Genomic DNA, 288,358 nt, shown 5'->3' with positions numbered 1-288,358 from the left:
TCGACCTAACTGACAGCTGCCAACTCCATGGGGAACTATTAGCCATGTTAGCCATGCCTCAGCTTGCACATAATGAGGACATAAATAACTAGCAGAAGGAGTATGTCGTTTAGCCCATCCTGCCTCCTCTGCCTTTCAATAAGATCAAGACTGATTGCAAAAAATCTGCACGTACTTGAAAGAGCTAGAATCTGATGTGTCTGATCTCCTTTTGGACTGTGGGACTAGCCACTGAGCCCAGTGGTAGAGCACTAATGAGCTGAAGAGAGGATCCAGAGGCACCACTACTGATCCATCAGCTTCATGCCAGGGCCTGCTGGTGAATAACTAGTGACCCAATTGATTTGAATGGAGTTATTGATCTTATGAAGAAAGGCAAGTGCTTCAGCATTTTAAAGCATTTGATTATTTGTTGACATCATTAAAGTCTTAATCCTAACATTTTAAAATCGCAAATCAATTTTGATAAACACATTCTAAAGTGACATAATTCAAAATCTTTTGACGAAAAAAAGCTATCAGTGGCCGTAAGCTGTTCTGAACTGAGAGTGGTGGGGTTTGACGATGGTGAACTGCTTGAGGCTCATGTGCTACTTTGAGCCCACTCCACCTCTGGGGTAGGTGGGCTCAGCTTGTTTAGCCTTCTGCATCAGCAACAGGTAGGTCTGGGTGGGAAGGTGGGTTCTGTTGGCAGCGCCTCCAAGTGGCTGGTTGGGTCCATCACAGTTTCGCCCATTGACTTTGCAGATGGTCAAACCGCAAATACAAAATTGCTATTGGTATTGGTTTATTATTGTCACTTGCACCAAGGTACAGTGAAAAACTTGTCTTGCATACGGTTTGTACAGGTCAATTCATTACGCAGTGCAGATACATTGAGTTAGTACAGAGTGCATTGAGGTAGTACAGGTGAAAACAATAACAGTGTACGGAATAAAGTGTCACAGCTGCAGGGAAGTGCACTGCAGGTAGACAACAAGGTACAAGGTCACAACAAGGTAGATTGTGAGGTCAAGAGTCCATCTCAATGTATAAGGGAACCATTCAATAGTCTTATCACAGTGGGTTAGAAGCTGTCCTTGAGCCTGGTTGTATGTGCCCTCAGGCTCCTGTATCTTCTGCCTGATGGGAGAGGGGAGAAGAGAGAATGGAGGTTTTGCATCATCATTCAGATTTGTAATTAAACTTGATGTATGATCTATATAATATAAACTACCAACTGGACTGAAACATCCTCACTCCATCCAAGACCATCAGAGCCAGAAAATGTTTGGACCTGTCTTCAGTAAGTGGGGACTGGAGTGAAGCCCAGGCAGTTAACATAAAATGGATGATCAACAGTGCCATGCAGACCTGCCAAGAATTTTTTAAAACCTGCCGATTTATTTTATTGCCTCTTTAAGCCAGATACTGGCATCAGTAATTAAGTGTTGAAGTAATCTTGTCTACTTCCAGTGGGCTGTCGAGTTTCCATCCATGCCTGAAATTGGTCCAAAGAAGTAAATAAGAATATTTTGCATTTATGTGTCTTATCACAGCTTCACATAAAACAATTGCATTGAAATGAAGTGACTATTGTTCTGTCGGAAAAGGAGTCAAGTCATAGGCACAGCAAGAACCCAATAAGTGTGATAAGGTTAAAGCTTGGGACTCTTCTGCCATCCTGCTGTTTGTGGGGGAGGGAGACAGGAGAATGTGGGGGTGGTGTTGGTGGGGGATGGTTAGCAGGCTATGTAGGAGCTCCCAGCTCCTTGGAGTCGTGTCTGAAGTGTATGGGGCTTCAGTTAAACATCTTGGAGAATGTACTTTATGGGTGTAACACTGGAGATTCATATTAGGAAATGCATGAAATCCTGAAGGGGAGATTGAACTTGCAACCGTCCAACTTGGGCTCATATTTTTCGGCATCCCTTCTCCTGAATCAATTTAGATGCAGTTCCTGCAAGCACATTAGGCAGAAATGTCACATGCTCAACCCATCTCAGAGCAGGTGGGCCCTCTGAACCTCTGCTGTGGAAGATTTATTGTGGGTGTGAAGTTAGTACATGGGTCTGGAATTACTTTACTCTTATTACTACTGGATAATTTAAGACTGGTTTCTGTTGGGCATGTGGGCTTTTTCTTTTTCATTTTCCTTAGCTGGAACCTTGGTTTTCTAATCTCAGGCCAGTTCTCCATAGATCATGGTAACCAATGGGTTATTGAAGATTTCAAAACCTTCCATTAACAGGAGTTCAAACTGATCTTTGCAAACATCACAGTTTAATTTAAACAAATTCCTGCAACTCCCATGGCACTGCTTCTGATTTCCCATCATAATTCCAGACAGAAGACCGGATGGTAACCTTGGAGATGGGGCAATTTCAGTTTTTATTTGGCATTTCCACCAATGTTCCAAAGGAATATCAAGAATCTTCCATTGAAATGATAGACCTCCTTAAATAAAACTCCGTGGGCTACGAGGAATGCAGATAATAAATATGTGAATATTTTGGGCTGTACAGTGATCACTTCAAAACCTATATACAGGTTTGGAATTCATGTTAATCTTTTCACCTGTCAAAAAATCTGTTCAGTAAACTATGGAGCTTCAGGAATGATGGTTTAATAATTAATTATTTGCAGTGGAATTTTGACTGATTTCACAATGAATACTTCTTGAGAAAAGGAGGAAGTGATTTGGGTCAATAAATACTTCTGTAGATCACATCAAAAAGCTTGGCTTACAAAATGCAATCAGAAGCCTAAATATCCCACTTGTACAGGTTGTTTCATGCTGATAACCTCTGGAGCAAGGTAATTGTGTGAGTCACAGGTAATCCTTTTTAAGATTAAAATTGAAACTACCTCAATATCAGTGGTTATTTTTCAATAAGGTTTTGCCTCTTTTATCTAAAATAATACATCATTATGTAATAAGTAAAAGGAATATATGCAAATCATGGTTGTTAAGAGGTCTCTATTTTTCTATTGAAGCTCAGCTTGACTTGAGTGTAACTGCAGGGAATATTAATTCAGTGGCGTATTTGCCCTTTCAGACATTTATAGGCAGGTGTACTCCATGTGAGGGATGAGTTTCCTCTTGGAATTTTCTGCACTCTTAATTCTGAAAGCCCTTAGATATTTTATGTTGCTTTCTCTCAGTAGCCAAGTGACCACGTCAAGAACCAACACGTGAAATAGAGGTACTTGTCCAGACATACCTTGAGAGCAAACTATACAACCCCTCTTCATATTTCCTATTTATATATTTCTTTACAACATAGTCTGGCCAAATAGCCTCTTTCTATGCTGGCTCTGACAGCAACCCCATCAATCCCTTTCCTGCTGCCAACATAATCAAGGGCCCCTCCTACCATGGTCTTCTTTCTTCTCCCTCCTCCGGTCAGGTAGAAGGTACAAAAGTCAGAGAGCATGTACCACCAGGTTCAAGGGCAGCTTCTATCCCACCATAATGAGACTCTTAAACAGACCTCTTGTGCGTTAAAAGATGAATTCTTGATCTTTCAATCTACCTCATTGTGCCCTTGCACTTGATTTGTCTACCTGCACTGCACTTTCTCTGTAACTGCCACCCGGGTCATTCTCTCTTCTCCCCTCTCCCATCAGGCAGAAGGTACAGGATCCTGAGGGCACATACCACCAGGCTCAAGGACAGCTTCTGCCCCACGGTGATAAGACTATTGAACGGTTCCCTTATACGATGAGATGGACTCTTGACCTCACAATCTACCTTGTTTGACCTTGCACCTTATTGTCTCTCTGCACTGCACTTCCCTGCAGCTGTGACTCTTTACTCTGTCTTCTGTTATTGTTTTTACCCTGTACTACCTCAATGCACTCTGTACTACCTCAATGCACTGTGTGATCTGTATGAACGGTATGCAAGACTGTACCTCGGTACAAGTGACAATAATAAACCAATACCAACACCATATTCTGCATTGTGTTTTCCTTTATACTACCTTGATGCACTTCTGCATGGAATGATCTGTGTTGATGGCACGTGAACAAAAGTTTTTCACTGTATCTTGGTACATGTGACAATAATAAACCAATTCCAGTTCCAATCATTCCCCCACTTATTTTCCCATAACCCATTCTCTTCCTCTTTCCCATTTAACTCCCTTCTGAATCTCCTACCACTCACTTACAATGGAGGTAATTTGCAGTGGCCTAAAAATCTACCCACCAGCATGTCTTTAGAAGGTGGGTGAAAACTGGAGCAGCTGGGGTAAACTCATGTGGATAAAGGGACTTATGGAAACTCTACCAGATGCTTTGAAGGTCAGGATTGAACCGAGGTCGCTATCGCTCTGAGACAGCCGTGCTCCGTGCTGCGCCATTGAGCCTAGTGCTCAAGAGGAATCTCTGCACGGTGTAAGAACCTGCTGGGCCAACTTGCAATCATTGACCTGTTCTCATCACTGGAGAGAAATATGACATTGAAGGACTGGTGCAAAAGATGGAGCACCCCTGGCTTGTTCAGTCGTCTGTCAATTAAGGATGGAAAGGAGGAGGGCAGCTGTGGGTCTTGGAGTCCTGATCATATTCTTCAGGCCTCCAACATCAGGGCTTCCCGTTGGTTCTGAAGAGTTAGATGCAAAACCCAAAGTTCATGCTGGGGAAACTGCCCCAGAATCCCAAAGGCCCTCCAATCTGTGTAAGATCTTGCCACATCCTGCACCACCTGGTTTCTGAGCTGCTCCTCTGATTAAGATGCCTTGATATACTAAAAAAAAAGTGAGGCGGGAAGTCCAACACGTCCCCTTCCACTTCCACTCCCTCTGCATTCCAACTGGGCTGCGACTGCTACAGGTACAGAAAGTTTATGGGTTTGAAACTCCTGAAAATCCCAGGGCGTTTCATTCACAGCAGGGATCTGACACATTGACTCAAATTTTATCATCAACCCCATTTCGTCTCTGCTGCGGCTGGGGACACACAGGAAAACCTACCCTCTGTGGCATGTCATTTGCTGAATTACCATTTTATAGCATTAAAACTGTGATGGGCCAAATGTCACCCAGCATCATTCAGCTGAATGGTTTTCAATCCAGCAGAGAGATAAATCAGAGATGTGTTCTGAGAAAATGGCATTAACGGAAATGGGTGCTTGATGGACAGTGTATATGTAGTGGGTCGAAAGGCCTGTACTGTTTGACTCTATAACTCTGTTGGAACCTCTGAAATGCCTGGCTACTTTATTCTGGATCAAATTGAGGGACAGTGTGTACACAGTACATATAATTTCCCACTTGCTTAAACTGCATAAGCCTAGTCTCTGTTTCAACTTTTGATGACTTTGGGCTTTTTAGCTTCCGTCTATTTGCAAGGAACTTTCCTGTAGAGGACAAAAGCTCCTTATAACGACACAGAAAGAGGCCATTACCAGTTCACAGTGCAGCAGTCTCATTCGTCCCTCTCTCCCTCTCTTTATCCATTGGATGGGTCAGCATCTATTCATTAATGAACAGTAGCTAACCGCTAAACTGGTCATTTTCTGCTAAATAATATGTACAGTGTACCAGGTTCAAATTCAGACTTGGATTAGATTGTTGTCATATTCACCAGGTGCAATGAAATCATGTGAAGCTCCCAGAGTAAATAGTATACATGGTAATAATAAATATAATGAATACAGCAATGAGTGCAAAACAACGGAATGATGCCAAGTATGGTCTTGCAAACTGAAGTAATGCAAAAAGAAATGCTGAAGTGACAATAACAAAGACGACTGAAAATGATAGTATTTATAATTAATAAATGCATTGAATATCAACCTAATACTAGGTATCTAACAATTGATTGGTCTATATCACTTGAATGAATTACTGTCAATAAATCAAAGCATTTTAGCAAGCTGTATTTATGTAACATTTATTATGGAGGAAAATGTTCTGAAGTTCTTCGGATTACAATGGAAATATGGCATCACTGCTGGATTTTTTTCAATCAAGCTGGATTTAATGTCATCTTCTGACTTAAAGATATAATTGTTACCTGTTGAACCAAACTGACTTCAGAATTTGTCAGTCTCTAAACCACTAATCCCTATTTTTTGACAAATGGTTAATGTTAAATGAGCCAAAAGGATCAATGGGAACACAGAAGCTACTTGGTCAATTTAATCTCTGCATGCTATGTTTTTGCAATTCAGGCATTTGAATACATCTCTGGGAGATAATGATGCTGAGCACCTCCTCATTTGCAAATGTGGGCCAGTGCCTTAAAAAAAATAAAGAACACCAGTTCTTCAAATAAATTTCTGATATCTGCCATCACTTCCAGAATGTAAATAAAAGTTGGAAAGATTTCTGTTGTTGAATCTATAAAACAGCCAAAAATTATTAAGGCTTTGAGACTTAAAATTTACTGTAAGATGCCAGACTGATCCAAAAGTATGGCATTAATCATCCACTCTACCCTCTCTGCACAGATCATAAATCTCCTTAAATGTTATTTTAACTACTGGTTCGTGGAAAAATACCAACATGGTATCAACATGAGAATGCAAAATTCACAATTTTAGTAATAATTTGCAGATGTTACTTTGTGTTAACCGATGCAATACATGGTCCTCTCCTTCTGGTTCACTGGGTTGGGGTGTCACAGTCTCAAGATAAAGGTTTGACCATTTAGGACAGATGAGATTTCTTTACCCAGAGGGTAGTGAATCACTGGAATTCTCTAACCAAGAGGGGAGATGAGGCTCAGTCACTAAGTATATCCCAGAAAGGAAAAATAGATGTGTAGCTATTAAGGGAATCGAGGAATGTGTGGTTAGCTCAGGAAAATGGCACTGAACTGAAAGATTAGGCATGATCTCATTGAAGGGCAGAGCAGGTGCAAAAGGGCTGAATGGCCCATTTGTTCTTCAATTTACTATGATCTTTTGTTTTTATTAGAGAGGGAGATCTCTCTTATGAAACAAAGGGGGAGGTCATTCCTCTTCGGTTGTTCTATCTTAGTAAGTAAACAGAGCTAAGCATGCTGACCTGGGATTTGCAATGAGATTGCTATTAGTACCCAATTTAAAATTCTAAAAGGTGAACAGAGAGATTAACGATTAGAGCATGCAAGTGTAGTTAAAACGGCAGATCTTCTAAAGCTGCTGTCATTGATTCACTCTTCCCTGGTGTGTACCAAAGAATTCTTTTCCAGTATAATTGGCAGTATCAGTGAACTGGTGAAACTATTTATGAAATGTTCTAGCTGTAATCACTGAAACTGTTACACCTTTTTGTATGAGGTGTGAGTGAATTTTAATGGTATGCTGTGGCATAATAATTGCTTAATAATTTACCTAACTTTATGTATGGATTTTCATTCCCTCAAATACATTTACCGAATTCTATGCTTTACTTCCATTTCTATTTTATGTTAATCTCTTGTGTTTAGCTTGATCTTTAATGTAGGATTTGTTAAAGTATCTAAAACGCAAGTTAACAGTGAATGTAATTTACTTGGTGCTTTGTTGTCTGAGAATTCTTCAATCTGGTTACTCAGCCTGTCTGATGACTTCATTGTTGCTGCACGTCAGGGATCCCTTGTCAGGACTGGGTGTTATCTGGCAATCTTAGGAAAGATAAAACCCATGTCCCAAAGATTGTTCAATTGTGGTGCACAGTTTACAGGAGAACAATGGGCTCCAATTCTTCACCATCGATCAAGAAATCCAGATAACTAATGCACAGCAAGAATTCATTTACAAAATGGCAATGGAGCTTCTTTTATTAAAAATATGGAGGTCAGCTTTCACTATAATTTGAAACTGTTCATCCCAAGAAATCACTTAAACAAAAATAATCTTAATCAGGAAAATAAATTTACACGAAGTATTATTTTACTGTACGTTCATGGGGAGTTTTGGGTCACATTTGGCTTGCTTAGGACCATGTTGGTATGCTCTCCTAGGCTAAGGATTTCCCTATCCGTTGAAGCAGAGGGAGTGAAAATGATCATGGTGACTGGTTTAGCAGACCATACCATAAGTGTGAGCACAGTCTAGTAAACATAGAAAAACTTGGAGGTGCTTTTATTTTGATTGGGTGTTAAAGTGAAGCTCTACTTACTCTCACAGATTGGCATCAAAGATCTCATGGCCCTTTTTTTGAAGAACAGGAAAGAAAATGCTATGGTTCTGGAAGATATTAATCCAATACCCAGCATCATTGAAACAGATGATCTGGGCAGAGTGACGTTGTTTGTGGTATCTGGCTGCATATAATCTGTTTCCTACCTTACTGTGGTACCTACACTTCAGTATTATTTCATTGACTACAAAGCCCATGGTGTGCTGAGATTGTGAAATGTCCTACGTTAGTGGAGGTCTTTTATGTGAACAGCAAGACTATCTGTTGAGATAGAGGTCCAAACATTGTTGCTGGTTAATCAATGCAAAATGGAGTTCTCTGGGCTTTAGTGATTAGACTGCAAGGACCCTAGATCAGATATGGTTAATGGGCCTTGAATTAATTGCCTTGGCCTTTCACTCTGGAAATAATTTTCAACTTCAATGAAGACAGGGAACTGTCTACCTGTCATAGACCCTATCAATATTTAGTTATTTTTAGCTTCAGTTGACAGAAATGGTAGGTGGAGCATACACCAGAAGGGTGGTCCAACATCTTCACTTTTCCATTCCAGTGCAATCTCATGACACCACCATTCACTTTCTAATACTACTATTCCTACTCTATTAGAATCAAACATCATACGAAACCCACTGAACTAATGAGTGCTTAACCTCACTGCCCTGGCAGGCTGCCAGAACTATTATCTATATGGCGCCTTATTGGCAAATTATGAAATAGAAATTAGTCTTCCCAGAAATCACATGTATCAAGCTGCTGGCACCTAACTGACCTTGGTGTCCTGAATTAGTATTTATTCACCAATTAGGCAGAGTTCTGAGAAGAGCTTTTTCCAATACTCCAGATTTACAACACTCAGATGACCAAATAAATGAGAATGGTGAACAGGAGTGGAATAGCGTAACCAGGGCTACATTAGTCATATTGCCAATGCTTTCTAATCAGGTGTGCTCCATGGGTTATCATTTGGTAAGATTACAGTCATGGTTTTCCCATCAATAGTACTCCCTGGCCCCTATGTATTAAATATAAAATCCATGCCATATATCTACTAATAGGGATGGTTCATCCCGTAAACTGATAACTCTCAGTACATAAATGCAAAGCAGTCCCTCTTCCCTTTATCCCCACTTATTTTAGACCAACCCTCAGAACTGAGGGTGACTTGCTTCTACTCCAGTCCTGTGGGTTCTGAGATGGCTGCTGAGGCTAATTTGGGACCCACAGACTCTGCCGCAGGTGGGATGGAGGTGCTTGATGGGACTCGTGAGGGGGTCATTTTGGGAGGTGGTGCACTCCTTCCACCATTTACCCTGGGCTTCTGCACCTTGCTGCCAAATGGATTCAAGATTCTCAATACCGGTCTGAATAGTCCATTTGGAGCAGTCAATTGCCAGAGATTCCCATGAGTTGATGAGGATGTTTCAAGGAGGTTTTAAGAATGTTTTTGATTAATTTCCTCTGTCAATCTGATCATGTCTTGCTGAGACAGGGCTATTACTTCCTCAGTCTGGTGCTGAGAGTGTGAATTTATGGTATTACACAAGACAACACTGCCATCTACTGTTATAAACTGCACATAGAACTTACAGATGGATTTTCTCCCTTGTATGCAGATTTTGCTTAATTAATCCCTGAATATTCAGCTTGTGTAGGTCTTGGATGACAGTGGGTTGACTTACAATTTTGCATCTGTCTCAGTTTTTGCTGAAATCATCCCAGCCGTGTCCAGAGATTTCTTCCTCTCTCTCAATCCCTTAGAAGGAAAGTAGCAAAGGGAAAACTTTAAGAAGCACCAGACTAGTTAGGGAAATTACACCTGGAATTCCAGTGTGCCAGGTATATTGAAGCAGAGACCTTTTTGGTCACTTCTCCAGTGCATCAAAATTTACTTGTGAGTCTTTGGATCTTCCTTTCTCAAAGGGTTGTGGAAGCAGAGTTTTTGATTACTTTTAAGGCACAGGTAGATACATTCTTGACAAGCAAAGGTGTGAAAGATTACAGCAGATAGACAGGATGAGGTAAAATGTGCGGGAATGAGGTAAAAATCAGATTAGTTATTTTTTTAAGCTCAAGGGGCCAAATGACCTCTTCCCGCTCCTAATGTGCATGCTTGTACGAAACAATGTCACTTATTTGCCACTGTTTGACTACATTTGATTTTTTTCCCCCTCCGCTCTCTTGCTGGTTTACAAATGGGATATTGACTCTCAGGTGGATGAAGTCTGATGGATGATTAATGCCAGACTTTTGGTAATAGAAATATCAGCTAATCTTATGACTTGAATGAAAATATCCCATATAATTAGAGAAAATTATAATTGTGATTGTCACTGTGAACAATATTGTAAATGATCAGATGGATTTAAGATTGATGACCTCTACCCCAGCATGGTTTGATTGGGTCTCAAAAGTGTATAGATAGTTGGGCCAAGCAATAGCAAAACATTTGGGAGATGGAGTATTACATACAAATCTGATATTAACCACTTAAGTCGAAGGAATAGGATCTTTATTAGTCACATGTACATCGAAACACACAGTGAAATACATCTTTTTTGCGTAGAATGTTCTGGGAGCAGCCCACAAGTGTTCCCACACTTCCAGTGTCAATGTAGCATGCCCACAACTTCCTAACCTGTACGTCTTTGGAATGTGAGAGGAAACAGGAGCACCCAGAGGAAACCCACACAGACACGGGGAGAACGTACAAACTCCTTACAGACAGCAGCCAGAATTGAACCCGGGTTGCTGGCACTGTAATAGCATTACGCTAACCACTAATATTGTTTAAATGGAGAGACTATACATGGATTTCAGTGTCCTTATGTATGGAATAGAAAATTAACATGCAGGTATAGCAAGTTAATAGGGAGACAAATGAAATTCTGGCTTTTATTGCAAAGGACATGGAGTACAGAAGTAGAGAAGTCCTATTGTAATTGTAGAGGGTATTGGTGAGATTGTACAATGTGTAATGTGTACAGTTTAACATAGGATATGCTTACATTGGAGGCAGTTCAGAGAGGATTCTCTGGGCTGATTCCTGAGATGAAGTCGTTGACTTATGAGTTAAGGATGAGCAGGTTGATCCTACAGTCAGTGGAGTTTAGAACGAGAGGTAATCTCACTGAAACATACAATTCTGAGGTGGTGCCATAAGGTGGAATCTTAGAGAATACTTCTTCTTGCAGAGACTCTAAACCCAGGGGGGCATGATTTCAGAATAAGGGATTTCCCCTTTAAGACAGAAGTGAGGATGAATTTCTTCTCTCAGACAATCATGATTCTTTGGAGGCATGGACACTGAGTTATTGAATATATCCAGGGCTAAATGTTATGGGAGAGCCAAATGTTATGGGAAACAGAAAAGTAAATCCAAGGCCAAGACAGATTAGCTATACTCTAGTGCAATGGCAGAACAAAATGAGGGGCCATATGGCCCTCTCCTATTCCTACTTCTTATACTTTTGTGTTTTATTTCATTTTCTTTTATTGGTTATAAAAATATCAGAGATGCAAAATGACTGTTTAGCTGGTTGGAGCAGTTGGAATAGACATCCTGTGATGAAACCTTCAGGAGTACTTCCAAGTAGATTTAGCCTTCCTAGAGAAATCCATCTCCATTTGTCCTCACTCGAAAGCTGTGATAACAGTAGAAAGGGCCTATCAAAAGTTAAAATGGAATATAATCTTCGTTTCTCATTGAACCAGACAGTACAGAATCCATTGTCATTAATGCCTCTTCATCTGGGTTCAGCTCCCTTCCCCACTGGAGGGTAGAGAAAATGGGTCTGAGCTTTGAAAACCAGCTAAAGTGTGAGTCCGCAACTTACAGTAAGTGGGAGTCTCACCATGTCAAATGTCGCACACAACGTTTGTATTATTAGTTCCAAACTGTTTACAAATTGTCAACTTTCAGTTAACTGTCAACTGTGGCCCAATTGGCAACCACCTTCCTTCCGAGTCAGAAGATTGTGGGTTCAAGTTCATCTCTAGAAGCTTAACTGACACTCCAGAAGAGTCCTAAAGGAGTGTTTCATTGTTAGAGACAAGTTATGGATGAGGCCCCATCTAATCACCCAGGTGGACATAGAAGTTCCTTTAGGAATACTTAGAAGAACAGGGCACTTATTCCTGGTGGCCATCCTCTAACATTTATCAAAAGGAATCTGTGGTCACCATGCTACTTGTTGGAGCACAGATTGACACAGTTTCCTATGTTACTGCATTGACTACGCTTGAAAAGAACTTCATTGGCTGCAATGGGACTGAAGGGAACACAAAAGATTCTGTGAAAAAGTAAGATATTCCTTTTTTTTAGTATCTTGCACAGAAGATGGTACATCAGCTCTTTCTCAACATTTTACTAATGTGTCGACTTACATAATGTGAGTCTTTCCTCGTATCTGTGTTTATGGTATACCTGAATATAAACAATAAGTTCCTTCACAATTTCAATAGAAATGTAATCATGAGCTTGTTGGACACCTGCCCAGGACATTTATCACAACATTGGTAAAACTCTAAATAAGGGAATCACAGTGTAACCTACAAAAAGTTAACAAAGATCTAAACTTTATTTTTAAACTCCTGGCAATTCTACAAACGGCAGTGCTCATATGAAACCAGATAATGTCTTCTAACGAGGGAACATCCTGCTTATTTCAAAACTCAGCTGCAGAGGGACTTACAATGAACTTTCCTGAGTGTCTTGGGTATTGGTATTGGCATTGGTTTATTATTGTCACTTGTACCGAGGTATAGTGAAAGACTTGTCATTATATTCAACGTCTCAACCTATGAAGGCAAGCATACCAAATGACCCTTTCTCTATCCTATCTACCTGTGTTGCCACTTTCAAGGAACAATGCAACCGAAGGTCTTTCTGTACATCAACACTTCTAAGGTCCTTGCCATGACTCTTTATGTTCTAATGAATATGATCTCCTAAAGTATCTTGCACTTGTCTGAATTAAATTCCATTTGCCACTTCTCTGCCCAACTTCCCAGCTGATCTATGTCCCACTGCATCTTTAAACAACCTTCTTCATTATCTACAACTGCACCAATTTTTATGTTGTCTGCAAACTTATTAATCATACCCCCTATGTTCTCATCCAAATTACATATAACGAAAATATTTCCCTTTGAGGAAACTAAGCTCGTGACACAAACCTCTAAAGGGAAGACAATAAGTGATGATACCTGCAATCAACAGGAAACCTCTTTCCCAGAGAGTAACTTGAGTGTGTAGCCCACTGCCACTGGAGCAGTTAAAGCAAAAATATTGATATGTTAATGGAAAATTGAGGTGGGTACATAGAGAAAAAGGAGTAGAGGCAAATGCTGATCAGATTGGATGAAGCAGAACAGGAGGAGGTTTGTATGGAGGAAAAGCTTTGGCACAATTCTTTTATGTTGAATTATTTATAAAAGGTAATTGTGACTCTCAGAAATCATCACCTTTAATATGCTTCAAATTAGTGTTCAATTATTAATGGGAGAAAATAATTTTTATTGGTTCATTCTGATAGACCAAACCCTACACTTTAGGCTACTTGATTGGTTCTAACAGGTTTCTTTTAACTTCTGAATTTGAATTGTACGGGATTAATTGCTTTTCTTTGGAGAAACCTGCACTTATTTAAAAATGTGATCATGGAGGGGTAGATGGAACAAGTACACGAAGGCCAGAAGATATTGATTTCTGGCCTCTTTAAAGATGTTTGTAGATCAGTGCAGCTTGTCAGTCCAAAACTGTGAAGCAAAAGACTTGTGCCTTGTTTGGTACTCAGCAGCTCTGACCTTGCAACCTCCAGATCTGATGAACAAATTCTCCATGCAGGATTTGTTGCAAACTGTATTATTTTCTGTGAACCTATGGATCATCCATGTCAGTCTTTATCAGTCCCTTTCCCCTCCCCTCAGTTATTAAACAGACTGACTGTGATAAAGCTGTGACAATTAGTTCTTTACTACTGAAGTATTTATACTGTGGCTGTGGATTGATAAATGTTTTATAAGAGTTGGGGTTGATGAAAATATAAGTCTTTGAAATTTCCATCTGGTTTGGAAATCTCTTTTCTCCTTTGAAAATCTTTATTTCATGGAGCTCAAAATCAGTTAAGAACACTGTCATTGATTCTTGATGCTTACTGCTCAATCACAAAGTCACTGTATTCAAAACATATTCTAGTTCTGTTGAAGGACTGCTACACTGTTGGAAGTGCTGTCTTTCAGATCAGACGTGAAATCAAGACCCCATCTGATGAAAAAGGTCCCCCAATAATCCACCTTGAAGGAGGCTACTGAAATTTCAGTCAACTATTATCATCCAAACAGATTAGCTGGTTTAATACTAGACTTATACTATGAATGGTTGGGCACTAGGGAGTGTACTGGAACAGAGGGACCTAGGAGCACAATTGCATAGTTCATCGAAAGCAGCTTCACAGGTAGACAGGGTGGTGCAAAAGGCATTTAGCATGTTGGCCTTCATCATTTAGGGCACTGAGTATACAGTAGGAGTTGGGACATTATGTTGCAGTTGTATAAGTCGTTGGTGAGCCCGCACTTGGAGTACTGTGTACAGTTTTGGTCACCTTGTTATAGGGAAGATGTGGTTAAACTGGAAAGAATGCAGAGAAGATTTACGAGGATGTTGCCAGGATTAGAGGGCCTGAGTTATAGGGAGAGGTTGGCCACGCTAGGTCTTTATTCCTTGGAAAATAGGAGAATGAGGGGCAACCTTATAAAAATGTTTAAAGTTATGTGAGGTACAGATAAGGTGGATGGTAACAGTCTTTTCCCCAGGGTAGGGGAATCCAAAACTAGAGGGCATAGATTTAGGGTGAGAGGGGAGTGATTTAAAAGGGACCTGAGGGGCAACTTTTTCACACAAAGAGTGGTGAGTATGTGGAAATGAGCTGCCAGAGGAAGTGGTTGAGGCAGGTACAATAGTATCATTTAAGAAGCACTTGGATAGGTACATGGAGGGGTGGGGCTTAGGGGGATATGGGCAGAATGCAGGAAGTTGGGACTATCTGGGTGGGCACCGTGGTCGGCATGGACTTATTGGGGCGAAGGGCCTGTGTTTGTGCTGTATCGCTCTATGATTCTATAACAGTGTTTATTGTACCTCATTTTTAACACATTAGCTGCTGTGTTTGCCAACACATCAAATTGTCTGTGCAAGAAGTCCATCTATCCCAAACTAATGGTAAAGGAGTGGGGGAGGGTTTAAAGTGGAATGCCACCATTTTCCAGTGTATTCCCTGATTTTAGTATGGCTGAACATCCTGTTAATAACTATTAACCTGCTAGATTGAAAGACTACGTAAAATTAATCATTTGTATATATGGTTACAGTTTATCTTGGTAAAACAATACTAATCACACTGGAATTCTTGCAGATAAGCTAGACAGTTGATAAAACTTCCCCAGGTGTACATTCCCAACCTGATATCCGTCTCTTCTGTTTTCAGTTGCCACAGCCTGAATTTTAGATCAATAGTAAAGAGACGATACTTGCTGCTGTCCAAAAAAAAAGCTGCTGGCAAAGATCCAGTGATCTTAGCCATGGATTGCACCTTTCCTAGCATCAGTTATCGTCAGGTTTCCATTCAAGGTGGTCTCTGGCACTCAGCAACGGTTCTGTCCTCCAGCTGATAGAACAGTCAATCACACGGAAGGATTCTCACAGACATCAAACTAGGAAATAAAAGATATAAATTTTAACTAATCTTTTAACCAATTTAAAGAGTGCAGAATTAGGCCTGTTGCATGCACATAAAATTGGGGTAGAAGTTGAAATATAAGAAAAATTGCTTTTTACAAAAAAAACATTTTGAAGTCGCTTATATTTGGAAACCTTTATCTGGGGGTACTATAATCCACAAATATAGAACATAGAACATTACAGCACAGTACAGGCCCTTTGGCCCACGCTGTTGTGCCAACATTTTATCCTGCTCTAAGATCTATCTAAGCCTTCCCTCCCACATAGCCCTCCATTTCTCTATCATTCATGTGGCTATCTAAGAGTCTCTTAAATGTCCCTAATGTATCTGCCTCCACCACCTCTGCCGGCAGTGCGTTCCACGCACCCGCCACTCTCTGCCTCTTACACCTCCCCTATATCTTCCTCCAATCACCTTAAAATTATGCTTCCTCGTGTGAGCCATTTTCGCCCTGGGACAAAGTCTCTGACTGTCCAAAGTAAGCACATATTATGTCCGGATGCAGGGTTTCGACCCGAAACGTTGACAATTCCTTTCTCCCCACAAATGCTGCTAGAACTGTTGATTTCCTCCAGCAGATTGTTTTTTGCTCCAGATTTTAGCATTTCCAGTCTCTTGAGTCTCAGGCACATATTATTATTGTTATAGGGTGAGAGAAGTTGCCAAAGGTGTAATAATGACTTGGTACATCATTTAAGACTCGCGCAACATTTCAGGGGGTATTTCACCTCAAGGTTTGTTTGTGACAACCAGAAGCTTGAAGCAATTCACTGATTTCCATGGTTACACTGGGGAAAACTGCAAAACTGTGCTCGCTGAGGAGGTACTGCTGCTTCTGTGCTGTCTGATTCTAGGTCTGGGGATCACAAATCACAGCCTCTGGGTTTTCAGTCCTGCTGCACATCTGCCTCCAGAGGCTTCCGTCAGTTTCAAAATGTGATGACTGTATACACTGACAGTTTTGCCGCCATTACAACTGCAAAATCTATCTTATTTTCTCTCCAAAGAACCTGGACACTCTGTCTGTCCTGAGGTAAAGATTGTCAACAAAGATGATAGAAGAGTGATAGATGTGAATTTGAAATTGCTAGACCCAGAAATAAAATGAAATGAAAGGTTCACAGAAGACACAGTAATTTCTGACCTTTAGCTAGTTACATTGCTCGATTAAAGAGCAGGTGTATTCAGCACCATGGCAACCTACCAATTTTTCTGAAGTACTGTTGCAGGGGCTTCAAAGCAGTCCTGGCAAATGGGCTCAATTTAAGTCAGATTCGTAATAACCATTGACAAAAAAAAAGAAATTTTTACCTACAGTAGCACAACTAAAAATATGTCAGAGCTGTACGAAAATATTTTAAAAGATCACTCCAAAAATAGTGTTTGGGGATCATGTTGGAGGTAAAAAATACAAAATCAATAAAGTAAACAACTATCTATCTAAAATAATAACATAAAATTGTGGGAATATTCAGCACGTCAGGCAGCATCTGTGGAGGGAGAAGAAGAATTTAACGCTTCAGGTCAATGATCTTTCATCAGAACTGAGAAAATTTAAAAATTAAAATGTGTCTTTATTTGTCAAGAAGTGGGTGAGAATGTCTCTGCTGGAGGCAAAAACCACAAGGAACTGAACGACACAAATGGGGGTGGTGCTGGCTGAGGGAGGGCAGTTGATTTATTAAGGTTTATCAAGACATCCCCCATATCCCCATCATCTCAGTCACATTCCCAACACATTGGTGTAGTGTCTTTAGGTTCTTTCAGGCTGTTGCTTGCTAAGATCAGGAACAAGTAATGTAATACACTTTATTGAAGGTGGCAAACAATAAATTGAAAGAAGTGCAAGTGAATCACCTCCTCTGCAAGGAGTGTTTGGGTCCATGGTTGATGTTAAGAGAGGAGGTAAAAGGGCAGATGCTGCGTCTGTTACAGTTGCAAAACATGGTGTCATGAAAGGGTGTGGGTGTTGGTTGAGGTGAAAGTATTAACCAGGGAGTCATGGAGAGGAGATCTCTTGAGAAAGCTGAAATATGAGAGGAAAGGAAGCTGTGTCTGGTGGAAGAATTACAGTGAAGGTAGTGAAAATTATCGTGGATAATTCATTGAATGTGGATGCTGTTTGGAGTGAAGTGTAGGACCAGGGAAACCTTATTCTTGTGCTGGGTGGGAGTAACAGGGGTGAGAACAAAAGTTCAGGACCTGGTCAAAGGTCCTATTAACTACTGAAGTGGAGACATGATGGTTAAGGAAAAAGGAAAACATCTTGGAGTTAATGGCGGACAAGGTGATGTTCCCCTAACAGATATGACTGAGCTGGAAAAACTGGGAGATTGATATTGAGTCCAGGGAGGAAGGAGGTGTAATCAAGATTGGTGACAGCGTGTGGTGGAAGTTGGTTACTAAACTTTCCCCTGCGATGGAGATAGATAGGTCATGGAAGGGAAGTGTCAGAGATGGGCCACGTGAAAGAGAGAAAACAGGGTGGAAATTGGCAGCAAGATACAAGATATCTGAAAAGGTTGAATCATAGAACATAGGAGTAGGCCATCTGGCCCTTTGATTGTGGCTGATCATCGATCTTAATGTCATATTTTTCTCTATGCCCATACCCCTTCATGCCTTTTTCATCTTGAAATTTATTTATCTCCTTGTTAAATAACCTCTAAGCTCTCTGTAGCAGAAAATTTAAAAGGTTCACCACTCTCCTAGTGAAGACCTTTCTCCTCATCTCAGTCTTAAATCTCTTGCCCAGAAATGTGATATTGTGACCCTTTGTCCCAGAGATCCCAGCAAGACTATTCTAGCTCCATCAGAGCTTTGTAATGTTCGATTAAATCCACACTCATTCCTTTAAGCTTTAATGAATACAAAACCCAGTCAACCCAATCTCCACCCTTATGCAGGTTCTACTGTCCCAGGAATCAGTCGGGTGAACCTTTGTTGTACTCCCTCTAGGGCAAGTCTATGCTCTCTTAGGTAACCAAAACTGGACACATTTCTCCAGCTATGGTCACAACAGATCCTGGTATAATTGTAGCTAAACATTCTTGTTCCTGTACTCAAATTCTCTTGCTATGAAGGCCAACATATTCTTTGGCTTCTTGACTGCTTGCTACATTCACATTTGCTGTCAGTGACTGGTGCAGAAGGACACCAAAATCTCTTTCTATATCAACACTTCATAACTAACACCATTGAAATAATATGCTGTTTTTCTCTTTCTTTCTACCAAAGTGAATAACTTCACATTTAATTGCATCTGCTATATTTTTGCCCACTTGCTCATTGTGTTTAAGTTGTTTTGAAGTCTCTTTGGATCCTCCTCACAATTGATAATCCCATCCAATTTAGTCCCAATGACAAACTTCCACATTTTACAGGAACAAGAATTCAACTGGCCTTGAACTCAAGTTTAAACTGTGATGGGGAGAAGGGTGATTTTAAGGTGAAAGGGAGGTGGGGAGGTTTAGGGAAAGAATTCAAGCTCAAGGACCTGAACCTTGGGATAAAACCAACAGAGGATCCACAAGGTGAGAGAGCTGGAGGAATGTGGAGTCCTTGAAAACTTGTAAGGCTAGAGACATTTTCAAAGATGTATGGTAGAGAGACCACGGTTGGATTTGAGCTTGAGGATCCACTATGGCAGTTCAGTAAGCACTCTTGGGGTAATGGCTGAGCAGGACATTGTCTGGGTTAGCTTGCAAATGGCAGACCTCTGGTAAAAAATGAAGCACCTATGACTGGCCAAGGAAGTATTAGAAATGTTGAATCTTATATGGCAATGGTATGGATCAGGCATGTTGACCATAGGAGTCTTCAAGAAATTCAGGGAAAAAAAAACAATTCAGAGTGCAACATGCAAATTGAATTGAGGTGAAAATCCATCGTGGTCTAACTGAATGTTGGACGAGGCTTGGGGGAATAGTTTACTCCTGTTCCAATGTTTGCCTGGAGAATGGTTTCCTGTTAACTGAATATACAAATCAGAAAGAAAGAATGCATTTTCTATGCAAATGTACACAAAAATTATTTGACTGCTGCAGTTAACCATGATGGTACTCCATTTGTTGATGACTTACTATTGTCTTTCATCTGTCTCCAATTGGGCCTAATTGAATCCAGCTGCTTTAACTGCTGACCTGTACACTTTCAATCCAACTTGTGTCTGACCAACAAATGGTGAATGATTGATTGTGAGTCCTGGACAAATTCTAGATAATGATGTAATATGCACTTTTGCAATGTACTTTATGACTGCATAGCAGTCAAGCGTTTCCAGAATTGCTTGTCCCAGCAGAATTTTTGTCTGCATATCCAGGCTGCAGCCCAAAATAATGTGAAGTCTACAGAGCCTGACATGACCTCTGCGTCCACAGATCACTTCAAACCGGGAAGAGCCAATTTGGTCTTTGCCTATAAATTCCTCTTGCTGCCTGCTCTACTTCCTCTAAGTCATGGAAGCAACAATCCCATCCTCTGATGTATCAGTGCTTATCCCTTCAACTTTTCCACGTGACACTTTCTCATCATGCTGTGTAAAGAAATCCCTCCTAAGTTCTGCATTTGTTTTATTTTGTGTGGGGAAGGACTTCTTATACTGATATCCCCTTGTTTGGGACTTGCTCACTGGTGAAAGTGAGGATTAGCTATCCTTTTGCAGCCAAAAGAGTGTACTGGATGGGCATAGCATTGGGGCGCCAATTACTGTTTTGCAACCCCAGCATCCCCCTCCTCCAGCTGCCTACTTCAGTTGCATCTGAGTCCCAAAACTTTGGTTGTAACCGAACAGATGCTGCAAGTTGTTTTCACAGATGTGTGTCTATATTTCAAAGCCAGATTCAGGGTCTAAAATGTATGGTGGTCTCAGGCCAATTTGCACAAGATGCTGGAGATATATAATGGACATCTGGAGGTTTGGGGGCAAGAGAGACATCAGGGGTCATTGATGATAGACGGTCAGGGTGGGCAAGTGTTTGGAGATCAGAATTCAAGATCTGGATCCCAGGAAACTGTGGAGAGCAAGGGTAGGAGAACAAAAGGTACTATCAATGCAGTGGGAAGTTGGGATGGTATTGGGATATATTGGGAATTGCCTGATAGGGGTCTCAGTCCAGGACTGTGCTGAGAATACAAGCTTGAAATCAAAGTATCTCAAGATATTTCTCCCAGAGTAACATCATCTAAATTTCCCTTTGGTATTCCAGAAGAAGTAGCACATGGGGAGTGATGTTATCCATGTAATTGTGACGCAGAATCGTGTTGGGGTGACTCAGTCCTGGAAGTAGCCGGTTAAACTTCTGGAGTAACATGAAATGGATATTTTCCAGGATTAAACGTTTATCTTTAATTGCATAATGCTGAAAAAAATAGAGAACTATACAAATGAACTTTGAGGCATATCTTTCCAAACCATACCAAAATGTTTCATGGATCCATCCCACTGTCTGAAAGCACCACTCTCAGTGCCTGGCCCCTTACACTAACCTGTTCTGAATATGGCTGAATGAGCCTCCACGTGTGTGAGGTGTTCTGAGAGGTGGAATGGGACCTGTCTTTGAGCAGGTCTCAGCAGCTGAATCCAGAGACAGTCCCACCTTTTACAGAAACACAGAGACATACATCTGTCAAAGGTCTTTGGATCTGTTTAACATGTCCCTGATAGTCCTTTAAATCTAATTAAAATATTTAAGTGAGTATTTTGGAAAAATTAAAAATTAACTAACATCTCCTTAAAATTGTAAATAATTAAAGACATTAAAATAATGTAACTTGAGTAAATCACTAACTTTAATGCAGCTATTTCTCAAGATCAGCGACTCCATTCAAACAATCTAAGAAATCTCCTCTGTATCGCTCTAAGATTCTCCAAATGTAGTTCCTAAAATGGTCTACAATACTCTAGCGTGGACCTAAGTGGAAGGGTTACAAAGGTTTAGCGTAACATTCTCACCCAATTACTTCCTTCACTTTCAAGGAACAGGTGGCCTTCTGGCTCCTCCTTCCAAACTGAGCCATTACATTGTTATACTTGCCATTTATATTCATGATAATGAGTGTGGGATGTATATAGTGCAAAGATACTACAATCATACAATTGGAATTTGGTTTATTATTACTGCAGTACATTGAAAAACTTTGTTTTGCATGCCACCCAGACAGATATTCTGAACATAAATGCATCGTTAGTGCAAAGGGAAAAGCAATGACAGAATGCAGAAAAGAGTGTTACAGCTACAGAGAAAGTGCAGTGCAGGTAGACAAATAGGTGCAAGGGCCATGACAGGGTAGACTGGGAGATCAAGAGTTCAACTTTATCGTACAAGAGGTCTGTTCAAGAGTCTTAAAACAGTGGGATAGAAGCTATCCTTGAGCTTAGTGGTACGTGTTTTCAAGCTTTTGTATCTTCTGCCCAATGGAAAGGGGGAAAATAGAAACTGACAGGGGAGGGAGGGGGTCTTTGATTATATTGGCTACTTACCTGAGGCAACAAATATATCCGTGGGGTCGGACCTTCAATCCAGGCAGGCGTCCAGGTGGACAAGCCCTTTGTTCTGTCGGGCCCTGAGGAGTTGGGACTGTCTCAGGCCTTGCTGGTCGGGTACATTCGAGTCTGGGAATCCAGATGGTAGATCAGTCACTCCAGGAGGTCGGTAGATCGCCACATTTGTAAGCAGATTTAAAAGAAAATTGTTAGTAAATTCTTAAAGTCGTAGAATTGAGATTTAAAAGAGTAGAACGATTATAACAGATGAAATGAATAGTTTGCTGAGAGCAGCTTGCAAAGAGTTGCCACGCCCTGGCGTGAGTACACATATGTTCTGCTATTTTATGTTCTGATTCTAACCTCAGCTCTGAATTTTTGTTTATCCATGTTAACCTCTCACCTTCTTGTTTATCAAGAATCTATCTACTTCCGTCTTAAAAATATTCAAAGATTCTGCTTCCTTTGAAGATCAGACATTTATTTATTAGTCACATGTACATCGAAACACAGTGAAATGCATCTTCTTGCATTACTGAGAATGTGCTGGGGGCAGCCCGCAAGTGTTGCCACTCTTCCGGCACCACAGCTCCTAGCCTGTACGTCTTTGGAATGTGGGAGGAAACTGGAGCACCCGGAGGAAACCCACACAGACACGGGAGAACATACAAACTCCTTACAGACAGTAGCGGGAATTGAACCCGGGTCGCTGCCGCTGTAAAAGCATTACTCTAACCACTACACTACCGTGAAGCAGAAGGGTAAAAAGACTCATAACCTTCAGAGAAAAAGTTTCACCTCATCTCTGTCCTAAATGGGCCCTTATTTTCTGAGCATTGCCCCTAGATGTAGACCCTCCCACAAGAGAAAACTTCCTCTACACATCCACCCTACCAAGCCCACTCAGGATCTTTTTTGTTTCAATAAAGTCCTCTCTCACTCTCCTGAACTCCAGCAGATACAAGACTACCTATCCAAACTATCCTCATAAGGCAATTTGCCCATTTCAGATCTTAAGACTCATTGATCTCCTTATATGTTTCCATATAAGGAGAGCAATGCTGTACAGTGTATTCTAGATGTGGACTCAATCTCCCTACCTTTGTATTCACTGCCCTGACAATAAATAATAACTTTCTGTTAACTTTCCTCATAACTTGCTGTACCAATATACAAGACATTTATGAATCACATATTTGTCTATAATAGATAGAACTAAGGCAATTACATGGGAAAATGTTTGGAGACAAGAAGGATAATGAAGAAATGCTGTTGAATGTTGATAAGGTAGGTCAGCAGTGGACCAAAAGAGACCAATGGAGTTCGGAAGAAATATAATCCATTAGAGGTTAGCCAAGGATGAAATACCACAAATATGTAAGATGTGAGAATAATATAGAGTTTGAAACCATATGCAAAGTGAATAAACAATCAAGATTATAAGAGGGGAAATAATAATAATAAAAAAATGATTTAAAAATGATTGGGAAGCACATGGGTTAAAAGCATTAAAGAAAATACTGCTTTAGTGGTTTGCCACTAACAAAAGGAGAATAAAATTGGACTGGAGTATTGTAGCGATATACAAGATAAACTCACAGAACATTAATCACAGGGATATTGATCAGAAACTTTGCCTCCATTTTCATTGATGAAATTAATGAAGATGCAAAAGCAGAGGCCAAGACTGAGATTTAAGTTAAAAGAAAAATGACCAGTATATATAAAGCATTGTATCAAAACGTTCTAATGCACTTTACTGCTGTATGAAGTACCACTGGAGAGCAGTCACTCTTGTGATATATATAATACAGCAGCAAAATTGTAAACAGTAAGCTCTCCCAAACATCATTGCAACAATAGAACAGAAATGGAGAATGGAAGATTTAATGCTTCAGGTCGATGATCTTTAACCAATGACCATTTCTACTGGAGTATTGTGATAATGACCACTTAATTGATATTAATATTATTAAGCAAGGAATGAATGTTGCCCAGGACACCTGATCCCCTGTTTTCCTTCAAAATAATGTCATGACATCTTTTGTGTACACCCATGAGAGCAAAAAGTTCTTTAGTATAATGTCTCGTCTAAAAAACATCTCCAAGTTCCTTAGTATTGCATTACAATTTTTGTGTTCATCTTTGGAGTGGGACTTAAACTTGAGCCATTTGTACTGAGAGGCAACTGAGCCAAAGGTGACACATGAAGACAGAACAAAAAGGATAGACCATAACCTCACCAAATGCAAGGAGGGATAAAACTCTGATGTGTGCATCATGGATTCTCAAAACTAGGAAGGAGGTAATAGAGGCACGGTAATCATGTAAAAAAACATTCAGTAGTGTAAAGAATACTCTGGAAGCAGTGGTGATTAGGAAATAATTCCTATCTCCAAAATTGATGTTAAGTTCTTCCAAAGAACTGTGGGCCAGTTAGCATGCAATAGGAAATATACCAGAATGTTTGCTAAAAGATTTGATTGGAATACATATGAAGATGGATAAAATAAAAATGACAGAATGGATCACAAAAAAAGTAGTGTTTCACTAATTTTGATAGTATTTGTTAAGGGAAATATAATAGATGAGTAGTATTTGTTATTCCCTTGAAAGATTTAATAACCGAGGTGTAGAAACTAAAAGGACAGTATGGTATTTCCAGAAAGTTACTTCTGATTTGATGACCTCATCTATTAAGAAATAGACTGAGTTTAATGAAACATTCCCAATCCTGAATCTACATCATTCAGATGGTTAATAGGAAGTTTCTTGTCTGCAAGTAATGAAACACTGGTGGACTGTTTCTATGCAACACTGACAGCTGCTTCCTTTATCTCCAGCAATGTGCATTTTCCATTCAATAATTACCCACTGTATAAATTTGCTAAAAGCTGGTGAGACATTCCGTGAGATTACGCCAAGCATGTTACAACATTGCTCAAGGATTATGACATTTATACTGGGCAGGAAGATGAAATGTATTACGAGTGTAATGTATTCAAGGACAGACTTTGCAAGATTAGTTCCAACACGTGCCATTCAGGTGCTGCTGAATTTGCAAGAACTTCACAAGTAATATCATCCACCTGGATTTCAGCAATGCCTCTGAAACAGATGATGAAATTCAACTGGAAGCTTACAGCAGTGTACAAACCCAGACCAAGAAATAGTCAGGTCCTTATCACTTGTATTCAGCCAGCAGATAGAAATGATTTTTGCCAATATTAGAGGATGAATGATTAATTAACTTGTAAAGTATTCCATTACTGACTATCTTAGCTCTGGCATGAATCCATTAAAATAAACAAGATTTACACTTGTCTTAAATTAGTAGGGGAATCTCATGCCACCATATGAATATCCTCTTCTTATGTTATCAGTAATAATTCTCCAAATATAAAGGGTGTTTTATTTGGATATCAGGAGGCAAAAAGAGGTAAAAGATGTATGGGTTCAGAAGTTCAGAATCTAATTAATTGTCAAAATGCTTGAGCGCCTATTGGGATCCTGATATTTCTGTAAAATGTAATCTATTTTAAAATTATTAGATGATTTTCTGATGATGTTACTGTTAGATGAAGTATATGTATCACTTCTGATAACGTGCTGTGCCCAATATTTAGGAGACAATAAGAGTAATCTATTTGCTTTTTGCATAGAATAATAACAATTCTTTGTGCGGGGCCAATGGCTTGTGGTATTGATGTCTTCTTCATGTTGTTGACAAGTTCTCTGACTCATGTAAAAATATTGTGCTGGCAGCCAACTTGAGGAAGATGGTTATCATGCACCAAGTCTTTTCAGAAGCAGTCCCAGGTATCCCATGTAGCAAAATTTTATTGGCTAATTTTGTTACCAGGGCTCTGCTAGTATCACCAATGTAGATCTTGATGCTAAACTCATTTTAGAATCAGCAAAGCATCCAAGGACTTTGAACTTTTGCAAGATAGAGCCTGGAATATGAACAAACTGTCAACTAAAATGGAAAATCATATTTATGAGACAAGCATTTCATCAGTCTGAGACTCAAATTGTCACAGCCCTTTCAAACACACCAAAAGACTAAAACACTTCTTATGTTACATATCTGCATAAAATTCTTTTTATATTGCACGTGACAAATGTGAAAATGTTAATTCTTGCTGATGTGCCATGTCTGGGAATGTTGATTAGTACGCAAAGACCAGGGTAACTTGGGCATGTCAAAAGAGTGCCAAAACACAGGCTCATGAAGAATGTGCTGTCTGAAGCTTGTTAGATGTCTAGAAAGATTTCAGACTGCTGAGCAGATTTAGGATGTTTCGAAGATGACTTAGTATCCTCTGGAATCTCAGTGGATGGTTGGGAAAGGAGTGTTGAATCCCACCCTGGTTAGCAGACTCAGCTTGCAGATGGAACAAGGTGCCGGGTGGCAGATTGGATAAGGTTTTTTGGTAACTGGTGTCGGAGGAGAAAAAGATTTGCTGTTCTTAATCAGACTGCAGCTAGTGCATGGGTGTGCCCCAGCTATAACTCATCCATCAGACTTGGGAAACATCAAAAGAAAACCATCAGTACACAACGTACTCTGTAGAGCAACAGTGCCATAGATAGCAAAATCCTTGTCAGTGCAAAGAATTCTTTTTTTTACACATAAAGTAAACAAATTGCAAAAGCAGTGGAAGCAGAAATGGGATCACAAAGCAGAACCCTGGATGGGAGGAAGAAGTTCCCAGAATGACCTGGATTTCTTCCCCATTGCCAAGACACGTTCTGTGGTTGTGTCCATGTATTCTATTTTGTTTCTGAGACACAGTTCCTTTGTCTGCAGTTGAAGGAAAATAAAACATGCAGTCTCTACCTTGTCAGTCACCCAATTAGTGATAAATTTCTAGCTGATTCTATTTAATGGATAAAAGATTTGCTTCTTTCAATCTCTCCCAGTGATTCTCCTTTCTGTTATTGTAGATGGACACTAAGCACCAGGCATTCTCAGACGATTACTGGTTCAATTATGTTATGAAATTTTAAAATGGATGAGGCAAGAATTCACTGGTCACTATGCAGTTAATGTTTATTATTACAGTTTCTTCTGTCTGGGAGTTTTTTTCTGTTCATTTTTTTTTGGGGATCTAGCCTTTACTGAAAAGGAGGATCATTGAGTGGGAAGATGAGCTGTTCATCCCTAATTATGCTTTAACTGAGTGACTTGCTATGCCAGACGGGAAAGACCTTGTATATCTGGAGGGCTTAACGTAGAGGAACAGACTGTGGTAATGTGTTCCTCCAGCTTCTTAGCCACATTATGTCAATCAGTAGGTGCCATTTGGACCCCAGAGTGAGTTCGCAGGTCATAAGGGTGCAAGAATTTTGTAGGTTCACCCTGAGAATCCCGGAGTAGTGGGTGGTAATTGGTTGGAAGGGCTGGGGCAACGAGTAGGCTGCAACAACTGATCGTTTTAATGTAGACGTGGGAAGAGCCCTCCTCCTCTTTCCAGCTCCACAAGCTGGAAACCTCTCCTTTGGGTTTGAGGTTCAAGAGGTTCATATGAGGACACCTGGTTTGGCCTCTGAGCACTTAAAGAAATGGCACCATCACACACGATCAGCTTTTACTATGAGTCCAGAAATGGGTGATAGATCCCTACAGTCTGCACCTGCATTGCGCTTACTGCAACTTGAGCTAAACCATGTACCTTGGATCACTATGGAGAAGCTCAATCCAACTTGGCAGGTGGAGGAAGCAAGCAGATTCAGACAGATTTTATCCTGACAGCTTCTTCTTGCTGGTGGAACAGTCCTAGGGTGATCAGATTAATAGTCAAAAGCTCAGTATTTAAGCAGATGGGGAGAGTGATGAGGAAAGGGTTTACTGGTGGGGAGCAGTAGGCAGTAATTTGGGTCCAAATTGTCAAGGGCTAAGCTTGTGATCTTAGGAAATGGAAGAAAGATTACTCTGGTACTGGTGATAGGACTTTATGTTTTGAGTTAATATCCACATGACACATAGCCAACAAAGTTAAGGAAATTATCCTAACCCTCTCCCACATCCTACTCCTAGACCCTAAAGTTTTGGAATCTTTGTTTTTATTTTGTTGTATATATACGTTAAAAGCAATTGGTCTATTAGCTAACAGTAACCACCATTGAAATGAACCGTGATTCAAAGCCTTCCTTATACTTTGCCTACATGATCTCACACCTCCCTCTGTGATGTCTGTGCTTCAGCAATACCAGTCTCTTGCACATCACTTTTAATCTTTCCACCTCCAGATGCAGGGGCCCAAAGCTCTGGAATTCCTTTCCTAAACCTCTCCACTTCTCTTTCCTCTTTGAAGATATTCCTTATAACCTATCTCTATGGTCATTTGGTCATCTGTCCTAATATCTTGTTCTGTAGCTCAATCTCAAATTTTGGTTGATAACACTCCTGTGAAATGCCTTGGGATGTTTCACTACATTAAAAGTGCTGTATAAATGTAATGCAATGTAATTTTCTCATTACATTACACAAGAGAAAATCTTGCATTGTATACCTGTATGTTTAAAACAGGTGACCATCAAGAATCTAAGGATCATCCACATTAATAAGAGTATTAAGATAGAGTCAGAAAGAGTTAAAAGAGTAAGTGTGTGCACTAGATTTCTTAATCAAGTTTTTTCAAGGAAGTTTTTAAGAGAAACTTTAAGTATATATTTTTTTCTTTGGATGTTCTGCAGAGCACTCCTGATAACATCGACTGTATGTTTCCCTCCATGGATGCTGCCTAACCTGCTGAGTTCCTCTAGCACTTTTTGTGTGTGACTCCTGATATTGTGCTACATTCAATGATTCAATTAAATACTGCTGTGGAGAAAATGAAAGTTTTTGTTTAGCGTTGTGGTTGGATGGTTTGTTAACTTCTTAGAAGATTCCAAGCATGAGTATGTTCAGAGAAAATTTATCATCTTATAAAAGCGATATTAAGTCAAACCTGAGGAACATTTTTTCCCCAAATAAACTCAAAACTTTGACTGAGGAAGACTTATGGATTGTCTTGGCTGATGGGAGAGCTTGGAAGCAAATGATTGCTGTGGAGATGAGGGAGGAAAATCTGGTTTAATAAAACATAATCCGATTTTAATGATACCACAATGAAGTAATGTCTCTTTAACCTTGAACTGTATACAGTATGTGTGTGTTCAGGAAGAACGCCCATATTATGGTGCTACTGTATGAAAGGAATGAAGGCTTGGGGAAAATCAACCAAAAAATGTATTTGTGCTTGGCATTAGACTGGGTTTAGCTGCCTTCAGCCCTTGCCAATATTAACTTGCCAAATAAGTAAACTATTATAACATTTAAAAATATTAACTTGTCAAGCTGCAGCTTTGTATTTGTGAGTTCCACAATTTATAAAAAGGTATGTATAATTAAATTTTTTGGAAATATCACAATATATAGTAGCTTGGTACACAGTGACTTTCCTATATTTGACAAATGTGGAATCATTTTTTCCACATATGGCAAGATCCCACAGGCAATTGTGTGACATATGTCGAATGAATGTGGATCTAATGTAGTGGAATAAGGGTGAAATGTTGTTAAAGTCTGCCCTTCTCTCTTTTAAATGGTACTGCAAGCTTGATTTAACATCTTAACTGAAAGGTGGTATCTCTTGTGATAGAGAACTGCCTGAGTAATTAGGCAGCTCAGATTGTAGCGTCTTATATTGGGAGGTGAAGATTATCACACAGCTTACCCATGGAATATAGCCAGCAGAGTGCCACTAGTGGAGTGTCTAATAATTTCGGAGGTTGAACCACATTACCCTGCCACTAGAGAACAGTGAATGGGCACAGCTCACTAAAAAGATGGTCCCATGCAGTAAGAGTGGGCAGAACATACAGAGCAGTCAGTTGTCCCTCAAAATGGTATCAGTCATAAAAGTAATATTTAAAGGGTCACTGCATTCAACAGTTGGGCACACTGACAATCCAGCAAAAGGCCCTTATAAGGAATGTGGCACCTAGAGTGAAGGCATAATCAAAAGAGCACTTTCAAATTAACTTTTACCATTGTTAATACTGTGTTCACTTGGATAACCATCTTTTCTCTTTAAAAAAAAGCACATCCCATTCCAAATACCAAACGATTTTAACTAGACAAGCTTGCAAATCAACATAGATTTGACTAATGTGGATCACTCTGGGACTTTAGTTCTTCAACTTTTTTCTTTGTCAAGCTATAAGGAATAAAAGGCATCTGAAAATGTTTCTTTATTGAACTGTTAATTATTTTTAGAGTAAGCAGCCAGATAATGCAGTGACGTTAAAGATGGATGCTGGCTGGGTCAGGTAGGAAACGTATGCAATGGGTCAAAGAGGCAGGGTAAATACTGAATTATTGATCTTGACAATGGAAGAAAATCCACAGGTGGCCTCAGTGATCAATGATGGTATTTTTGATATCTCTTTTTGATATCTATTAATGACCTGGATTTGTTACAAAAAATGAGGCAAGTCAATATTAAAGTAGATGGTCTGAAATGAAGAGAGTATAAAAACAGCAAGACAATGATATCTGTACAGAGGTCTTCAGATGTACCAGTACAAGTTAACAAAGCTGCTTGAATGGCGATTTCTTTGTAAATAGTGGATTAGAGCAGTTCTAAGCATAGAACGTAGAACAGTACAGCACAGGAATAGGCGCTTCAGGCCATGAGGTCTGTGCCAAGCATGATGCCAAATGAAACTAATCCTATCCCTTGCACATGATCCCTCCATTCCCTTCACGTTTATACGTCTGTCTAAATGCCTCTTAATTGCCACTATTGTGTTTACTTCCACCATCACCCCTGCAAGCATGTTCCAGGCATCTACCACACTCTGTGTAAAAAAAAACTTGCACCGTACATCTCCCTTAAACTTTCTTCCTCTCATCATAAAGCTATGACTTTTAGTATTTGACATTTATACTCTGGGAAAAAGACTCTGAATATCTACCCTATCTGTGGCTCTCATAATTTTATAAACTTCTATCGGGTCTCCCCTCAGCCTCCCACGCTCCAGAGGAAATAATCCAAGTCTGTCCAACCTCTCCTTATAGCTAATACTCTCTAATGTAGGCAACATCCTGATGAGCCTCCTCTGCACCCTCTCTAAAGTCTCCATGTCCTTCCTATAATGGGGCAATCAGAACCAAACACAGTACTCCAAATGCAGCCTAACCAAATTTTTATACAACTGAAACGTGACTTCCTGAATCTTGTACTCAATGCCCCAACCGATAATGGCAAGCATGCCATATGCCTTCGTTACCACCTTATCCACTTGTGTTGCCACTTTCAAGGAGCTATGACTTGGACCCCTTGACTTTCATAAAACCCTGGTTAGATTCTGACTGGAATATTGAAGCCAACTTTATGCTCTACACTTGAGGAAGGAACTTAAGCCTTGGAGATGACACAAAAGAGATACAATTAAATACCTGTCAAGGTAAAAGTCTTCAGTTACCTGTAATAACTGGAGTTGTTCACCCTCTGGAAGAGAAGGTTGAGGAGGGAGTAGACAAATGTGGAGGAACAGAGGGATCTTGGGGTCCACATCCATAGATCCCTTTAGTTTGCCATGCAGGTCGATAGAATTGTTAAGAAGGCGTATGGAGTGCTGGCCTTCATTAGTCGGGGTATTGAGTTCAAGAGCCACGAGGTGACGTTGCAGCTCTATAGAACTCTGGTCAGACCACACTTGGAGTATTGTGTTCAGTTCTGGTTGCCTCATTATAGAAAGGATGTGGAAGCTTTAGAGAGGGTGCAGAGGAGATTTACCAGGATGTTGCCTGGATTGGAGAGCATGTCTTATGAGGATAGATTGAGCGAGCTAGGGCTTTTCTCTTTGGAGAGAAGGAGGATGAGAGGTGAGTTGATAGAGGTGTACAAGATGATAAGAGGCATAGATCGAGTGGACAGTCAGAGACTTTTTCCCAGTGCGACAATGGCTAACAAGAGGGGACATAATTTTAAGGTGATTGGAGGAAGGTACAAGGGCGATGTCAGGGGTAAGTTTTTTTACACAGAGAGTGGTGGGTGCATGGAATGCACTGCCGGCAGAGGTTGTGGGGGCAGATACATTAGGGACATTTAAGAGACTCTAAGACACATGAATGATAGAAAAATAGGAGGCTATGTGGGAGGGAAGGGTTAGATAGATCTTAGAGCAGGATAAAATGTCAACACAACCTTGTGGGCCGGAGGGCCCATACTATGTTGTAGTGTTCTGTGTTCTATGTTCTAAGTGGTCTAAAACTGATGAAGTAAGTGGAAAAATGTTAATTAGTTTGGCAAAAGAACCAGAGGAGACAATTTGTTTGCTCTGGAATACGCCGCCTAGAAGGAGATGAGAGCTGATACAGTAATAATTTTTAAGAGGGAAATAGATAAATGTTTGAATCAGGACATTCTGCAAGGCTGAGGAGCAAGAACAGGGAGCGAGTGTAACTGGGTTGCTCCTTCAAAGTGCCATGCCAAACAGAAGGGTTGAATAGCCCATCCTCCTGCACCGTATCATTCTATGATCTTTCTCTTTAATTTTTAAATGTTCATCTTATTCTTTGGTCACGTTTTTAGAACAGTAAGGTCACACTTGCAAAAGTTGAACTCTGATTAACTGCAGGATCATGTTGCAGCTCAATTTGGCTGTCCGGTCTCTCCCATCAAGTGCAATTCACATGAATGAGGCACTGGGGGAGCCTGTGAGTTCCTGAACCACTGATGGAGCAACTCACAATGGTGGAGCCTTGCCTTGCTGTAATCCCAGCCGTAGCACTGGAGAAATGGCCTCTGTTCCTGCACCAGGTTAGTGTGACAGAGGCAATGAGACCATATTGTCTTCAAGGGAGATGCTAGGTGAGTTAGGAGATTTTCCTCTCAATAATGTTGTTTTGACTTTATTATTTATTACAGTTTTAAGTGTTGTTTTCATCTATTTTGTTTAAAAGAATCTTTGCATCACTTTTAAATGTTTCGAATTACATCAATTTTTAATGGTTAATGAATGTCAGAGACTTAGAAACTATGAAAACAAAAATCTCTCACAGTTAGTACCACCACAACTATGGATGGGGTGAGTCTTAACCAGGTGTCAGATCTTTCAGAAACAGTTTAGGACATGGGGCATTTCCTGTGCCAACAGAGGCCTATCACGACTTGGACCACTGCACTGGGCTGTGGGTTGGTTCAAGCAAGTGAGACCACTGGTCCAGATATGAAAAGGCAACATAGAAGTGGAAGGTGGGGGCTAGGGAGCTGTGGACGGCAAATCCAAGACTGGATCAGCAAGATCAGGGTCATTGAACCACTCAGCAACCAAATGGCATATGACCAAAAAGTGGGCCTCAGCCCTAGACATACAACACTGAACAGACCAAGGGTTTAAAGACTAATTGACAAAGAACAGTGCACTTCAATGGTTGCAAATCAGCACACAATGAAAATAGCTGTACATTTTATGTCCTTTTAGCATGCAGTCACAGGTGGCTTGAGATATTGGTTGCTGATTATCATGGCTTGAGTCCTCATCATGCACAATGTGGAGGAAGGTCAACTTTTAAACAAGTACCCTATTTTTGTAAAAATACTTGTATTTAGAAAAAGAGAAAACAACAAAATTGCAAAGTAAAATTAGACACCGTTCATGAGCAAGGTATTCTTGACTGTGGATATACAATTACTTCCATACTGATGTACATTCCTTGAAATGTCTATTGATTTAGGTCTGAATTAGAACCATAGAACAATACAGCACAATACAGGCCCTTCGGCCCACAATGTTGTTCCAGCCTTTAAAACCACACCTAAGACTATCTAACCCCTTCCTCCCACATCTAACCCCTTCCTCCCACTTTTTTATGCTATACCACTTATTATAGAACCATAGAACACTACAGCACTACAACACTACAGTTTCCTGTCAGGAAATGGGTTGTAAGTTGTCAAATTTATTTCACATCCAATCTTAGCAATAAAGGGTAAGAGGAGATTTACATGTCATGCATTTGGATTTAGTTTCAAATCTGGACTCCAAATGCAAAATGATAGTGTGCTGAGACATTTCACCACAATCCTTGCTCTTTACAATTTTAACAACCAACTTAAATCACTTGAGTTAGTACATGGTGTTGTGTATTTTTGTTTATTCCTCATAAATAGCTAAAACTATTTGAAAGTTTGTGCTGTGTTGAATTAGCCTAAAATAGCCTAAATGTTGATCTTTTAAATTGTTTGGAAAAATGCCATTGCTTTATGAATTATAAATAGTTTTCTCCCCATGTTATAACAATTCTTATCATTGCCAAAGTGACATGATGTGAAATGAAAAACAAGTATCTCAATAATTATGGGTTTGATATATCCATAGGGTATTTATTCAGAGTAACTCCGAGCCTTTTAAACTTAGTGGCAAATACAATGAATCATTGTGGGATGCAGTTGCATTTCTAAAAAAGGCATGTTTTCTAAGACTGTTGTGTATTCACAAAGTCTAGAAGAAAAAGAAGTGGAATAAATTGGCATCAATTCCCGCTAAAAGTATAACAGCACTCACTTACCAATAACCTGCCAGCATTGAATTATTTGTTTTCACGAGGTCTTGACCTGTCCTTGGCAGCAGTTGGAATACTTTTCAATATGCCTATACTTATCGAGAAACTATTTCCAGGATGAGGTCAGCTACCATCAAGAAGCTTAAGCAGCTCTACTTTTGCGAAAGTTAAATGTGTTTAGAGAACAATCTGTCATGATCTTAAAAGTGTGGTACAAAGGTTCAAATCTGATACTCAGTTGAACGATCATCACAAATAAAAGAACATGCTCCATCACACTGATTTCTCACTACAAGTCACATTACTTTTTGATCTAGCCCAGCATGAATCTGTGTCACCCAGTATTAGAGCATGGGAACAAATAGGATGCAGGATATTAAACACCAATAGTAGGCTAATCCAGAAGATTAAGGCACATGGGATGTAAGGAGACTTGATGGATTGGATTCAAAATTGGCTTGGCCATAGAAGGCAGAGGGTAGTGGTGGAGGGGTGTTATTCTGACTGGAGGTCCGTGACCAGTGGTGTTCTGCAAGGAGCAGTGCTGGGACCTCTTGTTGTTTGTGATATATGAAAATGTAGGTGGACTGACAAGTAAGTTTGCAGATGACACGAAAATTGGCAGAGTTGTGGTTAGGGAGGAAGGTTGTCAAAAGATTCGGCAGGATGTAGATCAGCTGGAAATGTGGGCAGAGAAATGACAGACAGAGTCTAATCCAGACAAATGTGAGGTATTGCACTTAGGGAGGCCAAATTTAAGAGGAAAGTATACAGTAAATGGCAGGTCCCTTAGGTGCATTAATGTACAGAGGAATCTTGGGGTGCAAGTGCATAGCTCCCTGAAAGTGGCAACACGAGTAGATTGGGTGGTAAAGAAGGCATACGGCATACTTGCCTTCATCGATCGGGGTGTTGAGCACAAAAGTCAAGAAGTCATGTTGCGACTGTATAAAACTTTGGTTAGGATGCACTTAGAGTATTATGTGCAGTTCTGGTTGCACATCACAGGAAAGATGTGAAGGCTTTGGATAGGGTACAGAAGAGGTTCACCAGGATGTGGCCTGGATTAGAGAGTATTAGCTATAAGGAGAGGTTGGACAAAGTTGGATTGTTTTCTCTGGAGCATCAGAGAGTGAGAGGTGATTTGAACCATACCGAGTCTATCAAAGAGCTTGCAAAACCATGATGGGCCAAATGGCTGACTTTGGTGCTGTGCTTCTATTTCAATAGCTACAGAAGTCAACACAGTAGTAAAATGAAGTGAAAAGCAAAATGTTGATTCTCTGCATACTCATTCCAGGTATTTGTTAAAACCACAACAGATGTTTCCAGGCTTTACTTGAGGATAACATCATCATCCTTGTTTTCCACTATATTAGTTGCTGGCGACTTTTGAGCTTGTTAAATGAAATAAAGTGAGGTGCCACGAAGATTGGTAACATTTGTTGACAGATGTTTCTGAGTCAATTAATGGAAGCAGCTTTAAGAAAAGCACATTTAATTTTAGGTGGGAAACAAAGCCAATCAGTGTAAAGCTAGCTGGAGCTCAAGTCTCCCTGATGGTCAAATGAGTAAAATGAGTGTCCCTGCAAAGCGCATAGAGACAGTAGGGCCAAGGGTCAATTGCAATGTTTGTAGAGTTAGCTCATTTCCAACAGGTAAGATTAAGGATATGATCTGGATGACGGAATTGAGGGCTTTGTGGCCAAGTTTGTGGATGATGCAAAGATAGGTGGAAGGGCAAGTAGGGAGTCTGCAGAAGGACTTGGACAGGTTGGGAGAATGGGCAAAGAAGTGGCAGATGGAATACAGCGTAGGGAAGTGTATGGTCATGCACTTAGGTAGAAGGAATAAAGGCGTAGAATATTTTGTAAACAGGGAGCGAATTCAGAAATCAGAGGTGGAAAGGAACTTGGGAGTCAGAGTGCAGGATTCCCTAAAGGTTAACTTGCAGGTTGAGTCAGTAGTAAAGAAGGTGAATGCAATGTCAGCATTCATTTTGAGAGGACTAAAATATAAAAGCAAGGATGTAATGCTGAGACTTTATAAGGTGTTGGTTAGATGACATTTAGAGTACTGTGAGCAGTTTTGGGCCTCATACCTAAGGAAGGATGTGCTGGCATTGGAGAGGGTCCAGAGGAGGTTTACAGGAATGATCCTGGGAATGAATATGTTAACATATGAGGAGTATTTGATGGCTCTGGGTCTGTACTCGCTGGAGTTTAGAAGAATGAAGGGGGATCTCATTGAAACCTACCGAATATTGAAAAAGCCTGCATAGAGTGGATGCGCAGAAGATGTTTCCAGTAGTGGGAGAGTCTAGGACCAGAGGGCACAGCCTCAGAATAGAAGAATGCCCCTTTAGAATAGAGATGAGGAGGAATTTCTTTAGCCAGAAGGTGGTGAATCTGTGGAAGTCATTCCTACAGATGGTTGTGGGGGCCAAGTCATTGGGAATATTTAAAGCGGAGGTTGATAGGTTCTTGCTTAGTAAGGACATTAAAGGTTACAGGGAGAATGCAGGAGAATGGGATTGAGAGGGAAAAATAAATAAGCCATGATCAAATGGCAGAGCAGACTCAATGGGCCAAATGGCCTAATTCTGCTCCTATGTCTTATGGTCACAATCGGTCCCTTTCTTTGGTGAAGCATAAGGAGAACTTCAGCAGAGGTTTACTTCTTATTGTTGAGTTAGTCAACAGCTGTCCAAACAATTGCATCTTTTTGCTCCCTTACCATTGAGTTCTCACTATTGAGCCTAAACAAGCTCTCAGACCTTTCCTATCAGTCACATTCCCCCAGATTTTTTCCCTGTAACTTATTCTTTCTCTTGTACCCACCATCAGATTCTCCTGCTACGTACCTACACAAGGGGTAATTCATTGTCGCAAATTAACCTACCAGCCTACCTTTGGGATGTGGGAGGAAACCAGAGTACCTGGAGGAAACCCACTCACTCACAGGGGGAGAGTGCACATTCCACATAGACTGCACCCTGGGTCAGAATTGAACCTCACCAGAAATGTGGAGCAGCACTGGCTGCTGAACGTCCACTTCCTTCACCTGTTCTTGTGTCTCCTTGGATGTGGGTCACATTTTATCCCGATTTTACACTAACCATTCTGATGTCCTGCGAAAGGCACAATATCTGCAAGCAAAAGTTGTTGCTACTTTAATGTTCAAAAGCTTTCATATGCAGACATTGGACAGAGGACAGGGTTGTGCAGAACTCTACTCCTGCCTGTCACTGTAACTAAACAATGATCACTTAAGCTGAGGCATGGTTGCAATGATGCTGCTGCCTTGTCCAAAGCCACAGCTTCATGCTAGCTTGGTGGAAATCAGATAACTCATTGCAATTGAACTTCGGACCTGCTGATTCAATATGCTTTGCAGGGGCACTGATTTTAAACTATTAGGGAGAGCTGAGCTGAAATAACTTGCATAGAATATCAATGGATCTTTTGTCAACCTCACTACCCTTGAAACCTGCAAATAAAAGCATTTAACAAATTTTAAGAAAAAACTAACGCATATTATGTGCAAGTGGAAGAGGTGGTTTGCACCTCTTCCACTTGCAAGTAATATGTTTGTGGGGTATTTTGTCAGGAAGGAGAAAGGAACCACTATTGCCAATTAACAATCTGTTGGTCAATTAGCAAATAAAGGTGTGCCTCCCCCCTTAACACAATGAGATTGGAAATTATGCTTTGCAATATTAGCAGAGAACATGAAAATGCTTTCATATATTATTCTGCCTGCACTTTAAGGCATTAACACAATTAAATTTGATTGCCTTTGTTAAAATAACCAGAAGAATGATTTCATACAAACTCATCAATATGTGTTATTCAGTTTGCACAGCATTATTTCAGCTCCAATAACTTTTTCAGTGAAAGAGGTACCATTGATCTTGATAGGAAGCTTGCAGGTGGTTGAGAGAAAATAATGGTCTGAATAGCTAAAAGCAATTTACCGGAGGTCTTAAAAGTGCCCATTGGCACAATTTAGACTTGGAGAGGAGTTGAATTTGCCAGCCTAAACTCCATTAGTGGTCAGCTGGTTATGTGGTTCTGTCTCTGTTGCAAGACTTCATCATAAAATCTGCATTGACGTTCCTGTGTAACATGGGTGGAGAGCTGCAATTGTTAAAAACGTTTCTGAAGTAGTGCTTATCTGTTCAGATAAATATAACAGATCTCTGTCCACTAATCTAAGAAGCACAGCCAGTTTTCCAGATGTCCTGACCTACATTTCATTTCTAACCAGAAGCATGCTAACTAGTAATTCATCTCATTAATGGTCTGTGGGATTTTACCATTTGCAATTATCTGAAGTGCTTGTACACCAAAGGTTGCTGCACCATAAAACTAATTCATTGGATCTGATGAGCTTCAGGGTATATTAAGGATGTGATAATCTTCTTTATAAATGCAAGTTCTTTCTTTCATATACAATAACATAAACTCTTGACTACCAGGGGCTACAGTCTTTAATTCCTTTGCTGTCTCATGTTTCATATACATCACTCTTGTCAAGAACCGACTTGTTTCCAGAGCCCACCTGTGATTGCTTTATTGGATGTAATTTATGATTGCTGTGCCAACACCAATTACTTATCTTGTTCCCTGCAGAAGCCAATTCTTCCTCTGTACTGTATATTCTTAATTCTTTGAGGCCCTTGGGGACATGTGCTGCTTGGGCAATTTTCATACACTGGGGCTGTTCTTATTGGAAACTCCCACACCAGAGATTGAGTTTGTCTCATGAGTAATGTGGCCAGGTTAACTGACTGACAATCAGGTCTTTATAACTAGGTTTTGGCAAACGAAACCCACTTTTCCCAAACAAGTTCCACATTCCATCCTGCTCATTCTAAAAGAGCAGTGTGGAATATGGAACTTGCATTTCTATAGCACCTGTCATAATGTCAGGCAATGAAGCAGCTTTTAAAGTGTAGTCACTGCTATCATGTAAAAACTGTGGCACCCAATCTGTATGCAGCAAACTGTCGCACATAGTAATGATATAATGACTGGATAATTTGTTTCACTAAAACTGGAAAGAAATTGTTCTTTTGAGAGTGTTTCATAGGTGACACCTCAAATCATAATGCAGAGAGTAGTAGTATCTGACCTCAGGATGTACTGCATAATGTAATCTGGATTCGAGTAATGTTAGCTGTTTACATGGATGGCATCCACATATTATAAATCAACAGCTATTTAATTCCCCCATTATTATCAAAACTAGCCCAGTTTACAGCAAGTCTGTGACATAGTTTTGCATGGACTTGCAGCCCCTGAAATAAATGAACCTTTGTGCTTTACGTAGTCTGTTGAGGTAATTACTTTCTGAAGTGAGCTCTTACATTTGGATCACACTGGCTTGTTGTGATCTGCATAGAGTTGCAGTCAATTTCATGATAATTTCTGCATTCAAAATTAGACATTGAATCATCAAAAAAAATCACACCATCCATAATATGTTCATTTGAGTGTGGAGGTCACAATACCAAAAGTAGTTGATTAAACCAATATTTATTTATATTTCCATTGATATGCTTACCAAAATTTTCATTGCAAAACAGTAGCTGATTTCACACAGGGCCCAATGGCAGTGTTTCACAATGCGTATGGGTGTAAATATGAAGTTAGAAATTCTCCTATCTAATTAAGCCTCAAATCTGGCTGCTTTATAAATATAACCTTTGGAGGCTGAAAATGGTGCTTCCACTCCATCCCAGACTTTTATATGTTTTTATTTGACAGGATTCTGTTACACTCTTAAAAGACAGGCTGTTTCACTCAGGGCTCACTCTTCAATGACACTGATAGTATGGACTACCATACTTCTATGAACATACACCGCACCCAGATGTGGATAATACAGCACAACTAGATGCTCCCCAAAAGCATTAAAAAAAATGTTGCATTTGTGATTTGCATAGTGTCTTGTGAGTTAATGAGGTAAATTTTCTTCTTGTTACTTGCACTAGTAGAGTGATTCCCATTTGTATATAGTAGGCTTTCCAGGGAAGGACTTGGTTCCCAATTGGCATCAGCACAATCAGCACCAACTATGGCATATTGACCTTCACAGTCATTGAAAGTTTAGCTACAATGAGCCAGATCACACTGACCTTGTCCCCAGATGAGTGTCCCCTGACTCCTCATGTGGAGTTCCTGCCGTGGTCCCTACACATCTGCACTGAACTAGGCTCACCAACTTATACCGATGCACCATAGAAAGCATCCTATCTGGATGTATCACGGCTTGGTACAGCAACTGCTCTGCCCAGGACCGCAAGAAACTGCAGAGAGTTGTGGATACAGCCCAGCGCATCACGGATACCAGCATCCCTTCCTTGGACTCTTTCTTTACCTCTCGTTGTCTTGGTGTAGCAGCCAACATAATCAAACTCCCCACCCACCCGGGACATTCTCTCTTCTCTCCTCTTCCATCAGGTAGAAGATACAGGTGCCACCAGACTTAAGGACAGCTTCTACCCCACTGTGATAAGATTATTGAACAGTTCCCTTATACAATGAGATGGACTCTGACCTCTACCTTGTTGTGACCTTGCACCTTATTGCACTGCACTTTCTCTGTAGCTGTGACACTTTACTTTGTACTGTTACTGTTTTTACCTGTACTACATCAATGCACTTTGTACTAACTCAATGTAACTGCACTGTGTAATGAATTGATCTGTACGATTGGTTTGTAAGACAAGCTTTTCACTGTACCTCGGTACAAGTGACAATAATAAACCGATACAAATAGATGGGAAGACACTCTGTACCCTGGAATCCAGCAGAGAGAGACCATTCTGCAGGTGGTGTAATGTGGGGGATCCATACTGAAAAAAATCAACAGCCAGGAAAGTTGAGAGTGGCACTTCACCAACAGTGAAACCTGTGTGCTTCTTTAAAAACATTTAAAAAAACAATGTTGAAGTAATTAATTAAAAAGGAGAAATTTTAAAAGATGTTAATCAAAGAATACTAAATCAGAATCAGAATCAGGTTTATTATCACTGACATATGTTGTGAAATTTGTTCTGCGGCAGCTGTACAGTGCAAGACATAAAGACATAAAAATTACTCTAAGTTACAAAAGTAAATAGTGCAGAAGAGGAGCAATGAGGTAGTGTTCATGGGGTCAAGGAAGGTTCAGAAATCTGATGGCAGAGGGGAAGAATCTGTTCTTGAAACGTTGAATGTGGGTCTTCAGGTTTCTGTACCTCCTCCCCCGACCCCCCCCCCTCAACCCACCCCCAGTGGTAGTAACATGAAGAGGGCCCCGGATGATGAGGGTTCTTAGTGATGGATGCCACCTGCCTCTTAACTCTTAACCCTGTAAACTCCATTGAAATCTGATTGGTGATTGCCCAGAGCAATGCCAGGGAATCCCAGTGATGCAGAGTCCCACCACCGACTGGGTATCCTAGATGTCTCCCCCTCGGTTCCCACGAGCCATTTGGCATGGCCATGGTTTAAAGAGCCGAGGGCCCAGCAGAAGGACAAGATGGCAGATTCAACCCCAGTGGTCTTCTGGGAAGTCCCAGACTTCAGTTTGAATGGCTGGATGCAGTTTCCCTTGGGAGAACTGGCCACAGCCAGCATAATTTGGCCAATGGATTTCAAAACCCAGTAACAAACCATTAGGCCCTAACCAATCTACACTGGCATTCATGCTGTTCATGAGTTTTCTCCCATTCCACAGTATCTATCTAATTTGCTGTTGGTTTAAACACATTGTAGCAGTGACTACACTTCGAAAGTAAATAATTGGCCGTAAAATACTTTGAGTTATCCTAAGATTCTGCAAGGTGCTACAGAAATGCAAGCATTTCTTATCAGTTAATCCATTTATTCCTTTCATCATTGCACATTTCTAGCTTCCCTTTGAATGCATTTGTGCTATTTGGCTCATTAAATCCATGAGAGAACAAGGTCCAGGTCATCAATGAAAAGAAATTTCTTTTAAAATCAGCTTGACTTATTCCTGGCTATCTTATAGTCATAACTTTTTAATTTTGATCTCTCCAGGGGCATTATTTTTCCATATCTATCTGACCAAATCCTTTCATAAGGGTAAAGAATAAGCATTAGGCACAAAAATTAACCCAAAACCTTTTCATTTCTAAAGGGAAGAGCCGTGCTTAGTTCAACCTTTCCAGTGTTGTCCCCACAAGAGTGTATCGCACAGTAATTAATATCATCGTGTTTCCTGTTTAACTTTCAGTGCTAATGTATGAGTATTCTTAACTGCTTAAAGAATAAAGCCACCTGAATAATAAGACTGTACAATATACAAAAATGTATAATTGTCACACAATGGCGACTTATAATTAATATTGAGAATTAATAAATTATTTTTTAAAATCACATAGTATGCTTTGAAGCATGCTTTTTGCATGGTTCAATAACAATCAGTGCAATTGAAACATAAAATATAATTTACCTTTTGTAAGTGTATATGGTATTCTAAAGGAGTTTTTTCTTGAAAGGACTATAACATTTTTATTGGACAATCTACTGCTTGTTTACATATACATAGTATAAATTTCAGCTCCTTTCACTCAGTTAATGAGAAGGACTTCAGTTCATGCAGAGCTTCCCTGCTTGGGTCAATACTCATTCAGAGTATCAAATGAACATAATTCCCATTTTTCGCACCTTTAGTGCAACCAGGCTTCAATGAAATTATTAAGGGAGGTGCCAGATTGAAAGACACTACTGAGTTGTTTTGAGGCTATAACTCATTATGATTTAACCCTTTTGGCACTGTATCTGCTTTAAATTCTAAGGGGAGAGCCAATACTTTGAAGGCTGGGAACCCTTGTCAGAACATCTTGCTAGCAAGTTGGTCCCTACCTTCACAATTTACTTGTTTCGTTCTTCCACCAATCTCACAGGCAAACGAAACCAACTTTACCTTTATTTCTCATACTTCCCATTTTGCTAAACTTTCTCACGTATCCTTTAGAGATTTATGCAGAACTTTCTAATCATTATAAACAAGAAACACGGAACAACATTGGAATCCTAAAACTAACTTAGCAATGTTAGAAAAATTTCCTAATGGAAAGACTCATTCATATACACCAGACTTTACTGAATTAAAATCGAATACATGTGTATTTTGACCATCTCTGCTTTAAAAAACTAGATATTCATGGGTGAAGAACTAAGATCCATCCTGTTTTTTAAAGTAATTAATTCTGTAAATAAGGAGGCTGATACCTGTTTGAGGGTTAGAGTGTGAGTGGCTGCACTGTTGATAATCAGGCTTCATGCTGCTAACATGCTGATTAAGGGATCATCTGTTTGGAATTAACCTACAATATATGTCCTTAGAAGAGAATTAACAGGAATAAACACGTCTTTCTACTGATAACCACCAGGACCTTCCTCCCTATTTCCCTTCACTCATCACTGGTCACTTTTTGACTTTGTTATCTCCATCTTCCTGAACCACTTGATCTATCTCCCTACCATGCTGCCCCCTTTCTTCTCATCCTGCCCTTGTCTCTCTATCTTTTCTCATTTACCTGATGGGTTGTGTTCAATTGCAGTTCACCAACGACCTGCTTCAGTTTCACCACAATTCCTCCTTGCGCCCATCTACCTAAGCAATATACAGTATCTCTTTATTGGTGGGCACAATGTTGGACTTGACAATATCCTGAAGCATGCAGTGGCCATCCTCAAGCACTGGGCAACCTTTGAGGTCCATCTCTCGATGCAATCATAGGCTTCAGTATTGTAGCACAGCCCCTTAAGACATGTCCATTCCTGACTGCTTCTCTCGGTTATGGATGTAGTCTTATGGCCTTCCAGGTGGTCTGTTTCACTTTTGCCTTCTCACGAATAAAAGAACATAAGAACAAAAGAAAATTGGAATAGAAGTGATCTTTGATTCTTGATCTTTCAAAAATTGAGCTTCCTCTTCAACTACCACCAATGATGTAACCTCTTCAATCACTGAGGTAGAGAGTTCAAGAGATTCATCACCTTCTGCAAGGAAAAGTTCCTATATACCTCAGTTTTAAATGACTGTTCCCTTATCTTGTATCTACAGTAAGATCCCATTCGCTGGAGCCATAGTTCCCACTCTCCCTTTAAACTTAACTGGTTCACTCGAAAATTTATTATAATACCATTAAACATCTTAAAACATGAATTACATGTTTGTTGGGGGTATTAATAGAAATAACGTCAAGTAGTCCAAAAATTCAGTTAGTCCATCACCATCAATGTCTCAGATGTGTGGGACTTTTTCTGTGTGTCATGGAGATTTTCTGCATGCCCCCTCATTCGAGATTCTCCCTCTAGTAGAAATATTTTGACATGTACCCTGCCTTGCCCCCTCAAGATCCAAACTCTAAGGTTTAGATATTTAATTTCTTTAGCTGCTTGTGATAGGAAGTTGCTTCGTCACCCTAATGCCCATCCTGACACCACTGTCAGAGTCTAAGAGTCATATCTGCTACAGCTCCTTGTGGGTGCTTTCAATGGCAGTGCTGGCTACTGGTAGTATCTTGAGGAAAATCCTGTGCAACCTCAGAAATTTTCTGCAATTATGTGACCCTGCAGAGTGTGCCTGGTATCCACTATTTGCCATTTCCTTCCCCCATTTCTGGTCATAGCTCTCCACAGCACATCAACACAACAGAAGTAGGACTGTACATTGGGGTCATCGACATCTCCACCATACCCACCATACCTGCAGTGAATGTTTCCTGGATATCCATCTATCTAGATAATTGGAGAGCTCATATTCCGAGGCAATAGATTGTTAGAGAATTTAGATAGAGGAAGGACACATATTACAAGGAAAGAATGATTGCTGGAAATAATGGGAAAAAAAATCTTGGCACCAACACATTAAGGAAGCAAGATGATATCTAGAATGCAAGATGGAAGGATCAAGCAAGTAAAGATAGCCATTGTTGATTAGTAAAAAGAGGTGAGAAAAGTTGAAGCAGAGGTTGGATTACTGAGATGTATTGCTTTAAATGGTGAACTGAAAATAGTTAAAAATTACTTTTGAAGATTATATCAATACAATTTAAACAGAGTATTCAGTTCATCATACTGCATTGGTTCAATCAAAGAGTGATTGAGAATATCATTCTCTGTATCTATTTACATTTTTCCTTTTTTTAAGGTATTTATCTATCTCCCTTAAACATCTATTCTGGATTCTCTATCTCTTTCATGTTTCTGGCAGAATTTTTCATGTCTTAACAACCTTTCTCATTAAAAAAACTCAAACATTCATTCTTAGATGATACTTCAATTCATCAGGCAGTGGAAGCAATTTTTCCTTATTAACCTTATCAACATTATTTCTAAGGTTCAACATTTTATCTCTTAAGCTGTTTTGCAATTATTGCAAAGTGTTTTGGATCTCTGTTCATGAATGAATTAACTTTCATTAATGTTCTAATTTCTAATGCTTTATTTATTTTTGAATGGTATTTATTTCTGAAAATAATCTTGCCACTGTTACAAGTGATGTAGTGTAGTTGATTAAGTGAATCAAATTAAGGCTTTAACACTTGTATTTTATTAAGGAAGTGCACGAAGAAAGATGATTGAGACTAAAATCTCGGGCTCAATATCAGAAACCAAATCTACAACAGAAGTATAAATAGAACATACCAATACTTTGCTGCAGATAAAATATGACAACACATTTTTGTTCATTTTTGGGATCTGGGCATCACCCTTAAAATCAGGATTTATCCCTAACTTGACAAGTTTAATTGGTTGTTAAGAGTTTGGACAGTAGAATTTCGCTAAAAAGAAGAAAGAAAAAGAATGTCCTTAAGGACTCCAGAGTCATTGACGTTCTTTCAAAATGTAGTCATTTGTTGTTACAGAGACAAAAGCAACATTCAGTCTGTGCATTGAAGGTCCCCAAGCAGCAATAAGATGAACGATAAACTCCTCTGTTTGGATGAAATTCGTTCAGGGAGAGTGACTTTTGAGAAGGTGCCATGAGATCACTTATGCTCATTAAAATGTTGGGTTTCACGTCTCATTGCAAAGAGGCAGCTCTCAGCACTCAATGTTTTCACCCTATCGCCCAAAGGAGCACCACGTAACTTTGGCCCAAATGCTGTTCGTCTTACTGTGAAACTTTACAATATTTTCAACCTATATGATATATTTTTATTTTAAGAACATAAGAAATAGGAGCAGGAGGAGGCCATCTGGCCCATCAAGCCTGCTCCGCCATTCAATAACATCATGGCTGATCTGGCCATGGACTCAGATCCACCTACCTGCCTTTTCCCCATAACCCTTAATTCCCCTTCTATCCATAAATTTTAATTGTACCAGCTGGAAAAGACTGAATTATGTGATTGTGCTGGACCTGGCCCACTGCCTAGATTAGCCCCCCATGGTGCCTACTTGCCTGACAGTTCTGGAGGCTGAGGGTGGAGTGAGCTGAGCTCTGCACCCCAAAGGCAGCCTGTGAGATGGCTAGTCTTCAGGTCTCAGGCAGCCTACCACTGAGGCCCTGTCCCTGCATCTAAATCAAAAGCCATTAAAAACATTCCCAGATTGTTGGAGACATTTAAAATCTATTTAAAAAAATATAAATAATTTTAAAAACTTAAAATTATTAAAATAAACAATAATGTAATTAGAAATATCTTGAATTACTAACAAGAAATTAACATTAAAGTAAGGTAAAATAACATGCATGCATTTACTTTTTGCCACAGGGCAGTGACTACATTCAATTGAACAGAGTCATGGTTCCTCTCCAGCTTAAAACTGAGAGTCCTGATGAGAAGCCAAATGATTGCCCTCTGCATCATGTCAGTATTCATGAATGGGCTCAAAGGTGATGCAGCAGCATCTGACACCAGCTCGTCTCAAACTTCCACAATGGCCAAGCATGTGTGGGAATCTGAGACAAGCTGAGCCATGAACATCTGACAAATAGAGGTTTCTAATGAATCTGTCGACTTGATTCGGCCCAGCAACTTATGACTCATAATAGCTATTTGGCTTCAAAATGTGTTCACTGTTTTAAAATTTCCAGGGGATCCTTCTTTCCTTTTGCATTTGGTATATCAGCTGGTTAACTTTCAACAAAATGGTAATTAGTGCTGTGTGCCCTCGAGGACATGGTGCATAAAGGAGATAATTCTATGTTTTCATCCACAGAGTTTTAACATATTATTCCACCTTAGTCACTGGCTCCTAAAGGAAGCTGTCAACCATAACCAGATGAAGGATCTGTAACTGTCTTTTACTTGTGGGGTGTTGACTTTGTCGGAGCTATAAACATGTTGATGGAAGGCCAGGACATGCTCCTCTGTGCTCTGGTAATCTGATTGTAGGCACGCCAAGTCTTCTTGTATCCAGTCAGGATATCTTACCTTCATACTCAATGAATAATATCTTCTGTTTGGTTTCAGTTTATAGACAAAACAATCTTCAGACCTTTCCCATTCCTGAGTAAAAATTTTATGGAGGGTTTGGACCATGAAGTAGAAGTGTAAACTTAAAACGAAAAGAGAGTGTGACTAAGTTTAAGAGTGCATCAGATTTTCATTTCAAACCATGCAGTCATTGCAAGAAATCTGTCACAATGGAATTTTATATTTTTAAATGTAGGTTTGTAACATTGAAGATTCCTAGCTATGAACAAGGAAATAAATTACAATATATCCACACATGTTATATGCATGTCACAGCTAAAAATCTTGCTCTTCTTATCCATGAAACTTTTGTTATCACACCATTTGGTCAGTTATTTCTACCAATCTTTAACTCTGCATATCATTATTTACACCATGCATTTGCAGACTCCAGGAACTAGACATTCTATAAAACACGTCTGAATTCTTTTGTCCAACTGACATCATCTTGTATATTAAAAAGATGTGAAGTGGCCAACATTACGGATAGCTTACTCAGCTGCATTAAGTTTTTCACCTGTGTAACCAACCAACAGAACAGTTAACGTGATAATGTTCACATATTTTTATTAATATGAACCAGGTGGGAACAGCACAGAAACGGGCCCTTCAGCCCACCACATCAATACTAACCTTTTTGCTTTTCTACACTGATCCCATTTGTCCTCATTAGGTCCGTATCCATCTATGCCTTGCCTTAAGTGCCTGTCTAAATGTCTCTTGAACATAATGATTGTGTCTGATTCCACCATCTTCCCTGGCATGGTGTTCCACATATCAACCATTCTCTATGTAAAACAAAACTTTCCCCTCAGTTGCAGATATGGGCGGAGAAATGGCAGATGGAGTTCAACCCAGCCAAATGTGAAGTGTTGCACCTTGGGAGATCAAATGTAAAGAGACAGTACACTTGTTAATGGCAAGACCCTTAACAGTGTTGATGTACAGAGGGATCTTGGATTCCAAGTTCATAGCTCCCTGAAAGTGGCTACAAGGTTGATAGGGTGGTGAAGAAGGCATGTGGCCTGCTTGCCTTCATTAGTCGAAGCATTGACTTCAAGAGTCAGGAAGTTATGCTGCAGCTTTATAAAACTTTAGTTGGGCTGCATCTGGAGTATTGCATTCAGTTCTGGTCACCCCATTATAGGAAGGATGTTGAGGCTTTGGAGAGGGTGCAGAAGAGGTTTACCAAGATGCTGCCTGGATTAGAGGGCATGTGCTATAAGGAGAGGTTGGACAAACTTGGGTTGTTCTCTCTGGAGCGGTGGAGGCTGAGGGGAGATCTGATAGAGGTTTATAAGATTATGAGAGGCATAGATAGAGTAGACAGCCAGTATCTTCTCCCCAGGGTTGAAATGTCTAATACCAGAGGGCATTCATTTAAGGTGATTGGGGGTAAGTTCAAAGGAGGTGTGCAAGGCAAGTATTTTACACAGAGAGTGGTGGATGCCTGGAATGTGCTGCCTGGGGTGGTGGTGGAGCTCTTGGATAGGCACGTGAATGCGAAGGAAATGGTAGGATATGGACATTGTGTAGGCAGAAGGGATTAGTTTAGTTGGGCATTTTATTACTAATGTAATTGGTTTGGCACAACATTGTGGGCTGAAGGGCCTGTTCCTGTGCTGTATTGTTCTATGTGGATCCCCTTTAAAATTCCTTCCTCTCACCTTAAACCTATTCCCCCTTGGTTTTGATATTGTTAGCATGGGATAAGGATTCTGACGATATACCCCATCTATGTATCTTATATTCTGACTATTTACCCCATCTATGCCACTTCCTGCTACTAGTTAAAGCACAGCATTACAGAGACTGCAGATGCTAGAATCTGGAGCAACACACAAAGCGCTGGAGGAACTCAGAGGGTCAGGCAGCATCTGTGGAGAAATGGACATTCAACATTTTGGGTTGAGACCCTTCACTGGGATGGTGAGAAGTCAATTGTATATTCTTATAGCTACAACTCATAGAATGAGCATAGAGGTTGTGGGGGAGCGAGGGGCTGTCCTTGGTGAACTGCAGCATTGCATCCCATGCATCATATGGGTTAGCTGTGTTAAGAAACCAATCTTAAGATCTTACTGCATAACAGTTTCAGTTGAAAGTTTCAACTCGAACTTTTAGTTCATCTATATATGCCAAATATTCAAAGAGCTCTCAAGTTGATTGATTGCTTTGGAGCATAAGGTTATCAGGTTTTGAGGAATCAATCTGTGATGTGCATTCTCAAGGTAATCACAATTCCTCTGGATTGCCCTTCACTTGCTTGATTAAGTGCAGCTCCAAAAATGTTCAAGTAACTTAACGTTATCCAAGTTAAAGTAGCACAATGTTTGGCAATGCATACATTGTTATGAACATTCACTGCACCCAATAACAGCATACCATGGCTGCTGTGTGCGCCAGCAACAAGATACATTGTAATGCTCACAAAGGTTACACTTTCTGGACCTCCTGATCTAGACTCGGTGCTGAGTCTGGTGGTAATGTCAAGGATCAGATATGCTGGCATTTGACCTCGAGGATGTTCTCCAACCTGCAGGGTCAGTCACCAGGAAGGAGCATGGCAGCAGGCACATTGGTTCACCACCACCTGCAGGGTCCCCACCAAGTTATATACCATCTAATCCTGGAAATATTTCTCCCTTCCTTCATCATCACTGAGACTAAATCCTGGAACCAATTCTAAATCCTGGACTGCAGTGGTTCAAGAAGGCAGCTCGCCACCATGCTCTTGAGGGCAAGTTATGATGGGCAATAAATGCTGGGTTTGCTAGTGATGCACAGATCCTAAAATGAACAAAAATATTATCTTGTACATCTGCATTTCTATGCTTTGGGCAGAACTAACTATGATCTATTGTTTGCTATATGTACTATTCTCATCTGGGGTGGGTGCCATGAAACATCAAAGGAAAAACCTCTCGTGTGCTTCATTTCCATCCAACGCAACATAACGGCAGTGATGTTAGGATGGGAGCAAAATGGAGGAACCTTATGTTCAGTGTAAGGCCCCTCCAAGTTCTACTCCCTGTCTGATATGTGAGCTTTATTTAAATGCTTGTCAGCCATACAAGGGTACAGAAAGAAACTTGCATAAATTAGGTAATAAATGTAAACCAAAGACAGCCTGTGGGTTTGAACATGATCCAGATTATTCTTCTCCAAGTTGGGTGCAAGCTAACGCCTCTATTCATTATGTATGTGGGGAAAGAAACACAATTCGGTTTTCTTCTCCCTCCTCGTGATCTGCCCAGTTCTTCCTACACCCGTCCCAGCCCCCATCACTCTGTTTCTTTCCCCTTCTCCACCCACTCTGTCTGCCCATCACCCACACACTCCTCCCACTGGGTCCCCTCCCCCACTGTTCCCATCTACTCTCCCCACCTCCCTCATTTGATTCTATGCTCCCATCTTCCCCTCCTATCAGATTCCACCATCTGGTATTGGTATTGGTTTATTATTGTCACTTGTACCGAGGTACAGTGAAAAAGTTGTCTTGCAAACCGACCATACAGGTCAATTCATTACACAGTGCAGTTACATTGAGTTAGTACAGAGTGCATTGAGGTAGTACAGGTAAAAACAATAACAGTACAGAGTAATGTGTCACAGCCACAGAGAAAGTGCAGTGCAATAAGGTGCAAGGTCACAACAAGGTAGATCTACCCTTTGTCACCTCCACCTATCACCACCCAGCTTCTGTCGCTATTTCCCCTCTCCCCTCCTCCATCTGCCAATCACCCCTCCTCACCTGAATCCACCCATCACTTGCTGGCCCTTACTCCACCCCTACCCCTCACCTTTTTATACTGGCCGTTTCCCCTCTTTCTTTCAGTCCAATTGAAGGGTCTCAACCCAAAATGTCATCTGTCCATTTCCCTCAGCAGGTGCTGCCTGACCCGCTGAGTTCCTCCATCATCATGCTTTTTAATCCAGATTCCAGCATCTGCAGTCTCTCATGTCTACAATTAGATTCATGCCAATCAATGAAGGGAATACATGAAGTGATTTGCAACTAGTTGGTAACTGGATAATAGAACAATTACCTTCAAATCTGAAGCCACTGCCATTAACTCAATACTGGTAATTCAGCCACTTGACTTTTTAAACAACATCCAGCATTTTGAGCTTATCCATATAATTATGATGATTGCATACATTTAGTATTAAACTTTTAAGCTTTAGGTAATTGACAGTAAGTATAGTGCCTTTAATCTTTAAATATCTGGCCAATGCGATAATATCAGTTATTGTGAAGATAGGACAAGCCAAGACTCCTGGTTCATTGTTGATCTCTTGGGTCTGACAACTGGGGTAGAATATGAAAAAACTTTCACTTCCACTTAATGAAGGAAATGCTGCTAGTGATGATTGCTTTTCAAAATTGTTATCAAAGATTGAACTGTTAACACCAATGATGATGGAAGCTTTTTCATCTCTTAATCTAAGTGCAAAGCCAAGCTGGAATGAAATGGGTTCTGTCAGTGGAGCATAGCTTCTGGTAAAACATCTGAAAATAAGGCTTATGATAGATCAGGATTTGTACTTTAAAGGCACACTGATTAAAGGTACATGATTAGTTTTAGGCATGTGAGAATGCTGACTGATTACACTTCAACAGGAAATTAATAATTGCTTTTGAATTGATGTCTATGAAACAAGGATAAGTTAGTCAAGGTGGATCTGGCCTGTTCTTGTGTTCAGTCTCTAAGCCACCCTTGTGACCACATTAACTTTTTGTAGTCCTACAGGACAAATCAGGTTCCAGACCCGGAAGCTATGGTCATCCCAGAGGTACAGTGGTCGACAGGCTGTGACTAGCCTCAGGTGGTAGATCCCCCACAGCCCCCTACCCACCAGATTAGAGATATTTTAAAATACTTTGACAAGATTAAAGTAAGTTTTAAAAATATTCAAAAAGGCAATATTTTTTTCTAAATGTATATTTAAGTGATGAAAATTCTCTAAAGCATTGATATTATGTAAACTAAGGGTAACAGATCATTTACAAGCACTTAGTGGCAGCACAGTGGTGCAGCCAGTAGAGTTGTTACTTCACAGCACCAGAGACCGGGGTTCAATTCTAACCTCAGTTGCTGTCTGTGTGGAGTTTGCACGTTCTCCCTGTGACCACATGGGCTTCCTTCAGATGCTCCAGTTTCTTCCCACATCCCAATGGTGTGCTGATTGGTAGGTTAATTAGCCACTGTAAATTGCCTTAAACCTACCTCACTTAATATCATCTACTGCATTCGGTGCTCCAAGTGTGGCCTCTTCTATATTGGTGAGACCAAACGCAGACTAGGTGACCGTTTTGCAGAACACCTGCGCTCTGTCCGTAACCGTGATCTGTATCTCCCCGTTGCCAGTCACTTCAACACCCCCTCCCACACTATCACAGATATGTCAGTCCTCAGTCTCCTCCACTGCCAGGAGAATTCCAAGCGCAAACTGGAGGAACAGCACCTCATTTTCTGTCTTGGAACCTTGCAGCCTAACAGCATGAATATTGAACTCTCCCACTTTAGGTAATCCCCACACCACCACCCACCCACCCACCCACCCACACACACACACACACACACACACACCACACAGACACACAGACACACACACACACACACACACACCACACACCACACACACACACAGACACACACACACCACACAGACACACACACAGACACCACACACACACACACCACACAGACACACACAGACACACACACACACACACACAGACACACCACACAGACACACACACACACACACAGACACACCACACAGACACCACACACCACACACACACACCACACAGACACCACACAGACACACACACACACACCACACAGACACACACAGACACACACACACACAGACACACCACACAGACACCACACACCACACACACACACACCACACAGACACCACACACACACACACACACACACACACACACACACACACACACACACACACACACCATGCTTCTTCTCTTCTTCTCTTTCCTAGCGTCTTTTCTCCCTCTCTCTCCTTCCTTTGACCCATTCCCCCAGTGGATCTGCTCTCCCCTCCTCCCCCGCACCTGCCTATCACTGTCTCTTACTTGCATCTACCTGTCACCACTTTGTGCCCACCCTACCTCCCCTCTTTTGTCCACCGATCACTGCTCTGCTTCTCCCTCCTATATATTGGGCTTCCCCTTTTTCTATCTTCAGTCCTGAAGAAGGGGTCTGAACCAAAACGTTGACCGCCTGCTTTTCTCCATGGATACTGCCTGGTGTGCTGAGTTCCTCCAGCATCATCATGTTTTTCATCTAGATTCCAGCATCTGAAGTCCTTTGTTTTTCACTGTAACTTGTGTCTATTGCGTAGATGAGTGGTAGAATCTGGGGGGGTGGGGGTTGGGGTGGGATTGGGAGGCGGAGGATTTGATGAGAATGTAGGGAGAATAAAACAAAGAATAATCTAGGATTAGTGTAAATGGGTGGTTGATGGTCTGTGTGGATTTGGTGGGCTGAAGGGCCTGTTTCCATGCTGTATCTCTCTTTCTCTCTATGACTCTTATCTTTTCAGTCATGTCAGTGACATAATTCCAATGCATAGGGCTGTGTTACACCCGCAAGTCATCCCTGGTGTAAAACTGAGTGCAGCTGCAATGTCAAGAGTTCAGATGTGCCGGCATCTGAACTCTGGGATGATCCTAACTTCTGCACTGCAATGTCCAGCCACAGAAATCAGAGACATGCCAACCCATACAATGCTGTTAGCTCTGTTCTCAACCATAGGCCAACCATGTACCATCTGGGCTAATGTCACATGAAAGTAGCAGTTGTTCAAGTAAAATGACTCTGAATGTAGATATTATTAAAGCTGATAATACTAGGTATTAATCAGTGTTTAGAAAGAGCTGGGCAGAGGTGCTGGTGGATTGTATGGTGGGGTTGGGAAGAGGTGTAATCAGTGATTGATATTATAAGCAACAAAATAAATATATATAACACTTAAATGCAGAAAATTATGTAAAGGCACTTTATATCGCTTGAGGAAAAAGGGGGAAATAAATAATGATTAGAAGGAGTGACCAAGTATTTAGGATGGGCTTGGACAAAGAAGTTGGATTTAGTGAAGGACCTTAGTGGAGTACATGGAGATGCAAAGAATAGCTTTCCTTCTGATTCAGTCTTCCAATGTTAGCATTATCAAAGTCAAAAGTTAAAGTCAAAGTCGAGTTTCTTGTCATACGCACAAGTAAATGTTTGCACAGGTGTAATGAAAAACTACTTGTACCAGCATCACAGGCACACAGCATCAGATAAACGGGATTCACAAGAAAAACATAAATTAAGCATAAATTGGACACATTATTACAAGAAAGAACACAATTAGAACAAAACAAAACAAGTCCATTGTAGTGCAAAGTCGACATAGTGTTGCTATACTGAGGTAGTGATTAGGGTTATGCAGGTTGGTTCAAGAAAAGAATGGTTGAAGGGAAGTAGCTGTTCTTGAAACTGGTGGTGTGGGACTTCAGGTTTCTGTACTTCATTATGAAGTAGCTAATAAGATATAATGCAGAGTAAAGCTCCAGCTGCTCTCTTTCAGTGGTAAACTTTCCCCTCAAGCCCAGCTGTAGGTGCTTAATAAGTTTTATATTCCTACCCTTTGTTTGGGTTCCCAGAATAGGATGAAAAATCAATTCTACACAGAGGCCGAGAACTGGATTGTTATTAGAGTTGCCTACTTTCAGCCAGTTTGCATTCCCAAATAAGTACACAACCTGCAGGCCAAGACATAGCAATGGGACTAGAGTTTCTGTGAAGAATTGGTTAAAAATAATCAAATCTGAAAAGATCTTTCTACATGTCTCATATAATCACTCATTGCAGCAAAGCAAAAGACAACAATATCACAATTTGCATGGAAGTGTGCTAAGCTATGCTGATAATTCTGATGCAATGCCTCAAGGATGATTAATACAATATATTGATTTGCCTAGTAAATAACTTTGAAGTAAATATATTTAATGTTTAGTTCAGAATTGAAGTTTAAAATTGTTCAGTGTGAGTAAAGAATTCTTTGCAGAAATAATGACTTGATTTTATGCATTGGATATTCATGAAGAACCAGAAACATGTCTGGTTTACATATATGCATTTAACTGCTTAAAATTAAGTCCTTATGCTAGTGGCTAACTAGCTGCTACTTCTTTTCAAAACTTTGACCTTAGCCGGCATTAAAATACAAGTTGAAAATCCTGGATAAATAGCTGAACTCCCAGAGGAGCTTGAAATATCTTCTGTGAATAATTTATCAATTAGCACAGTGTGTGATTAATTCATAGATTTTTAAAAATTATAATGATTAAAACATTTAAATTTTATGAATTCTGAACAAGAATTGCTTCAGAAAAATATTTATATAATCATAATGGAGAAAGTAATAGAAAAGCTAGGGTGTACTTTTCCTACGGCACCTTTGGTACTGTTCCAGAAGAAAAATCTATCAAAGAGAACCATAATTAAAATGAATGAGTTAGTGCTTTCTGATTTCCACTGAGTGCATTGGCTTGAAAGCTGACTGATAGTGGTTTTACAGAGAAAACTGACTAGGTGGAGTTAATGAGCCTTTCACAAAAGGCAAAGCTATTATTTGCCTTCAAAAACGTTTCAGTCCAATTGCCACTTTTGGCAGAATATTTATTGTGGTATGAACTTCAACATTGCCTTAATTGCTTTAGACTGGCCTTTTTCACAGCCAATTTATCACAGGGTAATTATACTGAAACACACACAAAGACACTGAGATCCTTGAGTCTACACAACAGTAGCACATGGAGACAGTTTACAAACTGCAGAAGGATGCACAACATACCTGGCCCCTTGAACACCAAACTGACTCGATCCCATCTGTGGCATCGTCTATGGGTCTTTCATGGGAGTCTCAGCCAAGCCAGACCTCACAGACCAAACTGGAAGTAAGTCATCCTTGATACCATGAAACTGCCAAAACTGAACTCAAACAAAACAGTTTATCAGTGAATGGTCAGCACTAAACAAGCCAGTCTACAATTTTGCATAACTTACTTTGCCCAATAAATATTTATAATAGGGTATATTTGAGTAATATGCACTAATGTATATGTACTGGGACTGTCCTAATACTCCTCCTCAGGAGAGAGTCCACCAAATAGCTATTGATTATTCTGCCATAGGTGGAGGGATAATGCTCCTGTAGTTTATTGTTCTTTGATGTGATGGAATCATTCTGAAGTTTTAAATTTTTCAACCAAAATATGAATATTATCATTGTGTAAACCAGTAGGATATCTTTAAAAATTGTCCCAACTTTTCAGGTTCAGCAATTTATCAAAAGAATATTTAATAAATGTACTGTTTTTTCTCATTTTTTAAACACTTTTAGTTATTACTTTCTAAAACACTGAGGATGTTTGGAAAAATTCTTGTTTGACTGCATAGGATGATTGGTAAAGTGAGTCAAGGTTTTCACATATTGGAAAGATTGAGTTAAAGTACGTGCAAGATGGTACATCAAATAACATGTGCCGTTTTTGAAACCAGTAACCCAGTGGTTAGATGGAACTTGGGATAAACAATATTTTCACCCAAAGGGTTGTAGAGTGGAGAAGGGAGAGGGATAGAAGGGTGATCTTGGTTTCACTGTCTGAAAGGCAAGGGCAGCAGAAATTCTAAACGTATTTAAAAAGTGCTTGGATGAACACATTGTATACCATAACCAGCAAGGCTGTGGGCCAACAGCTGGGAAATGAGATTAGACTGATTAGCATATTTTTAGTCAGTTTAGTTTTAATGGTCTGAGTGGTCTCCTTCCATGCCACAAACTTCTCTGACACTGTGATTCTATGTGCAGTCTGTGAAGAAGACAGGGGCAAAAACCACAATATAAGGAGGAAGTGACTGAAAATTTCCACTTCTAGTGATATGCTTGGCACAAGGCAAGCAATTATGTCAAAGGTCTGAGGCCTGAAATGGATCATGGAAGCCAAATTGATGAGAATTTTGTTCAGTTCTTGCCTGAGCACTAATCTGTTGTTAATGAAACTGGCAGGTCAAAGGTTTTTTTTATCTTTCACCACATCTGCAGCGACTTAAATGCATTTTTAAAGTCCTATATAGCTATGGTCTCAAGATGTATAATCTATTGAACGTTTTATTTCTCTGTCTAATTTATTATAAACTTCAACTCAATATTTAACCAGATTTGATAGCAGTGAAAGTTTGATAATGATGAATTTGACATGGTAAGCAGAAGCTGATGGTTCTAGGAGAGGGAGGATTTAAAGTGATGGACAAAGATACAGAGACGATGTAAAGAAAAGCTTTGTGACTCAGAGAGGCATTATGATCAGGTTCTCACTGCCCATAAGAATGGTGGAATCACAGTCCATTAGAGAGCTCAAAGGTGAATTAGACAGCTTGAGAATAATTTGTAGGACTATGATGAAAGAGGGGTGTTAAACTGGTAATTTGGTAAATCAGTTCATTTCTGTCACATGTACCGAGGTACAGTGAAAAACTTTGTTTTGCTTGCCATCCATACAGACGATTTCATCACATTGAGGTAGTACAAGGAAAAAGCAATAGATTTAAAAGAGAAGAATTATAATAGAAGCAATGATTAGATCTGCAGAGAGAAGCTTGCAACGAGTCGTCACGCTCCAGCGCCATCTTGCCAAAGAAGCAGTTAATGGAATTGACTACATTGCACCACAAAGAGCTGTCATTGATTTATTGGTATTGGTTTACTATTGTTACTTGTACCGAGGTACAGTGGAAAACTTGTCTTGCATACCGTCCGTACAGAACAACTCATTACACAGTGCAGATACATTGAGTTAGTACAGAGTGCATAGAGGTAGTACAGGTAAAAAAAATAACAGAGTACGGAGTAAAATGTCACAGCTACAGGGAAGTGCATTGTAGGTAGACGATAAGGTGCAAGGTCACAAGTGGCCTGCTTTTGTGCCATAATATTTCTTACAATTAAATCTACATAAACTTGACATGCTGTAATTACCACCAGCTCTCCCATGACTTACCTCCTCCAATTCTTCTACGGTTCTATACAGAAAAACTGTTTGGCTCCATCAAGCTCTTACTCCCCAAATTATTTTCAACTGTGCTGTTTTTATTTGAAAAAATAATATCAAGCTACCACATTTGAACAAAAAATTACAGAACATGTGATTTTACAATAAAATCTGAATTATGTCCATGCATCTAACTCTCTATCATCTTCTATTCGTGCTTGACCTGTTGATCATGTTCTGTTTGTGACTTGTACTTTGAGCAACAGATTGAGAAAAGGGGATTATTGATACAACACCACTCCTGATTTTCATTTCCAATAAATTTTAGTAAGTTAAACTCAGCAGAGATGTCTAGCAGAAGGCAAAACTTATATCACCCATTTGACAGTCTCAGATAAAGTTAAATTACCCCACTGTGTGTTCCCCTCAGGGGATTGACTAATATGGTGTATTATTCAGGCTTGAGTGGTGAATATAGATCTTTCAAAAGCATTAAAGCCCTATAACTCATGGGGAACATAGGCCTAAATGAGTAATGCAAGTTGCTTGAATGAATAAAACATCAACCCCTGTTCATTACTCCCCAGTGAGCAATTCTGTCTTAGTTGATCACTTGAACCAGCAGTTAGGCTTTTTTGAAGATTTATTATAATTTCTTCTGCATACACAGTATGCACAGTGAAAGCCCATTAAAATACTCATGTGGCGACCTGCACGACATGTGATTGATCCATTTTTGCTGCGGTGTACATAATGACAAGAGTTTTAAAAGTTTATCATCAAAACCAGAATGCTATAAAGTGAGTGTGCAGTTTAGCAATCTACGTCCTGTTTGTGAACATAATATGCCTTGTTTTATCACTTTCACTGGACAAGGAATCATGGAAATCACAGATATTTATAGCACAGAAGTCAATCATTTGGTCCATCATGTCAATGGTAGCTAAAACTAGACTTTGGGTTAATCCCACTTCCCAGATCTTTGTCATTAGTCTTGTAGGTCCCACCTCTCCAAGTGGTCATGCAGGTATGGAGGTAACTGCCTCCTCCACCCATTCAGGCAGTGAGTTCCAGACCCCTGCCATACATTAAGTCCAAGCAATTTTCCTCAGTTTAATAATCCTTCTAACAATTAACTTAAGTGTATGCTCCTATTTACTAACCTTCTGCTAAAGGAAATTTCCACTCGGTCTCCATTGTTCCAAAGGAACCAACCCTGGCACATTCAGACTCTCCTGATAGGTATAATTCCCTATCCTGGCAATAACCTTGTAATTCTCCTCTGAACCTTCTCTTGTTTTATCACATCATTCCTGCAGCATGGTGACAAGGACTGTACACAGTCCTTTAGTCCAGAATTTCATGCAGTTCAAGCATGTCCTCCCTGCATTGTATTTTATGCCCGACTAATAAAGGCAAGTATTCTTTATGCCTTCTTATCTGTTTAATTCATTTCCAAATGTGACCAGTGACCCAGCAAATGTTATCCTAAATAAGTTATTCCTTAACTTAGCATAGTTCGTAAATGATTGCCTGATAGTTAATTGGCTGATTGCCAACAGTTAGGTCAGAGCGGCCCAGAGTTTTGATTCCAACCTGAAATAAACACCTTTCAGTCATCCTGAAGTAGATTAAATGAGTGCATTGTCTTTGAATGGAAGGGAAAAAGAACAGTGCACACAGCATTTGACAAATCCCACACTGCCCCACCACTGGACAATCAAAATAACTATCAACACCCAGCTCAGAAACAGTGTCACCTGCATATTTCAATCGTTTATGTTCTTACCTCAGAACCAAAGATTCCTTTGAATTGTATGCCTTACTCAGTACCTCTGCACTATTGTAGGTGCTAGCTTTCAGATGGAGTGTTAAACTCAGGTTCCCTCTGGTCTGTCATTGGATATGAAACATTTCATGGACCATTTTGAAGGAGAGTTGCTTCCTATATCCTGGCCAATGTTGACCTGCAACCAACACCCAGAAATTAGAATCAGTTTTATTATCACTGACATATGTCATGAAATTTGTTGTTTTACGGCAGTTGTACTGTGCAAGCCATAAAAATTACTATAAGTTGCAAAATAAATAAATTGTGCAAAAGAGGAATAAGATAAGTAAGATAAGATAAGATTTCTTTATTAGTCACATGTACATCAAAACACACAGTGAAAAGCATCTTTTGTGTAGGATGTTCTGGGGGCAGCCCACAAGTGTCGCCACACTTCTGGTGCCAATGTAGCATGCCCACAATTTCCTAACCTGCACGTCTTTGGAATGTGGGAGGAATCCAGAGCACACGGAGGAAACCCACACAGTCACAGGGAGAATGTACAAACTCCTTACAGACAGTGACCAGAATTGAACCCAGGTCTCTGGCACTGTAATAGTGTTACGTTAATCGCTACAATAATGAGGTAGTGTTCATGGACCATTCAGAAATCTGATGGTGGAGGGGAAGAAGCTGTTCCTGAAATGTTGAGTGTGGGTTTTCAGGCTCCTGTACCTCCTCCCCAATGGTAGTAATGTGAAGAAGGCATGTCCCGGGTGGTGAAGGTCCTTAATGATGGATGCTCTCTTCTTGAGGGACTGCCTCTTGGAGATATCCTCGATGGCGGGGAGGGTATTGTGCACATGATGGAGCTGGCTGAGTCTACAATGATTATCACATTGCTATTTGGGGCTCCCTGTGGCTGCCAGGTTTCCCATATCACAACAATGACCACACATTAACATTGCTTAAACGACTGTAAAATGCTTTGGGATTTCATGAGGGAATGAAGAGTGCTTTATTTTTGTTTTAAATCTTTTAAAATTCCATTGTTTGAAAGAATGATTCTAATCTTTATTTTCTGTGCTTTTGCCCATTCCAAGCCCTCTGGGCCTCTTTGGCTTTGTGACACAGGCTGCACCCTCCTATGATGGTTTACATCTTGCTTCCCCTTACTCCACCCCATCGTCGATCATTCTACCAGCCACCTTACCTGGGTTCCCTTGTAACTCAGTTCTGTTGCAGTGTTACTTTGACCTCCCGATTCCTGTCTTTCAAAAGACTGCTGAAGACTCTCCCCTTCCATCATGTATTCACCTTCCTCCTCCTCCTACCCTCCCTGCTCCATACAAAGTCTTTGAAGCTCTGTGCTAAATCAGACCACTGCCTTAGGCTTGATCTCAGCCATTCTATATTCCAATTGCCATTTTTCAATTCTATTTGTTTTCTCTCAGTAATTTTAAATTTTGAAATATTATCAGTCTCACTCCCTCCCTATTTCCATAAATCTTTTACCTTTTGTTAGATCCTTTATTTAGGTCACAATCTGGAAAGTAATTTTGGTCTTCCACACACCAAATATTATCTTTACCTCCACGTCATTTAATTGAGAAAATTACTGCACATCCTACACCAGTGTTGAGCTGCTTCAGTTTTGCAAGAATGCCTCAAGGCACCAATTCTCTTTGCACCTGCTCCTTATAAATTTCTGTGAAGCAATAGGAAAATGACCGTGTTATACAAAATAAATTACAAACTTTCAGTATTCTTATTATGAACTATATTAAAATTGCACCATACTTACTGATTCCTGTGTGCAGGGTGTGACCTACCTTTCTCTATAATCGAGCGGAGATTACTCAATTGCAAAATCTTTTTCACTTCATTTAACCTTTATACAGCTGGGTAAAGAGAAAACTGATCTTAAATCACGGGATTGTCCAGCACAGAAAGAGGCCATTCACCAATTAATCACGGGCAGACTATTTGAACATGCCATACACACACTTTGTTAGATCAATTGCTCATCAAATCTACAGGGATGTGTAAGACTGGAATTACCCCTGTTAACTTTGTGCATAATTGAAAAAGAAATCACAAACAACCAGATAGCATGGGACTGTAGAAATCACAGAATGCCCAAGCCCTAGAACTGTGGCTATGTAGTGTTATACAGTCAATTAATCTCCCAGTATGGCCATCGGGTAACATATGCTCATTATGAGCCAGAGGTACATTGCTGTCATGTTGGTGCGGGGAGATGAGTTAACACCAGGAATATGTAGTGTTATTCTGTTGGTAGAATGTGTTATCTACATTATGGTTCTCTGTTTCTTGCATAGCTTGTTTTGGATTGAGGAAGGCTTGAGTGCATTGCTCACTCTGTGCGGAACCCACGTGCACTATGGGCCCTGTCATTACTCAGTATATGTAATGACCCTGAACACAGGGGGCCTCTGTCCTCTGTGCTGCTATTCAACCCAGAGTGCATCTGCATGGCGCTTGGAGTCCATGTGTGTGTGTGTGTGTGTGTGTGTGTGTGTGTGTGTGCGTGCGTGCGTGCGTGCGTGCATGCATGCGCTAAGTTTATGCAGCACGTCCTGCTCTCCAGTTGCCTCAGACCTTCTCGCCATTGGGGCAAGATCTATATCGTTGGTCTTCAGGAGGTCACAGATTCATAGAGTAATACAGCATGGAAAAAAGGCCCAACATGTCCATGCCGTCCAAGGTGTTCATCTAAGCTAGTCCCATTTGGCCTCACTTGGCCCATATCCCTCTAAACCTTTCCTATCCACATACCTGTCCAAGTGTCTTTTAAATGTTGTATTGTACTGCCTCAACCGCTTCCTCTGGCAGCTTGTTCCATATACACACAACCCTCTGAATGAAGAAGTTTCCCCTCAGGTCTCTTTTAAATCTTTCCCCTCTTGTCTTAAACCTATACCCTCTAGTTTTTGATTCCCTTTCCCTGGTAAAAAGACTGTGTGTATTCACCCTATCTATGTCCCTCATGATTTTATACACTTCTATAAGGTCACCCTTCAGTCTCCTCTGCTTTAAGAATTAAATCGTAGCTTGCCCAACCTCTCCTTATAACTCAGGACCTCAAGTCCTGGGCAACAGTCTTGTAAAATGTGGTGCTAACTGGCGAGTAGGGCCCTGTCCCCTGAAAATGGAGCCTAGAAATGCTTATCCTGATCCTACATTAGGATAACATATGATAATTAAGAACCACCCCAACCCCCTACTCCCATCCCCAATCCTCTGCACCAATGCCTAATCCTGCTCCCCTAGACCATAACAAAACTGCCTTAAGGCCTAACCAGCCACCTCCAACTGCAGGCCTAATTACCCACACCGATCCTTATCCAGTTATCCACCTCAAGTCCTGATCCAGTTGGGAATCCCTCTTCCAAACACCTGAACATGCACCTCCCACCCCACAGCCACCTAGCCCACCACCACCTTGCAGTAGCCTAGTCTTCAGCTAATACTGTCCAGCAGCTCTTCACAGCCATTCTTCTCTAGAGCAGTGATCCCTGAGGCCCGTCGCTAGGTGCTTCATAAATATCATTCTTTTGATGTATCCTCCACCTTCACCACCCTCCCACTCTTTCTACTCCCACATGCCCTGAACTGGGAAGTTCCTATGAGAAATCACTACTTGCACTCCTCCAGTTTAATGGTTGAAACTCCTGTCTTTTAGCTGAAGGACAGCAAAACCCAAGGTCTTAAAAGGTTCAACTAACTATGCGAAAAGGAGAAGGCAGTACCTTGCTAATTCCGGTGGCTGAACTTTAAACGCCCAGAGGAAATATTAAGCAGGTCAACTATCAGTCACATTATTCAGTGACCCAGATGAAATTTGGAACTGGAGTTTAAACTGACAGGATCATAATTCATACACAAACATGTCTGGACTGAACATCCAGGTGACAGTCATGGGGAGTAGTCCAATAGCTGCTAATTCTGATTGGGTTCACAGTATGTCCTTTCACCTTTAGTTGATCCACCCAGTCAACCAGCCCTGTTTACATCTCCAATTTTTTCATAACTAATAAAACAATGTGAAATACAAAGAGATAGCAAGGGACAATGAGACAGGCACGGTAGTGTAGAGGTTAGCGTAACGCTATTACAGCGCCAGTGACCCGGGTTCAATTCCAGCCGCTGCCTGTAAGGAGTTTGTACATTCTCACCGTGACTGCGTGGGTTTCCTCCGGGTGCTCCAGTTTCCTCCCACATTCCAAAGACGTATGGGTTAAGAAGTTGTGGGCATGCTATATTGGCGCTGGAAGCGTGGCGACACCTGCGGGCTGCCCCCAGGACACTACACAAAAGATGCATTTCACTGTGTGTTTCGATGTACATGTGACTAGTAAAGATATCTTAAATACTTTTTTTTAATCCTCCTGTAAGTATTTTCTGGGATTACCTGCACCTGGATATTTAACCCATGGAGAATCCAGGACAGCTGAGGGCTGGCAACTGTCCAATGAAACTCTGACCAGACAACCCAGAGCCTGAATTACCCTCGATAAACATCACCAAATCAGTGATCAAATATGCCGATCAGCAGAGAAACAAAAAGGAACTCTTTTTTTTCATGCTGCTGTACACCCAATAAATAAATAAACAGAAGGCAGCACACAAAAGGACAAAAAGAAATGTAACAAGAAGAGTGTGCCTTATCTATTTTTGAAGCTTTCTTTCAAGATATCAAGTACATTTTTTCACATCCATGTCATAAACTGCGGCTGTTTAACTACCCACTAGCAATCTCTTGCACAACACTTTTCAGCATTCTGTATGAAAACACGACCATTACGTCAGTGATTTTTAGTTACACATCTATTAAACTATTTGTCTAGGATCCTGAGATGATGCAAACTAGCAGCTGTTTTCTTGTAGGTTGTTTTTCTAACAGATAAGGATTGTTGCAGAGGACATCTCATCATATTCAGCATATTTGTTTTGAAAGGAGGCCAAAGACCCCGAAAGTCCACAGGGGAGTATGCAGGAAAACATTTGAAACAAGCCAAAAACATGTAAAAGCCATTCTAGCCCTCCAGTTGTTGGTGGGCACCGAGCATTCACTAACCCCTCTACTGCTTCCAGGGTTTCCAAACACCCTGGACTGCAAAGGCAGTCTGTTCAATATCTCATCTTAATTGATAACATTTCTGATGATAAATGATCAACCTGAAACACTAACTCTGTTTCAACCTCCACAGATGCTGCCTGACCTGCTGAGTAGTTTCAACATGTTATGTTCTTCTGTCATCCAAATAAATTGTTTTCCAGTTTAGTCTTATAATCTGTATCATAGTTGTCATGTCCAATTTGAAGTATTCAGGATTTAAACCACAGATGCCATTTACTTTGTAAGCTGCAACGAAGAAAATAAAATGATCCTAGTGAAGGCTTCAAATGCCTGAATTCATCCTATCCTTTTATTTATTTATGAGATACAAGCATCACTGGGAAGCCAGCAATTTTTACACTTGAGCAGTCTTCGAGAGCAGCTACTGTCCTTCTAGTGAAGATTGCCTGGAATAGAAGGCTGTAGTTATAAAGAGAGATTGGATAGGCTGGGTTTATTCTGACTGGAATTTGGGAGGCTGAGGAGTGACCTCATAGAGGTTTATAAAATTATGAGCAGCATAAACGGGATGGATAGTCAGAAGCTTCTTCTCTCAGGGCAGGGAAGTCTCGAACCAGAGAGACCAGGTTTAAGGTGAGAGTGGAGAAACTTAGAGAACTGAGGGGTAAGTTTTTCACATAGGGGTTGATGAATATCTGGAATGAGCTACCAGAGGAGATAGTGTAGACAGATAGAATTACAATGTTTGAAAGGTTTGGACAGATACTTAGGGAAGAAGGGTGTAGAGGGATTCAGGCTTCACGTGGACAAATGTAATTCATGTAGACAGGCATCGCAGTTGGCATGGTGAGCCAAAAAGGCCCTTTTCTGTGCTGTGTGTTTCTATGGTTCTGTGAAGGTAGCCCTACATGGTCTGGGTCACTTCTAGGATTTAGACCCAGCCATGATAAAGGAGCAGCAATAAATTCATAAGTAAGGATGATGTACAGTTTCAAGGGTGGTGGTTAGGGGAGTCAGGAAATAAGTCACTCAGTGCACCTGTAGCCAAGGAATTTATGTAGGTGGTGCAGTTAAACTTCTGGTCAATTATGATCACCAGGACAGTGATGATAGGGGTTGGGTAATGGTAACACCACTGGATGTCAAGGATTGGGAGTTGGACTCTCATTGGAGATGGCCATTGTCTGGTATTTGTGTGACACTAATATTACTTAAATAAAAACCAAACATGCACTTCAGACAGCATCTGTGGAAAGAGAAACAGTGTCAACATTTCACATTGACAACCTTTAATCAGAACTGGGAAAACTCAGAAATCAAATATGTTTTACACTGCAGGGAGGGGGGTGGAGTGGAGAGAGCAAAGAGAATGTCTGTGATAGGGCAGAGACGGTGGCACTTAAGATTAAGTGGTGGTGTTGACAGAGAAGAGGTGGTGAAGTTTGTTAATCGTAGATGTAAATGGAAATAAACAAATGAAAACTGAGGAGGAGAGAGAAAAAAGGAAATGCTGGAAATGTAAAATCAAAGTCAGAATCAGATTTATTTTCACTGACTTATATGTCGTGAAATTTGTTGTTTTGCAGCAGCAGTACAGTGCAATGACATAAAATTACTATAAATGACAAAATAAGTAAATAGTGCAAAAAATGGAATAACAAGGTAGTGTTTATGGGTTCATGGACCGTTCAGAAATCTGATGGCAGAGGGAAAGAAGCTGAGTGTGGAGCTTCAGGCTCCTCTACCTCCTCCCCGATGGTAGTAAAGAGAACAGGGCATGTCCCGATGGTGTGGGTCCTAAGTGATGGATGCCGCCTTCTTGAGGCACCGCCTCTTGAAGATGCCCTCGATGGCGGGGAAAGTTGCGTCCGTGATGGAGCTGGCTGAGTCTACAACCCTCTGCAGCTTCTTGGGATCCTGTGCATTGGAGCCCCCATACCAGGCAGTGATGCAACCAGTCAGAATGCTCTCCACCGTACATCTATAGAAATTTGCAAGAGTCTTTGGTAACATATCAAATCTCCTCAAACTCCTAACGAAGTAGAGCCACCGGCGTGCCTTTTTCGTGATTGCATCAGTGTGTTGGGCCCAAGATAGATCCTCTGAGATGTTGACGCCCAGGAACTTGAAGCTGCTCACCCTTTCCACCACTGACCCCTCAGTGGGGACTGGTGTGTGTTCTCCCGACTTCCCCTTCCTGAAGTCCACTATCAATTCCTTGGTCTTTCTGACGCTGAGTACAATGTTATTGTTGCAACACCACTTAGCCAATCTATCTAACTCCTATGCACCTCCTCATCGCTATCTGAGATTCTACCAACAACAGTAGTGTCATCGGCATAAATGGCATTTGAGCTGTGCTTGACCACACAGTCATGACTGTAGAGAGAGTAGAGCAGTGGGCTAAGCACACATCCTTGAGGTGTGCCTGTGTTGACTGTCAGCGAGGACACTGCTTTTCATAAATTGTTACTTGTCATTTTTCAGCCTCTGATTTACTGTTATCTAGGTCTTGCTACCTATGTGTCTGGCTGCTTCATTACCAGAGGAGTTGCATTGTTCAACCATTTGTAAATATCTCCATTTTTGACATGATGGAAGGAAGATGACTGATGAAGCAACTGTAGATGTTTGGGGCTAGAACACTGTTCTGAGGAATTTCTGCAGTGATGTCCTGGGGCTGAGATGACTGATACCCAAAAGCCACAGCCACCTCCCTTTGTGTTAGCTGTGATCCTAGTCAGTGGAGAGTTTCCTCCTTGATGCTCATTGACTTCTGTTTTACCAGGGCTCCTCAATGTTAGACGTGATCCATTGCTGCCAAGATAACTGTCAAGGACAGTTACCTTCACTTTGCATCTGGACTTCAGCTCTTCTGTCTATGGTTGGTTTAAGGCTATAATGGGTCCTGGAGTCCCAGTGAAAGCAATCTGAACATTGGTGAGCAGGTTATTGATAAATGCTTCTTTATAGCACTGTCACAAACACTTTCGATCACAGTAATTAAGACTGAGGGGAGCCTGATTACATTTGTCCTTTTTGCTTGGTGCAACTAATTCTGGAAGACATGGCTTTAGTACTTTAGTCAGGATGTTTGCAGGTCCTATAGCCTTTCCTGTAGCCATTTCTTAGTATCTCATCGAGTAAATTGAATTGGCTGAAGATAGTAGATCCATGGTCTCACAGTGGCAGAGACCCCGGTTCAATCCCAACATCGGGTGCTGTCTAAAGCTCTCCCAGTAACCGCATGGGTTTTCTCCAGGTGCTCCGGTTTTCTCCCACATGCCAAAGATTTGCAGGTTGGCCAATTAATTGGTCACTGTAAATTGCCCCTTATGTGTAGGTGAGTGGTAGAAACTGGGGGATCTGATGAAAATGTGGAGAGAATAGAAAATGGGATTAATGTAGGATTAGTATAAAATGATGGTTGATGGTCAGTGTAAACTCAATGGGCCGAAAGGCCTGTTTCCATGTTGTATCTCTAGGCTGCTGTGATGATGAAGATCTCAGGAAGAACTTGACATACACTATCGCCTTAGCACAAATAGTCAAATTTCTGTCTTTGATTCTTGTCTGGTCTTCATCATTGTTGAGAACAGGAATGTTTTGGAGATTTTCCTGTTAATTCCTTAAATTGTCCATCACCATTCCTGACTGGGTGTGGCAAGACTGCAAAGCTTCAGGTTGTGGGAATGATTAATTTTGTCTATTACATGTTGCTTTCACTATTTAGAACAAATCCAGACTAGATTGCAGTTCACCAGGTTGTTATTTTTAGGCATGTCTGGTACAGCTCTCAACATGCCCTTCCACATTCCTCATTGAACCAGGGTTGGTCACTGGGATTGATGATAGTGGTAGAATGAAAAATGCACCAGACCATAAGGCTACAGACACTCCTGAGAACCAGTAGCATCTCAGGGATGTTCTGTTTTGATCTGTTGATTCTGTTCTAAATCCATCTTGTTCTGCTCAACTGTATTGCTGCACACCACAAAAAAAACGTCCTCAGCAAAAAGGTCTCTACAAGGACTGTCCATTCTACCAATGCACTTGCAGCATGCATATTAATGATGACAAGGTTTAATAGGTTCATTCCTCATATTGGCTCACTCATTGCCATCCAGAGACCCAAAGCAGCAACTGTGTCCTTCAGGACATGGCCAGCAATGGAGCTACCTCAGTACTCTTGGTGACAGGCATTGAATCTACCCCCACAGCCCACTAACAATGCATCCTGTGCCTTTGTTATTCCTACTGATGCTTCAAAGTCTTGTTCATCATGGAAGAACACTAATTCATCAGCTGAAGGAGGACAGGAAGTAACATTTATTTGCTCATGTTTGTCTTGGTGCCTTGGGACCTCATGGGGACTGGATTCAATGCTGAGAACTTCTAAACCACCCTCTTGAATGTATAATACCATCCTACCAGCTCTGGTGGGTCTCTCCTGCTGGTGGGGCAGGATGTCCCCAGGGATTATGATGGGAGGAACAAACAATCTGCTGGAGGAACTCAGCTGGTCGAGCAGCATTTGTGGGATGCTGCAAGTCAGGATCCCACAGATTCTACTCGACCCACTGAGTTCCTCCAGCAGATTGTTTGTTGCTTCAGATTCCAGCATTTGCAGTCTCTCTTGCCTCCATTATGATGGGAAGCTCTGGATATATCCTGAAAGGTATGATTCTTTAGTGCCCACCATGTCAGGTTGTTGCTTCAGTAGCTTGTGGGAAAGCCCTTCCAATTTATGACAATCAGATAGCTTAGTGGTCAACATTACAGATATAACAGTTTTGTTTTAATTCCAAATTATTTAATTACCTGATTTAAAATTTCTCCAGTCGAAGTTGTGGGATTTGAATTCATGCCTCCAGAGCACATGAACAGGCAGCGAATGGAAGGATACAGACCATGTGCAGGCAGATAGGATTAGTTTGGATTGGCATCATGGTCAGCATAGACATCGTGGTCTGAAGGTCAAAAAGTGGATGACCACAACCTTCCTCCTGAAATTCGACACTTTGCCTTTTCTGCATTAAATGTCAATTGCCATTACCACCCATTCCAGTAGCCTGACTACATCCTCCTGAAGTCAAGTGTTATCGTACAATAAAAAATATTGACTTGAGATCATGCTGTGGTATCCCAGTGAGAAACACTTAAAAGTTTGATCTTAAATTACTTTTTCTGTTAACTCAGTAGAGATGTTGCCCTATTGATAGCAGAACAGAGGACCTTTAGACAAATGGATTTCACACACATGAAATAATATCTCAGGTCATGGTTGCAAGGACATTCAACGTCTTCTATGCCCTTTGATAATGTGCAGAATAATGGTCAGTCTCACTGACTGTTTGTTTTAAGGGTCATCAACAAAGATGGACCTGGCCAAGCATTTCCCCTCTCAACTCATCAGTTATGTGCCCAATATCAAACTTAAGTTTCCTTTTTAATAAAATTAGTTTTCTATTCAATAAGATGCTGAATCCCTGCACCTCCTGAAAGCACTCAAAGAAGTGCTGCCTGTGCTGGCCTGAGGTGAACACTTCTGTTCATTTGCAATTTTCATTTGTGTGCACACCCAAGTTATTCTTTCACGTCCCAACCGTGTCAGTCAGGGGCAGAATCAGCATTTCATTCTTCAATTCTGTGGTCATTGATGAAACCTGATGTAAACAGCTGTTCAGTATATAAAAGCTACATTGATATGATTGAAACAGAGGAAACAGATCCAAGTTCATGTCTTTGAAATACAGGGAAAGAGTAAGATATAATCCAGAACATGTTTGAATATATGTGCTCCTTCGTTAGATGCTTGAATGGTATTTAAGTATGACTTACTCTCAATTGAAACATCGTGGCTCTCTGACTACATTTATAAAATAGCAAATGCTATTTACTTCCCTTGATTTTTTTTCCCCCAATTAATGTCAGAGCTCACCTTCTAAAGGTTACAGGGGTCATTACTGTTTCCAGATTCCTTTCATCTCTGGAACATGAAACTGGGAAAATATGCCCCCCCACTAAACACACCCTCCAGCCTTGGATTTTCCAAATATCAAAGCCGATGGATGGAAAATCAGAAGCTGGAACTGTATGATTTCCTAATATATATTCCCAAGAAGTTGAAGGGAGCAATCCCCTCTATAATTCCCCTGAGGGTTATGTTGAGTGCACTGGAAAATGCATTCACCCTCATTTTCTGTCATGGTGATTTTGCTGCAGTTTCAGCTCCTCTTTTATTTAACGATGACTACCTTGAAATAGCACAGACAAAATGTTAACGCAAACAGATGAACCAGTGCATTAATTACAGTGGACAGGGAAATTAAACACTTCTAAGTCTCTGAGCATTCCACTGCTCTAAGTAATTAGCTGATAGACAACAGTCAGTGTTGACAAAACCATGGGACGATTGAACCATTGGCTCATCTGAGTTTCCCAAAGTATATCTGATGACACCCAATAGGAATAACCTGTTAGCCTCAGATAAAAAGGCAGACGTGAGGTCAATTTCAGCCAAACTTATCAGATGCTCGTGTGTAGCAGTCAGACTGACACATGCCAGACACCGGATGATCAGTCAAATTATCTTAGCTAATCTTGATATATTCTACAATTCACTAGGATTCTACTTGCAAAGTTTCAGAAATCTTCTGGATATATATTTCCACTGTGGGTTGTCAATTGTGCTCAGAAATGCATAACTTTGTGGAAGTGTACGATTTGTTCAAAGGCATTAGCAAATTGGTAGTCATAAATAAACTGCATTGAACCAGTGTTTTGAAACATATTTCTTCACCAACACACTCCGTCAGGCACCTCCTGCCCCATATGGGGAAAGGTCTGCAGTTCCCAAATTGGCCTCATGAGACAGTTCAGAACCCACAGAACCAGAGTAGAAGCAAGTCACCCTCAATTACTAGGACTTGCATCCAAAGAAGAAGAAGTAATTCTTTTACATAAACACTAAAACATTTTCCTTGATATTTTTAAGAGAAAGGTAACTTGATGTAGCTTTATTGATAATGTGAAATGGATTTATTTCAAAAGAGAGCATTTTAATTAAGTCACCATCTGTGAGTAAGCTCGTATTAAATAACTGAAAGTGATTTTAAAAGTTCTCTGTGCAACTCCTGACTGTTTGCATTGCTATTCTTATTTTTAATTAAGTTAAACAAATATTTTGACTAGAAATTGGATTTAGTGTGCCAAACAGGAGCTGGATATAGCAATAATGTGCAGTTAAATCTCCCAGAAGATATTGTGAAATTAGGCAAAACATTACACAAAAAGTAGCACTATGACATTTTGCTCTCAGACTCATGCTACAACAGAACCTCTGTGGTTGTTGTTGGGTTCTGTGTGTAGAACTTGTGTCATTTCTATTCTCACTGGGAAGTAAGCCAGCACATAAAGAATTCCTTCTATGGCAGCCCCAGTACTGTGGCAGATAAGGGTACCATGGCGGTGAGGGAAATCATGGGGCGAGGGGGCAGGTGATGATTGGTGCACAGAAACATGGCTCTTTCCTGAGTGTCTGGGCACCCATCACCTTAAAGTCTGACCTGATTGACTTCCATGTACAAAGTAGCTTCATGCCCTTAGAGGTGCTGTTGATCAAGATATTGATGATCGCAGCTTGCAAATCACAACAGATTTGAAAGTAAAGGCTGTGATGAGTGAAGCGAGAACCACAGATTAATTTTCCATGATTCTGATGATACTAAGGCTGGGAGAGATTGTGTGCAAGACATTGATGTTACAGAGCAGATCCTGTAATTGCCATCTCACCCCCAATTCCTGTGCAATGTTTGTTCTGGGAGTGAATACCAAAGGTGGTAGCTTGCTCCCAAGAGCTCCAATTCTACCTCAGTGGAGTGACTGTGTACTGTGTAACCTAGACATCATTAGGTATGCAATTGTTGCTGGGCAAATGCCAGCCATATATGGATGTGTGTGCACCAGTTTCCCAAAAAGCACCATTTGATCTGGAAATGTTCACTAATGTGAACCAACATGGGGAAAAATGCATTTATCTGTGATTTGTGCATGTGTGTCCAAGTTCTCATCATATATATTTAAAAGTTTGTAAAAAGGTGCCTATCTTGTACATTAACCAAAAAAGCAGTTTAATTTTTAAAACTTCCTTAGAGTCAAACAAAGTGGTGAAGTTAAAGGAAGTATGCCCTTGTGGTCGATTCAATTTGAGGTGTAGCCCATTTGAGTTTAAGGTCAGACTCTAGACAAGATAGGATATCTTTATTAGTCACATGTACATCGAAACACACAGTGAAATGCATCCTTTGCATAGAGTGTTCTGGGGGCAGCCCGCAAGTGTCGCCACGTTTCCGGTGCCAACATAGCATGCCCATCCTAACCTGCACGTCTTTGGAATGTGGGAGGAAACCGGAGCACCCGGAGGAAACCCACACAGACACAGGGAGAATGTACAAACTCCTTACAGACAGTGGCCGGAATTGAACCCGGGTCTCTGGCGCTGTAATAGCATTATGCTAACGGCTACACTACCATGCCTGCTTTAAAAAAAATGGAACACCCAGGGATGCAAACTCCACATAGACAGTTCCTGTAGTCAGGATTGAACCCAGGTCTCTGGTGCTGCGAGACAGCAGCTCTACTAGCTACGCCACTAGCAATGATACCTTTAAAAGCAGTGTCCAAGGTTTATGCTTGATGTGCCTTTACTTATGAAATCCCTGCCATTGTTGGATTGATTTCAGGCTAACCTTAGGGGGAAATCCTTAACCTTCTGGTATTTTGTTCTTTCTCAGTTCTCCATTCTCTCTTGGCAGGCCAGGCCATATATTCTGTTTGTAGCAGCTATGTCATCACTACCTTCTTCAGTCTGCCTTGCTGCCTGGTACAACTCATCCTTCCAAAGCTATTTCTAATCAAGACCACAGGAGGTATACTCAGCCTGGGAAGGAGACAGACCTGGCTGAGTTCCCACAGTGCCTGGAAGTGGAGAGAGTGCATAACTTTTCACAACAGACGAGTATGACTATTGGACTTCAGCACTTTTGTGGAGGAATGAAACCAGTATGATTTGTGACTGCTATGCTCTCTGAAGTATCAGATGCCTATATGTGAGTATGGATTATTTAATGTGGAGAAACCTAGATTGCTTTCATTCCAGTGTATTGCCAATGAAGAGTTTGAAAGTTACTTTTGTCCATTGTGCTAACTAACTTCTGAGATGCATGGAGGATACTTGACTAAGGTGGGTCAATTAGTACGCACATTTGGCTTAGCTTTTTAGCTCTGACCTTAATTGAACAAAATCAGCATGATGATGATAATTTGATCTAAATAGGAACAGGGATCTAGCAGAGGTATGAATTTATGCTGAGTTCTGAAATGCAGCTAATTAGTTATTTATTAAAGAACGAGTGCATGTGTGTGCATGCCTGTGGGTATGCTAGTGTGTGCGCATGCACATATGTGTTTTTGAGAAATACTGAACAGCTAGAAAGAAAGGCATCCACTTGCTACCCATACTCTAAATCCCATACTCTGACAACCCTTCTACCTGCACCTTAGAGCCAGCAAATGATAAATCAAATAAAAAGATATTTATATGTGAGATAAATATTATCATTTGTTACTTCCAGAGAAATGCCCCTTAAGGTCTCTCTTTCTTGTCCTTTAGTATGCTCTATAAGACATACCTTATACTTCTCCAACTTTTCCTTTACAGTATATGACACAGTCAAACTTTGTCTGACAATACTCCTGTAAAGAATTTTTGGATACTTTACAGATTAGATACAAGTAGTTATTACTGTTACCTGGTTGTATGCTTAATATTTTGTACATTTTTACTGAAAGATCTTGATGAATTACTAAGCAAATACCCAAGGATGTATATTTTTGTTCGGTCTATTGTACATCCGTGAGTAACTCAATTTTAAATAACTGAGAATGACTTTAAAAAACACAGAACAATTGACCAGTTGAGATGTTGAGTCAGCAGTTTGTTAATAAATCAACAATGAAATTTATTTAAAATCTTTTAGAAGGTCCCTACAAAAGTACCTAAAAAAAATTGATCCAGAGGTGCCAATCCTCTCACTTTGACATCAATATTGGCTCTAATTTGGTTTAAAATTGTAATATGACTTCAATACATGCCATGCATTTAAGCCCTTAACTCAGATCAGAAGTTTAAATTAAAATGGATGTCCTACTAGGGAATCAAATCAATGGAAAAAATACTGACCAATACCTGGAAATATTTCTTCACTCAGTGGGATTAACATGTGTAATAAACTTCCAGATGGGGTGGAGGCAGCCAAAACCCTGGAATCAGTTAGAACTCATCTGGATGGCGCAAAACCAGAATGTCACTGGATGGTTGAAATTGAAGGGTACCACGCAGCTTTTCACACCTAAAAATATTTTGTGGCATTGAAATAAATAGTTCCAAGTTTCCAAATTGGTTTGTAAACCAAGATACCTTTCTACACTGCAACTTTCATATTTCCTCAACAATATCTCCTGTGTAGCAATGTTAGAACTGATCACAATCAGACCACTTGGGAGTAACACATTACATAGAATTTACAGCACAGAAAGAGGCCATTCAGCCCATTGTTGGTGCTTATGCTATGCCCAATTTCCTTATTGAGTCCTGTCGGCGTAATCTTCCATTCTCTTCCATATATCAGTTGATGCTTAGTGGGTAGTGCTTACACCTTTAGGTTAGAAGTTTGTGGGTTCAAGGCCCACTCCAGAGACTTAAGCAGTCTAGTGAAGTATAAGGGAGCTCTGCATTGTTTCCTTGATAATGTTCAAACAGAGAATTTGTTTGTTCTTGGAGGTACTGTAGATGCAATAGACCCAATAGCACAATTTTGAAGGAGAATGTGAAAGTTATCTTGAAACGAATATTTATCCCTCAATCAATGAGAACAGATTGGTTCTTATCAGGTTATGATCATGAAGATGTCAGTGGGAGCTTGGCATATGCAAATAGGTAGCTGTGTTTCTTGTGTTACTTTCGTGACCAAATTTTGAAATACTTCATTCACTATAAAGCACTTTGGAATATCCTGAGGTTGTGAAAGGTGTTACTGAACTATCAGTCTTTCTTCTTTAAGCATATACCCAGCCAGTTTTTCCTAACATTCATTCCATTCATCTATTCCCACCACTCACTGGGGACAGGAATTTATTGGTTTACCTTGGATCTTGTTTACTGGTGACTAAAATGTTGGTGTATTTTTAAGAAATAGAACAAATGTTACTGTATGTGTTTCTCCAGTAAATAATTAATATATAATAATTATAAAAATGTAGGGGAAAGTGATGTTAAATTCACTTTACTATGTATTTCAGCATTGGTATATTATCGAAGTCACAAAGGAATTAGAAGTCTTAGAGAGTTAGCCACTGTTGCTTGCTGGATGCCTAGATTTAAAAGGGTCAATGTGAAGCTGATGTTTCGATAATTCAAGGTCATTACTCGAGTAAGTTAAGGACTATGGATGGGGTTGAATTTACAGAATGACATTCTGGTGTACAATCTTCACAAGCTTGACTGAAATTTGTGCTCTGGTGTTTTTAGCAGAATTTGTAGCCTGTTTAAATAGCTTAGCGAACTTTTCTATGATTTTACTTCTCTACTTTTCTATACCATAGCTGCCAGTCGTTGCATTTTCTGAACATTATCTTCCAGTAATGTACCAGGGCCTTAGTCTTCTAGTCATGTGCTCTAATGTCTCCTTCTACAACCTTTTGCATCTGCTTTCACTTTGGTGAAGCACCTAAGGATGTTTTCTTACGATACATCTACTCTATAAATGCAAGTTGTTGACATTGTTAAGCTGTGGTCTTATGTAAAATCAACTTAATAGACCAGAACAATAATGTCACTATTACAAGTTAGAAAGATTACCATGTTGGCTGCCACATGTTGTCCAGGTTCATATCTCCATTGTTTGGAGAGATTTAGTTGTTTAAAGATTTCATGGCTATGAGAAAGAAAGATTTGCATTTCAGGAACTCAGAATAGAAATTTATTCCCAGAACTCCAATAAATATAGCGCTGTGCTATTGAAGATCTGGTGTACCTGCAGTAGAATAATTTTACATGCATTTCTGGTGCTGTAGTGCCTGTTGGGTACTTTGTCTCCTCATTCTTCTGCAGGATTTTCATCCTCCCTAGCTGTTTACCCAGTTAAACACCCTAGGTAGTTTCAACTGAAGTGTAATACACATTGTCCATCTGCCATGAGAACTTAGAAAGAATGATTTCATGGAAATTTTCAAGAAGTTGAAGGAAATTGTTTTCATTGTTTTCATGAACAGGGCACATACCATAAGGTGGTGGAGGTCTTCCAACCTTGACGCCAATGTTAAAGTCTGGACTTACCCAGGTATCCCTTGGAAGTTGCAGTTCCAGTTGTGTAGTAGACTGATCAGATGGTGGCTTCTTTTACCCTGATGGGATCAGTGCTGGGCCTCTGTTGTTTGTGATATATATAAATCAGTTCAACGAAAATGTAGTTGGACTGATTAGTTAGCATGTAGACAATGATACAGCAGCATATAGACCAGTTGGAAATGTGGGCAGAGAAATGGCAGATGGAGTTTAATCCAGGCAAGTGTGAGGTGTTGGACCTCGGGAGGTCAAATGTAAGCGAAAAGTATACACTAAATGGCAGGACCCTTGGGAGCATTGACGTATAGAGGGAGCTTGGGTTTCAAGTCCATAACTCCCTGAAAGTGGCAACACAAGTGAATAGGCTGGTAAAGGAGAGGTATGGAATACTTGCCTTCAGCAGTCGGGGAATTGAGTATAAAAGTCAGGAAGTCATGTTGCAGCTGTATTGGAGTATTTGGAGTTTTTTGTGCAGTTGTGGTCACCACATTACAGGAAGGATGTGGAGGCTGTGGAGAGAGTGCAGAAGAGGTTCACCAGGATGCTGCCTGGATTAGAGAGTACTAGCTATAAGGAGAGGTTGGACAAACTTGGATTGTTTTCTCTGGAGTGCCAGGGGCAAGGGGGACACCTGATAGAAATATATAAAATTATAAATGGCATAGATAGGGTAGATAGTCAGAGTCTTTCTCCCATGGAAATGTCAAATACTAGAGGGCATAGATGTAAAGTGAAAGGGGGAAAGTTTAAAGAAGATTTAAAAGGCAAGCTTTTTTACACAGAGAGTGGTAGGTGACTGGAACGTGATGCCAGGGGAGGTGGTGGAAGCAGATACTATAACAACATATAAGAAGCATTTAGACAGGCACATGAACAGGCAAGGAATAGAAGGATACAGACCAGGTGCAGACAGATGTGCGGTTTAAATTTTCATCATGGTCGGCACAGACATTGTGGGCCGAAGGGCCTGTTCCTGTACTGTATTGCTCCAAATTCTATGTTCTATGCTTCTACTGATTGCAGCTGCCCCTGTGTTGCTCTGCTGGGTGGAGTCCTCAGTGATCTTCTGCAGGCTTCCCAGCTCTGACCGTGGGAAATCTGCCAGCTGAGCCTGTGGCAAGTTAAACGTGATGCAAGCGCAGAAATCCCCAACCAAATGAATGGGAGATAGCAGCTGTCAGGAGAAACCTAAATAACTTGGTAATATTATTTATTTAAGTTAGTTGCAATTGCTTTTCCAATACATGAATGTTTGTTTTAAATGCAACCTTTTTAACTCTTGATTTTGTAATAGTCCCAAATTTTGCTGACTGTGAATGAAAAAGACTTTCTCCATCAGTTGCAGTGACACCTTTGACAGCAGGAGAGTCCAGGGCAGAGCGTTTCCGCCTGTTAAGGCCATTCTAGGAGTGTAACCACTGTCTACACTGAGACAACCACTACACCATGCTGGCTCATGCTAGGGTGCTGGTAGCCAGGCTCCCAGTGGAAAACTGTGCCTAATTCATGCTGAAACAAGCTACAGGTCCCAGGGATAGGTTAGCACTCATCTCAGGGCAACAGTAGACCTGCCTCGATGAATCCAAGACTTCCGGGAGGGAATTAGAAAACATTCCTGCAGTCAGGGGTTGGAGGAAGTTTACACTCACTTCCTCAAATGTCAGTTGACGCTAGGTTAATTATTAATTTTAAATCAGAGTTATAAGGACAGGTTGAACAAACTTGAGTTGTTTTCTCTGGAGCGTTGGAGGCTGAGGGGGAGACGTTATAAAATTATGATAGGGTAGGCAGTCAGAATCTTTTTCCTAGGGTAGAAATGTCAAATACTTGAGGGCATGCATTTAAGGTGAGAGGGGGAAAGTTTAAAGAAGATGTATGGGGCAAGTATTTTACACAGAGAGTGGTAGGGCCCTGGAATGGATTGCCTAGGGTAATGGTGGAAGCAGATAAAATAGAGGCATTTAAGAGGCTTTTAGATAGACACATGAATATGCAGGGAATGGAAGGATATGAATCGTGTGCAGGCAGAAGAGATGTAGTTTAATGTATTTTGATAATTCAAGATATAAAGCAGAAGATTCAAGCAGAATAAAGTTTCGGCACAGACTAGAAGGGCCAAATGGCCTGTTTGCTGTGCTGTAGTGTTCTATGATTCTATATTAAGAAACATTAGGGAAACTATTGTGCGTAATTCTAGTTGCCCCATTACAGAAGCTTTGGAAAGGGTACAGAAGAGGTTTACCAGGATGCTGCCTAGCTTAGAGGGTATGAGCTATAAACAGAGGTTGAACAAACTTGGGCTGTTTTCTCTGGAGTGGTGGAGGCTGAGGGGAGACCTGATAGAAGGTTATGAAATTATGAGAGGCATAGATAGGGTAGACAGTTGGAATCTTTTTTCCAGGGTAGAAATGTCAAATACTAGAGGGCATGCACTTAAGTTGAGAAGGAGGAAGTTTAAAGGAAATGTGTGGGGCAAGTTTTTTATGCAGAATGTAATGGGGCCTGGAACGGGCTGCCAGGGGTGGTGGTGGAGGCAGATACAATACTGGCTTTTAGACAGACACATAAATGTGCAGGGAATGAAGGGATATGGATCATGTGCAGGCAGAAAAGATTTAGTTTAATCTAGCATCATGTTCGACATAGACATGGTGGGCTGAAGGGCCTGTTCCTGTGCTGTGCTGTACTGTTCTATGTTCTATGTTAAAAGTGTTTATTTTGAGTCATGTCACAACTCAGCAGCATTCCCGTTCGGTACTAGAAGAGGCTGGTTGGACTAAATAACATTCTCCTGTTCTTATGGTTGAATGTTTTGTATTTAGTACTTTTGAACATGTTCCATTGTTAAACAATATAAAACATCCAGCCATACATCAGCAGAGGAATAGCCCATTTTTCCAGAATTTACAGAGATCAACCATTCAAATTTATAATTAAGTTTGAGCTGATCTCTTAATACCCAGGGATTTAAATCATTTTCTTCCAAGAATTTGATGTTCCCTGCCAGAGAAGCAAATGCGTCACTATTTTGTTTTAATTAAGAAGGGATTGTACAAATAGTCTGCATTGGATTGGAAGGGGATGATGAGGTACAAAAAAAGTAATGTTGCACTAAAACTGTGTCTGTCTCTGTAGATAATTGAGTTACTTGAATAGATTGGTGAACAAACAGTTTCCAAAATATGAGGCACTGTTCTGTGATGTCTCACAGGGCAAGCCAAGACCTTCAGGCTTTGGAATACAGCATCAGGAACACAGACATAATTCAATCCCCGTTTTGAATTCCTAAGTTATGCATATGTTTTAACCCTTTGGTTTGATATTATCATTTCTAGTTAAATAATGCAGCAGTTTGTGAAGCAGACGAATGGAGTTAGTTGAGGCAAAGGATTCTTTTGTAGCACCAGAACTAGCAATGTCAAAGACAAAGGAACTGCAGCATTGCCACTGGCTTGGAGGGTGTAATTTCAGTGTGAGAAGTTTACAGACACCTTCCATTATTCAAAGAAGGAATATGTAATGAAGCAATTTACAATAAGACAAATGGCATAAAATGTGGTGACAAATTTGACAAAAGAAGTAGATTTTGTAGATAGCATGTACAAGTTAATGTACAAGCAAAATATTGCAGATGGAAGTCTGAAATCTGAAATGCTGGAAATACTCAGCAGGCCAGGCAGTGTTGGTAGAGTGAGAAACAGAGTTAATGTTGCAGGCTGATGACTTTTCTTCTGACTGGGAAAAGTTAAAGATTAAAGCTTTAATTCTACAGAAAGGGGAGAAAGGCAGAGAGGATATAACAAGAACTGTGTGAAAGGCAGGAGGTGTAAGTTTTGCAAGGAGTGCTGGTGTAAGCTTTTTAAGATATGATTGTATGCATTGGTCATGTGATCTTTGGAATCAAGCAACTGAATCATTGTGATACTATTTAGGCTATGTGAACATTGAGTAAAAACACACCCACAATTCAACCGTTTTCAGCATTTGTGAAGCTATTATATTTTTTGTCATGTTCCAGACACAAAAGGGAATTGATAATGAAAGAATCATATCTCTAAAAGGCAATTCCCCCAGCAAGGATTACCCCAGGCCAGAAGTTCAAACTCTTGCTTGAGGACCACCAAGTGTCGAACAGAGCAATCACCTGATTTGCATTTATCCTTCTCAATGCAGAAATTGCTGACTTATTTGTATTGTAATCTAGAAACATGCAGAGCAGAAGGAAGTTCATGGGCTGTGACGTTGCATTGAACACATTTACTGGTCCACTATGATGGCTGTAACTTTTGTTGCTCATCCAAGCTTTTGTTCACTTGATCTAAGAAAGCTTTATGTGTCATTGTGGCAAATTTTGTTTGATAACAATCCTGTGAAGTACCTAGGCTGGTGTACTATTACATTAAAAGTGTTGTGTTGATATTGTTGTTGATATTTAGGGCAACACAATGGTGCAGCTAGCAGTGCTGATGCCTCACAGAGCCAGCAACCTGAGTTCAGTTCTGACTTAAGGTGCTGTCTGTGTGGAATTTGCACATTTACCGAGTGACCCTGTGGGTTTCTACTAGATGTTCCGGTTTCCTCCCACATCCCAAAGACATGCGGTTTGCTCACTGTAAATTGCACCAAGTGAAGCTATGTGTTAGAATTGTAGGGAATGTGCAGAGAATAAGTCACAGGGAAAATTAGGGATTGTTCTGTGAGCCAGCATAGACTTGATGGGTTGAATGGCCTCCATCTTGATTTCAGGAGATATGGAATGTAGTTAGTATCATCAAAAAATATAGCAGAGGAATACATTGGGGCAGAGAGATACCAAAATCACCTTGGAGGGGCTACAGTGAGTCAAAGATGTCTTTCTACAATTATACAGGGCTTTGGTGAGACCATATCAGGGGTATTGTGTGCAACTTCTACTGATCATCTAAAATGGAAGTATTTGTTATAAAGGGGGTGCAGAGATGGTTCAGCAGAATGATTCCTTGGATGACAGCTCTGTCACGTGAGCACAGATCAAGCAGATGTGGCCTCTATTCTCCGGAGATTAGAGGAATGAAAGGCAACTTCATTGAAACAGAAAATTCTTCGAGGGCCCAACAGCCTCAGTTCATGTGCTGCTTGACTATGGAGTCCAGAACTATGAGTCACAGTCTCAAATAAGGGGAAGCCATTTAGGACTTAAATGAGGAGTCAGAGAGAGATACATCACAACAACAGGCCCTTCAACCCATCGAGACCATACTGACCATCGACCACCCATTTATACTGATCCGATATTAATCCCATTTTTATGTTCACATCACATCCTCTTCAACTCTTCCCAGATTCTAAAACTCACCTACACACTAGAGACAATGTTCAGCAGCCAATTAACCTGTCAACCCCCACGTTTTTGAGATGTGGGATGAAACCAGAGCACCCAGAGGAAACCCACGTGGTCACAGGGAGAATGTGTAAACACCACACAGACAGCACCCGAGGTCAGGATTGAACCCAGGACTCTGGCACCATGAGGCAGCGACTCTACTAACTGCACTACAGTCCCACCCCAAGGAGAAATTTCTTCACTCAGGGTTTGGTGAATCTTTGGAGTTCTCCATCCTGGAAGGCTGTTGCAACTCAGTCATTGAACACATAGAGAGTAGAGGTAGAAAGATTTCTGCATATTAAAGGAATCAAGGGATCTCGGAAAGAGCAGGAAAGTAGTGTTTTAGACAGCCATGTTGCTGCAAATGGTGGAGCAGGTTCGAAGGGCCAAATGGTCTATTCCTGCTCCTGTTTCTAATGGTCTCGTGATACTCAGGTACACCCCATGACAATTTTGAAAATTTTGCTTTTGAACTGGATTACGAAGGACCAGTGGCTGGTACGAATCTCCTGCTAACCAAAACCTATTTTGTATTTGTATGAAAATTCTACTGGCATTCAGAAATTGAAGTAGAAATGAGAAAGAATAAAAGAACAATAAAAACACACATGGATTAGTCATCAGTCAAGTTCATTTTTCCACATGGAGTCCTCAGTCATTTTGCCAAACCCCTCTAGTAGACACCTGACTTTCTCTGTGTCCATATGTACATTGATTGGTATCTCATTCATGGAATGAGCAATTAGAGAGGAACTTTTTTGACAGGGTATAAATAGAAACATTCAGAAAGAAAAGATCTCTTACCAGCTGCCTCCCATCAAAACCTCAACATCTGCTGCCTTTGGCTCTGGTCTGCTCTGTGGGTCCCAGGAGTGGAACTGGAGCTGGAAATGGTGCAGATTTTTTTGTAAATTATTGGCTCATTGGCTACCAAATTAAATATAATTTAACATAAGTGAATATACTTAGGTGACTGTCTTACAGGAATTATTTATGAAGAAGCATATGAATGTCCCTTAAACTTCAAATTCTTTAGTAATTTATTTCTTGTTTCAGCCAATTTTTATTTGGATAAATAAGGAAATAATCTTGACTTAAATATAAGAACAAAATTAATGCTACAGTGAACTTGATGGTATTAAGAAAACTATTAGTGATGGAAGTAGGTAAGACAGACATCATTGCTTTTAAGTAACTACAGACAAATGTTAGAAGATGAAGTGATATGGGAAGGTGTACGGCATCATGAATGGATTTGGAGAATGAACGTGATGATGAAATGACCACATTCTGTGCTGCAAAATTCTATCATTCTCTGCTTTGGAAATAGAAGTTTCATTGCTGGGTTACATACCCTTGCAGTCCCTCCAACTTCACATTAAAGCAATATCAGATAAGCTCCCTGTCCCAGATTCTTAACCAGGCCACCTCATTAAATAATAACCAGATTAGAGTATGACAAAAGATAAAATACTGTACAAGAATGTCAGACTACAGAACAGCAAAGTTTCAACATTAGATTATAGTATCCAAGACAAACAAACACAGTAAAATTCCAATAATTCCCTCTCTGACTATTCAGAGATACTAATGGTTCAGTATCCAGCTCACAAGGTGATGTCTATGTACTCTCTTTCCGCTTTCTGGGGCCTCGGTTCCTGAGCTCCCGTTCAATTTACCTGGTTCACTGTAAAAGGTACTATCATACTGTTTAACATCTGAAAAAAAAGTGAACTAAGATTGTGTTGTAGTTCAGAAAACCTGTCAGTCTGGCACCACCTCAGTGTACCAGATTATCAGAGTTTCACCAAAGAAGATGAAACTTCTTTATTTTGAAAGTGGTCAACTGGGACAATCATTACTGGAGGCTGGTGAAGTAAGGATTCTGAAGGGATGAACCTTCACAGAACTTTAATTTTTATGGATTTCGGAGTCTAATTATAAAATGAAACATGCTGTTTATAAGACAGTTTAGATTATTAAACCATTGTCATAATATTAATTGGTGTGCCATAACCATCGCCACACTATAGGAAGGACATGTTTGCACTGGAGAGAGTGCAGAGCGGATTCACCAGGATGTTGCCTGGATTGGAGGACTTTAGCTATGGGAGAGATTGGATAGGCTGAGTCGGTTTTCCATGGAGTGAAGGAGGCTGAGAAGTGACCTGATGGAGGTATATAAAATAATAAGGTGTAGCAGCTAGCTACACACTACCAAATCAAGACAGAGTCGCTGGTTTCGAAATTGAAGGTCTAATGCCGACTGGGACACGGTGCGCCTTTAAGAGCTGAGCAATTCCCGCGCTACAGTTCCCGTGCTGACATCACGCGCATGTCACCTGACCTTCCCGTGCGCGGGCTTTCCCAGCCCAACCCTGGGGAAGAAGGAGGGCCCTGCGCCATCTTGGATCGGGGCCTCCGACGACGTCGCGATGTTGGGAGCCGGTTCGATGCCGGTGCGGTGAGTCGCTACATAACCCTGCCCCCCAGAACCGGCAATACCATCGCGAAAACCAGAATTAAAGAAACTATGACTTGGGTGGCCTGCCCCTGCGCCACGCTGGCTGTACCACCATGGGCTGGTCCGAGTCTAAATGAGCCGGCTTCAGCTGGTCAACCATAAACACCTCCTCACGCCCCCCAATGTCCAGCACGAACGTAGATCCATTGTTCCTGACGACCCGGAATGGTCCTTCGTACAGCCGTTGCAGCGGTGATCGGGGCGCACCCCTCCTGACGAAGACAAACTTACAGTCTAGGGAAGTTGGCATATGGGCCAGGACCTGTCCATGCCGCAAGGTGGGAATCGGGACCAGGCTTCCAAGCCACTCGCGCAGCCGGTCGAGCGCCACGGTAGGTCCTTCCTCTGGCCCCCGAGGGGCTGGTAGGAACTCACCCGGGACGACTAAGGGCATTCCGTAGACCATCTCCGCGGATGAGGCATGCAGGTCCTCTTTTGGCGTGGTGCGTATCCCCAGCAGGACCCAGGGGAGTTTGTCTACCCAGTTGGGCCCCTTAAGACGGGCCATGAGTGCCGAGTTCAGGTGGCGATGGAACCTCTCCACCAGCCCATTGGATTGCGGGTGATAGGCGGTGGTGAGGTGGATCCGGGAACCCCACAAGTCGGCGACGGCAGACCACAGGCCGGAGGTGAATTGAGCTCCCCTGTCAGAAGTGATATGTGCCGGGACACTGAAACGGGCCACCCAAGCTGACAAAAGGGCCTGTGCGCAGGACTGGGCGGAGGTATCTGCGAGGGGAATGGCCTCAGGCCAGCGGGTAAAATGGTCGACAATTGTGAGGAGGTACCGCGTTCCTCGGGAGACTGGGAGGGGGCTGACCAGGTTGACATGGATATGGTTGAACCTCCGGCGGGTAGGCTGAAAATCCTGCAAGGGGGCCTTGACATGCTGCTGTACTTTCAAGGTCTGGCAGTGAGTGCAGGACCGGGCCCATTCGGAAACCTGTTTACGCAGGCCATGCCAGACGAACTTGTCTGACACCATCCGGACATTAGTCCAGATGGATGGGTGTGCAAGGCCGTGAATGGCATCAAACACCCGTCTGCACCAGGCAGCTGGCACGATGGGGCGGGGTCTACCTGTGGAGATATCGCAGAGTATGGTGCGCTCACTGGGGCCTACCAGTAGGTCTTGCAGTTGCAGGCCCGAGACTGCGGTACGATAGCTGGGTGTCGCCATGTCCGTTCACTGTGCTTCCGCTAAGGCGCCGAAATCCACCCCCGGGATAAAACTTGGATGGTGGGCCGTGACAGTGCATCCGCGACCACGTTCTCTTTCCCCGACAGATGGCGGACGTCAGTGGTGAACTCCGAGATGTACGACAAGTGCCGCTGTTGCCACGCTGACCAGGGGTCTAGGACCTTGTGGAAGGCGAAGGTCAATGGCTTGTGGTCGGTGAAAGCTGTAAACGGCCTGCCCTCCAGGAAGTAACGGAAGTGTCTGATGGCCAGGTACAACGCCAACAGCTGGCGGTCGAAGGCGCTATATTTGAGCTCTGGTGGTCGAAGGTGCCTGCCGAAGAACGCCAGCGGTTGCCAACGCCCTTCGATAAGCTGTTCTAGCACACCTCCGACCGCTGTGCTGGAGGCGTCGACCGTGAGGGCAGTCAGGACGTCCATGCGAGGATGCACCAACATGACTGCGTCCGCCAAGGCCTGCTTGGTTTCGACGAACGTGGTGTGAGCCTCTTCTGACCAAACGATGTCCTTGCTTCCACCTGACAGGAGAGCAAACAACGGGCGCATGATGCGCGCCGCGGATGATATGAACCGGTGATAAAAGTTTACCATACCGAGGAATTCTTGCAGGCCCTTGATGGAGGTGGGTCTGGCGAAATGGCGGATAGCATCGACCTTCGCAGGCAGGGACGAGGCGCCATGTTTGTCGATCCGATGGCCCAGGAAATCGATTGTCTCCAGCCCGAATTGGCATTTGGCTGGGTTGACAGTCAGGCTGAAATCCCTCAGGCGAGAAAAGAGTTGGTGGAGGTGCGTGAAATGTTCCTGGTGGCTGTTGCTGGCGATCAAGATGTCGTCGAGGTACATGAAGGCGAAATCAAGGTCGCGCCCGACTGCGTCCATGAGTCGTTGGAAGGACTGAGCAGCGTTCTTGAGACCAAAGGGCATCCAGACGAATTCAAAGAGGCCGAAAGGTGTGATCAGCGCCGTCTTCGGAATGTCAGCGGAATGCACCGGGATCTGGTGATACCCGCGGACGTGGTCGACCTTGGAAAAAATAGACTGCCCGTGTAGGTTGGCAGCAAAGTCCTGAATGTGCGGCACGGGGTACTGGTCCGGGGTAGTGATGTCGTTGAGGCGTCGGTAATCGCCACAGGGCCGCCAGCCTCCGGCTGCCTTGGGGACCATGTGTAGAGGAGAGGGCCATGGGCTGTCCGACCTGCGGATGATCCCCAGCTCCTCCATTTTTCTGAATTTCTCCTTCGCGAGGCAGAGCTTGTCTGGGGGTAGCCGCCGGGTGCGGGCGTGGAGGGGAGGGCCCTGGGTGGGAATGTGGTGCTGGACGCCACACTTGGGCAAGGTGGTGGAGAACTGGGGCGTTAATATGGACGGGAACTCTGCCAGGACCCTGGCAAACTCGTTGGTCGATGTGGTGACGGAGTTGAGGTGTGGGGCCGGCAGCTTGGCCTCACCCAACGAGAACGTTTGGAAGGTCCTGGCATGTACCAAACGCTTACCCCGCAGGTCAACCAGCAGACTGTTGGCTCGAAGGAAGTCAGCCCCAAGGAGTGGTTGCACAACGGCGGCCAGGATGAACCTCCAAGTAAAGTCGCAGGTGCCGAACCGGAGGTGTACCAACCGGGTACCAAAGGTCCGAATGGCGCTGCCGTTGGCGGCTCTGAGGGTGGGTCCTGGTGTACAGTTGCGAGTCTCACGGCCGTTGGGAGGCACGATGCTGACTTCAGCTCCAGTGTCCACTAGGAACCGACGTCCGGAACGCCTGTCCCACACATGCAAGAGGCTATCCGGGTGGCCAGCTGCCATAGCCAGCAGCAGCAGCTGGCCCTGGCATTTCCTGGAAACCAGCATGGTGGCCGGCATCTGCAGGCGTCAGCACCCCACCGCTGGTGGTAGAAACACCATTGGTCGGTTGGTTCCTCAGACCTGGTGGCGGGTGGGGGGTGTTCAATCGCTGGGTCTGGCCTGCTGGGCCGCTGGGTACGTGGCGTGGCAACGCGCTCGACGGACGCCCCGCTCTCCTTCGCCTGCCAAAGGACATCCGCTCGGGTGGCCACCTTCCGGGGTTCGCTGAAATCGGCATCCGCCAGGAGCAGGTGGATGTCGGTGGGTAACTGCTCCAGGAAGATCTGCTCAAACAGCAGGCAGGGCTTATGCCCGTCTGCCAGGGCCAACATCTCATTCATGAGCGCGGAGGGGGGCCTGTTGCCCAACCCATCGAGGTGGAGGAGGCGGGAGGCTCGCGCACGTCGGGAAAGGCTGAAGGTCTCGAGGAGGAGAGTCTTGAACTTATCGTACTTCTCCTCCGGGGGTGCCTGGATGAAATCCTCGACCTGGGCGGTGGTGTCTTGGTCGAGGGCGCCCACCATGTAATAGTACTTGGTGTCGTCCCTGGTGATCTGGTGAACCTGGAACTGGGCCTCGGCCTGGTCAAACCAGACACTGGGCCGGAGGGTCCAGAAGGTGGGCAGTTTAAGGGCTACTGCCTGTACCTCTTGCTGTGCAGACATCGTGGGTCCAAAAACGTTTGGGCCTGTCGGGGTCACCAATGTAGCGGCTAGCTACACACTACCAAATCAAGACACAGAGTCGCTGGTTTCGAAATCGAAGGTCTAATGCCGACCGGGGCGCGGTGTGCCTTTAATAGCTGAGCAACTCCCGCGCTACAGTTCCCGTGCTGATGTCACGCGCATGTCACCTGACCTTCCCGCGCGCGGGCTTTCCCGGCCCAATGCTGGGGAAGAAGGAGGGCCCCGCGCCATCTTGGATTGGGGCCTCCGACGACGTCGCGATGTCGGGAGCCGGTTCGATGCCAGTGCGGTGAGTCGCTACAAAGGCACATAAATAGATAGTCAGAACCTTTTTTCCATGGTTAAGGATATCAAAAACAAAAGTACATAGGTTTAAAGTGAGAGGAAGGAGTTTTAAAGGAGATTTGAGGGCAAAGTTTTGTTTTACACAGAGCGTGGTTGATATCTGGAACTCACTGCCAGAGGTGGTGGTGGAGTCAGATACAAACACTATGTTTAAGAGACATTTAGACAGGCACTTGAATAAGCAAGGCATAGAAGGACATGCAAATAAAACAGTCAAATGGGATTAGTGCAGATGGACAAAAGGGTTGGCATGAACTTGGTGGGCCAAATGGCCTTCTTCTGCACAACTCTGTGATTCTATTAAGGGGAGACTTTGTCAATTTTGGCAGGGTCAAAAAGTGAGCAGGATTCCATTGCTTCCTGTTGTAAATCCTGATCAAAACTGAGATGGCGATGAGCCATGACCTCATTGGGTGGACAAGTAGGCTCAAGGAGTTGTATGGGCTGCACCTGCCTTTATTTTTTCCTTACTTTCAAATGAACTAGATGCAAGGCAAGGTGTTATAACAGATGCCTTCAGCTTGCACTACATCCCTACCCAGGTGCTTTACAGTTAATGAAGTGCCACTGAATTCTTGTATTCAACTCTTGCATTGTAGGAAATGCAGCAGTCAATTTTCTTACAGAAATGTCCCTTCAACAGGAACTAAATATACAGCCAGATATTAAGATTTACTGAAGCTGATTAAGAGATAAACGCCGGCCATGACTACAAAACTCCCCTCCTCTTGTACCGCTATATTTTTCACATCATCCCAGAATTTAAACATAGCTTTAACTCATTGTTAATTTAACTCATTGGGCAGGCATGGTAGTGTAGCAGTTAGCGTAACACTTTACAGCACCAGAGACCCGGGTTCAAATCCGCCCACTGTCTGTAAGGAGTCTGTACGTTCTCCCCATGTCTATGTGGGTTTCCTCTGGGTGCTCCGGTTTCCTCCTACATTCCAAAGACATACAGGTTAGGAAGTTGTGGGCATGCTATGGTGGCAACACTTGTGGGCTGCTCCCAGAACACAACACAAAAAGATGTATTTCACTGTGTGTTTCGATGTACATGTGACTAATAAAGATATCATCTTATCAAAGATGAATTACCTTTTACAAAGCAGCACTCCCTCAACATTGCACAAAATGTCAGGCTAGTTGTCTTCTGAAAGGATAAGGGGCTGAAATCCACTGTCATCTAAATTAGAGGCAGGTATGCTACTATTGAGACAAGGCTGACACTGTCTGCTACTCAGGCGTTCAAGTTTAAACCATGGGTCTGCAGTGGAGCTGGATCAAATAAAAAGGAGTGACAGTGACCTCTCTTGGCAAATGAAACAGGGTTGTACTATATTGACGGGCTTCTAACTGCATTTAATCTTAGGAATATAGTTGATTACTAAGAGGCATAGAGAACTGCTAAAACACATGCGTCTTGTTTATTTCAGTATCTCCAGCTACATTTATGTCACTTATGCATCACACATTACAAGGATTACACATATTACAAGGATTATTATTTATTATTACCAACATGTTTCTGAAAGCAACCATTTTATGACTGTGCAACAAAGGCCTGCATGTTAGCTCTTATGTGATTTCAAACCTCATTGCATTTTCTTTACCCAAAATTCAAACAATCTTATAATTATAATCTAATGGATTATTTGGCCCAACTCTCCACAGAAATCTTTCTTCTCATAGCAAGTTCAAAGACTTCCTCTTTATCTGCGAAAGGATTTTAATTAAAGGGTCCACTCCACAGCTGAGTACACCTTTTTCATTTTATGACTGTACAGTAAACAGACTCATTATTTTCTAAAGTCAAATAACTGAGGTCCATTGTAGTAATTTATCAATGTGCCAGGACATAAACAGCATGTTAACAGAGTCCAGGCTGAAGTTGGGAACCTGTATGAAAGTGATAGAAGCAGTTACAGTACAGGAAGTATATTATGTATGTGATAATAGATGGAGGTATTTATCATCCAATGAAAATATGGCTTTAATTCATTGGCCTTTTACACATTATGATCCTTATCATTTTCCAATGAATAGACCATTGCAAAACTATATGAAACTGTTCCTCTTTGCATTGACAAAGCTGAGAAAAGTTATCTTGTTGGTCCCTCTTCAATGCCCTGAAACGAAACAAATAGTCACGACAGAGAACTGAAGTTGGCAAGGTGAAAACAAAACTGTTGCACAATCTCCTGGGATTACAAGTTTCCTTTAAAGATCAAAGGGCTTCATCACTAACAGTCAAGGTTATTACAGGTGATAAACAAATGCCTTTTTCTTTCAAAATGTTCTCCAAACACATGTTGCACAACTTCACATCCCCAGACATTATCAGCTGAGTTATTTAACTTAGGAGCACATGCAATAGCACTACTGAAAAGAACTGGCTAGGTTAGTTGTCTCTCTCAAAATAGAGATAACTGTAGATAATATACTGTTGTTCTGCTTGCCAAGATGTCAGTCTTGGGTCAGTAGTACTGTTCTTATGTGAATTGGGAACGTTGTGGGTTCATATCTGGTGCTAGAAACTTAAGCATGTGATCCAGGCCGCCCCATCAGTGCGGAGTGCTGTACTGTTGGAAATGTTATACTGTTGGATGAAGGCATTTTTTCCCCAGATATAACAGATGACATGATATGACTTCAGTGAAGACTGGGGAAATTCTACAGGATGCCCTGGTTATGTCATTTCCTCAACAGGCATTTAGGGTGGCATAGTACCACAGCTAGTAGAGCAGCTGCCTCACAGCTCCAGCAACCGGGGTTCAATCCTGACCTGCGGTCCTGTCTGTGTGGAGTTTGCATGTTCTCCTTGTGACCACGTGGATTTCCTCCAGATGCTCTGGTTTCCTCCCACATCCCAAACATGTGCAATTTGGTAACTTATTTGGTGACTATTAGTTGCCCCTAGTGTGTAGAGAATGGTAGAATCTGGGGGTAATTGGTGGGAATGTGGGGAGAATAAAATGGGATTCGTGAAAATGAGTGTTTTATGATCAGACTCAGTGAGCTTCCTGTGTACCCTACAAATTACCGTAAGGAATCGGGATCACATTGCCTGCTATGCACAAACTGGTTGCTGGATTTCCTGTAGCACAACAGCGATTGCTTTATTAGTTTTAAAGCACTCTGGGTGTCCTGAAGTAATGAGAGTGCTCTGTAAACGTGCATTTATTTTCTTTCTTCTCACCATCTGTCCACTAAATCAAAGGAAGTTAATAGACTAATAGCATGGAAATTCACCTACCACATGTAGATATTTGAGAAACAGGGGAAATATGCCCACCTCATCAATAATAAGTTCAATTCAGAAAATGGCTCTCTAAGCATAGCTAGCTGAAGTCAATTTTAAATTGTCATGGTCCATCTAAAAGCTGTTTTAAAAAGATTTAAATGCAGTCATATGGATTAACCTGTGTCTGGAAAGAAAAGCAAATTTGCAGTTAGAAAGCTGAATTATTACTTAGATGGGATTCTGCCATTAATTGAAGCTTTTCTTGACTGCTGTAGGGTGTAGAATATAATTTCCAAGGATTTTACCTGAATTGGCGACACTTCAACTTTCCTGTCTTCTTTTGAATCTCTTGGGAAACTCTGCATGTAAAACATGCCATTGATGTAACCCATGCTGCATAATGTTTAGGTGGGACATGTGTGATGGACCTGAACCTTGTCCCATACGTTAAGTACATTGACAAAATGACCTAAAAAATAAGAAATATTAGCAAGAATAGGCCACTTGAACCTTTGAGCATGTTCCGATGATTATCAGTATTGGAATTGGAAGTGGTTTATTATTGTCACATGTACAAAGATACAGTGAAAATTTAGTTTTGCAAGCCATCCATACAGATCATTTCAAAACATAAGTACATCGAAATAGTACAAGGGAAAATCAATAACAGAATGCAGAATATAGTATAACAGTTACAGAGAAGGGCAGTGCAGGAAGACAATAAGGTGCATCGACCATGATGAGGTAGATTGTGAGGTCAAGAGTTCATCTTGTACATCATTATTATCATCATTATAAATCATATAACATAAATCATATAAAATATATAAATCATCATTAACGTACAAGAGGTCCATTCAAGAGTCTTATAACAGTGGGATAGAAGCTGTCCTTGAGCCTGGTGGTGCACGTTTTCACACATTTGTGTCTTCTGCCCAATGGAATGGGGAAGAAGAGAGAATGTCTAGGATGGGAGTTGTCTTTGATTATGCTGGCGGCTTTTCCAAGGTAGTGTGAAATGTTGACAGAGTCCATGGAGGTGAGGCTGGTTTTCGTGATGGACTGAATTGTGTCCACAACTCTCTGCAATTTCTTGCAGTCCTCTACCATGATGCCACTTTCCTGCACTATCCCCATATACTTGATTCCCTTCATATCCCAAAGTAATTGACCTCTGTTTTGTGCCGACTCAGAGGTTGAGATTTCACAGCCGTGCAGTGGAGTGAATTCAAAAGGTTCCCCATCTTCTACATGAAGAAATTTCTCCTTTCCTCTGTCCTAAATGGCCAACCCTGTTATTCTGAGACTAAGACTCCTCAGCCAAGGGAAACACATAACCAGCTCATCTGCAATTACTTGTGTCACCAGCCTGTTGAACCTCGTAAGAATTTTGTAAGTTTCAATAAGATTTTTTTCATTCATTCAAGGTATTGAATGTGATTTTTGCAAGCTGAGCCAGCACTTAATTGCCCATCCCTAACTGCCCTTGAGAAGGTGGTGGTGAGCTGCCTTCTTGAATTGCTGCCAGCCTTGACATATGGGTAGACCTACAATACTGTTAGGAAGGGAGTTCCAGAATTTTGACCCAGCGACACTAAAGGAACAACAATGCATTTCCTAGACACGATGGTGTGTGGCCTGGAGGCTTGGACGGAACCTTCCTCATGCTTTTGCTGCCCTTGTCCTTCTAGCTTGTAGAGGTCATGGGTTTGGAAGTGCTGTCTAAGGAGTCTTGGTGAGTTGCTGCAGTGTATCCTTAGATGTAAAAAAACTGCTGCTACTGCGTGTCAGTGGTGGAATGAGTGAATGGTTGTGGAAGGGGTGACTAGCAAGCAGGATGCTATGTCATGTATGGTGTCCAGCTGTGTGTTGTTGAAGCTGCTCTCATCCAGACAGGTGGAGAGTATTACATGACATTCCTGACTTGAGCCTTGTAGATGATGGACAGGCTTTGGGAAGGTAGCAGGTGAGTTAATTGCCACAGCATTCCTTGCCTATGACCTGTTCTTGTAGCCACACTACTCCAGTTCAGTTTCTGATCAATGGTAACCTCCAGAACATTGATAATGGGAGATTCAGTGATGGTAATGCCTTTGAATGTCAGGGGGTGAGAGCTAAATTTCCTCTTGTTGGATATCATCATTGCCTGGCACTTGTGTGGCACAAATTTTACTTGATTTACTCTTATTCTTCTAAACTCTGGAGGACACAAGTCTAATCAAGTCAATCTCACCATGTCTGGAACCAGTCAGGTCAATCTTCACTATGTTCTTTTATGGCAAGTATATCCTTCTTTAGTTAAGAAGGCTTAAACTGTACATAATACTCCAGGTACGGTATCACCAAGGTTATATATCACTGCAGTACTACATCTTTACTCTCATAATGAAGACTAACATACTATTTGCCTTCCTAATTGTTTGCTGGACATGCTATTGGTTTTGACATTAAGCAGGAATTTCTTCATGGCATGTTGATGTAATTGGGAAGGCCAGCAGTTATTACCCATTCTTAAATGCTTTTAGGAAGGTGGTGGTGGGTTGCAATTCTTCAGCTCACTGTTGTTAGGTGTGGGCCTCCAGGATTTAGATCCAACATGAGTGAAGGGACACAAATATACTTTCAAGTCAGGACAATAGAGCATAGAACAGTACAGCACAGAACAGGCCCTTTGGCCTACAATTTTGTGCCAACATAGCTAATCCCTCCTACCTACAGAATGCCAATATCCCTCCATTTTCCCCTCATTCATGTGCCCATCCAAGCCCTGCTTAAAAGCCCCCAATGAATTTGCCTCCACCACCCTATTAGGCAACGCATTCCAGGCATCCACCACTCTCTGAGTAAAAAACTTACCCCTCATGTCTCTTCTGAACCTACCCCCTCTCACCTTAAATGTGTGCCCTCTGGTATTGGATTACTCAATAATGGGAAAAAGATATTGCTTGTCCGCCCTATCTATGCCCCTCGTAATTTTATTCACTTCCAACAGATCATCCCTAATAATGTGTAGCTTGGAGGGGAACTTGCAGAAACTTGTGGTCTGGGCAGTAAAGTTCATGGTTCTGATAAAAGGTTATCAGTACTGCTTTTCATTACACAGATGCTGCCTTACCTACTGAGTGTTTCCAACAGTTTCACTTTATTACAGTAAAGGTCACAGGTTTGGGAGATTTCACATGATGACAAATCTGTGCATTGACCACACTCCAACTAAATAAATAAGGGGTCTTCCATGAACACACTAAGATCTCATCGGCCTACCTTCATACAACCTGCATACTTATAGTATACACTAGAATATTATCAGCTCTGTTGTGAACTATAAAATTCTCTTTCTAAAACCTCCCACTTTCAAAACCAAACTGAATGGTTTTTACCTTCATTTGCTCACTTTGGGAAATTATTTCCCAGTTTCCCTTGCTGTTGTTCAAGTTCCTAATAACTGCCTTGAGTTGTTTTGTGTGAAAATTAGATAAAGGTATAATTTTCATTACATAAGTATTACACCTATCAATTATAGACCACTGGTTAAATTCAAGGAACAAGTTGTTTATGGAGAGCCTATATTTACCTTAAGGTTTTAGCAGGTATAATCTCCATCTAGTTAAAGAAAGCATGGTGCATTGATATTGTGGAGCACACAGGTGATGGTATCATAATGCAGAGGAACTACACAGCTCCTTGAAGAACCCAAAGAACCAAAATCTTGGGTGCCTATAAAAAGCAGAAAGTAAGTTTAACTGCTAAATCTCCCCAGTAGCTAAGGTTACTTCTTACAATATTTAGAAGTCTTCCAGGTGGTGGGAGGGCTGTATATTCACCTTTCAACTGACTTTGAATTCAGTGTTTCCCTCATGAGTGATTCTATTCAAATCAGTTTAATAATAAACTTTAAACTTGTTATCCACATGCCCAACTCTTCTTGTAACCCACAGCTGCCGGAACAAATGGAAAGCCTATTTTTAATATGAAAGGCAAATGATTGGAAGATAGCACTAGGATGTTATGAAATTTCCAATGCATTCTCCCTGCAGGTGAATCTCCCACCAGTAGTAAGATAAATCCTACTGCACTCTAAGGAGCATGAGGCTCCATGTCCTCTCAGTTGCAGATACATTACCATCAGATGTCTTACTTCCTTTATCATTAGAAAATTTACAGCTAACCAATTATATTGTGAGGTTAATATGTTTTAAAATGACTGATGGCCATTAACTCAACTTCCTCTAGTAGAAGCACAACTCAAAGTCTAACTTGGCAATACATACCCAGAGGTCACTTGTCCAAGCTCTGTTCTTGGCTGACTTCAGCTAGCATGGTGTTGGCAGCTATACAACTAGCTTCATTACTCCTGAGCTGGAAGGGAAAGAATTCAGCACAGTGACTTGTGATGGAATCTGTGTCTGACGTTAGTTGAAGTCAGGATTAGGTTAAACTATGATGCTTTGTAATGCTCAAACAACCTGAAGAAATCTTTGCCAAGCATCAAGCATTGGAAATGTTCACTCGTTTGGGGAGCAAAAGGGTAGTTAGAAATTATTGACTCATTACCTAATTTGAGTCAGGGTCTTCAGCAGCAGCAAGATCAGCTAGTGTTTCTACTGAGCTTTTAAAATAGTAACACAGCCCAAGGTGCCTTACAAATGTTCCATGAAACAATATTTGGTACTCTGCTACATAAAGGGAAACAGTACAACGATGAAAAGATTTGTCATAGTGGCAGGTGTCAAGCAAACTCTTATTGGAGGAAAGAGCGATAGGTGAAAATGAAAAGAAATGAAGATGGAGGTACAGCACAGTGTAAATAATTTACAATAATCCTGCTGCACTCACTCACTATCAAGAAGCTGCTTTCCTTCATTAATTCAGTAAATTGAACGAACACTTCAAATTACTAATACCAATATCCTGAAGTTCTTCACCAAAGTATTGGTTAACTTACAGAATGGATGAAAAAAGAAGGGGAAAAACTTTAAATAATGTACAAAACAATGGAATGCAGTGATAGAGGAACTTCAGAGAGAATGATCCAACTGAAAGGCATGCCTTATGAATAATTATCCTTGAACCAGTGACCTAACATAAATCCCAAATGTCCCGTTTAACTTAACAGGTCCAAATCAGTTATCCAGTTGAAAATTCTATCCTCCTTCCAAATATGTATATTTATCATTGAGTCTTGCCTGCTCAGCCATTCCATATCTGTTTTTACTGATTTCTTTCTTTCCTCTTAATCTCCCACACACTTGCTTCTCTCCCTCTTGAACAGTCCCATTCTCTGATTTTTTTTTCTAAACTGACAAAGACTCACTTCCCTTGTCAGAGTCTTCTCCTCTTCCCACATATTTCTATTGCCTCTCATTCCAGGAGATAGGGAGAAAACATTGGCAAAGAAAAAAAGTGCTTCATTTGTTATCTGTGTTTCTACTTCTTTACAAGTAGGAGAAGAAGAACATTGAATTCACAGCACAGAAACAGTCCGTTTGGGACAACTGATGTTTATGTTCCTTAGGGGCCTTTCTCCTGCCCCTCTTCATTTAACTCTACCAATCTAACTTTTTATTCCTTGCTCGCTCGTGGACTTATCCAGCTTCTCCTTAAGTGCATCTATCTTACATCTCTCAAGCACTCTAGCAACAACAGATTCTGCATCCATAGCATTCACTGGGTAATTTCTCCTGAATTCCCTCTTGCATTTATTATAACTGTCCTAGATTTATGTCCCATAGCTTTGCACTTCCCTTCAAGTGGAAACATCTCCTCTCCATTTATATTAACAAAAAAATTTAAGAAGTCTCCACCCCTCCCCCCCCCAAAATAAATCAGAGAGAATACTGAAAAATTATGCAATCTTGAGGTGGGGGAATGGTGTAAAGATTCCATACTAAGGCAAGATGATTAGTGGAGAGGCATGGAAATTAAGTTTAAGTCTTGACAGTTAATGAGACAACCTTGACATTTTTATAAACCACTTCTTCCAATATTTGATCAGCACTCATTTTCAGGGAAACATTTTCCACATTTAACAATTACCCTACTTAACATTAAAATACTATGTATTGGGTTTTACGAGCAAGTCTTTGATTTCATGGTAAGAATCCCACTTACGATCAGAAGGTTTCAGCATCCGAATATTATTCCAGGCAGACTCGGTGAGTGGAGACAAGATCTGATGCCAAACTTTGAATTGATAGCCACGATGTTATCATATCAGGTACATATATCTAACCCTGACCCACCATGCTAGTTCATCTTATGAGTCACAACAGACAATAGAACCACTCAATTTAGTATTAGGCATCCTTTTAATTGATACAAGAATGAAAACAAGAATGGAGAGAACATCCATATGACTAATTAGACAGTTATTATCCTATAAATTCTTCCACTGTTTCATGTGGTATTCTAAAGGGATTAAGTGATGCTACAGCACAACTTGACATTTCAGTACCATCCTCAGTATACCTCCTGGTAATTCAACAGAAGGCAAATATTAATGTAGTTAATGCAAGTTTGTCTACATTTAAAAAGGCTCAGAGGATTTGAGAAATTAGATGAACGTTTGTTTTCTTCTTCTTAAGCAGTGTCACGTTTTAAAAGATGACATGTTTTCACTTCAGTTTGATACGTTCTGAGGTGGCTTGCCTTTTGGAACCAGCTGAATGTAAATAAAACCTCAATGATGGGATGTTGACCGAGGAGGGAGGACTGACTTTGGATCGCTTATCCTGTCAGTGAATCTAGAGGATCTTGTGGGGACAATATTATTGGGCAGGTGTTGGCTGTAAGTAGTCAAAGTCTCAGAACCATATAGGAGGGTAGGGATCTCTGGTCCTGGTAGATTACAAGTGTTGTGCTGGGATTGAGGTTTTGATCTTCCATTACTCTTGTCCTCAGACAGGCAAATGCTGTACTGGTGTGTTGAAAGTGATGTTGAACTGCAACATTGATAGCTGCCTTCGCTGAGAGGTGGTTCCTGAGATATAGCAAGTGGTCCATATTTTCCAGCATTTTCGTGTTGTCCTTAATTGTCGTTCAGCAGATGCATTGCTGGTAAAGGACCTTTGCTTTGTTGATGTTAGTGCGAAGCCCATTCTCTCGTATGCTTCAGCGGGTGAGTCTGTGATAACTTGGAGCTCGGCCTCTGAATTTGTGCATAAGCAATCTTTGTCTGCATGCTGTGGCTCAATGACTAAAGTTGGTGTGACCCTGCTTCCAGAGTGAGAGCAATATAGCATGAACACTTTCCCATTTGTCCTGTGGATTAGTTCCACTCCAGCAGGAAGCTTGTTGGAGTCGAGGTGTGGTGAATGTTTTACAACATATCAAAGACACACAAACAATCTAATAACCCAAGAAGCTTATTCACCTTCATCAAATTTCAGATTTTATTCCAGGGGACAAAAGCAGTCTTGTAAAATTTATTGGTAATATCATTTAGTTTCTGGAAATTGAAGAGTTTCTTGGGATGAAGCAGAAAAGGCTCCTCTTGTCTCTGCATAAATGGAATCCATTCCTGAAGTTTATACGTTAGGAGGGAAGTGTTATATATGGGACACATGAACCCCAAACGCACTTGAGGGTGGAAAATTGTTATCATTTCTATGCATTAATCAAGTTCATCAAGTTATACAGAACAGAAACAGGCCCTTCGGCCCAGCTGGTCCATGCCGACCATGATGTCCATCCAAGCTAGTCCCATTTGCCAGAGCTTGGCCCATAATCTTCTAAAGTTTTTCAATCCACGTACCTGTCCAACTGTCTTTTAAAAGTTGTTATTGTACCTGCCTCAACCTCTTCCTCTGGCAGCTTATTCCACAGACATACAACCCTTCGTGTAAGGAAGTTGCCCCTCAAGTTCCTATTAAATCTTTCCCCTCTTTCCTTAAACCTATGCCCTCTAGTTCTTGATTCCCCAACCCTGGGAAAAAGACTGAGTGCATTCACCTTATCCATGCCCCTCACAATTTTATACATCTCTATTAGCTCTCCTCTCAGTCTCCTACGCTCCAAGGAGTAAAGTCCTAGCCTGTCCAACCTCTCCTGATAACTCAGTCTGGCAACATCCTTGTAAATCTTTTCTGCACTCTTTCCAGTTTAATAACATCTTTCCTCTAGCAGAGGTCTTCTGAAATTCAGCTCTATTGAGTTCAGTGAAACCAAATTTCATCCAAGCACACATTACTACATCATGCATCAAGCACATGGACCAGAGGATGAATTTCTACCCCAGGGACTTTACATCCGAACAGAAATCCTTTGCCAAAACAGAACATGAAAGCTAAAAGATACTTAAGTTTTTTAGTATTTGTATTTTGGGAACCCATATTATTCAGTGACAATCTAGAAAACATTATCCCAAGTAACAACTATTATTTTAAGTAACAGTATCATGAAAACCTTGCAGAATGTGATTGAATAAAACAAACTAAGAACAGTGACATACAATAATTTACAGAATACCTGATTCACATCTATGCTAGCAAGGTAGATTATCCACCTGTTGTGGAATAAAGTTGTAGAGTAATACAGCACGGAAACAGGCCCTTTGGCCCAACTTGTCCATGCCAACCATGATGCCCGCCAAGCTAGTCCCATTTGCCCATGTTTGGCCCATATCCTTCTAAACCCCTCTTATCTATATACTTATCCAAATGTCTTTTAAATGTTATTATTGCACCTGCCTCAACCTCTTCTATATATGCACCACCCTCTTGCACGAAGAAGTTGCCCCTCAGGTTGCTTTTAAATCTTTTACTTCTCACCTTAAACCTCTGTCCTCTAGTTTTTAGTTCCCCTTTACTAGGAAAAAGACTATGTGTGCTCATCCTATCTACACCCTTCATGATTTTATAAAAATCTATAAGGTCACCCCCTCAATCTCTTACATTCCAAGGAATAAAGTCCGAGCCTGAGCAACCTCTCCCTATAACTCAGGCATTCAAGTCCTGGCAGTATCCTCGTAAATCTTCTCTGCACTCTTTCCGGTTTAATTATGTCTTTCTCTACCCAGTTTTCATTTTGTTGAGACTCTTCCAGCCCAGAACTCCCCATAGATGAAGAAGTTTTCCTCCTACAACCCAGGATTTATTCATCATTGTTTGCTCAACCCAAATAAGATTCTTCTTAGTCCTTCCATGAGGCAATTACCTCTGATCATTCATGCCCAAGGCACATTTACTTCTTGCAAACTCCCCCCTCACTTTGTTGAGCTTGCTTGCCTCTTGCCCCTCAGGATGAATTTCTCCCCAAAATTATCCCTTTCCCCTAATAGTTCATCCTTTCTCTCTTCCTTCTCCTCTCCGACATCTCTCTTCTCACAACTGAGTCCTTCACTGGGCTCTCCTTCTCGCATTCACTTCTCCCTTTCTACCTTTATCCCCTTCTTGTCCTCCTATCCTCCCTCCTTCTTCCCTCGACTCATTTCTCAGTTGAATCCTACCCTCTGCTTTTTGCCCTGAATGTCACAGAACACCCCAACCCTAGTACAATAAGATGGACTCTTGATCCCACAATCTACCTCGTTATGACCTTGCACCTTATTGTCTACCTGCACTGCACTTTTTCTGTAGCTGTGACACTTTATTCTGCATTCTGTATTGTTTTACTCTGTGCTACCTCAGTGCACTGTGTAATGAATTGACCTGTATGAACGGTATGCAAGACAAGTTTTTCACTGTCCCTCAGTACAAGTGACAATAATAATAAACCAATTCCACATATTGTGTTGATGCTGTGTGTAAAGCCCAAGGGGAGTTACTGATCAATATTAAATTTAATAGGTTATTGTGCATTGCTTTTGTGCATCCTTTGTCTGTACTGAATATTTCTCTATATTAGAAAACCTGACAAGTTTACATTTCAGCACTGACCCTCATGTAATAAATCTTCCAATCTGACATTCATTTAATAAAAGTTGGAGCAACTTTCAAAAACTACTACAGAAAGTGTTAAGTATAAAGAGGTGACCTAATTAATCAGATGAATGGTCTGCTCATCTAAGGTAAAGTCATCAAATTAATTCATATATTTCAATGTGTCCTTTTAATTGAAGACTTTTTTAAAAATTGCAGTATGTTGTGTGCTGCTATATAAGTTTAAGGCTGAATCCCTGCCAAGTATGTGCATCTTGACAAGATAATACATTTCACTTTGATAGGCAGAGGGCCCCAATCACAAGTGCAGTCCTGTTCAGTATCATGAATCAGACATTCCTCAGGCAGTGGTACTGTACAGCATTTCTATAGGTTTTCGTCAGCATCTCCTTGGCAAGATGTCACTTGGTCAATACTGCCATGATAAAACTTCTGAATGTCTGACAAGTTAATAGTGTTTGTTTTTTTTTTACTTCAGTCAAAGCTTGTGTAAAAGCCACAAATCAGATATATTTCTTCTTCAAAGCTTTTGATTGTTTTAATTGGGATGTCCCAGCATTAAACAGCCTCACTGAGAATAAAAGAAAGCAGAGGACGCAACACTCCCAACAAAATAAAATAACTTGAGGTATTAATCATATACCCTTCCTGGGATCTGCCCTGAACTTTACCCTTTCAACACCCTATGGGTCAGGTAATACGAAATTATTTATCTTCTCCTTACTTGACGTCAAATGTGCTTTCTGTATGTTGAACTGCTGCTTGGCACTACAAATCCAATCCAGCTGAGTGCTTTGTTAGAGGTCATTCTAGAAACTGAGCATAAAATCCAGGTTGATTGTCTAAACAATCCTGTTTGAGTGCTCCAGTAGCAAGAGAGGCAATGCTGAAATTTCTTCCCCGTGTTTATCATGCTTTTGGGGCAAAATTAGAACAAATTAAAACAGAACTTCATTCTTTTCCATAGTCAAGCCCTTCAAATATCCGTATGCTTTTGCTTAGGAGTACATTAGAACAACAACCATAATGGTCAGCTGTTGCCAGGATCTGTGAGGTAGGTGGAGGTCAGAAACTTTCAACTTAATGTTCGCTAAATGCTTGAAGAGCAATTACTAGTGTTAGAAGGACATTAGATTGGATGTCAAAGGAGTTAACTGCTCCATTTTGGACAGACCTACTGAGTGCTTCTCAAGTGTTTTCTGCTGACATTTTTAACAGACATACAATTAACAACCTCTGAACAAATAAAAACCACTGGTTCACCTTGGCTGTAGCATATACTTGGGTTACCTCATGTGTCACAATACATACACTGTGCACAACTGAACTAAACGTTCATTCTCTGCAACACCAGTGTACTGTGCTATTTGTAAAATGCACTGCAGTTACTTGCCCAGGCTACTCCAGAAGGATCTCCCAAACCCACAGCCTCAACCACCAAGAAGGACAAGGGTGCCAGGTGCATGGAAATACCACCACTTGGAGATTCCCCACAAAGTCACATATCATCTGGTCCTTCATTGTTGCTGCACCTAAATCTTTGAACTTCTTCCCTGACAGTGCTGTGGGAGTAGTTTCACCAGGACTGCAGTAATTCAAGACTTCCACCTCTCAAGAGCAGATAGAGATGATAAGATAAGATATCTTTATTAGTCACATGTACATCGAAACACACAGGGAAATACATCTTTTTGCATAGAGTGTCCTGGGGGCAGCCCGCAAGTGTCGCCACACTTCCAGTGCCAACATAGTATGCCCACAACTTCCTAACCTGTACATCTTTGGAATGTGGAGGGAAGCTGGAGCACCCGGAGGAAACCCATGCAGGCACGGGGAGAATGTACAAACTCCTTACAGACAGCATCCGGAATTGAACCCAGATCGCTGGCGCTGTAATAGTGTTACACTAACCGCTACACTACCGTGCCACCAATAAATGCTGACCTTGCCAGTCAATCCCAGATGCTAAAGTTGAACTTAAAAATTGATCTGGGAAAAATGAAAATAAAAGCTCAGCTCAGTGGAAAACATCTGGGAAATTCATTTCTGCCCCATCTTGTAAAGGAAGTCACCTTTGCCCTGAATTTCCTAGAAGTGCCTACTTCGTACACTGAGCTAATGTCTGCCCCAACCAGAAAGAGGTCCAGCTCTCGCCTGAAGGAATTCAGTGTCAGAGAACCACCTTTCCAAAACTCCACAATTCTCCTGAAACTACCAGACCTGCCCTCCCACAACTTAAACACAAACATTTAATTGGAACAAGCTTGTTGGCTGGAACACTGCCTATTTCCTTCATATAAACCCATCAATGCCTAAAGTATAGTGTGCGAATGTTTTTTTTCCTAGCTTGGATAACCAAGGCGCTTCAGAGTGAAAATTAAATTGATAAATTGGTTTATTATTGTCAGATGTACCAAGGTACAGTGAAACACTCTGTTTTGCATGCCATCCATACAGATCATTTCATTACAACAGTGTATTGAGCTAGTACAAGGGAAAACAATAACAGAATGCGGAATGAAGAGTTACAGTTACAGAGAAAGTGCAATACAGGTAGACAATAAGGTGCAAGGCCATAACGAGGTAGATTGTGACATCAAGGGTTCATCTTATCAGGCTAGGGAACCATTCAATAGTCATAACAGTGGGATAGAAGCTGCCGTTGAGCCCGGTGGTTTGTGCTTTCAAGCTTTTGTATCTTCTGTCTGATGGGAGGGGGGAGAAAAGAGAATGTCCGGGACTTCATTTACATTCTTTCCAAATTCTTATATAATTTCTAGAAGAAGATGGAGGAAAGGAATATGAGTAAGCATTCAAAGAGGTAGATTCCACCAGGATATACAACAGTATAGTTCGTGCCTAAGTGTGCAGATAGGTATTAGAGCATCAGAAAGGAGATGTCTAGCTTTTTGTATGAGGACCTTCGGTGAGGGTCAGCAGCCTGGCTATGAAGATAACAAACACACTTAAATATGGTATTGGGTCATTTCAGGTGGCTCGAGAGGATGTCTGCAATATTAATCAGGCTGTATTCTGGTTACAAGGTTTTCTGGGTGATAATGTCCTCATCCTTCAGAATTCAACACTACCTAAACTCCTCCAGTGACACAGTAGTGTAGCAGTTACCACTGCTGGCTCAAGCTCCGGGCATCAGGTTTTGTACCTTCTCTCCGTGACCACGTGGTTTCCTTCGGATGTTCTGGATTCTCCCACATCTCAATGATGCGCTGGTAGTTAATTGACCAATATAAATAACCCCTTAGTGCAGGCAAAAAGAATCAAAGAGGATTTGGTCGGCACGTGTGAGAACACATAAGTTTCAGTGTATAGGAAAATATGGAGAGACTAACAGAATTGCTTATCAGGAGCCGGCACGGATCTAATGGGCCAAGTGGTCTTTTTCTGTGTTAATAGGAGAAGAGACAAGATGACATCGATGGCCTGTGGCATCAAGCCATCCACCCTGCATCCATGGATAATGACAGAGTTCAGCTTTGGTCAGCCAGCAATAAAGAATGCTGTGTTGCCTCAAATACCATCATCTTTCAGTAGACCTTTGGGACTTTAAAAAGGCACATTCAAAAGATATTGCAGCTGCCTATGTAGTTCTAATCTGCCGTGCTCTCTGAAAACTATTTTTTCCTGGATCTCCGTGAATAACGGGGCATGAGAAAAAAAAATGTTCTTTTTTAATATATAAGTTTCCAAAGTAAGTAGATGCCAGTCTAGTCTGTCTGAGCACTGTTTTTCCCCTGGGTGTCTAAGCATGCTGTTTTCTCCCAGCCTGTTCCTTCAATGTGTCATCAACATTCACTGCCTTCTTAATCATTTTTTAAAAATTGCAGTAAACGTTCTGGAAAATTCTGGAATATCTGGAGAAAGAACGCATCTCAGAAATTAGTCTGGCTTCCACAAACAGGCCTGTCAAATAGTCTTGGGCACAGAGGGGAGAACAATATTGGACAAATCTGGCCACTGTCTGTAAGGAATTTATACGTTCTCCCTGTGTGTGTGTGGATTTCCTCCGGGTGCTCCAGTTTCCTCCCACATTCCAAGACGTACAGGTTAGGAAGTTGTGGGCATGCTACGTTGGCGCTGGGAGCGTGGCGACACTTGCGGGCTGGCCCCAGGACACACTATGCAAAAAGATGTATTTCACTGTGTGTTTCGATGTACGTGTGACTAATAAAGATATCTTATCTTATCGAGAGAAAGTGTTTATTCTCCAGCAAGGTCATAGGACTGAAATTGCCTCCTTCTTAAGACCATTTGTTCTACAGAGGAGATCACAGCTGATGACATCTGAGGGCAACTGACAACTCCACTTACACACCCTTGGTGCAATGCTCTGCAGCAGGTAGTGCGGGGGGCAGGGAGGGTGGGCAGGGTCAAATGTGTACTGCTATCCTGAGAAGTCTCTGCTTTAGGCAGGTCTGTTTAATTTGTCGCCATTCCATCTGCTTCTTGGCTGGGTGATCTTGTTGGCCTTTGGCAGCGAGCTGAACTTTAAAGTCCCGGCAGACACCCTCCTGAGTCCCAGCCACCCCAGGGGTTGGAACACCATCCCTCCTGCTCCATCACCTGCAGTCCCACTGAGAGAGGCACAAATGGACCCCTTGATAACTTCTATGGTGGATGCAGGTTCCAAGGGCATTGTGGCAGAGGGATATCCAGGGGTAGTTCTGACCAAGTCCTCAAGCCTGAAACTTTAATTATTTCACTGAGCATTTCCAGCACCTTTTTGTTTTTATTTCAGATAACCAGGAATAGGCTCAACTGGCTTAAAATGATGACCAAATGTACACAGATAAAGCTGTTACAAATAGCACTCCAAACTATGTCATGCAGTTTATGGAGGGAGAAGTGGAGACTGAACTCCTGCCGAACAGTGGTTGAGATCATGTAAACAGAATTCCTGTTTGTTTACACATCATTGTTAATGATAGAGGCCAGTTGTTAAACTAATTGGCAGGCCTGTTTGTGGATGCCAAGATAATTTTTGGCCCTGTTCTTCCCCAGATGTTCCAGAATATTCCAGAGCATGTCTATTTACTGCAATATTTCTTCAATGACTTTGTTGAAACAGTAAATGCTGATGATACATTTGCATAACAGTCTGGGAGGAAATTGAGCCTCATAGTGTAAAATAAATCTCCCTTAAAACTCTTGGTTCACATTGCCAGTTAAATTCGAGAAGAAAATACTATAAGGCATATCTTAAAACCTTCCATTTCAATCCATTGTTTTATATAAATGCTGAGAATATTCAGTAGCCAGTGCTGAGTGTTTACTAATGTGAGTCATTTGACCAACCCAACTCTTCGTTTTTATCTTGATGGACAGCACATTCTACCAGAAGTGAGCAATTTACTCCTGAATTTGGGCCACCTTCCAGGTACATTTCCAAATGTCTTGCTCTTGGGTGGAAAGACTATTACAACTTAGCCCATACCCCCAGGACTAGACACCAAATGCTCTGATCCACAGTGATACTTACAAATTACTATTTGTGGTAGGAGTTTGCAAACTCATTGGAATCATGGAAAAATTAATATCACATTAACAGATGTACTAACCCATAAAAATAAATCATTCAATTCCTGTGTTAAAATCGATGTGACACAAATACATTGAATATCTGTGAGTGTGTACTGCAAGCACCAGTTTCTAATGTCAGAGAGACACTGACTAATGTTGACATTAGACCTCTTAGCCAGGTTCATTCAGACAAAGGCAAAATAAAAATCAAACCCTGGTGCTTCTACAATCAGCTGTAAAGCCGATCCCCAGAACTATGTCCACAGGAAGTGTTCCACCTCCTGCATTGGTTAAAGCTCTCCTGATTGAGATTTCCAATTTATTGCCAACTTATGCTGAACTGTCAGCATTTTAATGCTGTATGTCAACACTCATTAGGAAATGATTAAACCTGTTTCGTGCTTAAGTGTCTGTCTTTTGAAATGATGAAGCAAGCCACTTAGTTCAAGAGACAACTAGGAATGAGAAATAAATGCCAACCTCGCAGTGATGTCTACATCCCATGAACATATAATTAAAACTTGCTGGTGATATGAATGGCAGGGAGCATGAACTGGATGGAAGTATGTATCACAGCAGTACAATGAAACTTTCCTAACGCAATCAATGCAATACATGTAACTTACCAAATTGATGAGAAATGCTAGATAATAAAAAAAACAGCAGGAGGAAAATACTGCTGGGGGTAAAACTGGTCTTCAGTTATGGTATACTGTAGGTAACAACCAATCAACAACTCTTTCTACATCTTGACTTTGGTTGGGAAAGAATATTAGTTGCTGATTTGTCATAATAAGTATTGCATTAGTGTAAGAGAGAAATTTCACCCTCTTTGAGTCTGTAAAGGTTTGAACTTTTAATGATTTGTAATCTGTATGAGATTGGCTGAAAGACCAGGATGAGCTCTAACATATGTTGAATGTGTACCACTTTAAGAATTGTGTCATGTGACCTGCTTACTCTTTCTATGCTATATAGTGTTACATTGTGAGTATTGAACTTCCTCAAATTGGTTGCCTATCTAGGAGAAGGCACACAGAAAGGTCTGTTCCCCCTTTTGTTTAGTGGAGTACTGTATTAATTTAACTTACTTTAACTTAAGGTAGTGGCTATCTCCACTACCTTAAGAGGAAGTTACTGTTACAGGCTCCAGTGCTCTGCTACACTGTAATATTCTGATCCAATTATAATTCCAAGATGGAATGTGCATTTATATATTGCCACAATATTCCAAAGATAACGAATTGCTTTTGAAGGACTCATCAGAAAATGTAGTAACCAATTTCTACACAGCAAGTTTCCACAACAACAAAGTTTTTAATTTATTATTGGTGTGTTCACTTAGGGAATTAATGTTGGTCAGGATTTAAGGAGAATTCCCCTGATCTTCATCAAATATTTGTTGCATTTTTTTTATTCCGACCTGAGCAAGCATTCGGAACTTCAAAAGGCAGTCTCACCCAAAAGGCAGTCCCTTGAACAATGCAGCACTGGACTGAACTATCAACTTGGATTTTGTGATCAAGTCCTGATGTAGCACTTGAGCCAACAACATTCTGTCTCAGAGGCAAGGATGCAGCTGCAGTGCCAAACTGATGCACAAAAAGTGAACAAAGCCAGGATCGAAACCCACTGTGGTAACCCTGCACTCCAGAAGGCCAAACATCTGTGTGTTTAAAGACCAGTGTTACTGTGCCTCAAGGTATACATTTTCCCAGCAATTGGTTACATGCCTCAGAGGATGTTACAACACTCGGATTTTAATTTTCTACACCCTTTATCACTGAATCTTCTTCCCCATTTAGAAAGAATGCTTGAGGCAGAAGATTAAATTATTGATAACAATAAATTATGTTTATTTTTCTTTATACCTTCGATAGCATAGTTACATTTTAAAAAAATTACATAATCACAACTGAGTAGTATTTTTTTACCAGGCAGAAGGATTAATAGGTTTGGTCTGGTGTATCTCACATGGCATTTTTACTGTTCATATACTAACTCTTGGTTCTATCATTCTTTTAGCCAAGATATAAAGCAGAACTATCCATCTTAATGTCATCAAACCCAACAAATCAGTGTTTATAGGCTTTCAGAGTGAAAACCAAGGTCAATAAGGTCTCACTACTAAAGTGGACCTATTTGTCTATCAGTAAATCTGTCACTGAGACTCAGAACGACCTTGATGCCTTACCTACCTGAAAGAAATTTGATGATACAATGAGCTTTCACTAAAAGTGATCTTGTGCTAAATTTGAGTCAGTTCCAACAACAAGGAACAGGGATTGAAATCTGTCCAGTTTTGAAGATGCAGATGCAGATGTCCATACCAGTATAGGGGGAGGGGGGGGGGGGAAGTGGGTGCAAATTAAATGCATTCACATCTGTAACCTCACGTTGCATACATTCTTTTAGATGATTATTGGGGGTGGTCTGTTTCTCTGCTTCCCCCCTCCAGCCATCAACCTGCCACATCCCCTCATACACTTGTTCATGATATCTGATGGGGAATTAAAAATAAAGTCAGCCACAGGCACCATGAAAGTTGCTTGTTGATTCACAAGATGAAGAGTTCAGTTGTTAGAGTTGTATTGATTCACAATCATCAACATGACATTCTATGGTTTATTATTAAAATGCATTGGCTTAGAAACTCTTGCATGCTTGAAAACATATGCAAGGTACCCACACCTGTTCCGTGCAGTGGTTAATGCATGCAACATGGGTGCAACTTGCAAATCCTGGATCTCTTGTGCAATAGTGTACGGTGCTGTGTGCAGGCCCTCACAAGAAGAACAAACTTTAAACCACAATCCCTCCCATGCAGGAATACTTAGAGCAGTGCATCTCAATGGAACATAGAGCCTGAAGTACTGAGGTTGACCTGGGGCTGCATTAACTTCAAGTGGTAGGTTGTAGATAACAGTGGGTACATCATCTTTCTGACAGATGATGGGACAATGTGTGAACAGAAGTGGGCTGCCCAGACAAGGAAATTGCAATCAGTAACCCACCCCACCACTCCTAGAAAGAAAGAAAGCTGCCCTTCCTCTTTGAAGACACTGGAACCATTGATGAGAATTCTGTGGTTTGGTTCAATTTTGGATAGGCCCATGAATGAAGGAAGGGCATCAGAACAAGAAATGGGAGTGAAGCAATCCAACTAGCCCCTGGAGCCCTGCTCCAGCTCTCAGGAAGATCACAATTGATCTGATCTTCACCTTAGTATTTTCCTGCCTGTACCCCTTAACCCTTTACTCAGTTCAAAAAATGATCTCACTCTTGAATATGGTCAATAACTCAGCTTATAGAACCATTTGTTGTAGAACATTTAAAATATTCACTGACAGAAGGAACTCTGCCTCATCTCCATCTTTAATGGGAAACTACTTATTTTGAAACTATGCCTCTGAATTCTAGAAAATGTTCCTTCAGTGTCCTCACTCTTGGCAAACGCCTGATGGGCTGAATGTTCACCTTTGGTGTTGTAATAACTAAGTATTCTCCTATTAAGTCCTGTCTCTCTGTTTAAGACCTTTGCTTGAATTTTCCAGCGACAACATCAATTATGCAATTTCTATCAACTAACATCAGTACTGTGCACCCAGTGTCCACCTTGCGTAACCAGCTCACACACATGGCTCTTGGAGCTTGCTCTAGCACTGTGACATGGTGGCACAGCAGTTAGTACCATTGCCTCACAGGCCCAGGCTTTGATCCTAACTTTGAGTTCCGTCTGCATGGAATTTACACATTCCCTCCACGATTGTGTGGATTCACTCTGTTTGTTAATCCCATATCCCAAAAATGCGCCGGTAGGTTAATTGGCCGCTGTGAATTACCTCATTGTGTAGGTGAATGTCAAAAAGAATCGGAAGGATGTTGATGAACATGCAAGAGGTACAGGGAAATATAGAGAAGATGATGGGACTAAGGGGATTGTTTCCCTTCAGCTGTCATGGATTTGATGGGCCAAATAGCCACCTTCTGTGTCAGGATAAGATAAGAGACAGGGAAGATTATGATAAAATTCCCAATGTGTACATGGTAACTCCAATTCCAACAATGATTGATTTTCAACCTCAAAATTCTCATGTGATGTATAAAATCCTTGTGCTACATGATAAAATTTCTTGCCCATTGCCTTTTATGATGGATTTAGCAATCATTTTATCAAATCCCTATCTGTGCCTAACTGGGAAACCACTAAACATTGACCAGTTTCGTAATAATTACCATTGTCCCCACAGGACGAGACAACACTTAATTGGCACTGAGTGTAAATAGAAAGTTACACTGCTTTTATAGCTCATGTTGTGGGTATGCATGTGACATTCCTGCATTTGATTGAAAAGGGGTAAAAACATAAATGCATAAAAGCCTAAGAGGGAATCCCAAATGTTCAAACCCAAGAACTGATAGTTATTTCAAGAGAATAAAGATCTAGAGACTTGCTTTTACAGAAAATGTTGAATGGTTAACTTAAAATTTATGCACGCTTCATTGTAATCATTCGTAACCAAAGGGCTTTTAATCTAATAGAAAAAATCTTAAGAGATATTTCAATTTTGAGGGTTGATTTGTGAAAATCATTACTTCCACAAAATTTACCTGAGTAATCACTCCTCAATATCCAATCTCCATGTCAAAGTTCAGAAAGGGCAAGCTACTCTTTGGAGGGAAACTGTTACTTAATTCCCCATAATTTCACGCAAGATTATTTCATCAGTTTTCTGAATATATGATCGCTCATTCAAGCTGCCCTTCCTTACCACTTTTCCTCATGCCTGAACCATCATTGTTCAACTCTGTTCCACCTGGTTCCCTATCCCAGTAAAATTAAGCTGGTTTTCCTTCCTCACCCACACCCACTTCTCCCTAAGTAATTGTGGTAAACAAATATAGACAATACCCACAAAAAATGTGGTGTTAAATTATGCTTGCATAGAATGCCCTTACATCAAATGAGTCAGTAAACTGAAAGAGTAAGAAAGTTGCTGCACTAATCATGTTTTCCCAGACATCATGTGCCTTGTCAACATGATCTGATATAGCTTCACTAAATGTGCGAGTTTCACTTAGTTGTTAAATTACACAATCTCTGTTTTCTTTCCAATGTTCTCTGTTCCACTCTTGGACACACTTAACTCTTTATGTGTTAAAGCTCTGCCAATACCTTCCCATAGCTCATGCATGTGGCCATTTTCCACATGATCCTACACAGTTGGCAAGCTACTTAATTAAGAAAGATCATAAAACCAAGTCTGACCCTATGAGGTCATCACACATGGCATTCCACTTGCTATTGCAACTGAAGTAATGTAATCCGGCACAAGTGACAATCAAAGCTGAGACCTTTTGCCTTCACAAAATACAACTTGATGTTTATACAAAGCCATTCCAGGAGATGATTTCATCACCCTTGTGTCATTTCTAAACTGTCTAACTCGAATATCAGCCACTCTGGTTAATCAACTAAACAAAATCCTAATTCAAAATGGTCCTCACCATCTTCTCACACTACACTGAGGATATCAGTATGTGGTTAATATTCAAGAGAGACAATTTCAATCTGAGACTGAACCATTCCTTGTATGAGATGAAACTGGTGCCATTTTCAAGAACAAACATATGGCCTTCATCAAAAGCACCTTTTCCCCTGTGTCTTAAAAATATAACTACATGATAGTAGATGTAACCTTGATTTCCCCAAGGATTTATTTGCATGATTACACAAAGGAAATTAAAAGATCAACTTCGATAGCACAGACTTCCTCAGATTTAAATTGGAAGGGAAGACAGAAAAATGAAAGAAAAGCATAAAAAAACATGAAATCCAAAGCATGAAGCTCCCTTTCACATAATTCCCAAACACAATTGGACACTGAAGGTTAATATTGAAAAAATAACCAGGGCATTTGGAATGTAATGCTAAAATCTGCTACCATAAAAGCTAAATGGTAGAGTTCTTCAGTGTTTGAGCATGAAGGTGGTGATGGATAGAATCAAAGCAAAGATGCTTTATTTTAGTTATGCTGTTCATAGCATCCATGAAGTGCTTAAACACTGAGAGTAGATAACCCAATGGAAGGAGAGGAGGTGTCAGTGGAAGGAAAGTTTGACCAACTTAAATGTCTTGGAATCCAGAGCTCAACAAGAGTAAAATAATGTGACCTCACTTGGACCTGAGAATGCATTAGCAAAAAATCATAAAATAACAAAGAGTCAAGGATGGACTACTATTTAGAATTTAGCAATCAAAAAAATTAGTCCATTGAACCTGCTTCTTCCAAAAGGTGAACACTGAATACTGAGAGCAAAAAGCAAAAAAAAAGCAGGTGCTGGAAATCTGAGATAAAATCAGAAAATGCAGGAGATACTCAGCAGATCAAGAAGCATCTGTGAAGAGAGAAAGAGATTTAACATTTCAGATTGATGAGCAATCATCAGAACTGGAAAATCTGGAATCAAAAGCATGTTTTCATTTCCAGAGAAGAAGGAGGGACAGAGGGAAGAAAGGAAATATCTGTAATGGGGGAGACCAAGAAAATCCAGATGACATAAATGTTGTATCTATCTGGAAAGGCAGATGAATGCTTGTTAATTGTAGCTGATCTGTCTGAAGCAGGTGTAAATAGAGGGTAATGAATAAAGGCAGAAGAGAGAGAGAGCAAAAGAAAGAAACAAATAATGCATGTATTATGAGATGCAGAATACAGCAGTTCCTAGAAATCTGAAATAAAAGAGAGTGCTGGAAATACTAAGCAGGTGAGAAAGGTAAAACTGAGTTAATGTTATAGGTGGAAGAACTTAAATCAAATCTGGCTGGTGTTGACTCAAACTCAAGAGACTTGTTACCCAAAATTATTGAATTCACTATTGAGTCCTGAGAGCTACAATGTGTCCATATAGAAGATACGGTGTTGGAGCTTATTGGAACAGTGCTGGAGGCCAAAGACAGGGAGGTCAGAATGGGAGTGGGAAGGATGCTTATAGTGATAGGCAACTGAAAGCACAGACTATACAGTAGTGTTCTGTAGTCATCCAATCTGCTTTTGTCTTTTCCAGTGTAGAGAAGGTTAATGACATTGACTTAGCGGGAGAAGCCAGAGAGTGGTAGTAGATGGTTGTCTCTCTGACTGGAGACCTGTGTCTAGTGGTGTGCCGCAGTGATCGGTGCTGGGTCCATTGTTGTTTATCATCTACATTAATGATTTAGGTGATAACGTGGTAAACTGGATCAGCAAATTTGTGGATGACACCAAGATTGGGCAGAGTAGTTGACAGCAAGGAGGGCTATCAAAGCTAGCAGTGTGATCTTGACCAGCTGGGAAAATGGGCTGAAAAATAGCAGATGGAATTTAATGCAGACAAGTGTGAGGTGTTGCACTTTGGGAGGACAAACCAGGGTAAGACATACAGTGAATGGTAGGGCTCTGAGCTGTGTGGTAGAACAAAGGGACCTGGGAATACAGATCCATAGTTCCTTGAAAGTGGCTTCACAGGTAGATAAGATCATAAAGAGAGCTTTTGGCACTTTGGCCTTTATAAATCAGGGCTTTGAGTACAGGAGTTGGAAAGTTACGTTGAAGTTGTACAAGATGCTGGTAAGGCCAAATTTGGAGTATTGTGTGCAGTTCTGGTCACCTACCTACAGGAAAGATATCAATAAGCTTGAAAGAGTGCAGAGAAAGTTTACACGGATGTTGCTGGGACTTTGAGGCCCTGAGTTATAGAGAAGGTTGAATAGGTTAGGACTTTATTCCCTGGAGCACAGGAGAATGAGGAGAGATCTTATAGGGGTATACAAAATTATGAGGGATATAGATAGGGTGAATGCATGCAGGCTTTTAGAGGACATAGGTTTAGGGTGAAAGGTGAAATATTTAAGGGGAACCTGAGGGAAAACTTCTTCACTCAGAGGGTGGTGCAAGTGTGGAACAAGCTGCCAGCAGAAGTGATAGATGAAGGTTCAATTATAACATTTAAGAGAGGCGTGGATAGGGACACGGATGGGAGGGGTTCGGAGGGATATGGTCCAGGTGCAGGTAGATGGGACTAAGCAGAAGATCAGGTCGGCATGGACTTGATGGGCCAAAGGGCCTGTTTCTGTGCTGTAGTGCTCTATGACTCTATGATTAACAAATGTTCAACTCCCTCTTTCAGATAGCACCAACAGCATTTATTTTAACTGAATTAGTAATGCAGCGGCCTATACTAATGATCCAAAGACATGTACATAATCCCACAAAAGTAGTTGGGAAACTTAAATTCTGTATTTTAAAATAAATATTAATAATGAAGTAGTTTAGTAATTATGATTTCTGTACAGACCCATTTGGTTCACTCATATGCTTTAGGGAAAGAAATCTCCCATCCTAAACCATTTTAACCTCAATCTTTCTGCAGGCCCACAACCATGGTGGTACTCAGTGGCATTTGAAATGGTCCTACAAACCACATAGTTCACTATGATGGTTAGAGAGAAGCAATTCATATAAATCCCTCGAATTAACACAAAAATGTCACAGTAAAACTGCTCACCAAGGCCTACAGAGGTGCAAACATCTGCTATCAAAGGCTAAACCTTAAGATTAGTTTGTCAGAATCTTCCAAACCTCAACACCTTATTCTACAACAAAAGTTAATGGCAGAAAATCTAAAGCAGGTGCAGAAAAATGGAGGGATAGGGGGCCTTGCAAATTTGTACACAAGATTACAGAAACATTAGTGTCACATGTAATGTCTGATAATCTACTCATCCAAGAATTTGGTGGGAAAACTGTGGAGAGCAATAAACTGCTCTAATCCAATCAAAAGGCTGTTACCTACAGTATTTATTTTGGAGGAACATTTTTCAGAGCCTCTGAATAACAGATGACTATGGTTAAGTTAACAGATTGGACCAAAAATCCAAAGACTTGGAGTTCAAATCCAACTGTAGCAGCTGCAGGATTGAAATTCAGTAAGAAATCAACAATTTAAAAATACAGCTGGTGATGATGTACGTGAGCCTGCTGGATTGTAATTAAAACTCAGGGGAAGAAATCTGCTATCCTTTCCTGGTTCGCCTTGTATGTGATTGTAGATCTGTGGTAATGTGGTTGACGCTTATATTAGTGTAGCAGTTAGCAATAACGCTATTACAGCGCCAGCGACCCGGGTTCAATTCCGGCTGCTGTCTGTAAGGAGTTTGTATGTTCTTCCTGTGTCTGCGTGGGTTTCCTCCAGGTGCTCCGGTTTCCTCCCACATTCCAAAAGATGTACGGATTAGGAAGTTGTGGGCACGCTATGTTGGTACCGGAAGCATGGCGACACTTGCGGGCAGGCTGCCCCCAGAACACTCTACGCAAAAGATGCATTTCACTGTGTGTTTCTATGTACATGTGACTAATAAGGATATCTTATCTTATCTTATCTAATCTAAATGCCGGCCTTGCCCACATTTTGAAAAATTAGTAAAAAAAATCTGTTTACTTTCCCCATTGTTGCTGACCAGAGTGGACCTGTTGTTTCAGAAACTGACAGGAATGCAAATAAATCAGAAGGGAGAAGAAAAGATAACAGGCTAACAGGGAGTTTAATAACAAAAAAGTACAAGACTAGCCTCTCCTTGTACTTGAACACACAATGGTACACTGACTCTGTGGAGTGTTCAGAAGAGGCTAGAGCTTGCAAATATGTTTATGGTTTTCAATGTTGTGCTACTTACTTTGTTCTGATACAGCTGTCATTGTGGTTGGGAATCCAGAAAAAGTGGGGGTTGGGTATGGGAATAACTCTTAAATCCCAGAATCAGATTGCATTGTTACTGCTTTACAGGGCATCCAAGGATACATTACACCATATTGCTAAAACTTCTTGGACCTTTGTCTGAAACAAACGTTAAGTTCCAACACCCCATTCCAACACAACAGGAAACCCAGTGCTTGTGTGAGATCCCTATTTCCAAAATCCACGCACAATTAGTCAAGACATGTTTGGTTTTCTCAGATGTAGGACAGCCAAAGCAGGGGTCCCAATGGGGACCTCATGAAGCTGTCTCAGAAAGGTCAGTTTGAGCTTTCTCTACAGACATCAAATTCAAGTTTATTGTTGTCATAGGGATACATACATGGGGTAAAAATGCCATGAAAATGATCATTTTGCAGCAGCAGCAGTACCTTACAAGACGAGGACATACATAAGCTAACATAAACTTAAATTAACATGAATTATACATAACTTAGGCGTGTGCAAAATAAACAACAAGAACTAGTGTAAGGTTGTACAAACATCTTACACAGTTAGGGAGAACAAAAGCCTCCAAGTTCCCTATTTTTTTGTTCATTGACACTATATGAGCTTCACTGGTTACACTAGCAATCATTGCCCATCTTTAACTGTCCCTGAGTTGACCCAGTCATTTCAGAGGATGTTAAGTGTTAACCACACAGCTGTTTGTCTGTAGTCACGTGTAGGCTGGAGTGGGAAAGAATAGCAGATTTCTTTCCCTGGAAGACATACGTGATTAAGATGGACTTTTATGAGAATCTGATTGTCAACAATACTGATATGAACATTTAGAAATGTACTTAGAAACTGGTTGGAACCCTTTTTTGTGAGATAGAATATCATTGCATGTAGTTCTAATGCTGAATTAAATTATTAATTTCTCTGAAAAAGAAGGGCAAAATTGAGCAAACTGAAATCTGGAACAGGGTTTGAGCATTTTGCGCCCAGGAAATGCACTAAAACACAATCTACATTGGCCCCTCCAGGAATACAGTCAGTCCAACACTTCTTCTGACACTTTACTGCACAGCGGACTGAGAAATGAGTCAGCCCTTGAAGCCACACTCCCATGGCAGGTAACAACAGCAGCACACACCTGCCAGGCAGGAGAGAGAGCTACAGGGGAGAGGGACAGAACTCCCAGATTCACTTAAAGGGATTTGAATATCTTGGTCAATGAGACATATTCCAAAGAGAAAGGCCTGTGATCCAGAAAAGACAGGGGACTCACCATAGCGTCCATCAGGAATAAGAATCCCTGTGAAATAGAGGAATGCAGAAATACAGTTTGTGTCCTTATAAGATTTATCAGAGTTAGTTACTGACCACAGAAAAAGAACTGGTATCTCTCTCTCTTTCTCTCTGTCTCTCTTTCAAACTGACACACACACATGCACACACACAAACACACACACACACACACACACAAATACACATGCATTGTAACTCATACAGCTTCTTAATCTATCCACACTCCCATCACCCACCCTCTCCTACCCATCTGTCACCCTCACCCTACAATCTACTTGTTTCAACAACTCGCCAACCCCCACACAGAGGCCAAACCTCCAATTACAGGAAATCAGCGTCTCAGTGGCTGCATGCCCTGTGATGCCTCATCTGTCATGCATTTCAGATCTACCTTGATTGCTGTGAGCCAGTGAGGGAAGCTTTTCAAATCTTACAGATTATGTCATTAGAGTCAAGCATATGATTGTGAAATAATTTAACAGATGTCATGGATGTCATGTTAATTTGGCAATGACTGAGAATGACCTCCAAGGTGCCGTTGACTACCATCTTGGGAATTCTCTCCACTGCTTAATTTATTTTTACAATATTTATAGTGGAAACCTCTGTGGCAGGATGAATCATCTGCTCTGTTTAGTCTGACATCCAGGAGACCCCCTGTATGTACAGAATTGAAAACAGGGAGATAAGAGAGCATTAATCAAAAATGATCGCTTGTGCAGGAAAACATAACATGACATTGATCATGTCCATTTGCTTCTACCACTGAAACTTCATCAGCTCTTCCCCATTAAAATGATCATTTAATACAATGGCTTTAAACGAACCTCATTTGTACTTCCATGAAGGATTTCTTATCATTAAATAAGGGTGGTGTTGCTTGGTTTGAAGTGTTTGGTATCTCCCAATTCATTGCATGCCATTCTCAATATTGTGATATACGTTATTCTCAGGTTGATTGACTGCAATGATGAGTTGGCATCATTGATGTACAGCAGCAATCCAAAGTGCTCAAGATTTTGACCACAGTTTATGCCTACACAGTGGCAATCCTTCAAGGAGAGTCTGTTTAGTGGGAAGGTCAGAGCTCTTTAAACAGGTACCAATAATCAGAAAGTACAGAGGTGTTGTAAACACCTATTAAGTAACTGGATCAGGGACTCATTCATTCATGTGTTATCATCAGTACTGATGGACTTGCACAGAAGGATGTGAGGGATTGTTATTTATCATTTTGTCTCCCTGTCTGATTACTGGTGTACTATTTTAGTTGTAATAATTGGAGTGCAGAGAGGGTGACTTGATTTGTTGTAAGGATGATGACTTCACAGCCTCCTTCAGTGTAGCGTCTCTCTGTCAGGGAGTCCCTTACAGCCACAGGAATGATGCCCACCTTTTGTGTCAAACATGTGGATGTTGAACAGGAACATCAAATCGAGTTTATCGTCATGTGCATAAGTACGGTGAGGTACAGTACAATGAAAATCGTGCTTTCAGCAGCATCACAGACATATAGGTACAGACAATACACAGAATATAAATTATACATAAATTACACCATACAGTGAAAAAAAAGTGTGCAAAAACAAGACTTTAGTGCAAAAAAAATCCAAAAACACAATCAAAGACGTCCATGGTAGTGCAAGAAGTGGTCCATAGTGTTCCATTGCTGAGGCTGGGTTAGGGTTGTGCAGGTAGATACAAGAACCTGATGGTTATAGGAAAGTAGCTGTTCCTGAACCTGGTGGTGTGGGACTTCAGTCTTCTAAACCTCCTGCCTGACGGTAGCAGTGAGAAGAGGTCATGACCCAGATGGTGGGGATCCTTGATGATAAATGCCACCTTCTTGGGACAGCGCCTCCTGTCGATGCGTCAATGGTGGGGAGGGCTGTGTCCACGATGGACCAGGCTGCGTCCACGATGGACCAGGCTGCGTCCACAACTCTCTGGAGCCTCTTGCATTATTGTACGTTGGAATTGCCGTACCAGGCTGTGATGCAACCAGTCAGGATACTTTCATCCTCTTCCTTCTGTTCTGGCTGCTCTTCTGTCTCTGCCTTATTATCCCAGCCTTTGGGTTTTCTTGCTGCATTTTCATCTGGCACCTGTCTTTGATTTGCAAGTTTGTGCAGCATGAAGCACAGCACAATGAAGTCTGCATGTCTGCATGCGAGATACTATAAAGTGCCCTCAGAGTGATGCAGGTGACAAAATTCCACCTTCAGGAAACTTATGGCATTTCCCACTACGATCTGGCATAGCTCCTGTATCTGTCCTCAGTTAGAGTTGGTGGAAAGTGCCCTGGTGTGAGCAGCCACGGGAATAAAGGGTAGCTTTAATGTATCCAAAGATGGACCTTGGAAACTGCAGAAGTTCTGTTAAGTTTTACTTACAATAATAGTTACAGGATACAGGAGCTTGAGCAAGGGTGTTTATTGGAACTCATAACAATCACCACATGAAATCACCACATATGGTGCTGACATATATTCACGTATTTACTTATCTATATACAAATATACACACGCATTCCCTCTTTAAGGAAAACATGTGTAAAACAACTTTTCACCATTATACAGTCTTTACAGATTTAGGTCTGTTGTCTAGCTTCCTGCATGGTTCAAACTCCTCCACTGTATACTTGTCTTTAATGTTTTACATGTTCCCAGTAGTGAGGTAGTCATAAACCTCTTGCCTTGACTCGCTACTTTCTGTGATTTTTTGAATGATATTGACTGTGTTTTAAGGTCTGGATTAGGTCATCATCATACTTTACTTCAGTGTTTACAGCTATGTCTTTGGTACAATTAATTGATTGACAGGGCATTTCTGACATGATTTTCTTGATGCAAGCTTACATACCTTGTGGACTACAGGCATAGACTATACTTCACTGGGTCCCATTGCCAAGTCTCTTACTCACTCAGTGATCGGATGACTCTAACTCTCTCCACTGTGTTTAAAATTACATTTCTCTTCTTCAAACCATTACCTAATCCTTCAATTGCTGCTTCAACTCTCACCTCTAAATTAGGTGTAACAAGTTCAATCATGTACAAAAACAATGATGCATTCACAGGTTTATAGCAATACAACATAGCCAGTATTAGATCATGGAGTTAATCTTTATTTATATTAGACGTTACCAATTTATAATTCATTGTGAAGCCTTTTTCAAGGCTCCTTTTAACACGGTACTTCTTTAGTGCCCTTCTGGATAATATGGACTAATAGATGCCTTGATGCCATTACATTGGCATAAAACTCTCAAGTAAATACATTGGACACTAATTCTGCTGGATCCACAGGTACAGCATAAATTGATCTCATCTCCTGTCAATGACACATTTTGTTGGTGTACATGTAACCAATATGTGTGACCTCAGTACATTCTGAAAGCACATTGAGAGTACAAGAAAATGTTTCTTTCCTTCCCCTTCTATCAAGATTTCATGTGGACTTTTTGGAATGGCTGTATTGGCCATTTCCAAAGCAGTAATAGTTTCTTAAATGCTGGCAAATTGTACACATGGACACAACTTTCTCCAACTCTCATCAATGTTCAGCCATACAGGTAGTTCTGCCTATAACACGTGTTTCCATAATGCAAATTGGGTTATAATGTGATTGGTGGATTAGGGAACACTATTTGCATTAGATGGGCTGCATTGATTCTAACACTATTGAGAATGGGAAAACCTGTTTTTTAGCAGAACCTACCTGTAGACAAAACTTATGGCAATGGCCTTCATACTGTGCTCAGCATTTAGCCCCAATTACAGTTTTTTTTTTTCCTGAGAACACTTGAAATGACTCTTTGATGTTCCCTATTTTAAACATCCTTGTGTGGTTGATAATTCAAACCTGCAATTATAGAATGGCTGTAAAACTTTATTGCTATACTTGTCCAGGGTCCATCCTCTTAAAGCATGTTTGTAGACCCACTTTAGTTTACATCTTGCTAAGTTGCTTTAGTAATTTCAGTAGCTATTGCTGGGAAATCATCTGTAATTCATTTCGTATGAAAATCAAAAAAATTCATGTGGTGACCCGGACAGAGCATCAGCTCAAGCAGTTAACTGTTCTGCCCAATCATTTTCCAATCTTGTTAACCAGTCTTTTGTCACTGGTCACCCAGTGTATTCCATTAGAACTATAATTAACTCAAGGCACTGGTCATCATAGCATACTATACCCTGCGTAATTCTAGGGTATCAAAAACTTGTCTTGAAAATGTCTTTAGATTGACTTCCTAAGGCATTAGCGTACAGTTGATCACCATGCTGATCAACATCTCTATTAGCTTTCCATCAGTCATTTGTTCTATTGTTTCACACTGCAGCCACTGACTAATTCACTGAAGCATACAAGAGAATGAGCCTTACACTTAACATCCACAAAATAAAGGTCCTCTGTTAAAACTTCCCCAGACCACAAAATCACGACAATGAATGGAAAATGTGGACCACTTCCCATATCTTGGGAGCCACCTCTCAACAAAGTCTGAAAACAATAATGAAATTCACCATTGCCTTCAGAGTAACAGCTCAGCCACTGGCCAACTGAGGTTTAGAGTGTTTGAGGAGCATGACTTCAAACTCAACACAAAGGTCATGGTCTACTGAGCAGCAGTGATCCTTGCCTTTCTGCTCATGTCTGACACATGGATTGCCCATAGCAGGCACTTCAGTGCACTGGATAATTACCACCAATGTTGCCTCCACAAAATCCTTCAAATCCACTGGCAGACTAAATGAACCATCTTCTCTCAGACCAATATCCCCAGCCTTGAGGTCCTAATTACATTCAATTGACTATGATAGGCAAGTCATGTCATTCACATGTCTAATACCAGACTCTTGAAGCAGATATTATTCCAAGCTCTATCAGGGAAAGTGATTATCAGATGGATAAAAAACCACTCTAAAGATATTCTCAGAGCTTCCTTGAAAACAAGTAACATTCCCACTGACTCACGTAATCCCTGGCCCATAACCACTCAGAGAGGAGAAGGAGCAGTTAGGATGGCACTTAGAACATAAAGTCCATGTATTGGGAACACAAAAAAAATCCAACATAAATGTAAAAAGGGGTTCAACATCTTCCAACCACCCCATGTGACTGCTGGATCAAGCATCTCCTGTTCCACCCATCACAGAGCCTTCAGGCCCACATTATCTTCATCAGATCCCACAGAAATGGAATGGACACAAATTACCTTGAATTCAATGGACCACCAAAGAAGAAGAAGCACATGGGAAGCTAGCAATACTAGTAAATCCTGATGCTTGTTAATCACTGTCTCCTTAATGAATGAACGTGGATTAAATCATTCCATCACAAGTACAGTGCCTCATTGTTCTGACACAGCAGTGGGCAACAAATTGGCAAATGTGGCAGAAACTGTGGTAAGAAAGTTCAGAATTATAGGAGCATTAACCTGCACAGAGAGACACAAGACCATGGCTAAAGTCTTCTGAAGAATATCACATATCTCTGTGATAACGGGCTTGGAAAACCTAAGCCTGTGAATACATTACTCAACATTGAAGTCCAGTTTGGAGATATTATTCAATGAAGGCTCTCTGAGAGTGGGCTCTTTATAGATGGCCTCTTGCTCTGAAATCCCCAACCCACCCTAAGTGGCCAAGTGCAAACTATACTGACACCTATAGTAATGATGTGCTCCCAGTAGTGTCATCAATGAGACATCCATTGAATGAGTATCTCAACAGCTAACTGTTGGAGACAACATTCCCTGTTAGCTTTAATGCCCTCTGTGAACTCTGGAAGGCGTCTCAGCAGCCTGCAGTCACTTCCACCCTTGCCCAGTCACATCTCCCAATGTCAGCAGAGTATCTCTATGAATCACATGAAAAGCAGCAAGCTATGCAAAGTACTCCTAGTTCAACTGCAAAGTCTCTTCAAGGTATGACCACTTTGAAGTTTTTCTCCTCCTTTTGACGGGGATTCTGTGAGACCCTCTCTCAGTGCTTCCCTTCTGTGATTTCTGTTGCTCTCCTGCTCTTCGACCACACTCTCACTCAGACTCGCTACTACAGCACCCTGTCTTCCTCGGTACTTGTCTCCAACCACTATCTGCTCTACGTGGCTTCCAGCTCTGTTTCCAGACATCCCAGTTTAGGCCGCAGCCAGGATCTAGGTTACTTAGACGCCATTCATTATTTCCAGCCTTCTGGCACTATTTCCCTCTCCCCTCCTCCATCTGCCTATCACCCCTCCTCACCTGGATTCGCCTATCATTTGCTAGCTCCTTGCTCCACTCCTTCCCTCCACCTTTTTTATACAGGCTATCTCTTCTCTATCTCTCACGTGCAGATGAAGGGTCTCAACCCAAAACATCAACCGTCCATTTCCCTCCATAAATGCTTGCCTGACCTGCTGAGTTCCTCCAGCATCTTGTGTGTTGCTTGAGACTGTTCCACACCAGCCCATTGTGTGGTACTTGAGCTCTAATTTATCTTGGTACAGGTGGTAATGCAATTGCATTAATAATAGTGTTATTTGCTGCTCATCAGATGCCAAGGTAAGGTCAGGATGAGTTGTGACCAGAGGTGCCCAGTCCATTTTCACCCAGAAATGATCACCAAACACCATTTATTTCCAGTAAAATTGATTTGGATTGCATTGGGCTGTTTTTCTCAGTGCTGCACAATTCAATTTCCTGTCAACAGCACTGTTGTGGCACAGAAAGAGGCCATTCAGCCCATCAAGATCATATTAGCTTCCTGTATTTGGTCCTATTCTCCCACTCTTTCCCTATAGTCCTGCAATTATTTTCCCTTAAGTGCCTATCCATTTCCCTCTGGATTCCCTTTGGTCCTGATGAAGGGTCTCGGCCCGAAACATCGACTGTTTATTTCCCTCCATGGATGCTGCCTGACCTGCTGAGTTCACCCAGCGCTTTTTGTGTGCTGCTCCAGATTCCAGCATCTGTAGAATTTCTTGTGTCTCCCTTTGGAAAGTCTGGATTGAATCTGTTTCTACCTTCCTTACAACCAGTGAACTCCAAAGCACCACCTTCAGCATAATAATTATTTATTTAGTTGTAGTTAAACCCCTCAGTTATCAAAGTTGGATTTGAATTCATATCTCCAGATTAATAATCCATGTCCTTGGAATACGAGGCCATTCATTTAACCACCATACTGCTATACCTTGACATTCATGGCTCAGCTCCTCACTCTCCCTCCAGACTGCATGTCCTAACCCCCATTTAGTGACAAGCAACTGCAGCAGCAACTGATTGACATAACTCACTGGTAAGAAGCAAGTAAGACCAGCGGACCAGTTTTGTGTGGACCTGGTCTCCAGCCTGACCAGACAATGCATTGAGGCTGTTCAGGTAAAGCCTATTTGCTGCACCTTTTTGTCAAGACCCTAGTTTCAGAGTATGGATCACAACAGTCACTGTGGAGCTAAATCTGTGCTGGATTCACTCCAAAATTAATCTGTTAGTGTGCTGGTTTCCTGAAAAAGGAAAACCTATTTCCCAGAACATGATTCTTAGGAGCCAGAAGAGACATAATTGGAAAAAATTCCTTTTGTCATTATTTTTACATTATTTTAGATGAACAAGAGTTTCCAAAATAGACATGATTTCACCATGATATCACTTTCAACACATTTCACAAACAGTGGCACGGAATGATTTACTTTTATGTTTATTCAAATGAAATAGCCACAATGAAAAAATCCATAGCTTCCATTAAATTTTTCATCTCTCTAATTTTTACCTCAACTTTCTCCCTTTCCTCTTTTGAAACACCAGCTTTGATATTTTTAACCTATGCTACACGCCCCAACATTGCAGGCAGATGACTGTCTATTTGTGAGGGTCTCCCTGTGCATAAATTTGATAGGGACCGTGAGCATTGTTCCCAATTTGTTGGACCATGTGAGGACTATGGATGGTCCATTTGAAACTTCCTCATTTTATTGACATGTGGGTTTATGTCCTGTTGAAGGTGAGCAGACCCTTCCCTGTGCCTACACTTGCTCAGGGCAGGCACGGAAGTGCAGAGGGCAGGCACAGTAGTGTAGCGGTTAGCATAATGCTATTACAGTGCCAGCGAACCGGGTTCAATTCCATCCGCTGTCTGTAAGGAGTTTGTACGTTCTCCCCACATCTGCCTGGGTTTCCTCCGGGTGCTCCAGTTTCCTCCCACATTCCAAAGACATACGGGTTAGGAAGTTGTGGGCATGCCATGTTGGCACCGGAAGAGTGGCGACACTTGTGGGCTTCCCCCAGAAAACTCTACACAAAAGATGCATTTCACTGTGTGCTTTGATGTACATGTGACTAATAAAGATATCTTATCTCTTATCTAATCAAGAGACATCAGTATACTAGAGCAACATTCCCCAAATCAAACCGGAAGTGTTTCTCCTCCTCCCTGTCCCAGCTGAACACCCTCCAGTGTAAACACTATTTTGTTTTCTCCATTTCCTACCCAATATGTTTTTGTATGTTTGTTTTTCGAGATCTGGGCATCACTGGTAGGGCCAGCATTTATTGCCCATTCCTAATTGCCCTTGAGAATGCAATGGTGATGGTACCTTGATCCACAGCTGTCCTGGTGTGCTGGAGAGGAAGTTCCAGGATTAAACCTAGTGACGACCTGAACCATGAGGTTAAGGGCTCAGCATGGGCTACATGGATTCTATGTGCCAATAGGTATTCCCTTATATATCTTAATTAAAAATAAAACTATCATTGAATCTTTACAGTACATTTAGTTCTTTGTGTCTCAGTCAGCTTGTCAAGGAGCAGTACAGTCAGCCCCATTTTCCTGTTCTTTCTCCATGGCCCTGTAAATTACTTTCCCTCAAGTGCCTTTCCACTTCTCTCTTGAAAATCTTGTTTCCACCACCTATAGTGAGTAATGAGATCATAACTATGCCTGCTTAACAAAAAATAACCCCATATCCTCTTGTACCTTTTGTGCAAAATTCAAATCTTTTTCCCCTAGTCCTTGAACCATCTCTAAAGGGAACAGCCTTCCCCTATTCTGTTTTCCCCAGTAGTGATCTTGCACACTTTCTTCAAACCTTCCTCAACTTCTTTGCTCCTTGGAGAATAATCCCAGTTTTTTTCCAGTCTAAGCTTGTAGCTGGAACTCCTTATCCCTGCAGCCATTCCACTCAATCTTTCCTGGACCCTATCCAGGACATTCACATCCTTCTAGAATTAGGTGACCAGAATTGGACGCAATTCTCCATTGTGGTCATTTATCACATTGATCTCTGTAGGAACCAGCTCAGTTCAGATAGGCTACCTCATTTACCACCTCTTAAAAGTAATTCGGTGGCTGTAAAGCACTTCAGGTGTCTTTATGTCCAGAAAGATGCTGGATATAAACGGATTTCCTTTTAACTTCATTTATTCCAAATCGTATATTATTGGCATGGCAATTACAGTATTGTAGCACAGTACAGTGTTAAATGGATTAGAGGTTTGTAACACTTTGGTGCATTATTTTTCGAGAGAGTCTCAAGGTACTTGCATTGGTTATATCCTTTTATTACAAGCAGCAAAAATAAAAAAAAAGATTGTAGAATCAGGTTGTCTGCAATATCGTATCCTCACAGCTCAGAAGAAGGCTATTTAGTTAATGATGCTGTTGTCTCATAGCTCCAGCAACCCAGGTTCAATTCTGACCTTAGGTGCTGTCTGAGTGAGGTTTCCACATTCTTCCTGTGACCGTGTGAGTTTCCTCTGGGTGCTCCAGTTTCCTTCCACATCCCAGACAATAATTTGGTAGGTTAATTGGCCACTGTAAATTGGTCCTAGTGTGTAGTGGTAGAATCTGGAGGACGGTGATGGGAATATGGAGAGAATAAAAGGGAATTAGCCTAGAATTTGTTTAAGTAGGTGCTTGATGGTTGGCTTGAACTTGGTGGACTGAAGAGCCTGTTTCTGTGCTGTGTGACTATAACTCTCTCTTTGCCGACTCTCAGAAGAATCCCATCAATCCTATTACCCCATTTATTTCATTGTAACCTATTCTCTTTCACAAGCCCATCAACTCCACCCTGATTCTTCTACCACCCACCTACGGAAGGTAATTTTTATGCAGCTGATTAACCTATCAATCACCATGTGGCAGGAAACCAGCGCACCCAAGGGAACCCACAAATTCAGAGGGAGAACGTGCCAACTCCGCACACACAGCATCAAGAGGTCAGGATCCAACCTGGTTCTCTGAAGCTAATGAGGCAGCAGCACTATTTACTTATTTATAGGTTGTGTGTAACTTGGGAAACAAAGAGTGTAAAATGCACAAACACTCAAGAATGAGTTCACTTACCAGCAATCTGAAGCTGGAAAAGATTTGTTTAACTACAAAAAATGCGGCTAAAAATAGAAAATGATCTAGTGAGTGGCTGGCGCATAAAAACAATGAAGAAGCTAAATGTGATCCTGGACTGGTCCTGAGTTAATTACCTCAGTCAGGGTCAGTGAACAGAGGTGTCACAAGTAACCCTGTAATTAGGGAGAGAAAATTATGGTCCCTGATTAGCTCTAGAGTGTCCCCTGCTGGAACGGCATGGATGTGGACATTGCCCTCTCAGATTAACTGGGTTCAACTGTAATTTCTTCCCCACCTCCATAGCCCCCAGTCTTGAATAAACTGCTGAAATTCAGTGCTTAAACTCACCCATAAAGAGCCACACAGTCCAGTAACAATCGGCTGTGGAGGCATACTCTACAGAGAGGTAGAGGAGAGAGAAAACATTGGAAAGAAAACAACAAGTATTTTTAATTCAGGCGAGTCAGTGTTTGGGTGTTTTTGTCCCCATTTTAAGATATCTAGGTATAACAAGGATCTGTTTTTGGATCTAATTTAGGATTGCCTAACTCTGATTTTAATTGCTGTGGGGAAGCAATTGAAAAATAATGAAAGATGCAAGAAGAAGATGGGAGTCAGGGGATTTTTCTAGATAAACAAGGGAAATGAAACCTTGGCTCACTCAACTCAGATTGGCCCAGCACATTGACTGCTGCAGATACCCAGCCTCTGACCTCCTCGAAGGTCAAGAAAATGTTGCCAAATAATGACAGGCTTTCCTCCTGCTTTCGTCTCTTCCCCGACCAAGTAAACATGTGACTGTCCCCCACTTACCTTCCTACTGCCCTTCCTCCCAGCTTTCCAAAACTCATTGCCCAAGAAGTAAAGATCTCAGTTACAAATGTCACCTGGACCACCAGGGAGTTTGGACACAGACCTTCATGACCATCGCATAAATCAAACATATAATGTAGTCTAGGCTGCAGACATAATCAAATGGACACTCCACATAAACACTAACAGCAGTTACTGGAATGAATCTAGCATTCACGTAGAGAGTGTAATTTGGGTTGTGGACTTCACAGAAATATGTCATAAAGTATCAGGGGCAACGTATAAAGTTTAAAACTTAAGTTCCATTAATTTGTATATAAATCCCTCAGTTTACTAACACGAATAGATCATGGAGTCCTGATTTCGGATTCATCCACTCACAAAGCCACAGTTCTAAACACAGCTTTTTCCGAAGCTTTAGAACCTTCAAATTCAACGAGTGAATAAAGTAACCCGAATTCAAACAAGAGTGCATTGCCTGGGCTTTGGGTCTGCATAGATCTAATGACTCACCTGTGTTTGTTACACACTCCTCATCTGGGTTTCCCCCAGCTATGACAAATATACAGGCTGGCATTACACATTTTTTTAATCAGTCAATGCGTATCCCCATACCACTATCAACGGATTCCCATACTCATACAGAACTATGCCCACATATCTTCATACTTATACAGAGCAATCCTAAAAAAATTCCAATTTGAACCCACAGATCCTCATTAAACCTACAGACCCCCAATTTAATCCTACCTATCTCGATACATATAGTTAATATCCCACACCTGCACCCACAGATCCTCATATCTATGCACAAACCCCCCCCCTCCACTTACACCCACAGATCGCCATACCCAGAGATCTCTGTAACTGTACCTGCAGATTCCCAGACCTGCAGATCCCCAGATGTATGCCTACAGTATTCCTATGCCGCCACCTGTACTCTGAGTGAATTTTACATTGTTCCCACTTCCCACACAGTCAGTGCAGAGAGATTCACTGGTATTTGTTTTAATTTGCCTTGTCAATCCCAGCCTAGCATTCTCACTCCTCAGGTGACCTGTCCTATCCAGATAAGTATACATCATACACAGGTTCTTTGACACCTCCCAGACCTGTAACCTTTACCACCTTGATGGCTAACCAGAGCAGTTACCTGCAGCTTCCCCTCCAAATCTCACACTGTCCTGACATGGGAAGATATTGTCTTTGATTGACCATTGGCAGGGTCTAAGTACGACAACTCCCCACCTCAACAGCACTTTATGTATGATCTGTCTGGATGGCGTGCAAACAAAAGAGTTTCACTATCTCGGTACAGGTGATAATAATAAACTAATTCCAGTCTTCACCAGAAAGACTGCAATGGTTCGACCACTTTCACATTGGCAGTCTGATGAGCGACTCTTCGAACCGGTATATGAACAAAATTATGCAAGTACACTGATATTCCCAAATCGAATGCTGTCCCTTTAAACATAAACACGCCCCTTTCATGAATATGTATCTCACTTCTCTAAGCCTGACTTACTATTTTACAAGCACTGATGCACACATGAGACACCCGGAAAAAAAAACTCCTCACTTCTAGGGATTTCTAGCTGCTAGAAATTTCAAAACTCTGCGCCATTCCCGAAGATTTCAGCACACAGATGGTTGGAATTTTCCAATTAATGGACCTAGCAACGATCACTTACCTGTGTGTGTGTATTAGTTAAAAGGATCTGTACAAGTGACTAGTAAAACACGTGTTTGGATTTCAAAGAGAAGGAAGATTTATGAGAAGGTTGGAACTTGAAGGATTTTTAATGATTATGGAACTATGGTGAAAATTTTAGATGTTGAGCGACGAATAATCGCTGGAAAGTGGGAGTGAATTTATTAAAGAACCACGTTGAATTACGCAAAGCTTCAAATCAGAAAGACAAGACTGGAATCTGGCTGACTAGAACACAAGTGAATATTACAAATCCATTGCTGTCGACAGCACAGTAGACTTGGACACCTTTGCAAGTTTGGGAACTGTCAATGTTGCAGACGGTTGGCGCTGAAGATTTAACAAAAAATGAAGCGACGAGATGACAGTCCATGATAAGTTCTCACTCTAAGATCATTACCGATAGGATCAAGCATGCTGTGTCTATCTTCCTGGTATGTTCATTTTGTTTTAAGTGTTCTGCTCCAAGTAGAAACCGGTCTATTATTTTAATTAAATATATTGCAAAGTTAACCCTTTGACGTAATAAAAAATATTTTATTATAAATCTCAATGCAATCCGTGCTAGTAATGTTGAACAGTTAAAGATCTAATTAATCCAGATTATTTAATTGGAATGATGCTTGGTGGTAATCAAATGCTGAATACAATTTCTTTTGGACAGTGGGTTTGGGGATACAGGGGAGGGGATTCTGTTAATTCTTTAGTCATTTGCCTTCTTAATGTGTTTCTTCCACCCCCACACCCCTTATCATCTCCAACAATCAAACGGCCTCAGGAGAAGGCGCTGCTGGAAGTCGTGGCTGTTGGTAGGGTTGGTACTGGGATGTGGCGCATTCTGCGGGGTTCAGGTGAGCAGCATTAAGAACTTAACCAGCGCAAAATAAGCATCTAATCTTTCGCCAGTATTTAATGCCTGATTTATTAATGGACGATTTTACTTCCCACGTGCGTTTTATTTTGTTGTTACCGTTCCATGAAGTGAAACTGTCGATGAGATTAAATCCAATGATAATTAAATTTAACCTGGCTACCACTTTCAATGGGGTTATTGGTCCTTGAGTTTCTGTGAGTTTTTGTGCATTATCGTTTGTTGCAGAGGGAACGTGAGCTTGGAACGGGGTCTGCAGTCACTGGGTCTGACTTGTTAAACATCAGCTGCGTGCGTTTGTACAGAGGTCTTCTCGGGCCGTCCCTCGGGATCGAGAGTGATTTGCTTCCACTGGGTTTGTGAGCCGGCTAATGTGGCCACTGTGGGAAACGTATGCTCTTCCATAGAGCAGGGAAAATGTACCTGACTTAGTGGGTAGATAGTTTGTGAGATGTTCTGCACAGGCTTTAAAGGGTCTCAATGCCATCCAAATGTTCCTCCTTCACCCAGAGGAGTCATGGACTAGAGTTAGCCAGGAGTCAGAGGGTATGTTGCATTTCTTCAAGGAGGCTTTGAGCACATCCCTGAATCCTTTCCTCCATCTGCCTGATAAACCTCTTCCTGTGGGAGAACTCAGAACAGTATTTGGGAATTTGGTGTTAGCCATGTGTCTCCTGTTGCCTGCCCACTGACAATGGTCTGGATGTTGAGGGTGTTGGCCAAGGGTAGGACACTGATGTTGATTTACTTATTCTTCAGTGAATTTGGAGACGACATTGGTGATTTTCCATGCTTTGAGGTGTCTGCTCTTGGTAGAGTAGTCTCAGAAGCATTTCAGAAGTCGGAGGTCATGGTTGTCCAGTAGACCATGTGCTTTGGGCCAGGTCTGTGATTGTGATATTCAAATACCCTTTTTATTCAACCAAAGGCTGTGTGCTGCCACAATGAATTGCATCATCAATCTCTGCCTTTGCCAAGAGGTAGCTCCTGACATGGGTAATTATTCACATTTTCCAGATTATTGACATATACTGTATCCACATCTCCATATTGACTATGTGGTTGGAATTGGTAAATTGGTTTATTATTGTCACATGTACTGAGGTACAGTGAAAAACTTGTCTTTCATACTGTCCTTACGGATCAATTCATTACAACAGTGCATTGAGGTAGTACAAGGTAAAACAAGAGTGTAGGATAAAGTGTTACAGCACAGAGAAAGTGCAGGTAGACAGTAAGGTGCAAGGTCACAACGAGGTAGTAATTCTTGGAGACATAGAGTTTAGATTTGAAAGAGTAGAATGACTGTAATAGAAGTAATGAGTAGACCTGCAGAGAGCAGCCTGCAACGAGTTGCCACACTCCAGTGCCATCTGGATGCCTGACAATACACACAAAATAGAATTGGAAAATACTGGAAACACTCAGTAAGTCGGGCAACAGCTGTGAAGAGATGAACAGAATTGAGGTCTCTGGTCAATGACCTTTCATCAGAACTGAGAACAGTTAAAGCTAATACAATTCTAAGATGTAGAGAATGATGTGTAGTGGGAGGCAAGAGAATGTATCAGTTCTGATAGGTAATCAACCTACAACATTGATTCTATCCTCTCCACAGATGCTGCATGACCTGCTGAGTCTCGCTGACATTTTCTGTTTTCATTTCAAATTTTCAGCAGCTTGTTTTTTTAAAATTATTTTTGGCTGCATTGGAAGTATCTGAGGAAGGAAAAGAAGGCAAAGTAGCATTTCAATGAGTGGAAGGAGAGGGTGGAGGTGCAGTCACTGGAAAGCTATTCAGAACGAATGATTTTTCCATTGGCTAACAAAGCGATCCTAAGGAAAACTCTCACGAATAGCACAGGGTGGCAAACAAGCCTGGCATGTTGGCAGCTGTATCTGTTGTAACACAAACCCCAGATACTCTCCAAACTTCTCCCCTCTCTCCTATATGTCCCAGCAACTGAACCAAAGTAACAGCTGATACTACTTTCACTTTCTAAATAAAATTAAGTTGAATCATAACATTTTAATACAGATGAATGATCCTTAAATTGCTGCCCAATACTGAAGTAACAATAGAGATTTCATTGTGCAACTATGTACAACTTGCACAATTGTAACATTATTACTATAATTGTAGTACATTATGGCTACAATTGTAACATTATTTCAGAGCATAAGACCATAAGATATAGGAGCAGAATTAGGCCATTCAGCCCATTAAGTCTGCTCTGCCAATCAATCACAGTTGATATTTTTTTCAACCACATTCTTCCCCCTTCTCCCTGTAATCCTTAACTCCCTTACCAATGAAGAACCTAATAATCTCTGCCTTAAGTACACCCATTGACTTGGCCTCCACAGCCCTCTGTGGCAATGAATTCCACAGATTCACCACCCTCTGGCTGAAAAAATTTCTCCTCATCTCAGTTTTAAAGAGATGTCCTTTATTCTGAGGCTATGCCATTGGATCCTAGATTCTCATACTGATGGAAACATCCTCTCCACGTCCACTCTATCCAGGCCTTTTCAGTATCTGGTAGATCTCAATAATGTATGCCCCCCCCCCCCCCCAATACTTCTGAACGGTATCAAGTACAGGCCCAGAAACATCAAACACTCCTCATATGTTAAGCCTTTCATTCCTGGGATCCTCCTTGTGAACCTCCTTTGGACCCCCTCCAGGGCCAACACATCCTTCCCTAGATACAGGACCCAAAATTGGTCACGTCCTTCCAGATGCCATTCACAACATACAACTGTAATGGCTGGACAAAGAGTATAAGGGAGAGAAGCCATCGTCCATCACTGCCCTGTGGTCACAGATCTGCATTGGACCTGGTCAATGGGAACCTCAAATTTAAGATCCCCGCTGTATGTTCATATCAATGCTTCTATTTCTGTGATCTCCTCCACACCTTAAATCGTTCTGAGATCTTCTGTTCCTCCAATTCGCTTTTTCTTCTGCATCCGTGATTCCCTTCAGCTTAACACGAGTGGCTGTTCCTCTTCATAACCAACTCCCTCTGAACACTTCTGCCTGTTGCCTCCTTTGTCTATGCATTTTGGTCACCTGATCTTTTGGTTCCTACTTTGGCTTAATGTTTTCATGTCAGATTTAGGTTCCTGCGAAGCCTTGGGACATCTTTGTATATAACTGAAAGTTGTTGTTGTGGGAATTGCCTGAGAAGAACGTTCCTGATTGTGAATTGTATGAGAACCTTGTTGTCAACTCTGGCTGTCGTTGAGGGTGGGATGAGATTTCCAAAATGGTTCTCATTATTAATTATACTGGAAGATAAATTCTGAATTCTTTGTTATTAATGAAGTTCTGTTCTTCTCAGATCTAGTCAGTGAGATGGAGGCAGTAGTTGTGCAATCTTTATCACCACCCTAATGTTGCACTAAGATCTGTGGTGGGAGTGTCACTTCTGAGTCTGTGGGTCTTGAGAAAGTGACGCTCAAAGTAAACATAACTCTGTTCTCTGATTGTGATCCATCCAGAGAGATGGGTCTGACTGCAATACCTAATTTTACAGTTTAAATAGAAGTGATGCCCCGTTTTGTTTTCCTCTTGTCCTGATGTGCCACATTAATCATCTATTAACAATCACACCCAAAGTATAAAAGACCTGGAAGATATCTACAGCTTGTGTCATTGAAGAGAGGGGTTCAGACTAAATCTAGGAATATTTCTGAACTTCTAAATTCCCATGTCTGGAATCTTTCCTCTGGGAATGTGTTGCTGACAGCAAGCATTGAGATACGCTCATCACTTTGGTACCTCAGGGGATAAGGGATACTCTCTTCACCCCTCTCCATCACTCTCTTGCAGATTATTAGACACCTTGATGTCACATATAACCCCAAGATGAAGTTTGGACCAAATCAGCACCATCATTGAAAGTGTTTAATTCACATGCACAACATTGTCTAACTTTGCACCAATTTCAGTTTATCTGATGCTAAGATGCTCATCCATACCTTTGTTACATTGAAGCCAGTTTATTCCAATGTTCTCCTGACCAGGCTTCCTCGCTCTATCTTCCATGAGCATGAGCTCATCCAAAACTCTGCCCAGCTCTAAACTCTGGGATTATATTCCTAAACCTTTCTGGCTATCTTTCCTCGTCTATGAGCCCTTTTTAATGCTGTCTCTTTGACAGAACATTTGATTATTGAGTCCAGTGTTTGCTTTTGTATAGCTTGACATCAAGTTTTTTATGAATGACATAAGCTTGCTATGTAAATAAAAAAAGAAGATATTTATTAGTCACATGTACATCGAAACACACAGTGAAATGCGTCTTTTTGCATTACTGAGAATGTGCTGGGGGCAGCCCGCAAGTGTCGCCACTCTTCTGGCGCTAACATAGCATGCCCACAGCTCCTAACCTGTACGTCTTTGGAATGTGGGAGGAAACCGGAGCACCCGGAGGAAACCCACTCAGACGCACAGGGAGAATGTACAAACTCCTTCCAGACAGTGGCAGGAATTGAACCCGGGTCACTGGCGCTGTAATAGTGTTATGCTAACCGCTACACTACAGTGATGATTTGGAACAGCTGAGTCCCATTCATCAGGCAGGTGTCAATTTGATCCCCATTGTGTGCAGGCAGGGTACAAGGGTGGAAATTGGATTGTGCCCACTAATTAATGAGTGGGAAATCAGGCGGGGTTCCCTGTCCTAATCTCTATCTAGCAACCCCTGTTGAAAATGTACAGGCATCAATATCAAATTAGGATCAGATCTCAGGCTTGTTGGTCCCTAAAGTTAAATTGCGTTCTGACAGTCATGGCCATCACTCACACACAAATAATGTTCCCTCTATGGGAGTTTCTGTCACTGAAAATTAAAATGCACTCCCGCTTTCTGCTTAAAGCTCAATTGCTTCCTGTAGGGAGTAGTCTCATGGGTGTTATGTGCTCTTTCACCATTGAAGAGCTTATTTAACCTGCTGGAAAAAAATGAGATTGTAAAGTAGTAAACACAACAGCTAATTTGAGCACAGGAGGCTTCCACAAACAGCGATGTGGCCAAAACCAGACTCTTTTTAAATGAAAGGTTAATTGAGTGATAAATATTGGCCTTGGCACAGGTGAAAGCCCCTCCTCTTTTTTGACATAGTGACACTCGAGCTAAACTGAAAGAGATAGAAAACTGGCTTTGTGTGTCCATTGGAAATGGGAGGAGTTCACTGAGCCACTGGACTTCAATAAGATCATGGCAGATCTCCATATACCAATAATATAATTTTTCTCCCTATCCAATAATATCATTGATTAACAAAGTGTCTCAGTCAGCAACTGTCATTTACGGAAGGCAGTTCTAACGTTTTATCACGCTCTACTTGTAGAAGTATTTTCTAACCTTACTTCTGCAAGGCCTGGCTAGAAAGTTTTAGATTGATCCCCAGACTTAGACTCTTGGACCAATGAAAATGTCACAGTTGTTTTCAATCTACACCTACCACTTTTTCCTTAATATCTTGAAAATGTCAATTAAATTGCCCTTTAATCTTCCAAATTCCAAGAAATGGACATCTATTTTAAGAAACCCCATTGACAGTTTTCAGCCCACATTCAGTACAAGTAAAAAGAAATTTAAAACTTCCCTTGTGCTCTGTTTGAACTCTTGGCCATAGTCCTGAATCCTTAATGTGACTTGGAATATGAGCATAATGTGATCCCAAGTGAAATTGGTAAATTACTGGCAATTAATGGCAATTTAAACCTGGTTGTTAATTTTGGGGTTGGGTTTCCATTTGGGATTATTAATCCCCCAAAGCTTTACTCTACATAATGTTTAATTTTTTTATGTGTATTTAAATGTCATTGAGAAAACAAGGCTATCACCTCAAGGTTAATGTGACAAATATCTAGTGAAACAAGTGAATAGATTAGGGTGTCCCTTTTTAAATTTTTTAACATCAGATTAGCTGAACATATCTTTTACAATAACTTCATTTTTATATGAAAAAGCAAGGAGAGTACAATCATGGGTGATAAATTAAAACATCTCGAGTCTATGCAGCAATAACCCTTCAGTTAAATAAACACTGAGGTGCACATTGGCTCCGTTGCAAGGGAACTTTTCCAAGTAAACTCCCCATTTCTGTTTTTAATTGTTGCTGTTGAGCACTTGATGTCGGAGGTTTGCCATTTGCCTGTTGAAAAATTAATCCTTTGACTCACTTCCTTTAGTTATTTACTGTAACGAGTTCATTGCATGGTGAACTATTTTGTTTGAATTCTTCAGAGTTTCCAGATAGCTGCTTGAAGTGGAATAAATTCAGAACTACTCTGAGGGGAAAATAAATCTCCACAGAGTGAGTGATCACTCTTTGGAACAGCTTCTGGGGAGCAGATAATATTGATTCCTTCAACAGCCAATTACAGGGACTAATTTCTGAAAAGGGCATTTTGAGAAGTACAATGAGTTCTGGAATCTCCATCCACTCTTCCTCGCCAGACCATATTTACTAGAACCAACAAAAAAAAATCTCAAGCTCTCATTGGGATTGAGTGTGATGAACTCATCAATACTTGGACTCTGTGAGTAATGCATCAGTGCCCAGACTGGATGTGGCCTGAGCAGTAGCAGGGCCAAGAATGATACACTGAGGGACCTTCCCTCAAAGTCCCTCTGAAACCTTCAACAATAGGCAAGGCCTCATCTCGAGCTTTGCCAGCTCTCAGAGCTGACATTCAGACATTTAAAAAAAAATTATCCAGAACAAAGTTTTTCAAATGAGAAACGATTAGCTATAAACTTAAAAACACATAAGTAATAACCTTAAATTAAAGCAAGTAATTAAAAGAAAGAGAGCTTAACCTTTCCTGTGTACTATTTCTGCAGGTCTTAATATATGTTACAAGGTCTGAGAGCAGATTTTCCCCAGTCGATATTCTGCAGCAGAACAAAATAACAATTTGTTTTCCACATCTGTCAATAAGTTCTGCAGTTTTGTGTATGTCAATAGAGGTGCAAAAATTCATGACTAGCTTCAATTTAAATGAGTAAATGTTGATGGTTCTGTTTAACTGCTTTGGGCCAGAGTAATCGGAGTCAGAGGTCACAGATTACCAGAAGGTTGAGGAACATCAGTTTATTGCAATGTGATAGTTAATCTACAGCAACTGACAGCAATCCTCCTGTGTGTCTCTCTCATGTTTTCTACAATGGGCAGCATTTGGTTTTCTAGGCTGTCCGTTAGGGTTGGTCATGGTCAAAGTTCGCTGTGCCTGGACAGAGCAGGTAACTTTTGATCTGTGGTTTGCAAAATTTTCTTAGCCCCTCATCAGAGTCTGCTGTGTATTATTGATAAAGATTAATGCTGTGATTAGTCAATGACCATTATCATAGCAAGCAAATACCACCTTACCAGCATCTCCCCTTATTCCCTCTTCTCTCCATTAAGTTTTAGCAGAACTCCCTCTGCTATTGTTGATGAAATTAAGAACAAGGGAGGCCCTTGAATCAATCAATTCAGCTGTGCATTACAACTGGCCCATCCATCATGATAAGATTTATTTATTTATTAGTCACGTATACATCAGAACACAGTGAAATATGTCTTTTTGCGTTACTGAGAATGTGCTGGGGGCAGCCCAGAAGTGTCGTCACTCCGGCGCCAACACTGCATGCCCACAGCTCCTAACCTGTACGTCTTTGGAATGTGGGAGGAAACCGGAGCACCCGGAGGAAACCCACACGGGGAGAACATACAAACTCCTTACACAGTGGCCGGAATTGAACCCAGATCACTGGCACTGTAATAGCATTATGCTAAGAAGTTTTATCACAGATACCTGTCAAGAATGCTTCCTCTTTTGACTGACATATCCAAATAATCTTTGGACTGCTTAAGTAGTTCTAAGTGTCATCTCCAATGCCTCCTTTAACTGTCTTCTTACCCATGTCCCTGTTTCACCAATAGCTTTCAGAAAGAATTTCATTCTGCCTTCCAGAGACATGATGAGAGAGTTCAGATTATCCATCATTCTGTGCTTTCATACAAACAGCCACGCTGCAGGAACTGGAATTTAGTTGCATAATTGAACTATACTTTGGTAGAATTTGGTCAAAGTACTCTGAATCGTTACTTGCTTGTGGTAGTTTACCTAGCTTGGATGGAGCAGGGGACTTCAGACCTATGTTTGGAACATTTTCTGCACCTCACACCAGGGTCTATTGTGTATTATTGATAGAGATTCATTTCTGTGAATAGTCTTTGACTGAAATATTTCTCAATCCCTTCAATCTTCCAGTATTAATGTAAGTATTTTGCTCTCCATTGGTGAAAATTCCTTGGGTCATCTTTTTTGTATTCACTCAAAGTTTGCTCAGTCTCCCTTCCTCAGGGCATAGATTTTGTAGAGGATTTTGGCAAGGATCAGCTATCTATTCAGATAGAGGTTCTCTCACCTTCACCTCTCCCATTATTTTCCATTAATTCGAAGGGATCAGATCAAACTCCTTGAGATAATGTGTGTGCTGAAGGTTCTGTATAAATGTAAATTGCTGTAATAATGCAATGCTGCCTGCAAACATTTTCATCAAATTTTTCCAATATTCAACATTTTTTAATCAGAGAATCTAAGAAATCAAGTAACAGAATCCTCGTACCCATGTGTTCACAGCTTCCTTATCTGCTTTGGAATACAGTGTCACTGTTGCTTTCTCAGTCAGTTATCCCCTGGTGACACAATGAATGAACATATTGATTATATAAAGCTAGATGGTCATGTGAGCATTGAGTAGGATGCAGAGGGCTTCAGGGGATAGTCAGGTTTAAGTGAATGGCTAAATGTGAATGGGTGAGATGTGGCAGATGGACTATAATGTAGAAAATTGTAGGTCATCTACTTTGGCTGTTTGGAAGTTAGCATGCAGGTACAGCAAGCAACTAAGAAGGCAGATGTTGTGTTGGCCTTTATTCCAAGTAGATTTGAGTACAAGAGTAAAGACAACTTGCTCAATTTATAAAGGGCCCAGGTGAGACCACATCTATAATATTATGTATACATCTGGTCTTCCTACCCACGAAAACACTTACTTTAGAGGACATGCATTAGCAGTTCTCCAGATTGATCCCCGGGATGGGATGTATTTGTCACATGAGGAGATGCTCAGCAGGCTGCGTCTATGCTCTCTTGAGTTTAGAAGAATAAATGCAATCTTGTTGAATGGTTGAAGATTCTTGTAGGGTTTGACAGAAGAGAAACCAAGTTGGGGTTTCAAGGTGGGATGTCCAATAACTGGGGTCACAGACCAAAAAGGGGCTTGCCATTCAAGATAGATATGAAGAAATTACTTCACATAGTGAACCTTTGGAATCCTCTATCCAGTGAGGGTGGTGGAGACTCATTTGCTGTGTATATTCAAAATCAATAGATCTGTAGATGTTAAAGAAATGAAAGGATAGGAGGTTAGTACAGAAAGTAGCAATGAGATAAAAGCTCAGCCATCTTATCGAATGGTGAAGCATGCACAAAGTTACTGCTTCTATCTCTTGTGTTCTTGAGTTGACCCACCACTACATTCTCAAGCTGCTACCTCTTCATTCCTATCTAATTTGCTTTCATCTTCTTTCCACTTTCCTGAGCACTATTCTCTTAAGAATAAAATTGGATCGGTATAGGTACGTACTTGGTGGTCAGCGGAGGCTCAGTGGGGTGAAAGGCTGTTTCCACGTTGTATGACTCTTTCAGTTGTTTGCACGCATCACGTCCAAAACATGCCATTCTTGGTTGAGCATCATTGGAGAAGAGTCAGGGGTAATATTATTGAAAATTATAAGATCCTAAACAGTCATGACAGGGAAAATGTTGAAATGTTTCCACTAGTGGGAAAGCTTCAAATGAGGTGACATAGTTATAAGGAAGGGGTCATTTAAAACTGAAATGTGTAGGAATTTCTTCTTGCAGCGAGTGGTCAATATCTGAAGTTCTCCGTCCTGGGGGTTGTGGAAACAAAATCACTGCAGGTATTTAAAGAGATCTAGATACATTTTTGAAAGGCTGGGGAATGGAGGGCTATGTGGAATTGGCACAATGGAGAAGTTGAAACGTGGGGAAGGATCAGTCATGATCATATTAAACGGTGAGGCAAGCTTGAGAGGCCAGGTGGCCTAGTCTTACTCCTGTTGTGTGTGTTCTCGTATGTTAGTCTTAAGGGGACAAATGGGCTTTATTTGGTTCGGGACCGAATGGTTGGTTCTCCTTGCTGTTCATCAGTTTTCAGCAATATTTCTGAAACCTCATAACAAATAATAATATAGCCTTCTGCCAGGGCTAAAAACATTAGTTGGCATGTTGAATTCAAATTGCTAATCATCCAGGGTTTTGAAATTTTATTGCTAAAACATGTATTGTATTAAGGTGCTGCACTTTAAAGCTGGCTGTAATCTAATAATTAATTCAAATGTGCATACCTACTGAGGCTTAAGCAGATGAAGGCTAAGGATATTATTTAGATCCATTGGGTGCCAGTGCATATATTGATGTGATTAATAAAGTGAAGTTTTCATTACCATTGCAATCCCCATATTTAAAGAGACTGCACTCTATTAAATCTTAAAACTTTAGGCGAAGGGATAGATAGTTGATATTTCAGGTTGTGACCCTGCAGTCTTGTCTCCAGAAATTTTCAGGGTTTTGAGGAAAGAGAAGGGGAATGGGGTTAATTGAATGCCTCTTTCAAAGAACAGATACACATTTGATAAGCTGAATAGTTTCCCCAGTATGCTATAGTAGTGTCTCAACTGTTACCATACTTGTAACTGAATTAGAAGATCATGGATTCAAATTCCACCCTATAGTTTAACTTAAAAAAAATTTAGGGTGATAATCCAATGCAGAAATGGAGGGGAGTAAGGCACTGAAGGCAGAAAACATTGGAAATACTCAGCTGGTCAGGCAGCATCTGTGGAGGAAGAAACAAGAGTTAATGATTCCGGCCTTGGATCCTTTGTCAAAACTGGGGGGAAAAGCAAGTTTATTTTCAGTTGCAGAAAAGGCGGGGGAGAGATGGGTAGAAGGAAAGGTTGTTCTCGTAGATGAGACTCGGTAGGTTAATGTGGCAGTTGGAAGCAGGTTATGCTTTTTTATATTTCATTTGTGTTCTTAATAGCAGGGCTGTTGGCTATGCCCAGTAGGTCAGGCTATGCTAAATGTTAAACCAGGATCCCAGTCTGCACTCCCAAGTGGAAGTAAAAGATTCCATGGTACCATCTGGAAGGAGAGGTACGATTGATGCCCTGCTACAATCTCAAATCCTCATTACTAAAACTGAATTACCTGGCCATCATCACATGGCTGTTTGAGGGAGCTTGCTGTGCATAAATTGGCTGCTTTGCAACAGTGGTTGTGCTTGAAGTGTATTTAACTGGGCATGAAGTGCATTGGGATGTTCTTTACAACAACATTCATTAAAATATATGGATATCAAAGGCTTTCAGTTTGATTCTCCCTCTCTAGCATTGGTTTCTTTAATGCCTAATAACAAACAATCACACTTTGAGTTGGGATTTTAAGTGGGGGTTCTTTTGAGAGTCATTTGCAGGATTTCTTTTGAGAGCAGTGTTCAGACTGAACTCTGCATTACATTCGCTTAAGCTCCCAACTCTGTCTCATCAATTGCCGTAAACTGGAGTTGGGCGAGGACGTCACCAAATGATGGACAGACTGCAGAAGTCCCCACAAAGGAACCTCCTCCCCCCCCGGAAAAAGTACCAAATTTAAAATAGGATATATTTTCATATTAAGTCAGTGTCCTAACCATCACTGAATTCCTTAAGCAAATCAAAGGTGACGGTGATAATTTTAATGCTGAGTTGTTCTACTGAATTTTTCATTGAGATTAATAATCTACTCAGAAAGGATGGCATTGTCACTGAAACAGTTTGGTTTCCTGAATGCCCCTCCATGGACATTAGACACTCCCCAGTGCAGCCCAAACAGTCAGAGCTCCAAGACAATTTTTTCAGTGATACAGGACCTCAAATTTTTTTTAAAAACTCATAGGTGAAAAGAAACTACTGATATTAATCCTAATTCCCTTGAATTAATTGCCAGGTTTTTCACTCCAAATGGTTAAGGTGCCCTCTTTAACTCCTTTTAATATTGTTAAAGTTTAGAGTTTAATAGTTTTGAGCTCAATTTTTTAAATCACTTGGATTAGGCCCATGAACTCCCAAATGATGGATCCAGTGGTCCTCTGTACTTCCATCTCGTATGATTCCATGCATTTTGTTGTGAACAGCCTTCCTCCTCCTTACTCTTGAATTGCGTTAAATTAGACCCTCCCCTCAGCCGCCGTCTCCAACTCATCTGTTCCTGATGGCCAAAATGTGCATCATTTGACACCCCCTCCCTCCCTACACTTAACCTTCATAACCCCTTGCTGCAATCTACTGATATTTAAAATTTAATTTTATTTGTATCTAATCAAAGTTCAGTTTCCATTGTTCCCGTTCCCTCTTCTTTTCAATAGTCATTGAGATCATATCCCAAGATTCATCTCAGTTTCCCAATTCTAAATTTTAAAAAAAAGTAACTATTCAATAATCAAAATAACACCGGATACCCATATATGGAATTTTGACACTGCTTTAAATCATGCCCAATATAAAATACAATTTGCCATCAAATATCTGCATTGAATTACATTCTCAGTACATTGAAGCCTTTTTGACTATTAATTGGAATTGTCAGTGATCACCACCTATTTTTGTTGAAATTAAAGTCCTTTCTGTTGCTGCAGCAGAGAGCTCATATTGCTAATGACAGTGAGTGATGTTTTAAGGAGTTTCCTGATAAGCAGCAATACAGAGAGCTGTTGGTGTGGGACAGGTGCCAGTAATAAAATGAGAAAAATATGTTTGCCTCGAAGCCTGACGGCAAATTGCAGTCGGGCGTTTTCATTTTTTGTGTATTTATTTTAATCAGGATAATAACAGCTCACAAACCAAAAGTTGATTTGAAGCAGGCTGACTTCAGCAAGGCTAATTTTTGTGTTTTTTTTTACAACAGTCCCCCATAGAGGAAAATTGACATTAAAAATAATTAAAACCCACCAATTCAGCCAGAATAAATCAGTTTATACATTTGCAATGACAGTCTGTTGATAATAGAGACAACAGATTAACTTGCTATATTGCTTATGTTTGGTAAGGTAAATTACAGATAAATAAGGAAGAAAATTAAATTTATGAATTCCTGCTCAATTTACTCTGGAAGATGAACAAAATTATTTAGTAGTGACACCCCCCTGCCCTCATGTTATGTTTCATGATTTTGGACCATTCAAGAGTTCTGCAGCACCCTTTGCTTTTATGCTGAGGAACATAAGAAATAAGACCATAAGATAATTAGGCCATTCGGCCCATTGAGTTTGCTCTGCCATTCAATCATGTTTTTTTTTCCAACCCCATTCTCCTGCCTTCTCCCCTTAACCAATTAAGAACCAATCAATCTTTGCCTTAAATGCACCCAATGATTTGGCTTCCATAGCCCTCTGAGGCGATGAATTCCACAGATTCATCACCCTCTGGCTGCAAAAATTCCTCCTCCTCTCAGTTTTAAAGGAACGTCCTTTTATTGTGAGGCTGTGCCCTCTGATCCTAGACTCCTACTAATGGAAATATGTCTCTACGTTCACTCTATTCCAGGCCTTTCCGTATCCGGTAGGTGTATTCAGACCTTCAAGCATGCGCCACCATTCATCAAGAATGGCTGATCTTCTAGCTCTATCTTCATATCATTTGATTCCCTTGGAATCCATAGAACACTACAGCAAAGTACAGGCCCTTCGGCCCACAATGTTGTGCTGACATTTTATCCTGCTCTAAGATCTATCTAACCCTACCGCCCCCCCCCACCCACATAGCCCCTTATTTTTTTTAATCATTCATGTGTCTATCTAAGAGTCTCTTAAATGTCCAGAATGCCATCAGTCTCTGTTTTGAATGAATTCCATGACTAAGTCTTCAATTTCCTCTGGGGTAGAAAATTCACCACAATATTCACTTTCTCTTCATCTCAGTCATAAACAACCTACTCCTTATTCTTAACTGTGACCCCTGGTCCTGGGTTTCTCAGCAAAAAGAAACATTCTATCTGCATCGAGCCTGTCAAGCCGTTGATTAATTTTGTAAATTTCAACAAGATCACCTCCTTCTGAACTCCAGCGAACACAAACCTAGTCTACTCAGCCCTGCACTCCAGAGCTAGCTGTACCTCCAGCCAAGTTGTTCCAGTGCAATTATAACTCTGGCATTAAGCCAACAAATGGAAAATTGCCATTTATGGCCATTAAAAGCAGGACAAATCCATTCTGGCTAATTACCACCCAGTTACTCGACTCTCAATCATCAAAGTGATGGAAACTGTTATTGACGGTGCTATCAACAGATACTTGCTCACCAATGCCCATAGTTTCTCTAGGACCATATGATTCCAGAACTCATCACTGCTTTAGTCCAAGCATTGACCAAAGAGTTGAAGTAAGGTGATGGTAACTGCCTATGACATCAAGATAGCATTTGACTGAATGCGGTATCAAGGTGCCCCGGTAAAACTGAAGTCAAAGGATATAAAACTAGTTAGAGCCATACCTTGCACAAAGGAAGAGTGTTGTGGTTCTGGAGATCAATTATTGCTGTTGCTGCCTCAGGACATCACTGCAGGAGTTCCTTGGGGCGGTGTCCTGGGCCCAACCATCTACATCTGTTTCCTTAATGATGTTTTTTTTCTTTCATAAGATTGGATGCAGGGATGTTCATTGAATGCACAGTCCTCAACAACTCCTCAGCAAATGAAGTACCCCATGCCTGCATATAGCAAGAACTTTATAACATTCGGGCATGGGCTGATTTAGTGGCAAATAACATTTGTGCTGCAGAAGTGCCAGCGAATTGAGAGATTCAGCTTTTCCAAAAGGTATTGTAGGTGGCAGTTCAGGAAAAGGAAGCAGGCAACATAACACAAACCAGAGTCTAAAATAGAATATTTCCTATAACATACTATTTGGATTGTCATCTTGGACTTTCTCTAAATGTAAGTGTGCACAGCAGTCACGGGGTAGGCAGGGCGTAGGGTCAGATTGATGGGTTTGGGAATCAAAAAGCTCTAGATGCTGGAAATCGGAAATAAAAACAGAAAGTGATGGAAACATTTGGGCAGCATCTGTGGACAGAGAAACAGTTAACGTTTCATGTCTGTGACCCGTCATCAGCACTGGGAGAGAGTAAACAATTTAACTTTAGGTATCAGAGAGGGATGGATAGAACAAAGGGAATATCTCTGGACTAGAAAGACCAGATGGCTTAATGTGGCTGTTAAAATCAGGTTAAGCTTTTTTGTCTTTCTAATAGAAAAGTGGTGGGTATGCCCAACAGGCCAGATTAACAAAAAGTGTGATAGATTTGGATTGGATTCATTTTCTGTTCTATATATGAGCATTGTTCCCAACAGAACTCTGGATATGTACAGGGAGCAACTTCCTGTCTGTAACATAGGAATAATTTTGCAAAAGTTCAGTTTCATTGGGCTGAACTGCTTCAAAATGAGGATATTACACTGCACAGACAATTTTATAAAATACTCTCAAAGCAAAGTGACCTTTTGTTTTTACCCCCTTTGCATTTATATACAATGTATTGATAACTGTCACACAGTACTATGTTTCTTTAAATAGCTGCATTCTGATGGTTTGTTCAACACAATGATGTTCATTTGTTTAAATATTATTTATGTTACATTTTGTAGAATTGCTTTAACAGATTATCTGCAGGTTTACAGATGTGAGAAATGATTTAGTTGCCATTATTTATAGCCTGTATATTTTATAGTCCCAAATGAATGCTGGAAATCATGCCTTTTCTGACCCTCTTACAACATACTTCAATACTGCTGGTCAGGCACTACCTTATAATGTGCTTACCATGTGTTGTATACTTATGCCTGTGATAGCTATACAGTGAATGGTCAGAACCAGTAAATTGAGCTCGCTCATTATTTTGGGAGGGATGAGGGAAGATAATTTTATTCAAGTGTTATCTTTTCCACTGACTACATGGAGTTGTCTGTGGAAATTCAGGCTGGTGATAATGAAGAGCTCCTGATGATGGTTTTAAATGGAAAATTACTACAGTCCAATGCATTCCTTCCTTCCCTTTGCAATGTTATATAACAAGCAGCAACTTCACAAAACTGCCAAAAGCAACAAATTAAACCGCAAAATATCGAGCAGATTTTTTGTCTGTGTTGTAGGGCTGAGGCAAAGTGAAGATTTTTTTTTTGGGGGGGGGAGGTGTTGGTGTGAGGTTGGAAGCCTAAAATAATAATAAAAGCACAGGGAATGGGGCAAGGAAAAGAACAAAAAGGAAAAGTGCCTCGGTCTTTGTGGTAGATGTTGAGGCTATCGGCTCTGTAAAAACATAGAAGTCAGGAAGCTGTTATCCTGCTCCTGCAGCAGGTCTGTTGTCATCATATTACCAAAAAAAAACTGCATTGGGATTCATTCAAGGGTGTGAAGTTAAGGTTCGCATGTAATAAACACATGCGTGTCAGAAAATGTTAGGGCTCGTCAATGCAGATGTAACTGAATTTTTAGCACAATGGTAAATCTTAATTGCTACCAAACAACTTTCTTGGAAAATTAATTCAAAAAATTCTTCAAGTTTTAATTGCTGATGGCAATTCTATTTTTTCTCTTTTCTGTCCTTTGTCTTTCTCTCACAGTTCCATTTTTTTTCACTTCCTCTCTTTATTTCACTTTCTGTACATCAAATGAGGGAGCATCAAGACTCCAGTGGGAGTGCTCAACCAAACTGCAGTGTTCAGGTGCAACAACGTGTCAGGAGTCACGCCATTTGATTCAAACTAAACGTTTGTAGTAGGGGCTGAAGGTGTGTTGAGGGAGTGGAGACGCAATCTGACTCGAGTTCAGTAAATCGGAAAGAGATGTTGGAGATGTTTTCTACTAGTGTCTGGGGTTGGGATACGGTCTGTGGGTGGGGAGCAGTATTGGCAGTAAGATGTTGGGAGAGTGGAAGATGGGGCTGATGAATGAGATTGAACACTAAGTGGGAAGTAACTGACAGAGCAACATCTCAAACTCCCTCGTCACAGACTAGATAAGGTGGGTCTCCTTTCTGTAACACAGAAGTACACTTCGACTCTCGCAAAAGGTTCTCACAGGGTAAGAACTTTGCAAATGTAATGTTAAAATGCCATTTGATGTCACTATCTGACAGGCAGACTGTGTGTGAGGATAGCACCTCCACAGGACCCACAACAAACAGTGACTCTCGCAAAGAGCACAACGTGATTGGATTTTACACTAGGTTCATTCACACAGTGCACAAGTATGTTATTCCATGTGACTGAATTTCTAGTCCTTGAACTTGTTTTTTTTCTACTTTGTCTTTTGTTGTTGGGATGGATCATGTGCTGTAATGTTGAGTGCCTCCTCCTGATTATTGTACTCTCCTGATTTTCAGTTCCACATTGACAAAAGTGGAATATAAAAGGTGTGGAGTCCAAAGGGTAGCGATACCCTGGTGCCCATTTAGTGCTGGCAACTGCAATATGAATATGTGTAGTGTACTTTTAAGAACCCTTTTATGTTGTATGGTGTGACTCTCAAGACAGTTGTACCAAGACACTTGTTTAGTTGATTTACTGTCTTTAAAATAGGATCTTTTCTTTATATCTCTACCATTGTTATACAAGCAGCTGCACCAAGGAACTTATAGACACTACAATGACCAAATATGAATTTCTGCCACTGCATATCTCAGGAAAGGAATCTTCAAATTGAATGGTCAAGTTAGATATAAAATTGTTTGGCCTGTTCACACAGTGCCCAGTGTATGTGAAATGGATTCCTAATCATAGCAAGTTCTCATACAAAGCCCCACAAATTATGAGTGGTCAAGTATAATTGTGCAGTGGTAATCAGTGAGCACAAGTCAGTGAGTGCCACTTATTGGCTCTGACTGTAAAATCAGGACAGTGATGTCGAATGAGGCAGTAACTTCATAATGTCGTTATTACAGAGAAGCCAAAAAAGTGTAATGGAACACTCTCAAAATTGTGTCCACAAACTAGAAAACCTACTTACTTTTGTACCTAGTACTCATTTTGCAGTTGGATACTCAGAGCAATTTTAGACAGGAAATGCACCAGAGAGAAATGAGCTGAAAAAGAGCATCCAGGATGAGGCGTTAACAGCATGGCTGAAGAAGTTTTGAAGCAGTTTCTTAAAAAAGGGAGAGAAATGGCGAGGTGGAGATGATCAGTGGGCAACTTGAGAGAGAGAGAGAGAGAGGGAGGCCAGCAATACAGTGGATGAATGGCAATGGTGAAATCCAGAGAAGGGAGAAGGATATGAATAAGGATGTAAGACATGAGGAAAATGCTATGGTAGCATGGTGCAAGATTATGAAAGGTGGAGGAGAGTATTCAAGTTGACAGAGTGTAATGGAAACCAGCATTGAAGCACAGAGGACCATTCTGCCCAATCAATCTGAGTCAGTGTTTATCCTTCACCTGAGTAAATAATGTTCACCCATCCCTATTCCCATATCACATTTATCCCCTTTTGAATGATTTACTTTAATCTAATCTTGAATATTGACACAGTTCTACCTTTGCCACTAATCTAGGTGGTGAATTCTGCAGCTTGATTTCTTTCTGCTTGAAGAAGATTTTCCTACCTTTAATTCAAATTTCTTGCATTTCATCTCATTAGTATCCCCTTTCTGTAGACTCTTTATTAGAAATAGTCTGTCCTTGATGTTCTATCATTTCAGAATATGAGATGCTTCTGTTTGTAATTTGCATAGTTCTAACCAAAAAAGGCCCAATTTTGTTTTTGTATTTCTTTACAATGGCATAGCCAAGAGCATCCAAATTAAATTGTATTTTACCTTCTCTAAAATCTCAATATTCTTCCTGTAGTGTGGAGTCTGCAAGTATTCGAATTATGGTCTTACTAAAGTTTTTTTTTATATCAGCTGCTTGTTGTCTCTTGGTCCTTATATTCTCTACCACTTGGATTTGTATTGGGGAATTTTACTAATGCCTTTTGAAAAGCTTTCTGAAGTGCAAGCTTTAACATCATTTCAACCCATAAATCTTTCTGCTTCTCCACAACCCTGAGTCTGCTTTTGTTCATAGAATATAGCAGGAAAGAGTGTTAAGAGATGTATAACATGAAGAGGAAGCATTTATTATTACAATATCATCTTTCACAGTGTAAAAACAATGTGAGTATTGAATTAAGCATATGACCAAAAGCATATTTTTCTCTCATGTATTGATGCTAATACAAATAATTGCGTATACCAGAACTATTATTAATGCTGGTTTGTAGTCAACGATTGGATTGATGATTGAAAAGGACAAAAATCATTGACACACAAGACAAACACACTTTAATTATGTTTCATTGAAAAACCACAGATGTTTTTTTTACACCCATCACAGGGGTATGTAATAGACATATTGTATTAGAATACCTCTCATTTTAGAAACCAGCAGTCATATCAAACATGAGATCAGTTCTAAATTTCAGACTGGTATGTTCCAGTAACTTGTTTCCAAATCTTCCAGCAATAAACATGTTTTTGTTTTCTCCAAAGACAATGCTCTGCTGTTCCTTAGAAAAGAGGTGACCTATGCTCAATTTGAGCCGGATTCAACAGCCTAACTAACATGAAGTACTTTAATAGCTGTTAATTCCCATCTGCAGCTGCAGTTAAAGGAGAGTGGTCTCAGCCAAAACCATGACCAATGTGTTATTGTATTGATTACATGGAAATCTCATTGTAACATCACTCTAATCTAGTTACCTAACCACCATGCTGCAGTGTTTCCTGTGACAATGAGCAGAAATGTACAATGGATATGGATGACAGATAGGAACATTGGAGCTGGAGTATGCTTAGTCCCTAGACCCTGTTCCCCTATCCAATTCGCTAATTGCTGACTTGTGACCTAATTCTGTGAACCTTAATTTGAGGAAGGATGTGGAAGCGTTGGAAAGGGTGCGAAGGAGATTTCCCAGGATGCTGCCTGGTTTAGAGAGTATGCATTATGAGGAGAGACTGAGGGAGCTAGGGCTTTACTCTTTGGAGAGAAGGAGGATGAGAGGGGACCTGATATAGGTGTACAAAATATTAAGAGGAATAGATAGAGTGGACAGCCAGCACCTCTTTCCCAGGGCACCGATGCTCAATACAAGAGGGCATGGCTTTAAAGTAATGGGTGGGAAGTTCAAGGGAGATATCAGAGGGAGGTTTTTTACCCAGAGAGTGGTTGGGACATGGAATGCACTGCCTGGGGCGGTGGTGGAGGCAGGTACATTGGTCAAATTCAAGAGATTACTAGATAAGTATATGGGGGATTTTAAAATAGAGGGATATGTGGGAGGAAGGGGTTTGATAGTCTTAGGCGAGGTTTAAAGGTTGGCACAACGTGGTGGGCCGAAGGGCCTGTATTGTGCTGTACTGTTCTATGTTCTATGTTAATGCCTTTGAGAAGTGTACATCAGCTCTTTCATCTCTGGCTTTACATCATTGTCTTGTGTTACTCCAAAGTAGCTGTTGTCCATCCTTGCTGTCCCCTTCCTAAGACACTGGACACACTTCGATTATATTATTAAGCTGAGTTCTTTTTACAGGTGTCCGTGTAATAGAAACAGCGAATTTGTTTTGCTTCTCTCTGGCTCGATGGGTATTTGGAGCCCAAACTTAAAGATAGAACTCGAGCTTTGACCCTAACCCTCCACCTGCATTGAGGCTGAGACCAAAGCTAATTTCTGACTGTTCTTCCCTGCTGAGTACACATTCCATTATTGGCTCTGGCTATCACAATACTATTAGCAAAGGATTAATACTGTACTCTGTCCATGCCACCTGGTTCAGAGATAAGAGACTTTGTTTATTATTACATTTACTGTTGATTCATGAGTATGGCAGATTAGATTTGATCAAATTGCACAGCTTGCTACCAACGAGACAAATTTGCACAACAAAAATGCACCATCCTTTACAGGGGGCTGTAAAGCTTGTGCACCCTCTAACATCTTGGGTCCTCTAAACAGCTGGGTCTAAAGAGCTTTTGCCTTGGTGTCCTAACTCATTCACCATTCTTTCCAATGGAAAACTGCTTTTGTAACCAGTATTTATTGGACTTCCCATGGTTTGTCCACCTAAATTGTAGTTGGTGGGCAACCTCATCCAAACATCATCCTCTTATTCATTTTCAATAGTGTCAGCACTCCAACCCTAATATGTAGTGAGTTTGCTATCAGCTCACCAACAATTGAAACTGGTCTGCAGGTCTGGATGAAGAAAGAAAGGCATGCATTTATGCTACATCCCTCATGTCCCTTCTGAGATGTTCAAAGCACTTTATAGCCATGGAAGTAGTGTGATCACAGTTGTGAGTTAGGAAATTAATAAAGCTAATTGGCGCATGGAGTTAGCTTTTTGTTTCAGAAAGCAGGCCTAGACCATTTAAACCCGATGAGCAATGTTCCATCATTTTGTAAAACTCTGATCTGACCTTCAATGAAGGGTAGCAGCTTCCAAGACCAATCAGAGATTGGTACAAGCCAAGAGTTTGGTACCATCTTCTGGTCATCAGTAAAAGTACCTGTTGGGGCAACAAAGTAGACACTAGTATTACTTAATAGATGTATAGTGTCTCTTGCCCTCTAGAATGTGCAGCAAACTAAAGTTTCAGTGGAGCTTTAGGAGGAATGCTTGTCAGCTTTACAATCTGAGGTCTTTCAGCACCCTGACCATTTAACAATAATAGACTCAGACTGTGTTTTCCAGAAATCAACTGCAAAAGTATCACTTGGTTAATTTAAAAAGTTGTTCATACATCATTATGTGAATGTGTATTAACTGTTGATTGGTCCTTTCACCAACAAAAAATGCAGTACAGTCAATATACATTGACCAATTGATGCACAATTACCTTTAATTAAGTGATACTTTGCATTTACAAAGCAGATATAAATGTAGCTAAGGACCCTAATGCAATAATTTGACATTGAGCTACAAAGAGACTAAATACTTAGTCAAAAAGTCAAGGTTTAGGAGTGTCTTAAAGAATAAGAAATAGGGAGAAAGGCAAAGAGGGAATTCTGAGGCATAGAGCTGTGCTAACAAAACACACAGCTACCACTGGTGGAAAGATGATCATCAGGAATGCCCAAGGGATTTGAATTGGATATGCACAGTTACCTCATAGGGTAGTTTACAACCCAGAGTATTAATGTTAAATTTTCCAATTTCGGGTAACCCCTCCCCCTGTGTTCTTCTGCCACACATACTCACCATCCACCTGGTTTTCTTCTCAATTTGTTCAACTCTCCCCTTAAACCCCCTTCTCTTCTTCCCCCCCCCCCCATCTAGTTCCATCATTCCCTCCCCATCTGTTTCCGCCTATCACCCACTAGCCTAAAACCACATCCCTCCCCTACCTGGCTCCATCTGCCCATCATCCCATTCTCTCCTCTGGTTCAACCTATCACGTACCAGCCTCTAGCTACCACCTACCGTACTGCCAATCTTTCGTCCTCCCTCTCAGTCCTAATGCAGGGTCTCGACCCAAAATGTCGATAGACACCTTTTGCCTCCACAGATGCTGCTTGACCAGCTGAGTTCTTCCAGCGTGCTGTTTGTTATCTCATACTTGTACAGGAGAGGATCTCTAAGAGGAAGCAGTAAGACCACAGATTGATTTGAACACAAAGATAATTTCAAAATCAAGGTTTTTCCAGACTCTGATCTACTGTGGATTGGCAAGTAGAGGGGTAACGGGGAAACAGGACTGGGTTTGGTAACAGTAGCACATGACCCCACTCCATCCCTCTGCTTGTACGTATTATTGGAAATATTGCAGGGATATCAAAGAAGTAATCTTGTATTGGAGTCTGACGTCATTTTAAAAATACTTGGGTGGTGCTTTTGCTGCTTGTGTGAAGACCACCCATTTATAGATATCTCCTGGAAATGTTTGTCACAAGTTTACATATCAGAAAAGAATTTCAAGAACACAAGAGCTTCTCGATTTACTGAAAAGTTACCTGAATCTTTGGCCGTTACCACTTTTCAGCTTACTCCAGACTACTGTTTGTTATCAGGCTAACAAAAAAAAACTTAACAGTTCATCAGAACATTATAGCAGAGTCTGCCCCATCAATCTTCCCTATTTATCTGCCCACATTTGACAGGACAGACTGGGTTGAATACCATGCGACAGCAAGCTGGTATTGGGTAGTGAATACTCCCACATTCACATAGTTCAAAGCTTATCCTCAAAGGGGTGGAGGTTCAACAGCATCTCAAGGAGTGTGGAGTGAGAAGGAACATATCTAACAAAGGATCACAGGCCAGAGATGTTGACTGTATCTCTTTCCACAGATGCTGCTTGACCTGCTGAGCATTTTCTGTTTTTGTTTCAGATTTTCAGCATCTGCAGTTTTTCCTTTTGATTTTCAGGAACATATTACACTCTGACATTTAGGTGTAGCTGACTAACTGCAGCACTACAATGTAGCTTTGGTACTTGCACAAAGTTGAATCCTTTTGCTTTGTTTGGTAAATATTTCAAAGAATCAATAACTCCTGCAAATAGATCAGTTAATCCTACTTCCTTCTAGGAGATTAAGAGCAATGACTGCTTACAGTCCAGAGAAATTGTCCCAATGTAAGATGTTTCAAATCACGCAAGTTATAAGCACTTTAAAAATACGCAATGCCTTCAGGCACTCAAGTCCTATCTGAGTCTCGGATGTAAAGACTCAAGATGTTGTTATGGGTTTAGTGTCACCTTGTGTGAAGATGTCACAACAACTTTAGGACCAAAAGAAGTCTGGCATTTCAATTGTAGCTTTCCTACCCAGGGAGGTCTCATTATGCTTTACAGCCAATAAAATTTTTCTGAGATGTAGTCGGTTGCTAACTTGTGCAGAGCAAACTCCCACAGATAGCAATATCAGAATGACCAGATAGACCATTAGTCAGTGATAGGATAAATATTGGTTAGGATAACAGAGGCAATTATCCTGCCCTCCTTCAGGATAGTTCCTTGAGATCCTCAGCATCCATCTGAGAGGTCAGTGGAGGCATGGTTTAATGTCTCATCTGAAAGAAAGGTGTTCATCTACAGCAAGGAAAATAATTAATCAATAAAAGTCTATCCATGGTGGTTGCAAACTCCATTTCCGTACAATTGATTATATTTATTATCCAATCCAGGAGCCAATTTTTTAATTGAAATTTACACTTTAACAGAAGTTTTGATTCCTATCCCTTGGGATTTCTAAGTCTATCATTTTCGTAACTGCATGTAAAATGAGATTTATTTGCTAACTCAGTTGTTGTGGTTTCTGTTGCAATGCACACTGGGCATAGTAACTGGGGTTAACTAGCCCTCAGTTAACAAAATGTGCTCTCTTCTTTCAAACACAAGTGCTATTAACCTTGGATACCCAAATCCAAACTCAAAGGTTTAAATCTTTAGTCAGCAGTCAACTTTATTTGTGACATGTAGTGAGTTATCAGGCTGAGTTTTATTGAACAGTAACACTTTCTTAATCTGATCATTGTGTCGAGAGTTAATTCTTTAGTGCAGGGTTAGCAAACATTTTACAAATTATTTCAGTGGAGCAGATGAAAGTAAGCTGGGATGTTACATGAATGTTAAATGAGAACAAAATCAAGTTTATGCCCTTGTAGTTGAACAGCCTGCTAAAAGGGAGTCAATTTCAATCTTGTGCATCCATCAGAAAACAGATGTGATTGAATGCACTACTGGTATACAGCCTTCCTGATTTTATTCCCCATTTAAGTTGGGAAAGGTGGGGTGGGTGAAAGACTAACATTCCAACTGGCCACACTGGTTTCCAGACAGAGGGATTAGAATAAAATATCCCCTTCATTTTTCATTCATGAAAATAGCCTGTTGGCAGGTTACAAAAACATCACCAACATTCTCCATTTATACATCACCTCTAGCATAGCAGAACATCTCAAGGGACTTGAGAATATGATCAAACTAGCTTTGATGCCAACCACGTAATGGGGAAATGACCAAAAGCTTGGTCCGAGGAATAGGTTTTAAGAACCATCCTAAAGGATGAAAAAGTTAGAGAAGCAGACTGATTTAGGAGGCGAGTTCCAGAGCTTGGGGTTTTCGCAGGTGGTGGTATTATTGCATTTGAAGATGTACAAGAGACCAGAATTAGAGGGCCATTGATGTAGAGGTACAGATATTTCAAAGTTGTAGGGCTAGCTGAGATTATAGATCTGGAGAAGAATAAGACCCTGGAGGCGTTTGAAAACATGGAAGGGAATTTTGATATCAAATACCGGGATAATAGGTGAATGAGGTTTATTGGGGGTTAGAATGTGAGCTGCAGAGCTTGTAAATGGTGTCAATTTACGGGAGGACAGAACTGGTGTCAATGGATGACAAATAGATCCTGAGAAAGCATATCCCAGCAAGATATTAATCTTGTACAGAGAAAAAGAAAATGATGACAAGAAAAAGAGAAACCTATGCTGAATTTTGGCACAAGGTTGAAGGATTCTTGTTAAATTGCTTTATTTGGCAGAATCCACAAACAACCATAGTTACTGACAACTGCAGACACACTAACATTTAGTAATATGAAGTGCTCAGTATGTATTTATGTAATTGCAACCACACGTGTGAAGCAAATTCTGCTCCCAGGCGTGTGATTATAAGAGGATAATTTTTCTTATGACATAATTGTTTCCATGCTGGAAAGATTTAGTGGCATGTCTTCAAGTAGTGTGTCATTTTTTTAAATATATAACAATCAATTAGAAAGAGCAATCTAGTTTGCCAGTTTCAATCACTTTGGCTTTGCTTTTGGGTTAGATAGCAAGGTCAACACCCAATTAGCATGAGACCAGAAAGTGCAGGCAACAAAGTCCCTCACTGCAATTTTCCCTCTTTGTGAGTTGGTGTCAGCAAATCTATGAAATGGGCAGACACGGTAGTGTAACAGTTAGAGTAACACTTTACAGCGTCAGCGACCTGGGTTCAATTTTGGCCGCAGTCTGTAAGGAGTTTGCACGTTCTCCCTGTGCCTGCATGGGTTTCCTCCGGGTTCTCTGGTTTCCTCCCATCTTCCAAAGACATACAGGTTAGGAAGTTGTGGGCATGCTATGTTGGTGCCAGAAGCGTGGCAACACTTGCAGGCTGCCCCCAGAACATTGTACACAAAAGATGTATTTCACTGTGTTTTGATGTACACGTGACTAATAAAGATATCTAATCTCCAATCTAAATTGATTGAAACATTTTGAGTTTAAAAAAAATTGTGTTCCATTACCCTAGACATTGCTTCAGAATTGGTCATCACATTTATTTCCCTCCTGATTATTGGTTCCATTGGCAACCATGGAACTGTATTGTGGGAGGGGAATACAAAGCATGGCTAATGCTATTGTGCTTGGTTAGCTTGAGCAACCAGAGGCACGTTTCTGTTTATTACTCTCAGTATGTTGCTTTCAGCTTCCATCTCTTTCCCCCTCTATTCAGAATTATTTGTATCTCTTTGCTGTTAAATTAGACTTCATTCTCTTTCTCTTTCTGTCTCTGTTTCTGTTTCTGCTTCTTTCTCCTTGTCCCTACTCTTTCCCTTCTTTTTATATGTACCTTTTTCTTTCTCTGTCATGGCTATCTGTTCTGCTGTCAAAGTATTTCATTTCTATGTGAACTTTCTCTGTCTATACATGTGTATTTCTTTCAGAGTTCTGTTCCATGCTGTCTCCTTCCTAAACTGTTGTCAAAACAGCACACTTAGCCTTTGCACTCTCTTTGTGTGTGTCTCCCAATAAACTTCAACATTGGTGTCTGGGTAAAAATCATTTCCTAGCCAAGGACTACTGCAATAACTAGCCACAAATTCCATTTGGGTAAATTCTTGCCATTTCAGATGAAATTACTCTGAAGATCAATCAAAATAGAAGAGACACTGACAGAGAGCTGAAACTGGGTGGTTGTGACAAGTTCATTCAAGCTCTGAAAAGTTAGGATCATCTCTGAACATTTTAATCTTTTATATGGGCCACAAATTTTTTTATATGAACTGCAGTAAAACTCTGATAATCTTGCACCCTCAGTAATGTGCTGATACTGGACTACAGAATATAATTCAATTTATACACCAATGCACTTGTAATTCATTTTTTTTAGATATTACACAGCAATATAATCTTCTTGCATTTAAAGGGAGCATAGGGAACGGGATACCAGTGAGCTTAAAGGGACCACAGGAAATGGGACCCCAGTGAATTTAAAAGGAACGCACTAAATGATTTAAAGGGAGTGTGGGAAATAGGGTTAAGTGTCTTTAAAGGGAGCATGGGAATTGAGGCCCTGGTGAGTTTAAAAGGAATGCTAGAAACTGATCCCTGGTGAGTTCAAAGGGGACCCTGGCAACAGTGCCCCATTGAATTTAAAGGGAGTGCTGGTAATGGCGCTTCACTATTCAAAAGGAAAGCCGGAAATGGCATCCTGGTGCGCCAGATGGAGGCTGAGTGATGACCTTATAGACATTTACAAAATAGTCAGAATTATTTTCCCAGGACAGGGGAGTCTTGAACTAGAGGGCACAGGTATAAGGTGAGGGGGAGTAATTTAAAGGAAATATCAGGTGTAGATTTTTCACACAGAGGATGGTGGTTATCCAGAATGAGGTGCCAGGGAAAGTAGGAGAAGCCGATACAATTAAAATGCTTAAGAGGCAATTGGACAGATTAAATAGGAAAGGCATAAAGGGATACAAGCTTAGTGCAGGCAAATGGGGTTAGTGTTGATGGCCATTGTGGTCAGCATGGATGAAGTGGGCTGAAAGGACCAGTTTCTGTGCTGTATGATTCTTTGATTCTGTGGAACCATGTGAGACTTCAGATTGCAGAATGACCTAGCCCCAGAGAGCATCTAGGGTTGGGAGAAGGTTTCTAGCCATGTACGTTTTGACACCTGAGCCTGATCATGAAGCCAGCAAAACAGCCAGAGCAGCCCTTAATGAAAAGATATCAAATAGGTGAGAACAGAATGAAGCTCAATCGTGATACTTTCTCTGACAAGATCGCCTGCCAGTATTTCTTGTTTAGAATAGAGGAAAGATGACCGGAAGGAAAACATTTAACATGCATCCAACTCCTCCAACTTGCTCAGTCCCTTCCTCTAGCTGTGAACCATCTGAGAACCCTTCATTCCAAGAGTCTGGCTATTTGTACATCTCATGCTTTGCCCCAACATTGATTTGGCTCCAAATTCTGGAATTCCCTCCCTCAACCATTCCACCTTGCTGCTCCGTTTAAACGCCCAGAAATTCAGAATGTCATCAAAATATTTTTATGCTGTGTAGTTCCCCAAGATATCTTAGAATGTTAAAAGCGCCACATGAATGCAAATTATCTGGCATAAGGTGGAAAAAACATATTAAACTCTCCCTTCATAACAGTTTCCCATAGGAGCCAGCTGAGACAAGCTGGCATCTCATGCCAAGGTCAAACCTTGGTGTTTTGATTCCTCACAAGGTTAACTTCAATTTAACCTAGCTCAGTCCACTTGCTGCATTTACAGCAAAATCTGGAGCCACTTTATTCCTCACAAGGTTAACTTCAATTTAACCTAGCTCAGTCCACTTGCTGCATTTACAGCAAAATCTGGAGCCACTTTATTGAAATGTCATCCTGGTTAAAAGATCATGTGGAACTCAAGGACATTTTCAGGTGAGCTCTTCACATTCAAGTTATATACACGCAGAGTCATGTTCCTTTTTAGTTAAAGTGACACCTTCCATATTGTGACAACAGGTACATTAAGTAATTTAATCACCAGCTTTTCTGCAGGTTCAGTGATTTTATTCAGGGTGTACAATGTTCATTATCTTTTTTTTTTGTATACATTCAAAGGATGTGGACATCACCAGCACTTATTGTCCAATCCTCATTGCTGTTGAACATCCGAGAAGGCAGTTAAGTGACAATCACACTTCTAAGTTTGAACCCACATGTAGGATAAAATGGGTAAAGACTGCAGATTTCCTTCCCTAAGGAATATTTTTGAACTGGATGGATTTTTACATCAATCTAGCATTTATGCCTACTGTTACCAAGACTACATTGCTTCTTAAAAGAAATATTTCTTTTCTTTACTTAATTACATGAATTCAATTTCCCCAGCTGCCATGGTGGGATTTGAACTCGTAACCTCAGATCAGTGGTTGAGAATTCTGATTGATAGCCAGGGAACAACCAGAATGCTATCAGACCCCAATTTTAAAAACAAATGATTGTAGCAGTTCATGTTAGCTGCTGTGTACAAGCTTCTTTTTACATTGTATATTGTTGCCCTCTCCTCAGCACACCAAAACAGCATAATTGGCACTGGTACCTTGTGAGGTGACCATTGCCCAGGTATGAACCTTTGCACTGACTAGTTGTTTAACATTCAATCTGGATCATCAGAAGTAAAAGCCCAAACCAGACTATTGTTCTCACCCAGGCACTTACTCCAGTAGGTAGGTGCAATAGGACTTTCACTGTGCCTCTGTTCAAGTGACAATAAATAATAAACCAATTCCTGCCCAACTTTCTCCATGAGCCAGAAACCACGAAAGGCAAATGTAGTTGTCCCTTTTCCTAAATGAGACTGCAATCATAGAACTTTGGGGATCAGATCATGGATATTCCTCACTTGCATATTCCTCATGAGAGCAACAAACATCCATTGGGAGAAAAAAGATGCAATATTTCTTTTAACTTGTAAAGAAAAGTCAAATTTAAAATAAATTTATTTTTGTGACATTACTCATTCATATGATATAGATGTTGCTGGCAATGCCAGTGTTTATTGTCCATCCCTAATTGCTCCTGGCAGCTAAGAATCAACGATGGTAGTAGGTCTGGAGTCACATATAGGCCAGACTGGATAAGGACAGCGTATTTCCTACCCTTAAGGACATCAAGTAACCAGACGGGTTTTGAGGAATCAACTAATTTCATGCTTTTACTGAGACCATTTTTGAAGATATTGAAGAAGAGAGCAATGGCTGCATTTCTTTGAAAGACAACTGCAGACCATTTCCATTTGGGCTTTGAATATTTAGCAAGGCCGCCCTTATGTTGGAAATGTGTTCAGGTCAGTCAGAATCTGCAGGGATGGGGTGGGGTCAAATTTCTTCAGTCCCTTATGTTAAAGACACGATTATTCAGCAGTGGCTGAATCTTGCACTCTGCATCCAAAATTCTGCCTTATTTAAATGAATAAGAAAGGAATTTTGAAAGTTGAATGAGTACAAATGTTCACCTCCAACGTACACACTTTGTCATAGTGAAAAGCATGCTGGCTAATCCAGTATTTACTTGTGAAATTTTCTGTTTTTCTTTCTGATTTCCAGCATTAATATTTTTGTTTAATTTTTAAATGCTGAGAAGTCCCTGACCTCCCCACAGGTACCATCACGCCTCGCGTACATCCAGAAGTCCTTCTGCAAATATTCTTTTCCTAAATGGAAAGTTTAAAAAAAAAATTCCACAATAGGGAAAATTTCCAATCAGCAAATATCCACACTCAATATTGTGCTGCTGCTTGCAAGTTGGTTTTACACTTCATGTTTCTGCCTGGACTATTTGCACAATCAGCAAAGCAAAAATCATTAATGAATCAGTGCAATCAGGCAGTGGGATTATTTTCTTTGCCATAAAGATTATTCTTTAATATATTAAAGATAGTGAAGCTTTATTACTGCATCTGAAAATAAGTTGATCAAAAAATAAGTAAACAGGTTGATTAAAAGTAATCAATCATCTAATACCTGTGAATAATCTGACTTTGACTTTAATACAAATTACACAGAATCGTGTAAGAGCTACATCTCCCCATGTATTTTGACAATATTTCATGAATTATTTAATCTTTCGTCCAGTTACACATGCAAATCAGACAAACTGAGGTATTCTGTGCCTTGGTAGTTTATCACAAATATACTGTGACAACTATCCTATTTCCAGATAAAACAAAGCTTTTCAAATTGTTCTATAATACAGTACTCATCCAGGTAACTGGGACAGTCCCAGTGTTGCAGAAGATTGTCCTTCTGTGAACCTAATTATGTTGTCAGAACTGGAGATGAGGGCAGCTGTCCATTGTTTGGGCTGTACTGTAGCCAACTGAAGAGTGCTCATTTGGTATCACTTTCCAGGTCGCAAAGTGTAATGTGATTCTGTTTGGTTTTCTTGTGACGTGCACAGACCCCGGAAACACGTAAATGCAATCACATTTAATTCATCGCAGTCTTAAATATGGGTTCCACTGACAGACTTGGAGTATCAAAAATGCACCTTGAAGACTTTGCTATTCTTATCTAACCTCTGCTCATTCTGAGCTCTTCTGAATAGTGTTCTATATTCTGGGTATTTTAACTCATCTCAAAGGTTTTATTTAAGCGGGGTTTTGTTTTAGAAGTGCTTCCAATGTGTCAGTCGAGCTTCCAGAATATTTCCTTCCTAACTTTCTAATGGTTATGTGATGACAGTGCACCTCTTCAAAAGCCGATGAAAAGGAGACTGGTCTTAACAGGGAAGTGAGTCCGAGCCCAGCCCCTGCACCCCTTTCACAGATTGGTTGTACATTTGCATTCTGCATCAACATTTTGTTCTAATCCAGCCCTTGCATTAAGAATAGACTCAAGTGTGGAAACAGATGTCACAGTGAAATTGCAAAGAAAAATTAACTGAAGTGTATCTGCAGGGATATTTCAGCCATTGGAGGTTATCCTGCTCAATCAATCAATTGTGCAATTTTAACCTTTCCCATCAGACTGTGGCCACATCCTCCACAGAGTACTGGTAGCTGAACAGGCACTAGCCCAATTAGTGGGCATTGTCAGCAGCTTTGTTCTCAAGTTAATTTTCTGACTTTTAAATAGCCTTATCCCTTGCTGAACGAACAGCTATGAGAGCCACTGGTCTTACTCAGTGCATCTGTTTCAGTTTGAGTTGGCAGGAGAGAAGAATACGGCTCTCACCTTCTGGAAGATCCTGAGCTGACTTTCTGCTTTAACTTGGTCCTCAGACCTCCTGTTTGTGCCTGTCAGCAGCAAACATCATGTTGTTGTGTTGAACCTGTTTTCCTACAAGAGGAGGCTTCTTGTTTTAATTGGATGGTCAGTATAATCTAGTCACATTGAGCACTACAACGTCCTCCAATTTTTCCCTGATGTCTTAAGAAATTTAAAACACTTGCTCCAATGAAACAAATCCACAAGAAAAATAAGAAGTCCATTTGTGTTTCTAAAAATAAAAATATTTGAATACTTTGGCTTGCTAGTTTGAAAAAATAATATATATGGGTTAAATTGCTGTTTCACTAAATGTCAAAGGGTTTCTACAGCAGAGAAGAACATGCAACTCATTGAGTTTATGTTGGTTCTTAGTGCAGCAATCTCATCATTCCCATTTTTCCAAAAGCCTTGTATATTCTCTCTTGTGTGCCTTTCCAGTTCTTTTAAAAAGGTCTGATAGATTCTGTTTTCACCAGCTCTGAAGGTAATCAATAAGTTAATGGAGTATATGGTGGAAGAAGGCCATTGGTACAAGAATGAGGGAGTGTTGGTTGGGTGTAAGAAATCACGTGATGAAACCTCTAGGAATATGTTCAACCAGAGCTGACGAATCTACCCAGGATGTATTTAAGTTTTGAAATTATACTCTACAACAGGATGCATCCACTTAGCAGGTTCATCTGAAATTTCTTAGGCGAGAAGCTGGTCTTTGTTCACTTATGACAGGATGTGAGAACAGTAGTGGCTGTCATACTATTGTTGCTGAGAGCACAGAACTTAATTGAAACAACAGCTGATTATCACGCACATTTAGTGCCACTGACCAAAACACACCTTTCCAATTCCCATCCTCTGTCCATGTTGCTTCTGGATCAGACTTTAATATGGATACTGCAGTTTGATACAGAGGGAGTGTTGTTTTATCAATTGTTCTGCCTTTCAGATAAAACATTTTTGATGGGGCTTCAGTTAATGTCCAAAACAAGAAATCTCTCAGCACAAGCTAAGGAATAATGGAATTCGCCTAGATTACTTGCTAATATTTATCACCCAAGAGATCATCTTGCCTCTAACTTCATTTATGTCACCTTGCTTGGGACAAATTGGTCCAACAATGTAGTAAGTGTAGGGTGACTCATTTCAGAAGCAATTCATTGCATCTGTGGTGATTTCAGACAGTCTGATGACGTGAAAAATACTATATAAACAAGAATAACTTGCCTTCATATGATAGGTTTAATACTGTTAAACAACCAAAGGTGGTTTATAAGGGCATCAGGAAACAAAAATTGACACTGAACAATGAAATGAGATGTTATTACAGGTAACTAAAAACATGCTATAAGAGGTAGGTTTTAAAAAAAAACATCCAAAGAAAAGATAAAAAGAGGTGGAAAGGTTTGGCGAGTTGGTTCCAGAGCTTGGATGCATCCATCAGTGATGGAGTGGTATAAATCAGAGATGTTCAAGTAGACCGAATTGGAGCAGCCTAGATATCTGAGTTATGAGGCTGGAGGAAGTTCTGTGGGTAGGGAGGATATTTCTGTTGCTAGAGTTTCCTGCTGTTCTAAGTACCTTTCATTCTTTCAGGTCTGCCCTTGCTGATCTACTGTTGATACCCATCAATGTACTGAGGGCCACCATTGATCAGCAACTTGATCAGCTACATAAATACTGTGACTACAGAATCAGATCAGATGCTGGATATCCTGCAGTGAGTGACTCATCTCTTGATTCCTAAAAGGTTTCCAACTATATATAGGTGTAGGCTAAGGGTGTGATGGAATACTCTTCACTTGCCCAGATGAATGAAGCTCCAACCACATTAAAGAAGTCAACTATATCCAGGGCAAAACAACTTATTCAAATATGCTATCCTGAACTTTGCTGTCCACCACTAGAACTCTGTGCCTCTAGTGTACCATCTATGAAAATACACTGCGATAACTCTTCACAGTTCTTCTGCCAGCCTCCCAAACCCACTACCTCTGCCACCTTCATCTACTTGGCACATAGAGCCACCCTCGCAGTCACACATTGCTCTGACTTGAAAAGATATTGTTGTTCCTTGATTGTCATAGATCTAAATCTTGGAAATCCCTCCTCAGCAAACTGTGGGAGTGCCCTCACCACATGGACTGCAAGAAGTTTGCTCATTGCCATCTTTTGAGCAATGATGGATGGAAATAAAGAGAACTGTCAGATAGAACTGGATTTCAGATCCCATCAAGCAAGGGGCAGAAAGGAATGATCTTTGAGAGGAGCCTCCTCTGCACTCAATGTGACTTGCTTCCTTCCACAACATTTCTGTGAGTTCTAATGTGATAGATGAAGCTGATGTAGGAACCACAGACATTTCCAAAATCCCTATGGGGGAGGGGGTGGATAGTTTGTGATGTGTTCTTTCCTCAGTTTACACTGAGTTTCTGCACACTCCCAACACGTGGAATCAAGGTTCTCCATGCCATCCTAAACATCCCTTCTTTACTTTGGTCACTGGCCAGGGTTTCCCAATAGGAGACTGTGCATGTCCTTGAATCTTTTTCCTCTGTCATCAGGTAATATCTTCCTGTTACAGATTTCAGAATCGCTTGTCTGTTTTGGGAGTCTCGTGTCAGGCATTTAAACGTTGTGACCTGCCCAACAGAGCCAACTGGACCTCAATGCTGGAGATGTTGGCCAGAGAGAGGAAGCTGACTTGGATTTGTTTATCCTTCCAGTGAATCTGGAGTATTTTACAGTGACACCATAGATATTTCTCCACTGCTTTGAGATGTCTGATATAAGTAGCCCATGTAACAGAAACATACAACAGGGCCAGCATCTCTGCTGGCTGGTAAACCATGAGCTTTGTGTGGGGGTTGAGGTCTCAGTCTTCAAACATTCTTTTTCTTGGTTAGCCATAGACTCTGGCGCATGGAAAGTGGTGAATTTCATCATCGATATCTGTCTTCGCTGAGAGATGGCTTCCAATCTGTGGGAAGTGTGCTTATCTTCCAGGGTCTCATCATGAACCTTTGTTACCAGAGAGCAATTTTGTACATTGGGGTCAAATTGGTGGAGGATATTTGTCCTGTAAGTGAGTGCAAGAGCCATCCTGCCATATACTTCAGTGATTGAGCAAGATTGATGAAAACCTTTGAGCCAGCAACTCCAGACCTGCAGTTATATAATTGACTCTCAACTGCCAGAACGCTACTCAACTCAAGGGCAATAAGTGCTGACCTAATGAGCAATGTCTCCATCCTGTGAAAATGAATTAGTAAGAAAGAGCAACACATTTTATTCATCAGTTTCAACCTGATGGGTTTGGTGAGTAAAATGTGGACTGTTATTTTTGACCAGCACCCCTCCTATTGTTTGTGAAAATCCATTCTAATTATTGTTTACCAGAAACCTACTATGGTGATGATGCTGCACATATATGCGATGGCAATCTTACAAATTACCACCTTCTATTTTATATTTATTTATAAATGAAGCCTTGAGAGTGTGTTAGAGTAACTTAGACCACAAAAATACATCTTTCTTTCCACTGCAACAGTCTAGTGTAAAGAAGTTGAATCCTACAGCAACTGAACATCTCTGGAGTGTCATAAACTGTTTTACGGTTTGTTCCAAGAATATCACTATTCAATAAATAGCACTCCATTTTGGACCAGTATAGTCAATTTAATATATAATGTATTATAAATCCTTCAGTATTAGTGAACTTTTCATTATAACAGGCAATATTGTAGCAGGCACTAATGTAAGGAACAGAATACTCATTTAATTGTTGACATTATAAAAATAGCCTTATTTACCAACTATCCATTAACTGGTTAGGCACTAAAACAAGTATTTAGCATACAACTTTTAACAATATCCAGTTGTGGTATTTTTGACATATGTTTTGTTTTAAGGTTAACATGCCGAAGGGGAAGAGTTCTGGTCTGTACTACCACGTATCCTGGGAATTATAAAAAGCAGATGGGCCATTCACTTGTTGGCACATCTCAGGTCCCCTTCCATTGGCTTTAAAATTCTGGTCAAGGCATTGTGGGCAAAGGGATTTGGGGGCAGAAACCTTACCATTGTCCTATGCATTAAATGCTTGAGGTAGCACCAGGTGTGCATTGAATTCTGTCTATGTCTCTGGGTAGCGCAGTGGCACAGCTGGTAAAGCAGCCACCTCACAGCGCCAGCTACCTGGGTTCAGTCCTAATCTCAGGTGCTGTCTATGTGGAGTTTGCACATTCCCCCTCTGACAGCATGGTTTTTGCATGGAGTTTGCACAGTCCCCCTCCCACAACTGCATTCCCCTTCTCACCGTAAATGGTTTCTATTGGTATTGGTTTAATATTGGTATTTTTTTAAATTGTTACATGTACCAAGATACAATGGAAAGATTGTGTTGGTGAATGCTAGAACCTTGGGGCAGTTGGTGAGAATGCGTGGAGAATAAAAAATAGGATGGACCTGGAAGATTTGTTGACAGTAGGATGAAGGGTCTGTTTCTCTGCTGTGTATCTCTATGATCCTTTTTGATAAATTTTGAGCAATGGGAATTAATAATCCCAGGGAGCAGAACACTATTTACAGCACTACCAATTCAAGCCTTGGATATGTCTATTCAGCTGAACAACATACTTTAGCCCCTGTCTCAGTAGAGTTCTGTGTTGCAAATTCATATTTCTGTTTCCCATGCCAGTCGTTATTGTGGCCTCTTTAAGTGCTAATTTAGTCAAAAGAAGTTCCAGTTTTAAGTTGTGTGCACTCACTCAATAGGAAGAAAAGTGAGATTGCCCACATTCATTTCAATTTGTACCCTTTTGTCAATTATGGGTCAATTTGTAGCAATCTTACCTCTATATCAGAAGACTGAAGGTTCAAACCTCGCTGCTGGGATTTGAGCTGAACGACTTCGGCTGACGTTCTACTGTGGGACTGAGGGAGTACTATGTTGCTAGAGGTAGACTCTTTCAGATGAGGTATTAGCCAAGGCCCTTTCATGTGGGTGTAAAACATGCCAAAACACTTTCAAATTTGAGCAGGGGAGGTTTTCCTCACTATACTGGAGTTTGCTGTGCATAAATTATCTGTCCTGTTTCAGAAGCATTTTATTGGCAGTACAATATTCGGCAATCTCCTGAAAGGGATATGGCATTTGTTTAAGTATTTGTAAGTCTCTCTGTTCTCTGTCCCACTCCGACTTTGAGCCCTCTGTGCTTGATCACTTGCGCTATCCCAGTGAAGATGGAGAGAGAGCTCAATTAACTTTTAATTGGCATAATACGGTCCTTGAGACTCAGCACTGAGTTCAACAGTTTCAGATAATTAGCATTCCCAGACGTTTTATTTGAGAGTTCCCATGTTTACAATATTTTTGTTCGGTGATTTCAGATAATGACTTTGCTTCTTCCATTTACACCTCCCCCACACTGACCCTTGGTTCTCATTACCACCACCTTTCATCATCATCCGCCTTTGTCCATTTTGTTCATATCTATCTTTTCTCAGATCTGCTGAAAGGCTGTTGACCTTGAGCATCGACTCTGTTTTCATTCTCTCTCCACAAATACTGCTTGACTTGCTGAGTATTTCCTGCATTTTTTGTTTTGAAATTTATTTCAAGTCTTTTTTGTTGATCATGAATCCTTACACCTTTAGAGAAACTTCAGCAAGGGTTCATGGTGGTCACCACATTGACATCAAGGACTGCTCCCCACTCCTCCTGTCCATCCAAGGTCAGAGAAAAGGATTGATGTTTACGGCAGTAGACATAGTGCTCTCCATAGTACTGTCCTCGAGCATCATCACTTTTAAGTACAATTATCTGTCCATTATCACATTGCTATTGTGGAGTCTCCATTACAGCAGTACTTCAAAAGTTCTTAATCTTTAAGACATCTTGAGGCTGTAAAAGGCACAATGTAAATACAATTCTTTCTTCTTCATACCTCCTTGGGTAGACGTATACATGTGACAAGCTTAAACCTGAACAACCTTTGGAAATCAGTTAGATCCAAAGGGACCACAGAAACACCCTGTTTTTACTTATGTAAAGTTCCGTCTCCAAAGACGTATTATGAAACAAAAATACAACAGAAGAGACCCAAGTAATTTATGGACTCTCAATAGTATTTGTACTCTTGCCAATGAGCCACGTTTAAAAAGTTAGCATTCATGGCAAAGCCCCTCTGGTATTAACAGCAGTGAAATTCATTTATGCAAATCGCTCACTCTGAATTGCCTCCCTGGAACCAATTCCTGACACAACCATTTCCTGTTAGCACCTGCAGAACGTGGAATCTTGGCATTCACGCTTCTCGTTAATCTAATTAACTAGCAAGTATTTACTTTTTTTTTAAAAAAGGTAAGCAACCCCTTTGAAGTATTCATTTATTTTAGACCCCCCTTTTCACAATTACTAAAATAAATTAACATAGATTCTATAATTTATGACACACTTCCTCAAGATCCAAGGGTAAGTTTCCCAGCACCAAGGACTACAATTAAATGGAAGATTTTCTTTGCATGTCCAGCAAGTATATTTGTCCAGCAAGTATACTTGTCCTCCAAGTATGAAAATCATAAACACGGACACAGCAGTTCAATAACCTTTTTTATGGCCTTTTGACCAGAGCTGTAATTTTAATGACAGCAACAATTTGTAATTGTACGGTCCTTCTAAAATGGCAAAATGTCCCATACTTCATAGGAGTTCAGTCCTTGAAATCCAGATATGGACATGTTTGGGCAGATGTCCAAAAGTTTGGTCAAAGAGGGAGGTTTTAAAGAACATCTTAAACAGAGGGCTTCGGGAGTAAACAGAGCCATGGTGTTGAAGGCACGCCCATTAGTAGAGTGATTGAAATTGGAAATGGTCAAAAATCCAGAATAGGAAGAACACTAATATCTTAAGAGTTTAAAGCGAGAGAAGATTAGAGAAATAGGGAGGAAGTAGTCATGGAGAAATTTGAAAAGGAGGGTGGGAATTTTAAAATCAAAGCAGTGTATGATCAGTAGTGATAGGAGTGAGAGTGAGTCTTGGGAGATAAGTTGAAGGGACTTGAATGAGCTCTTGACTCAGAAGGACAGAGGTGGGAGGTTAATCAGGAGTGCTTTGGAATGGTCAAGACTAGAGGTAACAGAAATATAGCAGGAAATTACCCTTTCAAACAGCAAGTTGTCACAATTCTTGTGAATAAAATGAATGCCAAGTTATTTTTATAATTTTGGGCACTGGCTGCATCACAATCTGAAGCAGTGGGCTTTGTAATTCTATTGTGCCACCCAACCACACTTGCTGGTGGTAAAATTCTGGTCCACTTAGTTGGCAAGAAAATAAATACTTCTGGCTGTGAAATCACTAGCAACTATTTAGAAGCACAAAACTGAGGAAACAAACAATGATAAGGACCCATGAGTGGCTGTGTCTAATCCCTCTTAACATTGAGTTTCTATACCTGCTCAGGTTTATTGCCCTGTGGATTTTTAAAAGGGCCATTGCTATAAGATTTTAACTGGATTAATTGTTAAATGCAACACACTTGAGTATATATGCATCATTCTAAGCATACGATTTGTATATTGGTTTATAGTCTCTAAGTTAAAAGATAAGGTACCTTTATTAGTCATGTACTTCGAAACACACAGTGAAATACATCTTTTGCATAGTGCTCTGGGGGCAGCCTGCAAGTGTCGCCATGCTTCCGGCGCCTAGCATGCCCACAACTTCCTAACCTGTATGTCCTTGGAATATGGAAGGAAACCAGAACACCTGGAGGAAACCCACGCAGACACGGGGAGAACGTACAGACGGTGGCTGAAATTGAACCCAGGTCGCTGGTGCTGTAAAGCGTTACGCTAACTGCTACACTACCGTGCCTGCCCATTACAAGCAATTACATCAAATGTTCTCTTTACATACATTACTTCAGCAAGAAAAACCATGCTTTCAACAATGACTGCACAAAGGAGGGGATTGGATTGAGTTATTCAGGCATGAAGTATTTCAGTGTCCTATCATCTGTGAGGGAGATGTCTGTGTAAACTGCAAGCACCTGTATCAGAACAGGTAGATTAATTCCCTGCCATTTCTACCTGCCAGGGGTGCCCAATGTCCAATTGTACTTGTGGTTTCACACGCCCATTATGCACAGTTACAATCAACCTCTTCATCTTCCTGCTCCACTAACCCTTGGCACATTGCTGCCATTTTTCATGAATGCAAACAATGGAGGAAATGGAACATGAATACATTACATAGAATGGCTGAATGCAGTACAAACTGATGTGCTTCGTGGTTGGGGGTTTCTATTTGCATTCATGCCTTTACTATTCATCCACTTACTGGCCCAGGGTCAACCATAAATATACGCATGTATACAAAATGTTTCTGGTTCTATATGTACTGGATGCGTTATTTCTCTCTCCTTACACACAGACTATTACTATGCAAACCTGCAGCACTAAGCACCTTGCAAGGCAATTTGTATTTGGTCGCTTAATTCATGGCCCAAATCCAGTTCAAGATCTCAGGCCGCTAAGAATGCACTCCTTCAAAACAGAGATAAGTTCTGTTCCCATGGCAGTTATTATCAACAGTGCGAGGTTGTTTATAAAACTTCTATCCTGGAATTAAGAGGCACAGGGATCATTTACATTCTTATTGAAAGTGCTTTCGTTGGACTGCCTTTCCTCAGAGAAAGGAGTTTCTTGCTCCTTCCTACAGTGATTAAATTCACGACTGACCAGAGGTTTGCAAGGAAAAATAAGCCAGGGTTAGTGACTAAACTATGAAGGTTATTTGTTACCATTTGTCATGCACTATATGATCACACTTTCCTGTCCATCACTGTCAATATAATTGCTTTTCTCATAATTACTTGGTCCTGATCACTCCTTTCCACCACTCCATGGATACTCTGTTTCACTTCCTACCGTCTAGATGGTCATCCTATACTCTTCCTCACTCCCCTCAAGTTAAGCCACTCTAATGGTCACTTTAAGTATGATTGCTCGCTCCAATCCATCATTCCTTATGAGTCCCTCTGAACCAACAGGCAGCAGTGCAGCTAGAAAAGCTACCCCACAGCACCAGAGACCCGGGTACAATCCCGGCCTCTAGTGCTGTCTGTGCAAAGATTGCAGGTTCTCTCTCTCACTGTGTGGGTCGTCCCGGATGCTCCGGTTTTCTCTCACATCATAAAGACATGCAGGTTGGTACGTTAATTGACCACTGTAAATTGTCCCTGGTGTGTAGCTGAGTGGTAGAATCTGGGGAGAGTTGATGATGATGTGGGAAGAATAAAAGAAAATTAGATTAATGTAGGATTAGTCTAATGGTCAGTGTGGATGGTGGGCTGAAGGGCCTGTTTCTGTGCTTTGACCCTCTGTGCAGGCTGTCACTTCCAATGCAGTATCTCTACTCGTCCTCACTCATCGTGTGGTCTCTCCATGTCTTCCACTGTACACAGTGCAGTAACTTCATTCTGCCACCTCTCTCTGCGCAGTTTCAGTCCAATACTTTGTTACTCCTACCTTGTTCTTAATTTCCTGTGAAGTCGCTCCAGTACTATGCATGGCTCCCTGTGTAGTTCCTCTGTACTATCTATCACTTTCAGTTTAGTCTTCCTATCTATTATTCCCTGTGCAGTCCCTCCACTGTATTCCTTTCTGTCTGGGTAGTCTCCGCATTTTGTGCTTCTTCTCTGTGCAGTCTCCTAGCCTGTCTGTCAAGTTCTTTGTGGAACTCACATTGCATCACTCCTACCCTAAAATTCTATCCTTCACCCGCTGTGTTGTGTCCCAATCCTGTCCTTTACCCACTGTGCAGTTTCTCCACCTTGTACACCACTCACTACACGGTCTCTCTGTCTTGGCCCTCACTCCCTGTAAAGTTTGTCTAAACTGTCCATCATACCCTGTGCATTCTCCATTCTCTCATCACTCTCTGTGTAGACTCTCCCTCCTGTACATCACTCCCTGTGTGGTCTCCCTATCCCATTCATTGCTCCCTATGTAGTCTCTCCATTTTGTTCATTGCTCTCTGCAGTCTCTCACTCCCTGCACAGCCTCTCTGTCCTTTCTTCACTCACTGTGCAGTCTCTCTGTTCTACCGTTCACCCTCTATTATCTCTCCATGAGCTCTGTCACTCTGCATGCAATCTCTCTATCTTGTCACTCATTCCTTGTGCACTTTCTCTGTACTACCTCTTAGAGCTTCTCTTTCCTGGTGTTCATTCCCTGGCCAGTCTCTCTAATCCATCCTTCACCCTGTGCAGTGCCTCTTTCCTGTCCATCATTTCTTGTGCATTCTCCCAATCTTGTCCATCACTGGTGCCCCACAAGGCTGCATCCTCAGCCCTCTGTTCTACTCCCTATACACTCATGACTGCATGGCCAGATTCTGCTCTAACTCCATCTACAACTTTGCAGATGACACCACTGTAGTGGGCTGTATCTCAAATAACAATGAGTCGGAGTACAGGAAGGAGATAGAGAGCCTAGTGATGTGGTATCATGACAACAACCTTTCCCTCAATGTCAGCAAAACAGAAGAGCTGGTCATTGACTTCAGGAAGGGGGACAGTGCACTTGATCCTATCTACATCAACAGTGCTGATATCGAGAGGGTTGAGACCTTCAAATTCCTAGGAGTGAACATCACCATTAGACTGTCCTGGTTCAACCATGTAGACCCTACAGCCAAGAAAGCTCACCAGCGCCTCTACTTCCTCGAGGCCAAAGAAATTTAGCATGGCCTCGTCAACCCTCACTAATTTTTATCGATGCACCATAGAAAGCATCCTATCCGGATGCATCACAGCTTGGGATGGCAACTGCTCTGCCTGTGACTGCAAGGAAGTGCAGAGAGTTGTGGTCACAGCTCAGCATGTCACGGAAACCAGCCTCCCCTCCATGTTCTCTGTCCATATTTCTCATTGTCTTGGCAAAGCAATGAGCATAGTCAAAAACCCTCCTATCCCTGACATTCTCTCTTCTCCCCTCCCCCATCGGGCAGAAGATACAAAAGCCCAAAAGCATGTACCACCAGGCTCAAGGACAGCTTCTATCCTGCTATTATAAGACTATTGAACAGTTCCCTAGTATGATAAGGTGGACTCTTGACCTCACAGTCCACCTCATTATGACCTTGAACCTTATTGTTGACCTGCACTGCACTTTCTCTGTAGCTGTTACACTTTATTCTGCATTCTGTTATTGTTTTATCTTAGTCTACCTCTATGCACTGTGTAATGAATTGATCTGTATGAACGGTAAGCAAAACAAGTTTTTCACTGTACCTCAGTACATGTGACAATAATAATAAACCAATTCACTCCCTGCACAATTTCTACATTTTGTTCGCCAGTCCTAATTTGGTGTCTCTATCATGTCCGTCTCCCTGTTATTCTCTGTGCAGAGTCTATATTTTCTCAGTTACTCTGTCGAGTCCCACTATTCTTGCTGTTAGTCTTTCTTTGTTGTACAAGAATAAGTGTAGAAATCCTCTGAACAACAGCAGCATGGAGTTTCAATTGTTGCTGTTATCGAACAGCAGGAATATGCTTAAATATTAGATTAAAACCATACAAGTTTTTCTTCATAAAAATATTTCAATTCATAGTTTGACCTCCCCTGCATTCTTGCACATAACCATTGCAAGCTGCAGTTTGCAAGAGTTATGCTGAATGATTTCCCGAGTACAGTGGATTGCAACACCTTATTACTCTAACACTGACTTGCAGCGCACTGTATGTGACATGTGCTGATGGTATAAATGTATGTGTGATGGCATCTGGTGAGGGAGAATTTCTTTGTAAATAAACTGTTTGACAAGCTGTTCATTTGCAACTAGGATGAGGAGAACCAGAGGAAGTTAAAACGAATGTTTAAGATGGGGTTATTAGCAAATGGGCTAAAGAAATAAAGAGAGCAAGAGAGTGCAAGGCACCCAACATTCTAGTTACATTGAATGATTGTAATTGGGAATTAGCATCTTATAAAAATTCACATCACAGTTCTTTGGGTTGGTCTGAATTCCTTTCGTGTTTCACAGACCGACATTGTACCATCACACAAGATATTACAATAAAATGAGCTCCTTGTCAATGTTTGCAGTATTGGTGAGACCATGTTTATTGCCCATACCTTGTTACCATAACTAATTGACCTTAGTTCACAGAATTCATTAAGGGGAATTGGTTAGAAGTTTTAAAGTTAAGGGAAAAAAATTATACAGAGGTAATTTCACCAGTTGTGATCCCAAGGACGAGGGAGGTGGTCTAAATATTAGAGCCAGGAGTAAAGTCAAGAAACACTTCTGAAAGAAGCAGTATAAATTTGGACCACTCTTCCATAAATATCAGTTGATGTTGAATCAATTATTAGTTTTAAATAGTGATTAGAGATAGAGGTTACTATTAGAGATTAATAGTGATCATGGAAAGAAAGGTAGTGTACAGAGTTAGATTATAGAGCAGTCATGGTCTTAATTAATGACAGAACAGTCTTAAAGGTCTAAATTGTATCCTCCTGTTCCTCTTTTCTAAGACGAGAAGCATGAATTAGGACTGGAATCAGATGTATGCCAGAGTGTGCAGTAGGATTTATTTCCCAGAAAAAAATAGTTGGATTTTTCTTCAGCATTCTTGAGGAATATGTTTTCTAGTCATGAAGGCCAGATTTTTTTTAATTTGTGATAAACTTAAATCCATAAACTAATTTCAAGCTAGGTCACAATTGGTAGTATTGCACCTTCTGAATCAGTTTTGGGGTGATTCAAAAGTTGCAGTGCTACCATTGTGACCTAGTTTGAAACTTGAGCACAAAGGCTCGGCTGATACTTCCCAGCAGTTCTGAGCAGTTGTGAGAGTGGGATCCCCATCTTAAAATAGAATTACAATGCCCATCCCTTAAATAAGAATTGTGCTTTCTAAGTGAGATCAGGGGAAGGTATTTCATCATGATAAATGACAGGAAAGTAATTCACTTAAAAACTATATCAAGGAACTGTGACGTGATTTTTATAAGATGCTAATTCCTGATTACCATCATTCAATGCTGCATTACTGCATTTAGGATGTTGGGTGCCTTGCACTCTCTTGCCATCTTTATTCCTTTAGCCCATCTGCTCATCTCCACATCTTAATAATTCTTTTTAACGTCTTCCAGTTTTCCTAATCCGAGTTGCTTTCTGTTCACCAGCCATTTCGCTTCCACCTCTCTCCAGGACAAGAACAGAGAAATCTGAAATAAAAGGGGAAAATGAAGAAAGTACATGGGAGGAGTTAAGAGACAGAGGAACATTTTAAATCAATGGCCTTTCGACATGATGCTGCCTGCTAAGCATTTCTAATGTTTTCTGTTTTTTTTATTTGAGAGACAAGTTGGTTACCTGCAGGGTAGGGAGGGAGGGAAATGGAGATATCCATAGGTGTTCCAGCACTCCTCAAAGCCTTTGAAGAATGAAGAATACCCAAGAGGCGAGGGGCCTCTCCATTTGTTCTGCTGTGAATTTAACATAGAATGAGACTGGAAAGAGACAACCAAGAGAAGTAATATAAAACACACAACGTTTTTCAGAAAGTCAATTTCATAATGTTGTTTTTTTGGTTCAGAATTATGAAATTAGTAAATTGATTCTTCCAGCACAGTTATTAATAATAACCATTTCCAGGTCACTTTGCATTGCTCCAGAAAATTTGACCAGGCATTTCCTGTCATGAGTCACCTTTGCATCCCTGAGGCAAATTCCACCACAAGAAAATGAAATAATGTCAGTTCGCCACATAACACTCCCTTTGGTGCACTGCAGGGGACCTTGAACCCTTGGAGCTGTCATTGAATATATTCGAGCTGGAGGTTCCCAGATATTTAGCAGTGCAGGAGTCACGGGGTAGGTGGAGAGAGCAGGAAATTTGCATTGAGACCATGATTGAAACAGCCATTGGGCAATCCCAGGAAAACTTTATTTACTCCCGAATCCGATCTAGAGGGCTGTGGGAAGATGAGAGTCTTGTCTACATCCTGGGTGATATGCATTAAATGCACCCCAATACCAGACTCCCCCCAACCCTGCCATATTGAGGAGGCCCTCCTAACCCCACCACCCTGCCCCAGCCAATCTCTTGTCCTATCCCCATGCCCATTCTACCTGGGCCACTCCCTTATTTCCCTGAAAACCAAAAAACTGAAGATGGTGGAACTCTGAAATAAAAACAGAAAATGCTAGAAACACTCAGCAGGTCAGTCAGCTTTAGTGGCCAAGACAATGTTTCTTCCCTCCCAACTGCCAATGGGGTCTTGGTTATCTCCTCCACCACCCATCCCTCTCTGCACATGCAAGCACATCCATTGTGTAAGAGTATGCCTTTACATCCCTGACCCAAAGTACCCTTCCTGCTTAGATGTCCAATTTTTAATTGTGCATTTAGAATGTCTGGGTATGTCTATTGTGAAGAGGCTCGGAGGGAAATATAAGAGGAAGAAGTTTTCTCCTATGTCCATATGAAACATCTGGGTTAAATGTTGAGATTAAGATACTGGAAAAACAACCTGTTATTTGTGAGTTCAAATCCCACCATCACCAAATCTGAATGTCAGTTTGGGTCATAGCATAACCATGAAGCAGGGAACTGTCCTTACTAACATACACAATCAGCAGGCCACTGGCCCATGGAATTTTGGCTGTGGCTCAGTACGTAACACTTTGCCTCTGATTCAGAGGTCTGTGGATTTGACTCTGACGCTGTAGTGCTGAGGGAGTGCTGCTCTACTGGAGGTGCTAACTTTCACATAAGATATTGTCAAGAATCCATGATGTTATTTTGAAGAAACATGGGAAAGGTTGCTCTGATATTGTGTATAATATTTATCATATAACCAATATTACTGAAATAAAAATATCTGATTCTTATCTAACTTTGGTTTGTGGACCTCCCTGTGCGCAAATAAAACCACAGCACTTTTCCACATTGCAATAACTACCGTTGAAAAATTGGGTGAAATCACTTTGTGAGATCCTGTAAAGTGAAAGGGTATTTAGAAACCCTATCCTCTTTTTAAATTAAGTCTATTCCAATCATAATAGCTGGTGCATTATGATGAGAAGCTTCCTCAGTACCGTGGCCATACAATCTCCAGTGAAAGAACTATTTTGAATAAAACTAAAGACAAGATCGAGGCAAAAGAGAACAAAGTTACCGTTCTGTCTGGCCGCTGCTACCTTTAACTGGCCTGGACTGTGTGAGATTCAAATCAACTCTTAATGACCCAGTGAGCCATTCCACTGTATAAGGTATAAAGGCCCACACACCAGCTTCTCAGCAAGGGATGGGAATTGCATGCAGCCTCTCCAAAGTTGCCCACATCCTGAGAAGAAAATGTTGAGATTGTTTGAAATAGACATTCCGATATCCCCCAGTTTACCAGCCCCTGATAATATTCCCTTATTTGGTATTGGATACCACATCAGTACCAAATAATTAGCTTCCTCGGCAAGGTTGTCCTATTTCAGTATCCCATTTCAGGATTCCTTTGGTCTGGCTAGCGCCAGTCCTTAAAGCATTGCTGTCTTGCCTCCCCATCAATCTGTATTTTCCCAGCAAGCCGGCTCTACTGTGAAGTTAGCAGCTGACCACAAGTTATGATGCAGAATATAAACAACAAGCCCTGCGGGGATAGTGGTAGAACACTCAGAAGCCTACGGAGCAACAACCAGGTCTATCCAGAGAAAAGAGGAATTAGCTTCAGGCCAAACAGGATTACTGTGGGTTTCTCTGATGGATCCCATTAGAATTGTGGGTGGTTTACTCACTATTTTGTTCTTAGTTTTTGGTGCTTCATGATAGAAAGTAAAGCTGCAATAGTTCTGCTATTTGTGGTCATTCTGACAAAGCATGTTGGCACTTTAAAGTGGAAACTCAGGTATGGTCCATCATGGACACTGCCCCACAATTCATTCGTAGGTGAATTGCCCACAGCTGCTTGACTTGGGCTGGCAGGTTTGAAGGAAAAGGAGAACTATGGAATCAGGACACGTCATGTATTGGTATTGGTTTATTGTTGTCATTTGTACCGAGGTCCAGTGAAAAACTTGTCTTACAAACCGATCTTGCAGATCAATTTATTACACAGTGCAGTTACATCAAGTTAGTACAGAGTGCATTGATGTAGTACAGAGTAAAGTGTCACAGCTACAGAGAAAGTGCAGTGCAATAAGGTGCAAGGTCACAACAAGGTAGATCGTGAGGTCATAGGTCATAGTCCATCTCATTGTTTAAGGGAACTGTTCAATAGTCTTATCACAGTGGGGTAGAAGCTGTCCTTAAGTCTGGTGGTACGTGCCCTCAGGCACTCAAACATCATGTGAAACCTGTTCTTAACTCTTACCTCACTAGTTTGATCTTGTCGGGGCAAGGATAACATAAATGTTTCCCACCTCTCAGAGATCATGAAACAAAAAAAACCCAGAATATCCACCAGTCCGCTAATCACAATTCCATATCTTTTTCTCATCATCCAGAGGGTCATAAATCTTCGGAGCTCAGAGAGCTGCAGATGAGTACATTCAAGACACAAGGGGAATGAGCAGTATGGGGGCTGAGGTGGGAAGTGTTGGGGTATGGGGTCAGCCTTAATGTTGTTGAATGCTGGAGAAATCTCAAGGGACCAAACGGCCTATTCATGCTTGTATTAATGTCTCTCCCTCTCCCCCTCGAACCTCCATTCATCCCACAGCAGAGGAGTTGTTTCCTGTGTAGTGTTTCAGTTCCAATTACCACAACTGGTGCTTATAGAAAACAGAGCATTTATCCAACTCCTTTTTAAAGGGGTTATTCGAATTGGTGAATTGGAAATGTCGAAGGGTAAACATCGAGTCACATGGCATGGAAACAGGCCCTTCAGCCCACCATGTCTATACCATCAAGCACCCATCTCCACTAGCCTCATTTTTAATTTTCCGTCCCCATCAACTCCCACCTACACCAGGAGGAATCTGCATTAACAGATTACCCTACCAACCAGCACATCGTTGGCACGTGGGAGGAAACCAGAACATTCAGGAGACATCCACATGGTAGCAGGGAGAATGTGCAAACTCTACACAGACAGCTCTGGAGGTCAGGATCGAACCCAGGTCTCTGGAACTGCAAAGCCACAGCACTAACCACTGTGCCATCCACACATCTGGTACGTTAACTGGCTGCCGTAAATTGCCCCAATGTGTAGAATCTGGGAGGAGTTGATGAGAATGTAAGAAGAATAAAACTGGCTTGGTGTAGGATTAGCGTAGCTGAGTGCTCGATCAGTGCACACTCAGTGAGTCAGGGAAAACTGCAGTGCTCCTCTTTGAAATAGCTCCATGGGATCATTAGACAGGAGAGATGGGGCCTGGATTAATATCCCATCCAAAAGATGGCCCTGTGATGGTATAATCTTCCCTCCATGGTGGATTGGAGTCTAGATTGTTGTGTTTAAGTCCTTGGAATCAGACCTGAACCACAACCTTCTAAATTAGAAGTGTGTTTAAACTGAGCCACAGGGAGGAAAATGCACTCTAGGTTAGTCTCATGCACCTGTTAGGGTTTAGAATAGCACTGATAGCAGGTGAGGGTGTGGGAGGAGGTGGAGGGGTGTGGTTCAGGGGCCCTTGGAGTTTATTTGTGTTTACCATTTCAATTGGACTTACTATCTGAGCTTGGGGAAGTGGGTGACAGTCTGGGGAAGAGAGTTGAGACCAGAAAGTCCATTAAAAGCATCTTATTACAAGTCTAACAAAATATCAAGTTATTACTTAATAAAGTTGGGTGTAGTAGAAGAGAGTTTGTGTTACCAAATGGATAATTCCCAAGGCTTGGATTGACCCAGAGGCGTCATCAGATCCCATCGTAGCATCGGGTACATTTCAATTCAATTAAAGAGGTAAATCTGGAATAAAGACCTAGAATCCTTAATTGTGACTGGAAAGCCCACTTAGGGAAGGGAATCCATTGCCCTTACTGGGTCTGACTTTTATATATGTGACTCCAAGCCCTTGCTAGTGTGGTCAACATTTACCACCTGTCAGTTCAAGGGCAATCAGAGATGAGAAGTAACTGTTGGTCTTGCCAGTGATGTCCATATCCCTCAAACAAATTTTGAATAAATGAGCAGCAAAAGACGGGCCGTGACCTTTATGCCTTCAGCCAATTACCTGTCGGTGATTCACTTACTCTACAGACTGTATCCAGACCCACCAGCATCTTGAACTTCTGAATTGATTTCATCTTCTTGGTGAGCAGGTTTCTCGGGATTGGTGTCAATCAATTAAAACTGAACCATAGTTTAAGTCCACACCTTGCTGTGACTTGTGAAGGTCATTCCCCTGTTGGGAATCATTCCCCAAATTTGCCACATCTGTTTATTTGCCTCCAGGGCTCGTTGTTTTTAAACCTAGATCTGTCAACATTGGGAAGGTTGGTGTGTGGGATTTATAGCCACAGACCAGATATATGAGGTCACTCATGCCAACAGAAACATGCCTAAACACTGGCCTATTATTTACAGAAGGTGGATGGATGTGTTCTCCTTCATTGCTCATCATCCTCTTTTGTCTCATGTATTTCTCTCTCTCCCTCCCTCTTTCTCTTTTCGTTTTCTGCATTTATCTTTCTCCCTCTGCAGCATGCCTGGTAACGGACAGAACTGCATAATCACAGAGGTGTTACAGCAGCCATTCAACCCATCGAGTCAAACAGGCCTTTCGGCCCAACTGGTCAATGCCGACCAAGATGCCCATCCAAGCTAGTCGCATTTGCCAGTGTTTGGCCAATAACTTTCTAAATCTTCCCTACCCATGTATCTGTCCAAATGTCATTTAAAAGTTGTTATTGAACCTACCTCAACCACTTCCTCTGGCAGCTCATTACATATACATACCACCCTTGATGTAAAAAAAAGTTGCCCCTCAAGTTCTTATTAAATCTCTCCCCTCTTACTTTAAACCTCTGCCCTCTAGTTCTTTATTCCTCAGCCCTGGGAACGAACCACGTGCATTCACCCTAGCTGTGCCCCTCATGATTTTATACATCTCTATAACATCTGTAGAGTTAGTGCTGCATCAATGCAGGAGCAATCCAACTCAACCCACTTCACTGCCACCTTCCCAGGACCCGACAGCTCTTTTCCTCTCCTGCTCCCTATTGAACTCTCCAATTGAATCTGCCTCCACCACCTGACCTCACAGTGCGCCTCAGATTCTAATCATCTGCTGCATTATTGATTTATCCCTCCTGTCACTTTTGGTTCTTTTGCCAATCACCTTAGCTCTATATACTCTGGTCTTTGACTATTCTACCAATGGGAACAGTTTATCTCTGTGTTAAATCTGAACTCCTTCATGATTTTAAATAGCTCTGTCAGATTTCCTTGCAAACCCTTTTTACCCCAAGGAAAAGCATCCCAATTTCACAATTCTATCCACATAGCTGAAGTCCCTCATTCCTAGAACCATTCCAGTAAATCTATAAGGCATTTACATCCCTCCTAAAGTATGGTGCCCAGAACTGAACACAATACTCCATTTCTGGCCCAACACGTTTTATAATGGTTCATCATTACTTCCTTACTCTTACATTCTCTGCATCTAATCTTCTATTTATAAAGTCCATTATGCTTTTCAACTGCTTTCTCAGTGTGTGTGTCTCAGTGTGTTTACATAGTTTGATAGAGTTTTTGTAAGATAACAGAGTGGGTTGATGAGGGAAATGCAGTTGATGTGGTGTATTTAGACTTCAATGAGGCACTTAATCAAGTTCTGCATTATGGAAGTCACCAAAAATAATCCCATGGAACAAAAAGAGCTGTAGCATCTTGGAATATGAATTTGCTCTTGTTGGACTGGAGGGGTCAGTGTGTCCTGCCACTTGTAGTGATTTATGCATATATACCCCCAAGATATCTTCTTCTGTATCTTTTTGGAATTGTGCCCACTGGTTTATATCATCTGTTCTTGTTCTTCTTCCACTTCACATTTTTTCGATGTTAAATGTCATCTACCATGTGCCCGCCCGTTCCACCAGTCTACCCATATCCAGTAGAAGTCAATTACAGTTCACTATGCTTCAAAGTTTAATGACTGAAAATTTGGAAATTGTACTATCTATATTCAAGCCCTAGTCATTAGTCTGCAGTAAAAAATACTGACCCCTCCAGTCCAACAAACAACAGTTCACTACTTTGCTAAATTTCTATTCCAAGATGCTACAGCCCTTTTTGTTCCATGGGATTATTTTTGATGACTTCCATTATGCAGAACTTGATTAAATGCCTCATTGAAGTCTAAATACACCACATCAACTGCATTTCCCTCATCAACCCACTCTGTTATCTTACCAAAAATTCTATCAAACTATGTAAACATACTTAGATATTAGAAAGTTTACCTTAGTTAATCCACACTTGAGTATTTATTCCTGGAATTTAAGTGAAGACTTTTGAACTGCTCTGCTAAATTATCAATGCAGTCCGTACATGTAAGAAATTGCAGTCCTCGGAGTAGTTGTGACCTGCCACAGGAGTGAAGGTAGTTTTTGCTCCACCATTCTGCACATGTGGCTGTGTTCCCAACCGGAAACATTCTGGATATGGACCCGAAATTTTGAAATAGCTCAATACAAAATATGAAAAGAAGGCTGAAATATTGGGCAGAGCAGTGACAGAGCTGGAAGCACTGCTGTCTTACAGTTGCTGCAGCCTGGGTTTGATTTTAACCTCCGGTATTGTATGTGTGCACTCACAGGGAGAACGTCCATGGATTTCCTCTGGTTTCCTCTCACACCCCGAAGGTGCAGGTTGGTTGTTTAATTAGCCACTAAAAATTGTCCGCTGTGTGTAGATGAGTGGTAGAATCTGGGAGAAGTTAATGAGATTGTGGGGAGAATAAAATGGGATTAGACTAGCACTGATGTTTGACACAGACTTGTTGGATCGAAGGGCCTGTTTCCATGCTGTATGACTCTATGATTCCTGGAGTAGGTGGAGCTGGCTCAAAATTGAAAAGTGCACTGCCTTTTTTGAGCTGTGTGGATACATGTACAACACTGGACATCAGTAAACTAGGCAAACAATTTGCAAATGGAGGTTTTTATTGTGGGTTTGTAGAGTGAGTGGCTGGATTGGTGACAGTGCCTTCAGCTGCCCAGCCCCCAAGCTCTGGAATTCCTTCCTAATCCCCACCCTCTCAGCCTTTCTTTCCTCCTAAGGAGCATCACTACTCCTTAGAACTTTGGGTCATCTAACTATTTATCTTCTTATGGGGGTGTGGGTCAGTTTTTGTTTGGTAACACTCCCGTTATGTGATTTGGGTTATTTTGACTTGGTTTCAAAAATGAAAAAGACCTTCATTTATGTAATGCATTTCACATTACCTTCTGAACACCCCAGCACTCTGTGCAGCCAAGCAGTGTTGTAATGGAGGAAACACAGTAGCTAATTTGTGCACAGCAGGCTCTGATAAATAGTAATGTGATAATGACCAAATAGATGCCGTTCAGTGATGTTGATGCAGAGATAAATATTGGCCGGGATACTGGATGTAACTCCGACCATCTCTCTCAAAATGCTGTCTAGATTCTTTACATCCACCTGAGAGAGCAGAAAGGGCTTTGGTTTAACGTCTCATCCAAAACATTAAAAACATTCTTTCATCACGAGGCACTGACGGGTAGAAAAGGCTGCAAAGCAGAAGTAACCAGGCCAGATCTGATGCATGAAAATCTTCACTAAAGCCGAAGCATTTTCTGGAGTCCAGCAAAGTTATTTGTGGCACTGAAAGGATTAATTGACAGCTTGAAATGCTAAGGGAAAGAATGAACCGGACGTGTGCATTTTACAAGGAATGCAGTTGGGAAGATAATTGCATCTAGTGTGAATCTGATATACTTCTGTTTTGCCCCCTTCTCTGTGTGTGTGGTAGGTACATGTGTCATATTTTATTGACATCTGGCGTTAAAAGCTTGTTATCAGCCTATTACATCACAAAGTGCAATGTGGCGTGTTAAAGATCCATTTCATATGACTTCAAGGTAAAGCATGTCAGAAGAGAATTCCAGGATAATTGGAAGGTTCATTTCATGATAAATTCAAATCAAACGTGTAAGATGCTGGTTTCATTATTCTGAGTCGGCCTTTAAGTCTCCTGATGAATGTGTGGGTAAGGCATCACGGCGTGAGATCTCAGGAAAGGGAAAAAGAAACATGGGTATCCTCGTTTAAATCTAACCTATTAAAACGAGCCCAACTCCAATACTGGTTACACATTCGTAACATAGAAACACCAGGAGATAGTCTTTCCACATTAACTGGATAATTATTTGACCTTGACCTGAGGTTCTGACCCCATATCCTCTCCCTACAAGGACTACCTACTTTGGCCTGTTTCAAGCCTATCTATCATTGAAACCTTCATTCATGACGGGTGGTGCAGCTAGTACAGCCAACCGGTTCAGTCCCAGCCTCCAGCTGTGTGGAGCTTGCACGTTCTCTCTGTGACCGCATGAGTTTCCTCTGGGTACTCCAGTTCCAAAGACATGCAGGTTGCTAGGTTAATTGGCCATTGTAACTTGTCCCTACTGTGCAGGTTAAGTGTAGTAGTAGTAGTGTAGAATCTGGGAGGAGTCGATGAGAATGTTGGAGCAATAAAATGGGATTGGTGTGAATGGGTGTTTGGCAGTTGGCACAGTCAAAGGGCCTAGTTCCACGCAGCATGATTCTATAATGTTAATAACTACTGAGAGATGAGGTGAGTTTTTCTTTATGCAGTGAGTTGGAATATACTCAGACTACATTACCTGATAGGCAGCGGAAGCAGATTCAAGAGCATCTTTAAACCTGGAACTGGATATATAATTAAGACAGTATAAAAACTGAAGGCTGCAGTGGAAGGTTAGAGGTGTGGAACCCATGGGATAATCCTTGCAGGCAGGTACATTAGGGCGGATTGTCTCCGTCTGCAGTTTACTCTTACGCTAGATGGCCTAGATGCAAAAAAGGTCAAGACGGCCTGGCTCCACCTTGGTTTTTCTAAAAATATTCACCTTAAAAGGGCACACCCACTGTGGAAACGCCAACCATCCTGCAACAATGGATTTGAAAAAATTGTGTTGGGCACATTGGTTGACTCAGCAGTTTTATTCATGCTTATTTCTACAAGTAGGCTGCAAATCAAAAGCTAAGGAGATCTCAGTGGGTGAACAGGCCCCGACAACGGCGACAGGCGTGGATCAGTGAATGGTCAGCATGGGGGAGCTGGAGTGTTTGTTCCGGCACCTGTGGAGGGGGAGCATCTTTCCGGATTAAGCGTTGCCTGAGGTACGTGGCCAGAACTTTTATCCATATTATGTACGTTTCTTGCTGCTGCATTGGAACTCAACAACACTGGCATTTTCCACATTGCATTGGCATCACAAGCATCCCATTGGCCAACTACTGGAGTGTTTGCATGGTAGCAGCTCACTTTACTGACCTCTGGTGGTTAATATTATCTACTGCAATAATGGAAATGTGGGCACGGACAATTTTACTCTGTGCATTGCAGATATTAGTCTAATAAGTATTACTTCTTTAGTCTTAATGAAGATGCAAAGGTCTACCAAAGCAAAATGACTCAAAAATATTGGAACTTATTTATAAGTTTTTAAAAAATGTAAATCGAGGGATTTTTAAATTTGTTTTTTTTAAAATTGATTATGTAAGACAGAAGCAATGTACAGTTTTTTTAAGATTTTGATTAGTCAGCGGATATTTGTACTTTTATGAAAAGAACTAAAATAAAACATCGCAAAATTATAGAACAGTAGAATTACAGAATTCTGCATTTCTATGTATTTTTGGGAATAATGCTTCTTACTGCGAGGTAATGATGCAGCTCTACAAAACTCTGGTTAGACCACACTTGGAGTACTGTGTCCAGTCACCTCATTATAGGAAGGATGTGGAAGTATTGGAAAGGGTGCAGAGGAGATTTACCAGGATGCTGCCTGGTTTAGAGAGTATGCATTATGAGGAGAGACTAAGGGAGCTAGGGCTTTTTGAGAAGGAGGATGAGAGGAGACATAATAGAGGTGTACAAAATATTAAGCGGAATAGATATAGTGGACAGCCAGCTCCACTTTCCCAGGGCACCAATTCTTAATACAAGAGGGCATGGCATTAAAGTAATGGGTGGGAAGTTCAAGGGAGATATCAGAGGAAGGTTTTTTTACCCAGAGAGTGGTTGGGACATGGAATGCGCTGCCTGGGGCAGTGGTGGAGGCAGGTGCGTTGGTCAAATTCAAGAGATTGCTAGATAGGCATATGGAGGAATTTAAAATAGAGGAATATGTGGGAGGAAGGGGTTAGATAGGCGCTTAAAGGTTGCCACAACATTGTGGGCTGAAGGGCCTGTATTGTGCTCTACTGTTCAATGTTCTATTTCACTTCTCAATAACCCGGCTTCTTATTTCTGAGATTGCATGCTTCATTCTTACACCACAGGAAATGGGTTCCTTGCATTAATTCTGCCAAAATCTTTTATTATTCTCAATTGCCCATTAATCTTCAAAATTCAAGAAGATTGCTTTGGAATTAACAAGATTTGACTCTGCATAAGAAGACCATTATGCCACTGATGTCACAGCCACCAGAACGATCTCTCTGATGTAAATTCATTGTTGTTTTCCCTATATCTTTTAATATTTTCCTTCTTAGCTGTCACAATAAGCCTCAAATCTGAACATTTAGAGTGAAAAACTTACTCCTTCTGCTGCTAATCCTATGTTTACAGCTTCCAAAAAACCCATTCACAGACCAGTGAAAATAACCTTGCATTATTTGTCATGCTGGCTTAAATTGCATGAGCAATTTGCATTTTTAGACATAGTGATAGGGTTGATGATCTGGTGTGGGAGAAATGGATGAGATGTTAAGATTATTTTCTTCAATGTTCAGCATGGATTTTTAAAATATTTCTTGGAATACTATTATCACCAATAAGGTTAGCATTATTGTCCTGCCTGATGTCTTTAAGAAGGTTGTAATGAATCCTTGGGAACTATTGCGCATTGTGCAGTTGGGTGGTACTCCCTCAGCTGCTGGGTTGGGAGTTCCAGGATTTGGATCCAAAGTCAACCTATCTCCATGTAAATTGGTTTATTATTGTCAGATGTACCAAGGTACAGTGAAAAACTATTTTGCATGCCATTCATACAGATCATTTCATTACTACAGTACATTGACATAGTACAAGGGAAAACAATAACAATGCAGAAGTGTTACAGTTAGAGAAAGTGCAATGCAGGCAGAAAAAAGGTGCAAGGCCATAACGAGGTAGATTGGGAGGTCAAGAGTCCATTTTATTATACTGGGGGACCGTTCAATAGTCTTATAACAGCAGGAATGAAGCTGTCCTTGAGCCTGGTGGTATGTAGTGTCAGGCTTTTGTATCTTCTGCCCGATGGAAGGGGGGGGGGGGGGAAGAGAGAAAATGTCTGGGGTGGGTGGGGTCTTTGATTATGTTGGCTGCTTTACTGAGGCAGCGAGAAGTGCAGAGTCCATGGTGGACTGGCATGGGATTGGGAAGGGAACCCATGGGTGGTGGCGTTCCCACATGCCTGATGCTTTGGCCTTTTCAGGTGGCAGAGACTGTGGGTTTAGGAGACAACGTCTGAACAAGCCTGGGTGAACTTCAGTGCACTGGTGGTGGAGATAATGGAAGACAATTGATGGGCTGCTGATCAAGCAGGCTGTTACAGGTTACTGACCCTGGTAGTTTAAATAATGGTCCATATTGATCTGCCTGTTCTCAGGCAGGGCAGTGGTTAAGGTGCAATTGTTGGCCTCAATTTGGAGGGAAGAGTTGCCAGGATTACCCAGAGTTCAAGGTCTAGGTTGTTTGCAAGGAAGCTACAAGATTGGTGTCCATGTAGTTGAAAGCAAGTCTGCCTTCAGGGGAGAAGCAAGGTAACTGGAAAAAAAATTCCTCAAAGTTTTACTGCATCAGCCCAGACACAACTAGGGCATTTTCCAGTCTCTGGTGTTTCTGCACAATAAAGCCAGAGCCAAGCTCTACAAATTTTGGGTTAAATAGGACTTAAAATGTTTTATAGCATGGAAGTATAAGCAAAGGAATCAATCTAAATTACCTGCTTTGTTGCTCCCCAGAGGAATTCCCAATGGTGATTAGTGAGTGGTTTTAGAAAACCATTTTGTGAATTCAAACTGTACATATCATTTCCTTCAAATAACATCTGCAAAAATAATTCCCTGCAACTTTTTATGAATGTGTGGAGAGAAATGTATAACCAGAAGGATAATTCTCAATTGACCTGTTCCTGGAATTATCAAAACATTCTTAAAGGGTTAATGAAAGGCAGAGCGAGTTTCTGGAATGGGAGTGAACCACCACATCTGATGTCTTACCTTGGTTGTCTGGCATTGCATGATGCTATAGCACATGTTGTCTCTGTTTTGTTGCAAATTTCTAAGAATAAAATTTTAAGTTCAGATTCTAAAACACTGTCAATCCAGAATGAATTTTAATGTGATTATCTGGCCATCACCCCCCTGGGGGTTTTGTTTCCTTTCTCTGTAGCCTCCCCGGTCCCATGACCCTCCAAGATCTCAACATTCCTCCAATTCTGGCCTCCTCCGCATTCTTGACTTTCTTTATTCCACTGCTGGCTGCCGTATCTTCAGCTGTCTTGGAAAAGTTGGCCACCTCCCTATTGCCCCTTCAAGATAGTCCTTAAAACCCAAATCATTGGCCAAACTTTTGGTCTTCTGTTCCAATATCTCACATGACTCACTGTCAAATTTTGTTTGATGATACTCTAGTGAGGCATTGTTAAATGTGCCAGGTAAATGCAAACTGTAGTTCTATTTGAGCCACTTTAGATTTGAGAAGGCCATCATAAAAGAAGTTGACACATGACACCCCAGTAATTGGGAGTTTGACTTTCTTACAGGATTATGACTCTTCTTTCAGAGAATTGACAAGATCTACAATGTATTTGCTTTCAATTTTCAGATATGCCAATGCAGAAGGCTGTCGAGGTGATCAGAGACAGTACAGAGTTTGCAACGTTCAGGTGAATATATTTCTTCCAGAATAAATTTAGTACTGAATGTTCTTTTGAAAGGGCTCATTCTAATTCATTTTTCTCAATCATTGATCTGTTCCTATCAACCCATCCTTAAACTTTTCAACCCCATGTTTCAATTCTTTCCCCTTTCCTGCCTGTCATTTTTTAGTTCTATTTCATCTTTCACCCCATCTGCCCTCTTCATTCATGGCTGATCACCTCTAGAAATGATGCATTTTCTAACTTTCATATCATCACTTCCAAAGGTGCCAAGGATCTATTCTCAACCTTTTCTTACTTCAACACACTGTCCCTCACCAAAATTATTTAACAATATAAACTCTGACGGTATCTACGTCCACCATTTCACCACCTCTCCCAATCCCTTCCGTTAGGTTGCCTGACCAGCATCAAATTTCAGGTGAGTGGTGACTTCCCTCAATGCAACTTTGGGAGAGTATCACTGAGCCACATCCTAATCGCCTTTTCTTTGCCATCTTCCACCTCAGTCACAGTACTTCACTGTACCACTGGGCTGTCCCTTACAATGCTGAGCTAGGCTTCAGTATCCATAATTTCACTTATCTCCACCTCTTTCTCAGATCATCCACTGCTACAAATCCCATCCGTACCTTTGTCAACTCTGGACTCGACCACTCCAACGCTGTTCTGACCAGCTTCCCAACCTCTGTTTACTATAAACTTCAGATAACTCTTCTCCAAACCTCTTCTGTCTGTATCGTACCCCATTCTGTTATCCTTCACCCAACACTCAGCATCAGTGTTTCCCAGATCACTTTGTATCCTCATATTTAAATCCAGCCATGATTCACGCCTTCATATCTCTGCAACACCCATCCCTCCCTCCCTCCATCCTCAGTTCCTCTGACATTGCTTTTGAGTATCTTTCCCTCTTTAGGTTCATAGCGTCATATAGCACAGAAACAGGCCCTTCGGCCCAACATGTCTATGGCGCCCTTGCACCTCCCTACACCAATCCTATTTACCCCGCAGCGATTTGTGCTTCGCCCTGCCACATCAGCGCTCTTTTCTCACCGCCCAGTCAACTTCTAATACCGACCCCTCGCTCCGTCCATCCCTGCTCCTGCTTCACCCTACACGGTCCGCTTGAGCCGCACCCTGACCTCTCCCTTTCACGTCCGGCTGAGCTTCACCCTGCCGGGTCCGCACCCAGTTTGCCATTTCCACTCGGAATCATCCCGCTGCCTCTGCGCCCTCGAAGTTCACTCCGGCGTCGCTCCCTCTTCTCGGATGGTTGATGTTTCGCCAAACCCCACCCAGGGCGCGCTGGCTCATCACCCGGCACCTCACTTTCCGCGGTCCATTTCCAGTCACCCTACGGCCAATTACTGTTGCGCCTTCCTTGCTTAGTTGCCCCTTTGCTCCAATCCCTATCCCCGCTTCACCTCACACGGTCCGCTTAGCCCTCTCCCTTTCACGTCCGCTTGAGCTCCTACCGTCTTCCTTTCAGGTCCGCTTGAGCTCCAGCCTGCCCTTTCCCTTTCACGTCCGCTTGAGCTCCAGGCTGCCGTCTTCCTTCTAGGTCCGCTTGAACTGCACCCTCTCCCTATCCCGTCCGCTTGAGCTCCAGGCTGCCGTCTTCCTTCTAGGTCCGCTTGAACTGCACCCTCTCCCTATCCCGTCCGCTTGAGCTCCAGCCCGCCGGCTCCGCTCCAAGTTTGCTGTTCCCACTACGGAACATCCTGGGGCGCTGCTCATCACGCCGCACTTCTTCACCTTCCGCCGTCCACTTCACCCTGCAGCCGATTACTGTAGCGCATTCTCACTGCTGAATTACCCCCTCTCTCTGTCCGTCCCTGCTCCTGGTTCGCCCTACATGGCCCGCTAAGCCACCACCCTTTCAGGTCCGTAGGTAGGCAGATACTGAATCTGCCCACCATAAATACAGATCTTCCACAAACAAAATTTCCACATGACACTCCAACACAAGGTGGTCCTTAGCTGCCATCCATAGAGATCTTGTAATCCAATGACATTAAGCAACTGTATTGTCAGTACGATTATATGGGGAAGGAGTGAAAATTACACTGCAATCCTGATCAATACATCAGCCAATCTGAGAAATTTTTGCCTTAACCATGTCCTTCCCCCACTTCTGTTCTAACTCTCTTTTCTGTTAAAACTATAGTTAAATTCCAGTTCATCAATCAACCTGTTAATCACCTCTCCTAGTTTCTCCTTCTTTGCCTTTCCTTGATTCCTTTGCTTTGAGGGTGTTTTCCTACAATTACAGGTGCTTCTTAGATTCTGGCTTGTTCACAGGACAGGCATGCTGTTCATCAGGTTTAATTATCCCTTCTAATTGCCCCCTGAACTGAAAGACTCAATGAGCCATTACAAAATGCAGTTAACAATGTCAGTGGGTCTGGATTCACAAACAGCTCAAACTATGCAAGATAGTAGATTTCCATCCCTGAAGAGACCAGATAGAGTTTTAGTCTCACGGTGACTCTGTTCGGGACTGGCTTTATCCAGTTCCAAGTTTATTTCATTACTTGAATTCAAATTCTTGAGCTGTTATTATGGGAATTAAATGTCTGAGGATCAATGGTTGCTCATCCAATCAATGAACCAGTATGCTACTGTACCCTTGAATACAAGTAACTTTTATTCTGCTTTGTGACCAGCACTAGGTTTTTTCTTGGTAACTTTTATGTTGACAATATTTTCACAGGAGTGCCCTCCAGGATCCACTGATTTCCGGAAGTTTCAATGTTCACTTTATAACAACAAGCCAATCCAGGGCAACATGGTGATTCACCAGTGGCTGCCGTTCTATGGGGGTAAGTGTGGAACATTCTGCACAGTTATGAGATAATGGGATCACTGAAATCCACATGTCCTGAGTTTAAGTGCCATTTCAGTTGGCATTACTCCACCTTGCCTTGTGCCTTGTTTGGAAGGACAAGAGGTCGAGCATTTGTGAAATAATCTGAGGCTGCAGATGCAGATTATCAGAATAATGGGAGCTCAAGAACTTGGACACACATCCTGATGTGCTATTCTAATGATGTTGTTATCCTTAGATGTGATACATTGGTTTTGGAATGAATACTATGGGGAATAACCCAGATTTACCAGACCCAAAATGATAAATTAAGAGGAAAAGTTATTAAATTAGACTTGTACATTTTGGTATATACAAGAGTAAGACATGATAGCTCAAGGGTTATTGGATTTTTAATGGAATTGATAGGGTAACAAGAGACTCCTTTTAGATAGCTTGAGGTCCAGGATAAGGAGATATATCACTAAAATTCAATTCCAAGAACATTCAAAAAAGAAATTATGAAACACATCTACACACAATGGGAGCTAGGAATGGGACAACTGATGACCACTCAGTTAATAATCTTAATTCTGAAGTTAATAGATTTTTGCTAAACCAGAATTGGCAAGAAACATGGATTCAAGGTGGACGATGGATTTAGTTTGCAGATCAACTGCAATCTCCTCGCATGGGAGAACTGATTTGATGGACTGACTCGTCTATTCCTATGTCTGCATACTTAATCCAGTACACGTAGGCCCTTTGAACCTCAGCTAGTACACAAATAAAATGAAATTACTCCTGTAAGTGTACAGGTACTAATAATATAACTCCTGACTAAAATGTCCTGCACCAAATCTGGGTTAAATTACCACATAGAAATCAACATGGAGTATTCAAAGGAGAAACTAGCAGATGTACTGTCCCTAAAGGCTTGTCTAAAGTACAGCTGTGGCATTTGGGGGTAACAATCATTCTCCAGTGTGTCCATAAGGACTGTAAACATTATTCCAAAATGTTTCAATTTTGCAAAAAAATAGAGCAAAGGAAATTGTTGCAGACATATGTACGATGTTGCTCTATACAATGACCTCATGAGAAGAACAGAAGGATCAGTGAAGAAAGCTTATCTCACTAGCAGCCAAACTCAACAGGATATTCAACCTAGCAAGTGAATGGATTTTAAACCAATCTAATGTCCAGTTGTATTTCCCTTTTTATTTTCTTTATCCAAAAACAGTCTCTAATTTTAGAAATTCCTCCAGGGTCTGGCCTCCCCTTATCTCAGGGATATTCTCTGGGTCTATAACCCTCCGGTGATGGTGTATAGCAGACTTGCAAGGCCTTGCTGGGGCTGGAAAATGTTACTTGTGAAGAGAAGCAGCTCAGGCTGCTATTGTTTTCTTTGGGACAAAGGAGAGATTTAACTGATCTATGTAAAATAATGAGAACAGGAAGGACCTTGGCAGGAGGTCAACAACTAAGAACATAGAAGTAAATAGATGAGACAGTTGTGGAAAATATTTCCATCCAGAGAGTATCATAGAATAATTGAAACACACAGTGGGTCCATGACAGCAGTGATGCACATCTACACTAATCCTATTTGCCTGCATTAGGCCTGTATCCCTCTCCAAGTACCTTTCCAAATGCCTTTTAAACCTTGTATCTGCATCTGCCTCTACTACCTCCTCTGGCAGCTCCTTCCAGATAACCACCATCCACTGTGTGAAAAACATACTCCTCAAATCTCCTTTAAATGTCTCCTTTCTCACCTTAGAACTGTGCCCTTGAGAATGTGTATAAAGTATAATGAAGGGTTAGGAGAGTAAAAGATTGTGAGCCCTGAAAAGAGAATTTAAGGGTACATCACTATGGCTGTAATAGACTGCTCAAAATAGCTGTGCTTCACTTTGTAATGCCTTGCTTCAGAAATTTTGCTTGCTTCAGCTAGTCTTCTTCAGTCTTGAGATATGATTATACAGTAAAATCAGTTCTTGTCTCAGCAAGTCTGCAGACTTGACTCTTGCTCCACTAAACTGACCCTGAGCCCACCATGAAAAACCTTATGTATACAAAGATAACTGGTGGAACAAGATGGTCTGAAAAGATTAAGGAACTATAGCTTTTGTAGAAATAGTAACCTTTTTTAAGTAAATTCCTTTGCAACCAATCACGAAGTAGAAAATAAGTGCCATGCTGCCTGACTAATACATGATCATTCCTTGCATGGTAATTGTTTGCACCTCTGAAAAAGTATAAGAATGTATGTAGATCAATGTATCTCAGAGACCACCCGGTCCGGGACGTAGGTGCCTGGCTTGGTGCTCTCTCCTTGGATCAAGTAATAAAGAGATTGAACGAGAACAGTGGTCTTTTGAGTCTTCTCTCCGACCGAATTCGACACCCTCTAGTTCCAGTCTACCCTGCCCTGGGAAAAAGAGTCAGACTGCCTATGCCCTTCGTAATTTTATAAACCAATATAAGATCACCCCTCAGCTCCCACACTCCAATAAGAATAAACCCAGCCTATCCATTTTCTCCTTATAACTACAGCCTTCCATTCCAGGCAACGTCCTCGTGAATCCCTCCCGCACTCTCTATTGTTACCACATCCTTCCTATAGTGTGGCAACCAGAACTGTACACAATACTGCAAGTGTGGTCTTAACTTAATGCTTTGTATAGCTGCAATGTGACGTCCCAAGTCTTATACTCAATGCCTTCTCCTGTGAAGACAAATGGCTCCTTTACTACTTTATCCAGGTGGGTCACCACTTTCAGGGAGCTATTGACTTGCACCCAAAGGTCTCCCTGTAGTGGGATGTGGAATCCTCAAGATGTTTAGAAGGAATCTGGATGAGCAGTTGGAGAGCTGTAATCTGAGAATGAGGACTGGGAAGATGGGATGGGATGGGGGGTCTGAACTAATTAGCTCCAATTTTTGGCTGGCATGGACACGATGGGTCAAATGGCCTTCTACTGTGCATACATTTCTATGACTCTGGGATACTGGGGTTCTTCCAATGCTGAATCTTTACTCATCCTTAAACTGACAGCCATGCCTTCAGCTGCCAAGGTTTTAAGGTCTGGAATTCCCTCCAGTAACTCCATGCCTCTATCTTTCTCTTCTCATTTAATGACCTTTGAAACTGTATCTCCCTGCCCATTAATTTGGTCATCTGTCTGCATTTCTTTGGCTTGGTATCATTTTTTTTTCTCTCTGTGAAACATCTTGGAGTCTTTTTGCACAGTTAAAGGTGCTATATAAGAGGAAGTTATTATCTACAGAAGACAGGACTGTAAAGTACCCTGCAGTGATCGTTGACCAAGTAGTTTTAACTCCTTGAATACCACATTACATAATGACAACTTTTTCCTCAAAACTATCATTGACCCATTTGCTATAGTTGGTTTACTTGGATTTGACCCAGGGTGCTGCTCTGACCTTGGAGATTTATGGGAGTTTAAACTTTGAATCTTGCTCTCTCCTCTTCTTCCAAACAGCTCCCAACCAATGTGACCTCAACTGCCTAGCCAAAGGGAAGAATTTTTACTACAGATTTGGCCACGTTCTAGATGGGACAAAATGCAGCCCTAACTCATCGGATATGTGCATCAGTGGACAGTGTCTGGTGAGTCATGTCTCAGGAAATTATAAAAACCAAAACCAGCCTTTAGGACACATTGAATAAACCACTGACTGTCATAGCTAAGTATATTCAAGGGAGAGATTGATAGATTTTTAGATATTAAGGAAATGGAGTGATTTGGGGTTAGGGCAGAAAGGTGGCACTGAGAAGAAAGATCTTATTGGATAGTGGAGCAGATGCAAAGGGTTGCTTGGCCTAGTGCTTTTCCTGTTTCTTTGTTCATCACGTAGTCTGACTGTGGACAAACAAGCCCCATTTTTATCAATAGAATATCTCTGGTGAATCTTACCCGAGAATGTTGGAGCTGTACCTTACTTTAAGGTTCATTACAATTCTAGTTTAAACCTGTTGCCAGGACCGGAGATAGAATGCATCATTTCCACCTTTTCTGCAAAGCAATCTTTTCCTCTACAACACCTTTGTTTTCAGAGTGTTACCGAACACAATGTCATCTCAAAACCCTCAACAATATCAGGCCTGTTGAAGTCCAGCTCTTGCCTATAAAATAGGGTGGGGTTTGGAGGAGCGCACTTTTGACTTTCGATGATGGTGTAAAACATCCATAGAACATAGAACAGTACCGCACAGGAACAGGCCCTTCAGCCCACAATGTTGTGCCAAACTAATTAAACCAATGATGCCTAATCCCTTCTGCCTGCACCAATGATGCCTAATCCCTTCATTCTCTGCATAATTATGTCCCTATTTAAGAGCCTGTTAAACACCTCCACCACACCCCTGGCGGCACATTCCAGGCACCCACCACTCTGTGTAATAAAGAACCTGCCCATCTCCTTTAAACTTTCCCTCTCACCTTAAATGCATGCCCTCTAGTATTAGACATCTGTCTAATTTGTCCAATGTCAATTCACCCACCTGGTCGTACATCCCTCCTGATTTTCATTTCACTTCACTTCATTGAGACATGTTGCAGGTGGCTAACTCTATCGCTTGTTCTGCACCAGCTCTCACTAGAAATGACCTACATCATGTGTGGGGACCACACAAAGGGCATAATAGGGCTGAGTTGTGATGTCCTCTTGTAGTCAACTGGCTTCATGACTTTCTCTGGGTGAGGTAGTGTGGTCCTGCTTGTATCTGCAGAAAAGGTGGAATATAAAATATATAGAAATATTAAAGATATAGAACTATGTATCAATGTCTAATCCCTGATATAAAAATTATTGGACAAGTGTAGGAATTACTAGCTGCTTGAACAATGCTGTGTTTTGTGAAGGTTGCAGATGCTGATGTAGATAATACCTAAACTTGTGACCCAAGGGAGATGTGCTGGAGAGGTGGTCTCATTTTGCTTGAGTTGGAGTTAGTTTGAACCCTAGCACGTGCTTTAGGCTTTGCATTACTGTGAAACCCAAACTACTTCACACTGAACTAAGCTTGTAGTGCAAGTGGATTAGGGTTTAGTATGTGAAATTCTGTTTGTTACTCCCTGATGTAGTGATGCATTTATCTGCCTATGTCTAGTATTTCCACGTGGAAATATTTTATTAGCTGCTAAAAAAAAACCTTTAATATACATGATCAAAAGTGTCCGATATTTTGATTCTAAACTGTATTTTAAGGGACTGCCTATGTCTAGTATTTCCACATGGAAATATTTTATTAGCTGCTAAAAAAAAACCTTTAATATACATGATCAAAAGTGTCCGATATTTTGATTCTAAACTGTATTTTAAGGGATTGTTAAGTAATGTTTCCATTACACGTGTGTCTGTGTCCTTGTCGTGCCTTACACTTCTGTAGGTCCATCCCCATCCTGTCCACTCATGTCTCAACACACAAGCCTAGACAGCACATCAACATACTACACAACCATGGAGAGAGCTAATGCTGTCTTTAGGCCAATTTATTGAGCAGTCCAGGATTTAGGGCTGTTTTTCCTGTGGGTGCATAGGCTTAATGAAGTGTCCTACCCAATGACACCCAACATTACTCCAGCCATCCTCAGCTGTGATACTCTGCAATGGGGGAAGGTTTTGTGTGACCTGGGTCCAGGCAAAACCATTGCACTTCAACTTGGCCATCAGGGAGACGCTAAAGTGGATTGAATCTGGAGCCTTTCCAATTCCTGCCATCAGTTGAGTTAACCTCCTACTTCCAGTGTCCAGAGCACTCAAAGGGAGCACAGGGCTGCTCTATGGTACTCCTTCTCTCTACAGAAGATCCTGTAAATACAATTGGGGAAGGGGAGAATTAAACTATATTTCTGTGTCTTGCACTTTTCAATCTCGGTGGGGTCCTCAGGAAAAGATAAATAAGAGCCTTCACAATGGGACGAATGAGAGGAAAACCTGTTTCCTGCAAGGGAGTATGTGAAACAGGCCCTTCAGAGTAACTGAGATGTGTACAATTCCCTCCCCATCAGCTCCACTCTTTGAATGAGGTTTTTTCCACTGTCAGCTTACTGTAACTGTAACACACAACATTGCTGAGGCGAATCATCAGATGTGTTTTCTGGTCCATTTTACCCCTTTCTTGTGCTTTACAGAAAGTAGGCTGTGACAATATCCTCGGCTCGAAGGTCAGAATGGACGTCTGCGGGGTGTGCGGTGGACGGAACAACTCCTGTGTCCTGGTCCGGAGAATCTACCAATCAGCATTCCCCTCTTCTGGTGATTGCCCTGACATTCTCGATGGGTGAATGCCTTGTGCCTTGACTAAAACATGAATCAGAATTCCCGTCTGCGCCAGCAGCCTGCAATAGCGTGAGCAGTGCACGGTAGCTCAAGGGGCAGGAGAGTAACAGTGCAGATCCCTCCTAGCTGCATGCTGGCAACAAACAGAAAAACTGCTGGAAATGCATATCCACAGAGAGCACAAAGACAGACAGTTGCATCATTAATGGAGACACAGCTCAAGTACCATCACCTATTTATGATGCTTACCTTGCATTTCCAGCATTGCTAGTGTTTCTCTTTCCACAATAATACACCGGATTTTCATTGGTTATCAAAACTGGGCTGTTAGCTGATTATTATTATTACCTCAGCTTCTTGTCTTACTTTTCCAAAGCAAAAGGGATTTGAAAAATTAGGAAAATGACTCCTGTTTTATTCTAAATAATATATAATTGGTTCTTTTCATAACTTCATCTTTTCACTATTTATTGGAGTATTACATCCAGTAGATAAAGCTCTCGAAGGCTATGCGATTTAAATATCTCACGGGGAGAGAAATCTATCCTTGGTTGATGCACTAGTCATGGCAATTAAATCAGCCACTGGTTGATTCAGTTCCTGATATCCATAGCTGGCAGTTAAGGACCCATGAAGCATAAAGCACTGAAGGAAAATTTCTGCCCCACAGATTAGACCTAGAAATAACTGCTAGCATTGAATCAAAGTAAGTTGTACCTCAAAAGGAGGCCATTTGGCCCATCGTGACTTTGCCAGCCAAAACTGGACTACAGATTAATTCCACTTCCCAGCTCTTGGTGTAAGCTCTTCATTTGCTCGACTGGGTATTTCTTAAATGTGGTGAGGATTTCTGTCTCCATCACACTCTCAGTCAGTGAGTACTGGGCCACCATCACTTTTAGACAAATATATTATCTTCCAACTCCCCTCTAATCCATTCGCCAATTGATTTAAATCTGAGTCTCCTACTTACTGATCTGTCTATTAAGGGAAATATGAAAACAGAAAAACTGGATTTCATATGCTAAAGGGATGCTGCATGTTGTCCACATTGGAACTTGCAAAAATAAATCGTTCAGTTGGGATGTCCTCAGAGAAACCACGATAGTCGTGGTTTCTCCCTTTTAAGATTCTCAAAGCCGACCTGTGCTTTCACAGGAGGCAGCTGCTGCCGTATCACTCATGTGCAGCCCACTGGAAAGACCATAAGACCATAAAATGTAGCAAAAAGTTAGGCCCTTCGGCCCATCGAGTCTGCTCCGCCATTCAGTCATGGCCGATTTTGTTCAACCCCATTCTCCTGCCTTCTCCCTATCACCCTTAACCCCTTTACCAATCAAGAGCCTATCAATCTCTGCCTTAAATACACCCAATAACTTGGCCTCCATAGCCCTCTGTGGCAACAAATTCCACAAATTCACCACCCTCTGGCTGAAGAAATTCCTCCTCATCTCAGTTTTAAAGGGACGTCCCTTTACCATGAGGCTGTGGCCTCAAATCCGAGACTCTCCTACTAATGGAAACATCCTCTCCATGACCACTCTATCCAGACCTTTCAGTATCCAGTAGGTTTCAATGAGACCTCCCTTCATCCTTCTGAACTCCATGAAGTAAAGGCCCAGAGACATCAAATGCTCCTTGAAAGCAAGGTAGTGCTGTTGAAGTGAACTCTCCTAGCAACCACATACAACCAACATGGAGATAATGGAAAAGGGAAGGAAGGGCAAAATGGAGAAAGAAAGGGTAGGGGGAAATTGAGGAAGGGGATAGATGGAAGGAAAGATGGAGCAGTCCAATCAGGTGTTAGGCGTTCATCAAGCCAATGCTATTGCGATCACCGACGTGACAGGTTCCTGCATCTCTTGCATAGATGGTACAAGCTTTATCAGCGCTGACTCTCTGCTGAAAGGCAGCACTTGTAAAACAACAGGGAGAGTCAGTGATGTCCCAGTTGGGACTCTTTAATCCATATGTGGGTCCTGACATGTTGAATGGGCCACTTGTCAGTTTTCTGTGAATGAGCAAGGAAGATCAGACTCTGCCATCTTTTGATCCAGTTTCAGTCAATAAATCAGAAACGTATGTCAAGCATTGTTATTGTGCCATGACATGCATGGAATATGACAGGGAAATGACACTAGTGCCAGGTCCGTCTTGCGATGGGTAGGACCTCAGCAGGAAATGGCCACAATCACTTCAAAACATGTGCAAAACACCCTTCATGTGCCACTTACATGGAAAAAAACAGGTGCAAATGGATTTTCTCCGATCAAGTTTCTTGGCTGCAATGCTTTCATGAATGCCTTTAACTTCCTCCTTCAAATACATTTCTCTGCTTTCTTGGCAGGGGTACCTAAAAACCGTTACACAATTGCTATTTTGCCCCTTAATAAAAAAGATACAAAAACCAGTGAATGCATTCTGCATTGGAGGGAAGCAGGCCATGAGCTTATATAAAAAGGTATATTAAAATGAAGGGCTTCGGTAGGGTGAGGAGGTGAAAACAAGTTTCCTCTGTTTGGGTCTCAGCTCTGAAGAGTCAACAGATTTAAAATCATTACTGGGAGGGGGGTGAAGGAGATAGGCTGTTTATCTTTGTATGGGAGATTGTTGGAGCATGGAGTTGTTTGCTGCAGAGAATGTTTGAGGCAGAGATACTGTAACAGGAGAATGGAAAAGTATTTGAAACAAAGGAAATACTTTTGAAACAGATCAGGACAGACTAGCTAGGAGGAGGATGTTCCTGATGGTAGGAGAGTCTAGAACTAGGGGCTGTGGCTGCAGGATACAGGATCATTTAGAACCAAGATTGGAAGAAATTTCTTCACCCAGAGGGTGGTGAACCTGTGGAATCTTCCACCACAAATCTGTGCAGGCCAAGTTATTAAATACATCCAAGAAGGAGGCAGGTATATTTCTTAATGTTAAAGGGATTAAGTGATATGGGGGAGAAGGCAGGGATGGTACTGATGTGAATGATCAGTCATGATCGTGTTGAATGCTGGAGCAGGATGGAAGAGCCAAATGTTCTACTCCTACTTTCTGTTTCTATCAGACTGTGAAATTAGTCTGGGTGACCTTACAAAGAGCAATTCATACTTAATATACCTGTAGCATCTTCCTGCTCTGTTAGCCTCTGCAGTCCTGTTCCATAGTTTTATATTCCTATCGCATTGTGCCAGTTGTGATTCAGTGGACCACATTTTTGCCTCTGGATCAAAAAGGTACAAGTTTAAAAATCAGCACTAAAATCTCATTGATACTCCACTGTTGTGTCATTGTATGGGATCAGATGTTATAATGAAATCTTCTCTGCTCTCTCAGGTGTGTATAAAAAGATCTTATGCTTATGAATAACCATAGGGATTTATTCTTGGTCAATATTCATCTCTAAAGTAGCATTACGAAAATAGATTATTTGGTCCTTATCATATTGCCACTTGTGGGAGCTTGTGCTGTGTTTCTTACATTATAACAGTGACTACACTTCAAAAATTATATTATGGCTCTAAGCTACTTCAGGTTATACTGGGGTCATAATTGATACCATATAAAAGCAAATCTTATCATTTTAGGGTTCTAATCTATGAATCTTTGGTTGTAGCCTTTGGTTTTATGCCCAGTCTAATTTCTTTGATTCTATTATAAGATGCCCAACAGGAATTCCCAGGTTTTTAATTATTCAGATATTAAAATCAATTCTGAAAAAAAGCATGTTTAAAATTTCAATCCTCTGCCATTCACTGACTGCATTTTTCTGGCTAAACAAAAGTTCAAATCTCCAAAATAATGCACAATACAACTTCAGAAATTTCAATGGTAATTGGTGTCATGGTGTTAATGTGTATTTTGTCTAACTAATTATAGGTTACTTTGGTTATAATAATGTGACAGTGATCCCTGCGGGAGCCACAAACATCAAAGTTACAGACAAGAGCAGGAATTACCTTGGTAAGTCAAACTTCTGAAGTTACAAACATTCAAACGTTGTTGCATTAATACATGCTAAGTTAGCTCACAATTCCCCCATGTTAACTTAAGTGATTTCATCCAACCTTTAATTCCAATGTATTGGTTTATTATTGTCACTTGTACCGAGGTACAGTGAAAAGCCTGTCTTACAAACCGATCGTACAGGTCAATTCATTACACAGTGCAGTTACATTGAGTCAGTACAGAGTGCATTCATGTAGTACAGGTAAAAACAATAACAGTACAGAGTAAAGTGTCACAGCTACAGAGAAAGTGCAGTGCAATAAGGTGCAAGGTCACAACAAGGTAGATCGTGAGGTCATAGTCCATCTCATTGTATAAGGGAACCATTCAATAGTCTTATCAACGGTGGGGTAGAAGCTGTCCTTAAGTCTGACGGTACATGCCCTCAGGCTCCTGTATCTTCTACCCGATGGAAGAGGGGAGAAGAGAGAATGTCCCTGGTGGGTGGGGTCTTTGATTATGCTGGCTGCTACACCAAGACAATGAGAGGTAAAGACAGAGTCCAAGGAGGGGAGGCTGGTGTCCATGATGCGCTGGGCTGTGTCCACAACTCTCTGCAGCTTCTTGTGGTCTTGGGCAGAGCAGTTGCCATACCAAGCTGTGATACATCCAGAATAGGATGCTTTCTATGGTGCGTTGGTAAAAGTTGGTGAGAGTCAAAGGGGACAAACCAAATTTCTTTAGCCTCCTGAGGAAGTAGAGGCGCTGGTGAGCTTTCTTGGCCGTTGCATCTACGTGATTTGACAAGGACAGGCTGTTGGTGATGTTCACTCGCAGGAACTTGAAGCTGTCAACCCTCTCGACCTCAGCACCATTGATGTAGACAGATGCATGTACACCGCCCCCTTTCCTGAGGTCAATGACCAGCTCTTTAGTTTTGTTGACATTGAGGGAAAGGTTGTTGTCATGACACCATTCCACTAAACTCTCTATCTCCTTCCTGTACTCCGATTCATTGCTGTTTGAGATACGGCCTACAATGGTGGTATCATCTGCAAACTTGTAGATGGAGTTAGAGCAGAATGTTGCAATTAGCTCAGGCAAGTTTGGTTTAGGTGGGAAAGAATCAGTCAGGGATTCTGCTCTCAGCCACTAGATAACCCTGCAGGTGCTTGCTCATGTCTATCATAGAACTCAGCTGTGTTGTCCCACTGATCAACTGACAAGAATAAAAACAGCTCCAGGCACTTCAGAAGGGTGTGATTAGATGAGAGGTGTAATTGGACACCAAACCCAACCTAGTGCTATTAGGAAGGGTTATAGATACCACAGTGGTGGTTACCGTACTGGTAGCCAGAAGCCTGGGCTACTGACTGAGAGACGCAAGTTTAGACCCTGTCGTGACAGCTGAGGAGATTTACTTTCACATCAATAAATATAGAAGTGAATATCTAATAGTGTTCATAGAACTATTGGATTGACAGGAAAGCCAATTTGATTCACTTAATGTCTTCAGGGAAGGAAATCTGCCCTCTTTATCCAATCTGGCAACATGTAACCACCCATCTACCAATGTGCTTAACTCATGGTCAAAAAAGCACAGAAACTGACCCCTCAGCACACCATGTTCAAGTACTCATTTATACTAATCCCATTTTCCAGCAGTTGGCTTGTTGCCTTCTATGCCTTGGTGATTCAGGTGCTTGTCTCAATACTTCTTGAATGTTGGGAGACTGTCTCCCTCCACCCCCAACCCTCAGGCTGCATGTTCCAGGTTCTGACCATCCTCTGGTGAGAAAGTCTTCCTCGGATCCCCTTTAAGCCTTGTAACTTTTAATCGGCCCCTGAATAAGCAAGCCGTTGGACAAGTTGGAATAGCCCTACCAGTGACATCCACATCCAGTGCATGAATTTTTGAAAAAAAAAGTGAACTTTGACAGGATCTTTGGATAACCCTGAATCTTTGGATCAAACTACAACCAGAATACTCCCATTCAGCACGAGTGACCACAAATGAATTTCCTCCCAAATACCTCTTTAGGAGTCTTCAATATTCACAACTCCATTGAGTTCCTCGCTGTAAGTTGCACTCACTTGTCTCCCCTGTCATTTCCAGCCTATCCTGTACCACAGCCCCATTGATTAAAAATCCTCCGCTTCATCCCCAAATCCCTTCACATTTTCAGTCCTCTCTGCTCTGTGACCACGTCCAGCTGCACACTGTTGCTTTCCAATTACTGGAACTCACTTTTCAAGCCATTGATGGGGGAGCCTTTTGCTACCCACACTTAGATTTCCCATGCTTAAGCCTTTCCCTTTGCAAAATCCCTCCCCATCTTCAGAAACCCTTTTGACCATGCCTGGTAATCCCTTTTATGGAGCACCTTGGGTTGTTTTAGACCCATGGAGTGGTACAGCACAGAAAACAGCCCTTTGGCCACAGTCCATGCTTATGTATACCACTTCCATTTACCCACATATGGTCTATAGCCTTTGATGCCTTGGCTGTTCAAGTGCATGTCTAGATGCTCCTTGTTATGAGAGTACCTCCCTCCACCACCTCCTCAGGCATCTTCTTCCAGATTCTAACCATTCTCCATGTGAAAAAAATTCCCACGCAGACCCCTGTAAGCCACCTACCTCTCACCTTATACCCCCTTGTTTTAAGGAAACCAAGGGGAAAAAAATTCTTACTATCTATCTTATTCATCCTTTGTACAATTTTGTATAACATTATCAAGTCACATCTCAGCCTGCTTCAGTCCAGAGAAAACACACCCAGCCTATCCAACCTCTTCTTGTAACTGAAATGCTCCAATCCAGGCAACATTCTGGTGAACCTCCTCTGCACCCTCTCCAGTACAATGATGTCCTTGCTACAGTGTGGCAACCAGACCAACTGATTAATTTCCAAATATAGATCAGAGGATCCAGATAATTACAGAGATCATGTGATCTTGCATTAGGGTTATTATTGCAGGCAAGAGCAATGTGACATCCTGAAGTTTGTTACAGGAGCAATGTTACATCGGCAACAGGAAATGAAGTTTCCTCCCTCAGGGACAAAATACTAGGCGTGCACTAAATATTAGAAACATTAATGTAAACGAGCTTGGGAATCAAGCAACCCTGTGAATTAAACTTACGACCTTCAGGTTAGGAGAGCAACGCTGAGCCATCAGACCACCAACTATAGATCAGGAAGCACTAATTAGTGGTTTTGAGATACATATGATTAATAACTCAAATTTCTTGCTGCCGGAACAAAGAGGCCTCTGTGTGTATACTGCAGAGCTGTCAGTGACATAAATTACCGTGCAGTGTGGATTCCAGAGTCCAGCTCAGTTCCTTGGAAGTTCAACAGATTCTTCTCTAAAGAGAAATCAAGATTCAGAATTAGAAAACTCTCCAGTTCAGAGTTGGGAAGAGCTAAACTCTTGCTGCAGTTCCCACCTGTCCATGTTGAAAAGTCAGGAGCTCTAAAGGTCTCTCCCTGGAATTTATAACCCCTGAACTTTCTCTTGAAACTCTTGGACCAATCGATTGAATACCTGTAATACTTCCTCATGTGGCTGTGTGTCAGTTCTTGTTTGACAAGTGTATTTTTTTTACTACATTGTGGTTACTATATTAATGCATGATGTTCTTGGTAGAACATAGATCATAGAACACAGAACAGTACAGCACAGAAATAGTCACTTTGACCCACAATCTTGTGCTGAACTAATTAAGCTAACGACACCTAAGTAAACTAATCCCTTCTGTCCATATCCCGCCATTCACTACATATTAGTGAAGCCTGTTACGTACCTCTGTTGTATTTGCCTCTACTACCACCTCTGGCAGCACGTTCCAGGCACCCACCACTCTCTATGTGAATAAAAGACTTGCCCCGCACATCTCCTTTGAACTTGCCCCCTCTCACCTTAAATGCACACCCTCTAGTATTAGACTTTTTGACCCTGGGAAAAAGATATCGGCTGTTTACTCTATTGATGCTTCTCACCACTCCAGAGAAAACAACCCTAGTTTGTCCAACTTCTCCTTGTAGCTTTCTAATCCAGGCAGCATCCTGATAAAAGCCCTTCTGCACCCTCTCCAAAGCCTCCACATTCTTCCTATATTGGGACAACCAGAATGCAATACTTCAGATATGGCCAAACCAGAATTTTTATAAAGCTGCAGGATAACTTCCTGACTCTTGAACTCAATGCCTTGACTAATAAAGGCAAGTATGCCACAGGCCTTCTTTTCTCTCCCATCAACTTGTGCACCCACTTTCAGTGAGCTATGTACTTGGACCCCAAGGTAGGCAAGATCTGATTGGATAAACTGATTTCTGTGGTTTTATTTTGGTGCTGATCCAAAAGTTTTATTTTAGTGATGAAACCAAAGCAAGACAGTTTTGGTATTGATTTATTATTGTCACTTGTACCGAGGTACAGTGAAAAACTTGTCTTGCATACCAATCGTACAGATCAATTCATTACACAGTGCAGTTACATTGAACTAGTACAGAGTACATTGAGGTAGTCCTGCCCCCATCCCAAGCACTCCATGTCCCCAACCTCTGGGTTAAATAGAGAGCAGCAGATAAACCATAGATGATGGCAAGTTAATTTGTAGATTGTTAGTGGAGACAAGATTGAGAAATTCAAACTTTCTTGGGATAAAGTAAGGGGCTTTGATGTTGATAAATACTGCTGATAAATAAGTTTCTTCCCAGTCATGTGTGCTAAATGAGCAATATAGCATTTGCTTCCGCTATCTCCGCCTGAAATTTGGTTCTACGCCCATGAAGCCAGTCTCCTGCCGTGCCACTGGAAATGGGATCTCCCAGCCTCCACTCCAGGGATGAGCAAGGAATCTCACCCTGGAGTTTGCGGACAATAAATTAATCGGATCTGATCTGAAGGTTCAGCGCAGATGGACCACTGAATGGCAAAAGATGTCTGAGTGAGAGATCCTGGAAAGCAAGGAAGTGGGATGGGTTTCTGGTTTACTCCAGGACTCATAGGCATGTGAATATCCAGAGAATGGAGGGATAAGTGACTAGTTTAGTTAGGCTTTTAATTATTAGTCTAATTAGTTTGGCACAACATGGTGGGCCGAAGGACCTATCCCTGTGACCCAGGGGAGGGGTGACTGCAGAAAGTTTGGTTCCTTCATAATTGTCTGCCAGACACACTGTAAATCCACTCTCCAAGCTACAAAGGAGGAACAGCAGCCTCTTTGATAAATGTAGCCAAAAATCTGTTAGTATCGTCCCTTCCCTAGGGCTCTCTGTACCTCATTGTGAAACGTATAACAACCACGTCAGCGACAATTCATCACTCACTGCCTGTTTAACTAAACCGCCCCACTATAGTGGTCTAGTCGGGTACAAAATTGAAACCTGACCCGACCAGCACCCGAGGGCGTGGTTCTTCTGGTTCCTGCTAGGCCCATCGTGTTTGGTTTGTGGGCAGCCTCTCCCCACTGTTAGTTTATCTGTGCTGGAACTTCGCTGGATTGTCGATTTCAAGAGCAATGCACGTTCTGTCAAAAGCACACTGCTGCTTCAACGCTCCCCTCCCCATCCAAGCAGTTCAAAGAAATCCACCAGGCATTCCAATATTCCCAGTGCATCTGCACATAATTTTAAATGAACAATATTCTGAAGTTATGCACCTTGACTTTTTTTTGGTCTAAGTTTTTACTTTTGTTTTTGAAATTTCAGTTGTGGCTTTGTCAGATCAGATGGGGTGTGAACTTCCCCAGGAATCTCAGTGATGGAATCACAAAGTTTACATCACAGAAGGAGGCCATTTAACCCATCACATGTGTGCTGGTTGAATGAGAGCTGCCAAGCATAATCTGACCTTCTTACATTAGTTCCAAAACTCTGAAGATCACAGCTTTTCAAATACACATCTAATTTTTTTTTTAAATACGTTAATGGTTTCTTCTTGAGCATGCTTTCAGGCAGTGATCTCTACCACCCTTTGGGTGAAAGGATTATCTGAGAATTATTTTAAATTTTGGGGCCTTAGATTTTGATCCCTCTGCTGAGGGAAATTAGTCCTTCCCATTTACCTAGGGCTCTCATTCTTTTATATGCCTCAATTAAATCTGCCATCAACCTCCTCTGTTCCAAAGGAAACAACCCTAGCTTATCTAATCTTTCCTTATAGCTAAAATGATGCACTCTGCTGTGGTGAATGTAAGATAATTACAGAAAATAAATAGGTTTTTAAAGGTCTACCTCCCAAGAGACTTGGATAATTCAAATTTTTTTTTAATGTTAATCTTTAGTTATTTTCTGATCAATTGTGATGAGTCAAATATAGTGAAGGTGTTTGGTGCTTCAGCATGCATGAGGGCCAGTTTAATGACCTCCTGCTGGTAGTGATGAGACCAAGGCTCAGGATTCACCAATAGGAGGGGCCAGCAAGGACTTGTCCAATGGTACATGCTGCAGCCCAGATCACAAGTTTGATAGCTGGCAGATAGTTGCTATTAATATCTTTTGCCATGTTGTGTGTTTAGAGCAAGTGAACAGGGACAAATACATTTGTTTTAATTTCATTATGAAAAATGATCTAAAATTATTAAATTTGGGAGTCTTAGATCTAGTCACAAAACATGATTTGGTGATACAGGGCTCCCAAGCATCTGGTGTTCACAAAAAAAATACAATGGAGGAGATCACAGGCATGTGGCCATTGATTTTATGTCCAAATGACTGCTGTTTCTGAGGGTACAAGCTCTGAAAGAAAGTTTGGAGTTCCAGGTCCTGGCACAATATGATCCATGTCATGAATATTGCCCCAGAATTTACTTTCAGCAGGAAGTAATATGCTCACCAGCTTCCTCAAAGAAAGCTGCTCAATCCTTGTGGTGAGGACTCTGTTCTGACACCTGCTGCTTTCAGATGTCAGTTCAAAGAGATCCTTGGAAGTCTGTAGCCGTGAGAACATGAAGCTCGAGAGCAGCCAAAAATTTCTCAAGACAATTTTTAGTTAGCATTTTAAGCATTATAGAGAATGCCAAAAATGATTGGATGATAAACCTGAAATATCAAACTTCTTTAAAAAAAATCCTTGAAATATTTGTGAAGGAATTCTAATCCACATGCATAAAATTAGTTTTTTAGGGTTATGTTATTTTCCAAAGAGAAAGCATTAATAAAAATGTGCTTGGACTTGATGCAATAAAGTGAAAGATTTTCAGAGCATTTTATATTTTCAGCTTTGTGGAATTACTTCATGAATACCTAAAAGCAATTCAGATCAAATACTTTTTCTTGACTGCACTGGAGAAAGCATGGCCTTTGGAGAAGGAGTGAAACACTCACACCATTTTTCAGATCTTCACAGTAAACCCAAAATGGTTCTTGATTTTACAAAGCAGTGACAGTGAATAGTCATAGCTTCACCTCATTACTGCTTCAAAATCCAAGCCAACTTTTCTGTATGCACAAGTTTAACATTCTGATTCCCCAACATGGACTGAGGAAATTCTGACAATTCCAAAACATGAGACTGTTTTCCCTCAAGGTTACTTAATGAACTTGACAGGTGTCACAGGTGGTTTTGTTCAATTAATTATTCTTAATTCCTCAGTACCACATTACCATCAGTGCCTTCCTTGAATTATTATCTGGTACAAGTTCTAACTTGGTAGGCTAAGTAAGTAGAACAATCAGGTAACAGCAGATGGGAAAAGCATTTGGTGAGAGCTTGCACTGGAATTTGGAGACTTGGTGGCTATGGAGGTTCAATGTATTTTCCATTGTTTAAAGTACATTTGGGAAAGGTGAATTGGACTCAAACTGCAAATGTCAGATAAAGTGGAAGGAACAAAGTGAAAATAATTAACCTTTTTGGTGCAGAAATTAGATTATGTACAATTATTTGTTTCAATGCTAAGCAACTGAAAATTTACTCACTCTAGAATGAAACAGAATAATGGACCATCTCTGGGTCAGTTCATGTCACTCCATAAATTAAGCTTTGCAAAGTGTTGTACTCGGGCATCTGAAGTGATTTATATTTTAGGCTGCAGGGTTATGTTTTATGTAATATTTAGTTTGGAGTATTGTGGCAGGGAAGTTATCCTGGAAACTACTTTTTTGGGCACTCCCAAGACAAATTGGTCTTTATAGCATGGCAGCAGTCTGGGACACCTCGAAGTCCCACACTACCTTTTACCATTTGTCACTGCCTCCTGCCATGTCTCCTACACTGTGGTACCAAACCCTCCAATCACTTTCCCACCAATTCACCAAGCCCTACCCTCCACACAATCCTGGCCCTGACCACCAACCTCTGCCCACCAACTTCTGTCCCCCCCTTCCAATTGGCCTAGCAAGCTCCAATTGTTTCCCATCAGGACCTTGATTGGACTTGTGACCCTGTGTTCTCCCCAATACAGGTCTGATTTCTACTGTACCCACCTGTCACCACTTACACTCTGACTGCCCCTCCACTCCCACCATCCTGACCATTTGATGGTCACCATTCCTGACCCTTATACAGGGGTCAATGATTCATCCTGACCTCAGTATGATTGAGCAGTTATATTTGTTCACACAAGTTAGTAATATGAAGTGTATTGTTTATGATATTTAAGCAGATAATAATCCACATTACCTCTGTCTCAGGTTATATAGAGAGCATGCAAGCCATCCATGTTTATCATTAATGAGTCTTGTGAATATATCCTGGCCAAATCTGGCTGAAGTGAGGCCTTAAAGATTAGGGCTCTTCCCAATGTAGCACAATGACAGTTGGCATACAATACCTGTAGTTATGTATACTCTGGAGACCTTGGCTCTAGAGAAGCAAGTTCAAATCCTTCCAGGCCATTGGGGGAATACATGTTCAATCAGCCAATTAAATTATTCTAGAATAAAAATAACAAATAGTGTCCTTTATTTAAAAGAAACCCATTTTGGCCTGCCATCTTTACTTGGCAGGGCCTGCACATGAATCTAGATCTGTAACAATGTGACTGATACTTTATGGCCTTCTGAAATGGTCTAGGATGACAATTGGCTCCAGAGCTGTTGGGGAGGGTAATAATTGTGGCCCTGCAACCAATGGCCATATTCTGCATAGGAATACAATAATTCTGTCATGATGTGATGTTATACTTTTGATTCTTTGATTATTGGCAATTACATTCCTGATTTATATTTTCTGTCTGCAGCATTAATAAATGGCAAGAATCATTATGTGATTAATGGGAACTGGATCATCGACAGGCCTGGTGAATATGAAATTGCTGGTACCAAGATACACTACAAACGTTCGGCTGGTAATCATGAGTCCATTGAGGCTGCAGGACCAACAGCAGAAGATCTCCATGTGATGGTACAAGTCTTTATGTAAAAATTTCAGTGATTGGTTACATATCTGTATGACTCATTGTGCAGCTCTTGTAACTTGCTGCGCCCCTACTGTTACCCATCCAATTCACTGTAATCCTTCATGGAAAGAAATTTTCTATCCTTACTTTGTCTAGCTTTTATGTGGGTTCAGAGCCACCAATCTCCTCAGGTAATGGGGGTGGATAATAAATACAGGCCTAGCCAGTGATGTTCACATCTCATGAAATAATACAAGTACATCTCAATGGTGAAATAAACATCATGATTAGAGGTACAAAAGACTGCAGGTGCTGCAACCCGGAGCAAAAAGCAAACTGCTGGAGGAACTCAGTGGGTCAGGCAGCTCCTGTAGAGGAAAATGGATAGTCGACCTGAAGCATAAACTGTCCATTTCCCTCTACAGATGCTGCCTGACCCACTGAGTTCCTCCAGCAATTTGTTTTGCACTAAACATAGCCATTGTTTGCATATAGAAGTGTGACAGATCCTTTATAGATCTGAGGTAGTTCACTGCATTGATGTCAAACCATTTTTAACTCCACAAAGAAGCCTTCCTCAACTCAGCGAAAGTTTAAAATTATCCTTTTGCAGTTGTCAGCAACTTATAATAGAAAAATTGTTAGCCTGACATGTTTACTTGGTCTCTAAATGTTCTCTAAAGTAAAAGATTTGGCAATAAACCAATTCCACTTCAGTAGGTGAAAGGCAGAGAGTTTCTCAGACAAACATCATTTATTAAGCCATATTTAGTCAGTAATTTCACAAAGTTTCTAGGAGTATTGATGCCCTCTGTCCACTGTTTACAACAAAATCACAAGCACCTGTGTAAAGAATGTGCAAATGATCTTGTAACTAAAAATAGATGAGCTTAAGCTTTCACCAGGCTTGTCAGTGTCCAGACACAGGAGCATCTTATCTTTCTGAATCGTCAAATAATATAGTACAGAAGGAGACCATTTGGTCCATTATGCCTGTGCCAGCTCTTTGAAAGAGCTTTCCAATTAATCCTCTGCTCTTTCTCCTCAGCCCTGCAACATTTGTTCTTCAGATATGTACCCAATTCACTTTTGAAAGTTATTACCAAATCCCCTGTCATCATCATTTCATGTTCGATCCAGTTCATAGTAATTTACTCACATAAAATATTGTCCTTACTCTCCTTCTGGTTTGTTTGCCAATAAAGTTCGAATATTCCAGCAATGACCTTCCTATCATTGGATCAGTTTTGCCACATTTACTCCACAATTATAAACATGTTTATTATATCTCCCCTTAGCCATCACTACTCTAAAGAGAACAACTCCATGGAGAGTTAGCATACCCACCATAACAAATATCTGTCTGTAAATAATCAGCTGTAACAAATCCATGCATGTTTGTGTAGAAAGAGTGATGATTAAATTAGTTGTAGCTCTTCAATGGAGTTCATCCCAAATGAACATAATCTTAAGTGATAAACTTTATAGAGTAGATTCTGAGGGAAAGACTGAGAAATTCACATTTTATGCAGCAATGGTGTTCAAATTATAGGAGGACTAAAGAATTTGCACTTTACTGCTGCCACAAAACAAATGTCATGACGTACAAGTCAGTGATAGTCAGCATCAGAATCAGATTTTTTTTAAACTACTTTTTTTGCACTAATCTTCACCCAGTGAGGTTTGGTATTTCATTGTGTCTGATCAAAGCACACAATGGAATCAGTTCCTCTATTCTTGCATACCACTGCAGTGTGAACCATCTCCCAACCTGCTCACTGACTGGGGTAAATCTACACTGCACAATAATTAGCATACACATTTTCCTACTATTTTGATAAAGGAGCACAAATGGTTTAAATAATTGAACAAAGAAACTGTGCAGTAAAACTCCAATAATCTATCAGGTTGTTCATAACTCCTGACGGTTCAGCATCTGGCTCACAGGGTGCTGATTCCGACACTTCCTTCCCACTTGCCAGGACACTTCTTTCCCACCTTCCCTTTCCACTCACCGGGACCCCAGGTACCATGTTCTCTTCTGACTCACTAGAACCCAGGTTCCTACCCACTCTTCCCACTTGCTTGGGCTGCAGTTTCAGTGCTCCCTTTAAACATACCAGGTTCACTGGGAAATATTTGAATACTACCCAACATCTAATAATAGTGAACTTGAAAACATGTTGGGAATACTATTATCAAATAACATCCAATAGTCTGGAAAATCTGCTAGTCCAGCACCACCAAATTCCCAAGTGTTGGATCATCGGATTTAAATAGTTAGTGCAATTTCACCCAATAGTTGAGAACATATTAAATTCAATCATGTGGACCTGGTAATCCCCAGATTCTGCAAGCATTTTGGTGCTTTCAGGCCAGTTTGTGGTATGATACAAAAAGTTTAACTGGAGAATTCCTTATCTGACCCAAAGCTCCCCAACTACTTGCAGTCCCATGAAGGGATTGAAGAATATCCTTTTTAAACTTTCTTGCCTAATATGTCTACATACTGTTGTCCATTTTTTAGACAGAACCCAAAGGCATTATCTGCAAGTCAAATGCAAACAGATTGGACTAATAATATAAAGGAATAATAAAGATATGTTGAACTAACTGGTTTGGGGAAAAAAGACATTATCAAATGAAATCCTACCATGCAATATTTATTGTTGGCTGTGGCTCAGTTGGTAATCTTGCCTTTGAATCACATTTTGGGGTTTGAATTGCATTCCAAAGACACAAGCACAAAATTTTAACCTGCCATTCTAAGGAGTGCAGCCCTGTTTGAAGATCTTATTTCTCAGATAAGATGTTTAACCAAAAACCCATCTTCCTGCTCAGGCAGTTATAAATGATCCCATGTTATTATTGGGATCAAGAGTATGGAGATTTTTCAGGCAACATTTATCTCCCAACAACATAATTAAAAGATATTCCCATAATCTCACTGTGGCTTGTGTCAGTTTGCTGTGAGCAATGTGTCTCCTGCATTGCCTTCATTACAACAGTGAGTGGACTTCTAAAAGTACCATTGCAGGTAGAGCACTCAGGTGCCCTGTGGTTATTAATGTGTGCTATATAAACGCAAGTCCTTTTATCTTCTTCCTGATTTGCATGATTTTTTAATCTGTTATTTTAAGAATCATTCATGAATCATTGATGAAGTAACAGATGAATGAAATGAATGCAGACCAAAATAACTCTGCATATGCTAATTCCACCCAATAGATCAGGTAACCAATGCCGACACTGGAACATCAAAAGGTCAATGTGTGTTACAGGTTCTCCTTCAAGCAGCAAACTCGGGAATTGAATACGAGTTCTGGCTTCCTAACGAGCGCTACAGTCATTACCAAGGTGGTCATAGTCCACTGAGACAACCTGAGACTGCTGTAATAGAGGCTGACCTTCCTCTGAGTTATCTGCCCTGGGCACAAACCACCACAACAGTCTCCACTACCACCACAACAACCACCAGAAGGCCAGCCTTCTACCCAGGTAGGTAGACAGCCCCTGCTAAAATCAACACCATTGCTCAGTTGTAACTTTCCTATTACAGGACTAGTCAGTTTCCAATTAGGAATTTGTAAAGCTACCGTAGGGGTTGGACATCTGAAATAAACTGGGCAATAAAATGCTGAGAATGTGGGGACCATGTCTTATCTTATTGAAACAGCCGAGTCTAAAGGGGTATGACAGGGTAGATGCCAACAGGTTGCTTTCCCTGTAGGGGAATCTAGAACTGGACCATAGTTTTATCATAAAGGATCCCCATTTAAGTCAGATGTGGAGGAGTTTCTTCTCTCAGAGGCCACGAATCTTTGGAATTCTCTACCCAGGGGAACTATGGCATCTGAGTCATTGAAGATTGAGGTTGAGATGGACAGAATTGCAGACTCTGTAGAAATCGGGGGTAATGGGGGAAGAGGCAGGTAAGTAGCTCTGAGCCCCCATTCGATCAGATTATTGAATGGCAGTAAATGAAAATCAAAAAACTGAAGATGCTGAAAATCTGAAATGAAAGCAGAAAAGGCTGGGAACATTCAGCAGGTCAGACAGCATTAACACTGAAAGTTCCGATGAAGGGTCTTCAGCCTGTAACATTAATGGTTTCTCTTTCCACAGATACTGCCTGTTTCCAACATTTTTGGTTTTTACTTTTGAATGGCAAAGCAGGTTTGAAGGGCTGTATCGCCTACCCCCAATCCTATTTCTACTTCAATCCTACTTATGCTCTTATTCCTTACAGACTCATTTGATTGATCCTAAACATTATAGTTTTCATGTTGTGGACCCAAACACAGATTTATTTATATCTTCTCTTCACCCCTCCCACCTATGTCCCTTCAGGCTGGATTTACCCTACACCGCGACCACCAGCTCGGCCTCAAGATACTCATTTTCAAAATGTGCTGCCAAGACACGAGACGAAGCCCGACCACCATCAGCCCAGTAAGTATGAGTGCCAGAGCACTGAAAAAGAGAGCTAGGCCCAACAAAAAGGCCTTGTGTATCACACCCAAGATATTACACACTTGGACGAGGATGGATGTTGTTGCAGAAGGTATCCTGATTCACTGAGGAAGAACCAACAGACTGGCTGTCAGTATTTACATACATCTTGTATATAAAGCAGAAATGTATACCACATGTCCTGAGATTTCTATACAAACATATGTCCCTAGGTAATAATTCAAAGGTAGAGGTAATTAGTTATTCATTTGCTGCCAAACAGATAGAAATGTCTTCTCTTATCAGATTCCCCAGGAGCTACCAACGCACCTCATTGTCAAGGGTCCAGTTAATCACTTTATCGTCTGCATTCCTGAAACAGATTGCAGTTTATAATTTTTGAGACATAACATTGTTAAAAGAAATGTTTGGATCTCGACACAAGATGTTCTGCCTGTGGGTAACCTCTGTGCTATTAATGCTTCTCCCCATCAGTTATATGGATAGATATACCAAGGGTGGGCTCAGTGATGGGTGACAGTAACAAATTAGCTGTGATCGAAGCTTCTCTGCAGCAGATATAGGAATATCATGGAGGGTGATGAGAGCGGTGAGGAGCAGTGATGGTGAACTTCATCCTCAACAATGCAGAGACTGGGCAATCTCAGATCAGCCACCTGTTATGCTCCCCAGACAACTTCCTTTGTAGTCAATGGACAGGAAAATCAAGCAGGGCGTTTAATGGCAGTGGTCCACCACACTCCATTTTGGCACCCTCATTCTCGTTTGCTTCCCTTCATGTTGCTATGACAGTTCAATTAGACCCATAAGGGAACAAAAGTTTATACTAAAATTGTGCTTTTGCCACAGACTCATACTGGTGAATGTGTCTGAAATATTTCACTACTTGCAAACTTTATTAACAGAATTATTTCTGTAACTGTACAGTAAGATTTTGCCTTTCAAAGGATCTATCCTCAGCCTGCCTGAGGCCTCATTCCTACCATGTTTCACTGTGTTTGGGGACTGCCAGGGGCCAGAACAAAAACATGGTTTCTTGACCCTTTATCTGTGCCCCAGGGAAATGCCTGCCTGCTTTTAACCGAAGGTCTCCTTAGACCAGCAGGAATTTGACAGAATGAAATTTGACCTCATTTCCCAATTTAGAATCACAGCATCGTTCTGGTGTAGAAGATCATCACTTAGTCCATCAAGCCCAGACTGGTTTCCCATAGAGCAATCTTGTCAGTTCCTTCCCTTTGTTTTCCACTTATAGGCCTTGAATTTATTTCTCTGCAGTAGTCTGTCCCGTTAGGGAGCCCTGGTTGCTTGTTTCCATCATCCTTACAGGCAGTAAATTCGAAATAATAATAAATCTTTGCTCCCTGGTCCTTGAAACATCAGTCAAATGGAACTTCTCTCCATTGACCCAATCCCACCAGGATCTGGTAGACACAAATCAAGTCTATTCACTCTCATCCTATCAGGATATCAATCTATCTGCCCCAAATATCAGTGGGCTATTCCTCTGGAAGGGGTGGATGGAGTGACAGGGAGCAGCTAGGGAGACAACATTATTGCATTCAACCTTATCTTTACTCAAGTCTATAAATGTGCACTAACCAGCACAGGTTACTAGATGAAGTGGCATCATCTGGGTGATATTTCCTCATCTCTAGCCCAGGACATTGCCACCAGCATTAGATTGCTTTCTTTCTGTGGGTGAGAGGATGGGATCGTTCTGATCAGGATTGCCCTTTTCAACTTCAGCTGGGACATTTTCTGTTCAGCAGTCAAGAGAAACATCTGTTGGTTTGATTTCCAGGACTCAGCAACATTTGAATACACTCAAAAGGTGTACAACAATGTGCTCTGCATTGGAGCCATTTGAGGCAGCTGAGCCTCACCTGGATGGGGTTTCCTTGTTGATCTTGCCTCTTATTGCCTACAGTCAGTTTGTACTCATGCAGCATCCATAACATCCCAGATCACTTCACAGGAATGTTTAGAAACCAAATTCACACCAAACCACATGGAGAGCTATTAGTACTGTTGACCTGGGACAAAAAAGTAGATGTTAAGGAGCACATTACAGAGGAAAGTGAGCCTAGTGAGGCAAAAAGGTTTAAAGGAGGAAGCTCAGAGATCAGCCCCCTCAGAGAGCACAGCTGTCAATAGTGAAGTGATTAAAATCCAGAATGCTGAAGAGACCAGAATGGAAGAGCTCACAAATCTCACAGGTTAGGGTTGAATGGTATGTTGTTTTCAAAACTGAGTCAATGATGACAAGATTCCTACTCCTGTTCCCTTTGGACAGGTTAATGTTTGTTAGCAATGATGAAATAGGACTCAAAAGCAGATCAGTTGGGATTTCCTTTAGACTCGTCTTTGGTTTCACAAATAAGCGTCAATATGCAATGAACATTAAAAGCATTTCTTGCCTCGCAAACACATTTCAGTATGGGAATTATAATCCTTCTCTAGCCTTCACCCACAGTCCTAATGAATCCACTCAGGGTCAAGCTTTAATGATCAACAATCTCTAGACTTACAATCAATGGTTGGGAGCAGTCAGGAAAATAATTTGTCAATGATTCATTTTTACATGACCTTAAGTACTACATTGTTTCCCTGGGTTTGAAAGATCATGCATATTTATTGAGGCAGCAGGTTAGAAAGCCTCTTGGTTGAAATCACATTGTGTGATATTAATCACAAACACATTAACATTTTCCTCTTAAGTGTGTTAATTAAAATAACTGAAAGTAATTTCACACAAACTTTTCCCCTCCAATAAAAGAATTTAAAATGACTTGAGGGAGACAATTTAAAATGTATGAATTCAGAAAAGCAAAGTTCATTTAGAAATCATTTCTGCAGTCTGGGAATGTGAAATGCACTGCTACAGTTGGCCACAAACTGCCATCACTGGATACATGTAAAAGAGAGGTTGATAGCTATCTGGAAAGGAAGGGTGGTAATGATTAGGGCCACTGTTTTCATTCTGTCCCTGACCCATGGTCAATGTGGGTGCGACTCCCTGTCAGACCGCTGAATCCAGGAATTCCCCTACAAAAGAAAGGGCATGAATTGAGATTAGAATGCTAAAGAGCATCCATGACCAATGGACACAAGGTCTGAAGGGCCAGTGGTCTACTTGTATTACTATGATCACATTAACAGGCTTATTCCAAACAAGCAATATTTCAGTTAACCCTACAAAATCAATTTTCAATGACTGAATAGCTATTTCATTCCCCATTAAATCAATTAGCATTGTGTTAGGGGTATGCATAGTCCTTTAAACTTGCCTACTGTTAGAGGGAGGGGGGTGTGGGGAGATCTCACACTGTACATTTCAGGGATCATCAAGGGTGAGGGCACTCATGCCCTTGTTTGCACCGCCCCCCCTCTTAATTGTACAGTAGTTTAACTGATTCATTGAGAGAAATAGTTAGGTGTGGAGCTTCTTACTTTGCTGTGTGTAGTTAAATCACAAGTGCTATCCCAGTTCTGAAGCCAAGCACCAAACCACCCCCAATACTCCTACTCCACAATGCACCAGAAGCAAGAGACCAAGTTGCTTCTATGGAAAGGGTAAAAAGGCCACTGACGTAATTTAGCACATGCTCCATATTTTGTGTTTGTAAAGAGAAACATAACCCATGCAAAAACAATACTGTTTAATCAGATAGTTATTGTTCCTGATATGAAACCAAAGCAATCCATGTGCCCTGGAACTGGGTGTCAGTGGTATAGTGTAACCTGATAAAATCTAACCTGCAGTAACATGCTCAGGCAAAGTTATTTCCAACAGTCAAAACACATTCCTTAGTCTTTCTTCTAAGGGTTTCTTGTCAGCTACTGAACTGTTAACATCTAGAAATACTGAAGATTAAAACTCCTATTATTTCCCTTCCATGTCTCTCAGTCTATTATTCCCACCACAGTATAATTCTCCCCAGGGTAGCTTGCTCCCTCAACAAGGACTTGCATTTCCACAATACCCAAAAAGTGATGTGGAAGTGAAAGGACAAGAGGGAAGGGATGTGGTCCCTAAATCTTTATGGTCACAAAAGAGGATGAGAGATTTCCATTGGGCAGGGGAGGGAATGGAGAAACCAATCCTGAAATTCATCACCTTGTAACCACTTTCCCTATTAATATGTCCATCTACAAAGCTTCACTAAAGTGACCCAATGCAGAGAACATTTTAATTGGTATACATATCCTCTTCTTTCTCCCATCTGGAATCAGAGAAAACTGAACTTGTGCAAACAATGTCAACTTTCTGATAGTCTAATAATCCTTCCCTCCTCCTTTCAGCAGGAAGGAGAAAAAATTAATTATTTAGTGCCTGAGCAAAAGCTCCCTCTAATAGCTGTTAGTATTAACCAACATATAGGACAACACTGAGACAAACAGATCTGATTCATGGAGGTAATTGCTGTCTACCTTTGATCTAGGTTACTGTAGAAGGTGTAAGAAATCAAAAGGAAAATCTCAAAGGATTCAACAGTACTGCCAGAAAGATTTTGGTAAGACTTCAATAAAACAAAGCCATTACTTTAAAAGTAACAGTACCTAATTATACAATCTGTAAATTATTTTCTGAGAAAGGATTCTAATGTGAGACTGAATCAAAGAATTGCAATTTGTCTGTTTCTTTAAAGTGAAGGTCAGCACTATTTAGTGAATTCACTGATCTTAAGAAGAACCCTTGCTCAAAGGAAGCATGGAGTTCAGAGTTCCACTGCAGTATGTGTCTTAAATGTGCCCTCTGCTCCCTTGCACTGAGACTCCTGCTGCAATGCAGGATCAGTGAGTTGCTTTTCTTTGTATCCAACTAATTTTAAGGAAAAAAGTAAAAGTTCCCAACTGAGTAAGTGGATTGCTAAAGCCCCCAAAAAGCCACATGCACTATAAAAAATCCTCAGCTAGATCTGGCTTGTCTCATTCTCAGCTCAGGGAGTAGGTGTTCAGCAAGAAGCCTTGATGTCTTTATACAAGTAAAGAGAAGAAAATCGACCAGGGTACCAGATGATCATTGTTCAATGTAACCTGTGTGTTAGTCATTGACTGGAAAATTTATATGATCACTGCCATTGATTCTGCTCTTTCCCTTGGTATCCTGCACTTAAAAAGGCATTACACAAGGAGATTCCACCCTCTGCTTATAACCCAAGCTTTCCAGTCCCAGTAACATCCTCGTAAATCACTCTTTTTTTTAAAAACACCCTCTCCATTTTAATCCTTCCTATAGCAGGGTGACCAGAACAGTACACACACCTCCAAATGTGGCCTTACTAACATTTTGTACAGTTGTAAGGTGACATCCCAACTCCTGTACTCAATATTCTGACTGATGAAGGCAAGTGAGCCAAACACCACCTTCACCACCCTGTCTACCCATGTTACCACTTTCAAGGAACTATGTACCCATACCCCTAGGTTTCATCCTGTTATAAACTGAGCTGAGTTAAGCAGAGATTTGTTTTTTCTGGCAAAGGAAGATGTAATTCTGGGAAGCTTGAGGAAGGGAACATGAGGAAGATTAAGATGTTTATAAAACATCATCCACTTTATTCTATGAAAGCGACAGGGCATGTTGAAAAAGTGGTTAGTTAAGCTTGTGGGATCCTGGGCTTAATAAATAGAGACAACATTCAAAAGCAGGAAAGTTATACTGAACCTGTGCAAAAAATTTGGTTAGGCATTAGCTGGAGTATTCCATCCAATTCTGATCACCACACTTTAGGATGGATGCTGAAAAGATTCATCAGAATGGTTCCTGTGACAACATTTTCAGCTGAAAGGTAAGACTCGAGAAGCAAAAGATGTTCACCTTGGAGCAGTGAAGATTGAGAGGAGGTTCGATAGAGGTGGAAATGACACATTTAGAGGGAAGAGTTCCAATCAGCAGACGATCCAAGGACCAGGGCACCCAGTGTAAAAGCTTCAGGAAATAGGCACAAGAGAATGTGATAGGTTTTTTTAAAAAATGCATTTTGTGTTTGTGACCTGGAACTCACTGCCAGTGGAGGCTTTCAGAAGGGAATCGGATCAGCACTTGAGGGAAATTAATTTGCTAGGCTATGGGGAAAGTGTGGATGAATGAGATTAATGGAATTGTTCAACAAGTAGTCAGCATGGATTCAATGTGTCTGATGATTCTGTGATTCGATGATTTCCTTCAGTTTTTCGCGGAAGAATCCTTGGGAAGAAAATTGTGGGTTCAGAGACTCGATACGATGTACAAGTCAAGGAAACATACAAGAACCTATATCCAATAGTTCACAGGGAATATGTCTGGGTGCCAAACACATGTGACTGTCCTTTCATTCTGGAGAAGCGAGAGTACATCATGATGGCGAGGCGGCACGTGAACTTTGAGCAGACACTGAATCGAATCCTTTTGGAACACAACAGCTTTGTGAGACTCTGGCAACCCAGGGAAGACTTGATGATGCGAGACATGGCCAAGTATTGCCAGCGGTACTCATAAGGAAATGTTTGTCATGCACAAGGAATTAGAACCTAATGCTTTTATGGAAAGAGCTCTTGACATTGTGTAAGGAAACTATATCATTTCATCAATTACATTTAAACAGCCACTTGAAGCCTATGTTATGTATCACTTTCTAAGCCAACAACAGCAGTCACTGGAAGATGTTATGCGATGATGATTCTGTGGGCTAAGGCAAAAATGTGTCGCACTGAGTTATGGGAAATGAGTTACTATAGCTGCTTTATCCTGGCCAAATTGAAGTGAAACAAAGCATGTCTTCATGTTGGAAGGAGCAGTCAGAAGATCTGAAGTTTATTTAGTCAATTTTAAACAGGACAGGTTTTGATGCCAGAAATGTTCTCTGTGATGAACCATTCAACATGCATTGTACCATTATACACAAGGTTGTTTATAGTGGCAGAAGCTATATATTCAAGGAAACAGCTAACCCAATATTACCTTGTGACTGGAGCACAATGATAGTAACACTGCTGAACCTCAAAGTAATGCACTTAATCGTTGCACCCCAGGTATTCAACACATCCATTCTCTGGAACATGCTTCCATCTTTGGACAGTTTTTCATTACTTAAAGATCACTGGTCTACAGAATACCTGACATGTTCTGAATTTTGGGTGATGTACTGTGTGCCTGGGCCAATCCTCTTATTTCAATTATTTAAGTTCATGTATTATCTATCTCACTAGTAAAATGAGGCTAATCACTTTGCATGGTACTTGACGTATCTAAGCATCAAAAACTTAAGAAAACATTTTATTGTACACCCTGTCATTAAAATTGTCAAATATTAATTATATTAAATCATTTCACCTCTGCCTTTCACATATATTCAACCATTGAAGACATTTAATATCATCTACAAGCAAGGACTATAAAAGTACCAAAAGGATCCTATTATGTTATATAACATATCTTTCACAACAAGATCAAAGACCTGCATTTGTGCATGTCTCTAATGGAAAATTAACAAGAGGATTCAAAAGTTGTGAATTAAAATAACCATTAATGAAATAATTTGTGGCTGTAGAAAATACTTATTTAGCAATTATTTGAGTTCCTTCATAAATTATTTTTTCGGTATTCTTAACCAGGATTGAACACAAGAACCAAGAGCAGGATTAGGCCATCTGGCCCACTGAGCCTGCTCCGCCATTCAATAACATCATGGCTGATCTGGCCGTGGACTCAGATCCACCTACCTGCCTTTTCCCCCTGTATGCAAAAACCTACCTAACTGTCTTAAATATATTTAATGGGGTAGCCTCTACTGCTTCCCTGGGCAGAGAATTCTAGATTCACTACTCTGGGAAAAGCAGTTTCTCCTCATCTCTGGCCTAAATCTATTCCCCCAAATCTTGAGGCTATGTCCCCTAGTTCTTGTCTCATCTACCAGTGGAAACAACCTTCCTGCCTCTATCTTGTCTGTCCCTTTCATAATGTTATATGTTTCTATAAGATTCCCTCTCATCCTTCTGAATTCCAGCAGGTATAGTCCCAGGAAACTCAGTCTCTCCTCATAGGCTAACCCCCTTATCGCCTGAATCAACCTGGTGAACTGCCACTAAAGCCAGTATCTTTCCTCAAGTAAGGAGACCAGAACTGCACACAGTACTCCAGTGCTGCCTCACCAGTACCCTGCACAACCTCCCTGCTCTTAAATTCGATCCCTCTAACAATGAAGGCCAACATTCCATTTGCCTTCTTGATAACCTGTTGCACCTGCAAACCAACCTTTTGAGATTCATGAACAAGCACTCCCAAGTCCCTCTGCACAACAGCATGCTGCAATCTTTCACCATTTAAATAATAATTTGATCTCCTATTTTTCCTTACAAACTGGAAGACCTCACAGTTACCAACATTGTACTCCATCTGCCAGACCCTTGCCCACTCACTTAACCTATCTATATCTCTCTGCAGACTCTCCACATCCTCTGCACAATTTGCTTTGCCACTCACTTTAGTATCATCGGCAAACTTAGATACGCTACATTCAGTCCCCTCTTCCAAATTGTGAATGTATTTCATGAACAGTTGCGGGCCCAGCACCGACCCCTGCGGCACCTCACTCACCACTGATTGCCAACCAGAGAAACACCCATTTATCACAACTCTGCCTTCTTTTGGTTAGCCAATCCTCTATCCATGCTAATACATTACCCCTAACTCCATGCATCCTTATAGACAAGTCTTTTATGTGGCACCTTATGGAAATCCAAGTATACAATATCCACCTGTTTCCCTCTACCCATTGTGATCATTATATCTTCAAAGAACTCCAGTAAGTTTGTCAAATAGGACCTGCCCTTCCTGAATCCATGCTGTGTCTGCCCGATGGAACCACATCTATCCAGATGTCTTGCTATTTCTTCCTTAATGATAACTTCAAGCATTTTCCCAACTACAGACATTAAGCTAACTGGCCTATAATTACCTTCCTTTTGCCTACATCCTTTCTTAAACAGTGGTGTGACATTCACTGTCTTCCAATCCACCAGGACCTGCCCAGAGTCCAGAGAATTTTGGTAAATTATCACAAATGCCTCCACTATAACTTCTACCATTTCTTTCAGTACCCTGGGATGCATCCCATCAGGACCAGGGGACTTGTCAACCTTTAGGCCCACTTGTTTACTACCTCTTTTGTGACAGTGATTGTACTGAGGTTCTCACTCCCCATAACATCTCTCTTTGGCATGTTAGATATGTCCGTCACCATGAAAACAGACAAAAAATAGTCCTTCAAGGCCTTGGCCATTTCCACATTACCCAATATTAATTTTCCTTCTCTTCTTCCAAGGGACCTACATTCACTTTAGCCACCCTTTTCTGCTTTATATAATTATAAAAACTCTTCCTATCTGTTTAGATTTTGTGCTAGTTTACTTTCATAATCTATCTTCCCTTATTACTTGTGTAGTGGTTCTTAGTTGCTTTTTAAAGTTTTCCCAATATTCCAGTTTCCCACTACTTTTGGTGACTTTGCATGCATGAGCTTTTAGCTTGATGTCTTCTTTCATTTCCTTAGTTATCCAAGGCTGGTTTTCCCCACTCTTACTGTCCTTGCTTTTAACTGGAATATACTTTTGTTGAGCACCATCAAAAATCTCTTTGAAAGTCTTCCACTTTCAAAACTTTGAAAGTCTTCCTCAACTGTCCCCACCATACAGCCTGTTTCTCCAGTCTTGGCTAGCCAACTCCTCCCTCATCCCATTGTAGTCTCCCTTGTTTAGGCATAATACACTGGTTTTAGATCGAACTATTTCACCCTCCATTTGTATGAGAAATTCAGTCAATCTATGATCACTCTTTCCAAGAGGATCCCTAACTACAAGATCATTAATTTTACCTGTCTCATTGCACAGGACCAGATCTGAGATAGCATTTTCCCTTGTAGGTTCACTAACATGCTGTTCAAGAAAGCTATCACTGATGCATTCTATGAAGTCCTCCTCAAGACTGCCTTGACCAACTTGAGTCACCCAATCTGTGTGGAATATAAAGTCCCCTATGACAACTGTTGTTCCATTCTTACATGCAACAGATATTTCTTGGTTTATTGCATGTGCCACTGTAATGTTATTATTCAGTGGTCTATAGACAACACCCACCAGTGACTTTTTTCCCTTCACTATGCCTAATCTCTACCCAGATGGGCTCAACATTCTGCTCCCTAGATCTTATATCATCTCTCGCTATTGAGATGATACGCCAGCTGCCTTACCTTCCTGCCTATCCTTCCATATTACCTGATACCCTTGGATATTTAATTCCCACTCATCTCCACCCTGCCACCATGTTTCTGTAATGGCCACTAAATCACATCTCTTTGTAACGATTTGTAATACTACAGGCTTTCAGACCAGATGTCCTTGCACTCATTGTACTTTTTGAACCTACTAACCTTTGTGTCCTTTGCATTTGACTTTTCTGTACTCCACTCTTACTTTTCACTTTTCTAACTTTTGCTCTGGTCTCTGCTTTACTTCCCTGTCTTTCTGCATGGATTCCCATCCCCCTGCCATATTAGTTTAAACCCTCCCCAACAGCACTAGCAAACAATCCCCTTAAGACATTGATCCCAATCCTGCCCAGGTGTAGACCATCCTGTTTGTACTGGTCCCACCTCCCCCAGAACCAGTTCCAATGCCCCAGGAATCTAAAACCCTCCCTCCTGCACCACTGCTCAAGCCACATAGTCATCCTAACTGTGCTGCTATTCCTACTCTGACTAGCATGTGGCACAGGTCGTAATCCTGAGATTATTACCTTTGAAGTCCTATGTTTTAAATCTATCTCCTTAGCTCCCCAAGTTTGGCTTGTAGGACCTCATCCCACTTTTTTCCTATTTTTGGTACCTACATGCACCATAACAACTGGCTGGTCACCCTCCCCTTCCAGAATGCCCTGCAGCCACTCAGAAACATACCTGACCCTTGCACCTTGGAGGCAACACACCAACCAGGAGTCCCATTTGCAGCACAGAAGCACCTGTCTATTCCTCTTACCATTGAATCCCCTGCCACTATAGCTCTGCCACTCTTTTTCCTGCCCTCCTGTGCAGCAGAGCCACTCACAGTGCCATGATCCTGGCCACTGCTGCCTTCCCTAATGAGCTATCTCCCCCAACAGTGTCCAAAGCAGTATATCTGTTTTGGAGGGAGGTGACCACAGGGGACTCCTGCACTACTTTCCTGCTACTGCTCTGGCTGTTGTCACCCATTCCCTATCTTTCCCAAGGCCTTTAAACTGCAGTGTGACCAACCCTCTAAATGTGCTATCCACAACATTCTCAGCATCACAGATGCTCCAAAGTGAATCTGTGCACAGCTCCAGTGCCATCATGCAGTCTGTCAGCTGGACACACTTCCTGCACACATAGTCATCAGGGACACTGGCAGCCTCCCTGAGTTCCAACATTGCGCAGGAGGAACATGACACAGGTCTGAGCTCAGCTGCCATGACTAAGAAGCTTTGTGGGAAAATAAAGAGACAGGAAAAAAAGGAATAAGAACCTACCCACACCTTACCTTAGTGCTGCTCACCCTCCTCACTTAAGCCCAGTAGTCACCAAAGCCCACACTTAGACAACCAGCAGCCCCTCTCAAAATGGCCACTCCACTTGACCCTAATTTCTTTTTATTAGCTGCTACTTAGCCAATCACCTATTAACTAACAATTAGCTGACTTACCGCTTAAATTCCTGCAAGTGAAACTCACAAACAAGCAAGGAGATTCACTTCTTTTCAATTCTCCCGCTCTTGCTCCAAGTCGCCAACTCATTAGCCTCCACTTCTTTTCGCCGATATAATCTGAGTTTGTACAAAAGCAGGTGAGTCCTGTTATTGTGTGACTGGTGCAAGAGGGACTGTGGGAACAAGGGACAATGACTGTTGGGAGGGACAGAGAGGATATGAAGAGATTTAGAACAAAGTATATGAAACATATTGTGCTGTTGAAGAGGAGAGGAAAAATAGGGTGGCAAAGGACAGAAAGCAAAAGATGGCGTTAACAGTTCAGAGAGTGAGTTTTAACATGAAAAAAGTCTGTAAACTAGGTGGATTAATGGAAAAGAACGAATGAAGAAATGACTGAGGATATTATTGTTGCACCTGGAGGAGCATCTAAAGTGACCCTTTGACATTGCTTGAGGCACCTGATTAGTTCCTGGTAATGGGAGGAGCCCTCCATTTACACCTAGGGCTGACCATCATTTTGAATACACCCTCTATGAGTCAAACCTGTTCCTATCTTCTTTCACTTCAGAGAAAGGTTTCTTCTGGTGACAGACTAGAAAGGATTCCCCTGATTTTGTGATAAGTAATAAATAGAGGAATTCTGTCGCCTGTCCAGTTACAGCCCCAGCAGCTTGTCGTTTGTATCTGACACTCAGTTACATCATTCCTATAAGAAGAAAAATGAAGGAAGGAATGGATTTTTCTTGTGTATCACATGTTCCCCACACCAGAAACAGACCCAGATGCTGTGCATAAATAATTGCTCATAATCAATCTGAGGTAATGGGGCAGATCACAGAATTAAATAAAGGTAGATTATGCTTTTACAGAGTGCCTTTCATGTCCCGAAGTATTTCTCTACCAATTTCGTTTAAAGTCACTAGTGCATTGTAAGAAACAGCCAAATATGGTAAGGCAGACAATTTTTTTGATGTTGATTATGTATGAAAAAGGGAAACTTACCACCCTGTTCAAAAAGTTAGTGTTTCACAGACTTTGCAATAATCAGCGAAATCTGTCACCAAAGTTCTTCATCGTTAGCAGATCTGATTTCTGGAACTCCCTACCTCCCAGCTCTCGATGAGTGTCTTCTGATTCACCACCACGAGTGACACAGTGGCACAGCCAGCTGAGCCACTGCCTCACAGCACCAGAGATCCAGGTTCAATCCTGACCTCAGGTGCTGTCTGTGTGGAGTTTGAACATTCTCCCTGTGACCATGTGGGTTTCCTCCATGTGCTCTGGTTTCCTCCCTCATCCTAAGGACATGCAGGCTGGTAGGTTAATTGCTCACTGTAAATTGCCCCTAGTGTGTCAGTGAGTGGTAAAATCAGGAGGTAATTGACAGAAATGTAGGGAGAATAAAATGGAATTAGTATAGGATTAGTGTAAATGGGTGGTTGATAGTCAGTATGGATTTGATGGGCTGAAGGGCCTGTTTCCTTGCTGTATGATTTTATGACTATTTTTTCAAGGTCAATTAGGAATGGGTGATAAATGAAGGGCTTGCACATTCAACCTTAATTAGATGTTGAGCCTGACCTACAGCATTTTGCTATATGGAGCATGCATGTTCTCTCCTCATGTCTCAAGGCAAAAGGCTTAGTAACAGAGTAACGGAACCAGACTTTGAAAACTATGGGTTCTGTAATGGACGTCCAACCCCCACCTCTCTGGTGGTAGATTGAAGATTGGCCTGGAGACACATGGGTCTGTGCCGAGATATTGCAGAAGTTTAACAAGTCAAAACAGCATCAACAACTTTCATTAAGGTAGCACCTTGATCAGAGACAAAAGTGCCAATGCATTGCACAGGTATGTTAACAAAACAGAACTTGACACAGCTGTTTAAGGAAATATTAAAGGTGTCGATCGAATTTTTGGTCAGACAAGTAGCTTTTAAAGGAGTATTGATAAGGAGTAGAGAAAAAAAGAGAACTAAAGGATGGAAATTTCAGAGCTGGGGTTTTGACAGCTGAAGCTATGATGAAACTCCAGAGGAGTGAGCACTTCCTGTACACCCCTACCCAGAGCTGGAGTTGTGGTAATGCATATTGCATGACTGACTTTGTGCATTGAGGAATGGTTATGGAGAGTATTCCATTAGTTTTCCACATCTTGCAGAAGCAGACCTGATGGGATAAATGGCCTTCCTTATTGCATGCATTAAACCCCATTAAACCACAGGCGGAGGTGATCGCAGTATTTCCCATAAAGTTACTGCCAAATATAACATAGGTGAACAGTATTGTATATATTACATTGGCGCTTAGCTGAAAGTTAATAACACTCTGAAACTCAACTATAGACTGTACCCTATCCATTCATTCACTGGACTTAGATCTGCAGTGCACTTTTTCAATGGAGTTGATTTGAAATTGTGTGATTTGAAATAAGAACATAAATAGGAGCAGGAGTAGGTCATTTGGTAGTACAAGCATGTTCTGGCATTCATCAAAATCATTGCTGATCTTCTACCTCAATGCCATTTTCCTGCACTATCCCCATGTCCCTTGAATCCCTCATTATCCAGAAATCTTTCAATCTCTGCTGAAAATGACACAACAACTAAGCATCCACATCTCTCTTGTGTAGAGAATTCCAAAGATTCATCACCCTCTGTGTGAAGAAATATTTTCTCAGCATTAAATGGCCTACCCCTTGTTCTTAAGTTGTGACCCTGGTGGTAAAAGACATTCAGAGGAATTTGCTCTATCAGTTATTTAAGCAATAGCATTTTGTGGACAAAAGGACTTTCTATTAATGTGTTAACAAGTTTATTAGTAGTTCAGTATAGCTTCATTCCAGCCCTAGAATTTAGGATAATTGATACAGATTTCAGAACTCTGCTGTATGTTGGAATAACTTCTTACTTGTGTATAACCATGCCTTAAATACAATCAGCCCCATCTAGAACATTAATATCTGGAACGAGCTGCCAGAGGAGGTATGGAGGCAGGTACAATTACTTTTTAAAAGGTGTTTGGACAGGTACTTGGATAGAAAAGGCTTGGAGGGATACAGGTGGAATACGGGCGAATGGGATTAGTGTACATAGAAATCACAGTCAGCATGGACAAGGTGGTCTGAAAGGGTCCGTTTCCATGCTGTACACTTCTATGATTCTATGATTCAATGTGTTCTGAAGACATCTGCTTACCCTACAAGTGCCAATCTTTCAAGATAAAAAAAATGAAATTCTTTCCAACTAGGTTTCAGGTTTGTTACATTGAAGGACCCAACAATAGTCCAAGCAGCTGAGCCAAGCTTAATGCATTTCTACCTTTTACTCTGTCATATATATTACTGAGTAAGGAAATTAGCAAAATCCTTTATTCCATCAGCTGTCAGAAGCACCCATTAAATCTGATCTAAAAGTGAACAGGTTTCATTGGTGTCAAGGCAAATCACAGCACCAGACACTAACTCCTAAATCACAGTAGTGTAGCGGTTAGCATCACGCTATTACAGTGCCAGAGACCCGGGTTCAATTCCAGCTGCTATCTGTAAGGAATTTGTACATTCTCCCCGTGTCTGCGTGGGTTTCCTCCGGGTGCTCCGGTTTCCTCCAACGTTCCAAAGACGTACGGGTTAGGAAGTTGTGGACATGCTATGTTGGCTCCAGAAGCGTGGCAACACTTGCGGGCTGCCCCCAGAGCACTCTAAGCAAAGATGCTTTTCACTGTGTGTTTTGATGTACATGTGACTAATTAAGAAATCTTTTCTTATCTTAAATCTCAAGTCCTTTTGAGTTCTCTCTGCTTGTACATTCTCTACTGTGACCTCCCTGAACATGAATGAGTGTTGGGGAAAGCAACTGAGAGAATTTTGATGGTGGTGTTTCTCATGCCATTGTAGGCATCACTTATCAACTCAACTAGATTTGAATTAATTTCTTGCACGTCATCATGTCTATCAATTTTAGATTAAATAATGAGGGATAAGAAATATAAGAGGTGTTCAAAATTATGATGGGTTTTGGTCAGATAAATGGTGAAAATGTATTTCCACTGGCAAGTCAGACAATGTCAAGATTAAAATAAGAGAAGGGATAGAAATTTGACCTCAGGCTCGTACAATAATCATGAACTACAGTAGCATAGGCACATAATACTGTGCTTCTGAAGTTCAGTTCCATTGGTGTTGATGTGGAATTTATCCTCGATCACATGAGATTCAGCACATGTAACTAAGGATGATTTTTTCTCTCAGGGAATGGTTAGGGAATTGTCAAAGAACAGAACCATTGTGGTCTTTAAAAGGGAAATTGATAGGTATTTAAAGTGGAAGAATTAAAAAGGTTTCTGAAAAATAGAGCCAAGCAGACTCTCCCAAAGAAACACACATGGCTGCAGTCTGCTGTCCCTGCCATAAGCTTATTTCAGCAATCGGACTTCTTTCTGTGCCATGAAGTCCTAAGATAATTTGATACTAATTGTTCTGCTGTATTTTAAGGCTGGGCATTATATGTTCCATAGCTTGCAGGGAGGGCAGAGCTTCACAAGCAATCACCCATCCAAAGAACCCAAATCAGGATTATAATTTCTCCATGACTAAATCCATCCACAAATCATTAGAAGTCATTCAATTTTTCTCATTGAAGTATTACTTCCCTTGGGAATATGTTGGCTTTCTAACCACTTCTGTAATAACATCTGGAGGCTCTTATCAATGGTTTTCACTTACTGACACAATGCATTAACAGTGCCGTAATCTAACATCACTTAATTCCAACTACAGAGATTGTTGAGGAATATTTTTAGCTCTCAATGAAAATATACAAAACTATCTGAGCTGCCAATAATAATAGGGGATTCAGTCAAATACACAATGGCCTTTTTTGAAGTAATTGTTAGATATTCAACATATACATATAAAACTGTTGATAGTTTGGATAGTAGGTTGAGGAATGGTTCAGTATTTTATCGAAAAACTTGCATTTATATAGCCTCAGGAAATCCCAACATACTTTTGAAGTGTTATAACGCAGAAAGCACAGTGGCCAGTTTGTGTACACAAGCTTCCACAAAAGCAGCAAAAATCAAATTTGCTGATCTTAATGATGTTGGGTGAAGGGGTAACTATTGATCCCAAAAACAAGGATGTGGCAGATCACTTAGTCAAATCATTGGCTGCAGATGAAATATTATGTTTGCTTAATATACTTTGGGATACCTCCCAAGACCATGAAGATTGGGAGCAGGGGTGGGGGGGGGGTGGTTGGGGGAGCTGGGCAGCACAAAATAAAAATTCCTCAAGACCCAAGAGACCAACATGTGAGGAACTTGGACATTAATATTGAGAGGCTAATGGATAGGTTCAGAAGTATTTGGAATTTTCATAAGAATAATAAGAAAAAAACTATTTCCATTGGTGGTAGAATCATACAGCACAGCAACGGGCCCTTTGGACCAACTCGTCCAAGTCAACCAAGATGTCCATTTAACTCAGTCGCACTTGCCAGCATTTGCTCCATATCCCTCTCAGCCTTTCCTATCCATGTACCTGTCCAAATGTCTTTTAAGTGTTGTTATTGCACCTGCCTCAACCACTACCTCTGGCAGCTCATTCCATATACATACTACCCTCTGTGTGATAAAGTTGCCCCTCACATAGGAACCTCGGGTTCCTATTAAATCTTTCCCCTCTAACCTTAAACCTATGCCCTCTAGTTCTTGATTCCCCAATCCTAGGTAAAGACTGTCTGCATTCACTAGATCTATGCCCCTCATGATTTTATATACCTCAATAAGCCCTCTTCACCACCCTGTCTATCTGTGACTCCACTTTCAGGGAACTATGTACTTTTACTCCTAGGTCCCTCTGTTCTACATCACTCCTCAGAGCTCTACCGTTTAATGTAAAAGTCCTACACTGGTTTGACTTCCCAAAGTACAACACCTTGCACATGTGAATTAAACTTTATTTGCCATTCCTTGGCCCACTTACCCAGCTGATCAAGATCCTGCTGTAATTCTTGATAACCTTATTCACTTTGTACAATACCACCTATTTTGGTCCCTGATGGAAATATATACAACTCTACCTAACAAGGAGATGTCCTTGTGTAAACAGAGCTGTCATGATGTGGACTGCCCTACCAGAACAAGCAGGGAGAATTGCTTTTCAAAATGTTTTATGACAAAAGAGCTGATGGATGAGATTAAGAGGAAAGCTCCTTCAAAGAGTCTTTCTGCACAGTGGGAAAAGCAGCAATTTCTGTTTTTTCACTGATTAGTGCATTACTATTTACTTAGTGCATCATACTTTAACCTGCTTATTTTTAGCCTGCTGATTGACAATGACTGTCCCCATTTTTTTCCATTGGGCTTCATTACTGATAACCATGCTATGAGCTGTAAAATGACTCAGCAACCTTGAACCTCATGTGCAACACTGCCTTTGGAGCTGGGACACTTTGCCTGAGAGCTGATTGCCATTTATTTGATGAGCAAAACCTCACGTACACTTAATCATCTAAACTCATATCAGTGGCTTCCTGCCTTTTGGCCCAGGGGCAAGGGTTATGTCTGTGAGTGGACAAGCAAATCCAACATGTGGCAGGCTGCTTATCCATTGCACTGTCATTCTCACTTTAGTGGGGTCTCTATCTCTTAAGGCTACAGAGTATTTTTCTCCGTGTCTAACCATGATTTACAATAGATTACCCATACTGAAGAGACTACTTTTTAGATCCTTTCTGCATGCACACACTGGGTGGTCATATGTTGTCATAGTGACCTATGAGTTCAAATGTTTATACATTACTCACTTCACCTCCCACACATTATACAATGATGTATTTGATTAAATTTGCCTGAACTGAAGTAATATGTTGCAGTATTTACCCCAGTGTTGATCTGTCATGGTTCCGTCTCATTGCCTTTCTGATGGCTCACAGATCCTGTGCCAAGCACAGCACTCTGCTGTCAAGTTCGATCCCTACTCACTCTATCCTGATTTAGATAACATCAGCTGGGTCCACTAATCTGGTGTCACAAGATGACTGAGCCAGTGAGAGAAAATGCAACAAATAACCCCACAGCTGAATCATCACCAAGCAGTCAACATTAACGTGAAGTGCTAATCATATTGGGTTAGGATGGGCCGTAAGCCTTCCATGGCATAAATAAATTAGGAATTAAAAGACTGGTACCAGCAATGAGGTGCACAAGGCGGGGGAGAGGCAATCGAAGGCACAGCACCCCCCTCCATTCCCACCTCCCATGCCCCATCATCAACTTAATATAGACGTATGAGGTTTGAATTTTCAGTTCTTATGTTTAGTTCAAACTGGAGGTATTTGGTTGAATTTTATTTCTAGGTCATTTCAGTTATTTAAAAAAGCCCAGCATCAACTTCTGACCTCTAATGTGCTGCTAAATCAAAATCAGTAACAGGAATTACAGACTAGTTTGGCTTCAATTATTTTCTCAACAGCATCATCACTTTCTTTCATATAATGATGGAGTCACGCAGCATGGAAACAGGCCCTTCGGCCCACCATATCCATGTTGGGCATCAGGTACCTATCTGCACTAATCTCACTTTCTGGCCTTTCTGTGCCTTGGCAATTCAAGTGCTCATCTAGATACTTCTTAAATGCTGTGAGAGTCTTAGCCTTCAGGCAGTGTGTTCCAAATTCCAACCATCCTCTGGGTGAAAAAATTCTTCCTCAGATCCCCTCTAAATCTAGAGAAACGAAGGACTGCAGATGCTAGAATCTGGATGAAAAACATGATGATGCTGGAGGAACTCAGCAGGCCAGGCAGCATCCGTGGAGAAAAGCAGGCGGTCAACGTTTCGGGTCAGGACCCCTCTAAATCCCCTTACATTAAACCTCTACCTTCTGCTGCAGGGAAAATTTTCTCATTATCTACCCTACTTACATCCCTCATAATTTTGAATACCTCTATCTGGTGTCCCCCCCCTTCCCTCTGCACTCCCGCACTCCCCCTTCCCCCCACCAGCTGACTTAAATCCAAGAAAAACAAACCCAGCCTATCTAGTCTTGACTCATAACTGAAACTTTCCATCCCAGGCAACATCCTGGTGAATTTCCTCTGCAGTCTCTCCTGTGCAATTGTGTCATTCGTACAAGGTAACAACTAGAACTGCACACAATGCTCCAGCTGTGGCCTAACCAATGTTTTATATAGTTGTACCATAACCTCCTTCTCTGTTCTGTGCCCCGCACATTGAAGCGAAACATCCAGTAAGCCTTCTTAACCACTTTATCTACCTGAGCTGCAACCTTCAAGAAACCTCTCTTGTACCCAAGGTCCTTCTGCTTGACCATACTCTCCATTGCTCATTGTACATGTACTAATCTTATTTGTCCTCCCAAAATGCATCATCTTACACTTCTCAGGATTAAATTCCATCTGCCACTGCTCTGCCCATTTTACCAACTCATCAATATCATCCTGTAGCCTAAGGCTACTCTCCTCACTACCAACCATAACCACAAATTCTTGTGTCATCCACAAGCTTACTAATACAGAACACTACAGCATAATACAGGCACTTCGGCCCATAATGTTGTGCCAGCATTTTATCCTGCTCTAAGATATATCTAACCCTTCCCTCCCATATTGTGCCTCCTACATTCACATCCAGATCATTAAAGTATATAACAAACTGTAAGAGTCCCAGCACTGATCCATTGGTCACAAGCTTCCTGTCACAAAGTCAATCCTTCAGCATCACCTTCTACTCCCTATTACCAAGAAAATCTTGGATTCAATTTATCAATTTTCCCTGGATCCTGTGGGCTCCAACCATTTCCTCTACCAGTTTCTCATGTAGGACCTTGTCAAAGACCCTACTGAAATCCATATAGATTACATTAACTGCACTGCCCTCATCTATGTACTTTGTTATGTCTTTGAAAACTTCTGTCAGTGATCAGACAGGATCACCCCCTAAGAAAGCCAAGCTAGCTATCTATGATCAATCCCTACCTTTCCAAGTGCAGAGTAATCTTGTCCCTCAGAATTTTTTTGAATACGTTCCCCACCATTACAATTAGACTCACTGGCCTGTAATTACCTGTCATATCCACTGGTAAAGCTGCCACATTTGCTGCTTTCCAGTCAATTGGCACCTGACCTGTGGCCAGCAAAGATTTTAAAAAAGTTGTCAGAGCCCCTGCAATCTCCTCCCTTGCCTCCCAGAGCAACCTGGGACACATCATCAGACCCTGTAAATTTATCTGCAATTAATCCCACTAAGACATCTAATAACTCCTCCTTTTCAATGGTAACATTCTAGGATTTCATCATTCCCCCCTCCATGAAATCTAACTATAATCTCCTTCTCCTTAGTGAATACAGATGAGAAGTAATTATTTAAGACTTCACCTACACCTTCTGACTCCATGTACAGATTGCCTGTTGACCCTTAATGGGCCCTACTCTTTCCCTGGTTACCCCCTTGCCCTTATTATGCTTACAACATGCTTTTGGATTTTTTAATCTAGTCCACCAGTGACATTTCACATTACCCCTTTGCTAATTTTTATACTCCAATTGGGCCTCGCCCATTTCAGCTCCCTATATCTGTTATACAGTATGCTTCTTTTTCTTTATCAACCTTCAAAATCCCTTGACATTTAGGATTCATTGGACTTGCCCCTTACAGGAACACTTTAGCCCTGAACTCTCACTATTTCACTTTCAGATGCCTTCCACTTGACAAGTGTAGGCTTACCTGCAAGTATTTGTGCCCAGTTTACTTTGGCAAATGCCTTTTGGTCTTTCATCCCCTTCCCACCCATGATTTTACCTACCCAGCCTTTCACGTCACTGTCGTGCAACTGGCCAGCGCACCCTAAAAATGAATGAGATTGGTCAGTATTCCTGTATAACCATTTGAAACCATTTGCAACATTTCAAAGGCAAATTGAATGAAAATGCAAATTTGTTGCCAGCATAGAGTTTTATCAGTGAAAAAAGAACAGAAATAATTTTCAGGATTGATCTTTGAGGGTTTCCTTTATCAGTTCGATTAGCCAAATCAGACAATTTCAAGCCTTAAATGTGCCAAATGTGAAGTGCATATTTGATTTACCCGCTATTATCCTGTAATGTTAATCTAGCAAGCCACTCAGTGGTCAAAAAGTTGCCTCACCACCACCCTCTCAAGGGTAATTAAGGATGGGCCATAAAAGTGCTGGTTTTGCATTCAATGCCTATATCCTGTGAGTGAATTAATACAAGGTTTGCTAGATCACACTGAATATGTTTGCACATCAAAAACGGCCAGAGGGACCTGAAGGCTAACGTCAACTCCTGAATCCCATCTCAGCAGAAATCAGTGCTTCTGACAGGTGGAGAAGGAGGAGGTGGCAAGATGGAAGGATGTCTTTTTGCATCCCACCACCCCTCCAGCTAGAGAAAGAGTTTGAATTCTACCTCCCTGAGCAACTGTCAGAGGATGACGTTGAGAAACAATCTGCACACTCATCTGTAGTGCATTTGCATCATGCCAATGTGTGCAACTTCATGCAGACATTTTACATCTCCCACCACTCCACACAACGTCCCATCTCTTATCTTTTATTTTCTCTTGGAGCTTGGACATACTGCCTGAGCTCATTTTAAATGTGTCTCCTTCCCTCAGCTATTTGTGAATTATCCAATGTACCAGCAGCTTTGGTCAGACAAAGACTGCATCATGAACCTGGCAACCCAAGTGTGCAACATCCAGTTCCCACTGCTTCACTCAGATGTTTTATATCTCCCTCCATTCCATACAGTGTCTCATCATGGGCAAGCTAATTCTGGTCACAGAAATATAAATATACAAATTGAATGTTGTGGATCTGTGACATAAAACTAGGATAGCATTTAAAACATGTGATTGCTATCCTATGTTAGTGTTTGAAATTATGTAGCAGGCTGATGGGACCTGGAGGAGAATGTAATTCCAGAGGCAAATACTGAAATTCAACACCAAGTACCACCCGATATCATCAGATCAAAAGGTTTGCACAATTTACACTGTGGATCACATTCAGCTGTGAGAGACACATGCATCAGCAATTAACGGGCAGAAACCAGTAATTTGGGAGACTAGCTTCAGTGGTGTGAGAGGACTTGCCACCTGATTTTGGCTGCTTTTTATTTTAATTTCACTCAAGGACAAGTGAAAGGAGGAAACTTTTCACTTCAAAATACTTTTTACCATCTTAAAGTACCCAAAGCCATAGACAATGAAACAGTTTTAAAGGGTAGCCATTTTTGTAATGCAGGAAACTTTAGCAGCCGGTTTGCACCTGATAAACTCCCACGCTAATTAATATGATAATGAAGACTATTTTATTTTGAGCAAAGTTTTTAAAGAATAAATGTGGTCCATTGGAAGAATTAACTTGCTCCAGTTCTCCCATCTGGAGAACTGCAACAGAGTCAATAAACAGCACCATCCAGGACAAAGCAATCCATTTAATTGGCTTTCCATCCATTCTGTCTCCCCACTACCAGCACATCGTGGCTCCTGTATGCACTTTTCACACAATGCACAAAAATTACTTGCCTAATTTGCTCCAAACAGCAACTCTGCAATCTCTATCTCCAAGAGGGCAAGGACAGCAGGTGCATGGAAACAGCATAAGATACACATGTACATCGAAACACACAGTGAAATGCATCTTTGCGTAGAGTGTTCTGGGGGCAGCCCGCAAGTGTCACCGCGCTTCCGGCGCCAAAATAGCATGCCCACAACTTCCTAACTAGTACGTCTTTGGAATGTGGGAGGAAACCGGAGCACCTGGAGGAAACCGCGCAGACACAGGGAGAACATACAAACTCCTTGCAGACAGTGGCCGGAATTGAATCCGGGTCACTGGCGCCGTAATAGCATTGCGCTAACCGCTACACTACCGTGCCTGCCTGGTTCCCCTCCAAGCCACACAAAACACTGATAGAATTCCTGACCTGGAAGTCTATTAGCATTCCTTCACTGTTGCTGGATCTAAATCCTGGAACTCCCTATACACCTGCATTGTGAGGGTATCTTCACCAAGAAGGTGACCCATCACCAACTTAATCAGCAATTGTTCTAAATCCTGGAATTTCTAACCAACAGGAATACCTTCAGCAGAAAGACAGCAGTTTAAGAAGATGGCTCATCACTGCCTTGTCAAGGACAAATAGGGATGGGCCATAAGTATCTACCTGGCCAGTGATGCCTGCATCCTGAAAGCATGAATAATAAAAGTGGGGCCTCATCCTAAATACAAAATCTCAGAGAGTGCGCCATTTCAATATTACAGTCAGTACAGCAACTTATTTGTCCAGATCCCTGCAGTATGACTTGATCCCAGTGCAACCTAACATAGAGGCACGAATGCCTTCACTGATCCAAAGCCGTCCTGTGGTTTCACAGTGGCACGTGTAGTTGAGCCTCTGCCTCACAGTACCAGAAGCCCAAGTTCAATCCTGACCCCAGGTACTGTCTAAGTGGAGTTTGCACATTCTCCCTGTGATTCTCCCTGTGACCATGTGAGTTTTCTCTGGGAGCTTTAGTTTCCTCCCAGATCCCAAAGTCGTACTAGTTGGTAGGTTAATTGACCACTGTCAACTAACCCTAGCGTGTAAGGGAATGGTGGAATCTGGGGGGGTGGGAGTTGATAAGACTGTGGGGAGAGTAAAAAATAGGATTAACAGAGAATGAATGTAAATGGGTAGTTGGTGGTCAACCTGGGCTCGTTGGGCCGAAAGGCCTGTTTCCATGTTGTATGTCTTCGTGAATCTGTGCCCAAACTGATTCACTCTAATCAAATGCAGAAATGCCAATGCAGTCAACCTTGGCACAAAGAACATTGCATCTGCTCCCCTCAGTAAGGTTTCAGTCTTACAGCCGTTCTCAGACAGTGCAAATTAAAATCAAACAAGAATTTAGTATTGTTGTTGCTATGGCTTTCTACGCATTCTCTTGTTTACTTTTCCGTCAGCGCAGACTTAATAACACATTTCTGCAAGCAGTGATCGTGACCCTTTGAGTTGAAACAAGTCTCCGTATTCATGGCGTTATTTTGTACTGTGTATTAGTTCCACTCTACTTTCTAAAATTCAGCATTGACAGAGTACTATGAAGGTCTCTATTTCAAACAGATTGCAGTTCAGAAAAGATTCTCCAGTTTTGAAAGCTTCAAGTCACGCTGAGCGCTCAAAAGGTTAACGCTGCCTTATTCATATTCAAATTAGCCTCTTTATGTTACTTAGCAATTCCATGGTGATATGCAAATGAATTACAGATTAAAGCATTGACAGTGACAAAATTACTCCCAAATTTCAGTGCTATGAAAGATTGAGTTAGCTAGTTCTTTACAGTGGAAACCGAAACCAATCAATATAAAATGTCCAGACTTCAGAATGAACGTGGAAGCAGTAATTATTGGATTAATGGCTGTTCTGTTGGAGCTTGTTAATTTTCTCAAATCTTCCCTGCAGGAAGAGCAGGGCTCAGCAAACTGACAAATATACATTCTCGAAAGGAAACAAAGTCTTTTAAAAATAATTGAACCTCATCTCTGTTATTTTCCAGCAATCGGGTCTTTACTCTCATCAATAGGTAGGATGTTTTGCCAATTAATGGTATTGCCTTCAGGATCCTATTTGTAGGTGCACCAGTTTAAGTGTGCCAGGTGTATCTACCTGCAGAGAGGAGATGTCAGGACTCTGAGCAGAAACAAAATCAAAGCCCAAACATCAAGGGAAAGGAAGAAGGTATGCTTTTTTTTAAACTTAATTTTGGCTTTTGAATAACTTGGGGGTAATTTGTTATATCATGCTTCAAAGCCAAAGATAGTTAATTAATAAAATACAAGATCTAATTGTGAGCTCAAAGCAAAGAGATGTAGCATTTAGCCTTTCTTTTGTTTCTTATTGCCTGTCTGCAAGAGATATCTTTCTGTAAATTTCAGATGTAGGCTAAGAAGACAATATGTAGAATAACAGAATGTGTATTGTATGTGCTGTCAAAGTGAGCATCAGCGGTCCTGTTCCACATGAATTGTATTTTAGTGATGCTGTCTCTCTGCTTCCCAAAAGCTACAAATTATGATTTCTTGCAAAGCTGCAAATGATTCAGATCTAAATGTCTGTAAAGCTCAGCTCTGTATCAGATCAAAGATTGATTTGCTCTATTTCAACTTTACTTCCAAGATCTCATAAGTTAACTTCACACATGGATCTTTATAGTCTGAACCACACTCGACAATGTCTAAAAGTGTGGAAGGAAGCTCAATCTATTGATGTGGAGTTTTATTATTCTAGTGTCACAGAGAACAGGGCATACACTTATACTGTTAATTTCTCTGTATTGTGGGGGCCATTTGCATCTTCAGCAACTGGGTGCTAAAGTGTTTGAGCAGAACTCCCACCTATTACAGATCCCAAAGTATTTTCACCTCAGTTAATCACCCCTCCTCCTGCCAAAGTGGATTTTGAAACTGGACCATCCAGAAATAATAGTGTAGAAATTCATCCTTAGTTGCATGCATTCAACATTAAAGGAGAATGTGGCTGTATGTTGGACACCTCTTGTGAAATTCAGTCCTGATGAATTCAGTTTCAGAGGCTGAGTGCAAAGTTCAGCCATTGAATATCACACGTTTAGTTGAAGTGACTGAAGGTGTTTCTCAGACAAGTTGCCAAATGCCCTGTGGGAGTTCTGATCCTTCTACAGTCGTTATAGAATTGGATTATTGCAAAGGCAAAAGAATTAACCCCAGAGACATGGTAAGAGTGGCTGGCCTTGATATCAAGCAGTGTGGTAAACCTAAAGTTAGTGGGAACCAAAAGAGAAACGTGGCAAGGGGTCCAGTGAAGCACGACGGATGATGTGGTAGACGGATGGCAATCTCAGCCTAGGATATCACTGTTGGAGCTCCTCAAGACAATATCCTGAGGCCAGCAATCCTCAACAGTTTCATCAATGGTCTTAAGGTTTGAGGAACAGATAAGGTAATTCAGTAGATAAATTACTAAACATCCAGAGACCTGGACCACTGACTTAGAAATCTGATTTTTGAATCCCACCACTGAAGCTGGAAGTTTAAACTGAGGTAATTAAATAAGTCTGAAATTTAAAAAAAACTGGTATCTGTGCTGGTACCCATGGAACTAATGGATTGTTGTAAAAACCCATTTGGTTCAATAATGTTCTTCAGGGAAGGGAGTCTATTGTCCTAGAGCCACAGAATCATACAGCACAGAAATAGGCCCTTCGGCGCAACTGGTCCATGCCAACCAAGATGTCTATCTAAGCTAGTCCCATTTACCTGCATTTGGCCCATATCCCTCTAGGCCTTTTCTATCCATGAACCTGTCCAAATGCCTTTTAAGCATTGTAACTGCACCCACCTCTACAGCTTCCTCTGCAGCTCATCACCCTCTGTGTGAAAAAGTTGTCCCTCAGGTCTCTTTTAAATCTTTCTCCTCTCACTTTAAACATTCCCTCCAGTTTTAGACCCCCCCTATCCTGGAAAAGACCTTATCTACACCCTTCATGACTTTATACACCTCGGTTACCCCTCTGCTTCCTACACTCCAGTGGAAAAAGTACCAGCCTTTCCTTATAACTCAAGACTTCCAGTCCCGATAATATCCTCGTGAATCCTTTCTGCATCCTTTCCAGTTTAATGACAGCTGGGCAACCAGAACTGTACACAATACCCCAAGTGTGGTCTCAGCAGCAACTTGTATAGTTGTAACATGACATCCTAACTCCTTTATTCATTGCCCTGACTGATGAAGGCAAGCATGCCAAACACTTTCTTCCTGTCTACCTGTGTCACCACTTTCAGGAAACTATGTAGTCTCTCTGTTCTACAACACTCTCCAGGCCCCTACCATTTACTATGTAAGTCTTGTCCTGGTTTAGCTGACGAAAATGCAACAGCTCACACTTGTCAAACTTAACTTGCATCTACCAATACTTGGCCCACTTCTCCAATTCATCTAGATCCTGTTGTAATCTTGGATAACCTTCTTTACTGCCCACCTCACCACCAGTTCTGGTGTCATCCACAAACTTACCAACCATGTTAACAACATTGTCATTAACATGGCTGACAAACAATAGTGGACCCAACACCATTCCCAACAGCACAGCACTGGTCACATGCCTCCAAACCCACCCAGCCCGGTCTATATGTGACTGCAGATCCCATGAGGTTGACTCTTAAGTATCTCCTTAAAAGAAATTAGAGATAAACAACAAATGCCAATAATATCCACATCCCATGCATAAATTAAAAGATTCACTGATGATTTCAGTTCCACAGATAATGAAACAGGGGAAACCACACATACTGATACTGAAATAAATGCCTGTAAAGGAGTCACATAACTACACTAAGTCCTCGTCACCTGCTGATTTACCATTCAAGATCCATGTATTTCTGAGGTCCGTGTGGGGAAGACCAGGCATTAGGACAATGCGTAGGTTTGTGGGTTGAGTCAAGGTCCAGAGTTTGGGCTGCGTGTGCAGTGGGGCCAGGGACCAGGGTGTGCAGCTGGGTCAGGAACATGAGTAGGTTTACAGTACAAGATCCACATGATGCTTTCAAGCTGAAACTTGCAAAGAAATTGTTATATCCATGGAGTGGTTGACCAAGGTATATCATTGCAGTCTTAGTGTCATTAGCAGTGGCCTTAGTGGTATGCATGCTTTCTTATCATCTGCAGAAAGTCAGTGCCCCTATATGCAGTGAATTACAAGGACTTAGTGTAAGTTAGAGAGCAAGTGAATAGAGTCTGTGCACTATGATCAATTAGAATGAGAGTATTAACATTTGTGTTCAATCAATATGTCAGTATGTCCCAAGATATAATTGTCTTGAGAAGATCTCAGGAGATCCTATGAGATTATTGAGCTGTATATTCTCATTGTTGAATCCTGTACAGTCAAATAAGTTGTATCCCTAATTAATTAATTCCTATTTTAAATGAATCACTGAAAAAGGTGAGAGGTTTGGAACCGACCTCTGATTCCGACTGAAATTGTCTATGCCTTTTAAAATGTCGGGCACTGCCTGTATCCTTCTGCAGAGGAACGACCTTGAAGCTGTCATTGTTTCATAACCAAAACTAGTGTGTATCAGCAGAAACTGCATGAAATTCATGTATCCTGAAATGTAGGACACCAAGATCATTCTGTTCGCCTGTTTCCATCATTCAGTGAAAGGAGGTCAACATTTTTAACTATCTTTGGAAATCTAAGGAGGTTAAAGATTGTATTAAATTAAAAGAAACATGTAATGTTGCCAGGAAGACTAGTAACTGCGGGGATTAGGAGATTTCAAAGAAAAAAACAATGAATGACCTAAAAATTGGCAGGGGGGAAAAGATGAATTATACAATAAATTTAGCGAAAAAAAAGTACAACAATGTAAAAAGGAAAAGAGAAGCAAAAATAAATATGTTCAATGACTGGAAAAATTATAATGGGGAATAAAGGATTGTCTGAAGTATTAAGCAAATGTTTTGTTTTGTTTCACCGCAGGAGAACTAATAAGTAGCAGGAATGGAAAGAAAACAAGTGTCCAGTGGCAGTGTGAAATGAAGTAATTAATATTATAAAGAGAAAGAACTAGAGGAATTAAGGGGACTAAAGTTAAATAAATCCCCTAGGCCTGCTAACTCCTATCCCAGAATTCTACAAGAGCTGGCTGCAGGGTTAGAGGACGCATTACTGATGATCTTCCAAAATTCCCTTGCTTGTTGGAACAGTGCCAATAGATTGGAAGGAGCAAGTGAAACAATGCTATTTCAGAAGGGAGGGAGGGATAAAATAGGGAATTAAAGAACCAGTTAGTCTGAAATCTGTTATCAGTAAAACACTGAACTTCACCGTAAAGGATGTGGTAACTGGGCATATAGAAAATCATAATTTGATTAGATAGAATTCAACAATGTTCTTAGAAGGAAAAAACATGTTTGATTAATTTAATAGGGATTTGTAAGGAGCAGGATATGGAGGGGTTAACCAGTGGATGTAGTGTATCTTACTTCTCAAAAGCATTAATAAAGTGCCAAGCAAAAACATAAAATTAAAGGTGTAGGTAATATTTGCATGGCTAAAAGATTGGCTAAAGGACAGATAGTTTTGAGAAAGAATAAATGGACCATTTCAGGTTAGCAGACTCTAACTAGTGGGATGTCGCAGGGACAAGTCATGAGCCCCCTGGCTATTTGTAATTTGTGTTACCAACAGATTTAAAGGACAGATTGTAATATATCCAAGTTTTCTATTGAGATCAAGCCATGGAGAGGATGCAGTGCGTCTGTAGATGGATATAGACAGATTAAGCAAGTGGAAAATAAGGTATCAGGTGGGGTATAATGTGGGGAAAATGTGCGGATGTGCTCTTTGGTAGATAAACTAGAAAAACAGAATACCTGGATGTGTTGGTGTACAAAGGGATCTTGGCATGCTGGCTCATGAGACACAGAAAGTAAAGGTACATATAGAGCAGGAAGGTGAATGGTGGTGCTGACCTTTACTGCAAGGACCAGTCTGTGATTCTATGAACACACAAGAGACTGCAAATGCTGGAATCTGGAGCAATAAACAATCTGCTGGAGGAACTCAGTATGTTGATCAGTATCTGTGAAGGGAAATGGACAGTTGATACTTCAGGTCTAAACCCTGCATCAGTGCTGATGCAAGCTTCGACTCAAAACATCAACCATTCCTCCACTCCCCATAGATGCTGCTTGACCCGCTGAGTTCCTCCAGCAGCTTGTTTGTTGATTATGGTTCTGTGAAGGCTGCAATTATGCAAGACTTTGCTGAGTCTTGGAATGTCCAGGAACATTCTAGCCTTATTTGCAGTATTCTGTATAGTCCTGATCTCCTTTACCTAAAAAATGATTTACTTGCTTTGCAGTCAGTGTAGCATAGATTCATTAGATTGATTCCAGTGATAAGGAGATTTCCTATGAGGAAAGATTGAGGAAGTGTGACCTAAATTCTCTAAATATGAGGGGTGATCTCATTGATTTATGCAAGATTCTGAGAGAGATTGAAAAGATGGAGATCAAGAGGCTGTTTCTTCTGGCTAGGGAATCTAGAATTAGGGAGCAGAGTCTCAGAATAAGAGGTCAGCCATTTAGGACTGAGGTGAAATCCTTGCAATTCCTTACTCAGAAGGCTGTTAATGGTCATCCAGTTCAAGAGTGAGATCACCAAATTTTATGACATTGAGGGAATCAGGGCAGATGAAGGTAAAGCAGGAACTTGAGGCACACAATCAGCTGTGGTGTTATTAAATGGTTGAGCAGGCTCCAGGATATTATGGCCAACTTCCATTTACATTTCTTAAGGTTCAAGTCAATAACCTTTCAGAGCAACATCTTTAAACTTCATGAAGGACAAGTTATTTCAAAATTTTTCAAATGCTTTTTTGAAATCCCTCCCAATACTTGATCAATGATGGCTACAAAGTGACCAAGTCCTCTGAATGATTATTCAAAACCCAGACCCAAATCCTTTACCATTACTATTCATGATCAACCCTTCAGTGTATTTGCTCTGATCTCAGCTTTCTGATTTTAGTTTCATGATCTGTATGCGTGAGTTACCCATCCTTTAAAAATGAAAGCTCTTACTCCTTAAGGGGAGACATTACAAAATTTAGGAAGCTATAGGGAAGCAATGTAGGCCATTGACCAGTTCGAATGTCCAGGGATTAGTTTTCATTCCCTAAGTTGATATCCAATGGACTGACTCCTCTCTAAGTCACTTGGCAGCTTATTATGTAAATTCAGAATGAAATTGTTAAAATGTTTTGGTTAAATTCACCATGAAGTGGTGTCAGAGAAACTTAGAAAATCAGAGCAATGGTGGGTCATTGGTTCTCTGAGCCTGCTCCACCATTCATTGTGATCCTGGCTGATCCTCTGTCTCAATACCACATTCTCAATTTCTCCCCATATCTCCTAAAGTTTGGAGAAGCAAACTCATAAGGAACTAATAAGGTGTCTTTTCATAAGCCTTCAAATCAGAAGTCAAGCTGGTTCTGTAGTTTCATTGTACTACTTGGAATGGAGCCCAATGATTTACTTTGAATAATTTTTTTTCATTATGGACACATTTCATGTCTCCACATACATTACCTTTGCATTTCCTTGCAATAAAATTCTTCTGATAATTCTGAAACACAGCATATCATCAACTTTCCAATTATTCATTGCTAGGCTACATATGCTCATGTCATTAGGAGCTGATATTACAGTAGACAGCTTTCGCTGATTGACAGCAAAAGATACTGAATACATTGCTAGGGAGTCCCATTAGTTACTGCCCATCACAGGCTCCAACTGCCTCATCCCAATACACACAGTCTTTCTTACTTATCATTCTTCCTAATGCCAGGATATATTTCATTCTACAACTTCAGGTAACTTGATTTCTCTGTCTGTATCTGTATCCATCTGCAATATGAGCTCAGCTTGTTTGTTTTTTTTTCCATTTTTTCTCTCTAGGGGTGGAGGACATGTCCAGCCTGACCTGCCAGGCATGTCTTCCTGCTTTGCATTTTGCAACTCCGACCTTCTGTTGTGTGTGTTCTCACTTTCTAATTGGTCCCATTCACTCCTTCACTAGATAATCTTGTTTACAGCTTTTCCCCATGGTCACCCCTGCAGGAGATGTCCACCCTCCCTGCAGCTTATCAAGCTTCTCTTTTCCTCCTTCCCAGTGCTGAACCAAGGGTTTTAGACCTGAAACATTAACTCTGTTTCTCTTCCCACAGATGCGGCCTGACCTGCTGAATATTTCCAGAATTTTCTGTTTTTGTTTTAGATTTCCTGCATCTGTGGGTTTTTAAAAATTTTTTTAGCTTTCAATCTCACTGGATAATTTTCCTTGAGAATCATGAGTCAATGTCCTTAAATTCTTGCAGGCTTGACCTCTCAACATAAGCACTATAAACTCCAGTAGTCCTAGTGATGTCCACATCCTGTGAACAAAGTAAAAAAAACAATTATGCAATGCATCACTATCAATCAGATTTTGTTTGAATTCCAGATTATTCAATCATGATTTGCAGCTCCTAAACCTTTACAGATAACTCTTTATTGCTTCACTGCTCCTCAGATTATGTTCACGAGCAGACTCGCTTCACAGATGTTAGCCAACTAGTCTGCAATTAATTCATCACGTTATAAATACTGGGTAATATTTGCTGTCCTCTGGTGAAGAGTCACTTCTATTTTATCATCTATCCCATCTGGCCTTGTTGCATTAAATTTATTCCTTTGTTATTTTTCCCCTTTGGCAAGTGTTTGTCTCAAAGGTTAAAAGGTAAATTGCTGAAAAAGAACTTCAAAGGATTGATGTGAGAAACTCATCGAACATCACCTAGCAAAAAACAAACAGCTGGAGGAACTCAGCTGGTTGAGCAGCATCTGTGAGGGGATAAGGAACTATTGACATTTCGGGTTGAAACCTTGCATCGGGGCAATTTCTTTTCCCCTCACAGATGCTGCTCAGACACGCTGAGTTCCTCCAGCAAGTTTGTTTTTTTGCTCCAGATTCTGCAGTCTCTTTTTTTTACTCCACTATAATTTCATAATCTTCTGTGTCACTATTCCACTCTATTCCTAAAGTGAACTAATTTATCATTCTATTTCTCTTTCTCTCTTTACATACAGCTTCTAAAAAAAAATGTTTTGACTCCCTAATATTGCAATTTTCAGCCATTTCACCTCCTCTATTACTCTTTGGTGAGGACTTTCTGTTTGGTTGTTGCAACAATCTGGTGGTTTCATGGTCATCATTAATGATACTAGCTTTATAGTCTAGGTTTATTTAATTAATTGAACTTGAATTTCATAGCTGCAATGGTGGCATTTGAATTTCCAGATCAATAGTCCAGGCCTGTGGCTACAAGTGACATAACCATATACTGCTGGACTAACAAACCATCTACTGGAGAAACTCAATGGGTTCCTCCAGCAGATGGTTTGTTGCTTCATATTCCAGCATCTGCAATCTCGTGTGTCTCCATGTGCTGCTGGACTCCTGGTTGAACTTTGGTGTGGGGCTTCAAACTCTCAAATTCTACGGGATTAAATATAGTTAATAATAAAGGCAATCTTTAAGCCTAACATTAGAACATTACTATGAAAGTTTAAAGCTTCAACAAAAAAATTGAGAAGGAGCCAGCTTTCAGATTTCAAGTTGACTGAATAGTTGCAAATTGTGCTTTGTTGTTTATTAAGAAGTTGTAAATCACTGATGCACACAAGGGCTGTCATTTAAGAATGAAGCTTAGCAATAAGAAGTGGTAGAAGCTTGAAACTCAGTGCTCCAAATTTAGTGATGGACTGGAAGGAACAGTGTTTACCACTGACCTCATTGAAAGTTGCCTAAGATATTTAGTGGCCTATTTGGCGTCGATTTCCCAATTCTGTAACAACTTGCGCTCATGTTGTAAAATAATAAAATAAAAGTTACCTTTTGTCATTTAAAATAAAATTATGGAGCCATTATCAAATAATAAAGGGTATGACACTCAACGGGCAAGCAACTTTCAGAGTAAAGGAAGTAATTCAACGGTTGTTAAGACTTAGCGTGCAACTAAAAACTCAGTTACATCTCAATCAGTAAGGTTTAATGTGTTTAATAGTTTTTACAGTGAGTAATACATTAAAAAGGGATATCATTTTATTAATTGTATTATTTGAGTCCACAAAGATCCTGGAAGAGTAGAGAATGTCTGACAGATAATTCTATAGTATCTTGTTCAAGAAGGTAATACTGAATTATCTTGTAAGATTTTAACACAGTTTTTCAGAGAGAATGACGAATATCTGGAATGAGTTGTTGGAGGAGGTGGTGGAGGCGGATACAATTACAATGTTTAAGAGGTGTTTGGACAGGTCATTGGATAGGAATGGCACTGAGGGATATAGGCCTAATGTGGGCAAATGGGATTAGTGTAGGTAAGCATCATGGTCAGCATGGACAAGGTGAGCCAAAAAGACTGTTTCTGTGCTGTACAATCTATGGCTCTATGTGTGGACATAAGAAGTTGCTGCCAATTTTATATAGTAATGGCTAAGAACACTGAGTTTTGCAAATTCCAGGCCAGTATCTTAGAGAATGACCACTTTTCTAAATGTCTGCTTTCATATCTTGGCCTTCAGCTTCAACATTCCAGAACAAGGGTTTCATGCATGCAGTGTAACAATGAAGATAAACTTTCTAGACTTCCTAAGAATAGGCACCCAGTTTTTATAAACTGGTTGCACCTGATCTCCCCAGAGTTGTGCCCTTCCAACCACAATGATGCAATTTAATGTCACAAAGCAGCATTAGTGCTCCGTGTGTTTATACTGGATAAAATGTCAACACATGGATGGAATTATGCGCCTTACGGTACAGATGGCTTTCAGGAATGATCTCCACAGCTAAACGCAGGACAGCGGCTCAGCCAGCTGAGTCTCCTCAGACCTCAAGCTGCAACATAAAAGCAGATTGTGAATCACTTGACCAATAATACACTGGGAAATGGAACATACTAACCTCAAGACATTTGACAGGAAAAGGCCACATCTGTAACAATGGCTTTCTAAACCAATGCAAAGTGTTTGGTTGGAACGTACGTGTCTTAAATCAAACTGAAAATTAATCCCAGCATGGTCCTTATTTATTTAAAGCAAACTGCACGTTTACTACTCAAGTGGTGAAAGTGGAAATAATCCCCGCTGACTCTTCTTCCTTCCCACATCCTCATTCTTTCCCATGATCTCAAAACTGTGGAACATCTGTGTCAAGCATGATGTAGTGGACAGCATTCTACCTTTGAGTCAGAAGGTCATTGATTTGAGCCCCAGTTCAGAAACTGAAGGGTCAAAATCTAGGCTGTCACTCCAGTGTAATACTGAATGTTGCACTTACAGAGCTCCCACCTTTTGGAAACAACATTAAAAGTGAGGCCTCACCTGCTCCCTTAGAGGTTGTAAAAGAATCCACAGCTATGCTTTAAAGAGCTGTGGAAAAATGCCCAGTTTGTTGGCCAATACTCAATCCCAAAATCTATTACCAAGTCAGACCATCTGTTCATTATCACAATGCTCTTTGAGGGAGCTAGCTTTGCACAAATTGCCATTTTTTTATTCATCTGCCAGATATGGATGTCACTGGCAATGCCAGCATTTATTCTCCACTTCTAACTGCCCCAGAACTGAGATATAGTTAAGAGTCCACTATTTAGGTAGAATTGAAGTCGCATAGAGACCTGATCATATTAGGTTAACAGATCTCCTTCCCTAAAGGACATTAGTGAACGAACAATCCACTCATTTCATGGTTTCTGTTACTGAGATTAATTTTATGGCTTGATTTAATGGCTTGACTTTTGAGATTTGTACTTGTATCTTTGGAACAATGGTTCATAATTCTGACTGCTTACCCAGTGCACTGTAGTAGCACTGTGAGATTTGCTGCACTACCACAATGACTACGTTTCAACAATGTGATAAATTGGTTTATTATTGTCACATGTACTGAGGTACAGTGAGAAACTTGTCTTGCATACCGTTCACACAGATCAATTAATTATACACTACATTGGGGTAGTACAAGGCAAAACAATAACAGAATGCAGAATAAATTGTTACAGTTACAGAGAAAGTGCAGTGCAGGTAGACAATAAGGTCATAATGAGGTAGATTGTCAGGTCAAGGGTCCATCTTATTGTGCTAGGGAACCATTCAATAGTCTTATAATAGCAGGATAGAGCTGTCCTCGAGCCTGTTGGTACATTTGGGCTTTTGTATCTTCTGCTTGATGGGAGAAGGGAGCATAGAGACTGTCCGGGGTGAGTGGTGTCATTGATTATGATAGCTGTTTCACCAAGCCAGCGAGAAGTATAGACAGAGTCCATGGAGGGAAGGCTTGTTTCCATGATGTGCTGAGCTGTGTCCACAACTCTCTGCAGTTTCTTGTTGTCACAGGCAGAGCAGTTGCCATACCAAGCCGTGATGCATCTGGATAGGATGCTTTCTATGGTACATCAATTAAAAATTGGTGAGGGTCGACGGGGACACGCCAAATTTATTTAGCCTCGTGAGGAAGTAGAGGTGCTGGTGAGCTTTCTTGGCCATGGCATCTACGTGGTTGGACCAGGACAGGCAATTGGTGATGTGTACTCCTAGGAACTTGGAGCTCTCAACCCTTTCACCCTTTGATGTAGACAGGATCGTGTGCACTGCTCCCCTTCCTGAAGTCAATGACCAGCTCTTTTGTTTCACTGACATTGAGGGAAAGGTTGCTGTCATGACATCATGTCACTAGGCTCTCTATCTCCTTCCTGTATTCCAACTCATTATTATTTGAGATACGACCCACTACAGTGGTGTCATCTGCAAAGTTGTAGATGGAGTTAGAGCAGAATCTGGCCATGCAGTCGTGAGTGTATAGGGAGTAGAGTAGGGGGCTGAGGACGCAGCCTTGTAGGGCTCCAGTGTTGAGAATAATCATGGTGGAGGTGTTGCTGCCAATCCTTAATGGCTCTGTATCGTTAATGGTTTGGGATAACCTGAAATCATGAAATTTGCTCAGTCTAAACTATGGAACTCCCTACCCAACAACAAAATGTGACTACCTTCATCACACTGACAGGCAACTCACCAACACTCTCTCAAAGGCTGTTGGAAGAGTCAAGAAGTGGGGCCTTCATCTACAACTGGTTAATGAATTAAAGGAATACAAGACTTTTTTTAACCATATCTTATCTGAAAGTTAAAAAGCTAGAGACTTCCTGGGCTCTTATCTTACATTCTCAATAAGAAATCTGTCTGATTAACAAACTTAAAGAGAGAAAAACGAGTAACGCAGCCTTGAAGTTAAGCTGTAGGATGCTACTATACAAATATTTGACATATTCATTACAAATTCTTTTGCTGGTTAGAGTCATAGAGTCAAAAGGAGATACATCACAGAAACAGGCCCTTCAGCCCACCAAGTCTGTGCTGACCATCACCACCATTTGCACTAATCCTACTAATCACGGTAGTGAAGCAGTTAGCATAATGCTTTACAGCACCAGTGTCGGGTTCAAATCCGGCCACTGTCTGTAAGGAGTTTGTACGTTCTCCCCGTGTCTGCGTGGGTTTACTCCGGGTGCTCTGGTTTCCTCCCACATTCCAAAGACATACGGGTTAGGAAGTTGTGGGCATGCTCTGTTGGTGCTGGAAGTGTGGCAACACTTGCGGGCTGCCCCCAGAACACTAAACAAAAGGTGTATTTCACTGTGTGTTTCGATGTACATGTGACTAATAAAGATATCTTAATTCAATTTAAACAAAAGGATTAACACTTTTGCTAAAATAGTGAGCAAAGCTTTTCAATTCAAGCCCACTAAATATTTATAGGACAATATGATACATTGTATTAAGGAGAAGCCAGATGTGTGAGAAAATATGCAGATAGTATTAGATGAGGTAAGCTCAGAGAAGACTCAAGTGGAGGGCCAATCAGTCTAGGTTTGTGCAGTAAATCCACTAGAACTCTAGCTCTACTCCTTTGCTCATGTTAGGACCATGTCCGAACACAATAAATCAAGAAACATATTCTCCTGGTTTATTGGAAATCACATGACAAGAAGTCACTTTCAAGCAACATCATAACATTCAGCAGTACCCATGTGGAGAAAGCTGAAAACCATATTGGCAGAGGCTACAGAAGCCTTGTCAAGTACAAGAAACATATGCAACCCAATGGACTCATTTGTTCCATTTTTTTAAATGAAGTGGTCTTGTAACCTGACACCAAAAACAATAGGAGCATAAGAAGCCAGAAATAACAAACTCCTGTCCCACACTCTTTGGCAGGACTGAGTATACACTGCAATGTTAACTTTCAAAATTGTTCAAGGTCTCAAAGCACCAGAAAGCAGTGATATATTTAGCAGCTCTTTATGCTGAGTGCAATGTGTTTCCTCAGTTGGAAACAATAGAAAAGAATATTTACTGGGGTTATTCTCTAACAAGCAGAACAATGGTGCAAGAGACACAACTCAATGGAGACCTTCTTCCATGAGGCCCAGGATGTTCATTCATTGATTCTCAGGGTTTCCTGCTCTTAGTCAATGATAGCTTTTCATAAACGGTTGTCAGGGCAGAGGATGTGCAAGGAGAAATTGAGTAGGCTGGTCCTACACTCCCTTGAGTTGAAGAAAATGAGAAGTGGGCTTAGCAAAAGATAAAACTATGAGCAGTTTTGACAGGGTAGATGCTGAGAAAGTATTTCTCTTCGAGTCACAGAGTGATACAGCATGGAAACAGACCCTTCAACCCAACTTGTCCATGCCAACCATGGTGCCCACCAAGCTAGTCTCAATTGCCCGCATTTGGCCCATATCCCTCAAAACCCCTCCTATCCATGTACTTATCCAAATGTCTTTTGAATGTTTTTTTTGCACCTACCTCAACCACTTTCTCAAGCAGCTCATTCCATATACACACCACCCTCTGCATGAGGTTGTTTCCTCAGGTCCCTTTTAAAGCTTTCCTCTCTCACCTTAAAACTATGCCCTCTAGTTTTTTGTTTCCCTTCCCTGAGAAAAAAAGACTATGTGTGTTCACTCTACCTATGCCCCTCAGGACTTTATACACCTTTATAAAGTCACCACTCAATCACCCACATTCCAAGGAATAAAGTCCTAGCCTGCCCTACCTCTCCCTATAACTCAGGCCCTCTTCTCTGGAGAACCTAGAACTAATGGGTAACAAGTGAGCCTGTTAGAACTGAGATGAGGAGAAATTTTTCAGAAGGTTTTATACTCTTAGAACTCTCCAAGTAGATTCTCAGCTGGGGAGTACTCGTTCTCAAAGCTGAGATCAACAGATTTTGGACCTAAAGAGAATCGGGGGTCTGATGGGAAGGTGGAATTGAGTTCATGTATTATTCATGATCTCATTGAATCGTGGAGTAAGTTTCAGGGACGGTGCCATCTAGTCTTGCTTGTATTCTTACATACATGAGAAATAGGAGCAGGGATAAATCTGAGTTGTTGTGAAGAATGATGTCTCCATCAAAACCTACGGTTTCTGCCACCTTGTTCTAGATTTTCTCCATGCTACTGCCAGTTTACAGCATAGTTCTCTGTACTGGCATTAAGAATATACAGTATTTCAATCCATTCATTGTGACTATCATTTAGTCACATGAAACACTGTCTTGTGCCAGGAAATAAATCTGCCTTGCATCAGTATGTTGTGGTTGTGTCAGGCAGTCGTGAAGTCTGTGCACAACTCTGTAGCTCAATAGATCAATAAGTTGCTATTTCATTTATTTTGTAATTTGAGCGATTCCAGCAGTCCACCATAAAGCTGATATTTCAGGTGGAAATTTGTTCACAAGAACAGGAAACGAGCAGAAGAGGAGTTAGAGGTTTAACTATGAGTAACAAGTTTCACAGTGTGTGGACAGGTTAGTTTGAAGAGTCACGGGGGAGTGAGGAACACTGAAGAATGCAAAAATCATTTCAATTGGGTTTTAAGAAAAGAAATTAATGGGGAACAAGAAAAATTCCAAAACAGAAGAAAAAATAGTATGGAATTAGGAGAACATGGCAGGATTTTGAAACTTGAGCCCAATTTACAGTTGGTTCCAAACCTATTTGGAATTGTGCTGCAGGATCACAGCTCATGGGATCACATCACATCAGTGGGAAAACACCGTCCTTCCTTCTACCCATTCTCCCCACCCTCAATCCTGTGAATATTTGGTAACCTTTCACTTCCTACCTGAATAATCATCTGTCATCAATACCTGAGTGATATTATCAACTACATATAAATCCCTACAAGACTGTAATCTCCATCAGTAGTAAACCACCATGTCAGTGCACATTTGATTTAATCTATTTATATTTGACTGCATCTCATCTACTTCCCGCATCTCTGTTCTCACCACCTCTCTTCCTGTATAGCACAAGGATAGGATTTCCCTGGTCCTCACTTTCCATCTCACCAGCCTCTGCATTTAATGGATCATAATCCTTCATATTTTCTGCTACCTGCATCAAAATTCTGCCATCTTCCCTTCCTTCAGCATTCCAAAGGGATTGTTCCCTTTAACATTCCCTAGTCCACTTTTCAGTCTCCACCAACCATTCCTTATTGTACAATGCATTCCCATGTGATCATCCTTTTACCTCTTTCCTTCCTATCAATGAAGGACCTTCCAGGTGAGGCATGGATTCACTTACACTTCCAATCTTGTGTACCACATTTGGTGTTCACAACGTAGTCTCCTCTACATTGGAAAAATCAAAGGCTGATTGAGTGACCAGTTTGGGGAGCAGCTGCATTCAATCCGCAGGGGTTACTCTGATCTTCCAGTTGCTTGCAACTTTAATTCCCCATCCCATTCTGAACTAGCTGTATGTGGTCTCCGACACTGTTATACCAAGGCCCAATGTAAGCTTGAGGAACAACGCCTCCTTTCCAGGCACATTGCAGCTTTCAAGACTCTATCAAATTCTACAACTATAGATAACTCGCTTTCTCTGTATCAGAAATGGTCACTTCTTCTGTCGGTCATTTCTCTCTACTAGTGCAGCTTGCCTTCTTGGGCATTTCCTCTAGCTCTGCCCTTTGCATGTTCTATATTCCTTTGTATTCTTACCCTTTCACTGCCTTGCCCTCATTTCATAACTTTTGTGTTCCTTTGTTCATATTCTCTCACTAACTGCCCTCATCATCATATCAGCTGGATGACTCGATCTACAGCTCATCTTCATGGCAACACTGGCCTCACCTGATCAGATATATTCCCTCTAAACTAACTCATTTTCTGTCTTTCCCAGTTCTAACGAAGGATCTTCAATGTGAAACGTTAACTCTGTTTCTCTTTCTGCAGTCACTGCCTGGCCTACTGAATGTTTCCCAAATTTCCTGTTTTAATGTCAGATTGCCAACATCCGCAGTTTTTCGTTTGTCTCAGCCTGCTCTTCCTGGATGCCTACATACATTGTCTTATGAGCTTACGCATGCTTCCTCTGGGTGTTACTGGGTGATTAGTTTGTCTCTCATACTCAGCAGGAGCCTCGTGGATTAAGATATCTTTATTTAAGATATCTTAATCTTTAATGCTACTTTAAAGATCTCCATTTTGGGTCCTTGGGAACTCAGTATGGCTGACAAGACCCATCATTTTGTGCCCTTCACAAAATGTCCTTGAACTGAATGTTTTTTTGGTCAAACTTAAGGGGCAGATAAAAGTCAACCACATTGCTGTGGATATAGAGTCATAAACCAAGTAAGGACAGAGGAAAGACTCAGGAGATCAGGTAACTCTGTGGAAAGAAAAACAGAGTCTATGTTTCAGGTCATGAACACCATCAGAACTGAGAACATTACGTGCTGCTGTCACAATGTGCAGTCAACTGCTGCCAATGCCACACATCTTCAGGGAATGATATTTCTCAAGTATCTTTATTTTCAAGCAAATACCATTGAATTCTTAGCCCCACAACAGCAGAGGCAACCTTCTTCTCAGTCACCCCTGGAGAGGACCACACCCTCACTAGTCAGTATAAGAATGATGTTCTTCCAATACTGGCCTCTTCATCACCACCAAATTCAATCATTCCATCATCGGCAACTTCCGAATTTCTTCCCAAAGCCTAGCAAACTCTCTTTCTGCTTTAAAGGGACTCCTTAGAAGTTTTGAGCGAGAAATTTGTAACCACAACTGCAAATAAAAACAGCACTGTGCTGCTGAAGGTTGAGATAACCTGGAGTAGAACAATTCTGCAGACATTCTGGGAGATTTGTCTCCTCGTTTTTCAGCAGGATTGGGATTCTACCCAGCACTTTTCACCTGACTAAAACTTTGCCAAATGAGTAAAAGCAGTAGCACATTAGGCAAAATTCATTTGCAGTGAGATTTGCAACCTCACCCGTCTGAAAAGTGGCAAGTCTTATGTACTGACAGATCACCCAGGTTTTACAAAGCCCATTTTCCTGATACCATTCTACTGACCTCCTTTGACCTCAATACCACCTCACAAGCATGCTGTGACTGCATTGCCCATAGAGGTCAGGGTCAGGGTCATGGTCACCATCAGCTTCCTAGCCTCAGGATCATTCCAGGATGCTGCTGGTGATCTCTGCCACATTCTTTCATCTCATAGCAGCGGTCCTGGAGATTTGCCTTCATTGTAGGCTTCTTCAAAGTGCTGGTATTCAGAGACTGAAGTCATATACTTCTTGGTGACTTCTTGCCAGGGGTGCCCGGCTCTTCACCAGCCTATCCAGATCACTCTAGCTCCAGAGAGCATTCTCTCACCCCCTCCTGTCGTTACAGCGGCCATTCATATATTGACAACATTCCCCAGTACTTGGAGGTGTGCTGCTTGTACTGTTTTACCTCTTGCTGTGCTGCCTACTGACAATTACAAAATCTTGCAATACCTCAGTAGGGAACATCATGCTGAAACCCAGCAACACCTCCCAGGGAACCTCACAACTGAAGCTCTCAATCTTTACGCCATCTTCGTAAACAACATTAAGACACCAACTCTGTTGTAATGACAAAAAGATGGTGTGGGGCAATTTTTTGTGTGTAGCTCTTTAACCAAGCTTATGGTCACCTGCACTAATATCTCCTAATGTGGTTTGGTGTCAGCTTTTGTTTTACTATACTCGTATGAAGTGCAATGAAATATTTTCCTTAATTAAAGGTACTACATAAATCCTGTTATCACTAACTAGTCCCTGGGTTATGTAAGGGTTCCACTCCTGACAACTGTCCGTAAACCAATTCTTTTTCATAAGTCAGAATCAAACAACTTCAATGAGGGTTGATTAAAATGAACATTTACATATTGTCTTCCCCTGTGTAGTTACAATGGTACAGAATCAGAATGTCCTACATACAAAAGCAAGTTTCGATGGCCTTAAAGTATCAATGGATGTTACATTACTTGAGAAAGTATTTTATAAGTGTCAACAGAAGAGATTACTTTGTCAGTTTCCAAAGCAAATCTCTTTAAGTGCCTTACCCCAGCTGCTGCGTTCTTAACAGGCAATGGTGCCCGTTTGATTACTGCGGGACGTTACATGTAAACAAGTTTTTTGAAGATGTTTGAATTAACTAGCTGCGACACCTATTTTGTAACTCCTGAAGATATTTGCACTTCTGTAACTAACTTTCCTATCTTGAAAAATTCTTTATAAATTTATGGGAGAATTTGCCTAAAGTTGGATTTCCATAAGTCAGGTCTTCTGTAACCCGGGGAGACCCTGTACAAAGCACCTCCACTGCTGATGAAGAAATCAGTCAGGGGTTCTGTGTACAATGAGCTGGATTTGATCAGGATCCAACTTTCAGCTCTTACCGACTCCAAGTTATCTTTTTAAAAATAGATACAAGCCTGGCGGAAGAGGAAGGGATTATGATTTGCAAAGGTTGGAGAGAAGGATGAGAAAGTTGGGAAAAGACCATGGCGATGTTAATGGAAATTGTTGTCAAGTTCCTTTGAACTTCTTCCATTCCTGCTATTGTTTGGTCAGTGTAAGAGTAAATGATTTCATATCTTGTTTGATAAGTCTTCCAAAACCATTCAGGGTAACTGAGACACTGCACAAAACAGACTCTTTGAAAAATGCTCCACTGTTAACATAACCATGGTTGTGGCAAAAAAAAATTAACTCTAATGCCTAGGAATCGAATTGTGTCCAATTTTGAAACATAGTTGCATTTAGCATTAACACCCAATCCAGTGCCTCACAAAAAATTGCAAAATTGGCCAAAATACAGTTTGAAACAGTGTTAGGATGGATTACACCCAGAAACAAGCACTAAATCGTGACCTGTGCAATGCCCACTGGGACCTCACCAGTATTATGCATCTTCCAACACTTTGCTGTGTCGCATTCAATATAGCATGTCAGCTCTTAAAGGCACAGTCCATATGACAGCCACACACCAGCAATACACACCAAGAAGGAATCAGCAGCTGTACAGGAGAGACAGGAAGCTTCCACATTCACTCAGAGGGACCTGCAAGTCTTGGTCAAAGGACATGGATGCCAAGCAGAAAGTCCTGGGAACTAGTGGAGCAAGGAGACTTATAAAGCCTGCTGACTATTCCTAATCATATTACACCTCTCCAAATGTTCATAAATCCTGCCTCTCAGGATCTTCTCCATCAGCTTATCAACCACTGAGGTAAGACTCACCGGTCTGTAATTCCCTGGGCTATCCCTACTCCCCTTCTTGAATAAGGGAACAACATCTGCAACCCTCCAATCTTCCGGAACCTCTCCCATCTCCATCGACGATGCAAAGACCATCATCAGAGACTCCGCAATCTCCTCCCTCGCCTCCCACAGCAACCTGCGGTACATCTCATCCAGTCCCGGCGACTTATCCAACTTGATGCTTTCCAAAAGTTTCAGCACCACCTCTTTTCTAATATCTATATGCTCAAGCTTGGTCCCCCCTCATCCTCCATCTCTCCAAGGAGAAAAGGCCGAGTTCCCTCAACCTGCTTTCATAAGGCATGCTCCGCATTCCAGGCAGCATCCTTGTAAATCTCCTCTGCACCCTCTCTATGGCTTCCACATCTTTCCTGTAGTGAGGCGACCAGAACTGAGCACAATACTCCAAGTGGGGTCTGACCAGGGACCTATATAGCTGCAACAATACCTCACGGCTCCTAAATTCAATTCCCCGATTGATGAAGGACAATACACCATATGCCTTCTTAACCACGTAGAGTCAACCTGCGCAGCCGCTTTGAGCGTCCTATGAACTCAGACCCCAAGATCCCTCTGATCTTCCACACTGCCAAGAGCCCTACCATCAATACTATATTCCTCCAACATATTTGACCTACCAAAATGAACCACTTCACACTTATCTGGGTTGAACTGCATCTGCCACTTCTCAGCCCAACTCTGCATCCTATCTATCTCCCTCTGTAACCTCTGACAGCCCTCCAAACTATCCACAACACCCCCAACCTTCGTGTCATCCGCAAACTTACTAACCCACCCCTCCACTTCCTCATCCAGAGGTGTATAAAATGATGAGAGGTATCGATAGGGTAGATAGTCAGAGGCTTTTCCCCAGGGCTGAAATGGTGGCCACAAGAGGACATAGGTTTAAGGTGCTGGGGAGTAGATATAGAGGAGATGTCAGGGGTAAGTTTTTTACTCAGAGAGTGGTGAGTGTGTGGAATGGGCTGCCAGAAACGGTGGTAGAGGCGGATACGATAGGGTCTTTCAAGAGACTATTAGATAGGTACATGGAGCTGAGTAAAATAGAGGGCTATGGGTAAGCCTAGTAATTTCTAGGGTAGGGACATGTTCGGCAGAGCTTTGTGGGCCAAAGGCCCTGAATTGTGTTGTAGTTTTTCTATGTTCTATGTTCTATAACAAGAGCCTGGCATGAGGTGGCAGCAATAATCTCCTCCGGTAGTGAGAATCTCCACACAATGGAGCAAAATTGAAAACAAATGCATGATCTCTCAAGATATGTCATTGGGATCTACACACCACTATTTACAGCTGCACAGTGGAGATCCCAACAGAAAATATGTTATGAAGAGACACAGGAGACTGCAGATGCTGGAATCTGGAGCAACAAACAATCTGCTGGAGGAACTCAGCAGTCGAGCAGTATCTGTGGGGGGGAAAGGGACTGTCAACGTTCCAGGTTGAAACCCTGTTTCAGTCCTGATGCAAGGTTTCAGCCCAAAACATTGACAGTTCCTTCCACCCCCTCACATACTGCTTGACCCACTGAGTTCCTCCAGCAGATTGTTTGTATCTTATGCAGAGGTCTGAGTTTGTTAAGCAAGGTGCCATTCATTGGGAAATGTAGAGATGTAGCAAGCCATTAAAGTAACTGGAGCAAGATTCATTCACTCATGCATTATATTTAGTGCAGCTAGATCTGCTTAGCAGGATGTGAAGGGATTTTGTGTAGCATCTAGGCTCTCCTGGCTAATTATTGATGTACTACATTGGTGTTAAGCACTGCAGTGCAGAGACCATTGTGGATTTTGGATTGTAGAATTTCATTGTGCAGGTTCCTTTTGAAAATCCTGTCTCTGTTCTCTCTGTTGGGGAGCTCCTTACATCCTGTGCAGCCAATGCCTGCCTCCTCCATTCAGCTGGTTGATGAGGCTGCTGAGGGTGAGCAGGAGATCTCCTGGCAGACGCCTTCTTCCTTTTGCTCCTGCTGTGCTTCAGGCTCTGCCTCCGGGGCATGCTCGGAATCTCCTTGCTCCTCATCCTCTGACGTTGGCTGATGTCCGTATTTTGCTAAATTATGCAGCACAAGTGACGAAGCCTGGCGATTACTGAGGAAACATCTGTACTGATACGGGGAATAAAGCCTCACCCTGAGGAAGTCCTTCCTTGGATCCACAATGACCTACACATTGAGAGAGCAGAAACCCTTCCTGTACATAAAGAGTAAAATTATTAACATGAACTTTATGGACACAAGAATGCAGTCAACGCTGGAGAACCCCAGTGACCAAAATTCTTCACAAGTCAAATTAGATGAAATAATTTCTTCACAACCCCTCTGATGCAACAGTGAGCAACAAATTGGAAGGCACAGCAGAGATCTGCGGCAGCTGATTGGAAAGGTCCTGTGGCTAAGAAGTTGAGAGTCAAGACATTCATGCAAGAGACTGCTGTCAAAGATCATCCTGCAGGACATCACATATCGCTGTGATATCTGTCTTGGATAAAGCTGACCCTGCACATACTTCATATAAAGGTCTATATAAGGTGGATATCCCAGAAGGTTCTTCACAAATGGCCATGTGTTTGTTTCTGGCCCCAAGGTGCCTGATCCACTTTGAATTGTCATTGAATGAGTACCTCAGCAGCAAAATGTTGCACAAAACACACCCTGTTAATTATACCCACTCTGTGGACATGCAAGTGGTGTATTAGTAGAACCTGAAGAAAGCCAGTCAGGTCTCCCAGTGTCAGCAGAGCGTTCCTTCAAATAGTGAAACGAGAAACAACACATGAGTGTGATATGCTCTTGGATCTACTGAAGTTCTTCCTCAAAGGTTGTCCTGTGGTTTTCTGCTACAAATTTATTTTGGAGTGAGTGAAAATCGTGTTACGCAAATAATAGTTATTTGGTTCACAAATGATGTCAGGAAAATGTCAGGTGCAACATCTTGAAGCACCCGCTGCAATTTCACGTCTGGTGCATTTTCATCTGAAAATGATCTCCTCTGGATAAAGTTCAAAATGGATCAGAGAGTGCCCCAGACACAGGCAAATTTTAGGCAAAGTCCATGATCCCATCACTGGTCTGTTCACTATGTTCCTTAACCTTCTCCTCCTCCTAAAGTGCTGATTTACTCTTGGTATTAATAACTCAGAACCTTACCAAAGCAATTATGGATAATATGTCCTCCACAATAGTTCGAGTTTCTAAGAGGCAAAATTATTTTCTGTATTTCATTCTCAAAACAATAATTATTATTTTTAAAAATCTAATAATTGGTCCTCAGAGATGACTAGTTTCCTGGGCTGACCTACAGCACCTGATGCACCAGTTGTGTAAACTTGGTTGGATGAAGTCCCATGTTCCTTTCTGGAATCATGTGGAGATGCTTCTGTTGATCCAAAAGGATGTCAGTGTTCATTCTTGTGAAGGCTTGCAACATCCCATATTCACACTTAATTGAAGACCCCATGCAAGTCTGGCAGCTGGTTTAAAAGTTGACTTTATTTGTGTTCAATAACACATGGGATGTGCAGCTATCTACTCCACAAGCTGAAAATGAAAGTATCACCCACTACGAATATGGTAATGAGCAACCTGTTTGTAATTGTCCACTGTCCACCAACACCATGTATCAAACAACTTCTAATACCATTAAATGGAGCGTCAGCATGATAACATATTGTCAATTATTTTCCAAATGCCACGTAGATAATTTTTTAAAAATCAATCAGCTCAATATTGTGTGTTGAATGGTGCTGGAGTATAGTGGTTGCTAATTTTGACCACTTAACACAGATCACTGTGGACCAAAGCAATTTTCTATGAGTGTTTTGCTTTTGTAGAACATAGAACATAGAACACTACAGCACAGTGCAGGACCTTCAGACCACAATGTTGTGCCGACATTTTATCCTGCTCTAAGATCTATCTAACCCTTCCCTCCCACATAGCACCCTATTTTTCTATTATTCATGTGTCTATCTAAGAGTCTCTTAAATGTCCCTAATGTATCTGCCCCCACAACCTCTGCAGGTAGTGCATTCCACGCACCCACCACCCTCTGTGTAAAAAAAAACTTACCCCTGACATCTCCCTTTTACCTTCCTCCAATCACCTTAAAATTATGTCCCCTTGTGTTATCCATTGTCGCCCTGGGAAAAAATTTCTGACTGTCCACTCGATCTATGCCTCTTATCATCTTGTACACCTCTATCAAGTCACTTCTCATCCTCCTTCTCTCTAAAGAGAAAAGCCCTAGCTCACTCAACCTATCCTCATAAAACATACTCTCCAATCCAGGCAACATCCTGCTGAGGCTGTGAGAAGGGGCTGACATAAGAAGAGGTTACTTTTATTCAGCTGCATTTATCTGAAGCTGCAGCATGCCATCAAGGTTCAAAAGAATGGGAGTGAGCCTGAGGTAAATGGAAACTGAGTGACTTGATGTCGTTAAAGCCTGGAATTCAATTGCAGTGTTCAAAAGGGAGCTTGTTAAGTATCGGGAAGGAAGGAATTTTCGGGCTGTGGGGAGAGGGCAGGCTATTGGGACTGATTGGATTTCTCTTACTTAGAGTCAGTATGGACTCGACAGGCTGAAGAGCTTTTGTCCATGCTGTAATCATTCTCTGATACTGTGGTTTTGTGATTCTATGCCCATTTCACAGCTACATGCAGTAAAGCTCCTGATGCATTTACTCAATTGGCCTGACATTAAACAACTAGCAATGGGCTGAAATTAAGCTGACATCAGACTGGCAAAAAATCTAGGGAGAAAGTGGAGGACATTGGTTTTGGTCACTGTAAATATGTCGGTAAGCTGGCCATCACTTCCATCTCTGCGTTCATCCTCATGATTTTAGTAGAACCAAATGCACAAGGACAAGTACATCATGTGTACGGCTCCAGTGACCAAAGATGAATTTCTCCCTAACCTGGGCAACATTGGCTCTTTTGATGGATTGACTCCCATGGTTCTGTGAGATACAGGAGCAGCTGTGACAATTGGCCTTACAGTTTCAGGAGCCTAGAAGTTACATTGCTTAATATTATCATGCCAATATCAACCACTTGCATTTACATAACATTTTCATTGTTACTTTGGGGACCAGATCAAAGAAATTCCCAGTAAACACGCCCTGTGTCCATCCACGTTTAACATATTACCCACTCTGTGGATTTGCAGCTTTCTCTCCCTCATCGGAAGAGAGCAGATATGTGGATATTAGGATTCTTAATGCACAAAGGTTTAAATTTTAATTGACACCAGCTCTCTCGTGCAGAGTTGCTCAGGATGGATCAGAGGCTGCCCTGTTTACAATACGACCATTCTTATCAGACCTGTGAATTTACATCAGTTATATTAATTGAATTTTATTTTTATGACATGATTTCTTTGTTTCATGCAGTACCCCACACCCACTAAGAACTGGACAGAGATCATCCAAACCTATGTCACCTATGATCCCTGAAGAGGCAGGGAGGATACATTTTAATTATATGGTCCAGTTTTGAACATAAGTCTTAGACATCAAGGAACAATATGGACATCCTCTGCTTCATTGCAATTACTTTTAAATATGGTAATAATATGGGTTTGTGAAGAGGCAACAGTTTTCATTTATATCACATTGTTAATGGTGCAAGGTAGGTGCATATTCAGATGCAAATAAGACACTTTCTTACTGTGCCTGTGAATGGTTTTGTGGCATTATGTAATCAACCCCTCCTCTTCCCCCATCTCACCTTTCCTTGAAGGATCCTTTGGAGGAACCATTATGTCAGCTTTGGACTGGAAATAGGATATTAAAGCTTAGGATTGAGCTAGCAATGGAACAAAAATGAACTGTACTCTTTAAAATACTTACAGGAATATGAACCCTAGAAAAGCACCCCACTCTTCCTAAAGATAGTTTAAAACCCTCCCAATGACTGTTTACCATCCATCGTTCCCATCCTCCAGCAGTCCCCTATGCCCTCCCTCTCCCAGCCATTGTCTCTCCCTTTCTCCATGTTTTTGCTTTCTTCTCCCCCGGATGGGCCTCTCTCTCATGTGTTTATTTTCCACCCTTCCCAATATCTCCCTTCTCTCCCGACCACTAAGTCCATGAATCCAATACTGCTCCAATTATTTATCTATATACTTTTTTCCAGATTTTTTTGCTCCTCTTAAGATGCTGGTTTATATGAGGTATTAATAGCACAAGACCAAACCCAAAGCACTCAAGCGTATGTACTTCAAAACTAAATCCAAACCTGTCCTTAACTAAACTTGTAAATATGTGGTTTCCAGCCAAGATCACTGCATAGAAACTATTAAGAGCCCTTAATGCATGTTCCTCTTTAGAACTGAACAGCATACAAGGCAATTTTTGACACATCAAATAAATCTCCATGTACTATCACAGCAGATCTGGGGCAATTTGGCCATCTAGCTCAATTTCACATTGTTCCATCAGGGAATACTCCACTATAATTTTCAAATGAATTTAAATTCTGAGGTACAACAAAACAAGCGTTAATTGAGTTTACAAATTGTAGTGTATGGTGGCTCATTTATTCTCCGATCGACGTGATGGAATTGTTTGTCTCAGTATTACCAGCAGCAGCCAACAGGACTTCCAGCAGAACATCAATCAATAACCTACAATTCAGGTCATCATAACCCTCCAGCATAGGCAACATTTTCATAATGAATTTGATGTAATACAAAAATATAAAGGCAATGTCCTAAGGGGACAAAGCTGTCAAGTGAAGGATTTCTACCGAGGTTTGCACATTACAAAAATTACTCTGGTTGCTATGGAGACATTGCAAGCAATTTGAAGAAGATGTCCTCGGGTCTGTATTTCTAATGATATTATCTATGATTCATCATCAAAAGGCTAATGAAATTTTTGTCTTTATCTCCAGAGGATGCATTGCAAAGCAGAGAAAGTGATACTTCAGCGTTACAGAGTTTTGGTCAGGCCATTTCTGTAGCACTGTGTTCAGAGCTGAGTCCCATACCTCAGGACCAACACAGGGGGAGTTGTAGCTCTGATTCATCAGAATATTATCAATTAAATTATGAGGGTCAATCACAAAATTTGGCTTGAGCTCCCTTAAATTTAAAAAATTGAGAGATGATCCATTGGGCGGGGCAGGGAAACTGTGAGGTAGAAATTTATTATCTGTCGAATGTACTAAATGTGGAAGTAGGAGTATCTGTGAATTGATCTTTGCTTCTGAAGTTCTGTTCTATTGACTTAAATGGAATTGAATTTCAGAAATGCCCCAAAGCTGCTACATTGTAAATTCAGTGCTTACAACAGGAGACAAATTTAGTTTTAAGGTATAAGGGTAATAACTTAAAGTTAGGCTCTTTGAAAGTGAAATTAGGCTGCATAGAGGAAAAGATTTTCAAGGACTTGTGATTGCTGGGACAGTTGTCAACTGAGACTGATGGATGAATAAGGAAAATGGAGCTAAGGAGGGCAGATAGAATGTGACGCAGATCAATCATGAATGGTGGAGCAGGCTAGAAGGGAATCCAAGGACATGCTCGTGAGTAAGAAAGGAATCAACTGGATCTCTTTACTCCTAAGAAAGGAAGGTCAAGGGGTTACTCAATATTGGGGTCACCCCTCAGCCTTAAGAAGGGTTTTGGTAGTGTGGGTACAGAGGAATTACTTCCACTTGTGAGGAGGAACATAGAAGGCATCATCAAGAAACATTATGAGGAATAGAGAAGAAGCTTCTTTATCCGAAGACTGGTGAGGATGTGGAGCTTGCTACCACAGGGAGTGGTTGGGGTGAATAGTATGGATACACTTAAGTGGGATGGGACAGGGCGACAAACATACGAGGGAGACGGGAATAGAAGGTCATACTGGTGGGTTTAGATAAGATATCTTTATTAGTCACATGTACATCGAAACACACAGTGAAATGCATCTTTTGCGTAGAGTGTTCTGGGGGCATCCCACAAGTGTCACCACGTTTCCGGCACCAACATAGCATGCCCACAACTTCCTAACCCGTAGGTCTTTGGAATGTGGGAGGAAACCAGAGCACCCGCAGGAAACCCATGCAGACATGGGGAGAACGTACAAACTCCTTACAGACAATGGCCAGAATTGAACTTGGGTCTCTGGCGCTGTAAAAGCATTATGCCAACTGCTACACTACCATGCCTGCAGTATTGTTATGGAACATAAATGTTGTCGTCAACTAGTTGGGCAATATGGCCTCTTTCTGTGCCATGTAGCCTATGTAACTGTATCCAATCTTTGATAAGTAAACATAATTTAACCTTGTTCCCAAACTAAATCAGATTTCTTTCCCCTGTCTTTGCACTTGATTAAGAACTCTGACGTTTCCTGCTTCTGCTGATTCTGATGAAAAGTTATTGATCTGCAACATTAACTCGGTTTCTCTCTCCACATGTTACCCAACCTGCTAAGTATTTCCAGCATTTCCTGTTTATTCCTCAGGTTTTTCACATTCACAATTTTTCTTGTGTGCTGTGCTACCGTCGATACAGCTTGAAGGATGAATAGACCACCAGTGTGGGACTCTTTCAGAATAATCCTTCTGGGTCAGTCGGTGTTATGCACTCAGGTTGTTGGAATATAAGGAGTAGTGTGTTCACCCCCCTTGAAGCTCTTCTGCCATTCAAGACTATCATGGATGTCATTTATTTTTGCAATATTCTGGTGTCTTGAACCGTTTCTTGGAAGAAAACCTATTGAAGAATGGCCATAGGCGGCACGGTAGTGTAACGGTTAGCAAAACGCTATTACAGCACCAGTGACCCGGGATCAATTCTGGCCGCTGTCTGTAAGGAGTTTGTACATTCTCCACGTGTCTGCGTGGGTTTCCTCTGGGTGATCCGGTTTCCTCCCACATTCCAAAGACGTACGGATCAGGAAGTTGTAGGCATGCTATGTTGGCGCTGGAAGCGTGGCGACACTTGCGGGCTGCCCCCAGCACATTCTCAATCATGCAAAAAGACACATTTCACTGTGTGTTTCGATGAATATCTTATCTTATATCTACTGCTATGACAAGTTTGCTCTGAAGCATAAATTATGTGGCAAACATTAAAAAAGTTTTTATTCAAAGTAGGGTAATACTTTGAATACTGATTTAATCATGACAATAATATCATTGCATTTCTAGTCTTTTGCATATTATTGCCTCTATTTTGTAAATAAAGTTGATTCTCTTTACTTGTATAGGATGCTGTTCCTCTAACACCTAAGACTTTGGGTTTTCTAAAGGGTTAAGCAAAAACAAGCCTTTTGTATTCTGTTGTGTTGGCTGGAGACATTGCAATTTACTCTCTGAAGACTGGGCTGGCGCCTATGAGATTGGGCATTTTGAAAGAAGATACATAAAATATGATGTTGGTATGTGAAGAATTTCTCAGGTTAACACTGACAGGACACAGAACAATGGAAATATTATGATCAGCCAAGTGTTGTGGAAATAAGTTACAAAGAATTCAGTTTCCTCCCACGAGCCAACCACAGCCCTAACCCATCAGTAATTTATCTTTAGAAGTCCTGGGATTCAAAATAGTGATGTTTCCCTGAGAAATGGCACAAGACAACTAAAGTTATAACAATGACTACACAACAAGGGATACCATTTGCTGAAGATATGGGCAGTGTCTTGAGTGAACAGAAGAGAAAAATCTCACTCATCTCCAGATTTCAGCTGTCCAAGTTCTTATTATTCTCTCCAACACAAAGACCCTTTCCCTGGTACATGTTCCCCTGGTGCTCTTTCAGCTTCTGGGAACCCTTAGTTTGAGACCATTGGTCTTAGGCAAACCTTCCTCAGTATCTAGTGAGTCACCGGATGATAATCCAGAGAAGGAAACCTGGACTTCTTTCCTTAGACAGTTGTCACCTACCTTGGCCCAGATTGAGCTCAGGGATTGATTTGAACCTACCTGGATTGTTAATCAATATTCAGTTATGTGTTTGCCCTATCTGCTATGACAGCAAAATGAGATATAATGAACTCAATTTTGCTGGTCCCAGGTCACTGCCTGGACTCACCTCCCACATTACCAACCTGCACAGACTTACCTTTTCACAAGATCACAAGACAAAGGAGCAGAAGTAGGCCATTTGGCCCATCGAGTCTGCTCCGCCACTTCACCATGAGCTAAACTATTCTCCCATCTAGCTCCAATTCCTGGCCTTTTCCCCATATCCCTTGATACCCTGACTAAATAGATACCTATCAATCTCCTCCTTAAGCACCCCCAATGATTGGGCCTCCATAGCTGTGTGTAGCAACGAATTCCATAAATCCATGACCCTCTGACTAAAGAAATTTCTCCTCATCTCTGTTCTAAATAGGTACCCTCTAATTTTAAGACTGTGCCCTCTTGTCCTGGACTCGCCCACCAAAAAGGGCTGATAGCATTGCCCCTCTGCACCCTTGAGATATCCCATGAGGTGAAGCAGGCTCAAGTGGTGAGTAGACCTCAGGTACCATTAAAGGCATTTGAACTATTCTTAAATGTCCCTTCCTTTATTTCTTTGCAATTTACTGCTTCCCTCTACATTGCCTATTTTTGTGACATAGGCATACCAGGATCAGGTCCTCTGTGTCGTTTCATCTGTGTTGTTAAAATGTCCAGTGTATAATTGTGATACCAATGCACTTCTTTTGAGACATGACAAGTCACATCCTGCCAATTTGAGTGCCTTCCCTTTATTCCTACTCCCTACCTCCTGCCACTCAAATGATTTCCTTCCCAGGCTGAATTTGCCTTCAATTCTGAGAGCTTCAACTTTAGCAAAACAATTTCCTCAGGGAGACGTTAGCAATTGGCTTCTGGAAGTCCTTATGAATGTGAATAACCTTCAAATGGGAGTCACCTTCCAATGATCTAGTCAGTTTCCTAAGGCTGTTTCAGCAGGGCTCTGGAGATTTTACCCCTTCAAGTATTTGCCCAATTCTTTTTGAAAGTTACTGATGAATCTATTGAGAGCACTTGCAGCAGTGCATTCCAAATCATAACAATTTGTTACAATTGTCCTCATTTTGCTTCTGGTTCTTTGGTCCATTAAGTCTGTGCCTTGCATTTACCAACAGTTCTTCCACCAGAATCACTTTCTCCTCAATTATCATATGTTTTATTGTCCTTTGAGAGACCTACATAAATTCAAAGCATTATTTCTTCTCTCTGTGGGGTGGCACGGTGCTGCAATTCGTAGAGCTGCTGCCTCTCAGTGCCAGAGACCAGGTTCAATCCCGACCTCCAGTGCTGTTTGTGTGGAACTTGCATGTTCTCTCTGTGACCATATGGGTTTTCCCCAGTTTCCACCCATATTCCAAAACCCTGTAAATTGATGAGTTAATTGGCCATTGTAAATTGCTCTGAGCACAGGCAGTAGAATAGTAGATCCTTGCAGGGAGGAGGGGAAGAGGGGGAGGGCAATTGTAGGGAGAACAGGTTATAGAGAAAATTGGTGGAGGAAATGATAGAGACTTGATGGGTTGAATAGTCTCCTGTGTCATTTGGAAGTATGTCTATCCATGTAATCAAAGTAAGCAGCAGGTCAATGTAAACCAGCTGAATAAACCATTGCTTATTTGTTGATGACCTCCAGTTTTTCAACTGTTATTGGAGCATTTGCTTTAAATCTGTCTCCCATCAAAGTGCAAAGCTAGATCAGAACTAGGTCACACTCACCTCTGAAAGAAGGTGTTCGGACATCCTAGATAGCTGAGAAAGTTCAGGACATCAAAACCAACAGTAAATGAAAATCAAAACAGCTGCAGATGCTGGAAGTGTTTAACAAACTCCCTCACTAACTGTAGCTGATCCATGGCAAGTTAGAAGGTCTTGTGTTCAGTCTCTGGGCTGCATTGAACTAGCAAATCTCATGCAAGGCATAAACTGGAATGAAAAACTCGTAGAATAACAGTATCAGATGTCACAGAAGCAGATGCTTGTCTAATTGTGTTTCTGCTGGCAGAAATTATTCAAAAGGGGCTATAGGTGTTAAGTTATAACGACGTTATATGAATTAGGCTTGTATTTTCTGGAATGGAGAAAATAATGGGCCAATATAATTGAAATGATTAGATGATCAAAGGAATTGATAGCTGAGAGAGAGAGTGATTGACTCTTCTGGAGTTCAGAACAAGCAAGAATTCCCTTAAAACATTAGAACTAAGTTCCATGTGGGAAATGTGGGGAAGCATTTCTTCAGATTAACAGCTGTAGAAATCTACTCCTTCTTTTCACCACAAGGAATAGCTGTTAAAGTGAGATCCATTGAAGGTTGATGATGTTGGCTGAGGGACAAATATTGGCCAAGGCATGATGAGAGCTTTCCTTTACTTCTTCAAAATAGTTCCACAGGGATTTTTGCAAGCACCTGAGAAAGTAACTAAAGCCTTAATGTCTGATCTACAGGACTACAGCTTCAACGATGACGGAGTCCCAATCTAAAGTGCAGACTGCAAATCTCTGGAGTGGGATTCAAAATACAAGAAACTGGAGCGGGAGTTGGTCATTCACCATCTGCGTCTGCCCTGCCGTTCAATAGAGATCTTTAGCCTCAGCTCCAGGAATCTACCTATCTCAGCCCCTAAACTATTTTCTAGGATAGAGAATTCCCTGAGAGAAAGAATTCCTCCTCATCCTAACCTTAAGTAGTCAAGCCCTAGCTCTAGACTCCCCCTCCAGGAGAAACATCCTAACAGCATCTACTCTGTCAAACCCCAAAGAACCTTCAATGAGATAGATAAGACATTAGTCACATGTACATCGAAACACACAATGAAATACATCATTTTGCGTAGTGTTCTGGGGGCAGCCCGCAAGTGTCGCCACGCTTCCGGTGCCAACATAGCATGCCCACATCTTCCTAACCCGTAGGTCTTTGGAATGTGGGAGGAAACTGGAGCACCCAGAGGAAACCCACACAGACACGGGGACAACGTAAAAGCTCTTTACAGACAGTGGACAGATTTGAACCCAGGTTGCTGGCGCTGTAAAGCGTTACACTAACCACTACACTACCTCTCATTCCTCCAAACTGGAGGCCGATGTGCTCAACCTTTCTTCAAAGAACAACCCACTTCTCCCAGAGATTAATTTTCACGGTTCTGCCTCAGAGGCGACTATTCTCTTCTTTAAATAAGGAAACCAAAACTCTAGGTGGTACTTCAGGTGTGGTCTTGCCAAAGCCCTGTACAGGTGTAGATTTCCTTTCTCTCATACTCCCCTCTACAATAAATGTCAATATTACATTTGTTTCCAGAGCTCTTTATTGTACCCGCTTGCTAACTTTTCTATGTTGCTTCCACAAGGAAACCTGGATTATTGTGAACACCAACATCTAGTGAACCTCAGGGCAGATAGCTCAGCAACAGCTTGCAGCACAGGCAAGAAACAGTTGCAGAGAAAATTCATAGTTAAAGTTTGTGAGGCAGCACAAAGCAAATGATTTTATTAATACAACCAATCCGAGCTCATGGCTTGATAAACATCTGGCTAGCAAATGTTTTATAGCATAAAAAAATCCTGTGTGAAATTATAATCATTTTTTCAGAGGAGTAGTTAACGAGGTTATTTGGATATCAGGAAATCACAGACTGCGCAGGAGGCAAAGTACGAGGCTTTTTTAATTTTTTTGCCACTAACACACGTCCCACTTACTGCGAAAATTGTTCCCACTCCTCTGCAGTAAAGGAAAAGAAACTGGAAAGAGGACAATATCTGAGGTGAAAAGTAGTTTAATTTCTCAGAGTACCCAATAGTCACGAAGTCGTAGGATTGTGGAATCTTGCAGCCGAGAAGGAGGCCCACCATGTCTGAGTAGTGTCTGAAAGAGCTGTTGAACAGTCCTTCCACCATGTGCCTTCCCCATAACCTTGCAATTTACTTTTTTTATATTCAGTTCCTTTTTGAAAGCTATTTTGAACCTTCCATCTATCCTTACAGGGAATGGAAACCAGATTATAATATTTTACAGTGTTTTTAGAAAAAACTTCCCAGTTCTCCTTGGGTTTCTACCTGAAATAAAATAAATTTATTATGTTCCAACTATGTAGAATACAGACTCAAGGATCCTTGGATAAGAACTGAAGCTGAGGATGTATGGATCACATCAAAAATCTTTAGTCCATCAGTTGCCCAAAGGTATCAGGATCTTGGTTTTGTGTCCACTATTTTTATAGCATGAAAGAAATTAGTCCAATCAAAAATAGAAATGCTTCTGTGCGATATCCTTTGTCCTTTGGTTTTAACATTGACATTAACCTGGTTAATAGGTTCCAAGATGAAAGCAGCCCTCTGTTCTCTCATTCAAGAGAAGGATAGTGTTATGGTTTTGTCACAGGATTAGTAATCCAGAAGCCAGTGTAATAATCACATTAAATGAGTTCAAAGCCTACCATAGCTGCACAGGTTTTAAATTCAATTAAATAAATCAGGATTTAAAAAGTTCTAATCATGATCACAGAACAAATGGATTGTCATAAAAACTTATTTGGTTCACTCATGCCCCTTGGGAAGGAATTCTGCTGTTCTACCCATCTATATGACTCCAGGTCCAGAACTGCCCTCTGAAATGGTCCCGCAAACCACTTAATTCATGGGTATTTGACCCACCACATATGTAGACAGGAGTCATGTGTAGTTTAAACCATGAAGATTCCATTTCTTAAAAAGATAGTATTTACAAAGCAAGTTAATATTTTCCCAGAACCAATCAGCTTTAACAATCATGATGCTAAACCTACAATTTGAAAAGTGGAGACACAAGAGACTGCAGATGCTGGAATCTGGAGGAACAAACAAGATGCTGGAGGAACTCAGCAAGTCAGGCAACATCTGTGGAGGAAAATGGACAGTCAACATTTCGGACTGAGACCCTTCATCTGGACTGAAAGATCGCGGGGAGATAGCCAGTACAAAGAGGTGAAGCAAAAGGATGGAAAAAAAGCTAACAAGTAATAGGTGGATCCAGTTAAGGACGGGTATTAGGTAGATGGAGAAGGGAAGAGTGGAAATAGTGACAGAGGCTGGGAGGTGATAGGTGGAGGCGACAAAGGGCCGCAGATGATGATAGCTGATAGGAAAGGAGAGTGGAGCATAGAATCAAATCATTTGAAAAGTGCATTGGTGTGGAAATTCACCCTGCACATTGAATCTGCACATTGTACTCTGCTTCTGCAACTTGTTTCACTGAAGTCTGTGAAGCTAAATTTCAGAAGTGGGGCTCAAAGCCAACATGCTCTAATATCCTGCCTTTAGCATATAAGATCTTGGAGAGATCTCCATAGTGGTCACAATCTCTTCCTTTCTGGATAAAAGGGAAGGCTTCATTCAAGTATTAAGGGAGCAAGGAATAGACTCTGTAATGTTTCTGGTCATGAATTGCACACATTTGTGTGAAACAATAGTCCTCACTGACTTTAAGGTAATCACGTCAGGGCATTGTCCACATCTGGATTGAACTCAGCCAAACGCAATGTGCACAGAGGCATGAACAAGGGCCTCATGTTTCACACACTGTTTTAAGATGTTCTCTCCTCGCTCCTGCCAATAGCTGCAAGCTCACACGTGAAAGGCATCAGCTCCAATATAAATGCTTACGAAACCTTTCACCCACACTGTCTGCTAATGAATACACTCCCTTGCTTTAAAGTAATTTCCATCATATTATAAAACATAGAACTGTGTTGCAAAAAAAGTTGAAAAGGCAATAATGGAGTATCAAAGTGCCAGCGTGTTCTCTATTTCTCAAGTATCTTCGGACTCAGGCCAGAGGACACCTTAAGTAAGTTAAAGCAAAAAAAAAACAAACTGCTGGAAGAACTCAACGGGTCAGGCAGCATCCATGGAGGGAGATGGACAGTCAATGTTTCGGATCAAGGCCCCTCATCTGGCCAAACTAAACTGACCATCTCCCTCCACAGATGTTCCCTAACTCACTGAGTTCCTCCAGCTGTTTGCTTTATGCTCCAGATTCCAGCACATGCAGTCTCCTGTGACTCCATTAAGTAATTTATAGACAGCTTTCGTTCAGCAATAGTATGGTCTGAGTGCCCAGGCTCTGTCACTTCCTGGAAGATTCCCTGGTTGCATCTGCTTTAATAAAAGGATGGGATTTGAGTTAATCTCATAGAAGTCGTTGAAAGGCTTCAATGTTGCTTACTCCCTGGATGTTTCATGTGTCAGGGTGCAATTTATCTGACACTGTGGGCCTGAAAGCACGTACCACCAGGCTCAAGGACAGCTTCTATCCCACTGTTATTGAATGGTTCCCTAGTTCAATAAGATGGACTCTTGACCTCACAATCTACCTTGTTATGGCCTTGCACCCTATTATCTGCCCGCACTTCACTTTCTCTGTAACTGTAACACTTTATTCTGTATTCCATTATTGCTTTTCTGTTGTACTACTGCAATGTACTGATGTGATGAAATGGTCTGTATGGATGGCATGCAAAACTAAGCTTTTCATTGTACCTCGGTACATGTGACAATAATAAACCAATTTACCAATTTACCAAAAACAGTGAAATCTATTGCCTTAGGGAAATATAAATTCTGAAGGTCATTCACCATGACACTCACCACACCATGATTAATTGTCAATGTATAAGAAATAGAAACAATTGTAGGCCATTCAACCCCTCACACCTGCTCCACCATTCCGTCCTGTTTGATCTTAAACATCATCATTACTTGGTATTGGTATTGGTATTGGTTTATTATTGTCACTTGTACCGAGGTACAGTGAAAAGCTTGTCTTACAAACCAATCGTACAGGTCAATTCATTACACAGTGCGGTTACATTGAGTCAATACAGAGTGCATTGATGTAGTACAGGTTAAAAACAATAACAGTACAGAGTAAAGTGTCACAGCTACAGAGAAAGTGCAGTGCAATAAGGTGCGAGGTCACAACAAGGTAGATCGTGAGGTCATAGTCCATCTCATTGTATAAGGGAACAGTTCAATAGTCTTATCACAGTGGGGTAGAGGCTGTCCTTAAGTCTGGTGGTACGTGCCTTCAGGCTCCTGTATCTTCTACCCGATGGAAGAGGAGAGAAGAGAGAATGTCCCCACATCCCTTAATTCACTCCATATCCAAAAATCTATCTCTTGAATAAACTCTGCAAATGAACCTTTACTGCTCTTTTAGGTAGAGAAGTTCAAAGGTTTTCTACGCTTGGTAGAGAAATGTTATCTTATCTCTATCCTGAAAGTACAACAATTGTTTTGAGACTGTGCACCTGATTCTAGACACCTCACTCAAAGGAAACATTATCTCTGCATCTCCCCTGTCATCCCCTGTAAGAACTTGGAATGCATCAATGCATCACCTTCCTTTTTTCCTAAATTCTAGAGAGTACAGGCCCCATCAGCTTACTATCTCCTCAGATGATAACTCCAGGGACAATCCCTGGAATCAATGTGAGCCTTCAATGCACTCAATATCAAGAGTTTGTGAGAAACAGACTATAAAAACCACAAGATATTTTTAACAAGTTGTAGCAAAAGTCAGGATGAGAAGGAAAACATTTGTCTCTACCCCCACAGAACCTCCCGTTGTTGGGCCGGATTGTGTTGGTAATAGCAGACACCCACCCCTCACCCACCAGCCCTCTGATAGAACTACAGCCACACAAACATTTCAAGACCTCACAGCTCCCTGCCACCTCAGGGCCTCACTATTACACCTGTTCCATAAGGTGAAGTGGACTGCAGGCAGTGAATATGCCTCAGGCTGCATAAACTGAGTCCCTGCCCACAGGCACCTGACAACTTATGCAGTCAAAAGCCTGTTTCACAGTTTCTGATGACCAAAGACACTTAAACAAACAACTAAAAAGAATGTAAATCATTTTGTACAAGACTCCCAGGCAATAGTCCTCCATTATGCATTGTGTCCAAGGACCAAGGTGCGGTGCATGGGAGGGTATGAAGAAACTTAGGCAGACACCTTTACTCCAGTGTAGAGGAGGGATAAAGGGGGAAACAACTAGGCATATTGAGGGTGGGGGAGAGGATTGCAGGGTGAAGAGGTTATAGTAGACCTGGAGATGTAGAGAGGATCACTGGGTAAGGGGGACAATGGAAAAGGTTCTTGTCAATCAATGAGACAATTTTGCCTTTTTGAGTCTTCCTCCAATTCCCTTTTGAAAGTTCCAGTTGCATTTATTTCGATCAGTCCATTCCAGATTGAAACAACCATGTAAAAAAAATTCTCTTATCTCTCCACTCGTTCTTTTGCCAATTATCTTAGATCTGTGTCCTTTGCTTCCCAACTCTTCTGCCAGAGAATCATTATTTTTCAGACTGCTTGCACACGTTAGAAACCTATGTTCTGAGTGTACAGAAAGACCTTAAGAGGCACCAATGCTGCTAAAATAAAAATGATTGAATTAAGCTCATTTACTTGTCTAGATTTGATGGCTCCCCCTCTGGACCACTCAAGATGTCTCCCACCTATCAACAGTCCTGAGAACCAGAGCAAATCTCAAGGCTGAGAAAGACTTGGTTTGGAGTTCTTCTGCTGTTGAACGTGTTAAATGTGTGACATTTGTACCTTTAGATCTTCTGAAATTCATTTTCATTGTCTTCCATAATCAATAATTTAACACTGGAGGGCATGCATTTAAGGTGAGAGGGGGAAAGCTCAAAGGAGATGTGCGGGGCAAGTTTTTTACACAGAGAATGCTGGGTGCCTGGAATGTGCTGCTAGGGGTGGTAGTGGAAGCAAGTACAATAGAGGCATTTCAGAGGCTCTTAGATAGGCACATGAATGTGCAGAGAATGGGGGGAAATGGATATTGTGTAGGCAGAAGAGACTTACTTAGTTAGGCATGTATTTACTAGTTTAATTAGTTCAGCACAACATCATGGGCTGAAGGGCCTTTTCCTGTGCTGCACTGTTCTATGTTCAAACCCCATTGTCTCAATCACGGGCAACTTCTAAGCCGTTTGTCCTCTCCACACTTCCTTGAAGTGCTGTTTCAAAAGCTGGCGGCAGTTTCAGTGAAAGTTCTTTAACCTCCCAGCCTGGTTCTTCCCCGTTTTAGCAGATATTTGTCTCTCCTTGCCCCATGCAGAATCATCTCCCAGTCCAATGCTTCTACATCATGTCTCTCTTCTTGCCCTACAGGATGGGTCCTGGTCCTGTGAGTTCATGATGAAGAGTCCAACCTGTCAATCTGCTTGCCTTGTTGCTGGGTTGATGGACTTCAACTGACATGACAACAATATGATTAAGTTGGTGAGACAGCATCCAGAAGCTCAGGCTAGTTTTTGGGACACATGAGTTCAAAGCCCACCTGCAGTTTGGAATATAAATTCAAGTCATTAAATAAATTCTGGAATTAAAAAGTGATACTAATATCAGCAATGGTGGCCACAAAACTACTGTTGTAAAAACCTATCTGTGTCACTGAGGTCCTTCAAGAAAGGAAATCTGCAGCTTGCCAGAACTTGCCCAACATGTGACTTCAGACCCACTAAGGTGGTTGAACTTGATTCCTCCTAAGTTCAGAGGGTAAGTAGAGGTGGATAACAAATACTGGCCTTGCCAACCATAGAACATAGAACAGCAGGGCACAGGAATAGACCCTTTGGCCCATTATGTCTGCACCGACCATGATACCTGTCTAAACTAATCCCATCTGCCTGCACATGGTCTATGTCCCTCTGTTCCCTGCCTGTTCATGTGTCTGTCTAAATGCCTCTTAAACATTGCTATCGAATCTGCTTCTACCACCTCCCCTAGCTCACATTCCAGGCACCTACCACTCTCACAAATCTCCTTTAAACTTTCCCCTCTCACCTTTAACCAATTTGTAATTTCCACCCTGGAAAAAGAATTCTATCTACACTATCTATGCCTCTCATAATTTTATATACTTCTATTAAGCCTGCCCTCAGTGTCCGACACGCCAGAGAAAACAATCCAAGTTTGTCCAACCTCTTCTTACAGCTAATACTCACTAATCCAGGGAACTTCCCATGATCAAATTATATATAAAAAAAGTTTTTCATCAACTCAAGTGACAAATGTAATAGAGAGTGTGCAGTGAAGGTTCACCAGATTGGTTCCTGGGATGCTGGGATTGTCCTGTGAGGAGAGATTAAGACTAGTTTATACTCTCTGGCCTTAAAAGAAGGAAGTTGATTCAAACAGGATGAATGCAGACTCGATGACAGAGATCCCGTGTCTGGAAGACACCTTGATGAGTAACTGCAGTGCATCTGTCTGCTGCCCTATGTGATGGATAAGGTGACAATCAGCTGGGCTGCTCTGATGTGGATGGACATGAGCATGCAAGGGTTAATCCTGCAGTGATTTCATCTGAGATGATCCAAACAGTATTCCTATGCCCTTAGCACAATAACACCCCCCCCCCCCCCCCCCCCCCCCCCCCCCCCCACCAAGTCACAGGCATCACACTCACCACGTCTGACCTGCTAAAGAATCTGGGACATCCTGTGAGCTGATGTCTGACGTGACCCAAGCAGCGTTTCTATGCCCTTAGCACAAACACACCCCTCCACCAACAGGCAGGATGCTCGCTGCATTTGACTTGCTTAAGAATCTGGGACATCATTTGAGCTGATGTTCAAAGGCAGGTTTTCTGATATGCTCAGCAGATACCTAGGTGACAGCTCTGCGTCGCTGAGTGAGGCAGCAGAGTGAAGCAAAGAGCAAATCACAAATAAAAACAGAGGATGCTGGAAATTGTTAGCAGGTCTGGGAGCATCCATAGGCAGAGGAGGAGAATGGAGACTGGAGTAAGCAAAGAACAAATCAGATTTCTCCCTCCCTAGAAAATGCTGTTTTACAATGCTGGCTTTTGTTTTATTTCCTTACAACACAGAAGCAGGCCATTTGGGCCATCATGTCCACACTAGCTCTCAGAGCAATCCCATCAATCCCATTCCCACACTTACTGCCTGTAATCTACTCTCTCTCACATGCCCATCAACTCTTCCCAGATCTTCCAACCGCCCACCTATATCGGGGCAATATACAGTAATCAATTAACCTATTAACGTTTATGGGATGTGGAAGGAAACCAAAATGGTCACAGACAAATCATGCAAACTCCACATGGACAGCACCAGAAGCCAGGATTGAACCCAGGATGCTGGAACTGTGGTGCAATAGAGTCATAGAGTCGTAGGTCATGGAAACAGGCCCTTTGGCCCGCCGTGTCCATGCCGCCCTTGTTCTATTTACACTAATCTTATTCATCCGCATTGCTCTGCTTCACCCTGCCGGGTCCACTCCCTCTTCACATTTCTTGGTCCACTTCCAATCACCCGGTTCTCCATGCTTTAGCCTGCGACCAATCACTCTTGCGTATTCCTGGGTTAGTTTCCCCTTCGCTCTGTCCATCCCTGATCATCGTTCACCTTACGCGGTCCACTGGGCTGTGTCCCTTTCAGGTCCACTTTATCTCCATCCTGCCATCACCCTTTCAGGGCTGTTTCAGGTCCAGTAGTACTACCTGTGCCACCCTAGTTGACGTAGCTTGAACAGGTGAATATTTGTATCTTTTGACCAGCAGTTGCTCAGACGTGTTAGAAAGTTGTAGGTTCAAAGACTACTTGAGCACTAGATCAAGGCTGACACTCCAAAGTAACACTGATGGAGGTCTGCACAGTCAGAGGTGCCGACCTTTGGGTGAAATAAGAGAGAAAGACCTTGAGTGCTCTCTTGGATGACAGCAAAACATTCTATGTCACTATTTCAAATGGCTGCTTTGTTTCCCACATTTCAACACACTTCACAACCTACAAAGTGCTTGGATTATTCCAACATTGTGGAAGTTTCCAGAGAAGTAGAAATTGCTCTTTTGACACCAATTTTTGAAACTAATACATTATATTTGGTATTATATTTACTATAAAATGAATTCTGTATCATATATACAAATAGGTCCAGCTAGCAGTCTTGTGGAATGTCACACAATTAATATTAACAATGACTTCTTAGCCTTTATCAGTCATCCATTTGTGGTATTTACTCGGCTTGTTTTACTTACCTTCTTTTATTTCCTTCCTTTTCTTTTTCTCAGGGATTGGAGGACATGCCCAGCCTGACCTGTTGGGTTTGACCTCCTGCTCTGCATTTCACAACTCCCGCATTCTTTTGTCGTGGTTCTTTTGTCTATGTTCTCATCCTCTAACTGCTCCCTTTCACCAGTGACCAGATAACCTTGTTTACAACTTATCCCCATGGTCACCCTGGTTTTACTCTATCAGAGACATCCTCCTGTCAGAAACATCCTCCTATCAGGGACATTCCCCTATCAGAGACACCCCAATGCACTTTGACAAGCTTCTTCCATCTCCTTTTCTGTTCTGATGAAGGGTCTCTGACTCTGTTTCTCTTCCCTCAAATGCAGTCTGCCCTGCTGGGTATTGCCAGCATTATTGTTAACAGTGTCAAAAATTGAATCACATAAATGAAGCCCATTGTATTTTTAAGGGAATAGCTACATCTAATGGTCTAATACAGAATTGCCCAAAGCATTTTATTTTTTGGCTGAGGATTTCACATTCTGCAATGTCCAGCATAATTTTGAATCTCTGCAATGAACCACAATAAACTGCTGATGTGGTGCTCTGGTATTTGCTTTGCTGTGGTGAAAATTAATTGGAAGCATCAAGAATGTTCGTCATTGAGGTTCCATCAAAATGAATCATGGATAAGCAGGCTTTAGCTTCTGAAGGAGACTTTGCTTGTGTTTATTTATCCCGTGGGTGTCAATGGTAAGCTCAGCATTTAACACTCATTTCTACTTTCCTTTGAACTGAGCAAATGACAGGAGAGTTCAATCACATCGCTGTTGGTGTGTGGACTTACAGAGGTCAGACAGGGTAGAGACAGCAGATTTCTTTCCCTGAAGAACTTTGGTAAAAAGGTGGGAATTTAATGAAAATTTGATAATTTCATCTGTGTTATTACTGATTCCATTTTATTAACAAATTCCTACATTTTATGGAGGAATTTAAACTCATGTTTCTAGGTGGTAAACCTCAGGGCTATCAGCCCAATAATTCAACCAGCATGCTGCTGTTGTCCAACAACCGGTTTTTCAGACAGAGACACACCTTATACTTGTTCAAGGCCAATCTGGTCCAGGAGTATTAGCACTTCAGAGGTTTTGTATGAATTCT

General features: G+C 41.3%; 1 protein-coding gene across 2 annotated transcripts; it reads left to right on the top strand.

The window, feature by feature from the left end:
* The first annotated feature begins 75,302 nt into the window (after positions 1 to 75,302).
* adamtsl5 (ADAMTS like 5) lies at positions 75,303 to 227,704 on the top strand. Of its 2 annotated transcripts, XM_052037872.1 has the most exons (14): positions 75,303 to 75,396; positions 133,322 to 133,634; positions 133,979 to 134,051; positions 189,404 to 189,558; positions 193,253 to 193,313; positions 196,024 to 196,132; positions 199,626 to 199,753; positions 202,281 to 202,404; positions 206,296 to 206,379; positions 215,557 to 215,720; positions 218,997 to 219,213; positions 220,066 to 220,167; positions 224,634 to 224,705; positions 226,365 to 227,658. In XM_052037872.1, the coding sequence occupies exons 2-14, from the start codon at positions 133,615 to 133,617 to the stop codon at positions 226,670 to 226,672; spliced, it is 1,617 nt and encodes a 538-aa protein (XP_051893832.1). In that variant the 5' UTR covers positions 75,303 to 75,396; positions 133,322 to 133,614; the 3' UTR covers positions 226,673 to 227,658. The 2 variants fall into 2 exon arrangements, with proteins under 2 accessions (XP_051893832.1, XP_051893831.1); XM_052037871.1 differs by lacking the exon at positions 75,303 to 75,396 and having other exon boundaries at positions 133,057 to 133,634; positions 226,365 to 227,704.
* Positions 227,705 to 288,358: the final 60,654 nt, after the last annotated feature.

Source organism: Pristis pectinata, chromosome 24 (genome assembly GCF_009764475.1).
Source record: "Pristis pectinata isolate sPriPec2 chromosome 24, sPriPec2.1.pri, whole genome shotgun sequence".
NCBI lineage: Eukaryota > Metazoa > Chordata > Chondrichthyes > Rhinopristiformes > Pristidae > Pristis > Pristis pectinata.
This window is presented reverse-complemented; position numbering and strand designations above follow the sequence as displayed.

Coding starts and splice junctions, on each gene's coding strand:
- adamtsl5 (XM_052037871.1), top strand. CDS start 133,615: ATGCTGTGTCTATCTTCCTG. Junction 134,052..189,403: donor GCGCATTCTGCGGGGTTCAG/GTGAGCAGCATT, acceptor TTCTACAAGTAG/GCTGCAAATCAAAAGCTAAG. Junction 206,380..215,556: donor CAAGAGCAGGAATTACCTTG/GTAAGTCAAACT, acceptor TTCTGTCTGCAG/CATTAATAAATGGCAAGAAT.